The sequence below is a fragment of the Panthera leo genome, chromosome B2, assembly GCF_018350215.1.
Source record: "Panthera leo isolate Ple1 chromosome B2, P.leo_Ple1_pat1.1, whole genome shotgun sequence".
NCBI classification, from domain to species: Eukaryota; Metazoa; Chordata; class Mammalia; order Carnivora; family Felidae; genus Panthera; species Panthera leo.
Genome location: NC_056683.1, coordinates 95,125,137 through 95,413,494, shown reverse-complemented (window position 1 = coordinate 95,413,494; position 288,358 = coordinate 95,125,137). Strand labels below are relative to the sequence as shown.

The 288,358-nt window shown below is 39.3% G+C and overlaps 2 protein-coding genes across 5 annotated transcripts in view; one reads left to right on the top strand and one right to left on the bottom strand.

Annotated features, from left to right (window-relative positions):
* Positions 1-76,388: 76,388 nt before the first annotated feature.
* ATG5 (autophagy related 5) lies at positions 76,389-205,395 on the top strand. The gene is made up of 8 exons (XM_042939466.1): positions 76,389-76,668; positions 85,465-85,630; positions 97,401-97,528; positions 106,527-106,605; positions 128,055-128,217; positions 151,478-151,572; positions 186,112-186,229; positions 204,619-205,395. The coding sequence occupies exons 2-8, from the start codon at positions 85,523-85,525 to the stop codon at positions 204,753-204,755; spliced, it is 828 nt and encodes a 275-aa protein (XP_042795400.1). The 5' UTR covers positions 76,389-76,668; positions 85,465-85,522; the 3' UTR covers positions 204,756-205,395.
* Positions 205,396-274,989: 69,594 nt separating this feature from the next.
* PRDM1 (PR/SET domain 1) overlaps positions 274,990-288,358 on the bottom strand; it is a 23,366-nt gene continuing 9,997 nt past the window's right edge. For 2 of the 4 annotated variants that reach the window (XM_042939462.1, XM_042939463.1), the window contains exons 4-7: positions 285,458-285,710; positions 278,960-280,059; positions 278,363-278,491; positions 274,990-277,987 (exon numbers count right to left, since the gene is read on the bottom strand). In XM_042939462.1, coding sequence (XP_042795396.1) covers positions 277,415-277,987; positions 278,363-278,491; positions 278,960-280,059; positions 285,458-285,710 — 2,055 coding nt within the window. In that variant the 3' untranslated portion in view covers positions 274,990-277,414. The other 2 variants (XM_042939465.1, XM_042939464.1) reach the window with 2 other exon arrangements.

Genomic DNA, 288,358 nt, shown 5'->3' with positions numbered 1-288,358 from the left:
GGAAGAGTGTTTCTCCCCCTACTGCAGCAAACCAAGTGAGGGATGCCCCAAGAACACTAAAAAATAGAAATTAGGAGTGTCTTGCAAGATGGAAAGACAGTACTTCCTCCTCTGATAATTGTTCATTGCGCCATGGAATTTGGGCCCTGGAGCTACCATGGGTCTATGGTAGAAGCATTCTTAGGAGGGTCTGGCCAGTATGCCCTGGAGTTTGGGGATGTACATGGACCCAGAGGGCACTGTTGGCTTCTTTCTGGGAGAACTCTGAAAATTGAGAGTCTGGAGTCCGTCTAATAGCAAGGCCAAGGAAGGGGGTATTGGAGGCCTGCCTATTCTGGGAAGGGGAACTCGGCAATAAAAGGCTGTGGGGTAAATTCTGGGCACAGTTCAGAGAAGGGGATCCTAAGAGGGCAACCACACCATTGTCTACATCAGGGAATGTTGCAGAGTCAAAATACCTTTCAGGGTCCCCAAGGAATCCACAAAAGGACCCCAAGAGAGAAACAGCCAGCATCTGAATGCCTGCCATATACAAAGGCCAAGAGAAGACAAATTGAAAGCTAAATAGAAAGATTTTTGCCCCTCTTCCTTCAACCCTCCCTCCCTCCCTCCCTCCCCAACCCAACCTTGTGGGCAGAGCTGCGGAAAGAGCCCTGGAGATTAGTTTTATATAAACAGATTTTTTAAAAGCTTTTTAAATGCAGAATTATGTCATCTATTTTTTTTTAATGTTTATTTTTGAGAGAGAGAGAGAGAATGTGCACAAGTGTGGGTCAGGGAGGGGCAGAGAGAGAGGGAGAGAATCCCAAGCAGTCTCTACACTCTGTGCAGAGCCCAATTTGGGGCTAAATCCCATGAACTGTGAGATTGTGACCTGAGTAGCAATCAAGAATTGGACACTTAACCAACTGAGCCACCCGGGAGTCCCAATGTCATCTTTTTTTTTTTTTTTTAATGCAAAAAAGTAATGGCTATTTCCTGAAAACAATTATATCTAAAATGTATTAATGAGAAGCTTGATGTTATTTAACTTGAATAAGAAGTTGAAATCATGAGATGGTCTTAGACCTTCTGTCAATTTTGACTTTGCATATTAATGGTAACCACAGCAGAAAACTTGGGTTATTCATGCAGGTTGGAGGAAGAGGTAGAATCAGAGCTCTCATCTCTCACTTTGCTAGATAAAAGGCAAACTTACACGGGAAAAGATCAAGATTTATTCAAAATTCAAAATGCATTTGCATTCTTTCTGTTGTCTTCAACTCGATGAGGCTATCTTCGGCAAGGTCTGTGTCATTGATGTTCCTTCTATCAGAAAGGAAGGGATTATAAATCGATGTTCAATTTTTAAATCACGTTGGTTGAAAAGTACCCTTCAAGAATTCAGTAGTGTTTCAAGGTGATCTCTGCCTGCAGAGAAAAGTGAAAGCCTGCCTCAACTCCATGTCCATTCCTGTAAAGTACATACAGTTGCATGCCTCCAAGTTCTTCTTCCGGAGAGGCGGCTTGGAACTGGTGGCTAATCTCATCTGTCTCTGCTCCAGCAGCAGCATCCTGAACATTGCCTGCAGGGTTTTTTTTTTGTTTTTTTTTTTTAAGTTTATTTATTCATTTTGAGAGAGAGAGACGGGGGGGGGGGGGGGCAGGGGGGAGGATGTGTGCAATTGGGGGAGAGGGGCAGAGAGAGAATCCCAAGCAGGCTCCATGCTGTTAGCAGGAGGTGAGGGGGTTGGGGGGAGGCTCGGTCTCACAAACTGAACTGTGAGATCATGAGTTGACACTTAACCAACGAAGCTGCCCAGACGCCCGCCTGCAGGATTTTGAATAACAAAGTTCACATGATTGATAAACGAAAAATATACACCAAGTTAAGCCACACTAAAGATTTACTGCTCCCAGTCAACCGCTCTGAGAGCGGACTTTCCTTCTCTCTCTCTCAAGAGAAAGTGAAACTTTGAAGAAAGTCAATTAAGCACTTCAAGCAACTTTCAGTACCAGTGGCCCTCTGTGTAGTAGAGAAAGACTTATATTCTGCTCTCAGTTCTTGGAAAACCTTCTCAAAGAGGAGACAATTCTGACTCTGGCTCTGGAACAGTAGACAGTAATAGCAACATGCCTCTCTTTGGCCAGGCGCATGGAGGCAATCCATGCCAGGACAGATGTCAGGGAGCCAGTGAGGTTGCAGGGGTTCTTCGTCAACAAAGGAGCAAAAACCATATATGGTGCTAAGTATCCAAGGAGTTCCACGGGCGTACAGAAGGTCAAGATTCACTTCCATCTGAAGTGTTGTACAGAAAAGTAACATTTCACTATTTCAAAGACACTGTAAGTCTTTGAAGTATCCAAAAGGGGCTCACTCAGCAAATTTCATCAGATGAAAGAACACACACAGCATAGAGGAAAACCAGGAGCTGGTTGTGCTAAGAGATATCAATAATTTCATTCAGTTAGATGCTAAAAGAAATGAGATCATTGCCAATGTCTCCAAAATCTGCTTTTAAAAATTGGAAGAAATATCAGCAACTCTGGAGTTAATACAATATGACAGAGATTCTGATATAGTTTTCTTTCTCTGCAATGAACTCCAAAGCAGACTATAAATCTTATGACTGCACAGCATCACCAAGGTCTCTCTGAATGTGGCTTCTTTTACCCTACAGCGCTGTATGAACTTTCACAATGGTTAAAGACAGGGCTTTTGTGATGGAGTGAAGCCAAATTTTGATGAAGTTAAATCCTTTAAAAATTCATTTTCTTTTCATGAACAAGATCTTCTCAGTCTATAGTGGCATCTGTTTATTTTTGCTGGCCCAAAATTTCATCTGTTTTTTTTTTTTTTTTTAGCTATAGCACATTGATTACTCTTGGGGGCACACCTACCCCACTTTGACAGTCTCTGCTGGGACTAGCCCTAGGCACAGGCGTGACTGCTGTGGCCATGAGGACGGACTGACTTCACAAGCATGGATGTGTAACCCAAATTAGGCCAACGAGATAGAAGCCTGAATCTTTTGTTGGAACAAGTAGGAAAGAGGAGTTCTCTTTTTGCTGGGAGGTAATATAAGTCGAAGGTCAAGGGGGACCACTTTGTGGCAGGGGGTGGGAACATAGTTACTTGAGAATGTTGCCCTCACAGAGGACAACAGAGACAGGTGAGGGTGATAGGACTTTGCCTCTGGACCCAGCCACTCTTCTGACCAGGACCGCCTTGGGCTTTTCAAGTGTGTGAATTAATAAAGTTCTTTTTTTGCTTTTTATTTTGTCTGTTTGCATTTTTTGTTTGTTTGTTTGTTTGTTTGTTTGTTTGTTTCAGAATTTGAGCTGGATTTCTGCACTTGAAACTGAAAAAGTCATGAGTGACACAAAAAGTCCAATTCACTCTTAGACAGACAGATATAAGGCAGCTTCTTTAGCTTTGCTGGCTTCATGTGTCCACTGGGAAGAATTTTGCCACACACAAGAAGCACGGAAATCTGGAGCTTTATCAGGTTCAGAGTTGAAGGTAAAAATAAGGGATAATAATGTTTGTTTATTTTCTTTGCTTTCACATTTCCCAACTTACGTTATGCCAACGTAAACAAAGACAGATATCCCTAATCATAAGAACAGGACATAAGTTCCTGGGTTCCTGTCAGTAGACATGATAGTCTAGCAAAAAAGGACACCTTACACTTTGGTTACGGTCTACAACAATCCACCAATTTGTGGGATAAAACAGTAATCTAGTAACATAAGTTTTTTCTCCCTAACAAAATCAAATTTTAAAGTAACAGGACTTTAGTTGAGATGATTAAGAAGCTACTCTCCTCCCATCCAAATACATAGAGAATCTGAATAAATTACTTAAAATACATAATTATACTCAACATAAAGAGAATTTGAAGGTGCCAAAAAGGAAGAAGAAACTCAAACCATCAGCGTAAGCAGTGTGAAGCTGCCTGGTGTGGGGGAAGGGAAAGATTTAGGGCCAAAATAGTCTCCTTACAACTGAATCTTTAATGCCGGCACCAGGATGGGCATGATGGGTCCTGTGCTCACAGTGGGGAAGGTGAAGCTGGGCTTCCCACCCAGGTATGAGTGCTGAAAACTGTCCTATCTGCAAACAAGGACTAGAAGATTCTACCAGCAGGCCTGGTGACAAGATGTGAAGAAAACTTAGGGTGAAAAAAATCATTCAAAAATAATTTACTCCCGAAGAACCTCAGTCTGTGTAGATACAGATCTGTGGTGGCAGAAGCTTTGCATGAGGAAACGACATTAACATCAAAGATACTGAATCCTAATGAAACCCATAGGCAAATGGTAAGCTGCCTCTTGGGTTCACCTCCATAGGCCAGGGCACACTTAAGACTCCCATGGAAATCAACCCCTGCTCCAGACAAACTCATTTCAGAAATAATTCCCCAGTCAACATAGACCAACAGTAGTTGAACATTTTGTTATGGCCCAAAGCGCCACATGACAGTTCAAAAAGCTGATTTCCTCTAGAAACACAGCAGTGTATAGTAAAAGAAATGTACTTCCAACTGATTTTATTATTTCACATCAACATACACAAATGCTTTCTAATTTATAAATAGATACATATTACTTATTAACCACATTTTATCTTTCATCTTCCTGGTTCTTAAGATTAAAATCAACCTCCCAGGGGCTTTCGTTTCTACAAAAAGCATTTTTATGATGAATACATTTCCTGATTTGCTTTCTCACTCTTTGAGCCAAGATACCAATGAAGACATTAAGTGACTGGGATTTGGATATTCAGATGTAATCATTCTTTTTCTGAAATAGATGAACTATTATTATGCTCCTACATTCCTGAAGAAGCAGTTCATACACCTCAATTTAACATTTTTTTTTTCAACGTTTTAAATTTATTTTTGGGACAGAGAGAGACAGAGCATGAATGGGGGAGGGGCAGAGAGAGAGGGAGACACAGAATCGGAAACAGGCTCCAGGCTCCGAGCCATCAGCCCAGAGCCTGACGCGGGGCTCGAACTCACGGACCGCGAGATCGTGACCTGGCTGAAGTCGGACGCTTAACCGACTGCGCCACCCAGGCGCCTCTCAATTTAACATTTTTTAAAGTTTATTTATTTTGAGAGAGAGAGCAAGCGGGGGAGGGGAAGAGAGAGAGAATCCCAAGCAGGCTCCACGCTGTCAGCGCAGAGTCCGATGCAGGGCTTGAACTTACAAATCATGAGATCGTGACCTGAGCGGAAACCAAGAGTCAGATACTTAATGGACTCAGCCACCCAGGTACCCCTCAACTTAAAATTTTAATACCAAACTGATTAGAGAGTATTAACAGCAGAACTCTTATAGTTACAGCACCGAGACGTATACCTGTCAAAATACTGCCTGTCACTTTATAAGCTGGCTTCCTTCTTCCTGTGTATGTACGACACAGTGGTTTGATGGAAAGATCGCCAGACCAGAGATAAGGAGGCCTGGAGTCCAGCCCTGTGCTGTCTTTCCAACAGGCATCTAACCTCGCGGTAAGTCATATAACGTCCTTAGGCTTCAGCTTCCATATTTATAAACAGGTGATAATATCACCAAGCTTCCATGCCTCACACTTGTGGAAAGTACTGATGGGGAGGCTGAAGGGAATCATGGGAGATCACAGATGTGGGAGAAATCCGGTCACTTAGTCCTCTTCCAATAATACCTCATGTGCCCTTAAGCAAGTTGACTCTACTTTGATGCTTTTCATCTGGGAATCTGTAACTCCCAAAATCCTTCCCACACTCGACACTCTGTTATGAGTTCCCCTGGAACTAGCTTCTCTCTAGATTTCTGTTTTGCATGTTGTTTTTAAGCTAGCGTATCTTAGCCTTTCTTAGATCACCTAAAGTTGTTTGTTTCTGTAATTTTATGCATACATTATTAGAGTATCCATCATTAGAGTATCCATTCCCCATAGGACTCTTTTTCAGACTGTACTTATAACCCACGAGTTACACTGATTTTGACCACTACTGTTTAAAAATACCAAACAGAACAGAAAATAATGGAATGCATTACACTTGGTAAAGTTAAGCATTGTTCAAAAAAATTATTTATACACGTGTGTGTATATGTGTTTTTTATTAGGCTACAATGTGAAATATGTTTCTCACTGTCAGTCATGATCAAAGAGCTAGAAAACACCGCTCTACACAGTAAAGCAAATACCATCACGTTATCCCCTTGCTTAAAATCCTTTAATGGTGTCTCACTGCCAGGGACAAAGCCCACTATCTTTAACGTGAACTACAGGTCCTAACATTTCTCAGAATCACTTTATTCCATGCAATCCCCTGCTCTCTACGCCCCAGCAACAATGGGATCTTTTCTATTCCTCCTTTAACAGTTTTGTCACATGTCAGACAATGTTCTAGGCACAACAGAGAGTAAAGAGCAGTTTCCCACCCTCACAGAGCTTACATGCCAGGACTTCAGTGACACTGCTCCTTGCCACCGGTGGGCGTGGTCATCACACTGCTCACAATCTTCACCCCCTTCCCCCACTGCCATCCCACATACTGTAGAGCTAATGATCTAACGATCACTTCTTCCTCAGGCCCCAGACCAAAGGCATCAGAGTCACCTTCCCTAGCATGTCCCCATCATTCACTGAAAGATCCTGAGTTTCAAAGACTTATTCAGAAGATAAGAGAATAATGATATCATTGATGATAGAAAATATGACTGAAAAATCCTCAGAATCTAATTTCTCATTAAAGGGAAGCAAACTGGAGACTAAACTCTCTTCATAGTAAATAACACATAGAAAATACAAGTAAAATCCAAAGGATTCACCAGTTCTTACTTAAGAGTCACTTGTTACAAATGAGTCCAGCTCTCTATTCTCTGCACGTTGAAAAGAGGTTAAGAGAATCTTCACAGTTTTACATTTAATATAAAGAAAAAAATGATCCTTTTTACCTCTTTACCCCCTTACCTGAAAACTCAATTATGACTGGAAAGTCATTAAACGATGTAGGAGCTAGGAAGAGGAAAGGCAGGCACTGACAGAGAGGCAGACAATGACCCGTATCTCAACTAGCGAGCAAGAAAGGTAGCTCCCAAAACACGATGCATTTACTCTGGTCGCATTGTTTTCCTTGATTAAAATGGTCTTCCCCTCACTCTTCTTTATCTGGTAAAATCTGTTTCCCTTTGAGATTTCGTTTGCATGACTCCTTTGTGAAATCCTTGACTTTCCCTCAAAAAACTGATCATGTCTCCCTGTGTCCTCATAAATACTGAAGGTATTGTAATTTTCACATGGCATTATAGCTAGTTAGTCAGGGCCTGTCTTATCCCACTAGATTACGTGGGCCATGGAGGCAGGAATTGTGGCATATTCATTTTTCTATTTCCACTTCTCATTCTTTGCACAGTGCCTGGCACTTATCAGGGTTTATTCTGTGTTATATATTTATTGCATATTTATAGAGACTACTTTGAAAGGGCTCTACTAAGTCAGTTTCTTCCCATTCCAAGGCAAATCTTTCCATGACTACCTAAAAATATTCTGCCCTCGCTTGTGATCTTCTCCTGCTGCACCTGTTTCTATTCTTATTCTGGAATATTTCCCCCATCCATTGCTAGGACTCAATAAAGTAAGAGATGGAGAAAACACAAGTACAGTTACACTAAAATAAAAAACGAAAGAAAAAGGGCATTGCCCTAAGTAAGATCTGGTAATGTCTGCTGTTGTATTGTACAGGTACATATTTAATTAGTAATGCACCTTAAAGAACAGATCTGGAAAACCCAAGCTGAATTTATCACACAGAAAATTCCTTCTAAACCGTAAGAGAATACTTAAAGCTTACTTCCTTGGGCCCAGATGGTCTTTAAAAATTTTACCATGTCTATATTTTACATCCAAAAAGTTATTCAAATGGATACCCTCAGCAAGTTCAAAACTGTCTAACAAAGACATGAACTTAACTTTTTAAGTTATTGCTATTTAAAGATTGATATGCAAAAAGGGCACCAAACAAGTTGTAAGATAGCAATGAGTTGTTTTTTGGTCTAGAAAACTAGAAGGACAAACTAAAGCATGTGACAAATTGTAACTTGGTGAAAAAGGGTGAAAAACTGAAATCATGTCAGGATTTTCTACTTAACAATATTATCGAAATGCTGACCAAAAGGTTTTTCTGAGGTAAACAGATTTTGACAGGAAGTGGTAAGGTGATTCATCAGGCTTCTTTGGTTATTTTTTAAAGGCAGAGACTCCATCTGGAATAGAGTTGGGATTTTTAAGTATTCATATATACTTATTGGATGCTTCTACTATGCAGAATAAACTACCTCTCTAGGCAAACTTCCTCACTGAGAAGGTTTAATGAAAGGTAAATTACAGGGGTTCCGGGTGGCTCAGTTGGTTAAGCATCTGACTTAGGCTCAGGTCATGATCTCCCAGTCCGTGGGTTCAAGACCAACTTCAGGCTCTGTGCTGACAGCTCAGAGCCTGGAGCCTGCTTCAGACTCTGTGTCTCCCTCTCTCTCTCTGCCCCTCCCCTGTGCATTCTCTGTCTCTCTCTCTCAAAAATAAATAAACATTAAAAAAAATTAAAAAGAAAAGAAAGGTGAATTACAGTTCATAATAGAACCTAGGTAAGAAACAAAAATGAACTCCTATTCTTTATTTATTCACTTAGTAAATCTTTATGGCATATCCTATGTGCCATATGCACAAATCTTTGTGGCACATCCTATGTGCCGTGCCACATATCATGCTAGGCACTAGGGGAAAGATGGCACTAGTCTTTGAGGCATTTATACTCTTACAGAGAGAAATAGGTGTGAAAACAAATGCAAACAAGCATTATAGGATTTGTGACAGAAGGATTCAGAAAATATGAAATAAGAAGAAAGAGGGTCAGTTTTGCCTGGAGGAAACCAGAAAGATTTCATTAAAAAGGTGGCATTCTGACATAACATTCCAGCATTTGAGAGGTAGGATAGGAAAATGAGTGAATAAGAGTTCAGGATGGCTTAGAGGCCAGAAAAAAGTCACCCAACAGAGTTTTTGAATGTTTAGACATTTCAGTATATTTGATTGGAAATAGATTTTTGCCATCAATTGCTGAAATGGCTTTTCTGAATTCATTGGTTGTTGTTACACTGTTCTCTCAGTTTTACATGCCTGACACAGGCCTGACATCCTGTAAAAGTAGGGAGGATGGGCAAAGGCTCAATCTACATACTGTACTTCAAAACTTCCTGGAGAGGGGGGCCTGAGTGGCTCAGTTGGTTAAACATCTGACTTTGGCTCAGGTTATGATCTCATGGTTCATGGATTTGAGCCCCTCATTGGGCTCTGTGCTGACAGCTCAGAGCCCAGAGCCTGCTTTAGATTCTGTCTCCTTTTCTCTCTGCACCTCCCCTGTTTATACTCTGTCTCTCAAAAATAAATAAATGTTAAAACAAACAAACAAACACAAAAAACTTCCTGGAGAAAAAAATGAGAAACAATTGTGTAGAATAGCTCAGTGAGACTTAGTATTTTGGCACTTATTGATAAACTGCCAGAGGAATACCTCTCATGATACCAAATGCTAGGGAATGTGGGGCCATATAAATTGATATAAAGATGGTCGATACCTAAAGGCTCCAGAGACTGACACAGAGATATAGCAACTCAAATTCCTATGTTTATGACAGAAAGGGTAAGAAACATAGGGTTTCCTGGAATTATACAGGGACTAGGTGACTATTACAATTTATCTCTAGTTAATGCTTTGTTAGAAATGTTCCAGTTATAGAGATTATTGCTCAGTGGTCAAGGAATTAGTGGCAATATGCCCCACTGATTTCATAGAGGCAGGAATGCCTGTAGCCTTCCACTGACCCCAAACCATCTCAGTCTGGGCATAATGCCCTAACTCCTGAACTCTGTGTTCCTTGGTCACACCCTCTTCTTTATCAGAGATGAAGGACCTAAAGTTGAATATTATAAAAGGATTATGTTGCATAATTGAATTGAGCTCATTAAAAGTACCTAATGCTTAAAGTTCCTGAAACTAACTTGATGTTTGTCTTATTTGAGGCAATTTCTGGACCAATGATTCCAAGCCTTCCTTGAATCTATAATCACATGCATATTAGAATGAATCAAGATAAAAGTCATTTGGAAAAACATAGCTTTTAAATACTATGACTTCATGTAATACCACAGCAACTTTAGTGTGGATGTCTTTGCATACCATGATGCAATCAATCAAAAATGTCAGTGTTCAAATAGTGGGTGGTTGTCTGAGGTCTTGTTTTTCTGGCAGAACAGGGTATTAGTAAATCCACAATCTGCACATTTGGTCAAGAGGCAATGCCATTAAACTTGACCTTTCCAGTTACCCATGCTAAGAGTTGCATATCAGAGATTTTAGGTGCTGGTTTTTCGAACTCTGGTGCTAAAGTTGTCAAAGAGAATAAATGTTCCAGTAGAAATGCTAGAAATTAAATTATATATTCCCACAGAAGTTATAGAATTCTCCTTTACTATAAATTGGTGAAGTCATACACATAGATGATAATACTTTAACTAACTTGATGTTTAAATATGGAAGAACTCTGATGTGCTCTTTGCTTTCCACTTAAGTTAGGACTTTATTCAATGTTCACACTGAAGCAGAGGTCAAAATTCTGTTTAGAAAGGATGTGGGGTGGCTAATCAAAGATTGACACCTTTTCACTATACACTCAGAAATGTGAGCTAAAAATTAATTAAAGTTCAAAGAGTGAAAAAGAAAGAAAAAGAAGTGTCTTGACATCAGAAACAAAGAAAGAATTCAAACCAAAACCAATAAGTGCACAAGATGGCACCCTGGCATCCTAGTGGATAGCAGGTCCAGAAATAAGCTCTAATATCTGGAGACTAGGGCTTTAATGACTCTGAGGAGGCAAGAGACATAGCTGTGAGACCATGCAAGTCAGAGAGCTAGAAATGAGACTCTGTCACAAAGCTGGATTCATAGATAGGATACTTCCTCCATGAAAATGGAAGCCAAAACAGTCTCCAGTGGCCCAGGGAAGTAACAAGGAAGCTTGCCATGTGTCCAGGACTCAGGATGGGGACAAAAGTCTCCTATGAAAAACAAAATACCAAAGCCTGTGATGGCTTTGGTACAGACATGGGGTCTGAAATTACAGTAATTTAATTATTGTAATACAATAATCATAAGCTGAGGAATTAATATAAAACTTATTCTTGAATGGAAAAGGCTCCTGCAGGGAGGGCAAAAGCAAAATCACTACCTAAAGAAAACAAACAAAAAATGTTATACCTTTGAAAATTTATAATCACACCTCTAAATTACTCATGGGTCCCAGAAGATATCACAACTGAAATTGTAAAACACAGCTGAACAACAATAAAAAATACTATATAACAAGTTAAAGGTATACAGCTAAAGATAATTTATAGCTTTGACATATATATGTGTGTGTGTGAGTGTGTGTGTGTGTGTGTGTGTGTGTCGAGAAAAAATGGAAGAGCAAAAATCAATGAACCAAGCATTCATTCAAGAAGTAAAAAAAAAAAAAAAAAAAAATAGCATACACCCAAACAAATGAGAAGAAAATGACTATATAGATCAGAAGTTAATGAGGTAAAAAACAGAGAAATAATTGAGAGGAAAAAGAAAACTAAAAACATTAGGAATAAAGACAAAAACCTACCTACAGCAACAGAGATGTTTTTTTAAACCATGAAGATATTACACCAATACATTTGGAAATTTCAAGAGAATGGAAATTTTTCTAAAAATATATAAAGTTTCAAAACTGACTCAAGATGAAACAGACACCCTGATTAAAGTCCTACTAAGTTAAGGAAATTTAAATAGTATTCTAAAGATTACTCAGAAGTTACTGGGCCCTGATATTTTTACATTAACCTTCATAAAAATTTCAGGTAACTTTTATATCCCCTCTAATATAAACTGTTTTAGAAATGGAGAAAGAAGGAAAGCTCACCAATTAACTTTATGAGTCTCATATATCTTTGATATCCAAAGCAGAAATGGGTTATAAAGTAAAGAACTATGGGCCAATCTCAATTATAGGCATAGTTATAAAAATGCTAAATAAAATAGTAGCAAAATGGATTGTTCAATGTGTAAAAAATATATCTTCACCAAGAAGAATTTATCCCAGGAATTCCACCCTGGTTTAACATTAGACATACTATTAATATAACACAGGAGAGTAACAGATTGAAGGAGAAAAACTGTATGGTTTCCTCAATATACACAGAAAAATATCTTGATAAAGTTCAATAGCCATTCATGTCAAAATCCTCTAGCAAACCAAATAAAGAAATTCTTATTGGGAGAGGCAGTCTGCCATGGGTTCCAAACATCCTTACACGTCCTTTCTGAGTGAGTGTGTCAAACCTGAAGGCTTTAACCAGCGTGTCCTTGAGCCATTTCTGTAGCTAGCTACATAGGCAATGACATAGGTAAATGCAATGATAACATGACTACACTGTAACCACTCTACAGGGAAGGAGGATTGCCTTGCTCATTGCTTGGTATAAAAGGTGCTGAGCCCCTAGCTTTGGATTCCCTAGCTGTGGCACACTGGGCCATCACATCACACCATGGGACTTGGGGTAAATAGAACTACTGTTACCATGCTTATGCCCATGCTGTTTTCTCTGGTGAGAATAAAAAACTGTCTTCCTCTGATCCATTATCTCCTTCTAGCATCTATAGCATTATGGCAAGACAATCTGCTGGCATGTGTCTGTCTCTTTTGGAGTCTTATTGGTTTTTGTAATTCTCAGTAAGGTTGGAGTTCTTCTCGGGAAAAACATATCACAAAAAAGCACACAGTGAGCATGATACAATAGTGAAATGTTAGGAACAGACTCTTTAAAGCTAAGAATAAAGCAATCATACCTTCTATCACTGTTACCTATTTATCAATGAACTGGAGTTTCTAGCTACTGCAAAAGATAAAAACAAGAAATGTAGTATAAAGATTAGAATGAAAGAAATAAAATTGTCCTTATTCATAGATTAAATGATTACCTAAGAAAATCCAAGGCAATCTACAAACTATTAAAAGTAAGAGAACCTATCAAGGTCACTATAGTAAAGATCAATGTAGAAAATCAGTAGTGCTTCTATATACCAAAAACTATAATTAGAGAATGTAAAAAAAGGTAAATCCTATTCACAACAACAAAAAAAATCTAAAGGTACCAGGATATTTAAAGAACAGATAGTTAAGGTCTTCAAGAATAAAATTATACTCTTTCCTAAAGGACATGAGTCAAGGCCTAAAACAATAAAGAGATATAATTATGGATAAGAATAATTCACATCATAAAGAGGTCAATTTTCCTCCAAATTAGTCTATAAATCCACTGCTTTCTAATAGAGATACCATTAGATCTTTTCAATAAACTTATAAGGCTTACCCTAAATTTATACTGGAAGAGCCAAAGGCCACAAATAGCACAGGCAATATGGGGAAGACTAAAAAGAAATCTCACAGGGAGATATTGATAAATGTTATTACATTTAAAAATGTAAACTTCATACACATAAATAAACTCAAAATGGATGAAAGACCTAAATGTAAGACAGGAAGCCATCAAAATCCTAGAGGAGAGAGCAGGTAAAAACCTCTTTGACCTCAGCCACAGCAACTTCTTACTCAACACATCTCTGGAAGCAAGGGAAACAAAAGCAAAAATGAACTATTGGGACCTCATGAAGATAAAAAGCTTCTGCACCATGAAGGAAACAATCAGCAAAACTAAAAGGCAACCTACAGACTGGGAGAAGATATTTGCAAATGACATATCAGATAAAGGATTAGTATCCAAAATCTATAAAGAACTTATCGAACTCAATACCCAAAAAACAAATAATCCAGTGAAGAAATGGGCAAAAGACATGAATAGACACTTCTCCAAAGAAGACATCCAGATGGCTAACAGACACATGAAAACATGCTCAACATCACTCACCATCAGGGAACTACAAATCAAAACCACAATGAGATACCACCTCACACCTGTCAGAATGCCTAACATGAACAACTCAGACAACAACAGATGTTGGCGAGGATGCAGAGAAAGAGGATCTCTTTTGCACTGCTGGTGGGAATGCAAACTGGTGCAGCCACTCTGGAAAACAGTATGGAGGTTCCTCAAAAAATTAAAAATAGAACTACCCTACAACCCAACAATTGCACAACTAGGTATTTGTCCAAGGGATACAAGTGTACTGTTTCAAAGGGGCACATGCACCCCAATGTGTATAGCAGCGCTATCAACAATAGCCAAAGTATGGAAAGAGCCCAAATGTCCATTGATGGATGAATGGATAAAGAAGATGTGGTATGTATATATACGAGGGAGTATTACTCGGCAATCAAAAAGAATGAAGTCTTGCCATTTTTAACTACATGGATGGAACTGGAGGGTATTACGCTAAGTGAAATTAGTCCGTTAGGGAAAGATACATATCGTATGACTTCACTCATATGAGGACTTTAAGAGACAAAATAGATGAACATAAGGGAAGGAAACAAAAATAATATAAAAACAGGGAGGTGGACAAAACGTAAGAGACTCTTAAATATGAAGAAGAAACAGAGGGTTGTTGGAGGGGTTGTGGGAGGGTAGATGAGCTAAATGGGTAAGAGGCATTAAGCAATCTACTCCTGAAATCATTGTTGCACTATATGCTAACTAACTTGGATGTAAATTTAAAAATTAATTAATTAATTAATTAAAGGTAAAAAATGCAAATTTCAGTGAACACTGAGCAATGTATAGAATTGTTGAATCATGTTATACACCAGAAATTAATATAACACTGTATGTTAATTATACTTTAACAAAAAATTGCAAACTTCTACATTACATAAGGAATCACTAAAAAGTTAAACAAAAAAATACTTAAAAAAGTTAAACAATAACAACAAAAATGCTATAGAGAGGAGCTATTTACAGTACATATAACAAGTAAAGGTTTAGTGTTAGAATATAGGAATAACTTAATAAGGACAACTCAGTAGAAAAATGGGCAAAGGATAATTAATTCACAGAAGAGGATGTTTCTATAACTAATACACATAGTAAAAGATTTCAACGTTACAACATGTAGATTAAACTACATTAAAATTCAAAATGAAGAACATTCCATGAAAACATGAGGATTGTATTCTCCAAAAGAAAGACTGAGTGAAAGGAGACTAAAGACGTGCAGCAATCAAATGCTACACATGGTCTTGAATTGGATCCTGGACTGGGGAGAAGAATGATATAAAGGACATGATTAGTCAATGGACAAAATTGTGGGTGGTAGATTAGATAAAAGTATTGTATGTCCAATTAATTGTCCTGAAGTGGACATTGTACTTGGATAATATAAGAGATGTTTTTATTCATAGAACATACACATTGAAATATTCAGGTATAAGGGGGCAGAATGCACACAGCTTAACCTGAAGTGATTCAGAAAAATATGTATATATAGAAACATAAATAAAATGAGGCAAGGGGCCCCTTAGTGGCTCAGCCGGTTGAGCATCGACTCCAGCTCAAGTCATGATCTCACAGTTCATCAGTTCAAGTCCCACGTAGGGCTCTGTGCTGACAGCTCAGAGCCTGAAGCCCGCTGCAGATTCAGTGTCTCCCTCTCTCTCTACCCCTCCCCCGCTTGCACTCTGTTTCAAAAATAAACATTTTTTAAAAATGAGGCAATGTCTCTCTCTGTCTCAAAAATAAATAAACGTTAAAAAAAATTTTTTAAAAAAATGAGGCAAAATGTTAATAATTGATGGATCTGGATAAAGAGTATCTGAAAGTTCTTTGTACTATTTTTCCAACTTTTCCACAAATTTGAAAATATTCACACATAAAAAGTTTAAATAAAAATCCAACAACTATACTCTGATAACATTTTTCATGCATCATGTTGGCAAAAATTTAAGAGTTGGATAATCCCAAATGTTGGTGAGGATGCAAAAGGTGGGAACTCGGACCTTTTGATAAATTTACATTGGAGAAGAATTTCATACTTTCTAATAAGGTTAAAAATTCACATATTCTTTACCTAGCAAGTCTACTTCTAGGTAAAAACCCTTGAGAAACTTTTATACTGTAAGGAGAGACAGACAAGGGTGCTCACTGCCACACTGTTTGCACATTTGGTCAAAAGGCAGTCCCTTAAACTTGACCTCTCCAATGACCCACACTAACGAGTGGCATTCAGAGATTTTAGGTGCTTTTTTCCCTCACTTTGGAGCTAAAGTTGTCAAAGAGGATAAATGAATCCTTTCTGAAATGCTGGAACTGAAATTAGATATTCTGGCAAAATTGTAGAATTCTCCTTTGCTAGAAATTGGTCAAGTCAAACACATACAGATGATAATACCAAAATTACTTGATGTTTAAATGTGGAAGGATTGTGATGTGTTCTTTACTTCACACTGAATTTATGAATTCATTCAGTGTTCACACTCAAATAGAGTAGTATTTTCATATAGTGAAAAATTACAAAAACAGAAAAAACTGTATATCTATCAATTAGGGATTGGATAAATAAAGTATGGCTTGCATAAAATGTAAATCTCTATATCAGTTAAATAGACTAGACATGCTTATATCATCATAGATAAATCTCAAAACCCATAACATTAAGAATTTTAAAAAGCAGATTGTGAAAGATGGACAAAAGCAATATGATACTATTTATGTAAACTTAAAAAACTTTTAAACAATAATATATATCATTTATGGGAACATACACATGCAATAAAAACATTAAAACATGAGTGGAAAGGATACACAATGATTTCAGTTTAATAGTAGCAGCTAGAAAGAGAGGAAAGGGAATGGACCAGATGAGGGCACTCTTAAAACAATTCTGTATTGGGGTGCCTGGGCGGCTCAGTAGGTTAAGCGGCCGACTTCGGCTCAGGTCATGATCTCGCGGTCCGTGAGTTCGAGCCCTGCGTCAGGCTCTGTGCCCACAGCTCAGAGCCTGGAGCCTGTTTCAGATTCTGTGTCTCCCTCTCTCTGACCCTCCCCCGTTCATGCTCTGTCTCTCTGTCTCAAAAATAAATAAACGTTAGAAAAAAATTAAAAAAAAAATTCTCTATTAATTTTTTTCTTAAAAAAAAGGAGACAGATATGGAAAATTACCAAACTATTTTTTGTGTGTGAAATGCATAATGAATAATTTAAAAGAAAAAATTTTTAATTATTTTATTTCATTAAGAAATTTTAAAAAAATTTTTGTTTCTATTTATTTTTGAGACAGAGAGAGAGCATGAGTGGGGTAAGGGCAGAGAGAGAGGGAGACACAGACTCTGAAGCAGGCTCCAGGCTCTGAGCTGTCAGCATAGAGCCTGATGCAGGGCTTGAACTCACAAGCCAGGAGATCATGACCTGAGCCAAAGGTGGACGCTTAACCAACTGAGTCACCCAGGCACTCCTAATTTTTTTATTTTAGAGGGGGAGAGAGAGATTGAGTGTGAGTGGGGGAGAGGGGCATAGAGAGGAAGAGAGAGAGAAAAAGAGAGAGAGAGAGAGAGAGAGAGAGAGAGAGAGAGAGAATCTTAAGCAGGGTCCACACTCAGCACAGAGCCCAATGTGGGGCCCTACCCCCTGACCCTGGGATTATGACTTGAGCTGAAATAAAAAAATTGGATGCCTAACCAAATGAACCAGCCAGACACTCCTAAAAGAATTTTATTTTATTTTATTTTATTTTATTTTATTTTATTTTATTTTTAATGTTTATTTATTTTTGAGAGACAAAGACAGAGTGTGAGTGGGGGAGGGCCAGAGAGAGAGGGAGACACAGAATCCGAAGCAGGCTCCAGGCTCTGAGCTGTCAGCACAGAACCCGACACGGGGCTCGAACTCACAAGCCGTGAGATCATGACCTGAGCCAAAGTCAGATGCTTAACCTACTGAGCCACCCAGGCACCCCAAGAAAAGAATTTTAAAGAAAGACATGGATGTATATTAGCACTCTTTGGAACTTAACAGCATATCCATAATTTCAAAGGAGATCCCATATTTAAAGCTCTCCTAAAACAATAATATAATAGTAATAAGTAATAATTTTTCACATCTCTAGCAAGAACAGCTCAAGGAAATAAAACTTTTTAGGTTTACTCTTTCAGAAGTTGATACAGGGAATTCTTTTTTCCTAAATTGTTCTTTATAAATCATCAGGTATACACTGACCTACATTTAAGGTTTTAGTCAGATCTCAAGTGCTTCTGCACTTTTCCTTTGGAGTATAAATATTTTCAGAAGGAGCATGTCAAAATATGATGAGTATCAATTATTGTTGTGTGTATTTAACACACGATTGCTATAAATTCCCTAAGGCATTGCACTTCCAATTGGGAGATATTCTTTGTGTTTTTTTCTTCTTTGAAAGATAAAGCCTGCCAAGTTTTTTTTTTAAACAATTCTTGCTTTTAAATGTAACATCCATAAGCAGAAATTACATGGTTCATTTAACTTGAATGCCCTATCATGAAACAAACTTAACTTGTTTAGAAACTGGTTTGCTTTCAAAAACAAGCTTATATTTTGGAAATAATTCATAATCACTTTGTTCATTTTTGCTAGACAGAATGCTTAACAAAGTCAGGAATGAAAATCAAGGTGTCGTGATGTCCAGTTTCCCTAGATTTAACCTCTAAAAAAAAAAATCCCTTAATAACAACTTTAAGATAATCTTACAAAAACATAGGGGAAGCTTGGATGTTGAAAGAAAAAATGTTGCAGAGCCTAGGTGGCTCAGTCGCTTAAGCGACCGGTTCTTGGTTTCAGCTCAGGTCACAATGTCGTGGTTCGTGAATTCAAACCCCACATTGGGCTCTGCACTGACAGTGGAGAGCCTGCTTGGAATTCTCTCCCTTTCTCCCTCTGTAAAATAAATAAGTAAACTTTTAAAAAAAAGAAAAAAATGTTTACCAATATGTTTTTAATTACCTGTGATAAATGTAAATGGACATGATACAGAAAACAATGATATTTAGTAAATGCTTAATGGGTAACAAAACCCTATGAGAGTAAGACACTGTTTTGTATGTGTAAGAAAGGTAGAAAAAAATGGAAAACGCTCCTTCAGAACCTGCAGAACATGACAGTAAGAGGATAAGGAGAAGGTTAAACAATGTTAGAGACACTTATTAACAAGCTATGTTCAGAGATGCCAACAATATATAGTGTCAGAGAAGCTGAATCAAGTGTACCTAAGGCTTTGTGGCCTGGATGAATTTTAATTTGTATGTGTTAGAGACTATTTCAGGCAGTTCTACAACCCAATATTGGCCAGATACCCTTGTACTGAATTTCTGATAAAAGTGCTATAGATCGGTAATCAAATATCTTGTTTTTAATTTTTAAAAAAATTTTTAGTGTTTATTTTTGAGAGAGAGAGAGAGAGAAAGAGAGAGAGAGAGAGAGAGAGAGAGAGAGAGAATCCAAAGCAGGCTCCAGGCTCTGAGCTGTCAGCACAGAACCTGACATGGGGCTTGAACCCATGAACCTGGAGACCATGACCTGAGCTGAAGTTGGACGCTCAACCAACTGAGCCACCCAGGTGCCCCGGTAATCAAATACCTTACAGGCAGGAAAAGACAAAAAGGAAGAGGAAAAGGAGCAGCAACATAAGGAGGTACAGCTTTATTATACACAAATGGAATGAGGAGGTAATCAACAAAGAGCAATAAATCTTTAGGCCTGAGAGCAGTGGTGATAGTGAAAACACTTAGCCCAGGTAAGGATTCAGCACCATGCAATCCCTGCCAATCCTTGCAGGGCTCAGGCGCTGCAGGGACCCTTGCAGTGCCAGTGCAGGGAAGGTCAAGGAAATGGGGTGCAGAAGGAGCCCCCAGAGGGCTCTGGACAGCATCTGCTTGCTCAGGGGTGTGGTAGTGTGACAGTATCTTAACAGTGAGGCTGCACAGGTGCACACAGGTGGGTGCTACCTGCCCTAACTAAAGGGGCTTTAGAGAGTACTTCTTCCTGCACTCCCCAGGCAGCATCATTCTGTGTCACCAGGCCTTACTTTCTAGACAAAGGACCACAGCTCTGCTGGTCTCCCTCTCAGAATTCTGAGGAGCTGGACCAATGTCTACAATTTAGAAACTTTTGGCATATTCTAGAACTAGAGCAATACCTGTGAACAAACCAGATTCTGGTATAGAGACTTTGCTACTCTGAAACCTAAAAATTGTCAATGTGGTTTAAACAAAAAATTCAGTCATTAAATTACTATATAGCACTACAGAAGTCTTAGCAGTAAACATAAGCAAGCTAGTCAATGGTAAAGAAAATGAATGGGGGAGGTACCTACTGTCCACTAATGTTCAGCATACAAAAGAATGACAATTATAATATTCATTTGACAAAAATAGTATAGTAACCTCACCTAATCAGTTTTCAGGGCTAGAATTATTCTGCATAGGTGTTTTTAAAACAGATTTAAAAAAATTTTTTAATGTTTATTTTTGAGAGAGAGAGAGACCACAAGCACAAGTGGGGGAGGGGCAGAGAAGAGGGAGACACAGAATCTAAAGCAGGCTCCAGGCTCTGAGCTGTCAGCACAGGGGCTCAAACCCACAAACCTGTGAGATCATGACCTGAGACGAAGTTAGATGCTTAACCCACTGAGCCACCCAGGCGCAACTTAAAACAGATTTTAAAAAAAACAGGCAATTGGGCACCTGGGTGGATCAGTCTGTTTAGCATCTGACTTTGGTTCAGGTCATGATCTCACCATTTACGAGTTTGAGTCCTGCATCGGGTGAACACGAGCCCTACTTTGGGTGAGCACGAGCCTCATTTCAGGTGAGCCCCTCTTCTCTCTCTCTCATGCTCTCTCTCTCTCTGCCCCTCATAGGATTCTCTCTCTCCCTCTCTGTCTCCACCCTCACTCACTTGCACCTTCTCTCTCTCAAAACAAAATTAAATTAAATTAAATTTAAAAAAAAGACAGGCTATTACCCTGTCAGAATGGCTAAAATCAACAACACAGGAGACAACATGCGTTGGCAAGGATGTGGAGAAAGGGGAAGGAACCCTCTTGCACTGTTGGCAGGAATGCAGACTCTTGCCTCCACTCTGGAAAACAGTATGGAGTTTCCTCAAAAAGTTAAAAATAGAACTACCGTAGGATCCAGCAGTTGTACTACTAGGCATTTACCCAAAGAACACAAAAATACTAATTCAAAGGGATACATGTACTCCTATGTTTATAGCAGCATTATCTATAATAGCCAAATTATGGAAACAGCCCAAGTGTCCATTGACTGATGAATAAAGAAGATGTAGTACACACACACACACACACACACACACACACACACAATGGGATATTAGTCATAAAAAAGAATGAAATCTTGCCATGTGCAACAACATGGACAGAGCTAAAGAGTATAATGCTAAGCGAAATAAGTCAGTCCAAGACAAATACATGATTTCACTCATATGTGGAATTTAAGAAACAAAACAAATGAGCAAAAGAAAAAATGAGAGAGACAACCAAAAAACAGACTCTTAACTATTGAGAACAAACTGCTGGTTATACAGGGAGGTAGGCAGGGGGAGAGTGAAACCGATGGTGGGGATTCTGGAATGTGCTTGCTGTGATGAGCACCATCAAGGGACACTATCCAGAGAGTAGAGAAGCTATAAACTGGGAAAGCGCATATACAGCCACGGCATATTTTTGCACATGCTTTCTTTATGCATATGTATCATTTATATTACAAAAGGGTATAATTTTAGAAATATTAATGTGTATAATCAATAATTTGTAAAGAAGAAAGTTTCTTTTCTAAAATAGGTAAAATATTTAAACAATCACTTCACCAAAAAAGGATATCAAATAGTCAATAAGTTTATGAAAAGGTGTTCAACATCATTAGTTAAAGATAAACATCATTAGGGAAAGATAAACCAGGGCGCCTGGGGGACTGTTGGTTAAGAGTCTGACTTCGGCTCAGGTCATGATCTCACAATTTGTGGGTTCGAGCCCTGTATCGGGCTCTCTGCTGTCAGCACACAGCCTGCTTTGGATCCTCTGTCCCACTCTGTCTCTGCCCCTTCCCTGCTCAATCTTTCTCTCTCTCTCAAAATAAATAAATAAACTTATTTTAAAAAGATGAACCATGATGAGATACATCATCAACCATCAGTGCACACCAGAATGGCTAAAATTAGAAGGACTGATGAGCAACTGGAATCTAATACACTGCTGATAGGAGTGTAAATGGGTATGGCCACTCTGGAAAATAGTTTGGAAGTATCCACTAAATGAAGCATATGTTTGCCATATGTCTCAGAAATTTAAATTCTGTGTATACCCAACAAAAATGAATACATATTTGTGTTCCCCAAAGACATACATAAGAATGTTCATAAAAACTTCATTCATAATAGTATGAAACCGGAAACAATCCAAAGGTCCAATTACAATAGAATGTATAAATTATGACACAGTTGCATAACAGAATATTACACAGCAATAAACTATTTTGCAAAATATGGATAACTCTCATAGATGCAATACTGTGTGAAAGAAGCCAGATATATTCCATATGATTCTGATGATTTGAAGATAAAGATGGCAAAATTAAGCCATAATAAACATAGGTCAGAAGAGTAGTTACTTTTATGATGGAGGGGGCAAGGACAGTGCACAAGAACGCTGTCTGGGGGCGCCTGGGTGGCTCAGTGTGTTAAGCATCCAACTTCGGCTCAGGTCATGATCTCGTGGTTTGTGAGTTGGAGTCCCATGTCGGGCTCTGTGCTCACAGCTGAGAGCCTGGAGCCTGCTTTGGATTATGTCTCTGTCTCTGTCTCTCTCTCTCAAAAATAAATAAATAAACTTAAAAAAAAAAAACCTTAAAAAAAAGAAAGCTGTCTGGAGTGATGGTATTCTGTATTATCCGGGTTGTGGTCACATGGGTATATACATATATAAAAATTAATTGAGTTGTGCAATTAATATCTTTGCACTTTGCTCTGTGTAAGCTATACCACAATTAGAAATGAAAGGAAGGGGGCACTTGGGTGGCTCAGTCGGTTAAGCATCCAACTTCAGCTCAGGTCATGATCTTCTGGTACGTGGGTTCAAGCCCTGTGTCGGGCTCTGTGCTGACAGCTTGGAGCCTGGAGCCTCCTTTGGATTCTGTGTCTTGAGCTCTGTCTCTGCTTCTCTCTCTCTCTCAAAGGTAAATAAACATTAAAAAAAAAAAAAAAAAAGAAAGGAAAGGAAGGAAGAGGAGACGGAAGTGAAGAGGAGCAATGGAGGTAAGGGAGGAGAGAGGAGAGATCAGACCTATTATATCATGCCACTGCTTTAGACACTGTGATTTCATAAGGAAGCACCAAAGAACCTAAAATAATATCATAATATTTTCAGCTTTGTTAACAAGTCTCCAACACCCAGCATTTCCAAACAGTAGAACATTTTTTCTTTGGTAGATCTGAGCAGAACACAGTTTTCTTTACAGGTCCATCCTACAGGTGATTCATTTTAATGCTATTTGTCCTTGAACAATAACTGCCTTTATGGATAAAATTAATTAAACTATTTACCTAGACCTAGGGATTATTTTCAATTAAAATAAACTGCAGACATACAAAGTTTGGCTCAAAAATGTATCCTCTGCCAAAAGAATAGGCACCTAAATTATTTTCATAGCTATTATAAAATAGTCATTAATGACAAGTTATAGCAGCTGAAAAAAGCCAAAATATCACAATCCAACAGAAACTTACCTCTCATTATAGGACTCAATTAGACTAGAAAATTATGTAAAAACATAAAAGTGATAAAATATGCTTTTATGTTGTACATATTCATAAAAGGAAATGTCAGAAAAGACTCAACCGTCTCTATCACAGACAAAAATATCCAGCTAACATACGTTGTGTAAGTTACTTCAAATTCCTGCTCAAGAAAGAAAACTCACACTTCTGAAACAGGTAAATAATTATTATGTTCTGAAATATGACTTAAGAAGACAAACTAAAAAAAAATGAGATCTCTGTTTTACCAGAATTCTTTGAATTTTGAAACAACTGATCACTTTATTTCATAGTATATTTTTAAAGAATAAATTAACTTTGACAAAATTTGGAACATTACTACGGTTGATAAATTTTTTATCAGGCATATACAATTGGATTTTGTAAAAAAAAAAAAAAAAAAAGTAGTTCTACTTACTATCTTAAGAAAAAGCATATTGCCAATTAATACCCTCTACCCACTTTAATTTCATTCCAGAGTGCTAATAAATCAATAAGAAAACACAAACACTCTAATATTAAAATGAGCAAGGGGCATTCGACAAAGGAAGAAACACAAATACATAGCCAATAGGCAATATCTACTTCCCTAGTAATCAAACAAATATAAATCATACAGCAAAAAGCAAATTTTTACCTAAAAAAGTGGGAGAGATTTTTAAAATTATCAAAGTTACAGATGCAACTATGAAGGGAGACTTGGGGAAAGGAATTTCAATTCCAAGTGTAACCTCAGGACTGAGCCGGGGATAAAAGGTAAGCATAAACTCCAACTAAACTCTGGCAATTTAGAAATTGATAAAATTGGTACCAGTTTTATGCCAGTGTTTACTTTTCTGCTTAGGTATTCTCTTTTTTAAAAGTTTAGATGCACTACAGCGCCTGGGTGGCTCAGTTGGTGAAGTGTCCAACTTCACCTCAGGTCATGATCTCGTGGTTCGAGAGCTCGAGCCCGGTGTTGGGCTCTGTGCTGACAGATGAGAGCTGGGAGCCAGCTTTGGATTCTGTGTCTCCCTCTCTCTCTGTTCTCTGTCTTTCCCCCACTCGCACTCTGTCTTTCTCTCTCTCTCTCTCAAAAATAAATAAACAGAAGAGAAAATTTTTGTTAAGTTTAGAAGTACTAACTATTCCTAATTATCATGATAAGGAATTCTGTGTTTGTTTCAAAATGGCTAGAACTGTCAAAAACACTGGTTTTTCTCTTATCTAGCCACCTCTGTGGTATACAGCTAGTACTTTTACAAGATGGCTACAACCCAAATACTGTTGCTTATGTGGTGGCATCTTATTCTGATTGTCAGGAGAATACATAAAAAGAAGTGACTTGAGAAATAAATTTGCCAGTCTGAACTACAAAGAGAAAAGTGTAATTTACATGACCATATATCAGATGGTACTTTTCTCTGCACACTGATGGTTGATGCCAGAAATGACTATTCTACTATAGAAATGAAGTAGAATTGTTCCCCCTTTTTAAGAGGATACTGCTTAAAATGAAACTTTTTAATATGTATAAAATTCTAGATTCAACATATTTTTAAGCCATAAGAGCCTTTGCTCTCTAATTGCTAGTAACAGAATTAGAGGGAAGTAATTCAATGAAATAATCTCCCAACAATTCATGAAGAATACTTAGGTCCTAGGCTGGGCTGGAGGGAAGGGGCAGATGGGAAAAGGGATCAAATCTCTCCTCCTTTCTTCACATTTTAAGTGCAATGCAGAAACACACAATGATCTTGCATTAGCCCCAAGATTGTTCAGGACCCAGAAATATTTGGAGGTGCAAAGACAGAGATATCAAGAATATCCACAAAGTGATTTTCAGACTTTTAAGTTTTTCAATATATGCAGGAAAGAAGTGCATGTAATTTAACACTCTACCAACATGGCAGCAGGGGCTTGAGTTTAAACTCAGAAAAAGCAGACACAGTGAACGGTCAGGTTCATGGTGGGGTGACCTTATAATTTGTTGTCCAAACAAGGATCTATTCAGAGTAAAAGAGGATGCTAGTAATGAGTGCCAGGTAGGAGGGGAGGGAGGGTGCAGGGGTCAGCTGTGACTGTAGGGGATGGTACCGTAGACCTTTGCTCCATGCCCCAAGATGAAAGTGAGACCTCTTCCATCTCTCCAGTACACCAGAAAAAGGTTACGAGTTTATCTTCCTCAGCCTTTTCCCTTCCTCACCTCTCCTAGGTATTTACATCAAAACGTTTCTTTCCATCTAGAGTTCAAGGCATTTTGCAATTCCAATGATAATTAATCTCACTGTTGTGGAAAATTTGAAAGTTCAACCAACTCTTTAAATCCCTACAACTTCATGTTGCTATTTTATTAACTTGCATATCAATTCCTAGATGGCATCACATTGGCCCCCTGCAGACCGGCCTTAACTAAATTATATTCCAAGTTAATATTAGGAGCTATAAAAAGCACCCCCAAGAAATTTGTTAGTCTATTTTAAGAAATTCTCAAAACATTATTCCTTAGATCATAGAATTCTCTTTATAAATGTGCCTGAGGGAAAATTCTGATGTGAGTGCAAAGAAGCGTTGTAACCCTCCTGATGGGTCTGTGCTTATCTTAAAGACTGAACTGAGTAACTTAGACCATTTCTTGTTTTACTGAGAGCATTAGAAAAGTTAGTGCCAGATTCGAGATACAGTCATTACGACCAGCAGGTTTAGCCTTATCGCTTATTAACTTGGGTTCCAACTTTATTTTTTCTTTGTTGTTTTCTCTATTTGCAAATCACACTATACTACTTTGGCATATTTTATGTCCCCTGGAAAGCCCCCTGCAATCCTTGCTGGATTAAGACACAGTTATAAGAATAAGAAGGGAAAGGAAGAGAGGAGACAAAGTAGAGCTACTGTTTCCAAGTTCTATTTTTACTTTAATCAAGGTCAAAATCAACCCTGTCCCAACTGCCTTTTCCAAAGAGGGCCTGGGTGCCCTGTGGCAACTCCTGAAGGGCCAGTGGGTCACCGAGGAATCTCTGTAGACTTGTTCTGGGTCAGAGTTTAAACTCCTGCGGTTTCCCATCCTAAATAAAGGTGACACTAACCTCCCACCATCCGCAGGGAGTGCCCTGCAGGTTGCCTCCTCTTAGAGGTGATGTGTGTGCTAAGCTGAGCAACACACTGGCTCTCACCTGCTTCCTTCATGGCCAATACTGCACGTCTTCAGGAAAACCTGCCTTGTGAGAAGGGCTGTTTATGAACAAGGAAGTACCTTTTTTGCTTTGTGCAAAATTGACTGACCACAAACAGAAATGAGAACCACAATCATGGATGGCTTCATTAGTCCTAAGTACTAATCATGAAAACTCACCAGCTCAGACAATCATCAACTATTTGGCTCTAAGCAGTGTATTCACTGGTTGGAACATGTAGGAGACTGAATATGAAGAACTACAGGAGGAACTTAGGAACTTATCTGTGGCAAACTTGCCAAATATGAAACAATAGATGTGGAAATGAAGAAGTGATCAGAGAAAAAATATGTATGACAAACTATATGATACATTTATATCAGAGACTTGTTAGAAATCCATTCATACCAGAACTTTTCATTTGCTGTGTTGTGTGGTTTTGTTTGTTTTGTTTTGTTTTTTTTTTTAGGACATAAAGCCCAGCCTTGCAAAAGATTCTTATGCTAGTCTGCATACATTTTACATATTTACATATATAAAAGGTTTGAGACTTTATACATCTTCTATATTTGGTACTGTAGTAAGTGATTACTTATCATTACTTATGCAAGATATAAGTTTGGGATATAGATTCAAATATTTATAAAAATTATAAACAGAATGTAAAGAAATGAACTTAAAACTTGGGAGACCTGGGTTTGGCCCAGATCTGTCACCAGACATCTGGATGCTTTTGGGAAGATCCTCATGAGATTTCTGTATCTTAATCTCCACTGGGCTAGAGCCATGGTTCTCAAACTTTAATTACTTTAAAAAGAGGTTGACTAAAATGCAAACTCCTAGGCCCTACTCAAAACCTACCAAATTTCCATTTCTGGAGGTGGGGAAAGGAATCTGTTTTTTTCTCCAGGTGATTTTGATTTGGATATTTAAGCAACACATTTTGAGAAACCATAGACCTCTTCTTTTAAAGGCCCATAAAATTTTTATTCCATGATTAGGTCAAGTTGAATTTTCAACATCCTTTCCCCAAAAAGCTACCTAAAGAGTCCACCTACCTTTCATGGACATGGAGACAAAAGAAAATGATTGCAGGATTTCTGATTAGCTTTCCTGGATATCAATAATTTTGTAGAGTAACTGGGTTACTTAATAGCAATATAATCATTGTGCCTTAACTATAATTTTCTTTTGCAATATGGCTAATTCAAGGACAATGATTCACCAGGTCATATTATTATTTTTTTAATGTTTATTTTTGAGAGAGAGACAGAGCATGAGTGGGGGAGAGGTAGAGAGAGAGGGAGACACAGAATCTGAAGCAGGCTCCAGGCTCTGAGCTGTCAGCACAGAGCCTGATGCAAGGCTCAAACTCGCCAACCACGAGATCATGACCTGAGCCGAAGTTGGATGCTTAACTGCCCGAGCCACCCAGGCACCCCCATATTATTGTTAATAATACCTTTAAAAAAATAATAATCACAAGTGCACAGATTATCAAAGGTTTTCTGCTAGCTTCTGCATATCAGTAGTACAGAAACCATTTCTAAACACTTAGCTTTTAATTGTGGCATAAATATTAATAATAAAGTCTAAATTATTTAAAAATATTAAACAAAGTTATATTTCTAACACATATTTTCCACTTTCTATTTCAAATCTCAGACATTTCAAAATCTGTCAAGGATGTTACTGACAGCTAGTCTGATCCTACAGAGGAATTGATAGAAAATTCTGTATCTACTAACATGCTTTTACAACACATCAGAGAATTTTCTTTATAAAAAGAAGAGTTTCTACAAAATATAATCATGTTCCTCATAGAGTGTCACCCTTTGCATCACAAACATGAAGTCCTCATGGATGCTACTCTCTAGACGTGGCCAGCAATTAAGCCTGCAATTTTGACTCCACTGACTGCACATGTACTGTCAACATGACTTTTTGCAACGTCCATAGCTTGCCTCCCAGAGCTAAGGCTAATAGGCACAGGAGCCTGCCCCTCCCTGGCTGCTACATGCCATTGTGTTTAGAGATAGACAGGAAGTTGCTGCAGCTGAGGACTGCTCATTGCTTCCTGGGGTACTGCTTCCGTGTCCCTTAGTGGTATTTCCTTCTAAGTGTGAATGCATAACTACCTTTAGTTGGTCCCCACAGTGCAGTAGTTTGGATGTACTGCTCTGGCTATACCGCTGTAACCAGATTATACGAGCACTGTAACTGTCCATATCCACTCAGGACATTGTAGCCTGGGACTGCTGAACTTCCAACCACATGCGGGCTTCCTGGCCAGCAGGGGCCCATACTGTGGGAGGCAGGAAATACCAGGGAAACAGTGCCTACAGGAGCAGCCCTCAACCCATGACTGGCAGTACTAAAAGTTCTAATACAATACCCCTATTCCTCTCTCCAACAGATGGCATAGCTCTAACTTCTACAATGACATTCAGAATTTCCCATGGGACTCACCTCCATTTAACCACAGTGGAAACTGGCATGATAATTCCCCCTTTATAGGCTGGCTTATCTTTTCTTCTCACTTCCTCACTTCCTATGAGTATTTCCTAAATTCCGTCTGTACTTAAATCCTTGTCATAGATTCTGCTTCTGGGAGAACCCATCTAAGACACCATCTTGTAGGCTGTCATCATCCTCATTAAAACAATCTTTCACTGGGCATGTATTTCTTTTAAAGTAATCTCTGTGAGCAACATAGGGCTTGAACTCAAAACTTCAAGATCGAGAGTTACATACTCTACCAACTGAGCTAGCCAGGTGCCCCACACTGAATGTGGTTTTTAAAATTTAGGATTGGATGGTATGTAACTGTTGGACATAACATTTGTCTTTGCTAATGCCCTTCAACCTCCCCAGGAGCCAGTTAGAATCTCTAGACAAATAGAATATAAAATCTGGAAAGACATTGATAAATATCACTTCATCCTTTCACTGGTTCATTTTTCATATTTTAGGGAAATGATTCACTTCCAAAGAGGTGAAGTGATTTACCTAAGGTAACACAATCAGAAAGTGGCTGAACCAGGAGCAGAATTTAGATATTTTGGCCACAAGCTCAGGGCTGAAGAGACTATGCTTCAAGCCGGTAAAGAAACCAATATGCTCTTTTATTAAATCAAAGATATATCATGACTCTAGAAGCCAGACATCTTTCTCTAAATCTTTGCTTTCCCCTAAATTTTCCTCATTAGTAAGACCTTCTAAGCTGCAAAATAGTATGTGCACATATCTTAATTTAAATTTTATGATCCTATGCTGAATTAGTAAAACGATGATTGAACATAAAGACATAGATGTATATATCTTAAAAAAGTCCTCAAAACAGCATTTATATGTCTATGTCTTCACATTATATGTGTGAACTAACTTTTATAGTTTTCTCCTTTTCTCTTTTGCAATTGTCCAAGTGGTGCAAGGTTTCTACTGGGAGGGAAGTTTAAAAACCCTAACTTTGCCAACCTACTTCATGACTTTGATGGCTTTAACGTTTCACCAACAGACATTCCCAGTAAAAAGGGTGGAAACAACTACTTCACATTAGAACTAGTTCAGTTTCCAAATGCATTAGACATCACTATTTATTGTACTTACACCCTGACCAACTTTGCTGGAAAAGTTATAAACTCAAATTTGTGATTCGGTGGACTTTGACAAGAACAAATCTCGCCCCTCCTACTATAATTGAAGAATCTAAGCCCCAAGGAAGTCAAGTGATTTTACTGGGTTAACATTGCTAGTAAGTAGAGATCCAGTTCTTCAGATTTCTGGTTTACTTCTCTCCCCAAATTGTTATTATCAATCTTTTTTTTTTCTGAAGTCATCTACAAAAGTCCCAAAGGTTATGGGGCTATGATAGGAATAGCTATATCACCTGCTCACACTCCCCTCTCTGTGCTAATAAACCACCAACAAGCCCTCTGACCCATCACCAAGCTTTGATGCCTCAGGGAACTTGGATTGTAGCTACTGTGGGTTCCTGCCCCAAGCCCAAGCCTTGGCTTTGGGGCACCAGAATCTCTTGATAATTTAATCAGAGACCTTTTCAAATCACAAGGGCCAAAAGGAAATTACCCTAGGGATATTTTTGAATTGTTCAATATTTAAATTTCTTAAATACATTGTGTTCAACGTTACTCAAATTTCCACTTAAGAAATAAAAGGGGGGGCGCCTGGGTGGCTCAGTCGGTTGGGCGTCCGACTTCGGCTCAGGTCACGATCTCGCGGTCCGTGAGTTCGAGCCCCGCCTCGGGCTCTGGGCTGATGGCTTAGAGCCTGGAGCCTGCTTCAGATGCTGTGACTCCCTCTCTCTCTGCCCCTCCCCCATTCATGCTCTGTCTCTCTCTGTCTCAAAAATAAATAAAATGTTAAAAAAATTAAAAGAAATAAAAGGGAAGGTGCGTGCATGTTAGGACCTGAACATGAATAGCTCTGATGGAAAAAGTGTCTCGTGGGGTAACAATTGCTGGGGTTTTGCTCCACCAAAGTCGCACAAGTCAGGACAGTGTCTGTGGTTATCAAACTCCAAATATTGAAATGCCCTAGAGACAACTGTCTTTCAAAAGAACATAAAATAGGTAAGAGTCAAAGTTGAGAATTCAATAGTCGGCCATTTGTCACTAACAAAAATCCATTATTTTCTAGATACAGAATTTTCTTAGAAATGTATTAAAATTTTAATAGTCATAGTAGTGTTGTGCAAATGGGGGAGAGGCAGAGAGAGAGAGAGAGAGAGAGAGAGAGAGAGAGAGAAGTCCAAGCAGACTCTGTGTGGTCAGTGCAGAACCTGACTCAGGACTTTATCCCAGAAACCACGAGCTCATGACCTGAGCTGAAATCAAGAGTTGGACGCTTAATTGACTAAGCCACCCAGGTGCCCCAGTAGTGTGATCTTTAGAATGTAAAGATCAGTATCTTACTCTACTAATCAAATAAATATTTTCAATTTCCTCTTCTACTTCAATGTCATTTTACTCCATTAACATATAATAGAGTGTTAAATTTAAAAAAGGGAAGAAGAATAAAGGACATTGCAATAAATCAGTAAAGCTACAAAAGATTTTTTTTTCAATTTCTGTCTATTCTGGTGGTATATTTGTGGGTGTTATAAAGGAAAGAGGATTGGCTAAAATTCAAGAGTCCTGGAATATAGTCCTGACTCTCATTAAACAACTTCATGTCTCAATTACTTAATCTGCAAAACAGAGACAATCAAACCCGACTACCTCCCTGAATTCTCTGGGAAGCCCATATGAGCTTCCTCTGTGCAATAAATTGCATCTGTAAGAGAAAGGCAACCTGGTGGCAGTGGCTGGGGAGGAAATATGGGCATGTCCGTCCAGCTAAACAATTCCCAGAGACATAAAAGGTAGTAGAAGACTCAGGCAAGTGGGGAAGAAAGCAGAGAAAGAGGGGGCCATGCAGAGCAGCAGCAACAGGGTCCACAGAGCCCCCCTCTTTCAACCCATTGCTTTGTGCAGGGACATGATGGGAGGGCCCCAGACCAGCTGTCAACCAGAATTCCAGAGATAAGGAGGAATGCACAGAGAGGAGATGAAGGTGGAGAAAAGACTGGGAAAAGCAAATATTGCCAGGTATCCACTCACTTCTGAAAAGACCACAGGAAGAAAGAAAAGAATGTACAAGGCTTCCAGAAAAGTAGTGGTGAGAGCCAGAGATGAGTCAAGGGGTGATGGAGCTCCCTCGACCTCATGGCTTCACAGTTCTCACTGGTCACTCAGATTGTTTCAAAGGAGCCTCTCAACAGTTTGGTTAGAGGGAGGGGCAGGCAGGTTGGCAGCATCCCCATCTTGTTCATAAGTACCATGAGGCACAAAGAGCTTAGATAATTTGCCCCAAGTCACCTAATTTGTAACTGACAAATCCAGGATTAAAACCCAGGCCCTCTCATTTCTATTTACCAGTGGATTTTTGTTTTCATTTTTTTTTCTTTTCTGCTCTCAATGGTCATTGGCAAATGGTGAGAATGTTATATATTGAATTTTAAGTGAATTATCCTCATCTTATACTTGCAGTAGAATATACTCATAGTAATTCACATTTTTAAGAGCTTGAAATATAACCTATCAGATCAACAAGAACATTTCCTAAAATAGATAAAATTTATTTTAAAATGACACAAAACAAGGACTGGGCCTTTTGAGCAGCCCAGTGAGTCCTTGGATAAGCCTCAATATTCTATCAGTCAGGGATCCTGTCAGTGATGACCCAGTAAGTGTAAAAAACAGTATCATTCGATTTAAGTAATCTGTGAAATATTAACAACCAACCCCTGATTGCTTTGACCGCTTTGTCATTTATTCTGGAAAATTATAGACTTTGATATCTAGAATTGAAGCAAACGCAAATGAAGTTAACTGCTACATGCTTTTTACTCTTCATTTAAAGATTAAGAGAAAGTTATCATTCACATATGGAGGAGTGCCAAAAACATGGTAGTATCCATTCAGCTCACAAAATCCCGAGTGTGCATTCTATGAGGAAGAGGTTGTAAGCAAACGTATAGATAAAGAAGGAATATATAAGAAGGAATATATGTATATATGAATATGCAAACTGCCAAGAACAGAAGGAAAAACATTAGGGGTTAGCCACAATGAAAAGAAATGAAACAATCGAACCAAGAATATCTAAATGAAACAAAACTGGGAACATGTGGCAGCTGAGGTATCCTTATCTATGAAGCACAGGAGTCCAGCAAGGTGCGGGGAAGAGTTTATTGCTCCCTTCTTTCTGTTCCAACGGCAACTTGTTGATACCTCCATGAGAGTACTTTAATTCAACCTATGCCCATTCTTTGCTAAGACCAGCTCAGGCCTGACATAACTTAATGCCCCTGCCCAACTCTGAGTGGTCTTTTACCCTTCTGCAGTACAAAGACTCAAGCACAAAATGAAATAAAAAGAGCATACCACTTAGATTTAGATGATGTCTGTCAGCCAGAATCCCAGCAGGGAACAGATGGCACGTACAACAGAGATGATTGAGAAATGTTTAAAGAACTGACAGTTTACGAGATGTGGGCAGGTGAGGGGATATCAGTAGGAATAGTGGAGCAGCCAGGGCCCTCCACAGCAGGAAGCCTACCACCCCTGAATGAGGAGGCTAGGCGGGGAGAAGGTGCTGCAAACTAGTGAGATCGCAGCTGTAGAAGAGGTCCACCCATCAGAGGCTGTAGCCTTGAGTGTCAGACTGAAACCTCCACCATGCTCCACATAAACTCCTGCTCCTGTCCTCTCCTCTAGAGCCTCCCATTGCCTAAACCAAACTAGAAATCAGAGAGCAAGAGAGCTTCGCCCATGCAGTCTCTAAATACTGTTCTCGGGAGCACAGAGAAGGGTGAAGAGTGGACCTGGAAGGGCAGATAGAAAATATCCAGAGACTGAGGTTGCCCACAGTGCTGTTCACTGAAGTATTATTTATGATGGTGAAAAATTAGGAAGAACCCAAATGTCCATCAAGCAGGGCATGAGTAAAAAAAATATTTTACATATTTTAATGAGGTGAGAAAATGCTAATGATATAATACTAAATGAAAAATAAAGCAGGGGGTACCTGGGTGACTGAGTCAGTTGGGCGGCTGACTTTGGCCCAGGTCATTTTCCTATGCTTCGTGTGTTCGAGCCCCACATCGGGCTCTGTGCTGACAGCTCAGAGCCTGGAGCCTGCTTCAGATTCTATGTCTCCCTCTCTCTCTCTGTTCCTCCTCCACTTGCACAGTCTCTCTCTGTCTCTCTCTCTGTCTCTCTCTCAAACATAAATAAACATTAAAAAAATCTAAAAAAGAAAAAGAAAGCAGATACAAAAGGCATCTAAATTGCTGCCTTTGTGATGTCATCTTTAGTGCTAACTTATATGAAAATACACACAGAAAAAGAACAGAATGTTAATAGTGTTATTCACAGATAGTGAGATTATGGATTATTACAACTATATGGTAAACTGCCGAAATAGCTAAGACAACGGTAAACTACATCTATCAATAAAATGAGAATCTCAATTATAAAAGAACAATCCCTCAGAATGTTCACTGGTCTGACCACCTCTATAAAAGTGGCATCAACCTGGGGCACTTGAGTGGCTCAGTTGGTTAAGCGTCCAACTCTTGATTTCAGCTCAGGTCATGGCCTCACAACTTCATGGGTTCAAGTCCCACATCTGGCTCTGTGCCGACTCTGCAGAGCCTGCTTGGGATCCCCCCCACCTCCCCAGCTCATGCTCTTTCTGTCTCTCTCAAAATAAGTAAATAAACTTAAATAAAATAAATAAATTCTAAATCTTAAAACAAAATTTAAATACCTTGAAATAGCATTAATCTCCAGGCATATTCTGATTTTTTTCCCTCTCTCTCTCATCCCTGCTTTGCTAATGTTATAAAAACATGCTTAATTTAACAAGTGGGTAATCTAGCACAGAATACATATTCGGATCTTCCTCACCTTATGATGGGGTCACATCTCAATAAGCCTATCTTAAGTTGAAAATATGTCAGAATTGCATTTTTGTTGTCATTGTTAGAGAGAGAGAGAGAGCATGTAGTGGGGGAGAGGGGAAGAGGGAGAAAGAGAGAATCTTAAGCACCCTTCATGCTCAGCAGGGAGTCCAACACGGGGCTCTCTCTCATGACCCTGGGATCATGACCTGAGCTGAAATCAAGAGTCTGACACTCAACAGACCGAGCCATTCAGGTGTCTCAGAAATGCATTTAATAAACCTAATCTACCAAACATCATAGCTTAGCCTAGCCTACCTTAAACATGCTCAGAACACTTACGTTAACTGACAGGCAAAATCATCTAATAACATAAAGCCTGTTTCATAATAAAGTATTGAATGTGTCATGTAATTTATAGAATACTGTACTGAGAGTGAAAACCAGAATGACTATGGGTGCAGAGTGGTTGTAGGCGCATGGGCTGTTTACCCTTGTGATCACATGGCTGACCGGAGGCTGTAGCTGCCTGGGGTCACCAGAGAGTATCACACCCTGTACTGCTAGTCCAGAAAAGATCCAAATTCAAAATCTGATATAGAGTTTCTACTAAATGCAGATCACTTTCACACCATCGTAAAACTGAGAAATCATAAGTCAGAAAAATCATAAACTGAACCATTCGTTGTAAACTGAGGACCACCTATATAAGTAAAATACTTCAGTGTTGGAATGCATGTGTGCATACAAATATAAATATAACCATCAATTTGGAGATTTTATATACCTTAACTGGATCGTCAGTATACACACATACCACAAATGTTAGCAGGTGTTCTTTGGAATTCCATGATCAGTGATGGGGTGGAGAGCTCTCAGGGATTATAAATTCTCCATCTCCTTGGAGGTTTAACCCACTGTATCTCTCAGCCTCTTTCTTGTACCTGTTTGAATATTTTCTTCCTTATTAATAACAGCAAGTGTGGAAACTTTTCTATTATTTTAATGATGAATATTTCAGCTTCACCAAAAGACAGGAAAGTGAAACTCAGTTCCCAGAGATAGAGCCTGAACTGGTTTGCCAGCCCACGCACCACCAGCCTCCCACACAGCAGGTGTCCATGAGTGTTTTTTTAAATAAATGAGTTACACCGGTGCAGTTTATTGTAAATGTGGTGACACTCACATTTACTTACCTTCCTGAGTGTGACACAGTCACTAACAACCATTCATCAAGACTGCTTTTGAGAGAGGTAACATCTGCTCAGTTGGCTGAACCACAAATGGAAGAAGCAAACCTGAGGCTTCAATTACATGCTCACTGAATAATTGTTTTTAATATTAGAGAAAGTCTACAACAAGCAGAACTGTGGTTTAAGATAAAGTGGCAAATTTTCAATTGTACTCTAGAAATTGAGCAGTACTAATGACTATAAGTAATTTATGCCAGAGCATGTTTTTAGTCTAGCATAATGGAAAAAGAAATGTACTCTCTTCTATGACCTACTGTGAATTAGTTCTGTGCATTTAATAAAACTCATAGAAATTAATGAGCTTTCTTAAATATAATTTTTTAAGTTTATTTGGAGGGGAGGGGCAAAGAGGAGGGAGAGAGAATCTCAAGCAGATTCTGTGCTATCAGTCCCCAACTCGGGGCTCAATCCCACAAATGGCGAGATCTTGACCTGAGCCAAAACCAAGAGTCGGACGCTTAACCAAGTGAGCCATCCAGGCACCCCTTAAATATAATTTTTTTTAATTCCTCAAATATATAAAAGTTAAAATAAAATTCTATTTTCAGAGAAATGGGCACTAAAGACAAACTTACTATTTCCTATAAAGATAATTTAAAGGATTTTCATAATCTTTTTACATCAAACTCTCTGGAGCTGTGTCTTTCAAGCCAACAGTATCTCCTATAAATTTGGAGTTTGGGTCACCAGCAATTTCTTTCCTCTTTTAGAGCTGTGATTAACTTTTATGAAGAGTGAAGCCTCAACATTTTCACCTTAGATTCTTTTACATACTCTGTGAATCATGCCAGCAACAGGCAGTAAGACTCCAGCTTTTAGAGTAGTTTGGAAATCAGGAGCAACAAGTTTAGTTAACACTTCAAGGACTGAGTCACTGATTTTTGGCAGAATTATCTCAAGTCAAGGGTTCCCAGGAAAACAAGAGTGCCCCACTGACTTCCCAACACATATGAACTCTTCATTCTTAGATATTCCCCTTCTCACAATGAGACATTTTAAGGAGCATGATTCTATTTTGGTTTTTGAAAGGATGATAGCTCTGAAAGCAAGTGGATAATTACATTTGTGTTGGATACTTCCATTCTGCAACTGACTACCTACCACACACAGATACACACATTCTATCAACTACTCATTCAAAGCTTTAGTTTTCTCATGGTTGGTGAAAATATTATGAGCTTTGGAGTTAGAAAGACCTGGATTCAAATACTTCTCTATCACTTACTGACACTGTCAGATTCTATTTTCTCGACTGTAAATATGGGGGGTAAAATGACTTACTTAGCAGAGCTTTTATGAAGGTTAAATGAGATACACTGAATATGAAAGCAACTGTCACATAATAGGTACTCAATTCATTAGTTCCTTTGTCTTAGTTATTCTTGAAAAAGGTTTTCTCGTGTTTACTTAACCCACAGGAGAGGTTAGAAATTAGGTGACTAAAAAGAATTCCCCTCGCCCATATCCCCATGCCACACCCATTTTCCTCAGAAAACATACCCCCTTCTCACCCCCACACAAAAAAATGAAACACGCCCAAACCCAACTGGCTGTTACTTTTGTTGTCTGTTGATCAATTATTGAGTGACATTAAGATAAAAATTGGTGTTCCTCCTTATTTAACATCTGCTGGCTGTGTACATTTATGGATGTGTAAACAGGGTATAATTACACACTGAGGAAAGCAACCTTGTGAGCAAGGAAGTTGATGCATAAATTCCTGAGGGGCTTCTCTGTAGGAAGAAACTGCTTGATGATGAAGGACCCAAAGCCTCAATGCATCTTCAGCAGTTATCACCTAGATCTAGGGCTGGTTGTCCCCTTATGGGTATAAAAAAAGCTTTTAATAGAAGTGAAATAACAAGTAAGGGTACAATTCACTGCCAGCAATGTACTGGCTACTAAGATTTCTGGGTCAAAGTTCTTAAAACTTCTTATAGGATGATATTAGGACAATCACAAAATCAAATTGGTAAAACTCAAAACTTGAGCAAGTGCCAGAAATTCAGTCATACTTTATTTTTATCTTGAAAAAAATCCAAAATCTAGTTTTAGGCTAGCTTGTTTAAACATGTTTACTGACACATACAGGAATACAAATGCTGTTGTTTCAATCTAAAGTATGCTCCAGTGAAGGACTCAGGACCAATGAGTGAATCTCTTTCAGACAAAATTGTTTTGGGTAGTTAGTACTAGGAGAGACTAGTTCTGCAATCCCACCTAGGAACAACTACATTTTCTTGTTGTGCAGACAACAACAACCTCTTAGTTCCTGGGAGCTAAACAGTGGGGAAGAAAGCCAACATTTGCAAGGCTGTAGAGCCAAGAAAGGCTGGCAATGCCTGGGGAGCCTCCACTGCACAGGCTTGAAAAGGACCAGTTCTTAGGTTTGCACATGGCATTCAAGATAAAGGAGGCACTGTATTTCAACACAAATGTCAACAGTTTGCTTCAACTGTTATGTCTTTTTCAAATAGCAGATGCAAATACAATCAAACTATGCTTTCATAAGATATTTATAAATCTACCGGTATTATCAAAACATTTAAATGACAAATGATGAATAAAGTATATTACATGTCATAGTACCAGCATTACTTCAAGCCCCATTAAGGGAGTCCTTGCTTGGGTATAATACGAATAGACCCTATAATTTCAAATTGACATTTTGTTGTTATAAAATATGGCTGTGCAAGTTAAAAATATTTTTGTGAGAACAGGAATTCAGTTCTTTTTAGTGGGGTGTTTTGGTAGTCGGTGAAATACTAATTCTAGCAGAAACTCTGAAAGTAATTGATATGTCAATAACCACACTATAGTGTATATACACCAGCTGAATAACTCGTAACTCAATCTTGCAATCCATCTCATGGTTGTTGGCTTATGAAACAAGGGGAAGATTTCCAGGGGAATAGTCATCACGAAGTTAGATGAATCAGCTGGGCTCCTATCAAAGGTGGTTACAGGCCAGGAACAGGGAGGCACAGTCTACAATCCAAGAGAACCAAAAACAACAGCTGCCCAGAAATCAGAAAATCTGTTTCAGGCCCACCCCCTTCACCAGCATTGCATGTTTTGAACTTCAATCTCCTCATGTTTAAAATGTGGGCATGGGCCTACTGCACAGAGCCATTATGAGCTTCAGGTGGGATAAAATACCCCTAATGGTTTATAACCCTTCAAGTGTAGAGCCAAGATAAGGTAAAACTTGAATTTGTTGTCAGGGACCCCTCAGTGATAAATCAGGAAGTAAAACCAAAGGATTCAAGCAGCAGGACTTCTGGAGACCTGAAAGTTAGAAGTGCTCCTTGCAGCTCAGCTTGAGGAATTCTGATATACCCCCTTGGCCTGGGTAGCAACTGTAAATTTTGAGGGTCGCCTGCCTTGCCTTGTACTGCTTGTGCCAAGACTTTGGGAGATGAAGGAGGGTATACAAACTAGGCCTACATCTTGGTTGTGTTGTTTCCTGACAAAGGCTGGGCAGAAGCCCCAAACGCAGGATCTAGACACATTACTTTTGTATTACATACACTTTAAAATTTCTGCTTTAAAATTGTTTTTTTTCTGGGGCACCTGGGTGGCTCAGTCAGTTAAGCATCCAAGTCTTGGTTTTGGCTCAGGTCATGATCTCACAGTTCATGAGTTCAAGCCCTGCATCAGGCTCAGTGCTGACAGTGCAGAGTCTGCTTGTGATTCTCTCTCTCCCTTTCTCTCTCTGCCCCTGCCCTGCTCGTGCTATCTTTGTCTCTCTCAAAATAAATAAATAAGCTTAAAAATTGTTTTTTCTTCCAAGATTTTAATGTACTTATATTTCTATGAATTTACATATTTCTCTCTCTACTACTTAACATAAAAATTGTCTAGTACCAAAATTAACTTGATTTCCAATATATATTATGATTTCTTCTTGTGAAACCAAAGGCCTAAATATACTCATTGTGGGAATATAAAGGAGGCAGCATCAACCACAGTGATTTCAATTTGCAGTGATTAACCTCAGGACTCAAGACCACCAGGTGAAGAATCCCAGCCCCAGATCTTATGAGCTCTGTGATGCTGACTAAATTACCATACCCTTGTGTGCCTCATTTTTCCTCAAAATGGGCACAGTAATAGTACCTACCTCCCAGGGATGTTATTAATTAATTGCAGTGAGTTAATATTTGTAAAGCGCTTAGAACAGGGTCTAATATATACCATGTATGTTAAATAAACTGCATCTTTTAGCCAAATCTTGATGGAAGACAATGTTTTCACAGACATGGTCTGAAGTTGTTATTATAAACCAAATGCTCCCTCTCATTTCTTATTTTATTTGGCATATGTTATTTTGTCTCTTGACTCCAGTCACAAGATTAAAGAACATCCAACTAGAGAATCCAAAGAACTATCAGGAGCTTGTGCCACTCATTCACTAATTTGAAAAAGATGAGAAGGTGTATTATGTATGGTGTCTTTATATAACTATTGGCCAAATCTCTTGTACAAGCTGTTGATACTAACTTCAGAATGCCATAACCCTAATTTCTAATAAATGAGATTCAGTTAGGGTTGCTGGTTTGAAATGGCACACAACAATACTAAATACAGCCAACACCCACTTTCTTCACCACAGAATATTTTGCCAAGCTTAACAGCAACTTACTTCTACTTGTTTAGTTGCCATCTATGGGAAGGCAAAAAACAAAAGGCACTTGTTAATTCTGTGTTTCATTTTTCTGAGTTAGCTACAGGTTCAGCCTGTACTCGTCTTGTCTATAACTTGTTGGTGAGAGGAGCTGGGGACACCACAATGGACTTTGGATTCTCTGAGTCACTTGTACATCCTTGGGGTCTCCTGGCACTTTGTCAAAATGTTCCCTTGTTATGAAGCGTCTCTGGTATTGCTTCATTTCCACTGAACAGGCCCATCCAGGAGATGTGCAGTGCCATAAAGACAGCACTAAGCAAGTACTCATTCTCTAGAATAAGACTTTCATAAATCTGAATCCTTGGAGGTATTATGATGAGGCATTTGAGTCAGCCCAATGCAGCTGTATTCTAAGGGAGCTACAAATGGCTTTTCTTACCACCCCCCACACGTGTCAGACATTCATATACACTTTATCTTGAAAACTTACTTTGGGATAAGATATTGAATTCACATTTCAATTCCATCTTCGGAAAAAGCTGAGAATTCATTTTTCTGAAGTGAATATGTGGAAAGACAGCTGTTGGATGTGCCAGGCAATTTAGTATGAAAATAAAGATAGTGTGTGTGTGTGTGTGTGTGTGTGTGTGTGTGTGTGTGTGTGTTTTAAGGAAGAACACCTGCTTTGAGAAAATAGGCAATGCTGGACTCTCCTTGAAAGAGACTCCAGAATCTCTTGACAAAGATTGAGTAGACACCAGGTTAGCTCTTTGGATCTGTAAATCTATCTAAAGAATGTTAAGAACCACTTATTTTCAGTCTATAATTTAAAAAAATTTTTTTTCAACGTTTTTTATTTATTTTTGGGACAGAGAGAGACAGAGCATGAACGGGGGAGGGGCAGAGAGAGAGGGAGACACAGAATCGGAAACAGGCTCCAGGCTCCGAGCCATCAGCCCAGAGCCTGACGCGGGGCTCGAACTCACGGACCACGAGATCGTGACCTGGCTGAAGTCGGACACTTAACCGACTGCGCCACCCAGGCGCCCCCAGTCTATAATTTTAGAATGTCAACATCATGTTTACTTATAATTTCAGCCAAGGTTTCAAATGAGTATGTCACATTTCAAGCCCAATCTTTCTTCCTAGATGTCAAAATATGACAGAAGAGCTGAATAATACAGTCTCAGGCTCTAGATATTTTAAGGAACTGGAGAAAATTATTTAAGCATAATCCGGAATACATGATTCTCTTTGTCTTAAATGCTACTATGAAGATAAAAGTTTCCATGAGCACTGGGTATAGTTTAAGATGATTATAACCTCAAGAAGATTTGGAGCCTCTGATGATCTTCATATCAGAGGGAAAAAATTGTCATTAATTATTCAATATGAGTAAAACATCTTCATCAGAGAAAAAAATTTCTGCTTCTTCAAATTTCTGGTCCTTCTTCTGACCTCAGGACATTTGATTAAATCTTATTTTAAAACTTATTTTTGACAGAGAGAGAAAGCTGGGAAGGGGCAGAGAGAGAGGGGGAGAGAATCCTAAGCAGGCTCTGTGCTGTCAGCAAAGAGCCCAACATGGGGCTCAATCTCAAAACTATGAGATCATGACCTGAGCTGAAATCGAGTTGGACACTCAACCAACTGAGCCACCCACTTGCCCCTAAATCTTCTATTTCTGCCCTTCATGCATCACCATATGCTACTTTATTCATTTTCATCTGTATGCTCCATTCTCCACTAGTGTGCAAGTTTCTTAGGAACTATGACCACTTCTGATTTCATTGTTCTATTTCACAGTACCTGATATAGAATAAGTGCTCTGTAAGTGTTTGTTGGTCATAAGAAACTTCTCTAGAATTTGATTGGTAAACATTTCAATAAGAAGATACAAAAAGGGGCACCTGGGTGGCTCAGTTGGTTAAGCGGTGGACTCTTGATCGAGGCTCAGGCCATGGTCTCACGGTTCATGGGATTGAGCCCATGTCAGGCTCTGTGCTGACAGCATGGAGCCTGCTGGGGATTCTCTCTCTACCTCTCTCTCTGCCCCTTCCCAGCATGTGCACACACACTCCTGCACTCTTTCTCTAAATAAATAAAAATTTTAAAACTTATCATTTGATTTAAAAAAAAAAAAAGAAGATGCAGAAGGGAATTTGTGCCATAGAATAATCTGTCATTAATCCTAGAAAAATGATTTCATGAACAGAATCTGTAAATCTTTTGTACAGTAAGTACAACATGAAATGGAGATTAAGCATTATTTGATAAAAATTTCAAGGTAAACAGAAATACATGCAATTCAAGATTCAAATTGTCTTACCAGAAATCATTATTTTAAATAAATAGATCAATTTTTTCTTCATGGACATCCCTGAAACACACTGACCCCTTAGGTGAACTCAACTTTAAGACAGACATGTGTTTTTCATATTCATAGTAAGATGGGCATTTTGAATGAATATTTGGAGTTAGAAAACGAATTTCAATATCTAGTATGTTTGCTGCATTGCTTTAATCATGGACGAATAGTAAAGCAGTGATTTACTGTCTTGTCCTTCCAAATAAGATTTATAACTAAAAGCTAAAAAAGAAAAAGGAAGTGAACCCAAGCCCAGCAGTTCTAAAGGTCTCCAAGAGCATGTACATCACTTACATATGGACTAAGAAGATCATGACTGAAAGTATAGAAATGGATAAAGTACTACAACAACAAAGAGAAGGGGGAAAGAGTTAGTCTATACTGAACTCTGATGCCAAAATCACTTCAGGAGAAACTCCTCTAACTTCAAGTATAAAGTTTACCTTTTCCTTCCTCACTCAGAGGTATTAAGACTTTTAAGTCACCGAATGCATAAAGGGCCACTCTTTTATAGACTAACAGGCACATCCAGATATCCAAAGGCACTTCAGGGCTTGACAGACCTAGTTACAACTCCTGGGCCTCTTAAGTTGCTTGACTCTACTTACAGTGTGAAAACAGATCTGTTAATGCTGCCTCCATTGCTCTGAAGACAAGAATCACAGCCGTCACGGCCCCTGTCGCTCTAGCTTCTACCACCTTTCATTTGTCCAGCACCTGCCTTGGGCTAGGCCCTGTGCCCTGTTTTACATGTATGATATCTAATCCTCTGAAAGCCCCATAAGGGAAGTGCTGGCATCTCCATTTCACAGGTGAGGAAGCTGAGGCTTCAGGAAACTTGGATCCAAATGGCAGAGGCAGACTTGAAACAGAGTCTGTCCAACACCACAGTCTCTGCCTTTTCCACTGCAGAGCTACTATTTTTAAGATATATATTTAAAAAAAAATTACTTTTATTTTTTAGAGAGAGTGGGGCAGGGGAAAGGAGCAGAGGGAGAGAAAATCTCAAGCAGGCTCCATGCTGAGTGTGGAGCCCTACACAGGGCTCGATCCCACAATCCTGGCATCATGACCTGAGCCGAAATCAACAGTGGGATACTCAATCGACTGAGCCACCCAGGCGCCCCTCAGAGCTACTATTTATTGGGCATCTGTTCTCTTCCAGGCGCCATTCCAGTTGCTGAAAATATATTAAGTCTCAAAAACAATGCTCAGAGGCAGGTTGCAAATCATGACACTGAAGTTAGACCAGGGAAGTAACTTCCCAAGAAGCTCACAGCTAGTAAATGACGGAGCTCAAATTTAAATTCCCGGCTCATCAGTGGTGAAATAAAACCTATAATTTCAAATTCTTGCCTTTGGCATAAGCTAAATAAGAAAAGTAACCCAGTATTAACCAGTTTAGATATAACATTGGATAAAACCGAACAAAACTAGCCATGTCCTTTATGTTAGAAAATAATTAAACCTGTTTAGAGTCCTAAACACCAACCCAGCCATAAAAGACTGAAAACTGGAATCCACTTTAAGTCATGAAGACTAACACTCTACAGTTCCAGAGTGCTTTCAAATAATGTTTTAAATAATTGTTGCTTTTCTGAAGGAATCAAACATTACTTTATCCTCACAACATTCTAGTGATATATCAGGAAATAAGTTGTTTTCTCTCCAGAGAAGGGAAAGGTCCGTTGAAGTACAGAAAAATGGGACTGTGTACTATCCAGAAACTTGAGCCCGCAAACCCTGACTTGGAGGTAGGTCTGTGCCCACCCAGTGAGGATGCTCTGCCCTCAGGCACTGGCTGCATTTTTCCTCCAAAGGAAATGAGGTCTGCAGATTTTCAGAGGATTACGAGGCTCCCCACCACTTGAGTTTGGCTCTTTGGCAGACAGCATTAATGCTTGCTTCTAGGTTTGGGGTTCAATTTAGTTTAAGGGTAATCATTTTCACTTCACTGCATTGACCTTTAGCTAAGAGCTAAATAAAGGAAATTATAGAAGGAAGCACCATTTCCATCATATAGCAGAAAATAAACACATAAAATTACTACAGACAAGGAAGTATAGGCAAGATAGTAGTTAGAAAAAAGAGAAACAACCTTCCATTTACTGAGTGCTGAAGATGTGCCACTCACTGTTCTGAGCACTTGACATGTATCAACTTGTTCATTTTTATAACAACTCTCATTATGCCCCTTTTATGGATGACAAAACCAAGGCACAACTTGCCCAGGATGACATGGCTGTTACACTAAGTAGATGAACAGGGATTTAAACTCAGGTAGAGAATCCACACGCTGAACAAACTGTTTAAAAAATGGAGTATAATTCCAAGCTTGATAAACACGTGCCACTAATGGCTGCTAAGGTAAGTCCTGCCACAGGTCGCCATACCCTATCCATATCCTGTCCACTGGACCTTTTAAGGCAAGACAATAATGGACTAGACAGGGGATGGGCTGCCCAGGAGCAGGAGAGCAACAGCTCTATTTCTATGAAAAAGAACATATTAACAGGGGCGCCTGGGTGGCTCAGTCCGTTAAGCGGCCGACTTCGGCTCAGGTCATGATCTCGCGGTCCGTGAGTTCGAGCCCGGCATTGGGCTCTGTGCTGACAGCTCGGAGCCTGAAGCCTGTTTCAGATTCTGTGTCTTCCTCTCTCTGACCCTCCCCCGTTCATGCTCTGTCTCTCTCTGTCTCAAAAATAAATAAACGTTAAAAAAAAAAGAACATATTAACATGTTTTACCAAAAACGAGCTGAAAAAAAAGGGTGAATTTTAGGAAAAGAGGCGGCAATGTTCAAATTATTTGACATGAAAGAAAATGACCATCATTGGTTTTTAGAACATCTACACTAAAAGCTGAAAATATTGGCAGAATACAGAAATCTGACCACAATAGACTTTAAACCTTCTTTGGAGTGGTAAGCTCTTCCAGGAAGGGAAGCATTTTTTTCCCCCACCCAATCTTATTTTTTTCTATTTCTTCCACTAAGATCTTGGCATTTATAATGATGATGATGATGACGATGATGATTTTACATTTACTGAGTTTCTACTTTGTATCCAGAAGTGTGATAAGAGTTTCACATTTAAAACATAAACTCATCTGATACAACAGCTCTCCATAATCACTATTACTATTTTTCCATTTTCTGAATGAAGAAACTGAGACTCAGAAAGGTGAAGCAACTTGCACAAAGTCACACAGCCAGGATACAAATTCATTCTTGTTTGCTCTAAAAGCCCATAATAGTAATCATACATGTCCAGCAAAAACACGCGGCCACCTGACTGTCCCATCCCCATATAGAGACAAAGGCCACAGTGAGCGCTGCACGATTCGCTGAGTTCTACCACCTCAAGTCCTGGACAGAAGTAAATGGATGTGGTCCAGACCCCTCAAGAGAGCCACGCTGGCCAAGACTGACCAGAAACCTAAGTGTGCCTTAGACTAGAAACAGGTACACTCTCTCAGAAGTAAATACAATATTTATGGAGATGATCTAACTAGGAAAACATCCCAAAGACAGACCAGTATGTTTAGTTTGGGGAACATTTGTTAGTACAAAGTTCATCACAGCTCTGAGGGAAAGAATAAAGTGCTTCAAGACTGAATGAAAATACAAGCTACTTGAGAAGAGAAGCAAAAGCTCCTATTTTAAGTTTTAGTCTAAAATGGATTTGCATTTGAAAATATTGTCTATGGCTGTGTATGATTCCATTTTGATAGACAGGAAATGATGGGAGCATGTCAGAGGGAAAAAACCATCAAGGAAATGTTTGAAGTATCTATGGAGGTAATTGGAAAAACACTTCAATGATGGGTACATCGTTATTAAGTAACATTTTTTCTAAAGAAATTTCAATTCGTAAGTGAGCACAGGAAGTCTTTGAATAAAGAAAAATATGTCCTATGACAACGAATTGTCACCATGGATGACAAAAATATGAGCAAAAATAAAATGCCTTCTCTCTCAGCACTCCTCTCCCATCCCCTCCCTCACACATACTCAGAACATCCTGAACCACTTGGACTTCTCAGCAAGTGCCATGGTCTTCCCAGTGTTGGTGATGCTTATAGTGCATCCTCAGCCTGGAAGTCGTGGCTCCTCCCCTTTTCTGTCTGATTAAACTATTCAGCCTTCCTCCTCCAGGAAGCCTTCCTGGGTCCCCTCTTCTGTGCTAACATCTATCATAGGATTCATCCCACTGTTTACTTGTCGTCTCCACAAGAGACTAAGAATCCTTTGATTACAGAGATCACTCTCATTGCTTTTTATATCCCAGCACTTAGTTAAGGCGCCCAACACAGTTTTACTAAGCCAATAAAAATACATTGCAAAGTTAAGACTCTTTTAGAAATGAAAGGAAAATATATCTAAAATGCGAATTTTGCACTATTTTATTCTGGCCCTCATAGTTCCTAAGGGTGTACTTAAAAAATACGCACAGCAGGATTTACTGGATATTGCCAACTGTCCTTCATTAAAACTATTTTATACCCCCAAACCACAGAAACATATTGGTACTTCAAACAGATTATTGTTCAACGAATGTATCAATTCAAATAGTGTAACAGTAATCATACAAAGTGTTGATAAATATTTAAAGAGCATAGTGGCAGTTATATTTTAAATAACTAGGTGCTGCCTAGTGCTGCCTAGTTCTGACACTGATTCCAATGGGGACAAGCCATTCACCTTTTGGTTTCAGGTTCTCCACTCATAAAAATGGGGATAATATCACTGCCACTTCCTCCTCCTTTCGGATCCTATGAGGCCAATGGACGTCTGTAAGAGTGGAGATCTTCACTATTAATAAAGGCACCATTATCAAGGTTCCTATTCACTCAGGTGGCAATAATCCTTCACTACCGCACCCCTTCTTAGCAGGTTAATAAAGTCTTTTCTTGCATAAAGTCTTTGCCAGTCAAAACAAAAGGTACATGGGTGGGCACAAGTTCCTCTCGCTGGTGCTTGGTCTGAGCCGGAAGCCACGAGGAACCGGAGGCCACGAGGACCCCGCAGAGGCCGCGTCTGTGCCCCTCTGGACCCCGTTACACCCCTGCCGGGTGAAACGGACTCTGGGCCTTTCCCCCGCTCCGGGTGGGGAAGAGCGCGGCTGCCGGTGGAGACGACTCGTGTCATGGGTCATCATAGCCCGGAGTAGCTTGGGGGAAAGGTCGTGCGACTCTAGGGCGCGGGAGAGGAGCTTACCTGGCTTCGCAGAGAGGCGCCGGGGGCGGGTGTGGAACGAACACCCCACAGTCCGACGGCGGAGGCTGCTGCTTCTTCTTGGAGCGCCAGATATGGAAAGGGGTGTGCTTCTTGGGGGTCCTGGACGGACCGGACTCCGCGTGGTCGCCCTGAGGTGGCGGCGACAGTGGCATCTTCCTGTCCGCCTCCTCCGCCGCCCGGCCCTTGTGGAAGAACATACCTGGGCGCCAGCTCTCCCGCCTTTCTCAGCGCGCCGTCGGACCCCGCCCCCTCGTCGCCGGTGCGGGGGACGGCAGAGGGTTAGAGGACGAGGACCGAGCAGCGCGCGAGCAGCCCGGCAGCCCGAGCCCTTCGGGCTCAGGCGACTGCTCGGCCGCGGCACAGCGCCCCCACGCGGCGAGGGCGGCACCCGGCGCGAACCCAGGTGCGGCGCGCGCGGTAGGAGCCACAGGTGGAGTCGACACGCCCCCGGTTCCCACCCTGGGGACGCCCGGCAGCCGTGGAGCAGCGACACCTGCTGGACTCCTGGGAACTACCTCTCCTGACACGGCATCGCCGGCTCTGGGCTGGGAGCCAGAGCTGGGTCGGATTTCGACGGCGCCCCTGGTACATGGGCCATCCGTCGCCTGCGGAATTGTTGGCCACTTGCGGCCTGTGTCAGGCTGGCGGGATGAGTGGCTTACCCAGGAGCCCCGCCTGAAGAAGGATGGGAGAGGCGCATCCCGTGGCCGGGCCACCCGGCAATTAGGACTGTTCCACTCTGACCTTTGGGTGGCTTGGGCAATGTCACATGTTGGCTGGCTTCCGTTCTTTTTTTGTAAACACGCGTGCCAACTCCTCTCCTCTCCCTTCAAGAGTCTAAGTAATTAATTTGTATTTGCATCTCATAAATCGCAAAAGGATAAAAAACAGAAGGGAATTGGGTATATTCCCCAGTTCCCAAAGGGCTCCCTCACGGTGAATTAAATGCCAGTCCCATGAGGTTGTCATTATCTGCTTTACTGTTAATGGCTTTTCTTTTCTTAACCTCACAATTGTGATTAAATAGCAAAGAACTGATATTTAAGCAAAGGAAGCGCATGAGCAATTATTAGGGGGCATTATTAGAGTATAAAGAGCTCAAGAACCAAGCATTGCTGCTTAAAAATTAAATACAGTTCCAGTCAGTCCCTCTTATACTTCAATACCTTCTTTTCTCTTTACGGACCCAACTCATTCACTCACTCCTTCACTCATTCATTCACTCATTCATTCAAGGAACATTTATTTTTATTTAGGTTTTAAATACATTCTTATCCAGAAACAACCTACATACAGTAAAGCAAATGCACAGATCATAAGTATATAGCTCAAATGTTTACATATTATGTGGTTGGGGGTGTAAAATGGTTTTAGTGAAGGACAGTTAACCTTGTCTCAGAAAATCCTTCTGTGTGTGGCTTTTAAATATGCCATTATAAAAATATAGAGTATTTCCAAAACTTCAGAAGTCTCTTCTGTCACCTTCTAGTGCCTTAGTGTCTGTCTTACTTCTGCAAAAGATAACCATCATTCTAAGCTTCATCACCAGAGGTTAATTTTGCCTCTTCTGGAAGTTCATGTAAGTGGCATCACAATATGTACTTTCCTTGTGTCCAATTTCTTTTGCTCAGTATTAGTCTATTAGAATCATCCATATTGTTGCACGTAGTTTTTCATTTTGAATAAGAAATATTGTGCACTCTTCTGTGATATGAATAGACCACAATTAATGTATCCAATCTGTGGTTGGGCATTTAGGTTTTTTGGGACTATTATGAATAAAGCTGATATAACATAAGCACTTTTGGGGGGGATATATACCTAAGAGTTCAATCTCTGTGTTACAGGGTATACGAATGTGAACATGTGTAAATTTTTTTGCTAATGCTCAACATTACTAAAGTTTGCCAAGTAATTTTCCAAAAAGGTTGTCAGTTTATATTCCTTTCAGCAATGTTTGAAATTTACAGTTTTTCCACATTTTCATTAACACCTAATATTATCAATCCTTTTTATTTTGGCCATTCTGATGAGGGCGTAGTGGTTTCTCATTGCAATTTAAATTTATGTTTCCTCAAAAAACATTTATTGAGTTTATTTCATGCTGATTAAATGCCCAGCCCTGACTTGGCATGAGGTGAGTGAGACTGACAGGTACACAGATGACATACATCAAAAGGAAAGAGAATTAGCAGAGGAATGTACAAAGCGTTACGGGAGTTTGGAAACATTACTAACACAGCCTGGGAGTCTGGGAGGGAGGAAGAGGAGTGGTCTGCCGAGATTTATTATAAAAATGGTCCTTGAATTGATACTTAAAGGGCAAAGGGAACAGCAAGGAAAGGGGAAGAGAAGGGAAGAAGGAAGAAAGGGAAAGGGAAGCAAAGGGGGAGAAGGGAAGAGGGAAAAAGAGGAAATCTCATGCACACTTGCTCAAATATTTTCAAGTTCAGAGATTCCATCTTTTATTCCTGATTCCCCCAAACAGCATTCTTCAAGCCACTCCCCCTTTGAGCCACCAGTTCCAGATTTGTTCTACCAAATCTGGAACATATTTTGGTTAACACACTGTGCACAATGCATGCACATTATTTATTTATATATCTGTGTCTCATAGTAGCCTGAGAGAAACTTAAGGACATTTCTCATTAATTTTTATATTTTCAGGACATAAATGCTCATTAATTGAAATAATTACTCAAATAAATTGGTACACTAACTTAATTGGATACTTAGAAAGTTTCAGGCACAGATCTTTTAGATTGTACACTTTGTTGTTTTCTTTTCTTTTTTTTCTCCAGGAGATAGAGTGGGGGAAGGGGCAGAGAGAGAGGGAGAGCGAGAGAATCCCAAGCAGGCTCCATGAGAGGCTTGAACTCATGAACCGTGAGATGACTTGAGCTGAAATCAAGAATTGGACGCTTAACTGACTGAGCCACCCAGGCGCCCCTAGACTGTACACTTTGAAAAAGCAAAGATCCCGTGTGTCTTTTTCACTGTAATCTCTGCAATGACCAGCACAGTGCATGGCACAGAGTAGGCACTCAATGTATAATTTTAGTTGAATCATTAAGAAATCAGGTCTATGCATAGAAGCATAACATACAGTACTCATGATGAATCTAATGAGGGAAGCAAGCACCTTCATACTATACAACTTGATTAAATAAATTACAACTTGCACAATAAAACACGCTAAGTGTTCTAACCAAAGTGCTTCACTGCTTTTCAGTCCTTGAGAAACAGATCTACTTAGGCTTGTTTGGGCGACGAATTAATTTATCCCAGCATTTAGGTGGCTCACGGGATATCACACAGAGCCAGAGAGCCAGACCCTGAAACCCATCTATGTCCAGCCACCACAGAGAGCCGGTCTAGCAACACTGCTCTCCCCTCTCAGCACAAGGAGCTTCACACAGGCAGTGCTGTTCCTATCACCCCAAGAATCAAAGGCCTGTTCCAGTCACTCTCGATAGACGATCAGCCTCCCCCCCTCACCCCACTTACACATGTACTGTAAAAGGAGTAAGAGTTTCTAAAAGAAGAGTTTTATGAAGGCATATCTGATGTGGGGGAGTCTGGGTCATTTAACAGCTTCCTAGCTGCAAGGGAAATTAAAGTTTTCTGGATTTTACTTCAGAGAGATGAAATTCATGTGGCTGAAAATTTGCCAAACGTAGCACATCCCATAGCACATAACACAGTCTAGGCCCCAAAAAGCATGAAAGATGGTCACTGCCAGAGGAAAGGGCAAAAGGCTATGGGAACACAGAAGTGACTAACTCTGTATGGCTCAGGGAAGTCATTAGCAAGGAGGTGACTGGTTTATGAGCTGTGCTGATGAATAAGAATTTACCAGATGGAGAAGGAAGGGCCGGCAATCCAGGAAGAGTAAACAACATGGGCCAAGTCCCAGGATTGTGAAAGGGTGTGCGTTGTTGGTGGCGAGTGGTGAGAAGCTTAGTGAGGTTGGGGAGAAGGAGGATGGGGTGGGGCAGAGTGGCAGGAGATGACGATGGTGGAATTAGGTGGGGCCAGATGGCTAAGCACTCGTTAAGCCATATGCTTTTAAGGAATTAGCTTTCAGGCAATAGGGACTGAGGATACATTTTTAAGTCGAGGAGTGACATAAACAAATTTGGGTTTTATAAAGTGTACCCTGAATGGAGTGGAGCAGGGTGAAACTAACTGAGGAAGACCAGGTAGGAAGTTGCTACAAGAAGTCAGGTGAGGGCGATAGGAGCCCACGCCAAAGCAGTCGGGTGGGAATCGAGAGGAGGGTACATGTAGGAGATGGAATCACTAGGAATTGTGACGAACAAAGAAGGAGAAGCAGTCATGGATGACTATGAAATTAGGTTTCCAGGTTAGGTAAACGGACGGAGGTGAAACCATTAACTAAAAAACAGTAAAACAGGAGAAAGAGTAGGTCATGAAAATAAATTTGGTTTTGAACATATTAAGGCTGAAGTGCTTGGTGGCTATATGAGCAGAGATTTCTAAGAACTCATTGAAAAAGATGGTTCTGGAGGTCACAGGTCGAAGCTACGTGTCATTGAATAGGTGGGAGTTGATGCCATGAAATTGAATAAGATCACCCAGGGCAAATGTGTAGAATAAGGAGGAACAAGGTCAAAACTCTGAATAATGCTAACATTTAACTCACACTAACATTAAGACGTAGGAGGATATCTGGAACAGAGTGTATCCCTTTGGCAAGGTCATGTTGTTTCTGTCTTTAGGATTTTACTGAATAGGTAGAGGTGGGGTCCTCTTATCTATCTTATCATGCCCTTCACACTCCTCTCCCTCTATCCAGCAATTGGAGGTCCATCTCTAATCTCCTCTCATGCTCCAAGAGGCCAACTCCCTCTAACCTACAGCGATTATTTTTTTCTTTCTCTAGACTTCTGTTACACTTTCTATCTGAATTTAAGTTGACATTATGGTAGATTGTAAAAATGCCCACAATTCTCCACTCTTTCCATAAAGAAGCAGGGTCTCTTTTCTCACTCCTTAAATCTGGGTTGGCTGTGCCTTATTTTGGTAAATGAAACGTTAGCACAAGTAATGCAAGGAGTACATGAAAAGATCTTGCACACTGGGCTTACCTCCTTGCTTCTCTTGGAATCTTACTGCTATATGAACATGCCTAGATTAGCCTGCTAGATGATAAGAGATGCGTGGCCAAGTCACCCCCATCACTCCCTTCTAACAGAGAGCCACCTGTCACAAATGTGAGTGAGACCATTTGGGATCAGCCAGTCCCATTTAAATCACCAACTGGTCATTGACACATGGAAGAGACTATTAGAGATTAGTGGAAGCTGTCCCAGATCAGAACTGCCCAGCAGAATCATGAGCTAACCAAATGGTTGTTTTAAGCCACTAGGTGTTGTTGTTGTTTGTCTAAAAATATTTGTTGCAGAAAAAAAAAAATAGTGACCTGGCATAAGGTCAATAAAGAGCCAACTCAGTTGCAAACACCATTTGTATTTTAATGTCAGAGATATAAAATGAATGGAAGCTGTGGAAAATCCTGAGCTCTCACATAAAGATTCAATTATATTCAAACTACTTAATAAGAAAATGCATCTCAGCCCAAAGCAGTCACAAAGTGTTTACTTGAATTGGACCGATTAAAATCTACTTAAAAATCATTTAAAGAGGTGGAACTGGGAATCCTCAAACTGGCCTTAATATCACCACCATTTTTACAGTACACTTGTACTATATTAGAAAGATAGTGTTCAATTAAGTCACTAAATTTTGAGGTAGTTTGTTATGCAGCAATAGGTATTAGAAAACTAATCAGATACTAGCAGATTAAAATCTGTTCCCTTCAACTACTATTTAGGTGAGGTCATATTCTTGAAGTCTCCAACGTACAAATTAGCTGTACTTTGTAAGTCAGTTATTTGAAATTTGGAATACATTGCCTCATGGAAACAGATTTATTTAGAGGTCCACTTCATACCCTAGCCCACAGGAGTCAATTTAACATATGATGGAGCCCAAATACCTTATTTTAATACAAAGCCATAGAACATAATTCTCTTAGTAGTAGTGTTGACTTGGGGCGCCTGGGTGGGTTAATTGGTTAAGCATCTGATTCTTGATTTTGACTCAGGTCATGATCTCATGGTGGTGAGATCAAGTTCACACCAGGTAAGTGTCCATAAATAGTTGAATGGATAAAGAATATGTGGTATGTATACACACTGGAATATTACTTAGCCGTAAAAAGGAATGAGATCTTGCCGTTCATGACAACCTGGCTGGACCTAGAAGGTATTATGCTGAGTGAAATAATTCAGAGAAACAACTACAAGATGATTTCACTTATATGTAGAATTTAAAAAACAGAACAAATGAGCAAGTAAACAAAAAACCAAAACAGAAACAAATTCATAAATACAGAGAGCAAACTGATGGTTGCCAGAGGGAAAGGGGTGAGGAGGATAGACAAAGTAGGTAAAGGGATTAACAGGCACAAACTTCCAGTCATAAAATAAATAAGTTATGGGGATGAAAGGAAAGCATAGGGAATACAATAATATTGTAATAATTGTGCATAGTGAGATAGTAACTACACTTACCGTGATGCATTTTGTAATATAATTGTCATCTCACTATGTTGTACACCTGAAACATAAATAATATTGTATGTCAACTATACTTCAGTAAAACAAAAAAAACTTAGCACTCAACAAAATACAGTTTACAATGTTCTATATCCAGTAAAAATTACTAGACAGATAAAGAGGTAGGTAAATAAGGTTCATAAGCAGGGGAAAATTCAGTCAGTAGAAACTCATCCAGAAATGACAAAGATGATGGAAATAATATACAAAGCTTAAAACCATTATTGTAAATATTCCCAAGCATTTAAAGGAAAACATGAACATAACGAAAGAAAGGAAAAATAGAGAAAAGAATCAAACGAAATGTCTAAAGGTGAAAAAAAAATGTCATATCTAAAATGAAAAAACAGGGGCGCCTGGATAGCTCAGTTGGTTGAGTGTCCAACTTCGGCTCAGGTCATGATCTCAGTTGGCGAGTTCGAGCCCGGCATTGGGCTCTGTGCTGACAGCTCAGAGCCTGGAGCCTGCTTCGGATTCTGTGTCTCCCTCTCTCTCTGCCCTTCCCCTCCTTGCACTCTGTTTCTGTCTCTCTCTCTCTCTCAAAAATAAATAAACATTAAAATAAAATTTAAGTGCAGAAAAAAAAAGATTCACCTAGGATTTTTTATCCAGTGAAAATATTCTTTGAAAATGAAGACAAAAATTAAGATATACTTAGAGAAACAAAATCTGAGAGAATGTATCACCAGTAGACCTGCACTATAAAAAAATAAAAATATTAAAAATAATAAATAAATAAAATATTAAAGGAAGTTCTTCAGCTGAAGGAAAATGATTATCAGACAGAAAGTAGATCTGTTATTATCAGAGAGAACATAGATCTATATGAAAGAATGAAAGCATATTAGAAATGATAACTATATGGGTAACTACAAAAGACATTTTTTTCTCATTTAAAAATTTGTACAAGAGAGCTGACTAGAGTAAAAATAATAGCAATGTACTGAGAAGTTTATGACATACTTAAAAGTAAAGTTAGGACAAAAATAGCACAAAGGAGCAGAGGTGGGAAATGGAGGCATGGGGGGAGGAGGAAGGGAGGAAGAGAGAGAGAGAAAAGTACAATGAACCCCCATATACTTTTCACTCTGGCTCATCAATTGTTCAAAATTTGCCACTTTTATTTTTTCTCTCTCTCTCATGTGTTAATTCAGCAAATTTTCGTTGAATTATTTGAAGATAGTATGCTGACATGAAGATACTTCACCCATAAATACTTCAACGTGTGTCTCTTAAGTACACGGATAATCTTCTACATAACCATGATACAATTACCACACTCAGAAAATATAACATCATTATAATACTGTCATCTAATATAAGTTCATATTACATATTCCCAACTGTCCATAGACCACATGTTTTGAATCCAAAATTGAGAATCCCTCCTAGAAGGAAGTTCCCCAGCACTAGGATTATATCTTTCATGTTCCTGTCACCTCTCTGGCACCACAAAAACAAAACTTGGTTTACTCTCATCTCTACCGAATTTCAGCTATTCTTTTGTGTGAATGTTTCCAAGTCAGGTGTCCATTTGCACTTATTTCTGTGACTTAATATTTATTTGGGTATTTCTTGGGTTACAGTCCACTTCTCCCATGAGAATGTTTCACAGGGTAGAGATTGTTTCCCTCTAACCTCAAATGTATTCCCAGAATTTAGCAAGTGTTTGTCACATAATAGGTGTTCAATAAATATTTTGGGAATGAATGAATGAATGAAGTGTTTAAGTTGTGGAAATACCTCTATTTCTTTTATGTTTCTCTGCATGCCATAGAAGGGGCCCTCTGTGGGAATGTAAAAGGTCCTTGTTAACAGAAAATACTCAACTGTTCAATTTCACTGTTCCTTTTGTACTTTCCTTCAACATTTAGAGAGCAGAAAAGGAATATAGGGAATATTGGATTTGATCTCCAAATCAGTACACCAAAATGTAAGAATCTAGTTAACTATGGAGAGAACTTATTTCTGTGGCAAAGGAAGAAAATTTTTTTCATAATTTTGATACAGCCCTCTAGAAAAATTATTTACTATGCATTTCCTAAGTGTCAAACACTGTGCTAAATACTTTACATGCATTTTCAAATTTTATTGTTTTGTTTTTTAAAGTCAGATTTATTGAAGTATCCTTGACATTCAGTAAAATTCATAGTTTTTTTGTGTATACTTGTGTGAATTTTAACAACCTCACAAAGTTGTGTAACTATCATCATAATCATCACCTCTTATGTCCCTTTTACACATGTTATTTAATCCTCCTAACTACTTTTTTCAGGTATTTATATTCACCATTCTTATTCTGGGAGGAAGAAAAACTAAGGCTAAATGCAACTGAGTAACTTATGTAAGATACATAGTAGGTGGTAGGGCTTGGACACCACACAAGGTCTGTTTGACTCTGAATCTCAGGATTCAAGTAGTTGGGGTCCCATTATTAACCTGTGGTATTCCATTTGTCCAGCGTTGAATTTCCCATTTTGTTATACAATGGAATGACCATAGGCCTGTGGCAACAAGAGGAAATTAAAGTGATCCTTTAAAACATGCAAAGGATACAGTAAATGAATTACAAGATGAATATTATGTCAAATTAGAGATACACACTATCTTTTTTAAAAAAAAAATTTTTAATGTTTATTTTTAGAGAGAGGGAGAGCACACATACAACCGGGGGAGGGGCAGAGAGAAAGGGAGGCAGAATTCAGGACAGGTTCCGTGCTGTCAGCACAAAGCCAGAAGCAGGGCTCGAATCCACAAATCCTGAGATCAAGACCTCAGCTGAAGGAGGATGCTCAACTGACTAAGCCCTCCAAGCGCCCCTGTATACTTTCTCTTTACACAAGATTAAAGCAAGTAAATTTTTAGCTCATTAATATGGTAGTAAACACTTGTTTAGTTTGAATTTTAACTTCACTTCACAATTGAGGACTCCATGAGTCCCTTGCATCTAGAAATGCGCTAGGATAAAATTTGGGGTTTGGTGACTGCCTGACATGTCGGACCCAGATAGTTCCTGTCCTCGTGCAGCTTACCGTCAAGTTTCACAGATAAAATGATTATCTGCCTTATGACTTTATTCAGCATTCTGACATGATGGTAGTTATAGCTAGATCCTGGCTCTGCTCTGGCCTCCCTGATTTCCAAAACCCTCTCTACCAACAGTAGCAAAAGTGAAAAAGCAGCGGAAGCCAGAGGTCAACCAGAAGGTCAGAGCCACCTTTATCACACCCTTGCATGAAGTCAGCCTCAAGCTGTAGGAAACAACTAAGTAGTTCACGGCTAAAACCTGGTCTGTTTTAGAAATACATAAGCTAATAATCCTTAAAACATGGAATATAAAATATGTTGTCCCTCCTCAAAGTTGAAACTCCAGAAGGCCACACACTTGTTGAGCAACAATGTAATCACTCAGAGCATCAACAAAACTCTTTTGCAATTGCCTTTAAGCCTTTTATATTTTATCAAGAAAGCTTTTAACGCTAGAAGTAGACCAATATTTCCATTGCACGATCTAATGCCAAATATGTTGCCTTGAGCTAATTATGTATCCATATTCAGCACATATGTTTGTACCTAGATGTTTGCTTATAGTCACAAAATTTTGTTATGCTCCAATCTATTCTACATTCAATCAAACCTCTGCCGTGTCTGGTGATGCTGTTATTACAAACATCATTGCCATTAACCGACTTTGAGTCCTAGGAGACGCCTGCTGAAGATTATCCCCTTCATTGGTATATTATGAATATTAATGCTAGAATAAATTTAAGAATGCCTAGAGAGAGTGGTTCATTAGTTAATTATAGACAATCCTCACTACATGAATAAAGCCTGAGTACATGATTTAGATATGGAGATTTAATGTAATAGAATGATCATACATCATGTTTATTTCAGTACATTTAATGACAGCAAATTTATTTTTCAAGGATAATTTTTTTTAACATAGAGTAGAGGTATCTAAAGCCAAAAATAGTTAATAAAGTAGATGATCCAAATAAGTTACTTGTTTTTTTTTTCCGGGGGGAGAGTATAAAAATTAGCTATGTTTATAAAGTAATGTGAATTGTTTTCCTTGTGCATTTCTTTAACTAGGTTTAAAGGCAATTGCAAAAGAGTTTTGTTGATGCTCTTAGAAATTTCATTATTGTTCAACAAGTAAGTTGTCTTCTGGAGTTTCAACTTTGCGAAAGGACAACATATTTTGTATTGTTATGTTTGCTTGAAAAGGTCACCCAACTTTATAATTATACCTTTTTTTAAAGTTTATTTATTTTGATTGGGGGGGGAGGGCAGAGAGAGAGGGAGAGAGATAATCCCAAGCAGGCTCCATGCTGTCAGCATAGAGCCCAATGCGGGGCTTGATCTCACGAACCATGAGATCATGACTTGAGTTGAAATTAAGGGTTGGACTCTTAACTGACTGAGCCACCCAAGTGCCCCTATAGTTATACCTTTAAGCTAATGGCCTTAATTCAAGAAACTAATTTTGTCTGTAAAGAGAATTGGGAACCTGGGAGTTAACCCTGGAATTTTTAATATATGTATCCTTAGTCAATCAATAAGCATGGTTCAGGGCACCATTAAGTGCTATGTGGGACCCAAAGTATCTTTTAGGAATTTAACATCTAGTTTAACATAGGACTAGTAAATATGAAATGATTTGATGACAAAATAAAGAAGTTGTTGCTTTGATGTGAGTTTTTAATTATTATTTTATCATTAGCTTACTAATTGAATGAATAAAACTAATAAATTTCATTTTTTTTCTATTCCTTGGGTGGACCTTAATCTACTATTACTCCTTCTCTCTTCCTTTCATGGCCTAAATAGCTAGTCAGGACAACACCCATACCTTATTTACTGAAACATTCAAATTGTTTGGACGAGGCCTATCCTGCAACTAACTAACACATGATAGATTTACATACCACATAGGTTAAGCATTGCCCTTCCATAGTAAATTGAGAACATTATGTAATTATTCCATATGAGTGAGGATTTTGCAAGAGAGGACATAATTATTATATGAAGAAATGAAATGAAATTAATACTTCTCATTTGTATTGTTTACTAACTTGTATGAACTACATATTCCTGGATTTTTTAATTCATATTTACCATTTTCTGAAAAAGGATTTGAGACAGGTGAGTGAAGTGTAGATAATACATAAGCAATGGGCTGTGTAGGTTGGTTTCTGTACTCAGAACTTAGAATATAATTTTATACCCTGTAGTAATAACATAATAAAAGTGGTTTAAATGTTTAAGCAACCACCTTCAAACACTGCTTACCTTGATAGTTGTGGGTAATATACATGAGTGAAGTTAATCCAGGAGTTTCTATAATTTCATGTCCAGAACAATCCATATCAATGTGGGCTGATTGTTCTGACTAAAAGGACCAGGCAATTCAAAGCAAAAGTTAGTGTAATTGATTTTCCTCCTACTGAATTGACATTGGCTATGATGTACCAATTACCTAAATTATCGGACTCTGGATTCATGCCCATTATATCAGATCTGAAACAGGTTGTCATTTTGTTGTATTATTTTTTAAAGGTTTTTAATTTTTTTAAATGTTTATTGATTTTTGAGAGAGAGAGAGAGAGAGATACAGTTTGAGCTGGGGAGGGGCAGAGAGAGAGGAAGATACAGAATCAGAAACAGGCTCCAGGCTCTGAGCTGTCAGCACAGAGCCTGACGTGGTGCTCGAACTCACGAACAAGGAGATCATGACCTGAGACACCTAGACACCCTAAGATTTTATTTTTAAGTAATCGCTGCCCCCAATGTTGGGCTCAAACTCACTATTCTGAGATCAAGAGTCACACGCTCCTCTGACTGAGCTAGCCAGGTGCCCCAGATTGTCATTTTAAAAAGTAGAATTAAAGGGCACCTGGGTGGCTGAGTCAGTTAAGTGTCCAACTTTGGCTCGGGTCATGATCTCACGGTTCGTGGGTTCTAGCTCCGTGTCAGTCTCTGTGTTGACAGCTCAAAGCCTGGGACCTGCTTCAGATTCTGGGTCTCCCTCTCTCTCTGTCCTTCCCCCACTGGTGCTCTGTCTCTCTCTTTCAAAAATAAATAAACATTTTAAAAAAAGTAGAATTAAGTGAGGTCATGTAGTAGACATGGTCATGTAGCCCAATATCCATGTGTCCTTCTTTAAAACATTACCCTGATTATATCTGAGATGAGAAATGTACCCAACTAAAAATACTTGATATTCCAGTCTCTCTTCCAGATGGGAGTGTCCATTTGACACCATTTGGCCTAAGAGATAAGATGGATGCCCCTGGGCTGGGTTTGCCTTCCTAAATAAAGTAGTAAACCTTTAAGAGGAAAAAGTCTCTGGCCTGCATCCTTTTCATTTTCTTGTCTTCTTCCCTCCTGGGATATGAATGTTATGCCAAAGAAGCATCTTATAAATCCATCTTATGACCCAAGAGATGGTGGGGCGGGAAGACAGAAGTATCCTGCGACAATGATGCCATCATGGAGCCATTTCCCTAGCCCTAGTTATTTACCTCTAGGTTTCTAATGTGAGAAATAATACATTTCTATTTTGGTTGAGTTTTCTGCCATCTTCAAATTACACAGGCTAAAAGCATAAGAGACTCTTAAAAACTGAGAACAAACTGAGGGTGGATGGGGGGTGGGAGGGAGGGGAGGGTGGGTGATGTGTACTGAGGAGGGCACCTTTTGGGATGAGCACTGGGTGCTGTATGGAAACCAATTTGACAATAAATTTCATATATTGAAAAAAAAACAACAAATTACACAGGCTATAAAAGTGCCCTAACTGGTTGACCAAAAAATGGTAGCTGTTCTCTGTGAGATTTGGTGAATAGGAAACATTTTAGGAAAGCTTTAATTAATTAATAAATTGATATGAAAACACATGAGAGAGGGGAGGCTGGCTGGCTCAGCCGGTAGAGCATGTGACTCTTGATCTCAAGGTTGTGAGTTTGAGCCCCATGATGAGTGCAGAGATTACTTAAAAAATTAAAAAGGAAAAACAGGTGAGAGAATCTAATGGCAGGGAGGTAAAAGCAATGATATTATTAATAATTATTATTAGAGTTAATCTTTATTGAGTGGTTACCATATGCCAGGCACTGTGTTACATGTTACATGTATGTTATCTATATCTCACTTATTACTTCTAGCAATCCTATGGGGTAGCACTAGAGTTATCCCTATTTTACAGGTAAGATGGATGAAGCTTGGAAAAGTTAAATAATTTGCCTTCGGTTACACAGCTAATTGGTGGTAGGGCTGAGATTCTGGTTTTTTGTTTTGTTTGTTTGTTTGTTTGTCAGGAGGTTGGTTCCATCTGAGACCTCTCATGGCTTGCTTCTCATTGTGTCCTCACATGTCATCTGTGTGTTTGTGTCCTAATATTCTCTACTAATGAGGATACCAGTCGTAGTGGATTAAGGCCCACCCTAAAGAACTCATGTTAACTTAATCCCCAAATAGTGTGTCACATCCTCAGGTGCTGGGGGTTAGGGCTTCGCCTGGCCTGGGATTCTTAACATCATGCTGTGTCTCTCCTTAATCTTCCCTTCTTCCCACAACTCCATAGCCAGATGAGAAGATTATGCCCAAATATAAAGGGACAGGATGGGAATTTGACTCAGTCCAGGAATAAGTGGGCAAAGATTAGTAGCAGAAGAGAGTTGCCAAAAAAGAAGTAGAGGAGAAAGCATTAGCTCGCAAAACAACATCCTGCTTTCTAAATGAGTCTCAGATTATGATATGTAGGCAACAAAAAGCAAGGCAGGAGCAATTCGTGATGAACAGAATTAACTGTTAATTCCTAAACATGAGTAAATGAGTGCCAGGAACAAGAGAAATCTGAAAAGGAGGAGGAATGGTCTGAAATCGCCACTAGGAGAGGCAAAGTTATAGACTGCCCTGCAGAGCTTCTTGATTGAGAAGGGTAGTTTACAGAATTGGACTTGTACTTACACTGATGTGTATGCACTAAACGATAGTATGTGCTCACTAAAGTGTAGTTGTGACCAAGAGAATACCCCTCACAGACCTCTAGGTGTGAGTGAAAGTGGTTGACCAGGGGCCCAAGGTGAACTCTGAAATCCACGTTTCCCACATGCTGCTCATGGCCAAGGCCAATGAATGAATGTGGCCCAGACTCTAAGGCAGTCCTAATCCTAGGAGACACCCTCTCCCTTGATTGATGACTTTGGCTTGAGGATTCTTCAACATTCCTTGCTATGCCTTCCTTAGGCTGCAATAGCTGACTGATGGCTTTCCAGGCCCCTTCCTGTGCCCCCTCCCCAATTTTCTATCGCACGGATTTCTCCTAATAAAACCTTTGCAAATTTGATATCCTTTTATACTCTTTTGGTATCTGCCTCTGGGAGGACCAGACTAACACAAGTGATAAATGATTTCCTAAGAAAATGTCTTCAGTCTGGACTTAGCTCTCAAAATCTAGATGTCTTTAGATGTTACCAAAAATTTACACAAGGATTCTTCACAGGCAAGCTCCATTTTGTATGCTGTCTTGGCATGAACCATAACTGAAACCCCAGCCCCCCTCATACACACTCTCCATCTAATCAGTAACTATTTCTCCTTCCCATCCCACCCCCACTACCTTTCTTGTCATTTTTCAGTTGACTGTAGTAGCTTTTCAGGTGTTCCCACTGCCCCCAGAGGCATCTCTGTCAAAACACCCTTGGTGTTGTGGTCTGAGGAAGCTTCTAAAACCACAACTCTGATCATATCACGCCCTTAATTGAGACCCTTCAATACATCTCTGTGGTTACAGCGGCAGCTTTAGAACCTTCCGGAGGTGACCCACTGGAAGAAAGAAATTCTATATCACAGCACAATGCACACGTACTTATATAGGATATGCATGTATGTGCATAATATACCTGAAGTAGAAGTTTTATGAGAAAAATTTACCCTTGCTACTTGTGATGCACTGTGATATCTTCTATTTTATGCTACTGTATTCTTTATAAAAATGTATTTCACACAAAAACAAGCATTGCAAACCACTAAATTGACCTCATTATCTACTAATAGATCATAACTTACAATTTGAAAAATCCTGGTCCAGAGGATAAAATCCAAATTCCTTATCTTGGTTTCAAGCCTTGTCCTGATAAAACCCCCCACAACAATTTTTAAAAAATATTTACTCATTTTTGGGAGAGCGCAAGCAGGAGGGAGGGACAGACAGAGGGGGACAGAGGATCTGAAGTGGACAGGCTCAGTGCTGACAGGCTGACAGCAGGGAGCCAGATGTGGGGCTCGAACTCATGAACCACAAGAACATGACCTGAGCCGAAGTCAGAAGCTCAACCGACTGAGCCACCCAGGTGGCCCCGCAACAACAATTTTGGCTTCATTCATTTATTCATCTCACCAGTAAATAGCCTCCGAATGCCCACTACCTGTCAGGCACTATATGGGGAATTAAACAGTGAATAAAGGCTCAGTGCCAACCAGAGAAGAGAGTATTTTGTGAAACACAGAGCAGTGAAAAGCCTATTAACATTCAATGATAAAATGAATGTTCGGGCAGCACATAGGATGTGTTCTTAGGCCATTCTTGGGGGTGTAGAGAGCACTTCCCAGAAGAAAAGACACCTAACAAATTAAGTCAGAATTAGCCAGGAAAAGGGAGCAGTGAGAAGTAGTGTCCCAGGCAGAGGAAATAGCTTGCCTGTAGCCCCAGAGATGAAAGAGGGTAGGACGTTTTTGAAGAGTGAAAAGTGCCTCAGTGAGGCTGCCGGGCAGAGCCCATGGTAGGAGATGAAGATGGAAAGGCAGCAAATGACCCACAGACGCTGTTGAAAGCCACTCTTTCAGGTCAGGGTTTTCCAGATGTCTCAGAGACGCCTTGGGGACTGCAGAAAGACACCAGATAAAGGCCAAGGAGGTTGGGCTCTCCTTACCCCCTTCAACTTGAATAGCAGTGGCACAATATTAATATTGTAGGGGCCAATGGCAGGCCAGCCAAGACGTACCACAAGAGCCCATTGATGATTTTGATTGAAGTTACTTAGGAGTCAACCAGGGCAAGGACCTTCAGCCCCTCCTCTACGGAACTCCCTCCCCGCGCCCCCCCCCCCCCCCGCCCCCCGGCAAAGCAGAAATCTTCCATATAAAGCACACCCTCCCTGTACTAAGAAGTAAAAGCACCAGATAGGAGCTTTGAAGCCAAGAAAACTACAAAAAAAAAAAAAAAAAAAAAAAAAAAAAAAAAAAAAAAAATTGTTACTTTTTTGCTACTCTACAACCTCAGCCCAAACTCTAGTTAGAGGTCTTACTAATTGAAAATCCTAAAGCCCTGTTTTCTTTTTTCTGTCACTTCCTCGTGAATATATTGTCTCTTTGTCTAAAAAGCATAAATACCACCTGTTTGGTCATTTCCTTAGGCCTCAATTTCATTACTGAGCTTCCATGCACACATAATAAGGCTGTTTTTTTTTTTTTTTCCTGTCAATCTTCCTCAAGTAAATTTTAGTCCAGCTAGTAGACCTGGAAGGGTAGAAGAAGAATTTTTCCTTCATATAGCATTTGATATAGAACATTCTGGAGGAAGTATGGGGAATGGATTGGAAAAGGGCCAGGTGGACAGGGGCCCCAAGCCAGGGCAGTGTCAGTAAGAGAGGAAGAGGATGGAAGTGGAAAGAATTTAGAGTTGAGAAGAGAACTAGAGTGCACTTGTGACAGAATTCTTGAACAAGCCTCATCATTTACACTTGCAGCATCTTGTTTCCTTTGCCGAGAACGTGGGTTCTTAACCTTATTTATTTATTCTTATTTTGGCGGTGGATCCCTTAGTCCAGTGAAGTCTATGGGGCCTTTCTCAGAAAAATATATTTAAATGCAGAAACATACATATTATTATAAAGAGACCCAATTATATTCATGTAAAATTATCCAAATATACAAAAAAACAAGTTTGTGTTATAGTATGTTTATTAAGGCAAGAAATAAGAAGGTCTCACGGTGGGGTCTAAAACCTACTCTAATTTCAAAGTAATGATACATGTAAATAATATTTCGAGACTATGAGTCAACTGCAATGTCAAGTTGACTGCATCTATGTTTCAATCAGTGGCAAGTTACAAGTATCGCTAATATTACTTCAGTTTGTGGCCTGTATTTATGATTGAAGGAAATTCTAAATTTCAAAGGGAGGAGGTTAGTGAAAATAAAGATGTAATGATCTTCCTATACAAATTCTTCAACCCCCTGAATTTGAACCACAGACTTCTTGGTTAAGAGCCCCTGGCTTAAAAGTCCTTTGCTTCCTTGTCTACCTGCTGTATCCTATCTATCCTGCAAGACTTCTTTTATACGTTGCTACTGGTTTGTTCTTGAAGCTAGGTTCCCATGATGGGTGTAAATAGTTCTATTACAGCCTGTTAGGGACTGTTGCAGTGATTTGTTTACTTATCAGTTCTCTGCCACACTGGAATGAGAGTTCTTTGAGGGAAGAAATTATTTCTGGTGCGTCTTAGTATCCTGAGTACCTTGCATAGCTGCGCACAGGAAAGCCTACCCTAAATGAATGAACACATTGTTCTATGAGAAACACTCATCATTTTATAAATTGCCGGGAAAGCGTTGGGCGGGGGGGAGAGAAAATGATACTTTATTTGAATCTATCTTTCAGGAATACAAAAATTTCATGTTACGGTTAGTGGATGAAAAGAATGTTAGAAAATCTGCCTAGAAGAAGGCAGTGAATAGAATAAAGATGCATAAAAAAGTGCATGGAAATGTGGGGCAGGCAAGTGAAAGATTGCTGTTTAACTTTGCTCTTTGCTCTAATGGCAATCCAACAAAGATGAACAGTTTTTCTAAGGAGAAGTTTAGATCATGGGCCAGAAGCAGTCTTGGATACCTGAGACAGGTGAAGTATCAAACTTCCTGAAGGCTACTTCTTAACTTCAGTCTCTGAATGGTTAAAGAAAGGATTCACAGGGAAGCTAAACTTTCAGAGCCCTACACTTGCATGAGCCCTTTCTGAGGCCATTCAATTTTGTTTTTGTAAATTATTTATGAGCATGTGTGCTTTCTAAAGAGGACTTCCCAAACTGTATGAGCCTTGAGACCCTGGTTAGAATAGTGGAAAAATGTTACAGAATTGTGCCCAGCTCATAGTATGCTCAGTCCTGTCAACTAACTAACCAGACAAATAATGGATACATGATGATGTTTCCAGCTTTCTGACATATAATATCTTACATTTGCAGAATAAAACACACTCACGACACCCCAGCGTGACATGATTAGTTTGTCCCTGCTTTTGATCATTCTTTTATTCCTTTCCTGAAATATCTATGCCTTTTCCTTCTCTTTCAGGCTCTTAAGCCATGCCAGTTTTTTAAAGCCCAAGGTAATAGATGGATCTTAGAAACACAGTGATGGGTAGAGAATGTTTCCGTTGTAGCGTTTAGAGAAACATGAAAAGTAAATCATGGCTTGTGTCTGGTAGTGAGAAGGCCAGAGGAGAAAGATAATGGAGAAAGATAAAGGAGGAAGGTGTGGGCTGGCTGTGCCATCATATCTGGAGGTGAATGCCAAAAGGTAATGATTATAAAGTGGACTTGTAAAAAATTCAGCACTTAAGCCACAACAAACTTTTTTTTTTGAGGTAAACCTGAATATTTTAATTAAAAAAAAAATTAGGTGGTTTAAACCATACTGCTTGTCCCTAAAATTCAGAGGGCCTTTAGAAACATACTATTTCTGGGATGGCAATTCTGACAATTAATGTATGTGGGCAAATTATCCCACAGAAAGGTCCCAGCACAATAGTTGTTGATACATCTGTATTAAATTCTACTTACATTTTAAAGCAAAAAAGCGAAATCATCTTAATATTCTGCTCTGTGTAGTTAAATCGCACTTATGCTTAACATTAAAAATTTTTATTTTAAAACATTGCACCTGAAAAGACTTGAAGGAAACTTAACTGCCTATTACTAAGTGAAAGAAGCCAATCTGAAAAGTCTACATGCTTTATGATTTCAACTATATAACATCCTGGAAAAGAAAAAAATATTGAGACAAAAGGATCAGTGGTTGCCAGGGGTTGGGAGGAAACAGGGATGAAAAGGTGGAGCACAGAGGATTTTTAGGGCAGTAAAACTACTCTGTATGATACTGTAATGGTGGATACATGTCATAAATTTGGCCAAAACTATGGGATATACAACGCCAAAAGTGAACCATAATGTAAACTATGGACTTTAGGTGACAATGGAGTGTTAATATATGTTCATCAATTATAACAAATGTATCATTGCAGTATAGGCTATCTGCCAATAAGGAAGAGACTGTGTGTGTGTGTGTGTGTGTGTGTGTGTGTGTGTGTAGACAAGGGATGGATGTATATATATGTATATATATATATTCTCTGGACTTCCTGTTCAATTTTGCTGTGAACCTAAAACTCCTCTAAAAAATAAAGTTAAGTAATTAAAAAAGATATATTACCTGCTCTTTAAAGTTGGGTAACCAAAGGCACAGGAAGGTCAGAGAGAGACCAGCCAGACAGGTGATGGGTAATGAAGCTGGAAAGCTGGATTAGGGTTAGACCGAGAAATTTGGATTTAAATCTGTTGGCAGCAAGGATTTGGTTTTTGTAAAAACAGGACAGAGGCATAATTAGAACTGTGCTAAAGAAGACAGCTCTGGAAGCAGATTGTAAAATGGGTTGGCAAGGAGGAATGGTATGTCCGACGAAGGACATAAAAACAACAGCTCCCATATGTTGAGAGCTCACTATGTGCCAAGCACTGTAGTAAATGTTTTATGTGCATCTTCCTACTTAATCTTCACAATGAATCTCTGAGGCAGGTGCTATCATTTTCCTCATTTCACCGCAAGGAAAACGGAGAAGTGGAAGCTTGGAGAAGTTACATAAGAGCCAGGTTCTTGGGCATATGACCTCTTCAACTGCCCATCTCTTGGTTTAACCATCTGCTGTCGCCATCTTGTAATTCTTTTTTTAAACAAGGGGGCCTCATTTTGATCTTGCACTGGACATTGAAAATTATGTAACTAATCCTGGTTAAATCATTTTGTCTCTGACCACACGGGCAATAGCAATACGATGTGGGATTTAAGAGCTCATGTCTCTGACTGCTCTTCTACACTAGTTTATGATCTAAGAACAAATAGAATGTGAAGGAGAGGAAATAGACTTGAAAGAGATTTTGTTTAGTACTGACAAGGTTTAGAAAGTGGGTTTTTTTCCTAATGAAAATAATTTTGTTGTGAGAATCTAAAAAGATTCGCAAGTTTTCACAAGATCTCTTGAGCTAACCAGAGGTTTCCTATTGGGAAACACTGTAACATCATTGAGGGTGCCCTTGACTGGCCCCACTGGCTAAGGAGCTCTGAGCTTCATGTCAGGTTGATTGTGACACCTGGTGACAGCAACATGTTATTGCAAGGATTTATTTTGCTGTTTCAAGAATCAGGCTGTGTGTGGGTTTTTTTGTTTTTTGTTTTTTGTTTTTTTACTTCCTCATAAGTTATACACTTCCCAGACTACTTTTCCTTCTGTACTCATTGAAAAATCGTATTTTAAAAACTGATTTACTTGTCTGAGTTATTAATAAGAGCTTTTTATGGAAAAATATTCATATGGGAACAGCCAAATAATCTAATTTAAAGATTGTTTTAGAATAATATTAGTTTACAGGATGAAAAATTAGAACACAGATATGTATGAATTATGAGTATAAATATGTATATATTCTACAAAGAATATTTGGCATATTGCTTTAATTCACTCCTGCAGAACTCATCTGTGTAGACAAGTAGATAGAGAGTTCTGAGTAACTGGAATCATACAGTCTTATAACACAATATTTTCAATAGAAATCTTCATTTTATCCATAGCGGTGATAGAATTACACACAGTAGTTATAGTTCACATGGTAGTCATAAGAAAACTGTCCCAAACTGTGATTTTAAAATAGATTTTCATGAATGTATTTAAATTTGGGGGTCCCTGTAATGTTGTTCAAGAGTTTTTTTTAAATTATTTTACCATGCACATGACAATGTAGCCTCATGAAATAGTTGAATGAATGAAGACTTGACACAGTGCATGAAAGGCTATTGTTGGAGCAAAATGAGTCTATGTATCCAGCTCCTGGATAGATTTTAGAATGACAGTGAAATAGATACAAATGGAATTCCCAGGATTGTTGAACACTGCAGGTCTTGAAATATTTGGATCCTCCAAATGCTTTCTCACTTCATAAGATAAGACATATGTATATCTCCCAACTTTCAAACGTATCTTTAGAATTGATTAAAAGTAAAATCTTAAAGCCATAAATATGATCATAATCACAATTAAATGTATGTTAAATTCTTCAGTGTAACATATGTTGTACTGGTTATTTAATTTTTTATTCAGCAACATTAATATCTATATGCAAAACTTGAGGTAGGCAGTGCCTTAGAAATATGACGAGCTATATAGGAGGATAAGCTCCAGTGCTTCCAGTGTCCGGGTAGGTAATCTAATGTCCACACAAGTGAGAGTGTGGAGACAATGGCGATGTGGGGAGGGCATGCCCAGCCCAAAAGGGGCCAGCTACTGCTCCACTCCAGCTCATGGTTGCTGTGTGGCAATGTGGGCCCACAATTGTCAGGTGCCAGCATAAGCCAGAAGGCCAAATTGTTTGGTAAAAACTGTTCTCATTAAATTTTTTTAGGGTTTTAAAAACATTTTAAGGGACAAAGAGAATGTATCTGCCACTATGGCTAACTGACAACGACTAATTTGATCATGTATAACTCTTAGGTTCTTTTCCCTAGATAACCGTAGCCACCAGAGAAGCTGAGGCGGATAAGGATTAATTACTTTCCCAGAATCTGGATGTGATATTATAATGTAAGCCAGTCTTAGACCAAGTTCCTTTGTTCATGCAGACATTTATTAAACAAAATAGTACCTATAACCTGCTCTATAAGGTTGATGAGATCCCAACTCTCTGCCCTTTAAAGATGCTCTCATATCTCCTTGCAAGAAAGGTTCTCTTAAGGCAGGTATAACACCATTCCTGAGGTTGAATTCTATAACTTTTATAGAAGACATAAGAAAATTTATGGATCAAGCTTTAGGCTTCATGGATTTCTACAGTCTGTTCATCCAAGAGTGGTAAGAATCTCTAAAATATTTTAGTCCATCTACATATCTTAAGTACTGCTAATTTCATAAAGATCCCATTTCTAACATTTATCATACCTTTGAACGAGCCAGAAATAAAAACCCAACTCTGACATTCACTATGCTAGCAAACCATGAGATGTTGATCAACATAGTGACAACAGACATCCTTGCGATACTTGCTTCTGGAGTGTGGTCTTTCCGATGTTGGTACCTGACCACCTCCAGAGCATGGAATTCTCAGTTTGGGCAATTAGAATTGAAACTTAACCTAGCACATGCATCTCGTCACAGTATGTATGCTAAGGTGAGAGTACATTCTAGCATCAAACCAGTGATCCAGTTCCAGCCTCTGGAACTCTGGTTTGTAGTCCTTCACATATAGGAGCTCATCCCTGCTTTCTAGGAGTTTCCATTCTAGAATCATTTGAGAGGAGTTATTTGAGTAAGGATAAAAACAGAAGAACAGAAATATGGTTGTGTTCTGGGAATACACTAGAGAGTGCGTAGTCAGATGGAGGAAGCAATGACACATTCCCCACACAGATCAGAAAACTGGCACAGAGACAGGATATGGCAGTGGTGGAGACCCTTACTGCCTGGTGACTGGGGGACACCCAATCTGCTGACAGCAGGGTGCCTTCATCACTTTCAACTTTCCTTGCTAATAATTTTGAAATTGGTAAAGTAATAAAGGAAACCACTTCTCTCTACTTAAACTCTAAGCTATGAGGAAGAATTTAGTTCCTCAGGTGACAGTGATGGGAATCATGGAAGAAAACCCATGTTCAGCTTAGTTTATTTCAACAAACATTTATTGAATGCCAGACATCATGCTGTCATTAAGGATGCACGAAAAGATTGAGGAAAGTATGAAGAGCATCTAACCCAGATTGGGTGGACCCAGGAAAACTTTCTCTTCTTTTAATGTTTATTTAGTTATTTTTGAGACCGGGGTGGGAGGAGGGGCAGAAAGGGAGAGAGGAGAGAGAGGGAGAGAGAGAGAGAATCCCAAGTAGTGCACTGCCAGCACAGAGCCCAATACAAGGCTCGAGCTCAAGAAACGTGAGATCAAATCAAGTCAGATACTTAATTGACTGAGCCACCCAGGTGCGCCTCCAACTCCCCCACCGATCAGGAAACTTTCTAACACCTGAACAGAATGTTGGGGAATGAGTAGTGTATGGTAAATGGGGGAGAAGGGATCTGGGGGATAGAATTTTAGGGAAGAAGGGTCTGGTGGAGGATATCATTTCAGGCAGCAGGACAGACGGATCAATGACACAGAAGCATGACATAGCCTGAGTGCACAGAACTGCAAAATGTTTGATACTATTAAAGTTTGAAGTGCAAGACAGGGAGTACTGGGAAAGGAAGGAAGGAACCAACTGATCACACTAAGAAACCAGGAATTCGCCCAGAAGGAATCGTTAAAATGTTTAAGTATTAGAGTGACGTGGTTAGAGTGCATAATAGTATATGGTAGTGCTCCTTTATCCGCAGTTTCAATTTTCAGTTTTGGTTACCAGCGGTCAGTTGAGGTCGGGAAGCAGATGATTCTCCTTCTGACATACTGTCAGAAGAAGGTCAGCATAGGCCTAATATTACATCACAATGCCTGTGTCATTCACCTCACTTCGTCTTGTCACGTAGGCATTTTGTCATTTCATTTGTCATCATTATGAGAAGGGTGAGTGCACTACTGTATGTTGAGAGAGACCACATTCACGTAACTTTTATTACAGTATGTTATAATTGTTCAATTTTATTATTAGTTATTGTTATTAATCTCTTACTGTGCCTAATTTATAAGTGAGACTTTATCATAGGTATGTATGTATAGGAAAAAACATAATATATATGAGACTTAGTACTATCTGTGGTTTCAGGTATCTGTGGGAGGGGTGGGTCTTGGAACGTAATCCCTGTGGATAAGTGGGGATGACTATAATCTACTCTGGTTGAAATCAAAGGCAAATACAGATGGAGCAAGGCTGGAATCAGGGAGACCAGTTAGGGATGTTGTCTTAATTGTTTAAGTAAAAAGCGATGAAGGATTTTAATAGGAGGAGAGCACATTTGAACATGGCTATAGACTGAAGAAAGAAACCAGAAGTGAGGGAAATTGGGGAAGCAGGTCAATTGGTTGGGGCACAGTCAGAGGAGCTAGAGCTGAAGTAGAAGAACTAAATTTGGCTTAACTAATTCATCCTCTGAAACTAGCAGGTTGAAGACAAAAGAGAGTAAATGAGACCTCTGAGCCAGAAATGGCATGTTAGAGTTCATGGGGATAGTAGAGACAACTTAGAGTTTAGGAAAGCAAATTTAAGTAAATTTAGAGCAAAGAAATTTGTGATCCCATGGCTTTGAATCTTACAAGTTATGAGGCATACAAAAATAAAAACCAGACTTTACATGTGCAGACTATTATAGTGAGAAGAAAAGAAAACATGTTATTAACAGAGACTTCACTGGAATCTCTCCTTTCAATCAATAATTTTGGAGGACTTTATAAACAAGTTGACACAATTCGAAACAGCTGCTTGAGAATCATCCAGAATGAGTTGAGGTTTGGGGGAAATGGTAAGGTCAGTCAAAAAGAGCTTAAAAGTTTCTTCATAGAACAAAATTTTGAAAGATACAGTGCCATTGACTGAGAGACAAGACATAATGTTAACCAATGGAAATGACAGGGAGCAAATATAGAATTCCTCTTATTTCCAAATTTTTGCTCAAGGAGAATAACCATGAGATGGGAAAGAGTACAACTATTTAATAGGGACAGTGACAACTGGACCAGATCCAGAAGAGTGGTATGTCATGTGAATAATGGCTGAAAGAATCGACAGTTGTTAGCTCAGGTGAGTTATGGAGCATGAGAGCTATCTTTTAATATCTGAAGTGCTATTAGAGCAGGGGTTAGATATTTCTATTGCAGTTTGTAGGCACAAGGTTGGGAAAGGACAAGGGGAGAAAAGAAGAAAACAGGGTCAATACTTAAAAGTTACCAGAAGCTGAATTTCAGCTCAATGTAATAACTTTCTTCCTATTTGGTTCTCTTCTTTCTTCCTATGTGGGTTCTTCCCCACATTTTATTAGAAAAATTTTCAAACATATAGCAAAATTGAAAGAATCTTACAGTGAATGCCTATACACTCACCACCTAGATTCTATTATTAACATTTTGCTGTACTTACTTGTATTATCACATATTTATCCATCTACCCATTCCTCTACCCATCCATAAATTCATCTAATATTTTGGATACATTTCAGAGTAAATTCCATACAATTTTGGCTACCATTGGGAAGGTGGGTGTTCTGTGAAAGGGAGGCATAGACAAATGACCTCTAAAGTCTGAAGGAGCATTAAGACTGAAGAAAAAGGCCACAAGCCCAGCTTGATGAGAAATGGTTTATTAACAGATTTACTGACAGAAGTATGTCTTGTGTGGCTACAACACCCCACCTCCTGTAAGACCTGCTTTTATAAACCTGGATTCCGGAGAGTATAGCATGATTAAACAAAAAGAAAGAATGTATGTGTGGAGAATATGCTCAAGAGGGCTTCAGGTCACAGAGTGGTCATCAGGGTTGATTTGTCCAAGATGAAGTAAGTCTAGTTCACATGGTGGGACATCTCAATTCCGAGAGCTTTTTCACAAAAACTAATGGCTGACTACTGGGGATACTGTACAGGAGATTTCTGCATTAAGTAGGTGGAGTGGGCCAGACTATGGCTTCTAAATTTTTGGATTGTTATCCATACCAAGAAATGTATTTCATATTCCTACCCAGTGTATGCATACTGAAGTAAAAAAAATTCAGGAAAAAAGCATGCCAGTATTTTCTACTGTATTTCATTTAAAAATGCCAGTCATGACACACTAAATTAGATGACCCACCAATGGGTTGTGACTCATCATTCGAAATCACTGGACTAGTCAATCTCCAAGATTGACACAGAAAGAATCCTGTGGCTACTACTAGGATTTCCCTAATCTTTCTAATGATCAGGAACCTATTTTGAGTCCCAGCACAGTATTTACCTAGCAGGTATGGCATGCATAATTACGAGAAAGATGTTAAATGCCCAATTAAATCTTATGGATAGATCAGATTCAAACGCTCTTTAGGAGTTTTTAAATTGTTTTTATTTTCACAAACAGAAAAAGTATAGATTTGGATAGAGGACTTCAGTACTCATGCGTTTTAGTCTTCCTCTGTTAACTACGGCTATTAATCCCTGTTGTGATTCCGCCGAAATTGAGAAGATCAAGAAGATCAAGTGAGAAAATAGATAAGAAAACACGTTGATAACCAACATTTTATTACTATTATTCTGCGAAGCCAGGAAAGGGGAATGCTGCGGTCAACCTCTATGAGGCAGGGTCTCAGTATTTTTGAAACTCTCTGTTTTTACAGTACTGTTACATTAGCCTCTCGAAATACCTAACCATGCAAAAGGCGTGAGCCTCCCCAAAAAGGGAGTTAGCTGTAAAGTTGCCAGAGGTTCGACCCCCAAGCCACACGCCCCGCTCCGTCTGCGCATGCTCTAGTGCAGCTCCCGCCTCCTCCCGGGGTTGGGCGTAACGCGGAAGGTGGGGCACAGGCCACGTGGGTTCGGTGACGTCATCTCTGGGCGCCGAGGGTGACTGGACTTGCTGTGGGCTTCCAAGGCCCCGCGGCGCTGCGGGTTGTATTGGCAGGATACCGGTGGGCGGAAGTGCAGCAGAGATCGGCACCGACCTCCACGCCGCTACCTTCTGCGGCTGCGCGGGCTCTTGGGACTCCAGGCTCCCGCGCCTCTGCGGGACAGTGTATCAAGCAGCCAGCGCCGCCGCCCTGCCAGAGCCCGGGATCCGAGCGTCTTCATCGGTGCAGGAAGCGGGAGAAGGAGCTGGCATTTCTGGTGAGTGTGAGTGTGCGTGTGTGTGTCTGTCTGTCTCCGTCTCCCTAGGGTGGGGAAATGCCCGGAGGAGAAGAGTTGGGGAGGTGCCAGGTAGGTGTGGTAAGAAGGAGGGGCGAGTGGTAGGCGAGAGGAGCGCTCCCCCGGGCGGCGGTGGCTGGTGAAGGTGGTTCCTCCGGGGTAGGTGGGGTTGGCCAGATGCCGCCCCCCGGGGACCTTGGGCAGGCCGGAGGGTGTAGCCTGTGTGATCTCTCTCCGGGAATCTGTCAGTTTCTTACTAAAGTAGGAAGCCTAGGGTCTTGTCGCAGGCTCTAGAGTTTATTTAGTTCAAGACGTGCATTTTTCGTGGAATAGTTTTTTAAATCATAATTATTTCACAGGCACTTTGATTCTGTCCTAATTTGGTGGGTATTTTCTCCAGTTTATCTTCTCAATGGCATTCGTTAAATCTCATTTTAATAATAATATTTAGTGCTAACGAAGTCGTTTTCTGTTGGCAAAGAACTTTCACATCCTTTATACTTTGGATTATTTTGAAATCCTACCTGAAACTTGAGGAACGTAGGGAAACTGGATTGGTTCTAGTTTTTTCTGGTGAGACACAGCATGTCTTAAGCGACAGTCAGAACTCAAAGACTGTCAGACATCACTGAACTTCCAAGGCCTTCCAGAATCCACTTGATAAATCTCAAAGAGTCTTTTGGACTGGGTCCTTGGATTTGAACTTAATTGTTTGTGATTTGCATAGATGGATTTGTTGGCTGAATTTAGAATTTGAAAATAAAGATAGTGGGCTGAAGGTAGTAATTGAGGGGAATTTTATTTTATTTTTAGAGTTTTATGCTAGATTTGAGCATGTGCCATGATCTTCAAAGGTATGCTGGTTAAAATTGGGGGAAAATGAGCAGAATGCTACTATCTGGCTCCGACTGTTTAGAATAATGTCCATACCTCAAGTGTAGGTTTGTTTTATTAATTTAACAACTACTGAGTGCCTCTTATGTGCCAGGCACTGAACAAAAAGTAAATAAAACAATAAACAGTGAATAAAATAATAAAACTCTTGCCATCATGAAGTTCACTTTGAGCATGTGAGGGGAAAGACATTAATATAAAAATTAATTTAAAAATATGTCAGGTGGTGAAAGTGCTAGAGAGAAAAAATAAAGTCATGAAGGAGAACAAGGACTGTTGATGGCCTGCGTAGGAAATTGCAGTGGTGGCTTTAGAAAACATGATATTTGAACAGAGACCTAAAAGTGATAAGGGTTTCATGTGGATGTAGTGAAATGAGGCATCAGACCTACTGCAAAGTCCCAAACGAACATACCAGCTAGTCTGGCTGGAACTGAGTGAGCAAAAAGGGAGAGGAGTAGATAATCAGGTCAGAATGGGTCCAGGTCATATACCACCTTGTAGGCCTTTGTAAGAACTTTAGTTTTTACTTTGGATGAGATGGTAGGGTTTGAGTAAAGGAGTAAATTGATCTGACTCATGTTTCGAGGGATCTTTCTGATTGCTATGTTGTCTGCAGCAAGGGCAAAAGTAGGCCATTTATCCAGGTGAAAGGTTAAGGTACCATGAATCAGTGTGGTAATAGTGCAGATGGTGAGAAATGGCCAGATTCTGGATTTGTGTCCCAGCTAGGGCAGTCAGGTATGAAGAAGGGTCAAGGATGACTCGAAGATTTATGGCCTTAGCAACTAAAGAATAGTTACCACTTAGTGATTTGGGGAAGACCACAGAGTAACAAGGGAGCTGAGGAAGGAAGGTCTGAAATCATTTTCTGTTTGGACATGCTAAATTTTCTTTTTTTTTTTTTAATTTTTTTTTTTTCAACGTTTTTTATTTATTTTTGGGACAGAGAGAGACAGAGCATGAACGGGGGAGGGGCAGAGAGAGAGGGAGACACAGAATCGGAAACAGGCTCCAGGCTCCGAGCCATCAGCCCAGAGCCTGACGCGGGGCTCGAACTCACGGACCGCGAGATCGTGACCTGGCTGAAGTCGGACGCTTAACCGACTGCGCCACCCAGGCGCCCCTGGACATGCTAAATTTTCAAATGAAATGTCAATATTGTGTGGTATATATAAAACTAGAGTTCAGAAGAGAAGTCTGGGTTGAAGACATAAATGGGGGAGTTGTTATTGTAGAAATGATATTTAAAGCCATGGGAGATCTCCAAATATGTAGTTCAAGGACTGAGTCCAGGTGCACTTCAACATTTGGAAGAAGTTGGAGAGATTTAGGAACTATTCCCCCATGGAATTGGGCCATTCATTCAAACCCTTGATAACCACTGATCCTTAGTAACAGGATAGAAGGAAATAGAAAGCCAGTTCATTAGTTGCAAGAGAGTGAGGAAGGAGATATGAAAATTAGAGGAGAGAGGGGATATGAAATGGTGCTCTAGGATGTGGGAGAATAAATGGACTAGAGAAATGTAGGAACACTGGCCAGTACTCAGGGCCTACTTTTGAGGTTAGTGTTCATGAATTTAAAAGGAGACCAGCCAGCATAGATTATTTTTAGATGTTTTCAAATTTACTACTAATAGTTATTTGATATTTTAAGTAATTTCTAGGTAGTTGGGGATTTTTTCAGCAGAATAGCTCCAGGTAATAGGTTAGCCTTTCTTGGTTTGTGGTGTGAAAGAGACTACTAATTGTACATTATACCTGTATCATATTGTGCTGTTTGCTAAATGTTGTTGGCTGGGCACCTGCTTTGTTCCAGGCTTTGAATTAGTTGCAGAGAATGCAGCAGTCAGGAAGTAGCCCCTGTCCTCCAGAGCTTACTTCTAGTAGACTGTGTGATGGGTTCTGATTTGTGTGCTTCCAAAACATTGCCTTCCAGTTGGATGCATGGTGATGATAGTGTAGTGTATGTTTGAGAGGGGAAAATATTCTTGTAAAATAAGGAAGTTTGCTGAATTTAAAGTTTATTTATTTTGAGAGAGAGACACACACAGAATGGGCACGCATGCGGTGTGCAAGCGGGGAAGGGGCAGAAAGAGAGAGAGCAAGAGGGAGAGAATCCTAAGCAGGTTCCGCGCTGATGCAGGGCTCAGTCCCATGAACCTCGAGATCATGACCTAAGCAGAAATCCAGAGTCAGACGCCCAACCAACCGAGCCACCCAGGCACCCCTGCAATTTTCCGAATTTAAAGTGTGATTATACTGATTTGGAGAAGAGTTTAGCTGGAAAAGTTTCTTAAGTAGCTAGTATAACTTTCCAGTTTATGAATTTTCTATATTTTCCAATCGTTTAATAAAAATTCCAGATTCTGCTATGTGCTAGTTATGCCAGTATTGAGGATTCAAAGTAAATATGACTCCATTTCTGCTGTTGGTGAACTCACAGTTCAATGTGGGGAGGGGCAAGAGGTGGATAAGATAAACATAACTGCAATGCATGGTTGTAACATGCTATTATAGAAGTAATTAGACGGGAGATTGCTTAGTGGAAAGCTTCTCGAAAAGCTGACGTTAAGCTGACTCTTAAAAGAGGATTGAGGGGGCACCTGGGTGGCTCAGCTGGTTAAGCGTCGGACTTCGTCATGATCTCACAGTTAGTGAGTTCGAGCCCCGAATCGGGCTCTGTGCTGACAGCACGGAGCTTGGACCCTGCTTTGGATTCTGTGTCTCCCTCTCTCTCTACCCTTTGCCCACTCAAACTCTGTCTTTCTCTCTCTCTCTCTCAAAAATAAACATTAAAAAAAATTTAAAAAAAAAGAGGGTTGAGAATTGACCAAAGAGGAGCAAAGGAGTTTAAACTGTCTGGACAAGGACGCATGAAGAAACCATGTATTAAATGCATATGCCATTTATTGAGTGGTTACCAGGTACTAAACACCCAACAGCCCTGTGAAATTAAAATTATCTTCAATTTACAAATAGGTTCAAAGATGTCAGGTTTGTTATGCTAGGACACACAGCTTATAGCTGGAAGTCTGGGTGTAAACCCATGTCAGTCTGATTTCAAACCCCTTAACTATTTATCTGTATCGCCTGCTGTCAGCATTTAAATCTTCCCTGTCTTTGTTCTTTATCCCTCAGCCAGTTTTTCATCACCTTCTATTCATTCTTCCTTGGAAAGACTTCTTATCTGTCTCTTATCCGTCTACTACTACGAGTCTAGGCCAGGCACTCATTATTATATGCCTTAGTGCTGAAATTCCTTTCTGCCTACCCTCTCTCGGACGTGGGATCTCCTTTTGTGTACTACTAGGTAATTGTTTTTATTTCACTATTATCAAACCTTACAGGCTTTGTGGGTTGGATGAAATTGAGAACCCACAATCTTCTGTTTGGTATGCTTCATGATCTAGTCTTATTTTACATTTACAGATTTGACATTAAAGGTATAATAATTGCTTTTATTTCCCAGCACTTACTATGTGTCCAGTACCATGTCAAACACTTTGTAGATGTTTTCCCCCCTAGAACAACCTGGTGAATTTTATAGATAAGGAAATGTGACTTGCCTAGGATCACAGGTGGTACTAAAACATGTCTCAGTGTCAGCTCTTTCATTATCTACTACTCAAAGTTTCCTAAAAAATTGGTACACATATCGCTTTTGCACATTTTCTGCCTCTGTTGATGTTCTTTTGCCCTACTTGTAATATTTGTCTTTATTCTGTATTCTGTCTATGGAATATTCTACCCGTTCTGTATATATTCATTCTTCTATATTCTGTCCATTCTTCAAGTTCCATATCTTTTCAGTTCTCTGAACACTATAAGATATATTAATATTTTTCTTCTCCCTTTCTACCTTCCTCCATTATGAAAGCTTTAATAAAATAGCACTTAATTATAACTATGGGCATTTGGAATTGGAAGGCATGTTGGCAACTGGTATGACATAAATGAAAGAATATGAGATTGGAAACCAGAGATAAAAAATTTTTTTAATGTTTTAATTATTTTTGAGAGAGCAAAAGTGGTGGGGGTGGGGCAGAGAGAGGGGGACAGAAGATCCAGATAAGGCTCTGTGCTTCTTCCCTATGTGAGGCTTGAACCCGTGAACCACAAGATCGTGACCTGAGCTGAAGTTGGATGCTCAGCCAACTGAGCCACCCGGGCGCCCCAAAAATCTTTACTCTAAGCCTGTAAGTATTGTAGTAGAGGAAAAGTAAAAGTGCAGTGAGGAAAGAGAGGTTTTACCTGAGTTATTCATAAAGGGTTATTTTGAGTTGGGTCCTAAAGGATATTTAAGTCAGAAGATAAGGTAGGGAAGGCTACTTTAGGGTCAAGAACCACCAGCGTGAGGAAAGCCATGGAAAAGATATGAAAGTGCATGGTATGTTTAGTAAATTAGGAGACAGTATCTTCTGGACAATGCCTGAGGTTTTAAAAAGTTGTTGTAATTGTTATTATCACTACCATCATCATCTTATATGCTCTCAGCACCTGCCACAGAGCTGGACATATCAAATGATCAAATATTTATTGAGTCTGTATTGAGTGTTAATAGCAGTGTTCAATTCTGAGACATGCTCTTGTTCTGTAAATTATGATAGACACTTCATAGTACTATATTAGAGGCATTATTCTAAGTGCTTTACGTGTATCAATTTAATTATCATATGTGTTTTATGGGGTAAGTGCTGTTATTCACATTTTACGGATGAGAAGATGGAGACACAGAGAAGTTGGACTAACTTGAGGTCACAGAGTAAGTGATAAAGTGAATCCAGGCAATCTGACTCCATATTCTACATTTTGAATGTACTACTACCACATTGTAGTGCCTCTCAAGAGTTAAATTTTGATTTTTCTGCCTCTATTTTAAAAAGGATGATTGAAGGAAACCTAGGTGGCTCAGTTGGTTAAGATTCCGACTTCAGCTCAAATCATGAACTTGTGGTTCATGAGTTCGAGTCCCGCATTGGGCTCTGTGCTGACAGCTTAGAGCCTGGAGCCTGCTTCGGATTCTGTGTCTCCCTCTCTCTCTCTGACCCTCCCCAAGTCTCTCTCTCACTCTCTCTCTCCAAAAGTAAATAAACATTAAAAAAATTTTGTTTGAATAAAAAGATGATTGAATATTCGCATCCTTTAGTTTTATCCATGTTATCAGCTAGTTTTTTGGCACATTTTTTAGTTAAGTGTATTTGCATGCTTATATAATTCATCATAGATGAATATTTATTAATATTGAAAGACTAACATTTTATGATTCTATAAATTTAGACCTATTCTGAGGCTGTTAGTTGCCTTATTTGAAGTTTTCAGTAAATCTGTTTAGAAGTTTCTATGGTTTGGAAAATTTGTATTGACTACCACATTATACTTCAGCTGCTTTGGCTCAGTTAGTTCTTCCCTTGAGGTCCTGCAAGGAATATATACATAAGAAACAATGGTATATGGGAAATAAGATGCTGATTGATCTTTGACCAGTTTTGTACCTAAAATCTTACCTCAGAACTTTGGTAAAGTCTTCTGTTTCAGCCCAGTTTACCAAAATTCTGCAGTTGAATTTTAGGTACAGAACCAGTAAAAGATAAGCCCATGCTTCTATCACTGTTGCGCAGAGTCTCCCAGAAACAAAGAGAAAAGAGAGACATTTGCCATTTCTTTCTGTTGTTCCTGACACATGAAGAAGCAGAAGAACATGACATGGGAAGAAATAGCAGCATGGTCAATGGCAGAGTAGAGGGGAGAGGAGGAAGCCATACCTAAATGCATAATATTTGTGCTTATGGTGACCCCTGCCTGTTAATAAACAAGGTTCAAATGGTGTCTTGGAATCTGACAAATCAGATTATTACTCGTTCTTGAGAGGACAGTGGCTGGAGAGAAGGGAAGTACTTGTAGAAATAGCCTTTCCTTAGGTGGCTGTACCCATTTTAATTTTTCATTTTCTTTTGAATTATACTGTCCACCTGTTTTTTCTGAGGCAGAAAAATTATCCAGTGTGACAATATTGGTAGTGACTTTCAACTTTGACATTGTATTTAAATGGTTTTAAAATCTTTTAGGAAAGTAGCTCTTTGCCTCATTTTTTTTGTAGGCAAGAGAGGAATTGAAGTTGTAGCTAATGGTTAATTGGGTGTATCATGGTTACAGAAACCACTGCTTATCACCTTGTATTAGATTCAACTTTAGATTTACTTATTTGCCATCACTTAGATCTCGTTATTTCCTGTCACCAGTAAATTTATTCACAAAGAATGAAGTATTAATATAGTCAGGCGGTAGTGAGATGTTTTCTGTTTTCAGTGAGCTAATTGTACGTGATTTGTAAACTTGGGAATTTTCTGCAGAGAAACTCAGTGTATTGTTTGAATTTGAAGCCTATCAGGGTAGAATTATATGAAGTGTGAATGCTTGTATCATTTGCTTAAAATGGTGACTTTTATGGATATATGTCAGTAAAAATTAAAACATTGTTATATGTTGGAAAGAGCACTAGACTCGTTCAATAACTGTGACCAGAGTTGTTCTCCTGGTTTCACTGTTACTTAGTGGTCTTGTAATGTTTATGCTGGTTTGACTGTTATTTAGTGCTCTTGTAATGTTGGGCAGAGTTTTTCACCTCTTTCAGTTTATTTACCTGTAGATAACATTGCATCCATTTGACCTCCAAGGCACATCTAAGTATAGTGATACAAGATTCAGAACTCTACTTGAGGTTTTCTGTCTTTGACTAATAAATTATGGCAGTCTTGATGTACTTGGTGTTGGTCAGTGGATGAGAAAAGAGAGAAAAAGCTCCTTGAATAATAGTTCAGTGTTAGTAATTGGTATTTGGCTAAATTAATATGGTTATTTTAAATGTCTCCAAAGGATATGCCAACCTACGAAAGATAGGATATATATAAATAAATATATGAATACAAGGATATTGAGTCTCATTACTCAGGTACCAACAGGATCGATTCTGCATTTACTCATATGGTATATTGTATTGTTACCTAGTTGTGGAATATTAGTGCTGGAAGACACTTGGATATTACATAGGTCAAAAGCCATGTTCCTCTGTCATACCCAGACTATTTCAGTGTGTGGTTTTAGTGCTATATGTGTGGTATAGGGAATATTTTAAGTTCAGAGTAGAAGCATTTACTACTGATTGGGGCAGAGGATTGTGAGCTGGGTTTGCAGAGTGGGTAGGATTTGAACAGGTGAGAGATGAACATATTTGTCAGGGGGAATAGTAGAGAACAAGGTATTTAAGTTGCCAGTCTTGCTAGAGGGTTTGTAAAAAGAAATGTAATGAGTAAGACTGGAAATATTGGTGGAATCAAACCATGGACACGATGAAATTTAGAATAGAAATAGGTCTGTACAAACTTTTTTTTTTTTTTTTTTTTTTTTTTTTTTCAGGGTGAGAGAGACTTTTTTTTCCCCAGGAAGAGTGAACTATCTGGACAGAGTAGGAGAAGTTGAATATATTAGGTGGGGCAAGGATAATTGTGGGGGTAATAGTTTAGAGTTGGACTATAAGAGACCATAAGATAGGGGAAGACTTCACTTTAGATGAGCAATAGACTCTCCTGGGACTTGAGAGAATGATACAAGTATAGCTTCACTTTGGCTGTGGTTCATTAGTTGCATAAGTTAGCATACATAATTGTGAACTGCTCACTTCTGTGATCCTTTTAAATAAATAATAGCTCTGCATTTAGAATTTGGTGTACTGATTTTGCATTCATTCTTAAGAATGCTGATCGCACAAGTTTTTGAAATGAAAAATCTTTATGGCATTCAGTTTTTTCCTAGAATCTTTGTTTTAGAGCAGGTTCATTTATCTTTGCAAGGATCTGACTAATGCTCTTCATTTTATTTTCAGTGTGGCTTTGGGTGAAAAAAGAATTTAGCCTATATGCACTGCTTTACCCACTGGAAGAATGACAGATGACAAAGATGTGCTTCGAGATGTATGGTTTGGGCGAATTCCAACTTGCTTCACCCTGTATCAGGATGAGATAACTGAACGGGAGGCAGAACCATATTATGTAAGTATGTTGATGGTAGAAAATGGGATATCTAACTTTGTCCATTTTTGTAAATAAACTCTAAGAACCTAACGGCTGTTATCCAACATTTTATATACAATTAGTACTTATTATGGAAAAAAATGAGAAAACACAGATCAACAAAGGGAAGGAAATAAAAAATTACCTCTAATCCTACTATCCAGAGGGAGGAAAAATCGCTGTTGATATGTTGCTGTGGGACCTTCCTGACATTCTTTTTTCATGAATATATATGTATATAATTTGTGATAATGGAATCGTAAGTTATGTGCTGTAGGAGTTATTTTGAAAATAATAGGTTCAGATTTGATTCTTCTGTATTTAAGTGGCTCCAAGCAACTATCAAATTCTTTTTTATAGCTCAGTGAATATATAACGTGTGTTTTTATCTGTTGATAAGCTAATATGTATTATATAAAACATATTATTTAATAACAGATTACTGTATGTAGACTTGTAGGTTTGAATTAGTGTCATTATCTGTTCTAAAAAAACAGTATCAAGTGTCTTCTGATTTTGGCCTGCTTTTTTTCCTTCTCTAAGCGCATGTATAATCCAAACATATGCATCTGTCAGTCAGAGATAATAATACTTTGCCTTTTTACAGAGTATTCAGGCCCTAAACAGCAAAGACGTTCTCAGTTGTCATTATTTTCGTTTTGTCGCAGATAGACAGAATATTGTGTACCTAGGGGGATCTGGAAAAGTGGAAATGTATTTGTGGTGTTGGACTTTCTTGTTTCACATGAGTAAAGCTTGCCCTTTGCTTTGTTTCTTGTCTGTGTGAGAGGTAGCACTGCTCCATAGCCTGCTCTAGCCATGGGAAGTCAGGCTGGTGGAGGAAGCCACTTAAGGAGCCAGCTCATTCACTATTTGGGTACAGGAGCGGTGTCATTTGCCTTTGTGTCTCCTCAGCATCTGGCATAGGTCATGCAAGTAGTGGTCACTCAGTGCGTGAAAACCTCATGCATTTATGTTGGGATTTTGTTTTATATTTCGCTGTGGGTTTTCTCACTGAATATAATTTCAGAGAAATCAGGCAGCTTTTTGTTACTAGTACTCAGCTTATCATAACTGAATATATGCATTTAAGTCATTTTAACTTTGGAAATCTTAACAGTTTTCCTTTCTGCCTTTAGAAGAACTTCCATAGTAAAAAAACAAAATGTGGTCACAGTTTATTTTTGGAAGAATTTCACTTGTTAGATGTATTTTTTTTTTTTTTTTTTTGCTTCTTCTGTGATATGGGTTAGGATATCACTTATGTTTTATTTCCAAATTAGTTTCTGTTATTTTAATTCAAGCTCTTCACCTTAGGCAGCTTTCTAATAGTATCTAAACAAAGGAGTGTGTGTCTCATTGGTCAAAGTGGCAAAAATGAGAAATGTAATTTCAGTCTGTTTACTTTGAAATCAGAATATGATGGTTGACAGCATTCTGCAGTTAAAAAAATCTAAAGACTACAGTATTTCTCCTTCTTTGTATATGAATCTGTTAAAGATGAAAAGATTGTTGTGAGAGTAGAGTGTAAGTTGTTTTCCAACAGTTTCTAATTGAATTGAAAATGGCAGCAAGTATTGGGGATATCTGTAGGAGGAAGAAAATTGTTTTGTCTAATTGATAATTGTTCTTTTTTAATGTATTTTGCCCTAATTTTTCACCCAAAAGAAACTCATGTAGTAATTATGATTATGTTTTTGAAAAGTGTTGGTTGACAGGCATATATACATTTTAAACAAAAACTACAGTTGAAAATCATGTAGCATAATCTAGATTTTGCTCTTTAAATACATACATACTTAAGCATAAGTTAATACATATGGGAAGAAAATATACAAAAACATGGTTAGTCTTAGAATTATAGGTGAGAATGGCAGTGACAGTATGGTTTTAGTTCACGTGTTGTGGTTGTAAATTAAGCTTGAATATTTTTAATTGCTTTGGTTTATAATAATGATAACATTTTAAAGATCCTGGATAAAATGAGGTAAAAATACATAGCCTGAGGGCCAGTATACCTCTTTCCTAGACATTCTCAAAACTCAGGTGAGTGATATAACAGGATTGTTAGCATGGCCTGAAAAGTCCACTCATGTTGAAGTGGATGTGTGATAAGGATAGGTGAATGGGAATATACTTTGTTTTGTTTTGTTTTGTTTTATTATTTTTTTAAAGATTTTATTTTTAAGTAATCCCTATACCCAGTGTAGGTCTTGAACTACAACCCTGAGATCAAGAGTCGCATGCTCCATGGACTGAGCCAGCCAGGCATCCCTACACTTTTCTTTTTATAACATTCATTCCTTATTTCTTAGAAACTAGATTTTAAATTATCTATTTCTACCACATTTATAAACTAAATTATTATTCAAAGAGTCTTTGCCATTGGAAAAGAATATTAATGTTAAATATATTCCTGTTTATTTCTGCATTTTGATTTATTACCTCTGCATAAATCTCCTTTCAGCCTACATCCCATATCTATGTCAGAGAATTATATATTTTGCAGGGAATATAAGGAAGGAAATTTGTTGGAAACTAGGCAGTCTTTCATTCTGTTGTTGCTGTTGTATTCATTTAAACTGTTGCTTTTCGTTTAGATTAATATGAAAACATAATACTAATTTGCATTCATATTTTGTGACTTGTTACAAAAATCATGCAATTAGGCATATGGTCATAAATCTGAGTGGACTGTAAACATTACAGAGCAGTCCTTATATGTTTCCTTAGTAAGCTTTCTCTATTCTTCTCCCCTATTTCTCTGAGGCCTGACCTTATTTTTCACTCTTAAGAGGTGACCTCACTTCTTGATTTCTTAACCTTCTGTCACCAAATCTCCTAAACATATCTGCATTCACACATACTGACTTCTCCTTCTTGTTTTAATGGAAGAGGTGTTCTTCCTCCTAGGCAAGCCCTAGCCTTCTATCTGCTCTGGATCCCATCTGTAGTCTTCTCAGGAAGCTGGTGGTTTCTGATATTCTCCTACCTCTACCCCTGCCTTCTCTCTTTATTTTACTTTCAACTTCTACCTACTAGCTCCTTTTTTTGCAGCATTTATATTATGTTAAATCCTTCCTATCCTGAAACCACCTTCTGTTGACCCCATCTCTCTTTCAACCTTTTGCTTTCCCTTCACGGCCAGACTTAGGAAAAAGGTGGTCTGTACTCATTGTCTCCTTCCCACCTTCCACTTATCTTACTGTAATCACATTTTCGCACTACTATAACAGAATTGTTCTTGATAAAGTCACTGATGCCATCTTTTTTGTCAAACCTAGAGTCTGTTTTTGAATTTTCATTTGCTTGATCTCTCAGTGGTGTTTGCTATTGATTTGGATGTTTTCTCCACTTTGTGACATTGTTCTCTCTTGCTGTGCAGTGCCTCATAATCCTGGTTTTGCTTCTACTATTCTGGTTTGTTTTTGTTTTTTTTTTTTTTTGGTCTCCTTTGCCAGATCTTTCTCCTTTGCTTCTTCCTTAATGTTGGCATACCTTGGAACTTTTCTTTTTTTTTCCCCCTCCACTTCACTCTTTCCCCCCTGGAGCCACCATTTTAATCTCTTGTTGAGTATTTTCATCTTGACAACTCCCAAGATTTTTCTCCTCTGAGTTCTGTCCCTATATGTCTGTCTGCTGTATATCCTCACTGAGATGTCTTGAAGACACTCAAACTTTGAGTGTTTGAAACTGGACTCATCATCATTTCTTCCAGATAGCCTGGTCATCTGCCGTACTCCCTTCCTATTTGTGCAAGTAGATCTGTCACCCAGCTAATTAATTATTCTCACCAGTAATTAAGAAAGGACTCATCCTTTGTTGCTTCATTCTCTCATATCCCTGACATTCAGTTAGTAACTTAATCCTCTGATTTTACATCTCAAATATCTCTGAAATTTAGCCAGTTTCTTCCATACCCATTGCTACAGCCTAGTTGGGACTACAATTTATTTTTTTTTTCTTTTTTAAGTTTATTTAAATTCCAGTTAGTTAACATATAGTATAATATTAGCTTCAGTAGTAGAATTTTGTGATGCATCACTTAACATACTACACCCAGTACTCATCACAAGTGCCCTGCTTAATCCCCATCACCCAGTTAACCCATCCCCCCTGTCCACTCTCCCTCCAGCAACCCTCAGTTTGTTCTCTACAGTTAAGAGTCTGTTTTATGATTTGCCTCTCTCTTTTTTCCCCTCATGTTCATCTGTTTCATTTCTTAAATTCCACATAATGAGTGAAATCATATGCTATTTGTCTTTTTCTGATGGACTTATTTCGCTTAGCATAATACATTCAAGCTCAATTCACGTTGTTGCAGACGGCTAGTTTCATTCTTTTTTGTGGCCGAGTAATAGTCCATTGTGTATGTATACCACATCTTTTTTATCTAGTCATCAGTTGATAGACATTTGGATTCTTTACATACTTTGCTATTGTTGATAGCGCTGCTGTAGATATCAGGGTGCATGTGTCCCTTCGAATCAGTATTTTTGTAACTTTTGGGTAAATACCTGGTAGTGCAATTGCTGGGTTGCAGGGTAGTTCTATTTTTAACTTTTTGAGGACCCTCCATACTGTTTTCCAGAGTGGCTGTACCAGTTTGCATTTCCACCAACAGTGTAAGTGTATTCTCCTTTTTCTGCATTCTTGCCAACACTTGTTGTTTCCTGTGTTGTTAATTTTACCTATTCTGACAGATGTGAGGTGATCTCTTATTGTAGTTTTGATTTGTATTTCCCTGATGATGTGATGTTGAGCATCTTTTCATGTGTCTGTTGGCCATCTGGATGTCTTCTTTGAAAAAATGTCTATTCATTTCTTCTGTACATTTTTTAAGTAGGTTATTTGTATTTCGGGTATTGAGTTTGATGAGTTCGTTATAGATTTTGGATACTAACCCTTTATCAGTTACGTCATTTGCAAATATCTTTTCGCATTCCAAAGGTTGCCTCTTAGTCTTGTTGTTTCCTTCACTGTACAGAAGCTTTTTATTTTGATGAATGAAGTTCCAAAAGTTTATTTTTGCTTTTGTTTCCCTTACCTCAGGAGACGTATCTAGTAAGAATTTGCTATGGCTGACATCAGAGAGGTTGCTGCCTGTGTTCTCTAGGATTTTGATGGTTTCTTGTCTCACGTTTAGGTCTTTCATTCATTTTGATAATGAGTTTTTAAAAAATGGTTATTTATTTATTTTTGAGAGAGAGAGTGCACAAGCAGGGGAGGGGCAGAGAGAGAGGGAGACACAGAATCCGAAGCAAGGCTCCAGGCTCTGAGCTGTCAGTGCAGAGCCCAACGCGGGGCTCGAACTCAAGAACCATGAATTCATGAGTCAAGCTGAAGTTGGACGCTTAACCTTAGACTGAGCCACCCAGGTGCCCCTTTCATTCATTTTGAATTTATTTTCATGTGTGGTGTAAGAAAGTGGTCCAGTTTCATCCTTCTGCATGTCACTACCCAGTTTTCTCTGCACCATTTGGTGAAGAGACAGTCTTTTTTTCCCATTGTATATTCTTTCCTGCTTCTAAAAGATTAGTTGACCCTATAGTTGTGGGTCCGTTTCTGGGTTTTCTATTCTGTTCCACTGATCTGTGAGTCTGTTTTGGTGCCAATGCTGTATCGTCTTGATCACTATTGCTTTGTAATATAAGTTGAAGTCTGGAATCATGATGCCTCTGGCTTTTATTTTCTTTTTCAAGATTGCTTTGGCTATTCTGGGTCTTTTGTGGTTCCATTTAAATTTTAGGATTGTTCTAGCTCTGTGAAAAATGTGGTGGTATTTTGATAGGGATTGCATTAAATGTGTAGATTGCTTTGGGTAGTATAGACATTTTAACAGTGTTCTTCCATTCCATGAGCTTGGGATGCTTTTCCATTTCTTTGTGTCTTCAATTTCTTTCACAAGTGTTCTATAGTTTTCACAGTACAGATCTTTTACCTCTGGTTAGATTTATTCCTAGGTGTCTTGTGGTTTTTGATGCAGTTGCAAATGGGATCGATTCCTTGATTTCTCTTTCTGCTGCTTCATTATTGGTGTATAGAAAAGCCACAGATTTCTGTACGTTGATTTTATATACTGCGACTTCACTGAATTCGTGTATCAGTTCTAGCAATTTTTTGGTGGAGTCTTTCAGGTTTTTACATAGAGTGTCATGTTGTCTGCAAATAGTGAAAGTTTGATTTCTTCCTTAATGGTTTGGATGCCTTTTATTTCTTTTTGTTTTCTGATTGCTGAGGCTAAGACTTCAAGGACTGTGTTAAATAACAATTGTGAGAGTGGACATCCCTGTCTAGTTCCTGACCGTAGAGGAAAAGCTCTCAGTTTTTCTCCATTGAGGATGATATTAGCTGTGGGTTTTTCATATATGGCCTTTATGATGTTGAGATATGTTCCCTATATCTCTACTTTGTTGAGGATTTTTATTAAGAATGGTTGCTGTCCTTTGTCAGATGCTTTTTCTGCATCTAAGGAGAAGATCGTGTGGTTCTTACCCTTTCTTTTATTAATGTGGTGTATCACGATTGATTTGTGAATATCGAACCACCCTTGCAGCCCAGGAATAAATCCCATTCGATTATGGTGAGTGATTCTTTTAATGTACTGTTGGATTCGATTTGTTGAGAACAGACCACCATTTAAAAACTGATGGGATTTGATAATACTAATTTCCCTGTTTCATTCTTGCCCTCTTTCCATTTTTCAGTTTTTAGTTGGAATAAAACCTTTAGTAGCCTTTCCTCATCTTAAGATCCTTCCTGTAGTTTATCTGGTCCCTTCCTTATTCAGTACTTTGCTGTCTCAACCCTCTCTATTCCTGTCATATTCAACTTCTTATGGTTCCTCCAGCGTGCCAATCTTTGTCTTCTCATATACACTTTATGGCTTCTTGTATTTCCTCTGTCTGGAATAAGCAGCAGTATCTCCTACTCCTACTCACAGCCAAACATTCACAGCACTCATGTTTGGTTCACTCCTGTTTACCTTCTGGCTGTTGCCTAAACATAGTTTCCTGTCATGGTTTCCCATAAGCCCCTAGATGAGGTTAAATTCCTTTGCTACTTTGTCTTGTAGCACTCTTTCCTTCCTCCTTGCATTCATCACATTAGTAATTTTGTTTTTGCTGACCATCTATCTAGCCTGTTAGTGCTGTGGGAGGAACTCTTGTCTCATTCAGTGCTCTCTCTTCATTGTCTGGTGTGATGCCTCATGCATTGAAATGGAACAGAATTCTAGTATATTTTAATTCTACTTTTGTTCTAGGTAAATAAGCCTCTAATTTTATAATTGAAAATTGTTGGACAAAATAGGATTTGGCACAAATAAATAATATTGCAACTACCTTTTTCAAAAACATAAGTAATCTGTACAGCTATTCCTGTACTCCTTGCAAGCTGTATAGAAAAAAAATGAATCACTTGTGTAATACTCACTGAGTACTTGATAGTGCTACTTGAGGAATAAGAGAATGGATTGATGCCATGTAGCTGACAGTTTCCCTAGAGAGGGATAATCCTTTTCATATTAAAAGAAGTGAACCTCAAAGACATTAATTAAAGTGAAATAAGCCAGACGTAAAAGGACAAATATTTTATGGTTCCACTTAGGCAAGGTACCTAGAATAGTCCAATTCAAAGAAACAAGTTAGAAAAGTGATTCCCAAGGGCCCGGGGAAGAGAAGAATAGGGGAGTTACTGTTTCATTGGTACAGAATTTGAGTTTGGGCTGATGAAAAATTCTTAAGATGGAGAGTGGTGATGGTTGCACAACAGTGTGAATGTATTTAATGCCAATGAACTATACACTGAAAAATGGCTAAAATGGCAAATTTTATGCAAGATATATTTTACCACAATTAAAATAAAAGTAAACCAATGAAATACACCTAAGAAAATCCGTGAATAGTACAGTCTGGATATAGAAGACAGGATTATGTTATTTTACTGTGGTTTTTTTTTCTTCATTTTTTTAAATGTTTATTTTTGAAAAAGAGAGAGAGAGAGAGAGACACAGAGTACGAGTGCAGGAGGGGGAAAGAGAGAGGGAGACAGAGAACCTGAAGCAGGCTTCAGGTTTTGAGCTGTCAGCACAGAGCCCAACACGGGGCTCGAACCCGTGAACCGTGAGATCACGACCCGGGCCGAAGTTGGACGCTTAACCAACTAGTCACCCAGGCGCCCCTTTATTTTTACTTACTTAAATATTTACCAGATAAGTTGTATCTGTACTTACTCTAATATAGCCATTCTCAAATCTTAGTGTCATTTTTTAGTGCTGCTGTAGATATTTATACTAGTTACAGATTACTCCCACAGACCAATTTAGAAAAGAAGATTCCAAGTACATTTCGGTATAGATTCTGTCTTAAGAATGGGAATTCTTTATTAATTATCATTTTGGCTTTTTGTTACTTAACCTTTGGGATCTGTGTTTCATTCAGCAAATATATATAGTGTGCCTATTGTATAAAGCAGGCACTATTTTGGGCATTTGGAATGTAGCAGTGGACAGAACAAAAATCCCTGTATTATTGGAGCTTACATTCTAATACTCCTCATTCCTTATGTAAAGAAGTTTTCATTTCATGAAAATCATTTGTGAATTTTTCAGTAACTTTGAACCCTAGGCATGTGGTACGACACCCCAAAATCAGGAGATGATATCCGTGCTCATTAGTCCTGATGTGTTTTCTTTTCTTATAATATCCATAGGCTAATATTCTCTACAGAATAGATTATTATTTAATTACAACAGACATTTTAAATTAAAAGTTTCGGATTTACTAGTATAAAGCTTATTAGACTAATAGATTACAGTTGATTCTTACACAGGTTTGAACTGTGTGGGTCCACTTATATGCTGATCTGTTTTACAGTTCAGTGTTGTAAATGTATTTTCTTTTCCTTATGATTTTAATAACATTTTCTTAGCTTTCCTTATTTATTATAAGACTATATAATACATATAACATACAAAATATCTGTTATTGGTAAGGCTTCCAGTCAAGAGACCATTAGTAGTTTAAGTTTTTGAGGAGACAAAAGTTATACATGGATTTTGAACCATGTGGGGGTTGACACCCCTAACTCCCACGTTGTTCAAGGGTCAATTCTGTACTTATTTATTTAAAAAAATGGCTAATTTATTATGCTATTTTAATTTCTTAGAGATGCCCACATTACATTTGTATTTGATTCTGTGATTTCTGATTTTAATGAATCTTTTCTTTGCCATTTCTTTAATAGAATATGATTCTGCAAGTTGTTTAAACTGCATATAAAATAGACTTGATAATTTCCTGTAAAACAACTAGTGTTTTTTCTTACATACTGTATTCATTTCCTTTTTCTTTTCTTCCCTAATCCACATTCTAGTTGTTTCTTTATAAAAGAGGAACTTAACATTTTGTTGAATCCACATTGCTATCCAAAAGCTTAGTTCTAGTATCAACAAGTACCTTCCGTTCCGTCCTGGAGCATGCCAGCTACCTCCTACCCCCTGTACCCTGTTGTCCCTAGGACCACTGTCATATTCTCTTACCCAGTTGGGGCTTGTTATCTTGATTTTCTGTGATTAAATATTAGTTCCCTTAACCAGAGTATTTCTCTTTGTATGTATTCCCCAGCCCAGTGGTTCTACTTGATTTACTAACCAAAAGACAACTTTTTCACTTAATTAATTAATTAATTAATTAATTAATTAATTTGTTTTCTTGAGAGAGAGTGTGTACATGTGCTCACAAGCAGGGGAGAGGCAGAGGAAGAGGAAGAGAGAGAATCTTAAGCAGGCTCCACATCTCCTGAGGTTGAGATCATGACCTTAGCCAAAATCGAGAGTCAGATGCTTAACTGACTGAGCCACCTGGGCACCCCCAAAAGACATAACTGAATAAACAGCATGAAAAATGCTGCAGAATTAGCCTGTCAAAAGCAGCTGAAAGAGAATAACAATACAATTTTACCAGCAAAAGACAGAAGCTTAGAAAGTAAGAAATGGGTAGAGTATCTACTACAAAGGAGGGAAAAACATAAATTTTTGCCACTTTACTCCTTTAGTAAATTTTTTTTTTTAACATTTATTCCTTTTTTGAGAGACAGAGTGTGAGTGGGGGAAGGACAGAGAGAGAGGGAGACACAAAATCCAAAGCAGGCTCCAGGCTCCAAGCTGTCAGCATAGAGTAGGATGCAGGGCTCAAACTCACAAACCATGAGATCATGACCTGAGCTGAAGTTGGATGCTTAATGACTGAGCCACCCAGGCGCCCCAGCCACTTTCCTCCTTTTATCCACTTGTGTGTTCTTCTTTATAAAAATTCTAACCAATTTTCTTACATACTCTCATGTTTTCTTTCTGAGTATCTTTGGTGGGGGAAAAACAATCATGGCCATTATAACTATGCTGGTTGAAGGTTTACCTAGCCCAATATTCCCTCCCAGACTTTTCTTTCTCCAAAGTCCAAGTAGCCCCAGGCTCTGTGAAGACAGGATTGAAGGAGTTGATGGACAGTGGCAGGATCACCAGTCTACCGGCATTACATCTTAAGCTTGTGTCTTATTGCACTTCAAAGCTTTAGGGGTGCCTGGGTGGCTCAGTTGGTTAAGCATTGGACTTTGGCTCAGGTCATGATCCCATGGGTTCCTGGGTTCGTGCCCTGCATCGTGCTCTGTGCTGACAGCTCAGAACTTGGAGCCTGCTTCAGATTCTGTCTCCCCCTCTCTCTCTGCCCCTCCCCTGATTGCATGCTCTCTCTCTCTCTTTCTCTCTCTCTCTCTCTCTCTCTCTCTCTGTCTCTCAAAAATAAACATTAAAAAAAATTAAAGATTTAAATGTGTAGCTCAATAATCATCTTTAACTTATTTTTCTCCTTCAGTTTTTTGATTAGTAGTAACCAAAATCTGTCTGACTGATTTCCAGACCTTTCTCACTTTTCCATTCCTTCATGCCCATCTCCTCATGTGATGTTTCCTTAACAGATTTCCAGTCTATAATCTTACCTTCTTTAAGTCTTTTATGTACAAACTGCTAGAATATTCCTCAAATACTGTTTCTCATTGTGCCATCCTTTTATTCATGCTATCATAGTGGGCCCCTCTTGTTCATTAAATGACCTTCTATTTGACCTTTAAAGGCCTGTCTGTTGCTGCAACGAAGTATTTTTGTAAGTACTTCTTATGAATTTTTTTTTTTTTTTTGCCTTTATTTTAGCCTCATATAGAAGAGGACAGATTATATCTTTGTCTTGGTGTTCTTCATTGCGAGTAACCTAATACACAGTAGATTGTCAAAACATGATGGACAAATTGAGAAGTCCTGATTGATAAGTCAAGATATACATTAGGACTGAGTTGATTATCTTCTCAGAACAGTTTAATTAACTCAGGTGAATCATATTAATTTTTAAGTTAAATTTAATAGAAGTAAGAAGCATCCTAAATAGCATGACATCTGATTACATTGTATTTTTATTTGGAGAAAAGTATTACAGAAAGATTGTATGTAGATTGATTTGTGTTGTTTATTCTAGGTACTTATACTATAAGCTGTACTTTAAGTAATGACAAGAAATTTTAAAAGTTATTAACCGTTAGCCTATAAAGGGTTTGCTATAAAAAGCAGTTGACTTTGTGTGGAATATTCAAAATAATGCAAAGAACGTGGCTGTTTTTCCTTAAGATTCAAAAACCTATTTAGTATATACATTTTAAAAAAAATAGTAAATAAATACGGTTTTACAAATTTTCATTTCAGTTGCTTTTGCCAAGAGTAAGTTATTTGACGTTGGTAACTGACAAAGTGAAAAAGCACTTTCAGAAGGTTATGAGACAAGAAGACATTAGTGAGATATGGTTTGAATATGAAGGCACACCACTGAAATGGTGAGTGAATTTTTCTGCATTTTTAAGCATTGAGTATATGCTAGCTTTAAGAAGGTATAGTGCCCTCTAGCAATTTTAAAAAAGTTATATAAAGAAATAAATCACTAGCCTAGCTCATATAATACAGTGCATTTTATTCAAATATTTTACTGAAAATATTTCTTCCTTCTGTTGGATGCATGGGAGACTGGACACATTTGTATATATTTTCAATAGTAGATTTTTCTATAGCATAATAGTAGTGTATTTGGTTATGCGGTTGTTGGTTTTTTTTTTTTTCCTTTCTTCAGATACATTTAAGACTCCCCTAAGAATGTCACTCTGTGACAGTATTCAATTTTGGTTCTATTTCCAAAGTTTTTATAATAGATCTTTATATGCACATGATTACCTAAAATGGCATCTTTCCAACCGATTGCCACATTTAGTTGATCACTGTGCCAATATGCACATTTTATCTAGCCTTGGTTTAGTATTTAAAATATATTGATTTTCTTTTTATGTGAAAAATAATTTTGATATTATATCATTCTGAAGAAACATATTGAAAATCCTAAATCTGGGCTTATCCATGTACAGGTGATGTATTTTGTGCATCCTCTGTTACTGTAGGGAGTTTTGTAAATTGTGCTTCCAAAAATATTTAATGAAACTGGAGAAATTATAGAGAGAGGCATATAAAAAAAAAGGTTCAAGGTATGCTGGGATATAGGTGTTGAAATGCTGCCATATGAATGTAGTTGAATGAAAAGATAATAGACTGAGTCAAGACTCGAAGGAAATATGAAACGTATAAATAGGTTAAAAGTAGACTTGGATTCTGAATCTCAGAGTATTAAAATGAAGAGTTTAAAAAGAGTCTTATAAAAGAGGAAGCTAGTAGATGTTTAATAAGTGCAGTTGACTTAAATACAAGCATTACTTAGAAATAAGGAGTGAACTTTTGGAACTTACCTTGTGTTGATGAATTCCCACGAGTGAATAGATTTCTCATGATGGTTTAGAAACCTACAAGGTGACTTTGTATTGGGTTATGGGTCACGTCTCCAACTTTTTGAGGCAATTCTGGGAAAGGATGACACAGTTCTTTATAGCATTCATTTTTTAGTAAAAACCGTACTGATGAGCTTCATAGTCATATATCAGACTCATTATGAGTCTTGACTAGTTCTAGATCTCAGACAGCACAGATAAGTCCATGTTTTCTGTTTCTTTTTATTTCTCAGAATTGGAGGTTTTGGAATGGGGAGGTGGCATAAAAGAAGTGTAAGAGGAGCAAGGATCAGGAGAGTAGAGGGAAAGGAAGGAGGGGGAAAGATTGTGGCTGAGTAGCAATAGGATATATCTATATTCTTGGCAGTTCTATCTGTATTATAGTTGGGTATTGAAGTTACATTGCTTTATGTGTATTAGTTGCATACACATTATTGTAAGAATCCATGTGACTGACACTAGGCTTTTCAATTTTATCATTGTAAAGTAGGGCTTCTCAACAACAGCCCTGTTGGCATTTTGACCCAGATAATTTTTTGTTGTGGAAGGGCTATCCTATACATTGTGGGATTTTTAGCAGCAGCCTTGACCTCTGCCTACCAGTGCTAGTAATATTCCCTCTAGTCATGATTATAAAAAATGTTGCCAAATGTCCCGGGGTGGAGGGGTACAAAACCACCCCTAAATGAGAAACTCTGAAAATGATGGGAAACCTCAATTTAACTTTTATAAGTAAATGAGTGCTTAGTCATCATCCTTCAGCTGCTTTTTAATCCATCCTGTATAGTGGTGGTTTTTGTATTTGATAGGATTTGTATTCTACACATTTGTATTCTGTATCAGTAAACAATGTTTGGACCCATTTCTCCCTGTTACTATGGAGTAATGATCTTGGCTTAAATATATCATGTCCTTACTTTGTCAGGATTTATCCCTTCTGAAAGTCTTTTATTAAAGAGTAAAATTAAAATTAGTTTTACTTTTAGAGAGCTTATATGAAAGTAACTGTGGTCACATATCTTCATTGTAGGTTTTGGGGTGATAACTTTTTATTATGCGTGATGTCACTCTCATAGATATATGTCTTGTTGTAAGCTCATTGTGTTTAATGGCTTTTGTTAAAACTCTGCCTTTAGTGAAGTAGTCCCCCTTTATCCTGCGGTTTTGCTTCCGTAGTTTCACTTACCCTCAGTCAGCCGTGGTCTGGAAGCAGGTGATCTCCTCTGACGTATTGTCGGAAGGTGGTCAGTAGTAGCCTTACGCTGTGCCATAATGCATATGTCATTCACCTCACTTCATCTCATCACGTAGGCATTTTATCATCTCACATCATCACAAGAAGAGTGGTGAGTACAGTACAGTAAGATATTTTGATGGACCACTTCATGTAACTTTTATTATAACTTATTGTAATTGTTCTATTATGTTATTGTTGTTAGTCCCTTACTGTGCCTAATTTATAAATGAAACTTTATCATAGGTACATATAGGAAAAAATGTAAAATGTGTTGAGTTTGGTACTATCTGTGGTTTCAGGCACCTGCTGGGGCAGTCTCGGAATATATCCCCTACAGATATTGGGGGACTAACTACCATATTGTTAGGTACTCCATGTATTTGAGGAAGCAATAGCTTCCAGAGGTGTGAATGTAACCTAGGACCTCTGGGCTAAGTCTTGACCTTTTTCTCTTTTTCCTCCTAACTATTGCAGTTTTCTTCCACATTAAAGGAGTTATCTTCCCTGTGTTAAAGGAGTCATAGGCTATCAATGTCTGGCATTTAAGCAGTGGGCTTCATATAGGATAATCATGTAGGGAAGCAGCTACCACTGAAGTTTTGTAGGACTTGGACTTTTGAGACCATGCAAGTGTCTTAAAGAGTAGAAGAACATGTATTTGAGTAGGATGATAACATCTTTCTTATACCTGATTCTTTGGAGTTTTAAATAAAGTCAAGTGAGAAAAAAATCAAACACAAGATAATTCATAAAAGAAGGAAGAAAGAGCATAAATTGATACTCTTTCTTACTCTAGAAGTCCTATTCATATTTATTGTTATGATTGTTTAAATATCTGCACGAGATACTTCATTATGGGCTTTGTACCTTAAGTAGCAGTACGTAAGAGGTGCTAAGTAAATGTTCACTGCATGAATGAATCTAAATTAAATTAGTCTCTTCTTTTTATTGAGAAAATGAGGCTCCAATCAATAAAATAACGTGCTCAAATGAGTGAGTGGAATCAGATTTTGAGTTCTCAGTTCAGGGCTCTTTCTACCACACCTGCTGATATTCTGTTTGCTAGTTTTTTTTTGTTTTTTTTTTAATTCTGTATGTTCTCTCTGCATTGCTTATGTTAATTGTCCGTCTTAGAATAGAAAGATATTTAAGAGCAGTGGTATACACATAATGAATACTTAGGATATTGTTGATTTATAGAGAGAATCCGAGGGGTCTTTATTTGATTAGTGTTTTATCCTCTACAGTCCTTTTTTTTAAAAATTACATGGCAGGTGGAAAGTGCTGATCTAACTCAAATGTAAGGATCTTTTTTTTTTTTTTTTTTTAAGAGTGATTTGAGTTGATTAGTCAGCAGAGGGTGCTCTAACATTGCATTTTAAAAGGTGAAGTTTCTTTTTACCATAAATCAAGTGTCCAAAGTTTGTATTTGTTGCTTTTGTATTAGACTTATTTTAAGAGAACAGTTTCTGGTTCTTCAAAAGGATACTTTGTTTGTATACCCTAATATTGGTTAGATCTTAGGCCTTCAGTATAAGTTTTAGAAAAAGTTTTCCTTTCTTATTATCTTAGGTAAACTGACTTATTTTCGGGACTGATTGTTGAAAGTAAGAAGTTGAAACTACCTTTTGAATAAAAAAAAAAGCGGCACTGATTTTGATCTTAAACATAAACGGAATGACCCAGAATTTAATACTATATCTGTGTGGTTTCAGAAGTAAATTTTAACAAAATGACATCTTAATCATAAACACTGTGCAGGCTTTTCTCTCTTATGGATAGTCATTTTTCTAAGGTTTTGAACTTCTAAAATTTTATACATTATTTTGTAAACTTGAATTTTGAAATGTGGCTTACTTAGCATTTTAGACATTTAGTATCCCCTTGGTTATTTTTGTAATTTTTCATGCATAAGAATAGGTTTAGAAAGCTGTGAAACACAGTGCTAGTCTACAGTTGTTTGTTCCATAGATGAAGCAGGGCAAAATTTATTGTAATCATTAAATTACTTTGGTGTACATTTGAGTTGTGCCCTTTTTTATTCAATGAAATGTAATCCTGTTTCTAGTGAATCACTGTAACAGACTTATGAATAGGCTGCATTTATTTCAGTGACATGGAGTAGGATGACAGTTCTCTAGTATATGGGGAAGCTTTCTTTTGCTGCTGATGTTAGAAGACTGCTTTATTATCCCACTGCAGATGTTTAGACTACTGTGAGCACCCTTGGCTGACTTAGGAACATATCCGTTATTGCTATACATGTGGCCAGTATGTGTGTATGTATTTTAGCAGTAATGCAAGGGTGAAGAAGAAACAGCTTATGCAAAGAATAATGAAAATATTACTCATTTTGAGAAATTGAATTTAGAAAAGACTAGATCAGTTTAAGGAAGAGAAAGAAAATGAATAAAATGTGAAAAATAGACCTCACAGTAACTTCTGGCACAGTCAGTTGTTATGGGGCGGTAGATGGAACCTTTACTGTTGGCTCTCTTCTGGGATATATTCCAGGTTCATATCCTCACCGCTTCCTTTTCTGTTAAATTTAGGTTAGATTGGCAGGAGTAGCAACATAACAGATAAATGGCTACATTATGATTTACTTATAGTTATGGCTTATGTGGTTTCTGTGTTGTGGGTTAGCAGCCTCCTGACAAAACTATGTAGAATATCTATTTAGAGGAGTTGTACAAATTAGTGCTTTTGAAACCCTTGATGTAAATCAGATTATAGTGTAAGAGAAATTCAGTACCTTTAATTTTTGCCAGTTCTGTTTTTGGTTATAGATTTTCTTGCATATTAGTAAACTCATCAGAAATAAGCAGTCTTGGAACCAGTTAATTCAGATAGTATATTTGTTTGGAGTTGGTATCCTTGCATCAAAATCATTCTGACATAAACACCTGCTTTGAGCCGTATATAAGCTGTAGATGTTGACCAGACAGTATAAGGAAGTAAATAGTTTTTTTGGTGCAGTTTTATTTTTAAGGAGTGTTACAGGGTAGTTATTAGCTATTACATTTAGAATGCTTTTATATTAATACTTTACATACATTTATATTTAAATATAAGTGTTAGGAACCATAATATTTAAATTTCATCCTAATATTTATCAGGATAAAGAGTCTTCATTTACCATCTGAGGAAGTGAACTTAGATACACAGACAGACATATGTTTAAGTCATTTTATAAATAACTTAGAGACGAATAAAGGAATAGTGAATGACAACTTTATTAGAGATTTTAAGAAGTATTTAAATACAGCAAATTCAGATTTTCACTCTGTATTTTCCTGGTTTTGAAGGTACAGATACCTGAAATGGGCAGTGTCTTCTGAATGCAACTAACTACTCATTTGTTGTCATGTAAATAGACCTCTAAGAGGTTCTGGCTTATTGGTACTTTACAGCAATGCTTAAAGAAGTTTTTAAAACCTTTGACAGATCATGATTTTGTTGTAAAACTTGTGTTTACATTAGTAAATACCAATTCGAATGATCAATACTTTTTCATTTCTACGTCATATGATTCCTTCCTGTCATCTTTGGTACAAATCTGCCTTTAGCACTTACCTGCTTCCTATCAGGTAAATTGCAGTGCACAAATAGCATACAAGATGTAAAAATACTATCACACATCTTTTTAGCAAAATGATCCAGATTCTTGTCATAAAATATTGTATAATGGAATTATTGATGTTGAACGACTAAGTGGATAAGAATGCCATCTCTTTAGAAATATATTGTTCAAAAACAGTGAACATAGGGGAAGGGAAGGAAAAATAAAATAATATAAAAACAGAGAAGGAGGCAAACCAGAAGAGACTCTAAAATACAAAGAGCAAACTGAGGGTTGCTGGAGGGGAGGTAGGTGGAGGGATGGGCTAAATGAGTGATGGGTATTAAGGGGGCACTTGTTGGGATGAGTGTTATATGTAAGTTGCTGAATCACTAAATTCTCCTAAAACCAACACTACACCATATGTTAACTAACTTGAATTTTAAAAATATGTATCTATCTATATAAGTATATACATACATATATATATAACCAAAAAAAAAATACATTGTTCATTAATTAGTTTTGAATTCTGTAAAATTCGCCTAGAATATCATCTAATGACTCATAATCTGAGATTTCACTTAAATGATCAGTTTTACGGTCTAAAGTCTAAAGTACTGCTGTCTTTTTGTAAAAATCATCTGATTTATCGGATAATTGCATAACATCTTCCCTTGTCAGTGTTTCCTCTCTTTCCCACTATGCATGGAAAACAAGACATTTTTTTGCTTTCAGCTGTGTTAATGATACCTAAAAGCAGATGGGGTCTGGATCCTTACTTTATGCTTTCTTGAAATATGATATTCTAGGTGAAACAGTGAGAAAATGGAAGGATGCATTATTGTATCATCCTTCTAGGCATGCCATTATTCTTCCAAATTGCTACTATTTTAGTCTTTTTTATCTTTAAAGCATAGATGGGAATAATTGATGAATAATGAAATAATTCCTAAAATGATGAAATAAGATTCCTAGAATAGAACTAACAGAGGTCTCTTTTGTAAAAATACAAGGCATTATATAGAGCTCATATAATTTAAGAAGTTCAGAGAGGGGGCGCCTGGGTGGCTCAGTCAGTTAAGCGGCCGACTTCAGCTCAGGTCACGATCTCGCGGTCCGTGAGTTCGAGCCCCGTGTCAGGCTCTGGGCTGATGGCTCAGAGCCTGGAGCCTGCTTCCGATTCTGTGTCTCCCTCTCTCTCTGCCCCTCCTCCGTTCATGCTCTGTCTCTCTCTGTCTCAAAAATAAATAAAAAAGTTAAAAAAAAAAATTAAAAAAAAAAAGTTCAGAGAGAAGGATGAGAATTGGATAGAATCTATAACTTTTCTATAAAGCAGCATTTTTATTTTGTTTTTTTAATTATTATTTTTATTTTAGTTTTTGGCAGGCTAGGGCTTTTTTTTTTCCTTTTTTTCTTTTTTTCCCCTTCCATGGCTTCTGAAATGTTTCTGAAGGAAACGTTCTATTATTTAGGTAATCCAGAATTTCCTTCAATACTCATATTTGGTTATGAAAGATTTGTGTTAGATGCTAACTTTCAAATAGAGACGTTCGAGGGTGTTATTAAGAGATATAACACATATGTGACTAAAACTACCTACTGTTTTATTTTACTAGCAGGGCATTCTAAATTATTTCTAAATAAATACATGATCTCTAGTAATTGATGACTTTTTCACAATTATGTTGTGTAGATGTAAGCAAACATAACTAGTATTAGTTAATATTTGAATCTTGGTTAGGCAATGTATTGGGTCACCATTTTGAGAGGAATTAGATGTATTTCTAAATTTTTCAGCTTTTAAATCTAGGCATAACTCACTGACATTCAAAGGACAGAACCATATAGGATACCAGCTAGTCGTGTTTTTGCTTTTTTGGGGAGTATTATTTAATTCTATTTCATTATTTAAGCCACTTTAGATTCTTTGAAAGGATGATTTTAAAAATAAGGTTTGTTGAAATCTGCAAGGTTTGTATTATTAACCTTGTATTTATTGCTAAATAATTTGCTTCACTGTGAATAAAGTTATATTAGGAAATGTTCTCTTATTTAGAAGTCCAGAATGTATTTTTTCTTATTAAAAAAATTTTTTTTAATGTTTATTTTTGAGAGAGAGAAAGAGACAGAACGTGAGCCGGGCAGAGTGAGAGGGAGACACAGAATCAGAAGCAGGCTCCAGGCTCTAAGCTGTCAGCACAGAGCCTGATGGCGGGGCTCAAACTCATGAGCCTTAGAGCTGAGAGATCATGACCTGAACTGAAGTCAGCCGCTTAACCGACTGAGACACCCAGGTGCCCCATAGAATTTATTTTAAAAAGGGGAACCTGGGTAGCTCAATCGGTTGAGCGTCTGACTTCGGCTGAGGTCATGATCTCACAGTTCGTGGGTTTGAGCCCTGCGTTGAGCTCTGTGCTGACAGCTCAGAGCCTGGAGCCTGTTTCAGATTCTCTCTCTCTGTCTCTCTCTCTCTCTCTCTCTCTCTCTCTCTCTCTCTCTCTCTCTCTGTGTGTGTGTGTGTGTGTGTGTGTGTGTGTCTCTGCCCCTCCCGTGCTCACGCTCTGTTTCTGTCTCAAAAATAAACAAACAAACAAAAAAAACCCACTTTAGTTTGAGGGTGCAGAAAAATATTTAGTGACTTTGGAAAATGTTGACATGATGTTATATGAAAAAAGCAGGGTATAGTATTACATAAAGGATAAGCTTAATCTATATTTAGATATGTATGCATAAATAGAAGGCTGGAAATTTATATGCTGTAGTAATAACCAAAAATGGATGATTGTATGCTTTCTTAGGTGCTCTTCTTCTTAAAATTTTCTAAAATTTTAAGTTGTTTTAAAAATAAAAAAAATTTTAAAAAGCTTTAAAAAACTGGTTGTCCAATATGAACACTGGGATTGATAATCAGGTATTGCAGTACTGTGATATAATAGTGGTCATGACTGATAAACGATGTTTTAGCACAATCCCATTATGTATATTGAGGCTTCATTGGGGAATGAAATGGTTAGAAGAAGGACTAGTACCTGGCAACAATACCATATTAGCTTAGGCAAGTAACTGTGTAAAATGTTGTCTTCCTGTGATTTGTGGTTAAAGCCCCCTGATATTTGATGTTACAATATGTGCTGAAGTTTATTTTGTAGTTGTAGTTATAACTTTAAAATACTCTTTCTTAAAACGTACTCTTTTGTTTTTAGGCATTATCCAATTGGTTTGTTATTTGATCTTCTTGCATCAAGTTCAGCTCTTCCTTGGAACATCACAGTGCATTTTAAGGTATAGTTGAAGTAGCATTTCCCATTTATCCCACTTGTGGTATTTAGTAAGTAGACTTATGAGTAGAATTTTTGTTTTAAGCGAAGTTGTTTATTGCCTCTCCCATGATACTTTTTAATGCCTAAGCTGCCACTAGTGTTCATCCATATAGGTTTCGATTTATTCCTAACTCTTGGCAGATCCATTTAAACATTGTATGTATAAATGCCTATTTGTTGGAACTGAATGTACTACATTTAAAATCTGAAATATTTTGGAATATTTATATTCATTAAAAAAAATCTCAAATAGGAAGGACAAAGTCCTGAGTTTAGATGTAGGCATAGGAGTAGGGAGGGGTACAGCTTAACACTGTTGAGTAACTCTAAGGCTATTTTGATTGAATTGTGAGAAGGGTTAGGAGACAGAAGTCCAAAGACAAGATCTGAGTGTGTTTTGAGAAATTTTAATTCCTGTACTTTTTAAGACCAGTCCAGATTTATTTTAACTTAATTTCGTCCCAGTATTTTATAACATGGTCAGTCTTTCCCCTTAACCACCTTGATTTTTCAGCCCCTGCTCCCCAAGCAATTCACGAATACTATCGAAGGATTGAAAAACCTCTATTAGTTGATCACTAGGCAGTGATTCTCAGAGGGTTATGGATTGTGGGAGGGAGGTATGTTAAAAGATTGAAAAGTCGTTTTAAGTGTCTAATTTGCTTTCCTGTAAGCGGCATTCATTCAGAGTCACTGCCTAAAGGCTGCTCACCCATTCTTCCTAAGATGCTTTCCTTTCCATTTTACTAAAAGTGAGTGTGTGGGTCATTGGCGTTTATTTCCCTGTCATTTGCACTAATGTGCTTTGCACAGTACCATGTTACCACAGGTTTTATTACCACAGGACCATACAGAGTGAGGATATGGTTCTGATACATGTGACTTTCAGTTACTATGGTACCATGCAAATCAAAGGTTCTGATACATGTGACTTTCAGTTACTATGGTACCATGCAAATCTAAGTTTAGAATGGTCTGAAGATAAAACTACTCCAAGAATAATGAGGGTAAAGGTTCCATATTGCCTAACACGTTAGTCTTTCCCATTACGTTGAAAAATAATTCCCATAATTAGATTATTTGCATGGGTGAGAAGGATGCACTTTAAGACTTTGAAATCTAGGTTAAAATATATCACAGCTACACTTTTATTTATTTATTCAGCAAATACCAGAAACCTGCTGTGTGCCAGCCAAGCACTATTCTACAAACTTGAGGTACATGAGTGAATGACCCAGAGACGCTCAAAACACTCACACACTGTATGGTGCCCAGCTGGCACTACATACCAAGCCCTCTGTAATTACCCATTGAATGAATCAGTGGATTGTAATAATGATAGGAAAAGCTTCAAATTGTTATGATTGTTTTAGTGTAATGGTTCTCAAAGCAGTCTGTGGACCCATAGGGGTACCTGAAGCCCTTTGAAAAGATCCATGAGGGTAAATCTATTTCTGTAATAATAATAAGATGCTAGTTTCCCTTTCCTCTGTGTTTCCATTTGTACTCACCTGCAAAAGAGATGGTGGGTAAAACTGTTGGTGCCATAGCACAAAGCCGGGCAGTGCACGCACCACACTGTGCAAGTGGTTATTGTATTCCTCACTGCCACAGTCGTTCACTTAAGACTATTCTGGATGAAGCAGTACAGGTTATTGATTATTATTAACTACATGCCTTTTCAATCTGCTTTGTGATGAAATGGAGAGTGTATATAAAGCACTTCTGCTGTATGTCAAAAATGATGGCTGTCTTAAGGAAAAGCACTTGTGCCCTTGTTTGAGGGCAGGCCAAACAAGTCACTTTGTTCGTGAAACACCATTTTTTTCTTTGAAAGAGTGACTGACAGAGCGTGGTTATTCATATTTGGGCATTTGTAAGACAGTTTTTTAAAATAAATGAAGTGAATCTCTCATTGCAAGGACAGCAACTGACAATATTTGTTGCCAGTGATAACGTGAACTTTTAAGTGAAAATTGGAATTTTGGAAAACATATCTGCTACCATGAGCTCGACAGCTTTATTATTCTTAAAACAATTTTCTGATGAGATTGGTGGTCATTTTAACATCTGCTTTTTAAGAAATTTTATGTAAGAAATGTGTCAGCATTTGGAGATCTACATTAATTCAGTAAACAAATAATTCCCAAATGGTCAATGCATGATGTTACAAAATAATGATTGTGAAAAAGATCTGTTCAAAATACAAGGTCAGAATCAGGGATTTTAATGTCACAGATCAAAATGTTTATTGATATGTTTTCAGATTCCACATTAATGTTATAATAAACTGAAACTAATAAGATAATTTATCTGTTTTCTACTAAGCCACACATTAAAAATATTTGTAAAACCATAAAACAGTGCCAGTATTCTCCCTAAGTTTTTATTGTTGTTGTTCTGGAAAATAGTTATTTTTCACAAAAAAAATGATTTTTGTGTTACATCTAATGGTATATTCTTGGTATTTTTTTTATTATTTATTTATTTATTTATTTATTTTAACATTTATTTATTTTTGAGACAGAGAGAGACAGAGCATGAATGGGGGAGGGGCAGAGAGAGAGGGAGACACAGAATCTGGCCATCAGCCCAGAGCCCGACGCGGGGCTCGAACTCACGGACCGCGAGATCGTGACCTGAGCTGAAGTCGGACGCTTAACCGACTGAGCCACCCAGGCGCCCCTCTTGGTATTTTTAAATGAATTGCTTTTTGAGGTCTTTAGTAGGTCACACATTTTCTTCCCAGATGGGAAATTTATTAGAGAAATCCAAAAAAAAGCGGAATCTTAGAGCTAATAAGGAAATTATGGAGGATGTTTTAAATTTGCTCAAACTACCAGCGTGTTTCTCATAGCTGCCCTTTGTACACTTTCTGCCCCTGGCCTGTGTTGGAAGAAAATTATTGCCCAGATTTCTTTCTGTAAATTAAATTCCCTTTATTTAGGGTTATAAAACTTAGCTTTCCTCAAAAGTTGTCCCTGAGTGTTTAATTGATGTGGTCCATTTCTGTTGCATTACTTTATGGCTTTTGATTGATTACAATAAAATTGAGTAAGCATTACATTTGCAGGTAGCAAAGCAGTGCTTTTAGAATGAGGGAGCAGAGTTTTGTTTTGTTTTTAGTTTCTAGATAATAGTTTATCAACAGATTGAATTTATCAAATAATAACTTTGTCAGTTGATATGAATGTATTTTATCTCTTATGATACTGCATCGAGTATGCCAAATGGTGTCAGTATTTTAACCATACAGCTTACAATTTATTTCTTTTACAGTTGCTTTCAAAGATATTAATTGATTTTGATTAGGTTTTATGCAATAATAAGCTCTCCAAGAGACTCTGTCTGCATAAACACACACACACACACACACACACACACACACACACACTGGATCATTTTGTAGTTCAGACTGAATTCTTGGTGGGGGAAATCTTTTAAAAAGCTTTCAGGTATTTTCTTTTTAACTGACTTTGATGCTTGTCATTTGAATAGATATATAATGTTCATAGTAAATGAGTTTTAATGTCTAGAGCAGTGCTCTTCAAACTTGCGCATACAAATTACCTGTGTGTCTTGTTAAGGTGAGGATTTTGATTCTGATTCTGTAGGTTTGGGCTGAAGGCAGAGGTTCTGCTTTTTTATTTTTTAATTTATTTTTCTTTTTTTTCTGTTGGATTTTTAGACTTTATTGCATGAGTTCATCATAACTTCACAGTCAGCATAGATGTTGACACATGAACATATTTTATATCAGCTACCATAATGATTGCCATTCCTACAAGAAAACGTATTTAGTTGACAAACCACCCTCCATGGAGGAAATATTAAATGATCACCAGCTGTACAATGAGCCTTATGTTTTATTTTCTTATTTACAGTAGGAGGTCTAGCAGGACTTAACTCTAGCTAATTGATCCTTGGGCCCTGTTCTTCATGATACATATTATGTAGTAGCATAATTTCATTACATCTTATCAATAGAAGCATTATTTGTCATTATAGGAGGATTTGTTCACTGACTCCCATTATTTTCAGGCTATACATTTAACTCAATCTGAGCAAAAATTTGTTTCACAACTGTATTTGTAGGTGTTAACATAACTTTCTTCCCACTACACTTTCTTGACTTTTCAAGAATGCCACCAGCTCACTTTGATTATCCAGATGCATATACAATATGAAATACTACCTCATCCATAGGTTCATTCATTTCATTAACAGCAGTGATATTAATAATTTTCTTAATTTTAGAGGAATTTGCATATAAACAAATACCAATAGTAGAATTAATAGCTACTTATCTCAAATGACTACATGGATGCCCCCCTCCCCCATATCATACATTTGAAGAATCTTCTTACATAAATGTAAAATAAGAAAGGAAGGAATCAAACCTGCTCAAACTGGTGTCAAGTCAGTATCATAACTCCTATGTCTTTCTAAATGAGTGAGATATTAGTAAAAATTATATAACTTTGTCAAAGTGAAATTATAGGTTCAAACACTTTATATCTTGTTTTTATTTTAAGTTTATTTTGAGATAAAGTGTGCATGGGGGAGGGGCATAGAGAGAGGAAGAGAGAGAGGGACTCCCAAGCAGGCCCTATGCTATCAATGTGAGCCCTCTGTCAGCGTGAGCCCGATCTGGGGCTTGATCTCCGTGAGATCATGACCTGAGCCGCAATCAGGAGTCAGACACTTAATGGACTGAGCCACCCAGGTGCCCCTCAAACACCTCATATCTTGATGACATATCCATTCTGGCTTGGTTTCTAAGATGCAGCATCACCTATTGTACAACTTTTACACTTCATGATCATACATTATAATTGTTCTCCTGACTAGCTCCTTAGTGATTTACCTTATTTCATTGATGTTAACAGCTAACCTAACTCACATAAGTACAATAGACATGCAAGAAGTAGAAACAGCTTGAACTATTCTACCAGCCATTATCCTAATCTTAGTTGTCCTGCTATCACTATGAATAGATGAAGTTAATAATTCTTGCCTTACTGTAAAGACTGTGGGTCATCAATGATATTGAAGCTATGAATATATACATTTTTAATTATTTTTCTCATGATAAATGTACTCTTGAATCCCCATCCCCTATTTCCCCCATCCCCTTACCCACCTCCCCTCTGGTAACCATCAGTTTGTTCTCTATAGTTAAATCTGCTTTTTGGTTTCTCTCTCTCCCTCTCTCTCTTTTTACTTGTTTGTTTTGTTTCTTAAATTCCACATGTGAGTGAAATCAAATGATTTATCTCTTTCTCTGACTGACTTATTTCATTTAGCATTATACTCTAGCTCTATCCATGTTGTTGACAAGGGCGAGATAATCATTCTTTTTTACGGCTGAATAATAATCCCATTGTATATTTGTGTGTGTGTGTGTGTGTGTGTGTGTGTGTGTGCATGTGTATGCATGCATGCACCACTTCTTCTTTATCCTTTCATCTATTGATATGGACACTTGGGCTGCTTCCATAGTATGGCTGTTGAGGTTCTGTATTTTTAACAAATTCACAGGTAATGCAATACTGTTGGTCCAGCAGACCACATGTGGAATAACATGAGTTTGGAGAACAGTGCAGATCTAAAAGTTAATGATATTGTGTAAAGAACCAAAAGGTTATAAGGATGATTCAGAAAATTAAAATGTTTTTAGAAATTTTTACATTATTTTTGGAATTCTGAGAGAGAAATATTACATAATTGTAAAGCGTTAACTGCTTTAAAACGTAGATCTGGATATTTACTTTGTTTTCTTTCTCTGTTTATCAAGACAAGAATGAAAATGGTAACTTCTTCAGACTTTTATAATTAGCATCAAGGACATTTTTGATTCCTAAACTTCATTAGGTTATTGAGAAAATTATTTCTCTTCTTCACTTTTTTATTTAAAAAATTTAAATGTGTATTGGAAAAGTTGAGAGTTGTCAGGTGAACATCTACATATTTTTTTACCTGGATTTGCCAGTTGCTAACATTTTGCTACCTTTGCTTTATTTTTCTTTCTCTATGGTTTTTTTCATCTGAAATTTTCATTATTCCTATAGGCATACTGTTTGCAAAGCTGCATTATAATTAAAAAGTTGCTTACAGTGTGTGAAATTTTTAAAAAGAGAAATTTGTAGTGTGATTCAAAAATATAGTAACATCAGGCAAAGATAGTGGGCTCTTTAAAATGCCCAGTTCTATTGCATATCCTAAGTAAGAGTTTCATGAGTAAACAAAGTCAACAGTAACTTGGTGTTTTTCTTTCTGTCCTGATAATGTGGTACTAAATTGGTATAACTTGGTTCTGAGAAGAGCACAAATTTTAATTCTGAATTTTGACCGTGATTATTAGGCGTAATGGTTCAAATTTGCTAGGTAAAAGAGGGTCAGCATTAAGGTAAGTGCTTCTGTGCAAACACTACAGAATAATTGTGACTAGACAAAATTAGGTTTTTGGATCAAAGTATTCTCTATCTTTCCTACAATGCTTAAAAGGCACTACTATGGGTTTTGACTGTTCTTTAAATAATTTGTATGACTGCCCCACACCCTTTTTCTGACGAACAGATCCTTTCTTGCTAGGCCAAGAGCCCCTGTGTCTCCCTGGGGAAATTTACTATATCTCTGCTTCTTCACTATGTGTTGAAGACATAGGTCTGAGGTAGCTCTCCCTGTTCTTGAGTGCACATCACAGTCAGCTTCTGCTGCAGGTACTTGCCAGCTCTAAATATTGGTGGTTGTTTCGTAGTATCTGTCAGTACTGCATTATATTAGTTATTTGTTGCTGTGTAATAGATCACCACAAATGTAGCAGTTTAAAACAACACAAATTTATTATCTCACAGTTTCTGGGGATCTATCTTCTTCTTAGGGTCTCACTGTAACTGTGGTGTTGGCTGAGCTACATTCTTGCCTGGAGACTGAGAATCTTCTTCCAGGCTCATTCATGTTGCTGGCAGATTTCATTTATTTGTGTTTGTAGGACTGAGGGCTCTTTCTTACAGTAGAGGCTGCACTGAGTATCTAAAGGCTGCTTGAAGTTCCTTGCCATGTGGACTTTCCTGGTATGGCAGCTTATTTCACTGAGTCAACAAGAAGTCTCTAGAGCTAGAGACATTAAAATTTTTTTAATGTTTATTTTTGAAAGAGAGAGAGAAACAGACATAGAGACAGAGCGTGTGGGGAAGGGGCAGAGAGAGAGGGAGACACAGAATCTGAAGCAGGCTCTAGGCTCTGAACTGTCAGCACAGAGCCTGATGCAGGGCTCAAACCCATGAACCATGAGATCATGACCTAAGCTGAAGTCGGACGCTCAACTGACTGAGCCATCCAGGCACCCTATGATTGGAGTTTTATATAGCATGACTTAATCGTAGGAGTAAGATCCCATAGCCTTTGCCATATTCTTTTGGTTAAATGCAAATAAAAGTCTTGTCTATAGTCTAGGGGAAGGGATTGCAGAATGGTGTGAAGGAGGTGGAGATCATGGAGGGTCATGTATACTTAAAACTTTATAAAATACGGTTTGTTTAGCCATTAATTTATTCATTGAATATTTATTGAGGTTAACATCTGCTTTTCAGCTATGACAGAGTAATTGGATTGGATTTTTCCTCCAGCCATAAACAGCTATAAAACTGGACAAAATATATGAAGTAGAGCTCTTTTCAGGCACTGGACATTAGAGAGAAAGAACAAACAAGGTGAGCACCACATTTAGCCCATCTCTGTGCTTCAGGGCAGTTTCCTGACTGTGTCATGGGGAATGAAACTCAAATAGAGCAGGCAAGTCCTGCTGAGTTAAGGATGCAGAAATTGGAGTTCTGAGCCACTGAAGCAGCTGGAATTTGCTAAGCAGGGTATCAAAGAAGAAAGTATCAGTGTGACTTTCCCAAGAGTCCTTTACTGAGAGTTGGGCTAAACATGCATAGGCAATATTCCTCAAGGCCAACTAGAGAATGCATGTTAGATTGGGATAGGTCCCATTATACCTGGAGAGGTTGGATTCCAGCTCATCTGGAGAGAGACCTAGTTAACATAACTAAACATTTATCTGAGACCAGAAAGACTATGCTATAGGAGTAAGAGTTATATCTCAGAGCAAGATTAGCAGATTATGATCTGTGCTAAATCTGGCCTACTGATTGTTTTGTGTGGTTTGTGATCTAAGGATGGTTTTTATATTTTTTAGTGGCTGAAAAAAATGATTACACAAGAATAGTATTTTGTGAAGCTTGAAAATTATGTGGAATATACATTCTAGTGACCGTAAATAAATTTGTTTTAAAATGCAGCCATCAATGCTAATTCATTTACATATTACTTTTGGGCTACATGGGCAAAGTTGAGCACTTGCTATAGACACTGTATGGCCCACGAGTCTAATACTTTTACTGTCTAGCCTTTTACAGAAAAAGGGTGGCCAACTCCCATTAAAGAGCAAGGATTGCTTTGGATCTGCTCTAATAAAGCCTAAAATTAGGCCTTCTTGGGATCATACAGAGAGGCACCAGGCAGAACAAAACTCACCAAGAAAGACAATACAATCTAGAAAACCCACACCATATTTACAGGGTTCAGCATACAACTAATTATTACTATACATGCAAATAAACAGGAAAATTTGAACCATATCAAGGGGAAAAATGCTATCGATAGAAACTGGTCCTGAGATAACCCACATTTGAAATTCGGAAAAATGAATTAAAGCAACTATTAACTTAATGACTTAAAATAAGATTACACAATTATAGAACTGAAAAGAATAATATCTGAAATGAAAAATTCACTGGATGGGCTTAATGGTGAATTGGAGATGACACAAGATGGGTTCTGTGAACTTATAGTCAGATCCATAGAAATTATCCAATATGAAGAATCAAAAGAAAATCAGTGCTGGTGGTGGGGGAGACAGAGTCCCGATGACCTCTTGGATAATATCAAGCACTCTTACATATATGTACTTAGAGTCCTAGGAGGAGAGGAAAGAGGGAAGGATTCAGAAAAATGTTTTTAAGAAATAATGATTAGACTCCCATTTTTAGTTTTTTTTTTAATGTTTCCTTTATTTTTGAGAGAGAGAGAATGTGAACAGAGGAGGGGCAGAGAGAAAGGGAGACAGAACATCTGAATCGGGCGGTGTACTGATGGCAGAGAGCCCAGTGCAGGGCTTGAACTCATGAACTGTGAGATCATAACCTGAGGTGAAGTCTGATGCTTAACCAACTGAGACACCCAGGCTCCCCTGAACTGTTTTTTAATGTTTATTTATTTTGAGAGAGAGCATGTGTACACGCGTTTGTGCAAGTGGGTGAAAGGCAGAGAGAGGGGGAGAGAGAGAATCCCAAAGCAGTCTCTGCACTGTGAGCACAGAGCCTGGCGTGTGGCTCGACTTCTCGAACCATGAGATCATGACCTGAGCCCAGATCCAGAGTCGGATGCTTGACTGACTTAGCTACCCAGGTGCCCTGATTAGACTCTCATTTCTTTATTTCAAAGCTACAGTAACCTAAACTCCATAGTATTGGCCTAAGGACAGACATAAATCAGTGGAGTAGAAGTGAGAGTCAAGACTAAAACATAAATTTGTGGGCAGTTGATTTTCTATATGGGTGCCAAGGCAGTTCAGTGAGGGAAAGAATAGTTTTTCAACAGATTGTGCTGGCAAACTGGATACCCACATGTAAGAGAATGAAAGTGACTGTATATTAAAAAAAAAAAATAATACGTTGGAATGGATCAGAGACCTAAATGTAAGAACTAAAATTATTAAACTTTTAGAAAAATAAATTTGTGACATTGGATTAGGCAGTGAATTATTGGGTATAACACTGAAACCAAAGCGGGGGGGGGGGCAGGTAAATTGGACTTGATCAAAATGAAAACCTTTGTGCTTCAAAGGATGTAAAAAGATAACCCATAAGAGAAAATATTTGCAAAATCATATTATCTAAGAAGGGTCTAGTGTCCAGAATATATAAAGAACTCCTAGAATTCAATACTAAAAAGGTAAAGAGCCCAATTAAAAATGAGCAAAGTAAAAATGAACAAACAAAAAAATGGGCAAAGTATTTGAGTAGACATTTCTCCAAAGAAGATATATAAATGGCCAACAAGCATGTGAAATGATGTTCAGAATAGTTCTTAAAGAAGGGCAAAGAAAGACACCATTGAGTTTTCTCTTCGACCCACTAAGATAACTATAATCAAAAAGCTGGAAAACAACAGGTGTTAGAGTGTGGATTAATTGGTACTCTCATATGTTACATGTTACTATTAGAAATGTAAAATGATGTGGCTGCTTTGGAGACCAGTCTGACAGTATCTCAAATGATTAAACATAGACTTGCCATATGACCCACCAATTCCAGTCATAGTTATTTACCCCAGGGAATTGAAAACATATGTCCACGTAAGAGCTTGCACATGGATGTTCATAGCAGCATTAGTCATAATAGCCAAATAATGGAAGCAACCCCAGTGCTTATCAACTGATGAATGAATAAACAAAATGCATAGCCATATAATAGAATAACATGGATCAACATGTTCAAATAACATGTTCAAATAACAATTTGAAACAACATGGATTTGAACTGCGTGGGTCCACTTACATACAGGTTTTTTTTTTTTATATAAACATACTACAGTATTATAAATGTATTTTCTTTTCCTTTTTATTTTCTATTCTCTAGCTCACTTTATAGTAAAATACAGTATACAAAACATACATAAATAGGTGATTGACTGTTTATGTTATTGTAAGGCTTCCGATCAGGTTATTCATAATTAAATTTCTGGGCAGTCAAAAGTTACATGTAGATTTTCAACTGCATAGGGAGGGATGTGAGTTGGCACTTCTAACCACTTGTTCAAGGGTCAACTCTATAATTTAGTCATGGAAAGGAATGAAGTATTGATCCATGCTATGGCATAGATGAACTTTGAAATGTCATGCTAAGTGAAAGAAGGAAGACACAAAAGACTGCATATTGTATACACATTGGGATGCATTTATATGAAATGTCCAGAATGTGCAAAATCTAGAGACAGAAAGTAAATTAGTGTGACTGCTTATAAATATGGGGTTTTTCTGGAGTTACATAATTTGATAGTAGTGATTGTTGTACAACCTTGTGAATATACTTAAAACTACTGAAATGTACTTTTTTAAATGGTGAATTTTAAGCAAATATCATCTGAATTATATCTCAGTTTCTAAAAAAGAAATAATGGTTAATGATTTTTTGTATTTGGGGGAGAAAACAATCTGTGTATTGGAAGAAGCTCAGGAAATTCTAAGCAAGTAAATATGTAGCATACCTAGGCATATCATAATCAAAATTCTGAAACCCAGTAATATATAGAAAATCTTGAAAGCTGCTACAAAAAAAGAAACATGACCTAAAAGAGAACAGTAAATGATGGTGAATGATGGATGATGTCTTATGAGAAATCAAAATACAATACAGTGACATCTTAAGACACTCAAAGAAGCTATAGACAGGAGTGAAGAATACCAGAAATGGTTAATAAAATGGTAAATACAAAAGATTACCTCCTTTAACTGCTTTAAAAGGGATATGACTGTTTAAAATAAGAATGATAGAATTTTACAGAAGGGTTAATACTACCATTGAAATAAAATATATGACCACAGTTGTCTAAAGGATAGGGTCACTGAATCCTCAGTTAACTCTGGGTCAAAGAAGAAATCACAAGGGAAATTTAAAAATACTTCAAACTAAATGATAATGGAAACACAACATAATTAAAGTTTGTGAGCTTCATATAAAACCAAGCTTAGAGGAACTTACAAACTTTCTGTAGTAGAAAACATAATTTATACTGATATCAGGAATGAAAAATGGAATATTACTACAGATCCTATAGCTATTAAGAGGATAGTGAGAAATAAAATGAACAACTTTATGCCAGCAAATTTGACAAATTGACATACTCAGTGAAAATACAATTTACTGAAACTGACACAATAAATAGCAGATACGAATAACCCCTAAATGTATATAGAAGTTGGATTTGTCATTAAAAAAACTTTCTTGTAAAGTGAAATTTGTAAAGTTTCATTGGTGAATTCTATCGAATATTTAAGGAATAAATAGTACCGATCTTTACAGACTTTTTTTTCAGAAAATAGAAAGGGAGGGAATATTTCCCAGTTTGCTCAACAGGCCAGAGTGATGCCAGAATGTGTAATGGGTATTAAAAGAAAACAAACAAACAAAAAAAACAACACAGACCAATATCCCTCATGAACATAAATGCAAAAACTCTCAAGAAAATACTAACAAACTGAATCTAGCAATATAGGAAAAGGACAATACACCACGACTGTGTTGAGGTTGTCCCAGAAATACAAGGGTGATTCAGCTTTCAAATATCAATGAATACATATAATTCAGCACATTTACAGACAAAGGTAGAAAAATCATACAGTCACATAGATCCTTGCTGAAAAAGGCTTTTGACAAAATTCAGTATCCATTTGTCCTCAAAACACTTAGCAAATTTAGGAATAGAAGGGAATTTCTTTGATTTGACACAGAGTAAGTATAAAAGCCTATAGCTAAAATCATGCTAAACGGTGGTTTACTGAATGTTTCACCCTAAGATCAGGAAAAAGGCAAGGATGTCTATTCCCACCACTTCTACGGGCAGTTTTACTCTACTGCAAAATATGTATTCCTAAAAAACAATATGCTGTTAAAAATCACAGGACTTGGGGGAAAATTCATTAAGGGCACAAAACTGAAAACTTTATTAGTGACAAAAAAATATAGGAACCTAATAAAAGCACAGTTTTACATATATTAAATCGTTAAGTACATAAATACTACAATAAATATGGCACTTTATATTGAAAAAGACTGGAAGTTTGGTTTGTAGAAATGAGCATTGGAAGAGTTTGCAGCCTGTCACTTATTGTGAAGTGGTGGAAGGAAAGTTGTCTCAAATCAGACAAAACCGTAACACCAGATGTGGATGAGTGTAGCTTGTAACGGGAATCGAGGAGGCAGGTGCATTGCCGAAGTGTGTGTGTTTTGTGTATTTTGTGGCTCAGTTTAGCTGGGTGCAGTTTCTTTATTCACCTAGTATTTCTGGTGGACAGTATTTACAAAAGTAAATATGAAGTTCACATTCCTCAAATTGTTCTCTAATACATCACTTGCTTTGGAACCAATCCAAAAAACTTGAATGGTGTATATACACAAATGTGTATATATGTACATATAAATTATTCATATGTATTCACATAATATGTGTATATATGAATAACCAATTAGCACATGAAAAGGCACTCAACACCTTTAGTCATCAGGGAAGTGCATATTAAAACCACAATGAATGCTTACTTTGGCAGTGTATAAATTGGAATTGGAATGAGAGGAGATAAGGATGACACACACAGTTGTGAAGCATTCCATATTTAAAACAAAAAAAAAAGACTAAAATTAAAAAGACTGACCGCACCAAGTTTGAGGACATGGAATAACCAAGACTCTTATAACTTGGTGGTGGTTGTGTAAAATTGTGGTATCACCTTGGAAAACAATTTGGCAGTTTCTAAATAATGTTAACCATAAACTTATTCTGTGATCCATCATTTCTGTTTTAAGGTAAATACCCAAGAAAAATGAAAACATGTTCACAAAATATTTGTACACTAAAGTTCACAGCAGCTTTCTTAATAATAGCTACAATCTGGATACGATCTTAATGTAAGATTTTTGGATGAACAGACTGGTTTAACAATTCAGTGGTATACTACTCTGCAGCAAAAAGGAACTATTTATACGTGCAGTAACAGATGAATTTCAAAAGCATTGTGCTAAGTAAAAGATGCTGGATTATACAATACTACATTTTATGATTCTATTTGTATGTGATTGTATTCTAGGCAAAACTAATCTTGTGTTACAAATCAGACAAGCTGGGTCAAAATGAGGGGGAACTGATTGCAAAGGGCCCCAAAGAACTTTTTGGGTGTAGTGACGGTAATATTGTATATCTTATTTGGGCAGATTTAACTGTTTATCTGTATACTTAAAATTTTTGCGTTTCACTCTGTGTGAATCAGTAACACTGACTTGATTTAAAAAGTTTACTGAGAAAGGACAGGTGAGAACAGTCATGGTCTCTGCCTTGTGGAGGTTAAAAGTGGTGTGACATAAGAACGTAAGTGACATAGAGTTAAGCATATGAACTTTGTGAACTTAACCCAGACTTGGGATGTAAAAAATTTCCTGGAGGAGGTGATGTAAATCTGAACCTGAAGAAGGAGGAGGATATTTTTGTAGTTGTGTAAGTGGTCAAGTGATAGGCAAGGAGAAAGAGGGTTCTAGGCAGAGGAGATGTTTTGTGTAGAGGCACAGAAATGAGGGAGTAAGGCTGAGAGAATGAGTAGGTGATGGATAATCAAGATCATCGGAGCAGAGAGTATGTGTGTGGGAGAAGGGAAAGAGAATGGAGTATGTGAAGTGGGAGCAAGAGATTATGATGAAGAGGTTAGCAGAGATGTAAGTCTTTCAGAACCTCGAAGGCTTTGGGAGAAGTTTGATTTTTTTCCTGAAAGTAGAGCAGAGCAGCTGAGTGTGAGAAGATCTGATTTGTATTTTAGGAAAAGCACCGTGACTCCCAATGTGAAAATCGAATTAAAGGGCTTAGGACTTCGGGCATGAGACCCAGCTTCAAGGCTTCTCAGAAATATCAGATAGTTGACAGTTTGTACTAGGAAAGCGGCTCTGGGGATGTTGAAAGTGAATGGATTCAGATCTGTTTGGGATGTGGACTCAGTAGAACTTGACTGAATGTGGGAGGTGGGGAGGAGGAGTCAAGAGGACATTTCTTTTGGATTTGCTGAAGTCTCATATGCCTACTGATATATCTACTAGATTAATGAGCATATGCATCCTTGTCATGAGAAGGATCTTGGCTGGGACAGATATCAAGACTTATTAGTCCATAAATGATGTGGAAGTAGGAAAGCTTATGAGGGTGAGTATGGAATGAAAAAAGCAATGAGGTCCTAGGCTAGAAACTTGAAGAATACCGGCATTTAAGGAATGGCGCTGGAATAGGCTTTTTGCAAATGAGAATGAGAGAAGATCAGAGAAAAATGAGAAGTGTGGTATCACAGACTTGATGATGACTGCTTCAAGGAGTATATTCAAAGATGCTAGATGTTTGGTGAGAGCTTAAAACAAGGGCTGAAAGGTACCATTGCTGACCTTCAAGAGAGCAGTTTGCAAGAGTGGTGAGGGTAGCAGACAGATTACATGGGTAATAAGAGCTGACTGCCAGCTTGGTCACCTTAAAGGTTGGCTCTGAAGGGAAGAAGAAAGAGGACTGTAACCAGAGGGAAGTTGGGTTGTTTTTTTTTTTTTTAAGTTTTATTTTATTATTTTAATTTTATTTTTTAATTTACATGTAAATAAGTTAGCATATAGTGTAACAATGATTTCAGGAGTAGATTCCTTAATGATTCCTACCCATTGAGCCCATCCCTCCTCCCACAACCCCTCCAGTAACCCTCTGTTTGTTCTCTATATTTAAGAGTCTGTTTTGTCCCCCTCCCTGTTTTTATACTATTTTTGCTTCCCTTCCCTTATGTTCATCTGTTTTCTTTTTTTTTTTTTTTTAATTTTGCTTTGGGTGCATGTTTTATTTTTAGGAACAAATAATGGGAAACAGTGATTAGAGAGAAAATCGTTAAAAATGATTTATAGGAAGAGGGGAATAATTAATTGCATTGAGTTTCAAAGATTCAAAAAGATGGGATATAGCAAATACGATGGTAGATACTCCTTAGATTGTACCAGGAGGGAAGGAGATGATTGGTTGAAGGTAAGTTTGCAGATTGGATCTGGTAAAATTAGAAGCTTTAAGAAAATTGGGGTGCCTGGCTCTCTCATTTGGTAGAGTGTGCAACTCCTGATCTTGGGGTTGTGAGTTCAAGCCCCATGTTGGGTATAGAGATTACTTAAAAATAAGGTCTTTAAAAAGGTTTAAGAAAATCAAGAAAGTTTAACCAATTTTAGTGCTGATTTTAACATTGATTCCATTAACTTTCATGGCATATTCTTCTGTCATCCTGAAAATTATATTTTAAAAGATATATTTGAAAAATCCCCTCCCTTTCGATCCCCACATGCACACACACCAAAATGATCTTAGAAGGAAATTTGAAGATTTTATAAAAGGAAGTCTTTTAAACTCTGGCCTTATATTTTCCCTGTAAGAACGCGGAGCGTGCTATTAGAGGTGACTCAACAGTCAAATAAAACAACATTGCTATGTATGTTATTTTGCCATAACAAAATACCACAGACTGAATGGCTTAAAAAGAGAAATTTATTTTCTCACACACGGTTCAGGAGGCTGGAAAATCCAAGATCAAAGTCCAGCAGGATTCAGTTTCTGGTGAGGGCTGTTTTCCTGGTGTGCAGATGGTTGCTTTCTCTCTGTGTCTTTATATGGCCTTTCCTCCTTGTGTGTGGAGAGTGAGTGAGCTCTGTGCTGTCTTTCTTATAAGGACACTAGTCCTGTTGGATCAGGGTCCCACCCATATGATTTCATTTAACCTTAATTGATTCCTTAGGGGCCCGTCTCCAAATACAGCCACATTGAGGATTAGGGCTTCAGCATGAGAATATTAGGGGGACACAAACATTGAGTCTGTAACACTCTATTAGCAACTGCTGCATTTTTAAGGGGGTGTTTGATTCTTTTGGATCACATGGAGACTTTTTGTTTTCCTCTCTTGTCTTAATAGAGCTTACAGTATTTTTTAAAAATTGAGGTATAATTGACATATAGTATTATATTACTCTTGAGTGTGCAACATGATTCAGTATTTGTATAAGTTGCAAGAAGATCACTAGTTAACATCTGTCACCATACGTAGTTACAAATTTTTTCTTGTGATGAGAATTTTTAAAATTTACTCTCAGCAGCTTTCAAATATACAATACAGTATTTGTTTTGAGAAAGAGAGGGCGAGAGTGAGCAAGGGGCAGAGAGGGAGAGAGAGACAGAATCCCATGAGAGGCAGAGAAAGAGAATCCCATGAGGGGCGGAGAGAGAGAGGGAGAGAGCGTGAATCCCACGCAGGCTCCACACTGTCAGAGCAGAGCCCGAAGTGAGGCTTGAAGCGGGGCTTGAACTCACAAACTGTGAGATCATGACCTGAGCCAAAGTCAGGCGCTTAACCGACTGAGCCACACAGGCACCCCTACAATACACTATTAGTGACTGTAGTTATCGAGCTGTACATTACACCCCCATGTAATTATTACTTATTTCATAACTGGAAGTTTTTATCTTTTGATCCCCTTCACTCTTTTTGTGTAATCCTCAACCACTGCCTCTGGCAATTACTAGTTTATGCTCTGTATCTGTGAGCTTCACCGCCCCCCGCCCCTTTTAGATTCCACATATAAGTGAGATCATTATGGTATGTGTGTTTCTCTTTCTGACTTACTTCACTTAGATAATGCCTCAAGGTCCATCCATGTTACAGATGCAGAGACCTTGTTCTTTTTAATGGCTGAATGGTATTCTATTATGTGTGTATATGTATGTGTATATATACATATACACATACCACATCTTCTTTATCCATTCATCTGTCCAAGGACAGTTATGTTGTTTCTATGTCCTGGCTACCATAAATAATGCTGCAGTGAACATGGGAGTGCAGATATCTTTCTGAGATAGTGATTTCGTTTTTAAGTTTTGGAGAAACCTCCACATAGTATTTTCCATAGTGTCTGCACCAATTTATATTCCTGCTGTCAATACAAAAGGGTTCTTTTTCTCAACATCCTCATCAACATTTGTTATTTCTTGTCTTTTTGTTAATAGCCATTCTATTAGGAGTGCGGTGATATCACTGTGGTTTTGATTTGCATTTCTCTGATGATGAGTGATGTTGAGCATCTGTGTCTGTTTGTTGTATGTAGGTCTTCTTTGGAAAAATGTCTATTTTTTAATTGGATGGTTTTTTTTTGTTGATGAGTTGTATGATTTTTTAAAATATATTTTGGATATTATTCCTTTACTAGATATATGATTTGCAGTTATTTTCTCCTCTTCCATAGATTGCCTTTTCATTTTGTTGATGGTTTTTGCTGTGCACAAGCTTTTTAGTTTGTTCTAGTCATACTTGTTTGTTTTTGCTTTTGTTGCCTTAGCTTTTGGTGTCAAGCTTGAAATATTAATAAGTTGAACCAATTTGACAATAAATTTCATATATTAAAAAAAAAGAAATATTAATAAGTTGAAAAGCCTTTTTTTTTTTCACTTGTGAGTAGTTTCAGTTTAGTGTTGTTTGGTTATCTAATGTTTATGTATCTATTTTAGACCATCTAAATTGGATTCATATTTTAATTAAAGGACACTGACGATAATATCTAAGTAAGTGGTATTTTCCAGATTAGACTGGGATGCCTGGGTGGCTCAGTTGGTTAAGCATCCGACTTCAGCTCAGGTCATAATCTCACGGTTTGTGGGTTCGAGTCCAGTGTTGGGCTCTGTGCTGACGGCTCGGAGCCTGGAGCCTGCTTCAGATTCTGTGTCTCCCTCTCTCTCTGTCCCTCCTCCACTTGCTCTCTGTCTCTGTCTGTCTGTCTTTGTCTCTTTCAAAAATAAATGAACATTAAAAAAAATTTTTTAAGTGAAATTAGATAAGTTTATCAGCCATTTTGACTTGAAAGATTAATGAAAGCAAGTAAACATGGTGTCAGACTCTACCTGTATTTGCAAGAATTTGTTTGGACTGAGAAGATAATGCACTTATACACAACTGCTAATGTATGTAAGAAGATATTAGAAATGTAATGAATCAAGAATCTGTCTGGAATTTTATTGTGAAGCTTTTAAAAAAAGATTTCCCACCCCACCACAACCTAATCATGGAAGGAAGAACATCTCATGAGCAGGAGCTGAGGGGGCTTTGACTGAAACATCTGTCACTTTATTCATTGCAATGATTGATTCAGTTGCTGTGACTGCCTGTGTAGATATTTCCTCTTTCTGTTACTGCTTTCATGTTTTCTTTGAGTTCATTTTATTAAATAGTTCACTTTCCTCCTAGAGATATAGAATATTCTCTCGAAGCGTACATATATAAAAACCTACAGTCTTGATAGACCCCTCATTTACAATAAAGACTAGTCATTTATGACTGTCAGCTATCAGTTATGGGTGTCTGCAAATTGGTTAAGTTTAGAAACATGCAGAACAATAGAAATCTGGGAAAAGCAAAGCTTCAGTATCTTTTCTGATTGCAGGAGCCGTTGAGGGGATTAGCCGCCTATGCTGAAGCAACACTAGAAAATGGGGGATTTTTCCCTTTGATTTCTCAAACCATTGTTTTTGAGAGATCCTAACTCCTTTTTTCATAATCAGATTGTACACAATTTTAAGAAATTCTAACAGTGTGTAAGCTTAAATAGGTCATAAATTCAAGCTACATGAAAGTAATATTTACTTTGGAGTATGAACTTTCTTATTTGGAGTATGAACTTTCTTATTTGCTGCCACTCATACATCACCAAAATGGACAGTTAGTGGCACAGAGAACTGTACAGTATCTGAAAAAGCCATTCTAAATTTAGAGACCAAATATAACAAAGTTAAAGTTTTCATAAATAGAAATAATTATTACAATGTTAATCCATTTGAATATCATAGCATTGATATGATGTACATTTATTGTTTATCCTGGTCAGGAAACCAGGACAACTCCCTTCAATCTAGCCTAAGCAGAACAAATACAGTGGATTGTAAAGCTGATTAAGGCAGGGACCCTCCCTCTGCCATCCATACCCTCTCCCATCTTGTAGTGTTGCCTTTCTCTCTCTCCTATTCTCCTTTTGCCTTTTCATTTTTACAGAATTTTATATTTTCTCATCATCTTTGCCTTTGTGTGCCTGTGTCTGAAAATCCCTGTCTTTGTTCTTCATGGATCTCTGGTTCAATAGCACCATGAATCTAAAAATCCCTTTGTACCTAGAGAAACAATTTGATTGTCTCAGCTGGTCTCTTCTCCAGGCAGCTGTGACCAGTGGGGAGTTAAATAATGCCTGACCTTTTTACTCAGCAGATCCGTGCAGTCCAATTCTTATTAGAACAGGAGGTATGACAGACTATTTGCATTAAAAAAAATATATTTTAGGAAATATCAGTGGGTAGTAAGGTGCCTTTTCTTTTGGTAGGAGGGCATGTATTGTAAATTTCCTTGTCATTCAGGAGCTTTCCATGATTGGGGTAGTTGAATGTTGCTGTTAATAGTATCCGAGTAGGCTATCGCTAAGTGCTTTTTTTCTGCCATTATTACTTGTCTCAGTTTTTACCAAAGGACTTATCAACGACTTTTGGTAAAATAATCTTTGAATATAATCATTACCTTAAGTATTCAGGTCTTATGGAGGAAGTGGTATTGCATAGTGGTTAAAAACTGGGACTCTTGAGTCAGACTACTCCTCACTTGACCACTTGCAAGCTGTGCGACTCTCTCTACTCCCTGGTCTTTTTAATTAATTAGTTAATTAAAAATTTTTTAATCTGTGAAGTAGCAATAACAGTTTTTACTGTAAGGGTGGTTATGAAGATTAAATTACATAGTCCATATGAAAAGTCTTGTACAATGTTTGTCACATAGTAAGTGTTCAATTAGTGTTGGCTCTTATTCTCTTTCTTTTTTCAGTGAAAAGAACTGTAGTCATCTAATTCACATAACTGCTTATCTGTCTAGTGATCTTTGCCTCACCTGCCTAAAAGATTCAGTGACATGTAGGATATAAATTTTGGTGTTGACCTTAAAAGCTGCATTTTAACCGCTTCATTAAGGTCTAATTGACATGCAGCAAACTGTACATACTAAAAATGTACACTTTGATAAGTTTATACTACAATTTATGTGTTCATTTACCTGTTGACATTTAGGATGTTTCCTGGATTTTGGCTGTTAGAAATGAGACAACTGTGAATATTCACATGCAAGTCTTTGTATGGAAAAATGTTTTTGTTTCTCTTAGGTAATTGCCTAGTTGTAGAATGACTGGATCAGATGGAAGGTGTATGTTTACCTTTTCTAAAAAATGACCAAACTGTTTTCCAAAGTCAGAGCCTTCTTTTGTGTTGTTTTAAACATAATGTTACATAAGAATTATTAGAAAAAGTACAAAATACACCAGCTAGCTAAATATTTTTAACTTAATTTAAAGAGTATTTGGAATTGTACTGAAATCTCTTTATTGGGAAGTTAACAGATGGTTTGCTAAAAATATTGGATAATTGAGGGAGATACATTTCTTTACGAAGCTAATTTTGTAATATGTGTACCTGTTTTATATGTGTATTTTTTTCCTTCGATAGAGTTTTCCAGAAAAGGACCTTCTGCACTGTCCATCTAAGGATGCAATTGAAGCTCATTTTATGTCTTGTGTGAAAGAAGCTGATGCATTAAAGCATAAAAGTCAAGTAATCAATGAAATGCAGAAAAAAGATCATAAGCAGCTCTGGATGGGATTACAAAATGGTAAATATAACACCGTTTAATTTCAGAATACCACTTTTTAAAGTATGAAATAACTGTAACCCTGTGAGTAGCTGGTACGTTTTAGGATTGGTGGTACAAGTTTAAATTCCAGCCTCTACACACAAAATTTAGCTACAAAAGTAGCTGCCTTTACCCGTCCGTAACATCGTATTCTTCCAACATCCTTCTCTTCCTGGATTCGCCAGTATTGGGATGGTTGCTTTGCCCATAACACCAGCTCGTATTACAAACCTCTTGTGTTTAGCTTCTGGAGAAAGTGCCCTTGTTGCTAGTCATCTTCCTGGAATTGCAACTGGACACCCTGTGTGCATACCAAAGTGCCTCCCCCTGCTAGGGCACAAACTCCAGCCCTTGCTTTCTCAGAGCAGTATGACTCGCTTCGTGCTTGCATTCTCTCTCCCCTGGCTGGGATTTAGAAAATACACTCAAGGAAAAAGCTGAGAGGAATCTGCAGCTCACCTCTGTATTCTCCCATCTTCTTAATCTTGCCTGCATTGATTGCCCCCCAGTTGTCTTATTTACAGGCAGCCATTGTTTTGCATGGGTCCAGTAGTTCATATGCTTTAGTTAAATAGTACTAGGTCCTTAACAATCTGGTTCAAATTTCACTTACTTTCATAAAGTTACTGAAATTACATAAAGTACAAACTTTATTGCTAGCTCTTTAGTCCATGAATCATTTACTAGCATAGATGCATCATGATCAGAGACCAGTCACATCACTTCCTTCAGTGTCTGTCAGTGAATCATCGTTACTCACCTGTTACTTAGTTTACCCACAGACAGCAAAGCATGTAGTTGTGTTCCCTCCTTGTCTCCAGTGATAAGCCCATATAACATTTTGTAAAAGTGGATAATTGAAAGAGGGAATTGGCCAAGAAAGGTGAAAGTGCAGCAAATCCACAAAAAGTGGTAATGTTGGCCGTGGGATTTTACAGGAATAATGGAATCGTAAAAGAAACAGCGGGCTGTGAGCGTGTTGACACTACCATCTTTTGAGATGCTAGATATGCAGCCACAGGAACTTGGCGAAGGTGAACGTTTCCGCGTAAATGGGGAAAGTGATTGTGACAAAAAGGGTGAATTTATCCCTGTCAAAATGATGCTGGCAAAAAACTTAGCATTACAGGAACGCTTACGTTCCTGTAATGTTTCATGACATTGGAAGTGCAAATGATGAAATGCAAATGATGAAGTTGATCCGGACCCAGAAAGGCATGTGACAGTTTGCCAAGGTTTAGGAAAGATGCTCGCTTGTAAGCTCTATGTCAAGAAAGCAAGCACTATTCAAACTGTGCTTTAGTTTTTTACAGAATAATAAATAAGATGCTGGAATTCTCAGCGTTTCTCATGTTTTAAATTCCAGTATACTAAATAAATTAATTTTGTTTACTTCATTTTCTTACGCATTTATAACTAAGAGAGTTTTTAATGTTTTGACAATTTTTAAAGACCACACCATTGATTATTAAGATCACTTTGCATGGTTTCATGGTGACTTTTCCAGTCCTGCACTACTATGCAAAGCAAGGCTTGCCTGTATTTGTCCATATAGTTGTTTTTAGATAGGAAATTAGTCCAAAATAAGCTGGAATTTAATGGCAATAATGAGAATAAAATAGAAGACCCACTTTCTCCCCCAACTCCACCCTTGAAAACATAATTTTAGTAATTTTTAAAAACTGTGATCCATTTTTATCTTTGAGACTATACTATTACCATGGCAAAGAGGTGTTTGTTGTCATGTAGTATTTATTGAACTTTCATTATACAAACAGGGCATTATCTGAGACTTCAGTATTGCAAAAGGTACATACTTGATGACAGTGTGTATTGTAAATTAAATTTTGTCATTTCTCTTAATTTCTTAGATTTGAGTTACAATGAGTTGCTCCTTAGTTTTATATTTGTATGTTTGGTATTTCTTAATTAGATTGTAAGTTTTGCAAAGGCAGCCTTTCCCCTCCTTTATCTTACTGAGTATACAAATTCCTATTAAATATTTAAGAGAGTTTACAATCCCTTAAGATATATTTCTTCCTTTTTCTTGCTGGCTATTTGAAGATGAAATTGTAGGAGACTTGTGAATAAGAAGATAACCTAAGTAGAAGAAGCCTGGAATCTTGTCAAGAGAGCAGGGATCTGAGAATAATTTGGCTTCAGAATTGAAGTAAATAATTTAAATGGGCATTCAAGTAGGTGTTCTTGAAATCTGTTGTGAAACTGGGTGAGCCTGCTGTAGAGAGAGCTCAAGGATTCAGCAGTGGATTCTAAAGATGATTAAAATGTTTCACTTGGGGCATTGGAGGCTTGAGTGTGAGGGGCTGGTTAGGAGTTGTTTAGTTTCAACTCTCCTAGCAGCTCCGTAGGGCAACTCATTCAATCCCTTTGAGCTTCAGTTTCTTTATATGTAAAACATGAGCATATCTGCTATGTTCTCTTATAGGTGTCTTTGGAGGGTTTAAAGAAACACTTACACAGTTTATGGGAAAGTGTGTGAAAGGAAGTAAAGCTGTCTTGAAAAGAATTACTGAGAAGTCACTTTGAGACCCTAGAACAGGGGGTTGGCAGACTATGGTCATGGGTCAGCCACCAGTTTTTATAAAAACAGTCTTTATAATAAAGACTTATTAGAACCCTGCCACACCCGTTATTTGTGTATTGTCTGTGACAGCTTTCATGCTACAATGGCTGAGTTAATAGTTGTGACAGAGACCATGTGGCCCACAGCCTAAAATATTTACTCGCTCTGCCCGCTTTAGAAAGCATTTGCCAGCTCACAGAAGGTTGACTAAACCAACAGCTCGTATTTATCATTGACCTAAAGCATGACTCAGAATGTCACATTCAGAGTTTGGTATAACTTAATGTATCAGACTTAGTCTAATAACTGCCTTCATTGCTATTTTTTGGCGTAAAATACCTCTTTTCCTATTTTTGTCTTAGCTCATATTCTTTCTTGGACATATGACTGTTTTAAAGTTAGCTTTATTAAGTTAAATTTTATTAAATTACTTTTCAAATTGAATTTCATTAAATCTGACTGGAAATGGTATGTGGTTAAAATGTACTTTCTTCCATTTTTATTTTTAGTTCTAAATTATTTTTTGTAGCAATTGTGTTTGGTCTGTCTTGCTTGTACTGGTAATGATTGAACTTACACTCAAAATCGTTCGTGTGGTATCCTGTGGGTACTGGAGACCTTGGTAGTTTATTTATTCTACTTTTTAAAATCTAAACTATTCATTTAGGAAATTTTTAGCTAAGTAAAGGCTGTTTGTAGGAAATCTATCTGGGGATAAAAGCTGAATGTAAAGCCTTTTGAATGAATGCTACATTAAAGTAAATTGATGAAAGATGGGTTTAGTAGTTCCTTCTGCCTAGAATGCCCTTTCCTTCTCTTTTGTCTAATTCCTACTTGTGCTTTCGTGCTTATTTCTCTCATCACCTGCTATGTGAAGCCTTCTTTATTTTTTTAGCCAACAGATATTTAAAGAAGATCTAACATGTTCCTGACACTACTAGGAGTTAGTGACCATCCAGCAGTGATAAAACAAACATGGACCCTGTCTGCATGAAGCTTATAGCCACATGGAGGCAGAACTACCCATGTTTTCATGTTGTCAGGGCTTCTTGTCTGTCCATATGCATTTTTGCTCTCCTATTTTATCATGCTCTCATATAGTTATGATTTATGTAATTCTGCTAGAATATAAATTTCTCCTGGTTGGAGTGTATTATACATTTTGTAATCCCTGCCATCTAGTCCAGTCTTAGGCATGGAGCAGACAGAGTTAATATTGACTGAATGACTATTTATTCCTTTTTAATACTGTAAGGAAATAATATCAACAGCCTTTTATAAATAGTTTAATACTAGTGTAAAATGGAGGAAGTATTTTGTTTGAATTTATTTATGGAAATGGATTTTATGTTTAAGAACTTTTCCGTCCAAAAGAAGGTCCTATTAATTTGTGAAAACAAAGATATTTCACCTTTTGATTTGTATAATTGTAAATTGGTCAGAATTGAGACATAGCAGATGGTAAGTTTATTTCATTCAGAACTGCACCTGTAGATCCTAACAACTAAACAACGATTTAAACAGTTTTTGAATACTTTCAAATGCTAATTTTAATTTTTCAGATCTGTGTGAAAGAGAAATAAGAAAAACTTTTGAAACCAAGAAAACTCATTTAAGACATACTGTGCCTTTCAGTGTTTTTTATGGGTTTTCATTTTAGATATAAGAGTATTTAACCTCCCTGTGAAACCACGTTAATGACCACAAAAAAGAAAAGAAAGTAACATTTTTATTATATAGGAGGCTGTTGTCACTACATGTGCAGGCTATTTTCTATTAAATGTCAAGCTATTTTTCTTATAAGCTAGAGATTTGAAGAAATCTCCAAAATATATTTTTAACATATGACTTAGTTTTCAGCATTGGTTTTTTGAATACACTAAAAAAGAAAAGATAGCATTAGGTAAATTCCATAGTCCTTCAAATAAATCTAAGTTTTGACTGCTAAATCTGTTGAAAATATGCATTGTTTCTGAAGTGTGGTTAATCCTTTTGAGCTAAGTAATTTTTTAGAGTAATCCATTATTTGGTAGTGAGCCATTTTAACCTAAAACTGGTTTTTAAGAGGAAATAATGAATCCTGAAAGGTGATTTTTAAAACAAGTCATAACATTTTGGAAATACTTTTGTTTGGGGGCGCCTGGGTGGCTCAGTCAGTTAGGCGTCTGACTTCGCCTCAGGTCATGATCTCGTGGTCTGTGGGTTTGAGCCCTGCGTCGGGCTCTGTACTGATAGCTCAGAGCCTGAAGCCTGCTTCAGACTGTGTCTCCCTCTCTCTGCCCCTTCCTAGCTCATGCTCTGTCTGTCTCTCTCTCAAAAATAAATAAACATTAAAAAAATATTTAAAAAAAAGAAAATACTTTTGTTTGTTAGGTGATGTAAAAGATAAATGCAATGGTTTTAACTCTTTGGAGACTTGTATGATAGAGGCAGTTGGATTGTAATTGCATTGCTTTGTTTTTATCAGTTGCATGTAGTAGAATAAGTATTGGACTGAAGATCTGTTGGTCTGAGAAGGACCTGATCTTTATGTCTTATCAGCTGTGTGGTCTGGCAGATCACTTTCCTCTCTAAGCTGGAGTTCCTTATAAATGTGAATGCGGTAAGAGTTCACGAAACTCACATTCAAGGACTATAAAGTCGTAATCATATATACCTGAATTTTAATGATTAGATATTTTCAATTGATTCCAAAGGATTTCTTGGAAGAAGATTTACTCTTGATGATCTCTCTCTCTTACCTCTCCCTCTTTCTTTCTTCCCCTTCCCTCCCCCTCTCTTTCTTCCCTTCCCCTCCCCCCCTTTCTTCCCTCCCCTCCCCCTCTCTTTCTTCCCCTCCCCTCCCCCTCTCTTTCTTCCCCTCTTTCCCTTTTCCCTTCTTCCCTCTCCCTCCCTGTCCCTTTGAAGCAAGACTTGAGTGGAAGGTAACTTTCCAGAAATAAGTGTGGTGTCATAGAAAGAGTACTAAAGCAGAGAGAGAAGAGATTTTAAGATTGAGCTCTGTATCTTGAAGCTTCAATTTCTATGTTGTTACAGTGTCAGATGCTGTTCTAGGTGTAGGTGGTATGGAAGGAGGTTCCTAATAGGAGGCATAAGTACTTCTCTTGCACCTTTTGTCTGAACGAGAGGTCGATATTTGGTAAGCTTTCTGTTTGTCTTTAGCAAAATTCAGATTTTTACCACTTGTGAGAACACTGAGTTTACATTGTGTAAATAAGAGCAGAGTAAATAGTATAATGAGCCCCCACATACCTGTCACCCAGCCTCAGCAGTTATTAATATGTGGCCAATCTGTTTCCTCTATTACTTCTCGTCCCTCCCCCACGTTCAGTTTATAGGAATTTTTATCCTTTCATGCAGTGCCACAAATATTGTTTATAGATTTATATTCTTCATAGATTTTATACTCTGATATTTAATGAAGGCATGCAAACAACATTCATTATAGGAGAGTCATGCCCAGATCCTGGTAGTTTGGTTCAGCCAATTACAGGAACCTGTCATGTGCCTGGCACTGCACTAGGCATAGGGGCCCCTGGTGTGGATGTGACAGGCAGAGTCCTTTCTTCAGAGCTTACAGTCTGTTAGATGAGCCAGACATTAAGCAGATAGCCTTTAAATAATTATCACATTTATAACTTGAGTTGTGGAGGAAAGAGGAAGGGATAGAAAGCAGGGTGGTTTTGATGAAAGTGTTCCAGGCACAGGGAATGACCGGGTTGGGCAGAGAAGCAATAAAGAGCTTAATAAGTTCTGAGAGCTCAGGGAGGCCATTCTGATGAGAGCATGGTGATCAAGACCGAGAGTGGCTAGTAGGTAACAGTCCAAATTAGGCAGAGACCTGACAGTGCAAGTTAGCCGAGACCCTGTCTATTCAGGACCTTATAGGCTATTTTAATGATACGGAACTTAATCCCTAGAGAGTGAGGTGGGGTAGATAGGGGACCACTGAAAGATTTTAAGTAAGACTATAACAGATTTTCTTTTCAGAGGCATGTCTTTGAATGCAGTGTGGTTAACGAATTAATTCCTGCTATATAACTTGGTCCGTATTTTATGGGTATCATTTTCACGCTAATTCATTGAACAAGTAGTTAGTGAATCTATGTTGGTGATAAAACAGACTGAAATTCCTACCCTTATGCAGCCACAATTCTAGTGGGAGAGACCGACAAGAAGCATATATACATAAGTAAAATGCTTCATGTGTCATATGATGATAAGCGCTGTGGGAGAAAAATAAAACAGGGAAAGGTGAGAGAGAACTGTGTGGGGATAGGGCGTTGCTATTTTAAATAGAATGGTTGTGGAAGGTGTCACTGATTGGGTGACATTAAATAAAGATCCAAAGCAGCATTATGCTTTATCTTGGGGTTAATACCTCGCTAGGCAGAGGGAACATCGAGGGCAAAGGCCCTGAGGTGAGAGAATGCTGGGCAGTTTCAAAGAATATAATCCTGTTTGTAGCTTTTTGAAATTACAGATAATGTAAGGGTTTTTTTCTGGCATACCTCTTTTTCTCTAGCCTTCTTGTCTATTTTCCCTCTACCTTTATAGTCTCACTTTTGTTTTTTTCTGTGTAGCAAAAATGACCCTCTTTTGTATCTACTTGTTTTCATAAGTCTCTTGGGATACAAAACATCCTTTTGGCAGTTGATTTTACACTATTTGAAAGCAATAAACAAAGTGTAAGAATGGATACCGGGAGGGATTGGACCTATTTATATTAAGGTGGTTAGGGAAGACCACTTTTAGGAGATGATATTTAACCTGAAGTCTTAAGGATGAGGACAAATGAACTGCCACTTCAGGAATAGCGTGCTTCAAGGACAAGAGGCAACAAAGAGTTTGGTATGTTTTAAGGAACTGGAGGAAGGCCACTGTGTCGTGGATAATAGTGACCATGAGGGAAGGGTGACATGAGGTGGGGTTGGAGAGATGGGAAAGAGCTAGATGATGCAGGGCCTTGTATAGGCCAAGGAAGATAATTTAGATGTTACCTGCGATGGGAAGTCACTGGAGAATTTTTAAGCGGGAGAGTGATGAGATACAAAGAGGATGTAAGAACATTCTGGCTGCTGAATGGAGGATGGAAAAGAAGGAGCCAAGATTGGAAGTGGAGAGGCTGTAGTAGTAGGTCCAGGTATAAGATGAAATGGAGAAAAGCCGGTAAATTTGGCGTTTATCCTGGAGGTAGAATGGACAGAATCTGTTAGATTGGCTGTAATGTTGGGGTGAAAAAAAGGGAGAGAATCATTTCTGGATTCTGACTGGGACAGCTAGATGGATAGTGCTGCTTTATACTGTGATATGAAATAACTAGATGGGGAACAGGTTTGGGGCGGGGAACCAACCCTAACTGAGGAGGTCAGCTTTGAGGCTGAAAATCTGAGATGTCTCTGAGACATTCATGTGGAGCTGTGTTGCGTTAGCTATTGCTAGAGTTAGTTATTGCTACTGTGCGTGTGTGGCAGTGGATGGAGACGGCTTAATAAGTTTGCATTGAATGCCGCAGGTTGTCATTTCCTACTCGTTTACTTTTACAGGTGCCATCTTTATTATTTGTCCTTTAAGTCAGTGTCCCCAGTGATACATGGCCGCGAACTATGGAGCAATTGCATGTATTCCTGATGTTTGGCAGTTCTTTATACCCACTAACCATTGTGTGCTTTCCTTTTGGCATACAGCTGTCTTTGTCATTTCCAGTATTTTGCCCGCCATACAGTAAGGTGGGTAAGTTCAGCCTAAAGCTGTGTGTGTGGCATTCCAGAATCTACAACTTTGTGAGAAAGTTGCTTAAAGCAAATTTGTAACCTGCTTGAGCGTTCAATTAAGTCAGGCATTTTTTACTCTATTATGTTACATCTTTTAAATCAGTCTCTCAGTGTTCTACTTTCTGCAATTAAAAATAATGATGGAAATCTAAGAAGGTTTTGTATTTGCGTTTTAATATAAAGCTATACAGATACTTTGTTAGGCTTTTGGAGAAAGATTACTCAAGGAATTGCATGATTCCAATGAATAAATACATTTGGTAATAATTTGGATCATAGCCTCTTACAGTTCTTTGGGTAGTGTTGGCAGTGAACATCATGAATAATAAAACTTGGTGAAAACATTTAGACAGTTACTTCATAATATCCTACAGATAATCCTAACAAAAGTTTTTGGCAACAGTCCATTAATAACAGTGAATGGTCATCTGTCCCAGTGTTCGTTGGTGGTAGAGAATACATGAGATTCAGTTGATATATGATAAATCAATATGACTAGGTTAATTATCTAAACTCTGAATAATAATTGAAAATGTTTTAGTGAATTCCTAGCATTATAGGAACACAAAAATTTAGTTTTTAATGCGCTTTTAAGTATAATTTCAAATCATCTACAATGAAATGATTGCTCTATCATCTCTTTTGTTTATATTTCGTCCAGTTAAAAAACTTTCTAAAAATTTATACCTGCTAACACACTATCATTTTTTTCCTATAATGTAAGTGTGGAAAGGTTTAAGAAGCTTTTCCTCCACCATGTAGAGGAAATGCAAACAAACATCTGTCTCATAAATGATTTTCACTGTTGGAGCCATGACCTGTCATTACTATTTGAATTTACAGCATGGTTTCTCTTGGAAAAAATTTATACACACACAATATGTGCATATATAGTTCAACTTATTTTGTTTTTAAGTGAATGTTTTATTTTGAAACTTAAGATATTTCATGACTTAAGAGAACAGAAAACCCAGAGGTACTTACTTTCCTAACATTTTTTTGTTTTGTCCTTATCACTTTTCTTAAGAGTACTGTTTCTCAAAGTGTAGACACTTGGGTCCGAAGCATCAGCATTACCTAGGAACTAATTAGAAACGTACCCTAGACCAACTGAATCAGAAACTCTAAGTTCCAACAAAAGGTCCCAGCAGTCTATGGATCCACAAGCCCTCTAGGTGATGGTGATGCACTGAAGTTTGAGAACCACTGCACTGGAGTGGGACTCCTCAGCCTTAGCACTATAGATATTTTGGAGTGGATAATTCTTGGTGTTGGGGCAGCGGCAGGGAGGGAGCTGTCTTATGCATTTGTGAGCATTTGGCAGCATTCCTGGTCTTTCACCCCACTCGCTAGATGCCAGTAACACAGTACTCCCCACTCTCTATCATGACATTAAAAAATACCTCCAGACATTGCAAAATATTCCCTTGGGGGCAAAGTTGACCCATTTGAGAACTACTGCTCTAGAGAGAAGTGATGGATACCACTGCTTTTCCTTCAGAGTAGCAGTGACCACTTATGGAATACCCAGTTTCTGTGCTGGGTACTTTACATGAATTATCATTGTCATCAGAGCAGCCTTGCAGGATATGTTTGAAGGTTCATAGCCTGGGCCAACCCGTTGATGAAGTTTCTCATCTGTTTCACCAGCCCAACCCTTGAGAACTATTATGCTCAGTTGTTACAGGGACTCATTTAGGGTATATTTGGAACAAAAGGAATTTGGCATATAAGTGAATTAAAGATATTTTAACCAGTTAACTCTTCTTATCTATAAATTTAACCATGTGAACTTCTTATTGTAAGCTTAGCCCTACGTGTTTTTGGATGGCTCTCATTGTATTTTTGCTGTAGTGACTGTTAAGTGACAAATGAATCAATAGTATGCTGTCATTTCAGTAAGACTGAAGTGCTGACTTTTTTTTTAAATTTTTTTTTTTTTTTCAACGTTTTTTATTTATTTTTGGGACAGAGAGAGACAGAGCATGAACGGGGGAGGGGCAGAGAGAGAGGGAGACACAGAATCGGAAACAGGCTCCAGGCTCCGAGCCATCAGCCCAGAGCCTGACGCGGGGCTCGAACTCACGGGCCGCGAGATCGTGACCTGGCTGAAGTCGGACGCTTAACCGACTGCGCCACCCAGGCGCCCCCTGACTTTTTTTAAATAACGTGTCTTCTATATTTTTCTTTTTCCCTCTTTTGCCTCCTTTCATCCCCCTCTCCACTGTGTAGCACTTGATCTAGTTCTGCATATCTTAGCCCTTTTTTCCTCTCTCTTCCCTCTCATTTAAATCGACCTAGTCTCTGATCCATTCCTTCATTATCTTTGTAGGGTCTGGATGGCCAGATTTACATTTTAGTTTAACAACTTGTAATTGCTACTGGCCAGTGTGTTACCTGTTTCCAGATACCTCTTTCATGCACTTTAAAAAAAAAAAATTTTATGTTTATTCATTTTTGAAAGATAGAGACAGAGTATAAGCAGGGTTGGGGCGGAGAGAGAGGGGGACACAGAATCTGAAGCACACTCCAGTCTCTGAGCTGTCAGCTCAGACTCGACATGGGGCTCGAACTCACAAACCGCGAGATCATGACTAGAGCCGAAGTCGGACACTCAACTGACTGAGCCACCCAGGCGCCCCAAACTTTTTAACAAAGACCTAGACATTAACTTTATTGAAAATTTCAGAATTTCAAGCCCCTTCTCCCCCACCCTTCCACTCCCCACTCCCCTGACCTTCTGTTTACTCTGTGTCTGCCAATGCAGACCAGTTTTGGTTAGTGACTGTGGTAATGACTTCTGGATGTCAGAATTCTGTATATTAGAGATGTTCTTGTCTGAACCAGAGAAGTGACTATAGCTGTACAGCAGTGCTAATTTCTTATTATTCATGTCTCTTCTCTTTGATTGCTGTAGAAACTGTCAAAGATTCAGAAATTCTTTTATGTGAAAATCACATTTACAATTATTAAACCATGCCAGTATTTTAATTCGTATGCAGAGAGTTGCAAGATTTTAACCCCAAAACTAGAATAGAAATAGTTAATTTAAAAAGTGAGTGCAAAATAAACAAATTTTTTCATCTAAGATACAGTGTGTTCCCTCAAGTCCTGATTATTATCTTCAGAGTATCTTTCTGTATAATAAGCATTTCTTGCCACAGGGTCCCTTTAGAATTAAGGCTATCCTTGATACCTGGGCTTTTTTGACATATAGTTTATTTCTTTCCCACTAGACGGATATCAATAAAATACCCCAAACCGTATTTTTAATTGGAGTTGATTTCATAAAATATTTAACCAAAAATACTTCATTTTGAATAGCTTTAAGCCATAGTGAAAGCTAAACAAGAAAAAGAGCCACAAAAACATGGCTCTTTTTCTTAAACTAGCTTCTTGGTTTTGTTAATATACACCTCAGATTTTTCCCTACAGTATTGTGCTGTCAGCCAGCATTTTTTTTTCATTTATTTTAAGGTGAAAAAATTTTTTTAATGTTCATTTATTTTTGTGAAAGAGAGAGCAAGCAGAGGAGGGGCAAAGAGAGAGAGAGAATGAGAAAGAGAATCCCAAGCAGGCTCCACACTGTCAGCGCCAAGCCTGATGTGGGGCTTGAACTCACGAACCATGAAATCATGACTTGAGCTGAAATCAAGAGTTGGACCCTTAACTGACTGGGCCACCCAAGCACCCCAAGGTGAAATTATTTGTATGTAGGATTTAAAAACTCTGAGAAAACATCTTTTACATATTTTTTTACAAGATAAAAAGTATTGATATTTGTCCACTCAAAATGTAAGGAGAGGTTGGATGAGAGAGCAGTTAGTGCTCTCTAATCTCTAGGAAGTAGGAGGAGAAAGAAGACAATTCCATAACCTTATTGAGTTAAGGGGAAAAACTTTAAACTTAGAAGTTTTCTCACCCATATTTTTATAATAATTTATTTTCAGGTGTTACTACACTCAAAAGAATACCATATGGCATTTAAATATTTGATTTATAGGGGCGTCTGGGTGGCTCAGTCGGTTAAGCGTCCGACTTCGGCTCAGGTCATGATCTCGTGGTCCGTGGGTTCAATCCCCGCGTTGGGCTCTGTGCTGACAGCTCAGAGCCTGGAGCCTGTTTCAGATTCTGTGTCTCCCTCTTTCTCTGACCCTCCCCTGTTCATGCTCTTTCTCTGTCTCAAAAATAAATAAATGTTAAAAAAAAATTTTTTTTTAAATATTTGATTTATAAATCAGTAAGTTTAGAAACACTGCTAGAATAATTTCACATTTAGTAACTATTCTCATTTTTACCCTTAGGATTCTTAGAAATCCTGATTAATTTGTTTGCCTTGTAGGGTACATTATATATATGACTTGTCACTAAAAGCTACTGAATACATTTAAAATAATAGTATTTAGTCCAAACTAAACTCATTATAGGACATAATAAAATGTATAAAATACTAGGTGCACCCTACTTTGTAAGGTATGTATATAATGTTAGGAATCAACTTTGTTTTGGCAATGAATGAGTTATAATTAATTTTGTATTAAATGCCACCTGAATAATCCTAGTAGCTAATAATTGAACTATGATTGAATTTTCCAGTTTCAGACATCATTGTCCTTGTCTTCTTTTAGGAGGTGGTTCCTAATTGAGTGACATTTTCCATTGGTTATCACAGTGCATATCTCCTTATTCTTTGAAAAAATTGTGCCTTCATGAACATGTTGAAGCAAATAGTATTTATTTCTGCACTGGCTGCTGCTAAGTGTTCAGTATTGTCATCTGTAACTGTGAAAGGAGACAAGATTTGTTAAACTATTATACCTGACACTTCTATGAGTTTTGAAGTCTTTCAAAACTCTGAAACTTTGAAGTCTATCAAAAACTCTGGAGTTTTTGATAACATAAACATTTCATTTGTTAATAATTTCCTGGATTCCTGTTAATTATAGGTCATTGAATATACTCAACTTGGAGTACCGAGCAAGCAGTGTTCTTATTTATAGAAATGTAACTCAAAGTTTTCTGTGATATGGTATTGTATCCCTGAGAGTCTACTGGCTGGATGATGTCAGGTAAATAATTTACTTGCTTTGAACCTCAGTTTCCTCCTGTGTAAAATGAGGTTAACTATTCAGTAAGTTGCTATGAATACCAGACAACATGAAACCCATATAGGGTTTTAATATTTTCTTAATGTTTTTAAAACCCTAGCTAAATTCTGTGCAAGTATGTTTTTACTAATAAAACCCATCTCTGAGGTCTTACTATAATTAGAACCCACAACTTTTCACTCTAGCTTTACTTCAGTGTGTTGTGTTGTTTAATACCGCTTCTTTTTTTTTTTTTTTTTTTTTTTTAATTTTTTTTAACGTTTATTTATTTTTGAGACAGAGAGAGACAGAGCATGAACAGGGGAGGAGCAGAGAGAGAGGGAGACACAGAATCGGAAGCAGGCTCCAGGCTCTGGGCCATCAGCCCAGAGCCCGACGCGGGGCTCGAACTCACGGACCGTGAGATCATGACCTGAGCTGAAGTCGGACACTCAACCGACTGAGCCACCCAGGCGCCCCTAATACCGCTTCTTTACCAGCCTGCCTTTAGCATGCTTTTTACTTACGTGTCTGTCACGTGGTCATCTGCCTTTTAAAGACATGGGGTTGGGGTGGAGAGGACTTGGGCCCTTAAGCACTGCCAGTGCAAGATAAAGGACACATCAGACCTGTTAGAAGTTGTGATAATTTTACATGTGTCAGTTTGGCTTCTCCAACTACATATTAAGTGAAGGACAGAACCTATTGTGTACTTATTTTATTTTTTTTAAATTCTTTACAGCTTTCAGTACTTAATGAAGTACATAGATAGGAGCAGATAGTTTGATAGATTTAACTCTGTGCAGATGCTACAGAGTAAAAACTTGTTTGAGCACTGTGTCACCTTTTCTTTTCTCTTCCATGCCTAGAATTAAACTGGAGACTCGTAGAATGAACCATTTGCAAGTTAGGAACTTCTTGTAAAGGGATATTTTTCACGTTGAGAGGTTAGATGGCTTTCAAATAGAACAGAATTTACCTGGAATTATATTACATTTACCAAACTCTTGTGATGTCCTAGGTCTGGATACTTTTACATGTAGTATCTCAGTAATTCTTCACACGAATTAGGTAAACATTATCAACTTTGAAAAGAAGGAAATGAGCTCACGGAACTAGTAAGAGATGGGACAAGGATTTGAACCTAGACCTCTGATTCTAAAATGATTGTATTTTCCATTACATCTGGGGGTTATTAACTCTGGCTTCATATTAGAATCATCTGAAAGCTTCCAAAAATTAAAGTTGCCAGGGCATCTGAAATAAGTGGTCTGGAGTGAGTCCCTGACATTTGTAGTTTTGTAAACCCAGGTGATCGAAGTGAGCAGCTGAAGCTGAGGAATGTTGCATTGAACATGGTGTCCCCCACTACCCCCCCCCCACCCTTTTTAAAGCTTTTGTTGTCAGTGAGTATTAATGGAATTTTTCTCATCAAAAGCACAAAGCATTTGCATTAGAATAAAGACAGAATATCCTGTGTAGTAAACATTGCACAGATATGGTGAACATAATGGATGTATGTTTTTCTCTGCCAGTCTTTCAAAAATTAAAATAGATTTTTGATTTTGTCTTAGGATTTTAGTGTGTTCTCTGAAGTGAAAATGAGCTTGCTGTATTTGTTTCTGGCCTTCTGACTTTAGGAAAGTGCTAAGTTTTAATTTAGCCTAAGAGGAAGAACATTTTCTCAATTTACAGTAGCTTTGAAAGCTAATAAATCAGATTATTGGTTATAAATCTACAGGTGATTTACACAGGGATACATTTAGTTAATTACTCTTGGCTTACCACTGTGCTACAGCTCTGTAAATCTCTGGCAAACAAGCTACTTTAAAGATTGTCTTTTAGATTAAATGAAGACTTAATTATAATTGAAGATCATTCTTTTTTTTATATTTAACATGAGCACATAGAATAAGTTTTTTTTAGCATCATGAAATTTTTGAGTTTTCAGTCCCTTTTATGTAATCATTGGCCCAATTTCAAAATAAATATGAAATAAACTTTCTTAATTGGCCAGAATACAGTTATTGAATTCTGTCTACTTAAGAATAAAGTCAATTACTGGGATTAACTGTTGGAATACATTAGAGATGTTATAACCTGCAGTTATAGTTTATTGTGATGTTGAAATTAAAATTTACAGTCTGCTTTTTCCAGTTCCTAGTAAGATTAGTTTTCTTTAATTTCCAGCATTATATTTTAAGCCATTTTTAAAGTAACTAGTTTTTTCTGTCTCTGTTTATAGACCTGTGCTGTAAAGTATAACAAATCTGAGCCTCTCATCCTCCCAGATTAACGAGAAACCTCATTTTCCCCCCACCATGCTTATCCCCTCTCTCATAATATTTTAAGACATGTTAGGAGAAGGAGGGATGAGGAGGAATTGTTATTAGATCTTACAGATAGTAGAGGTAGAACTCTGACTGACCTGCTAAGACTTGAGGACTTAGATGTTTACCTAGATGTTCTTGGACCACTGTTCCTGTCCCCACCACCATTTTATGATATGGCTGGAGATTAATGCACTTGAAATTGATGGAAGGTGAATGATGACTAAATTGTTCCGTAGAGTGAGAAGATAGGTCTTACATGGTAGCAGAAATGGTTGGAGGAAGCAAAAGGGGTCATGAGGAGAATTTGGTATTATAAAGTGTTACAGCTGGATTGTATTATGGCTTTTAATCCCCCACCTGGGTAGCAAAGGCCACTCAGTTGCGTAACTCCAGGAGGCAGCACTCACACAGAGTTGGATGTGAGTGGTGTGAACTTCCTGGTCCTGAGACAGACTGAGTGCTCCGGCAGTCTTGTGATGATGGGGTTTTGGCAGAACCATTTTCCCATACTGGGTTTGACACTTCACACACCTTGCTGCTGAATCTGGAAGCTCAGTGTCTTCTCTTGTTGACTCTGAAGCAGCCTAAGAGATCACTTAAATGTAGTACTTACTTTGTGCAGGATACTGTTGTATTTTGCATGTATTAACTAATTTATGTCTTGGAATGACTTTATGAATATGTACGGTTAATGCCTTCATTTTACAGGCAGTTCCATTCATAGGAAATGAGAAAACAAAGTTTGAACGTATCTTGCTCAAACTTCTGCAGCTATTAAATGACCAAGCTAGGGGGCAAACCCATGCAGTGTGGCTCAAGTGTCTGCTTTTCCCACCATGCTATGTTACATTAGAGATTCCTTCTTTTTATTGTTCCCCATTCCCCTAAATCAGTCAGTCAGATAGTTATTTAGTCACTTAAACATTGAGCATTTACTTTGTGCCAGGAACTTTCTGGAGCTGAAGACAAAAGGCCTTGCCCTCATGGAACCTATATTTTATTTGGGGGAGAGAGACAAGAAGTAATAGACATGTGAATTGGGTGGTTTTAAATAGTGAAAAGTGTTTAGATAGAAAATAGAACATTGCTTTAGTTCTAATTGAGGGGATCTTAGGCAGTGGTACTTCTGTTGTGACTTGAATGATGAGAAAGCAGCAGCTCATATGTGAAGGTTAGAAAGGTAAGGATTCCAGGCTATGAGATGGTACATGCTTGGTGTTTTCTAGGGACAGAAAAGAAAAATCTCATGACTTGGAGCTGAGTAAGTAAACAGATTGCTGGGCAGTGAGATCTCAGAAGACTTCAGGAGTAGCTGTGTTGCCAGGGGGTGAGAGGGAAAGATGTTGCTGTTGCTTGCATGCAATTTGGGCAGGGAGCAGTCTGCCCCTGTTGCAGGCAATAAGGAGGTTCAGTGGAGTTTTAAGTAATGATTCTAGTACTTCACAAACCGTATTGTTAAAGTATGTCATAAAGCATTGTTCCTTGTGGCCCTTTAGAAACATGGTTGGAAAATTATTCGTGTGATTTGCTTTATGTTTTAAAAAACCACTGTGAATGCTATGTAGCAGGGATACAAGTGGAAGGACAGAGTCCAATTAGGCAGTCACAGTGGTTCAGTGAGAGATGACAGTGCTTATGAAAAGTTGTGGCAGTGAATACAGAGAAAAGAAATCATGCTGTCAATATATATGTATTGATTACCCTCCTTGTTGTCAGTTGCCTAGACAGTAGCACTTCTGTTGTAGAGCAGAGAACATGTCTCCTCACAGTTTATTCTAAGACAGTTGATAGTCCTGGTTGAAATTTTCCTGAGATCCAGGTTTTATTACTCTTTTGATTCACTCAAAGAACAAATTCCCTAGGATACAGTCTTCCTGCCAAGATGGGTGTTTCAGTGTGGGATTAGGGATTAGCCTTCTCCAGGACCAGCACTCCTCTCAGCCTTAATGCAGCGCCAGCCATCTGGTCCTGTTGTCTGTCTTCATGATGGATTCTCAGGGACCGTGAAGGCCTTCCAAGGCTTCTTTGCTTTGGTTAGGGCCTCCTCACCAGATCTAGCTCAGGATCTTTAAACCTCAAAGAGAAAGGTTCACAGAAATTGTGTTGAGCAGCATCCAAGCACCAGTGGATGTGTTACTGTGGAGAGATGCTCCCTGCCATGGCTCAGCCAAACACCTGTTAACCCAGGATTCTTTTAATTTGACTTGACTTGGAAGACAAATGAGTTTCAAGATACTGGTCACCTATTTAATGCACATGTATTTGGCAACCTACCAAGTAATTATTAATTTTTTCCACTCTTGTTTTGCTTTACAAATGTGTTTCCATATTCCATATGAAGAAATTAATTCAAATAGGTTTATACTTGGATATACTGTCTGTTACATATTTTGAAAGCCTCTGGTCAAAACACTACATGTATTACAAGGCCATTTGTAGTACTGATTTGAATTATACTGTCGATAAGTGCATAATTTTGTGAAGCTGTGATTTTCCACTGTTTGATTTTCTCTTCAAGGAAAAGCTTAAAGTCTGTGTTTTATGTGCTGTGATGATCTGACACTTATTTGGGATGCTGTAAGTCTGTCCTTTTTGACATCACAGATGTTAAAAGACTAGGAAGTGGATAGTGTATGCAGGTGGAGGCCATTTCACTCGTTGCCGATAGTGTGAGGGTCCCAGCCAGCCATACCATATTGCTGAATCGAGGCTGAATAGCAATCCCTTAGATGCCCTCCACGTCTCTGGGGGGGCTTTAAGACACACACATTATTTGTGACATTAGAATGTTAAAACTTATTTTGCCTTGAGTTCTTAACTCTCATAAAGCTCAAGTGGAAGAACAGATACAACCTTTAAAACTGCCACTTTTTCTTATAGTTTTTCCCATGTGAGGAACAAAGAATACGAAACTTTATTTTTTAAGGTTCTCAGGGAGATACTTGATTTAAAAAATGTTTTTTTTCTTGGACACGTAGGTTGCCCAGTCGGTTAAGCCTGAGTTCGGCTCAGGTCATGATCTCATGGTTTGTGGGTTTGAGCCCCGTGTCAGGCTCTGTGCTGACAGCTCAGAGCCTGGAGCCTGTTTCGGATTCTGTGTCTCCCTCTCTCTCTGCCCCTTCCCCATTTGCGGTCTGTTTCTCAAAAATAAGTAAACATTAAAAAAATAATAAAATAAAAAATGTTTTTCCTGAACTTTTAAAAATTCCTAAGACCAGTGTAGAAGCTTAATTCAGTAAAAAGAAAGAAAAGTTGGTGGCCACCAGGATCTTGAGGAATTCTATTTTTAATGTCTTTATTTAGAAAATAGATTCACTTTCTGTAAGACAGTCCTTCAGTTATGTGATTCTTAATTTTGTAGCCCTCCTAAATGAGTAAGCTAAGTTTAAAAAAACAGAAACTGACTTACCATATTGCTAATAGCTCTGGCAAGAAGGATGTTATCTTCCCTTCTCCCATTCTTCGAATAGGCTAAGTGACTGCTAGTTTTAATTTTCAACTATGCAGTTGTTGGTTTTCTTTTACAATTAGAACTGAGTTAATTTGAAAGTTCTTGAAATTGATGCATGTTTACCTATAAGGGCCGTTTAAAAAACAAATAAAGACCATTATGCTTCTTTAACTTGTAGGTACTGTTTTCATGACTGATAAATAACTTTTATGACTTAATTATAATAACTAATGGCATAGTTATATTCAAAGTGTTGCTTGGTAACAGGTCAGTATGTTCTTGATTCATTATTATGTAGAAAGTTAGCAATGCATCCTAACTCCAGCTTTACTGTAGTTATTGACTAGGGGTTGGAAGAGATACTGATATTACAAAATTCAGTGTGAATGATGATTGGTTATATACTCAGTGTCAGGACTGATTTTCTTTTAATTCCTTCTATTTGTATCTTTCTTGTTAATAACTTTGGCTTATAAAAGATTATTCTCGGTTGGAATATTTTTAGTATTGTTGAGGAAATACCTGTTTTACATAAGAACATAACAGTTTTATAAGAAGATTAAAAGCTACTATTAATACAGATCTTTCATTATGTCTTTATTCCTTTTAAACATAGTTGTATCAGACTGAGTCCAGTCAGGAGATAGAAACCACACAGAGGGTTAAGCAGGGTAAGTTTCATATGAAGAATTATTAAACTCTGATAAAAGAGTGACTGTAAGATATAAGAAAACTGCATATGGTACTCTAGGGCTAAGGGAGGAAAGTCACACTTACATAGAGCCTCTTCCCCAAGGCTGGATTTAGAACTTGTTGGAAAGGGTGTAGATCAGTCCACTGGACTAGTAGAGAAGTTCACTCTTTTGCCCAGACTGGAGCTAGTCTGCAGTCACTGGGCAGTCAGGACAACCTGGAGCACAGTCCACTAGCAGCAAGTGGACTGGGCATGCAGACAGAGTGGCAGCTCTATGGGAAGCTGCAAGTAGGCCACCCATGTGGGCCTCCAGAGGAAACCAGGGGCTCACAGGGTCTGGAGGTCTTCAGTGTGCCTATGCAAACAGGAACCTCTTTCTCTGGCAGTGACCTTTTAGGACTCTACTGAGAAAGCTTAATGTAGCTGTCAGAGTGGAAATACTTCAATTGTGTCCATTATGGCAGGACATCCACGAAAGGGTGAGTTTGAAGCAGAGAGTCATTAAGTTGATAATGGGCACAATGATGTTCATTTTTTCCAGTTTCTTTTTTTTGCCATATAAGTATGTAAAAACTTTTTTACTAAATTACCTGTCTGTACTTTTTACTGTTTGTGTTTGCTTTCCTTCCTTTAGCCCTATTGACATTTTGGGTCAGATAATTCTCGGTTGGGGGGGTGCTGTCCTGTGCATTGTGGTGTGTTTAGCGGCATCCCTGGCCTCTACTCAGTAAATGCTAGTATCACACGTAAACAGTTGTGACGACCAGAAATTTCTCCAGCAAAAATCTCTCCTGGTTAAGAACCACTGCTTTAAAAAACACTGTTAGAAACAGTCCAGTTCTGTCTCATAAAGTTTTGCTTGTGATTTTTAGCAAATTCTGTTTCAATAAAAGAAGGCATCTCAAATAATTATAAAATTTTGTTTTTGGAAGAGGTATCAGAAACTAAGTGAACCTCTTTATTTCATCTATAAATGAATTAGTCAATTTTCAATTGATTGTCTCTACTCGCCTAGCTATTTGGTTGTATACCTGGGATTGGAACCCAAAATGTTTTCAATAAAAGGCTATGCGTATAGTATTCTCTTGTTCATTCTTTGACCCAAGAGCATATGTTATGCCTGCACTTTCCCAGGTGCTAGAGACTTGATGATGAGGTTGTGCATAAAATTTCAGGTTTGCGTGAAGAATCATTTCATTTAACTATCACATTCTTTCTGGATACTTGATGATAGAAAGGTGTTTTTAAAAAAGCATTGAAAGAATAATTCATTCATATATGAAAGGACTGTGGTTAAAGGAGCTACTCCTAGCATTAATGCAGTTTTGTGGTTGCAACTGTTGAAATGGTTGTGGGCTTTGAATCAGAAGACTGAGCATCTGGTCTTGGTTCTTCATGAAACTCATAACCTGGGCTTCCGTTGTCATCTGTGAAATTATGCTGGACTAACTGGATTCCGAGTTACCTATCATACCTGTTCTGATAAGGTGTGAACTCCCAGGTCGGAGTTGAGGATGAGAGTAGAGAAGGCCTAGAGACTGTCACAGTCCTCTAGGACAGGGATACGAGAAGCATCTAAGCTTTATTCTCTTATGGAAGTCTGATGGCCTAAACAGTATTGACAGATTGGCAGTAAATTGGATTGAGATGAGTCTAGTAGTAGAGAATGTGCTTTAATACCAAGCTGATCCCAAATTCTTGTACTGTTCATGTGCTTTACAGAGATCTGATTCTGAGATAAATTTCTGAGTATAAAAAATAATTTTAAGGTAGGATTCTGGGTAAGTCAATAGGAGTTACTTAAAAAACAACACATAGAATGGGGAAAAAATATTTGTGTAGATTTATCAGCAAGGGACTTGTATCCAGAACACATTAAAAAAAAAAAATATTACAACTCAACAATAAAAAGACAACCCACTTAGGGGACAAAGGATTTGATAGACATTTCTCCAAAATAAATATGTAAATGGCCAGTAAACAAAAGATGCTCAACATAGTCATTAGAGAATACAAGTCAAAACTATACGGGGATACCACTTCAGACCCACCAGTGTGACTCTAATAAAAAAGCCAGGCAATAACAGGTGTAGACATGGATATGGACAAATTGGAACCCTCATATATTGCTGGTGAGAATGTAAAATGCATCGTCTTTGGAAAACAGTTTGGCAGTTTCTGAAAATATTGTTATCATACAGCAGTTAAACACTTATCATAGAACTCAGCATGTCATAGAACTCAGTTTTCCAAGCAAATTGAAGATCCGCATCCAACACAAAAGCTTGTATGTGAATGTTCATAGCATAGTAGCATTATTCATAGTAACCAAAAAAAGGGAAACAACTCAAATGTCCATGAACTGATGAATGGGTAAACAAAACAAAACAAAAAATAGATCTCCATACAATGAAGTACTATTTGGCCATAAAAATGAATGAAATTTCATTTATGCTATAGCATAACTGAACCTCGGAAACAAGCTAAGAAAAAAAAACAGATACAAAAGTCAACATATTGGATGATTCCATTTATATGAAATGTCTGGAATAAAGATTAATGATATCTAGGCGATAGGAAGAGAGGGAAAGGGGGTAACTATTAATGGGTATGGGTTTTTTTTTGGTAGGATGAAAATGTTCTGAAATTAGATACTGACAGTGGTTGTTCAACTCTGAATATACTAAAAGCCACTGAGTTGTACACTTTAAAATGGTGAATTTTATGGTATGTGAATTATATCTCAGTAAAGTGGTTTTTTTTTTAATTGAGCCTGAAAATTTTAAAAAGGAATTATTTAATCACTCTGAGATTAAGCTACAGTTGACAGTTATTTCTTAACTACCGGTTCCACATTTCTTTCAAACCCTTTCCTGTATTTTTGTCTTTTTGCTGTTTAATGTTTATTGTGTTTGGTGTTTTGGCTTTGTTTCTTTAAATAAGTTCTGGTTAAAATTTAGATCACTTGAAGTTGTCCTTTAACAGTTTAGACAGTAGGAATAGGACCAAGGGAATCTAGACATTCATCCCTATGTGATGTTATTTTGCCTTGATAACACAAGTAGTCATAACCTGTTCAGGGTTTCTTTTATGAGATAAAATGTCTATGCAAAAATCTAGGAGGAGGAAGCAATAATGTAGACAAAATTAATTTTATATTTTGCCTTATGTTTAGTTATGGAAAGATAAGTTTAAGAAATAATATGTAAATGAAACTTTTTCAGAAACGTCTAAGGATTTTTAATAACTCATTTCTTTATGTGAGGCTTTAAAGTTATAATGTTCATTTTTAATAATAAATAATTTATCATTACAGACAGATTTGATCAATTTTGGGCCATCAACCGGAAACTCATGGAATATCCTGCAGAAGAAAATGGATTTCGTTATATCCCTTTTAGAATATATCAGGTAGGAAGTAGTGTTTTTAATGATACCAGCTTGTGAATGCCTCAGACATCTTACTTCTTGAAGTGGTGTAATCCAAAACTCTTTAAATTGGCATAGTAACTGAAGAGTATTGATTAGTCAATCTTCCCAGATCTTTATCTTTTGGTGACAATCACAGCAGAAACCACGCTGATATTTGGTTCATATACAGTTGATCCTCATTATTTGCAATATTTGCTTGCTTTCTAAAATTTATCTGTGACCAGAGTCAGTACTCAGCAGTGCGCTCATAGACATGTGTGGAACTTCAAAAAATTTGGTTTGCCCAGCATGCACATTTTCAGCAATGCCATACCTTCTTATTTCTGTTCTTTTCCCAGTTTATGTTTTTCATACTTTTGTGCTTTTTTTGGTGATTTGTTTAAAATTGCTCCCAAGAGCAGTGCTAAAGTGTCATGTTTAAACAGAAACACACATAAAACAAGGTTATGTGTTGATCAGTTGAAGAACGTGTTGTGACCAGAGGCTCACAGTATCCCAACCCTGTATTTCCCCCAGGGACAGTGGTTCAAATATTTGCTGATTTAGCGTTTGCAGTGATTTTTATAAAATGTAGCTACCACAAATAAAGAGAATCGACCTATTTGTTTTAACAGTGAGGCTTTAGTGTTGTACAACAAAATAGATAGTAGGCTTTCCTTGTAGCACAATTTCTTAGGTAAAGAAACTCTTTTTCTGTAGAGTACTTTAAAACATGTAAGTGCTTTACATATAGCAAATACTTTGTGAATATTTGTTGAGTGAATGGTATTCCAGAAAGTGAGTTACCTACTATCACAAAGAAGTCATTGGGGATGGGAATTGGAACATAATATCATAGACATGGACTCTAATCTAGCAAGATTTCCATTCAAACTCAGAGAGATTATGTCATAACTTCCCCTTGGTAGCCATTTTCAGTATCCCACAGTCTTTACTCGTAGTTACTTCTGTAGTATTTTTTAAATATTTAAAGAGCCATCAATCACATAACCGTATTAAAGAGGAAAACAAATTATCTAATTGAAAGCAAGTAAAAGCCCACTACACTCAAAGAATGAAATAATTTAAATAAGGTTTCTTTTCATTGATTTCATTAACATAATGGCAGATAGGCTATTTTTAGATCATGGATTCGTAATATGTACAATAGAAATAAAATGGGAAAAATTCCTGTTGGAATAAGACCAGATGATCTAGTTAGCCACACATCTCTGCTTTCTTTTTTTAAATTCCACAAGTCTTTGTCAAGCACAGATATTATACAGTGGGTTTGGAAATACCATAGTTTATTTATTTATGCATAATCCAGAATTGTGAAGAATCTGAAGCAATTTATACAAATATATAATCAAAACAAAAAAGAATTTGAAGTCAGAGCCATGCATCATAAAAAAAAAAAATCTGAGGGAATGTACAAGAATTTATAATCACAAAATAGAAAAGAATTTAAAATCAAAATCACTGAAAATAAAAAATAGAAACTCAGCGTGAGATTATATAAGCTTTGAGTGAGATACTCAAGTTTATTAAAATTGACCTGCAGATTTGACTCTGAGTGTCCTTGTATCCAAAACAAGGGGAAAGAAATGTGATAACATTTTTTTCCCCATCATACATAAAATGAAAACTTACTAGGTCATTAGGGAAAGCTAAACTTTCTTGGGCATTATATAGGAAAAATTTCTCATGTGGCTTCATTTATAAGGAGTAGGGCAATGTTTTTTTTATAACTTCCCCACAGTAAAAATATAGTAGTTTTCATAAAGCTGCTTCCTAAAGTGTTATTCAGCAGTAGCTAAAGACAATGAATTATAAGTCACAGATCATCCACAGTATAATAAAGACTTGGATAAAGTAATGGGAAGGCTAGGACTGAAAAGATTTTTAGGTCTTTAGGCTGAAGAATGTTTTTATCAAATAAGAAGGAAAGTAAGTGTGGAGCAAAGCATTTGGGGATTGGTATTCACAGTAAAGGTTAACCTGGCAGAGGAGAGGTTTACAGAGAACTGCAAAGGAAAAGAACGAGAAAAATTATTGCTGCTCACATGGGAAAGCCTCAGTCTTTTCTGTGTTGCAAGGAATAAAGCCTTGCAAATAAAGCCTGCTGAAAAGAGGGCTGGTAGCAGTTTTGGACACTGTTCTGTTTGACAGTGGGCAAGTAGAAGAGGTCCTATAGTTGCATAAAATGATGTGAGAAAGAAAGATGGCAGGAAGCCTAGCTATGTTGAGAGAAGAAATGTCTCACGTTAGATGACTCTGTACTGACCACCTAGGCATTCTATAAGAGAAACTTCTGCAGAGCTAGATTTAGGAGTGATATGCTTTAGCTCTTACATAGAGAAAAGCCAAAATGGAGCCAGATTTTATGGACTCTAAGTATAATACTTTTAGTGAGTAGGATTCATGTAGTCCATAATCTCATAGAGGGAGTCTGCTTTACTTCTTCATGGATATTGGTGGTTAAAGTACATTTTAAAAACAGTAACAGAGTAATCCTTAAGTTTTCTGAGTGGATTTCAAAACTTAAAAAAAAAAGTTTAAGTAAGCCCTACACCCAATGTGGAGTTTGAACTCACGACCTTGAGATCAGGAGTCATATGCTCTGCTGACTGAGACAGCCAGGCCCCCCTCAAAAGTGGTTTTTAAGCAGCAGCCCACGTTAGGGCCAAGCTTGGGAGGGGACAAATGGGACTGGGTCAGGTGGCTTGACTCCTTTCCTCCTGGGACTTGACAGTCTGAAACTTGCCTTTCTATCTATGCCAAGACAGATTCAGGTGCTTTGCCCAAGTTAGATAGTTCTTGATCTAGCTAGCATTCTGGATACACTACTACCCTCAAAATGTTAGTGTTATCTTTGAAGGCAAGATTGGATAAAAAAAATCTGTGTAGTAGGATTTAGCACAGTCTCTCAGATACTGTGAGTGCTTCATAATTGCTTAATTTAAGGTGTTAAATTAATAGGGTGTTAAAAAGCACCAAAGATCATATAATTTTAAAGCTGAAAAATAGACTTTTTAAAAAGTTAAATAATCCCAAACTGAAATAGCTAGCTGTTTTCTTTGGATTTAAATGTATAACAGTGGAAAAGAGCTAGAAGCTTTGGAAGGGTTAAAACAGCTGTGTACGATAGATCAAGATCACAGTTTTGCTTTATTCACTTAGTAGAGAATTATTTTGGCCTCTTTCTGCTTCGGTTTCATAGTCTGACAATTTGACTTACATGTAAACCTCACTGAGCTCAGAAGGTTCGAAAAGATTTGAGACATAAAGGCTAAACTAAGTACTTTTCTTTAAAAAATAAAGTTGTGTTTCCAGAAAGAGCACTGAACTAGAAGGCAGGGCCTCCAGGATTCTGGGAGGTCTGACACTGACCTTGGTGGGCCTTTGTTTCCTCATCCATAAAATGAAAGGGGCATGACTGAATGAATTTATATATCTGGTTAAAGTTTTTCTCCAAAGAAGCCATATTACAGGTTTATATAATTCTGTCAGTGACACTCTTATTTTTTAAAACATTTTAAACTCCTCACTTCAGAGCAAATTTATCATTTTTACAGCAAACATAGTCCTTTCCTTTATGGGATTGCTTTGACTGAAGTCCTTTATGGTACTGTATGACTTTTAATCACTTCTAAAAATGAAATTTATACTCTCTAAGTGGTTTATCTTTTTCATGAAGGCAGGGCAGTTGTTTTGTTCATGCTGTGTGCCCAGGGTCTTAGAAAAGTGCCTGGCATGTAGTAGGCATTTGTGAATATTTGTTCATTCATTAAATCATTCCATCTGTCGTTAGTAGTTGATTTCGGGCTATTCTGTTGTACCACGAGCTCCATAGTAACGTACCATAATGCATTCCCAGACCCTAGCAAATTATCTTACTTGTGGCATTTAGTTAAATAAAATATACCACAAACTCTAAAGGCATTCTCAAAAGAGGAGTTTCAAAACTATTTTGAGATTTATACCTTTTAGCAGTTACTTGGATAGGTAGGTTCTGGCTTGTATACTTTACTGTAGTTTCTATGCTGTGAGTAGTTGACGCTCTGATAGGGAAAGTATGTTATATAATCATTTATTGTGGGGTTATTACTGTTAGAATAATGGTGCAGATGTACAGAGCGGGAGGTGTGCCTTTCTGTGTGTATGTTATGTTCTGGGAAAAATTGTCAGATGTATTCATACCTTTTGTTGTGGTGTCACAACACAGAAGGATTTAGAGAAGGATTTAGAGAGAATGCGAGGAGGAGGGAAGAGAAAGAGAGAATGTGTGTGTGAAAGAGAAAATGGTTTTATAAAGTTCTATAATTAGATTGAAAGTGGGAAGCTCGAGAATTCTTGAAATTTGCTTGACGAAACGTGGTTGCCAGGTGGGGACTTTGTTAGGAAAGAGCTTGCTGCCTGATCTTTCCTGTGCCAACAAGTTGGCAGTTTCTCCTCAGATAGGAGGAGCTGACTTTCCTGTTGGTCTTACCCCTTTCCAGCTGGGTTCTTATTTGAATTTGAGTAAAATTTTAGGAGTAAGGTATGTAAGTGAATATAAAAATTTAAGAGTCTTAGTTTTTGCCCATTCTTAGTTTTGCAATTCCTCACTTTTCCCATTTCTTTATATGTTTGAATCCTCATTCATGCCTTGACCAAAGGAAGATGGGTTCTGCTTCCTGTTTTCCTAATTGAACAGTCTCAAGGGGAATACAGGTATCTGTTGCGGACTCCTTTACAGCTGATATTAGTTCATATGGGTAGGATATTCCATTAAGTGTAGCTTTTACTTATGCAGTGTTTTGATTAGTCTGAGTCTTTCATTTCTTTCATAGTAGATATAAATCTCTGTACTGAGAACTTAAATTAGTAATAAGTTTAAGCAGTATCTGAAACTCTAGGTTTATTAAGATAAATGAAAGACATCATTTTTACTAAAATATTTTCCTTTGCAGAAAATAATAAAATTCCTCTGTAGCAAGGGGTGTGAAAAGGAAGGGGCACTGAGCATGCTTAAATCATACTCACTTCATCTTTTGAAGCCTCAGAACCACCATATGATGTAGGTATCATCATCTGATTTTACATGAGGAAGCTGAAGCCCAGGGGTTTTCAGTCGCTTGCTCAGGGGTACACAAATGAAACACGGAAGAGCCAAAATCAGACCTAGGTGAGACTTAAAAAGTATAATTTTACGTATAAAATGAGGTTTACAGAATTTTCAGGATAGAATTATCACATAAAGTCCACCTCAACTAAATAAATTGATAGAAACCTAGAAGTCTTCTAACTGGTGATACTCTGTAAAGGCTGGCTTTTGTCCAGACTGTTAGGAAAACTCCGTTGTTTTTCATCTGTAGTTTGATTGTCATGGGCTCAAAATGACTACAATCTAGCGACAGACTTTTAGCGGTACAAGTAAAATAGGTACAAAAGTAGTCTAGAGAGCCATTATAGACCAACATGTGTCATTTCTGTCATTTACATAACAGTTTAGTTTGGTGTGTGAGTTTCAGGTCTGTGTTCCTGAAATCCAGGTGCTTTGTATTAGCTGGTATTCTAGAGATGAGGTTGAAGGCAGAAAGTGTTTCAGAAATGTAACCTAAATGTCATTTAGAATAGCACACGTAAACAGATGGTGATTAATGGGGATATCTGTTAAAAAGACTTGTAAAGTGACGGTGAAGTCCTTAGGCGTTGGTATTTAGGTTGTAGAGTGAAATTAGACATGTTTTGTTGTGTTTTTCAAGAAGCAATGGATTCATAAATGTTATCCTGCCAAAATACTTTGCATAAGAAAAGTTTATTTTATTCAGTTATTCGTTCATTCATTCAAGTTCATGGACTCACAGATATTTGCATGTCATGCCCTGTGCTACTCATGGGGGATACAAATGTTGGTTAATATCCTGCATCACATAGTTAATAAACTACATCACAGAGCTTGTAGTTTAAAGGTGGAAGGTAATCAGGTAAGTATACAAACAAATGTAAAATCACCACTATCATTGGTGCTGGGAAGCAGAGGTAGGTATACAACAAAAGCCTCAATCCTCTAGGGAGAGTTTGATCTAGTTTGGGAGGGCAGAGAAGGCTTTGTTGATGCAGTGTTGTAGCTCTTGGAGAATCAACAGGTGGGTGGAATTAAGGAAGGCAAAGAGTGATGATAAGAGCTTTGTAGGCAGAGAGGACCTTTTAGGTGTTGAACACAGAGTTGGAAAATAAGGCTGCAAATGTAAGGGTTAGACTATATTATGGAATTTTCTTTTTATTTTCTGAAGAATTTTAGTAATATCCATATTATCTGAATATCCAAATTTATTCAATAAAGCTTACCTAATCACCTACTTTGTTCTTTATAGAAGTTATAAATAAACTTATTTATAGAAGTTATAAATAAATTCAGAGAATCCTCTTAGGAGCAACATAACTGTTATTTTTAGTTTTAAACAAAAACATGAAGCTGATAAACGATGCTTATTTTCTAATGAGGTTAATTAATGATTCTTAGTTGTTTTTTGGCAGTTGTTCATCAGTTAAATGATGTCAGAGTTTAACTTGGCAATTCCTGGACTGAAGAAGGAGTCAAAATTTTACATTCTATTTGCTTTCGGAAATGCTGATTTATGAACTTTGAAAAGTCAGAACAGCAGAAATGTGTGGCAAATTATGGTGGTGTTTATTAAGATTCCTTCTCTGGGGTTATGGCAGTTTGAGTGAGAAATTGCAATTCTGTTCTTTTGTTGTTTCCCATTTTAGTTGATACCTTGCAATAACATGCAGCAGAAAAGGCCAGAGAAAAAGAACAGGGACTTGCTATGTGGTAAAGTGAATAGTAATTTTGTTTTTCATTTCAAAAAGAAACACTGAGTAATTTGTAATACATTTTGAACTGTGTAAAGATATTTAATATCTTTAACAGGATAGAATGTATTCTCTGTTCTGCAGTTGAACATATGTTACTTAGTTTTTTTTTGAGAGTTATTTTCAGTACCTTTCCTTAAAATTAAAAACAAACAAACAAACCTTTTGATTGTAGCAAAATACATGCAAAATTTACTGTCTTAACTATTTTTAAGTATATACTTCAGTAGTGTTAAATATGGTCTCTAAAACACTTTCATGTTGCAAAACTGAAACTCCATACCCATTAAACACCAACTATGAATTTGATTACTCTAGGTACCTCATATAAGTGAAGTCATAAAGTATTTTGTGTGTGTGTGACTTGCTTATATTACTTAGCATATTGTCCTCAATGTTCGTTCATGCTGTAGCCTGCATGTATACACCATGTTTTATGTATCCATTCATGGACACTAGAGTTGCCTCCACCTTTTGGCTGTTGTGAATAATACTGCTATGAATACGGGTATGTTAGGGTTTCCCAGAGAAACAGAACCAACTGGATGGGGGGAGAGAGAAAGAAATTTATTTTAAAGAATTGCTTCACATGACTGGCGAGGTTGGTGAACCCAAAATTTGATGGAATAGGGTGGCAAGGCAAGCTCGAGACTTAGGGAAAAGTACAGTTTGAGTCCAGTGGCAATCTTCTGGCAGAATTCCTTCTTGCTCAAAGGAGGTCAGTCTTTGTTTTATTAAGGCCTTCAACTGATTGGGTGACACTGACCCACATTTTGGGGGATACTCTGTTTTACTCAGAGTCCACCAATTTAAATGTTAATCTCCTCTAAAAAACACCTCCACAGAAATATCCAGAATAATATTTGACCAAATATCTGGGCATCACAGCCCAACCAAGTTGACACAGAAAATTTACCATCACAGTAGGTGTACGGATATCTTTTTGAGACTCTACTTTCTTTTCTTTTGGGTATATACCCAGAAGTAGAATTGCTAAATCATATTGTTAATTCTATTTTTAAATTTTTAAGGAGCTGCCATACTGTTTTCCGTAGTAGCTGCACCATTTTACATTCCTACCAGTAGTGCACAAAGGTTCCAATTTCTCTACATCTTCACCAGCACTTACTACTTTGTTTTTTGGTTTTTGTTTGTGTTTGATATTATGTTTAGATGAAATATAGCCAGAATATGTGTGTGTGTGTATACACACACACACACACGTATGTATACATATATACACACATATACATACATATATGTATGTATACATATATGTACACACATATATGTGTGTATGTGTGTACATATATATGTATGTATGTATGTATACACCTGCAGGTTATACATTGTTTTCTGACCTAGCTTTTCTTATAAGATAGATTTAGAGAAGTACAGCTTTCCCACCACCCTACTTCTAGCTGCTGACTTATTGATAAGATCATTTATTAAATAATGTTTGGTAAACTTCTTTCTTGAAGCCAGATAGTAAATATTTTTGGCTTTGCAGGCCAGATGGTCTCTGTTGCACCTGTATAACTCTGTAGCTAGAAAGTAGCCACAATTTACAGATGATGGACATGACTGTGTTCCAGTAAAACTTTATTTACAGAAACAGGTGAAGGGCACAATTTGACTTACAGGCAATAGTGATATAAACTATCCTTTTCTACTGGATAAAAATGCCACCTCTGCTTTATATTAAAGTATTTTGACTACTGGGATCTATTTTTGGGTTCCCTGTTTTGTTCCATTGGTATATTTGTCTATTCTTAAGCTGGTATTATTTTTATTTGATTTTATTTAGTTTTCTGATACCTACTGGGGAAATTCATCCCTTACCTTTTTTTTTTTTTTTTAAATACTTTCCATGTTTATTCTCTGTCATTACCTCTTTTTTTTTTTTTTTTTTTTTTAAGTTTATTTATTTATTTGAGACAGAGATAGCACAAGTCGGGGAGGGGCAGAGAGAGAGGGAGAGAAAAAGAATCCCAAGCAGGCCCTGTGCTGCCAGCCTGCATCCATTAAAGCCGTGAGATCCACCCACAAAGCCATGAGATCATGACCTGAGCTGAAACCAAGAGTCGGATGCTTAACCCACTGAGCCACTTAGGCGCCCTGTCATTAAGTTGTTTACATGCCTTTTATAATAATTTTATCAACTTCCTGTAGCATCTTGTATGGTTGAAAGTGGAAATACATTAAATTTGTATTTTTAATTTTGGTAGGATTCACCTCTTCATGTTATTAGGTCTTCCCAGATAGGAACATAATACATCTCTCTTATTATTCAGATTTTATGTTCTCTGTAGATTTTAAAATTTTCTTCAAATAAGCCCTCCCTGTACCTTTCTTCTTCTTTTATTTTAGGTGTTTTGTAGGTGTTATTTTTATTCCATTTCCATTTCTACATATTTTTACAGGTGTTTTGTAGGTATTGTTTTTCTTTATTTCATTTCCATTTCTACATATTTTTTACACTGGCTAAAAAAAAGCAAAAACAAAAACACCTTCCCACCAATTTTTTTATTGACCATTTCTTTTTCTTGCTTTATTGCATTGCTATTATTACATTGCCAAGATACTATTGAACAGTAATGATCCTAGCAGACATTTCTGTTTGGTTTCTGGTATTCATTGGTATGGTTTTAATATTTCATCATTTAGAATGATACATAGCCTTTATCAAATTAAACTAATTTCCTGCTGGATTTTAAAATTAGAAATGGATGCTAAATTATTGACTAATTAAGTTACTGCTTTTTTCCCTTTTTGTCCTTTTTAATTTGGTACTTCTGTTAATGTTGACCTTCTCTTTCCTGAAGATCATAATCATATTATTATAAGATCCTACCCATTTTCCTCACTGTGACACTCTCACTGCTTTTCCTTTCCATAAGATGAAACCTTTAGAATTTCTCTTCCCTGTATTCCTCCAGTCTTCTACTATACAGAGACCTTTATACCACTTTAACTTCTGGGTTTCTTAATGCCTGGCTTTTGCCAGAAGAGTTTAGTATCTTCACTTTTAGGCTGTTACTAGATTTTCCATTGCAGGTTCTGCCTGCCTTTTCAAGGATACTGTTTAACATTTATATTTCATATCCCAGATATTCTGTCAATATTCAAGGTATCAGTTTCTGATAGAGCTTTTGGTAGAAATCTCTGCCTGGTCATCTCTTTCTTTCCCTGCCTCAAGAGTAAAAAGGATCCAACCTTTTAATCAGCTTTTCCTTAGCTTTTGGAGTCTTTATGCTTACTGCTCCATAGTCTCTTGTCCACCCAGAGAGAACACTGCAGAGGTTTATAGTTCCCTCCATGTAGTCCCTGCCTGGCTACTCACCCCAGTAGCTGCTTTAGCCCAGGAGAGCTGTGGTATTGGGTGGGAGTCAGAGCTGGGAGTAGAGGCGAAAAGGGGAAGTACACTAAGCTTCCTCACTCCCAGAATACCCTTCATGTATAGTTGCTAATATGTTATTTTTCATATAAAGAATTATATAACAGTATTCCTTGGGGAAAGTGTCTAATACTTAATTCATATCCTAGCTGTGGCAGTAGCATGCTAAGATATATGTTGAAATATCTGTGCTTAAAAAATAGGATCTGTATGTTGTAGGTAAAGAAAGACAAAGTACAGAATGGATGCTCAGTTCTTAAAAGTAACTTTTGGGAGCACCTGAGTGGCTCAGTCTGTTGACTCTTGATTTTGGCTCAGGTCATGATCTCCCAGGGTTATGAGATCAAGCCCAGCATTGGGTTCCATGCTCACAGCATGGGGCCTACATGGTATTCTCTTTCTCTTTCTCTCTCTCTCTCTCTCTCTCTCTCTCTCTCTCTCTCTCTCTCTGTGTGTGTGTGTGTGTCTTCCCCTCTCTCTCTTGCCCCTCCCCTGCTTGTGATCACTCCCTCACTCTCAAAATAAACATTAAAATAACTTCTGATCCAAGTGAAGATAACAGTTATAAAATAATAAATAACTTGGAAGTTGAAGACCTATCATTCATTTTCACAACCATCACCACTGTCTGTTTTCAGAATATTTTCATCACCTCAAAAAAAAACCCTATACCCATTAGCAATGCTATTATGGACATATAAGTAGAATCACTTAATGTGTTCTTTTTTCACAGGCTTAATACTTTCAGGGTCCAACCATCTTATAGTATGTACCTTATTCTTTTTTATGACTGAATAACATTTCACTGTAGTGGTATACCATATTTTGTTTATCCATTCAATCAGGTGATGAACATTTGGGTAGTTCCTACTTTTGGACTATTATGAATAATGTTCCCATGAACATTTGTGCATAGGTTTTTGGGTGGACATATTTGCAGTTAGTTCCTGAGTATATACTTAGGAGAGGAATAAGTGGTAACTCTGTTTAACCCTTTAAGGATTGCCAAACTGTTTTCCAAATTGGCTGTACCATTTTACATTTCTGTCAACATTGTGTGAGGTTTTCAACTTCTTCATGTCACTGCACCTCTTGTTATTGTTCATCTCTTTGATCACAGTCATCCCAAGTAGATATGAAGGGCTATTTCCTTACGATTTTTATTTGCGTTTCCCTAACGAGTAGTGTCTTATTGAGCATCTTTTCTTGTGCTTACTGGCCGTTTGTATATCTTCTTCAGAGAAATGTTTCTTTAAATCCTTGCCTCATTTTTAAATTAGATTGTCTTTTCATTGTTGATTTATAAGAGTCCTTTTTATATTCTCGATACTAGACCTTAACTAGATGCATGCTTTATAGATTTTTTCTTTTATTCTGTGGATGTCTTTTTACTTTCTTGGCAGTATCCCTGAAACACAGAAAGTTTTCGTTTTGATGAAGTCCAGTTCATTTTTTCTTTGGTTACTTATGCTTTTATGTTGTCGTATCTAAGAAACCATTGCCTAAATATAGGGTGATGAAGATTTCTTTCTCTGTTTTCTTCTAAACTGTTACAGTTTTGGTTCCTTCAGCTAGGTCTTTGATACATTTTGAATTAATTTGGGTGCGTAGTACAGGGTGGGAGGCTCACCTGCATTCTTTTGTACGTGGATGTTCCAGGTCTTCAGTGTGATTTGTTGAAAAGAATTATCTTCCTCTCACTGGATTGTCTTGGCACTCTTGTTGGAAATGAATTGTCCACAAATGTATGGTTTTTATATCTAGATTCTGTTCTGTTGCCCTGGTTATATGTCCAACCTCTACCACTACCACACTGTCTTGAACTCTGTAGTTTTGTAGTAAGTTTTGAAATTGAGAAATAGGAGTCCTCTATCTTTGTTCATTTTTTCAAGATTATTTTGGCTATCCTGGATCTTTTACATTTCCATATGTATTCTAGGATCAGCTCATCATTTTCTGCAAAAAAAAAAGGCATCTAGGATTTTGATAGGAATTGTATTGGATATGTAGATCAAATTGTGTAGTATTGCTATCTTAACAAACAATCTTAAGTCTTTCAGTCCTTAAACACAGGATCTCCTTCCGTTTATTTAGGTCTTCAGCTTGTCTCAACAAGGTTTGTAGTTGACGGTATACAAGTCTCCTACTTCTTTTGTTCAATTTGTTTATTCCTGTGTATTTTTTTGATTCAGTTGTTTTTATCATTTTTAGATTATTCATTGTTAATATATATAAAGAATATTGATTTTTGTTTATTGACTTTATTTTCTGCAGCCTCATTGAACTTGTTTATTACCTGTATTAGTTTTTTTCTGGTTCCTTAGAATTTTCTTCATAGAAAATCATGTCACTACAAAAAAAAGATAGTTTTACTTCTTCCTTTCCTATTTGAATGCTTTTATTTATTTTTCTTGCCTAATTTCCCTGGCTAGAATTCCCAATACAGTGTCAAAATAGAAATGACAAAAATGAAGGATTGGTGTTAAATCTTTAAATAATTGGTGAAATTCTCCTGTGAAGCCATATGGTCCTGGGTGTTCTTTGTGGGCATATTTTAAAATTACTAATTCCTTCTCTTATTTGTTATAGATCTGTTCTATAGATTTTTTTTTTTTTTACAGATTTTGCCAGTGTTCTTATTACTTTTATGGAGAAAACAGTATTTGAAATTCTTATTCCACCATTGAGGACATCACCATTTCATAATGATTCTTAACCTTCAAATTTAGATAGGTGGATTTTGTAGAAATTTGGAGAAAGAAAAGGCTGAAGAGTTTTCTGAGGTGTTTTTTTTTTGTTTTTTTTTTGTTTTTTTTTTTTTTAAGGAGATCTGTTCTTTGTAATTATTTCTAAATACAAAGATTTTTTTTTTAAATTTTTTAATGTTTGTTTATTTTTGAGACAGGGAGAGACAGCATGAATGGGGGAGGGTCAGAGAGAGAGGGAGACACAGAATCTGAAACAGGCTCCAGGTTCTGAGCTGTCAGCACAGAGCCTGACGCGGGGCTCGAACTCACAGACCGTGAGATCATGACCTGAGCCGAAGTCGGATGCCTAACTGACTGAGCCACCCAGGTGCCCCTCTAAATACAAAGATTTTAACCCAGTATATGGTTTGAGAGCATGAATATTGCTGTAAATTATTATGGAAGATTACTTTTTGTAAAGTTGTACATTCTTGATTTTTTTGGAAAGTTTTTCCCACATAGTTCTCTGATACATAACTTTGAAAAATTTGAAAGAATCAAATCTGTAGCATTCATTGATATAGCAAGTGGTTAAGATGGAAAAGTTTTCATTTAGGCAACTTTACTAAGTTTGTATGTGTGTGTGATTTGGGGCATTCATCTCACATCTCTGGACCTCAATTTTATCATCTGTAAAATAAGGATAATAATCTCTTATAAGCCGATGTGAATATTAAATGTAATATTTTAAATACAGTATTGTGCTTGATACATAATAAATAATTTACAGATTATTTGCTGTTATTAGTAGTAGATGTTATTGATATAGGTCATTAGTTCTGTTCTGAGTTATTTTATCAGCAACAGTGATGGTTTGCTATGCCTCCTATGTTCTCTTATTTTTATGATTGGTAGGACATATTGGACAAATAGCTCATTCCATTTATTAATGTATTTCTGGTCTTAGCATAGTCTTCTCTGTGAGGCTTTATCTGGCTCCCAAAATCTATTTCTCATCACTACCAAACACTCATATACCCTCTTTTTTTGTTTCAGTTCCCTATTTCTTTACCACTTTCATTCAAGTTCCTAGACCAATACCTTGGAATCACTTTTGATCCATTTCTTAGAACTGTACATTGTAATGTACTAGAAGCATTTGCGTTTATCCCCTTCTGACCATTTTCACTAACTTCTAGTTCCTGTTACTTTGATTTTCGTAAAACACAGCTAGACTCTAATCAAATAGTATCACATGTTCCTCAAAACATGCTTGATGTTTTATTTTCTTACACTGTTCACTTGTCCTGGGAATAGCCCTTACTCCCAGAATGCTTCTAAACTCAATTCAAATGTCATCTCCCCCAAGAAATCTTTCTTTATTTCTCCATATAGGCTTCAACCCTTCGTACCATATAAAAATTATTTCTTCTTTCTCTGAGTTTTATTTTAAAACATTTCCTTCTAAAAATGTTTTCCTTCTACCTCTTATTATGACAGATACAATTATAGAATATTAGAGCTGAAGGGAGCCTTAATTAAAACCTCTAATTTTAGAAACAACTTGCACAAAACTCTTCCCCAAAGTTCAACTGGATATTTGATGGCAGAGACAGGAGTAGAACTTGAGTATTTGATTTCCAACCTAGTTCTTTTTCTATACACAGCATTGTGATATAGCATAGATACTTCTTTTTTTTTTTTTAATTTTTTTAACGTTTATTTATTATTGAGAGACAGGGACAGAGCATGAGCATGGGAGGGGCAGAGAGAGGAGGACACACAGAATTCGAAGCACATTCCAGACTCCGAACTGTTAGCACAGCGCCCGACGCGGGGCTCGAAGTCACAAACCGCGAATCATGACCTGAGCCGAAGTCGGATGCTTAACCAACTGAGCCACCCAGGCGCCCCTAGCATAGATACTTCTTAAGCCATTTTGTAGTATTTCACTGTGGTTCTGTTGAAGTCTGTGTAGTTTAACTGCAAGCAGTAACCTACGAATTCTTGAAGGACAAGGAATTGTTTGGTTTTTCACCGTATCTTTATAGATGTTTCTCAGAGACTATTTCCTGCTAGAATGAATGAATGAGGACATAATACTTTGGTTAGTATTAATATTCTTTCTTTTATGTTTGTTTATTGGGGGGGTTGGGGAAAGAAAGACACACACACACACACACACACACACACACACACACAGAATCTGAAACAGGATCCAGGCTCTGAGCTGTCAGCACAGAGCCCAACATGGGGCTCGAACCCACGAACCACGAGATCACGACCTGAGCCCAAACGACACTTAACCGACTGAGCCACCCAGGCGCCCCTGGTATTAATATTCTTAATGTTAAAACTCAGATGATATTCTTTACTTACACACCTTTTAAAAGAAATTGATGAATTGAGGCCTGTAGGGGGCATCCCAACACAGCAAGTTTTGATTGCCTTTGCTAAATCAGCTAGCTACTACTCTGAGATCGTTTTAGACTTAAATTGCTTCATCTGTGGATTTTTGAAAAATGAAAGCAACTATAAATTATAAGCTTATGTGGTAGGTGTATTTTAAAACAATTGTCATTTATAGGAATAGTAACTGATGCAGGTGATTTGCTGTTTTATTTTTAAAGCATTGGATGAGAGAGCAAATGATATTTATTAGAGTTTTTTAAAATTTTGCTTTATTAATTTCTAACAGATAATCTGATGGCAAATATGTCTTATTTTTTCATAGAGAAACTAAAATATGCGAAGTTGTTGTTATCCCAAACTCCTAAAGTTATTTTTAAATTAATAATTAAATTAAAGTCAACATTTTCTCAATATTATTTTGTTGCACTAAGCTAGGTCATTGTTTCATTTAATATTTTCAAGATTAAAAATACTGCTGGTAATTAAACTGTAGACAATATAACAATTAATAGCTGACATTTATTAAGTACTGTATACCAGATACTATTTTAAATATTTTACATTTTTAAATTTACTTAATTCTCTCTACAGTCCTCTAGGATATATGCACTGTCCTCGTTGTGTAGATGAGGTAACTGAGATAAAGATGGATCATTGAAACTTGCCTAACGTCAGTCACCTTAGTGAATGGAAGAGCTGGTAGCCCGGCTCCAGAGCCTGTACCTTTAATCACTGTTCCTTTTGATATATGTTAAGTTTATTTCTTTTATTTCCTTACTCTGTTCTAGTGTAACTTTCCATTTGAGACTGTTTTCCAGTTTTTACACATATCAGGCTTCTTATTACCCCACCCTTTTGGTTGTTTCCTGCCTACAGTCCTTTTTTTCTTCTACTAGAGAAAATGCATGGACAGAAAGTAAAAACATGACATCCTTTAGTGTGAAGAGATTGAAACAGCTAAAATTGTATGGTCTTCTTTCTCTTTTATTTATAGAATGTTCTTTTTCTAATTATCAATTAGGCAATTTTTAGTGATTACATTAAAACCTGAACTCTCAAATTTAGGAATAGAATGAACTTCACTCCCCATGCTTAAGCATGAGTAGTATGGGATAATTTTAAAAGCCAACGTATTCAATACCTCATTTTAAAAGAGAAATGGATTGTGTAAGGTGGTCTTAATTATTTCCCCAAAAATGATTTTTTAGCTTCCTCCACAAAGAAATTCTTGATTGTCATAAGATACATAGTGTTTTTATTGTAATATTCTAACATATGTAAAAATTAACCTTATTATCATCTAATTGGTATATAACCCATTCTCTGCTTTTGATCATTTCATCTCTCTTTAATACCTCTTTGAGAATGTGAATAGATACAGTAAAAATAAGTTTGTGTGGTGAGTTTGAAATTTGGCAAAAGCTTAGGTTAAATGTGAGATGGCTTAAAAAGTTATAAGTATTGGCTAAGATGAAAATAGAGCTGTTTCATACCTAAGTTCAGTAGTGTTTATATCATAAAATATGGTCTTTGTATATAACTCTTTTAAGAAAATATTTTTATGTCAGCTTTACTCCTTGATTATTAGTATGCATTTATTAAGGCACCTCAGATGATAGTTAATGTTTGAGTTTCTTGAAGGAATTGTCAATCCTGGTAATAGATACCAGAAACAACCTATACTTTATGATAGTCAGCCAGAGTCTTCCTGCTGCTTTAGGGACTCACTTGTCTTCCCATCTTTCCCCAGTTTACTGCTGGCCTAAGAGTGTTGGCAGTTGCAAGCCTAAGCTTAGTCCCGAATAATGTTCCTTTAACCTATTATTTGAAAAGATCTCTGAGACCCAAATTAGGTTCTTTGTGTGACTACCACATTTTTCATTCTGTCCCTTTTCTTTCCATCTCAGAGAGTGCCAACATCCAGAAATGATGCCCTGTATGGTGGCCATTTAATCTGTTGATAATTTCACAGTGTAAGAAAATTTGCTTAATCATGTATCTATTCCAATAGTGAAAACTACCTTCTGATTTTTTTTTTTTCTGTTCTTCTCATAAATGATTTTCATATAACATGCCAGAACACACAACACCTGTCTGTTAAGAACAGAATTACTAGGCTTTGATTCTTAGTAGTGGTTCCTTCTTTTGGGTAAATATGATAGTTGCTTTTGGTTTACTCATACTTTTAAAATAACGACTAATAATTTCAAGTAGGTAACAAATAGGATGATTATTTAGGAATACTAGAAGAAAAAACCAGGGGGAAAAAGTGCAAGACTAATATCCTGTTCTTTTTGTCTGCCCTGGGCCTGGCAAATTTTGTTTGACATTTCATTTCCTTGTATCATAGTCTAATGAGGTGTATATCTTAGTTGTTGGGTCATACTTATTTTTGTTTTTAATTTTCAAGGCTTTGTGGGAGATTATATAGTCTTTGTAATCCATGCAGATTGTTTATAGTAATAAGTTCTAGGGAGATAATATAAATTTAGAAAAACCTGTGTAGATATACTGATGTGTATATGATTAGATAGATAGAGATATTGATGTATACGTATTTGAAACTCCTCAGATCTTTAGGCAAGTTACTCCTTTAACAGAATTCATTGTGATGAATTAGAATGTTAATTCTCAGTTAAGAAATATGATCTAGTGTAAACATTCAGTTGTATGTATTATCTCAATTTGATGCTTTAAGAGCATTTTACACAATATATCTTGTCTTAAACAGGATGTATCATTCAAAAGTCTGCTTCTAAAAAGGCTAAAAATTTAAAGGGAAGTCAATGCTGGTTCAATGTGCCACTGTTTGTGTATTGCTTGAGACGGGTAGGTGGGAGGCGGGGGTCTCTATCAGTGGAACAATGTATCTGATCATGAGTTCAACAGAATTGGGGTACATTTGGAAACCGTATTTGAATAGACCATAGATGTACCTTGGATGTGATCTTTTCATTTAAAGTCATCTGTCCACATACATACATTGTGACACAATTTTATACCTAATGTAAATTTATAAAAATTGTACTAGCTGTGAAATGATAATGAATTAGTACTCTGAGGATTTCACTTGATTATTGAATTCACTAATGAGTGATTTGTGTATGAGATACGTGGCTAAGTTAATATGAACAAAACGTTGAAGAGTCAAACTGATGTGTGTTACTTACTAATGAGTTTAATTTAACCATGTTTTACACCATATTAAACTTGTCTTTAAAACATCGTTGTAAATGGAAATTACATTTGCACTGTAGACAATTAATGTATTTTAAGAAATAGCATGCTTTCAAAACTGGACTCAGCAATCCAGTGTAGTAAGATTCTTAACATTTTATTTGTCTAGATTTTTCAAAGCATAGGTAAGAGGAACATGAGTTAGTTCATGTATATAAAAGGAAAGAATTTCTCCTGCTAGTTTCAAGTGAGAAATAATATATTTCATATAATATAATATAATATAATATAATATAATATAATATAATATAATATAATTAATATAATATAATATAACATAACATAACATATATAGGTCTTTCTGTCCTTTCACTCTTCCTGTCTCTTTTCTTTTCCTCCTTTTTCTTTTACTTCATCTCTATGTCCTGTCCTTACTTTTCCTCCTTTCAGAGTCCTTCCTTTCTCTGCCTCACTAAACTGAGAAGTGTTTTTACTATGTAGTAAAGCATTTCCTATTTTAATTAAAGTTTTGAAGTTTATTTTTAAAAGCAGAGCTTTGCTATAGGAAAAATACCTCTATTAGCTTACATTGAAAATCCTTTTCATCATGATGAGGGTAATTATCTGTTACTTCTTAGAAGTAAGCCATAGCTAATTTCTGACTCTGTATACATGTTTAAAGCAACTTAGAATCAGCTTGGGACATTTCTGACGTCTGCTTATGTAATGCAGCATCCATACTCTTCACTAGGTGTTCATTTTAGCTACAGATGCTTCATATAAAACAGGGTAGAGTAGCTTTCAAAAGGATATTCACATCAAAGTGTAACTTGAACTTGGTTTTTACGTTGCTTGAGGAATCCTTAATGAAGTAGAACTAACAAATTTGCCTTTCCCCCTAACACGTTATCATTATAAAATTTAAATAAATTTAGACTTCTGTGACTTCTTAAGCCGTATTATACATAAGTGAATAGTTTTATTATTTTGGAGTATTTTAACAATGCCCACATTAAATATTATTGAAATCCTATACTGTGCAATAAGGAAGGTTTCCTTTAATTAGAATTAATTCTGGGGACCAATGATGCTGCTTTTGGAAGAGTAAAAATATTACTTAAATTAAGCACTGTATTTTAAGTTGGGATCCACACTCTGACTCATTTTGTAGTTTGGCTGATACCTATTCATGAGGCCAACCAAGTTTATCATTTTTTAAGGCCTGGTTCCTAAGAGGGCTTCAGAGTAAGTACAGTGATTGTTGCTGTTAGCCACAGTGCATCCTGATGCTTTTGCTAGTGAATTCTTTGAAGCTGACTGCTTCTTGCCTCTCCTTACCTCCATTTCTCAGTTAGATAAACTCACCTGAATTATGCAGGAATTAATCTTTGATGTATATGATCCTCTTAGTCCCCTATTTAAAAATCACCATTTCAGTGTACTCAATAACAAAATGTTTATTCTGTTTTAAAACTTCCATTGTGGAAAAAAACCCCTGTAATTTGACTTGCTGAATTGGTGGTATTGGATTATTGCTAGCTTGAAATAAAATACTGTTGGGATACATACAGCCTTCTTTGGATTCTATAGACCATTCTCTATTCAGGTATTGTATTCCCCAAATTTCATATTTTTGGGAAGATAGGGGCTTGTATTATAAATAATAAAATTCTTAGGAAAGGCCATGTAAATCATGAGACTGAACTAAGACACCAGTACTCTAGACCCTAACTTGTGTTTATGGTGGTGTTCCTTTACCATTCTGGATTCAAAGCCAAGAATCTGCAACAGGAAGAATCCCTCCTTGCTACGGAGTCCCTCCTCCCCAGTCAGGTGACAGTAATGTGGGTGGGAACCAGAGGTTCCAAGCTAGTAAGGGAGTAGGAAGGTGAGCAGCTCCTTTGCTACCCTGACTGGTAGAGAGGTTTGTGAGAAAGCTCAGAAACGGTAGACATAATGAGTCCACAGTCTCGGTAGCCGCTTATCAATAATGACATTTTTTATGATCTAGACACTGTATTTGGTGACAACTTCTATTTTATATAACCCCTTATTATTAAATTCTTTGTCTATTTTAGTAAGCCTACCCCTTTTAACAGCATTTTTAAATTTCAGAACCGTTTGGCTTTAAGTATCAGAGCATGAATTTGAAATGAGTTTTGGTGAACATTTAAGGTAAAGTTATTGAATTTTCTACAGACAGCTTTAAAATTGCCATTATGCTATACAACTTTCTAAAGAAAAACCTGTAATTTTTTAAAGTTTATTTATTGAGGGGGGTTGTGGAGAATGAGCAGGGGAGGGGCAGAGAGAGAGAGAGAGGGAGAGAGAGAATCCTAACAGTGTGGAGCCCAGTGTGGTACTTGAACCCACGAACCTGTGAGATCATGACCTAAGCCAAAATCAAGAGTTGGATGCTTAACTGACTGAGCCACCCAGGAGCCCCAGTGATTTTTTTTTTTTTTTTTTTTTTAATTAGAGCAGGAATCTAATACTTACTCTTTGGGGGCTTTTGACCTCCTTTAAAAAAAGTTTAGGGGTGTCTGGGTGGCTCAGTTGGTTGAGTCAATTTCAGCTCAGGTCATGCTCTCACATTTGTGGGTTCGAGCCCTGCATCAGGCTCTGTGCTGACAGCTCAGAGCCTGGAGCCTACTTTGGATTCTGTGTCTCCCTCTCTCTTTGCCCCTCCCCTGTTCATGCTCTGTCTCTCTCTGTCTCAAAAATAAATAAACGTTAAAAAAAAAATTTTTTTTAAATAAAAATGGCAGTATCTATTGGGTCATCCAAGTTTGCTGGTACAAAGATCTTTATAGTTTATGTAACTTTGTTCTTCTAATGGCCATCAACAGAAATTGAATGGCTGTTAGTATAAAAAATCCTTTTGAGAGTGCCTGGGTGGCTCAGTCGGTTAAGCATCCAACTTCAGCTCAAGTCATGATCTCAGGTTCATGAGTTCAAGCCCCACATCGGGCTCTGTGCTGACAGCTCAGAGCCTGGAGCCTGCTTCAGATTCTGTGTCTCCCTCTCTCTCTGCCCCTCCCCTGCTCATGCTCTGTTTCTCTGTCTCTCAAAAATAAATTTAAAAAGTTAAAAAATTTTAAAAATTTTTATTAGAATATTCTAAAAAATAAAAAAAAATATTTTTAGACTATTCAGAGAGTTGGTGCAACTGTCACTTCTATATAATTCCAGATCATTTTCACTCCAAAAAGCATCACTCCTCATTTTCCCTTTTCTCCAGCCCATGGTAACCACTAATCTACTTTCTGTCTGTTCTGAACATTTTCAGAATAGAATCTTATAACATGGCTTTTTGTGTCAGGCTTCTTTTACTTGCATTATGTTTCCATGTTTCATCAGTGTTGTAGAATACTTCAGTTCATTTGTTTATGGCCAACTAATGTTCCATTCCATGGAAATACTATATTTTGTTTATTCACCAATTGATGGACATTGATTGTTTCTACCTTTTAGCTATTATGAATAACTGCTGCTATGCACATTAACATACAAATTTTAGCGTGGACATATATTTTCATTTTTCTTGGGTAGATGCTTAGGAATAGAATTGCTGGGTTATGTGGTAATTCTGTGTTTAATCTTTTGAGGAACTGCTGGACTGCTTTCCAACGCATCTGTACCATTTTACATTCTCATCAGCAACGTTTGACGGTTCCCATTTGGCCACATCCTTGCCAATATTTGTTATTTTCTAACATTTTAATTATAGCTGCCTTAATGGGTATAAAGGGGGTATATATTTTTGGTTTTGATTCACACTTCCGTAATTACTAATGATGTTAAACATCTTTTCATGTGCTTAGTGGCCATGTGTATAGCATTTTAGGAGAAACATCTTCAATTTCTTTGCTCATTTTTAAATTTGGTTGTCTTTTTGTTGTTGATTATAAGAGTTCCTTTATATATTCTGGTTATGAATCCTTTATCAGATACATGATTTGCAAATATTTTCTACCGCACTGTGGGTTTTCTTTTCATTTTCTTGATGGTATCTTTGAAGTACAGCGGTTTTGAATTTTGATGAAGTCCAGCTTATTTTTTCTTTGGTTGTTTGTGCTATCGGGTTGTACATCTGAGAAGCCATTACCTAATTCAAGGCCATAAAGATTTCCTCCTGTGTTTTCTTCTACGAGTTTTATAGTTTTACTACATTGCCTTTTTTTTTTTTCATTTATTCTTCAGAGTACTCAAGTGGTGGGTTTTTTAAATTTCTTAATCACCAGATTACTTCAGCAGTGAGATCAGTGAAATATTTGTCACTTGTTTTCATTTGCTGCTTCCAAAAAGAAAAATCACCAGAATTATGGAATCTGCTTTTTCTTTCTTTTTTTTTTTTTAATTTTTTTTAACGTTTATTTATTTTTGAGACAGGAGAGACAGAGCATGAACGGGGGAGGATCAGAGAGAGAGGGAGACACAGAATCTGAAGTAGACTGCAGGCTCTGAGCTATCAGCACAGAGCCTGACGCGGGGCTCAAACTCACAGACCGCGAGATCATGACCTGAGCTGAAGTCAGACGCTTAAGCGACTGAGCCACCCAGGCGCCCCTCTTTTTTTTTTTTTTTTTTTTTTACAGAAAACCAGCATGGAGCTCAAACTCACAGCCCCCTCCCCGCCCCCCCCATCAGGAGTCACATGCTCTACAGACTAAGCCAGCCAGGCACCCCTACGAAATCTACTTTTGATGATACTTCAGTGAGATGAATTTTTTAAATTGTGTCAGAAACCTAACATTACCCACATTCCTACATTATCCACTTTATTTAGCAGTCACTGTAAACCCACAGACCATGCTCACAGGGCTGAGGGTCTTTGTAGAGCTTCACTAGCTCCCGGCCCAGAGTGAGAAGCACTTTTCTAGTGGATGAGACACTTGACTGAGCATCAAGAGAACAGAATTTCAGTTCTGTGGTCAGTACAACCTCTTTGACTCAGATTTTTTTCTTGCTACTTTGATTTCTTTATACAAATTAAAAGCTGCACTTAATTATTTTACTGAAGTATCTCATAAAGAAGAAATAGTCTGCATACAAAAGTGCTCTTTTTTTCTTCAGTAGAAAAGTCTATTAATTGTGTCACTCTTGTACGCACCTTTTTAGTGTGGCTTTGGGTAAAATTCACAAAGATATTTTAAAACTCTTATAGATAATGAAATTTAAACCATGATTCCCTTGGTATGGTTTTGAAATCTTTTGGAAGAAATCTTAGAAGAAGTAAGATAATTATTACTAAAAACATCAATCCTAGCACTTTTGTAGGCAGCTTCTCATTCGGTCACTCTACTGATAATTTCATATAAAAAAATTAAAAGCCATAACTTGTTTTATAGATAGGCTCATAAGTAGCATTAAATTGATCTCAGTCTTGAGTAAGGGAGGTAGTGCTTCCCTTTAACACATTTTATTCAGTGAACGCATACGAGGAAGACACAAACTGTTGCTTGTATTTGAAGAAATTTCGCCTTAACCATTTATGTGACAAAGTATATTTGGCATTGTGTAGACAGAATTATAATAAATATAACAATTTAAATAACACAAAACACAGACTTCAAACCAGATGTGTGGATGTACTTCTGATGAGTGCTTTCATTTAATCATAGTCTCAATTAAGATACTACTGCTTTGAGGATGAAGTGTCCCTGACTATAATAATGACAGCTTTTCAAATGCTAATTATTATTTTTTAGTGTTGTTGGGAATATTAAAAGTGGACTTCAGACTCTGGTAGCATAACTACAGAAAGTGCTTATTTTCAAGTCTTCTATTTCCCCACATAAAGGATAAAAGTAGTCTGATTCAGTGGCACAGACTCCCTTCCTCCCCAACCCCCAGTAGCCGCCCTCCCTGTTCCCACCACCAAAAGGACTGTTTACTGTAAAGGTCCGAAAGCATTCATTTGAAAATAGTCCGTTCTTTCACTTAATGAGGTATTATAAATGTGTATATTCTTAAGCTAATTTTAATATGAGGCTTCTTTTGTAAAGCTTGTGATACAAAATTTGACATGCATGAATATATCTTGGGCCAAATATGCATGTCACAGTTTGAAGCACATATCATAATGTGTCATTGTTGGTAATATCTGGCAGCATATCCTGTGCAAACCCCTGTTTGCTTTTTCTTTCTGCCACATATTTATTCTAATAAGACTTCAAAGGGAACTGATGCTTGAATACCAATTATTTTTCATTCTCTCTCTTATTGATTCTGTGAAGACTAATGTTACCCTTTTTTTTTTTTTTTTTTGGTTCCACAGTTAACAGTGGTTTAAAAGAGAGGAATGAAAACCAACCCTTGTTAAGCACCTGCTGCAGTAGATGTTTTATGTATCTCATCTTATTTCATTATCACAGCAGTAATTCAAAGCTATATATTTGTTACCATTTTTCAAATTCAGAAACAGGCTCCTGAAGATTGATGTAATTTGCTCTAGGCACACAGTCAGTCATGTTGTGAGCTGGGATTCCACCAAGCCTTTGTTAATTTCACTACATTTGACATTTCCAGGCTCTGTATGCTAAGCTCTTACCCCACTTTTGTCTCCCCCCATTCACTCATTTCTCACAGGTATCATCATGCTGCAGCTGCACTCTGCACCCGTTAGTGAGCAGGGGACATAGGAAAGAAAAGATTGGTCCTGGACTCTGCCTGAAATGGCTTTATCTCTTTCTCTATTTAAAAAGCTACGTATTTCAAGTTGGAAGCTTCAAGATCTTCTCTATTCCCTCTGTTGTTTTCATCCTCTTTTGAAACTCTCCTGTTTTCATATATTACATTCTACCACATTTAGCATATTTTACTTTGTACCTACTGATGTATCTTCCAATCTTAGGAGATGAAATCATGTAACCACTTACAGCTTTTTTGGTTTTATTTTTGTTTTTGCTCTAGCTGCCCAAAAAGTGCAGAGTTAAATTTTGTGTTCATGCTTTTAAATTTTCTCTCCACAACACTTTGTACATATTTCTGTTATCGCTTACTTAACACCATGTTACTATTATTTATGTGTACTTTAAACATTTTGTTTCTACCAACAGCGATGCTGTAGTAAATGCTCAGTAAATGTTTAATGAGCGAAGATTTCTGGGGTAAATTACCCTGACCCTCTGGTTGTTAGTCAGAGGTCCTATATGTGGGTACTGCTATTGGAATAATTCTGTTCAAGCTGCACATTTATTAAGTAGTTTTTGTTGTCACCATACACATGCTTTTGTTATAAGCATTCTTCTTTTTTTTTTTTTTTTTTTTTTTTTTTTTTTTTTGAACATAAGCACGGAGTGCCTAGTTGGTTGGGCGTCCAACTTCAGCTCAGGTCATGATCCCACGGTTTGTGAGTTTGAGCCTGGAGCCTCCTTCAGTTCTATGTCTCCCTCTCTCTCTGTCCCTCCCCCACTCATGTTCTGTCTGTCTGTCTCTCTCTCTCAAAAGTAAATAAACATTAAGAAAACTAAAAGAAAAATAAACTTGGCAAGAATTAAGTACAGTATTCTTTGTTGCAATGTATTCATCTTTGTATCTTTGTAATGCCTGTCACTGCTGTTAATGGAGTATCAGTGACTACATGATTCTATAAAATTAATTATATTGTGGATTTGTTTTGTTTTGCTTTTTTACCTAAGGATCTGTAAAAAAAAAAGTTGTATTGGTCTTCATCATTGTCACCATTTTGGTACAATGAAACTTTTGCTACTTGTTATGTAAAGCTCTTCAAAATATTAAATTTAGTTCATATTTTAAAATTGTCAAATGAAAGTTCACTGATTTTGTTGGTGAGGTTTTTGATATTGGAGGCACTTTGTGCATGCATGGCATATTTACAGTTAATTTGTGTTATATTAGAGTTGTAAATAGTAAAATCTAGTTTTTGTAATGCTTTTCAGTATAATTTATGCTGGTTAGTACATATATACAAATGAAAGTATATTACATAAGTAATTTTTGTATATAAATGAGAGCAATCTTTTTTACTTCTTGGTATTTGTTTAATTCATCCCTTTTCTAGATTCAGTTCTTCTAAAAGACAGTGCTACTTATACAGTTAATGAAACAAATCAAATTACATTCTTTATTAATCAACAAATTGCTAATTTCAGTTATAGTTCAGTATAGCCGATTTAAAAAAAATACCTACAAATCTAACAAAAGAAATCCTTTGCTATACTTATAGAACTCTTGTAAATCAAATAAATTGTACTTATACATGTAGTGAGTCATCCTATTTCAGATGATTTATAAGCAAACTATACACACAAAGTTGCTGATGATATCAGAAATTGTTGCTACACCTAGGAATATGCAACATATATATAGTATCAAGAAAATATTTGTTTCTTTAACCCAACCAGCCAAGGGGAATAGAATGCCCATCTAAGACTCAATATAGCAAATGATCAGTTGACAGTGATTCAAGTCAGTGGTTGGAGACCCTGAACATGGATACTACTACTTGGATGATTCTGTCCAAGCTTTTTTAACAACCAGGGCCCTTATCCTCATCAAGTTCTTCTGCTGGCTGTTTCAGTAGGAGACCCCCAATCCTACACTCCTCCCCTCCTTTCTGCCTTTTAATTAAGGCCATTTGTAAGGTTCACAACCTAGTGAATCATGCATCTGCTGGGCATTGTTGAGGTTGTATCCTTGCTGAATTTTTGTTTTTCTCTTTCATGATTTTTAATCTCACTTTGAGTGAATAGAATCTCCTTTTACTATCTGATGGGATTTTCCCTCCTCTTTATGGTCATTGGTTGGCTCCATGGTTTGACTTGCCCTTCTAGCTGTAAATTGCCATTTTTGACAAAACCAACGCTTCTAATTCATATTATATGTTGATACAATATATATGACCAAAACAATAAAATCATCACTAATGCTATGTAGTGACAGGGTAACTATAAGATTAGTGTATCTTGTTATAATCCTGCATGTTTTGTATTATGACTCAATACAAAATACATATTCGTATTCAACAAATTTCTATGGAGTGTCAAGTCACATTTAATGAGAACATTAATGGCACTTACTGACCATTTACTATGTGTTAGGCATTGTTCTAAATGCTTTACATCAATTTCACATGTATAATTTTCATGTGCAGGTTTAAGAAATAATACTGAAAGATCTTTATACCCCTCACTCAGTTTCCTCCATTCTTGACATCTTGTATAACCATGGTATGATATCATATCCAGGAAATGGACATCAATACAACCCCCAGGCCTTACTCACATTTCTTAGTTTTGTTCCAACATAAGCATTTCTTGGGTTACCTACCCTCTTATAGCCACAGCCACCTACCTCGCTTCTTCCTCTCCCTAACCTCTGACAACCACTGATCTGTTCTCCATTTCTACAATTTTATCATTTTATTAATGTTATGTAAATGGAATCATACAGTATATATGATTGAGATTGGCTTTTTCTGTGTAACATAACTCCCTTGAGTTCCATACGAGTCGTTGCATATATTAATAGGGATGATGATGATGATGATGATGATGATGATTGCTGAGTAGAATTCTATGGTATAGATATACCACAGATAGTTTAACCATTCACCTGTTGAATGACACTGTGATTGTTTCTAGTTTGGGTATTACAAGTAAAGCTGCTGTGAAGATTTATGTACAAGCTTTTGGAGAATGTAAGTTTGCATTTCTCTGGGGATATTCAGGTGTAGAGCTGCTGGGTCATATGGTAGATACATGTTTAGTTTTGTAAGAAACTACCGTACTGTTGTTCAGAAGGGCCTTTGCCATTTTACATTTTCACCAACAGTGTATGAGTGATCTAGTTTCTTCACATGCTTGCCAACATTTTATTTTAGACATTCTGGTAGGTGTGTGGTAATACTGCATTGCGGATTGCAATTTGCATTTCCTTAATGGCTAATGACGTGTCAGACATTTCCATTTGTGGCGTGCTTGGGTGGCTCAAGTCAGTTAAGCGTCTGACTCTTGGTTTCAGCTCAGGTTATGATCTCGCAGTTTGTGAGTTCAAGCCCACATTGGGCTCTGTGCTGACAGTGCCGAGCCTGCTTGGGATTCTCTCTCTATCCCTTTCTCTCTGCTTCTCCTACTCTCTCTCAGAATGAATAAACATTTAAAAAAAAAAAAGTAAGAAAAACTTAAAAAAGTTTTTCCGTGTGTGAGTGGTTTTTTTTTATTGTTGTTTGTTTGTTTTTTTGTTTTTTTCCATCTGTATATCCTCCTTGGTTAAATGTCCTTTTAAAATATTTTAGCGTTCTCGGGGCACCTGTGTGGCTCAGTCGGTTGAGCCTCTGACTTTGGATCAGGTCATGATCTCACAACAGTTCAGAGCCTGCATGGGATTCTATGTCTCCCTCTCTCTCTGCCCCTCCCCCACTCGTGCTCTGTCTCTCTCTCTCTCTCAAAAAACAAATAAACATTTAAAAAATTTTAAATAAAATATTTTAGAGTTCTTCATATACCTAGATTAAGACCTTTATTGGATATGTGGTTACAGATAATCTCTCCCAGTCTGTGGTTTGTCAACATTTTCATATTCTTCATACTATCTTTTACTGAGCAAAAATTTTTTATGAGATCTCCTGTATCAATATTTCCTTTAAACTGAATTTCATGATTATGAATTTCATGACTTAGCATCCAGACAGGTGAATTTAAGAGAATATAAGATTGAATAAACTTTAAGTCTGCTAAATTGGGATTAAGCTTAAAGTGTTGATCATGGTGGCAGTGTATGTTTTAGGATGCGTGTTTAGGTGGTCCTATGTACTGTGACTGTGCTGTGCTTATATTTATTATTTCAAAAACTCTTCAGTGTAGATATTATCTCTGTTTATACGTGTGTGTGTGTGTGTGTGTGTGTGTGTGTGTGTGTGTGTGTAATTATTCCTGTTTTACAGTTGAGGAAACTGAGGGTCAAGAAAGTCAGGTAACCGTGCCCATGGACCTATAATAAATGACAGAACCTGGACTTAGAGCCATTTCTTTCTGGCTGCAAAGCCTGTGCTCTTCAACAACTGCCTTGCATGTTTGCTGCAGTATGTACTTTATGTAAGCCATAACACTCAAAATAACTTGGTCTTAGCGATATTATCTGTTGTGCCTCTTACTCCTAAGTCTATACATTGTCTGGTCATTCAGCCTCACATAATAAGTCACCATTTCTTGTTTTATCAACTTTAACGTTAACCTGTCTGGTTAACCTGTTTGGCTGTGTTGGAAATAAAGCTTTTCTCTATATCTTATTTCTTGGATGTAAATTTGATTCCTGTGCTTCTCTTCAGTATATCTCCACGGTAAATCAGCCGCATAACTTTTCCTGTACAGGAAAAGTTATTATTTCATTTATGAGTAGGGGAAAGATGGGGAGCAGCCAGCCAGTAGCAGCCCAATTTTATATTCTCTTTGGTGTATTTAAGAAATGAGTAACATACACATTTTTTGAAGGAATAAGGGAAGTTTCAAAGGTGACTTTATAAAGTCATATTATTTCTTACAAGAGAACAAACAATACTGCTTCTTGGAAGTCACTGAAGTAGTTTGCATATTTATAAATAAATGGCTAGATTAAGTAAGCATTGTATTATATTCCTGTTGTAGTGGCTTTCTTGTGAGGCTAAGATTCAGGTAATGTGGATATTGTTAGCATCATCCAGTTTTATGTATACTAAATCAAAGTTTGCAGAATTCATGTTTGTGGAGTTTTTTGTATTTTTAAAATTCTGTCTGTATTCAGAAGGAAGATAGCTTTTAAATACTCTAGCATAATTTAGTCTTCTCTGCTGAACTTCAACTTAGGTTTAATGAGATCTGCTAAGAAATTTGCATGAATCTGCCCTGCATGCTGATTGTCCTTCAGAACCTTTGTATTGTACTTGAATGCATGAGCTTTCTGTGAGGAGCTTTTGTTTTAAGGGACAGTAACTCCTGAAATCAAGTCGTTTTCATGATCTTTGTTGTAGTTTACTCACTTAACTGTTCTTTTTTAGAATACTAGATTTTAAAGAATAACAATATAAAGGCAGTCTAATGAATATTAAACAGAAGATATTTATTAGATTTTTTGATTGAGGTATTTTGGGGAATTGTTCTTTTAAAGTAAGGTTTTTGTTACGTGAGAAATATCACTTTACTTTGATGAGAGTTTTCTTAGTTGCTGTTCTACAGAATTTACTTAGAGTATGGTAATAGTACAAGGCCTTCCCCATCCCCCACCCCTCCACCAAGCAAAAAACACCATTATAAAGGTTGTTGAAGTCATACCTTTATTATAACTGCTCAGATTTGGGAGAGTAGGAAGAGGAGAGGTAAGAGAAGAGGTAAGAGAAGCCCATTTCCCTAGGAATAGGAGTAGAGAACACTTCCTGTTTTTTAATATCTCGCTAAGCCCCCTTGGGGCCTTTTAAAAAGTATATTGTTTTCAGGTTGTTATAATATGTATTATTATAGCTAACCACTTCACAATTAGGTCACCAAGTAGGGGGTGAATGAATCCTGAAAATGTTTTTTGACTTTGCTGAAAATCTTAGTATTTTCAGATCAGACTGTGGATGATACATTTTAACTTTATTTTTATTAATTGAGGGTATCGTCCTGACCCAGCCCCAGTTGTCATCACATAGGCTCGCGTTATTCAGACAGCCTCTCACCCCTCTTCCAAGTCACCGTACACAGTGCTGCTTTCCATTAGTCTTGAGAAAAAGCCTCTTTCGTCACGTCACTTCCTTTGCTAAAAAGTCTTAAAAGCCTCTCCATCGCCTGGAAGATAGAAAGCCCTAAGTGGGTAGTGGCTATTTTAAATTATTACTACAGCCCTCTATTCATCTATTTATTCTTTGAACTCCCCTAACCCTTATTATTTTCACATAGTTAATCCTTGATTTTACATGATATTTTTCTCAGTTTCATCTTGTGTGAAATGTATGTGCTTCCTAAATTGAAGGATACCAGTCATACTTTTAGAAAAATCCAGAAAGAGTTCAATTAGTGAAGTGAATTGCATTATAGTCAGTGCATATTAATTATCAAGATTCTTACCAATTATCGAGGTTTTTTTTCATTGCCACAGATACTTAACTGTTATTGGAATATAATTTTTAACATTTATTATGTATCCACTAAATACACAGTATAAAGCTGGGAAAGGTAGCTCACATGCTATATACCATGTCTGTTTTTTCATACATTTTCATTTAATATCCACACTTAAAAACAGATGTTTTTTTAACCAAATTTATAATAGTTATGTTGAAGAAATTGAGATATACCTCTGTGATTAAAAAACAAGCAGGGGCACCTGGGTGGCTCAGTTGGTTAAGCGTCTGACTTCAGCTCAGGTCATGATCTCGCAGTCCATGAGTTCGAGCCCCGCGTCGGGCTCTGGGCTGATGGCTCAGAGCCTGGAGCCTGCTTCCGATTCTGTGTCTCCCTCTCTCTCTGCCCCTCCCCCGTTCATGCTCTGTCTCTCTCTGTCTCAAAAATAAATAAACGTTAAAAAAATAAAATAAAATAAAATAAAAAAGCAAACTTGGTTTTTAATGGTTTAATGTCTTTAATGGTTAGGTATTTGAAGTAATTTTTTTAGAAAGCACTGTATGTAAATATGAGTATATTTACTTACAAAGTTATTCTCTTGTATGTTTTTATGATTTTTCACCCCTGGAAACTTAAAGTAAAAACTTACCATCTTAAAATGAAATAACAGTTAAGGGGAGAGGTATTTATTCTCTTTAACATTCATTCATTCATTCATTCATTCATTCATTCATTCTGTGTGTGTCTCAGTCTCTCTGTGTGCTTAGCTAATTCTTAACTCATTTCTATAACAAACTTAAGAGATATCAAATGTCTCAATGTTCCAAAGAAACCCAGGGGCAGAATCACTTAGCACATAAATGATAGTGCTATTCAGATGGGGTGATTCCAGGGCCTCTGCACTCTGTGTCATGATGAGGCTTTCCTCTCATCTCTTAACTCATTTCTTAACTCATTTCTATAACAAACTTAAGAGATATCAAATGTCTCAATGTTCCAAAGAAACCCAGGGGCAGAATCACTTAGCACATAAATGATAGTGCTATTCAGATGGGGTGATTCCAGGGCCTCTGCACTCTGTGTCATGATGAGGCTTTCCTCATCGTTGTTGTGCTCCTTACAGAGGCAGTGTAGAAAAATGAAACCACCCAGGCACCTTGGTGGCCCAGTCGGTTAAGCATCTGACTTCGCTCAGGTCATGATCTTGCATTTGTGGGTTCAAACCCCGCGTCGGGCTCTGTGCTGACAGCTCAAAGCCTAGAGCCTACTTCAGATGCTGTCTTCCCTCTCTCTTTCTGCCCCTCCCCCGCTCACACAGGCTGTCTCTCAGAAATAAATAAAACATTAAAAAAAAAAAAAAAAAAAAGAGAAATGAAACTTAGTTTTAAAAGTGGGCAATACATTGAAATTATTAGCAGTAAATTATAACATAGTGGTAATAACAGTTGTCAGAGGATATTCTTTATCTGCTATTTTGAAATTTTTTGGGGTTCTGATTTATTAATTTTTTTTTTTTTTTTTACTAAGTGATTTTATTTTATTTTTGAGAGAGAGCGTAAGTGGAGGAGGGGCAGAGAGAGGGGGGACAGAGCCAAGCGGGCTCTGTGCTGACAGCAGAGAGCCTGATGCAGGGCTCAGACCCACAAACCATGAGATCATAACTGGAGCTGAAGTCAGACGCTCAACCGACTAAGCCACACTAGCACCCCTGTTTTTAATTTTTTTAATAGAAGTATATATAGTTGATACACAGTGTTACATTAATTTCAGGCATACAGCATAGCGATTAGACAAGTCTATACTTTATGCTGTGCTCACCACAGCCATAGCTACCGTCTGTCACTACACAATGCTGTTTCAGTTCCACTGACTATATTCCCTATGCCGTACCTTTCATCCCGGTGACTTATTCATTCCATAACTGGAAGCCTGTGTCTCCTGCTCCCCTTCACCCATTTTCCCCCCCATCCCTCTGGCTACCATCAGTTCTCTCTTTATGAGTGTGTTTCTTGAGAATTTTCAAACATACATAAAAATTAAAATACTATAACAACTAAGCCCATATACCCTCCACCTAGATTCACCAGTAGTTAACATTTTCCTACATTTGTGCATGCTCTCTCTCTCTCTCTCTCTCTCTCTCTCTCTCGTTCTCTCTCGTTCTCTCTCAACCATTTGAATATATGTTTCAGACGGCTTGGCACCTTATCCCTGAATATGTGAGCATGAATTTCTTAAAGGATATTGTCCTTATAACCATGATCACATCTAAGAATTTGACATTAATTCAGTAATATTATCTGATGTTCATTTTGTATTTCCCCAGTTATTCCAAAAATGTCTTTTATAGCTGATTTTTCCCCTCCGATACAGTATTCACTCAAGATTTATTTTTTGTACTTAGTTTTATATCTTGCCAATCCTTTTTAATCTTTTCGTATTGATGTGTTTTGCCTTTGACTTATTTGAAGAGTTGAAGCCAGTTGTCCTTTTTTTAAAATTTTTTTTTAAACGTTTATTTATTATTGAGAGACAGAGAGAGACAGAGCATGAGCATGGGAGGGGCAGAGAGAGGAGGAAACACAGAATCTGAAGCAGGCTCCAGGCTCTGAGCTGTCAGCATGGAGCCCTACATGGGTCTGGAACTCACAAACCGCGAGATCATGACCTGAGCTGAAGTTGAACGCTCAGCAGACTGAGCCACCCAGGCGCCCCTTTGGCCCAGTATCTTTAGAATGTCAAACATTTTGGATTTGTCCGATTGCTTCCTCACGGTTAGATTTACTTGAGGTTGTGTTAAACATTTCTGGTGATATTACCACATTGGTGATGTCATATGCTTCTGATTACACTATATCAGAAGGCATCTGATGGCAGCTTGCAATTTCTGATCTATAAATTTGTAATTCACAGCAACAAAGATGTAAATGTTTGAATTCTGTTTTCATTTTTCAAATAGACAACGACTGAACGACCTTTCATTCAGAAGCTTTTTCGTCCTGTGGCTGCAGATGGACAATTGCACACACTAGGTGATCTCCTCAAAGACGTTTGTCCTTCTGCAGTGGCTCCTGAAGGTAACACAGTCAGCAGCACCAACACATTTCTTTCATGTCTCTTTATGACTGAGGTGTAACATAAGCATTCTGCATTTATAAACCGCGTTTCCTGGTTCCTTCAGGAAAATGTTTTCATTATCTTGTAAGGGAACAGTCTTTTGAAACAGAATCACTTAATGTTTAATTTATTACTTTATGTATTTTTGACACTAACAAAGTAAGGAATTGACTATCTCTGCTTTTAAATTACTCTCTGACATCACACACTCTCTTACCGCATCTCTGGTGCCCTGGGTCTTTCATTTCTAGCTTCAGTTCTGGTAAATACTGTTTTAAATTTTACATTGTGTTTCTTCATTCTCTAGGAACAAGAGATGGTAAAAAAATGTTCTTACCTTTGGTTGAGAATTTTAAAGTTCAAAATACTGAATAATGGATAAACATTTTATTTGAATTTTCTGCCACTTCCTAAAGTTTCACTCAGCATTGTTCTCTTTGACGTTGACATTTCACATGTGCGATTGAGAACTTGTCCTATTTCATAGTCCTCATTTTGTAACTTAGGTTAAAATTATTTTCCTGTAGGCAAAGGAAAAATAGCAAAATTTCTGAATTCTGTTTTCTTAATTGTAGTATAAGGAATGCAAAGAAAGTGCAGAAGTAAAAAAAATAATAAATGCTATCATCCCCCTACCCCTGGAGACCACAGTTGACACACACATGTGTATGGACACTAGAGTATTTGAGAGGGGTGTGCGTGTGTGTGCGTAAAATTGTATGTCCTGCTGTATCTTTCACCTAACAGAACATGAGCATAGTTTCAGTCATTAAAAATTCTCTAAAGCTATTTTTTTAATGGCACTGTGGTCCTTCATATCAGTGTACCATAATTTGATCATCACCCTGTTAATGAATAATGACTTGCAACCAAGCAATTGGTTACCAAGCTAAAGGGGAAATTTCAGTGGACTATTATTACATTTGTTAATATGTTACACAGACTTATATTTATCATGTAAAAAAAATTTAAAGCTTGCTACTTTGTATCTCTTATGGAAAGAGGTAAGGCCTTTATAAGTATATTACTATTATTATAACAGTATAACTTCAGTGGATAATGGTATGTTTCTTATTAACATATTTATTCAAAGTTGGGATGATTATAGTATTACTTACATGACTAATAACTCTTACCACACAGTTCAAGAAGCAGGTAGTGTCTAAGGAAATAGTTTGCCTAACAACTAGAATTGGAAACAGAGTGGGACTAGGGAAATGTTGATATTTCAACCGAAATGACTAAACAACGAATATGGAACTCAGAATAAGTCATTTGGTGTGTGAATGCAACTATTTTCCTTAACCGAATGTGTTTGCCATCCCTGGCGTTCCTGTGTGTTATCAGTTCTTCTAAAATGCACGAATGCTGGAGCACCTGGGTGGCTCAATCAACGTTGGACTCTTATTTCAGCTCAGATCATGATCTCACACTTGGTAGGATTGAGCCCCACCTCAGGCTCCCTGCTGGGAGCCAAAGTCTGCTTGGGGTTCTCTCTCCCTCTTTTTCTGCCCCTCCCCCATGCACACGCTCTGTCTCTCAAAATAAATAAACTTAAAAATTAAAATGCACGAGTGGTCAACAGCAAGGGGGAAGAGGGGCATCTAAAATATCATCAGAACCAGTACCAGAAGGGATTGATGAGAAAGGTCATTGACTGGTACTCAAAATTGTCGAAGTTAAAAAAGTTTCATTGGTGTAAGAGGTTATAAATATTATTGTATAAGGTCATACTATATCATCCGTCATCACTGTGCTCTACTAGACTATGCAGTCCAGAACGTTTGATGGTGTCTTACACATCCTCGTATCTCTAGTGCCAAGGTAACAAAGTTTACTCGGTATTTCATGTACTGAATTGTTTCTTTGTGTCGTTACCTGAAACACTATTTAGGATCATTTAAATCATGGCATAATTAACATTAAGTTTATTATAATGCTGTTGCAGAATCATAACTATCTTTATTGGTGTATAATTTTAGTCTTCACTAAGAGTTTCAGTTAAATAGTTTTTTGGCGCTTCAGTTTTTAGTTTTAATAAATTTGTAAGTTGAACAGCCGTCACCATAATCTAGTTTTAAAATATTTCTATCACTTCCAAAAATTCCTTTATGCTTCTTTGCAGCTGATCTCTTTTCCCACTGCCAGTTCTAGACAACTCCTGGTCTGTTTTCTGTCTCTGTAATTTACCTCTTCTGGATATTTGCATAAATGCAATCATACAAAATTGCAACTGGTTTTTTTCATTTAGTGTAGTGTTTTGGGGTTTCATCCATATTGTAGCATATATCAGTAGTTTTTCCTTTTTATATTGCTGAATAATATTTGATTGGGTATATATATATTTTGTTTATTCATTCACTGATTGATGGGCATCTGGATTGTTTCCAGCTTTTCACTCTTCTGAATAACGCTGCTGTGAACATTTGCATACGTGTCTTTGTGTGGACATACGTCTTTATTTTTCTTGGGTTGGATTCCTAGGAGTGGAATTGCTAGGTCATGCGGTAGGTCTGTGTTTAATTTTTTAAGAAACTGCTAAACATTGGCAAAGTGGCTGCATTATTTTACAGTATTACCTGCTTCACATCCTCGCCAGCATATATTTTTTTGTCTTATAGCCATCCTAGTGGTTGTGTAGAGGTATCTCTTGGTTTTATTTTTTATTTCCCTAATGACTACTGATGTTGAGTGTGTTTTCATGTGCTTATTATTATTTGTGGATGTATTTGGTGAAATGTTTATTCAGATTCCTTTCTCATTTTTTTCCTGGATTTTTCATCTTATTACTGAGTTTTGAGAGTTATTTATATATTTTGGATACAAAGCTTTATTTTTTTTTTAATTTTTTAAGTTTATTTATTTATTTTGAGAGAGAGAGAGCCCCTGGATACAAATCTTTATCACACATATGATTTGCAATTATTTTCTCCTAGTCTGTGACATGGCTTAATTTTCTTTTGAAAAATAAAAGTAGGGGCACCTAAGTGGCTCAGTCAATTAAGTGTCCAACTCTTGATTTCAGCTCAGGTCATATTCTCATGGTTGGTGAGTTCAAGCCCTGCATGGGGCTCTGCACTAGCAGTGTGGAACCTGCTTGGGATTCGTTCTCTGTCTCCCTGTGTCTCTGCCCCTTTCCTACTCATGCACTCTCTCTCAAAAGGAAGGAAGGAAGGAAGGAAGGAAGGAAGGAAGGAAGGAAGGAAGGAAGGAAGGAAGGAAAGAAGGAAGACATTTTAAAAGAGTATACTTACCTAAAAAAAAAAAAAAGTAAAAGAAAAGGATTTAATTTTGATGGATCCCTATTAAAGTTTTTATGTATTACCTTCCGTTAAATAATTTTGTTTATTAAACTTATTCTTTTGAACTCAGGTTACAGAAATTTTCACTGAGAAATTCCCAGTAACTTTTATTGATTCAGGAATAACCTTACCATTCTGTTTCATTTTCTCCATGCTATAAGGATTGTTTTTTGTTTTTTTTTTTTTTTTAATCTGTTTACTGTCTGTTTTTCCACATTCTTGAAGATTTGGGAATATAGATTAGTTTTTCTATTTGATGTACAATTAAAATACTAATCATTTTTATTGCTGACAGAAATGGAATTCATATACCTCATACCTGCCCCCACTGCAAACATTGGCTTTCAGTTATTCATTTCTCTGTACTGTATTTTTCATTCTTTTTTAGTACTTTGTAGTGTTTTAAAGAACAGTGAAAAATGCTTGTATCAACTAAGAGCAATTGAAATTACTTTATATGGTGGCAGATGGTACCTAGACTTACGTAGTGATCATTTCATGATGTGTGTAAATGTTGAATCACTGTGTTGTACACCTGAAACCCATATAATATTGTATGTCAACTCTTCTTCAGTTTTAAAAAAAAGAGCAGTTGAAATTTAAAATTTAATATTGAAATGTCTACCTTGCTGTTCTTTTCTTAGATACTTTTTGGCAGTCCACTTTGAAAAACATTATGTCATTTAGAATTTACTTCTTTATAAGATCCTTGACTTCTGAGTGAGAACATCACAAAGAAACTCAAAACCTTGGTAGAAGGCTGTTCTACTGCAGTATGTGCCCTAGCCAGCAGCACAATTAACAGACACACAGAGTGATGAAAGCTTTTTCTAGAGAAAAGCAGGAAGAAGATTGGTTGGGTGTTAATTTTGTATTTGACATCTTTAAAGAATCTTCAATTATCAAACCTTAAAGTTAATGTAGTTCAGGCTCTTGACTTCTTTTCTTTTTTTAATGATTATTTATTTTGAGAGAGAGCTTGCGAGCCAGGGAGGGACAGACAGAGGGAGAGGGAGAATCCCAAGCAGGCTCCACACTCAGCGCTGAGCCCAATGTGGGGTTAAATCTCAAGAACTGTGAGACCATGACCTGTGCCAAAATCGAGAACTGGACATTTAACCGACTGAGCCACCCAGGTGCCCCCAGGCTCTTGATTTCTTAGATGAGTAGCTGAGGGTCTCTTGGCTACTTAGTGGCAGAACTAGGTTTAGAACTCGAAGTCTCCTTCTCCTGGTTTACTAGTTTTTCTGCTTTACTCTGCTTCCATTTGTTTTCATTTTCACTTTTCCAACCTTTTAACTTTTTTATTTAGTTTAAAATAGCATTCTGAAATGTTTGCTTTTTCCCTCTTTATCCTATGATTTATGTTTTAATATCTCATCTTGCTTGCTTACAGCATATTTACTGGTAGGATCTTAGGAACCTGAGCTTCTGTTGTTATTTTGTCCAAGTTGTTATTTTAGTGCTCCTGTGTATAATTCCAGCCACTTTTCCTCTTAAACTTCTTAAAATGGTGGCCCTGACATTCAGGCAAGAAAATGAACAGCAGTCACGTGCTTTGAGCTGGTGCACTCTGTCGAAATGCACCTCCGTGCTCTTTTGCCATTCCTACATCTGGATCACAACAACACGTACAAGATTAGCATGACCCAGCACAAATTTGTGAGGTTGTTTTATTCTTTTAAAGGCTCTTTATTCTCTCCTAAATTTGTGCCTGCCCAACCTGCACATCCATCCCTAGAGAGTACATGGTGTGATTCCCCTTACATTTTTTGAAGGGGCCAGTGAGGTAGCCACACTCACAACTCTAATCCACAGACTGCCTCTTAGGCAATTTCAGATGTTACAGGTGGATATCTTTGTGACAGGTTTCTTCCCAGCTGTCACGTGCTTACACCGATTGGAGTGCACACACACACACTATACACACACTTCATTGAAATGATATAAACAGCATCTGTACTTTTGAGGTACTTTTGATAGTACCTTTCACACCAGGGGAGGCCACGTTTCTAACACCAGTATCTTAGCTTTGGAAAAACTTTTATTTGCCTCTTCCTTTGGTAAGCTCATATTGGAAAATAACTGTCATTTCTGGATCTGTGGGGAGTATCCAAAACACCAAGTCACTGTTTCAGTAAAGAACTGTTTACTGTCTGGTTCAGTCCACCTGTGGTGTTGTCTGTCAAATGGGAAGCATTTTGAAACACCTGCCCTCGACTTAAGTTGAAAGCGAAAGACTCTAAGACTGGGTGTGTGTGGATAAGAACTGGCTGTCATCACATGACGAAAAGAGAAAGTGCTTCATAAATGTTATGTGGCACCATTGTCTACTGCTCCTTACAGCAAGTGATTCATGCATGAAGGAATTTTGCCTTATTTCATCATATGAAAGTAGAGTGTACTAATATTTGTGAGGATGTGCTTTAGGTCATTGTTCTCGTGGAGTAACTAATGATGAGCTGCTTTGTGTGTTTCTTTTTTTGTTTTGTTTTGTACGTGGCTACAAGAGTTAGCCAAATTAGAGGTAACAGGAAATAACCAAAGGTGAGCTCAGGTAAAAAATTTTTTGTGGTGTCAGCGGTAGTCAAAATGACTCAGGGCTAAGCTATGGTACCAGACCTGAAGTGAAATATTTCTTTCTTCATTCATTAAAGACAACTTACAAAAAAATAACAAAAATTTAAAAATATAGCTTTTATTCTTTTACTTTGGGGAATACAAAACACCTATAAGCTTTGTCCAATCATAGTTTATTTCCCAGTTTTCTAAGGTGAAATATAAGAACCTAGTCAGTTAGGCTTATGAGAATGAAAATGTCTATTTTCACTTTTATAAATTTAGTTCAGGGTTCCAGTTGATCAGTACTCTGTCACACTTGGGCTGGTTTAATCCTGAATTCATATGTGGTATTGTACAAGTGGAATGTATGTGTAGGTAAAGGCTTATTTACATTCTGTGGCAAATCAGTAGTTTCCCCACATCTCTCTTACCAACAAGGACGATCCCGTAGCCACTTACCTTTTTCCATTTCCATTTCTGCTGTTTCCCGGGTTTTTTTTTAACTCTTTGAGACCCTTCCCAACTACCATTTAACTTTTGGTTTCCATTTGATGTTATGTATTTCATTCGTTATCAATCAGTTCCTTTGCATCATACTGTCTGCTGGCACTGGATATAGTAAGATGTATGAGACATAGTTCGTGCTTTCAGGAGACTTGACTACAGTTGGAGTGGGCAGAAAGATGCCCAGATGTGGTGTGTGCAGGAATGGAGACATGCAAAGAATATTAGGAAGCGCCTGGAATTGCCCTTCCGTATTCTGAGCTGAGTCTTAAAAGATGAGTAGAAATTAGATGGAAAGGAGTGACCAGGTCATACATACCACGTGGCCACCAAAGAAGTAGACTCCTTCACCAGCTACCCAGGGGCTGGTTACTAAGTGTAATATTTGGTCTAAAACACTCTTCTAAAATTTCCGTACTCTGTTTGCTGAGGGACTAGCCAATTTTTTTCTACTTCTCTCTCACAAATGTGCAGAAGATTTTCAGTGATGACAGAAATGTGGGAAAAGCATTGAGGAGCTAAGTGGTCTATTTGTTTCATTAGCATGTTGGAAGATAACAACTGAGACTGGAGGTAATTATAGACCCCATTTAGGTGGTCTAAGTTAAAGTTACAGTGCCCTAGGGGTGCCTGGGTGGCTCAGTCAGTTGATTTTGGTTCAGGTCATGATCTCAGGTTGTGGAATCAAGCCCAGGTTGGGCTTTGTGCTGAGCTTGGACCCTGCTTAAGATTCTCTCTCTCCCTCTCCACCTCTCGCACATGCTCGCTCACTCAAAAAAATTATATTGCTATTGATATATGCTTTACAAAAAACAATGGTTTTTACAAAAAGTAAAAAGAGATGGTGCATTCACCTTTTTTCTCCTTTGCTCTGTAAACGTTAGATTGTGTTTATATGGTGAATTAACTGTTGGATGTTATAATAATTTTTTTAGACATAAAGCAATTAGAGAAAAGAAACATTTAAATTTCATGTTATTCATATGAGTCAGATCCTTTGAGTGCTAGAATTGAAGCTGGTTGATTGATGTCTTGTGATTTGAGGTTTGAACCAACAACAGTCACTTTTGTCAGCATGATGACACCGACACATATTCATGCCACAGAAACATAAAACCTACAAACCCCCAGACTTCATCAGAACAAAGGTTTAGGAGTAAGAATAATGGGTTTTACAATTTTGGTAGCTTTTTTTCATTCATTTAGAATTCATTTTCATTGTAGTATCCCTTTGTACCTTCACACTGGGTTGGAAGATCATTTGGTTGGTTGTTTTCTTCTTTCTTTATTTTCTTTCTCTCTCTTTCTTTCTTTCTTTCTTTCTTTCTTTTCTTTCTTCTTTCTTTTCTTTCTCTTTTTCTTTCTTTTTCTTTTAATGCATCCAGGTTTCTTACTCTGAAATAAGGATGACTCCTGCTATCAGCCTCATAGAATGGTTGTAGGGTTTAAGGAAACAAAGTATTTGTTTAAAAGTGACATTTCATGAGGTGCCTGAATGGCTCAGTTAGGTGTCCAACTCTTGCTTTCATCTCACAGTCAAGGAATGGAGCCTCTTGTCAGGCTCTGCACCAAGCCTGGAGCCTGCTTAAGATTCTCTCTCCCTCTCCCTCTGCGCCCCCCTTCCCCCATCGCATGTATGCACATCTGCACGTGCTCGCTCTCAAAAAAAAAAAAAAAAAAAAAACCTCGGGCGTACCTACCTGGGTGACTAGGTCAGTTAAGTGTCTGACTCTTGGTTTCAGCTCAGGTCATGATCTCACAGTTCGTCAGTTTAAGCCCCATGTCAGGCTCTGTGCTCACAGGGCAGAGCCTGCTTGTGATCTTCTCTCTGTCTCTTCCTCTCTCTCCCTTCCTCCCTCCCTCCCACTCTGCCCCTCCCGTGCACGCTAAAGTAAACATTTTTTAAAACTGCCAATAAATATTTGAAAAAAAGTGTTTAAGAAGGAACACTAAGAATTTGTAAAGACATGGGAAGATGTCCACAGAATATTAAATTTAAAAAATAAATAAAAGTGATGGGGCGCCTGGGTGGCTCAGTCGGTTAAGCATCCAACTTTGGCTCGGGTCATGAACTCATGGTTCATGAATTCAAGCCCCGCATCAGGCTCTGTGCTGAGAGCTTAGAGCCTGGAGCCTGCTTCGGATTATGTCTCCCTCTCTCTCTATCCCTCTCCTGCTTGCACTCTCTCTCTTTCTCAAGAATAAATTAACATTAAAAACATTTTTTTAAATAATAAATAAAGGTGAGATTTTATAATCGTGTTTTTCCAGGGTTTTGCAATTAACATTTTTTTCCTGCAGTTTTGTTAATATTTTTTTTTTTACAAATTACTGTGTTTATAAGAAATTTACAAAATAGAGTTAAAAGGAAGCAGTTTTTTTCTTGTTGTTTGTTGATAATCCCACTCTGCAGAGACAGGTACTTGTTGATATTCGACATATGGACAGAAAGTATAAATTTATGATGAACTTTAAATGTAAATCAAAGGGCACCTGGGTGGCTCAGTCGGTTAAGCGTCTGACCAGCTCAGATCGTGTTCACGCAGTTCATGAGTTTGAGTACCGCATCAGGCTTTGTGCTGAGAGCACGGGGCCCGGAGCCTGCTTTGAGTTGTGTCTCCCTCTCTTTGCCCTTCCCCTCCCGCCCTCCCTCCCTCCCTCTCTCTGTCTCTGTCTCTCTCTGTCTCTCTGTCTCTCTCTCTCTCTCATATAATAAATGTAAACCAATATTGTAACTTTTTTTTTTAATGCTTATTTACTTTTGAGAGAGAGACAGAGTATGTGCTGGGGAGGTGCAGAGAGAGAGGGAAATACAGAATCTGAAGCGGGCTCCAGGCCCTGAGCTGTCAGCACAGAGTCCAAAGTGGGGCTCAAACAGAGGAGCTGTGAGATCATGACTTGAGCCAAAGTAGGAGACTTAACTGACTGAGCTACTCAGGTGCCCCTGTAACTTCTTATATATCAGATTATGGCAAGAGTTCTATGCCACTGATTTTTTCCTTTTTTTAAAAAAATTTTTTTAATGTTTATTTATTTTTGAGAGACAGAGACAGAGTATGAGCAGGCAAGGGGCAGAGAGACAGGGAGACACAGAATCTGAAGCAGGCTCTAGGCTCTGAGCTGTCCTTTTTTTTGGTAAGAAATTAACTTCTGGACATGATTAGAATATACCAGAACTCTGGCTCTGGCAAGAAAGAAATAAGCTTACTTCACTAGGGCATCTATTTAATCATTGTGGCCAGCTCAATTATCATACACTTGTTAAAATATATTTAATGTAAAAATCTTGAGGCAAGGGATCTGACAGTGTTGCTGTTAGTGAAAGCTTTTCACTGAAGACTCTAAGCAGTGGTTCACACATTTATTTGAAGTTTCAGCTATTCACAAGTAACCGTGGAAGGCCCATTCATAACTTTGCTGAGATACTGTGGGTCTGACATGTGGGACTGGGTCACTGGTCACTTGGCCTTTCAGCCTCATCCTGACACTCCCTGGTCTTCGTTGTTCTCTCTCCCTCACTGGATGCATGTGCATATTTTATATTAAAAGATGATGTAGTGTCATTCACAATGGGAATTCAAAAAGTTATTTAAATATAGTCCTCATGAGCAAAGATCTTCACTCCAGTTTGGACACAAGCAATTTGTTAGGCTCAGTTTAAACTTGGCAATTATAATAGAGTTTCTTTTCTTAAATTTATCATTTTGCCATCCAATTCTAAGTGAAAATGAGTGAAATTCTTTGCCTTGATTGTTTCATTTTCCCTCCATCTTTGTGCTTTGTCCCAACACATGGACAGTATGGACTAATCTTGGTCATACAGAATCTGTTCATGACTTAATCCACTGGCATATGCCTTTCCTAAGGTCACTGAAATAATAAAGTGATAATTTTCCTCATTCTCCATGAGTGAGGATGATGACATTACTGTGCCTGTCAGAAGATGCTTCTGATTTCCTCTCAATTCTTGTTCTTTACCTAAATCTCAAGAAGTTAAATGAATTAACCAGACTCCTTAAAAAGTGGGTGTAGACCCATCATCTTTAACACTAGAAAAAAAAATTCCCTTAACAAAATAACACATGCAGGTGATTAAAAGCTAGTCATCTCTTCATTAAAAACTCCTGTGAGACCTCACTCTGGCCATATATAAACAAGTGTAATTATTGCTTACATTTTAAATAAAACAGTGAACTATCCTGTAATTCATACTTGACAAATATTAATGTTCCCTATTACACCCAACTAGAATTACTGGGTCATTTTATGAAAGCAGATCAAAAACATTTGAACCTATATTTCCAAAGTTTTATTTTGTTTTTGGGTTTTTTTTTTTTAAATGAACAAGTTCTAATGTCTAACTTTTATCACATTTTAATCTAATTACCAGGAAGCTTTTAATCAGTTTATTAAAATGGTCTTTCAGTCTCTTAATTTAATATAATATCTTTTTATAGCTAATTGTGGGCTTTTTTTTGGTTTAAACTTTGGTTTATGTTCTCATTAAGAAATATAAAGATTATAAGCGAAAGTCAATGAAAGAATTAACATGGACATGTTTTGAAAATCTTGTTTAAAATGTTAAGGGTCTAGGCTCTGGGAATATTTGGGACAGATACAATCTTTAAAATACATAAAATATAAAAATTATGCATGGAAAGAGATATGTAGTATGTATTAATTGTGATATTATATGTTCATTAAGACCTGTACTACTAAGTGAGTATATATCAGGAAGAAGTTAATGTAAGTATTTTTAAATGGGTTTGTATTTCTCTGATAAACAGCACTCTCCTTCTGTTTGTGATCACAGGATAAAAGCTCTGTAAGCTTGTATATGTTCATTTTTACTGCTACATCATGTAGTGTGCTCTTAAGATTGAGATCTCATTCCCCAGGAAGCATTTCTGTCTAAGATTAATTGCCCTTTTAAAATCAGCGTTTGATGTATTCCTTTGGCTATATCCTGGCTTGGTTTAACCCTCTTTGACCTGACCTCACTGACTATTACCGCTGAGGCTGAGTCAAAATCCTTCAGCATGATGTATGCACTTCAGATTTCTGCCTGTGGTTTTTCATGTTGATGGATTCAATTAGTTGGCGTTTTACTAATGAACATATCAGAGGTTAAAGAATTTATCAGACAGAACCAAATTGTTCAGACTAGTGGTAATCCAAAAGCTCATCTCTTTTATTTGTTTAAAACTTTTTCAGAAGTATTAAGTATTTTTCAGAAGTTTTACTTTCAGCATCACGCATTCCAAGATAACAAATCAAGTCATTTTCTGCTGAATTATAAAATATAAATGTGAAACCACAAAGCTAAACACAATGGTTACAGCATTTGGTCTTAGATTTCTGCTATTCCATGTTCACAAGTATGAACTAAAAATAAAAGTTAAACTGAAATTTTCAGATTAAAGCATTTTCCTTTGAAGGAATACCATTCATTTCTCTAGCTTCCTTTAAATTCAAGGAGATTCACATATTTAGTATGCTTACTAATGGTAAAGATGAAATTCATGCATCTCTAGAATCTCAGCTAGCCTATTTTTAAAAACATTTAGGTCATATTCCTTATTGAAAATTGGCTAAAAAGTAAGGACTAAATGCAGATTGAGATGGGGAAGATTTGAGCCATTGCTAATAGAAATCTCTAAAAGGCAGATCTGTCACATACTGTCAGTTCTCAAATAATGACCTATTTTTAAATGTATAACAGAGATACTGGAAGGCTTTTTTCTCTACCTGAATGTTCTCATCTTTAAAAAAAAAAAAAAAAACATTACCTAAAGTCTACTAAATAACATAACAATAGTACAGTCTAGTTCATTGTACTTGTCAGTGATATGCTTTACTAAGTATATTTGTTGAGAGTACAACTAACTTAATTCAGAGGGTTTATAGTCCGGAAGGAATTGTTTAAACTGTCATTCCTCTTGTTTGCATAATAATCAAGTCTTTGGGTTTTCATTGTTGTCATCTTTCTTTCTTTCTTCTTTTCTTTTTTTTTTTTTTTTTAGCACGTACATGAAATTTGTGTGCCACACTGACACCGCATAATAATGAGACCGAGTAATTCAGAGTCTGTATTAACATTAAGCCAAATTCTCACAGCCCTTTGCATGCTAATTACATAGTCAAATCCATGGTTTTTATATATCTTTTGATATATCTGGTACTGAAAGAATTACCGCATTCCCGTAACTTTGTGTACAGGAAGTACAGGAAGAGAACTACAATGAGTGTTTACTTTTTGTTACTATACTATGATCTTTTAAAAACTAGTCTTCTGTCTTCACCTACTCTGTAATATTTTCAGCATTCTTGTGTTTTTAGGGAGTGAGCAGGAGAGAGGAGTGGGGAAGAGAGTCACTAATTTTACTGAGTACCTACTGGGTCTAAGCCCTGTGTAGGACTGTGTGCTGAGTGCTCTGCTTGGATATGCCACTTACTCTCCATGCAACCCGGGAAATTAGAATTCTTTATCCACACTATGAGAGGAGGAAATTGAGACTCGGAAGATTAAGTGAATTCCCTAATAATTTAAAACTAGCGAATTATGCTAATTTGAACTCTGAAAGAAATATTTTGCTGTTTAAGCATAAACAACTCATACTAAAATTGGAAGATATGTTAGGGATCCTCTGTTCTAGAACGTGGTTTACAGACTGACCCATGGAGTCCTATCAGGAATTCCCATGGGTCGTAAGTCAGCAAAGCAGCAGGACTTGGCAGATGCTCAGTCCCAAATCAACCAGAGCTGCCCCTCCTTCACCTGTATAATTCTATACCCTTATTGTCGTAAGATTTATTCAAGGGAACATTGAAAAACAGACTTTATCCCAGAGATTGATTTAGAAGGTCTGGAGAAGAGGCCAGTTTATACATATTTTTAAATCTCCCAATGATTCTAATCACCAGCCAGATTTGCAAACCATGGATCTACACAGACACCTTCATTTTATTTATAAGGAAACACCCTGAAAGAGATCTGAGGCCTGCTGAGTCCTTCATTACCAGAATTGGAATTCAACTTGCCTGCCTCCCAATTCATCTTTCAGTAGCACCTTGTTAACCAACGATTAACCATACTTGTTCCTTCATGTCTTGTTTATATTATTATGTCTATCATTATATTCATGGTGTGTATTTTATATATACACACATATATAATACATATATTACTACATACATAATTTATATATATGTACACACCGTTATATAGGCATTTTTATATATACACAAGAAGTTAATATTGAAAATTTATAGTTTTCATTAATGACTTGTGTGGCTAATGCAAATTTTTTTTGCTTCCATATCTAATTCTTACCATTTTAATCATACAACCAACATCTGTCTGAATGTATTTTTCTTTTCTTTTTAATTTTTTTTTAATGTTTATTTATTTTTGAGAGAGACAGAGATAGAATGTGAGTGGGTGGGGCAGAGAGAGAAGGAGGCACAGAATCCAAAGCAGGCCCCAGGCTCTGAGCTGTCAGCACAGAGCCTGATGTGGGGCTCGAACTCACGAGCTGTGAGATCATGACCTGAGCCAAAGTCGGATGCTCAACTGACTGAGCTACCCAGGCACCCCTGTATTTTTCTTAAAATGTCACACAGCTCTAAAAATGCTCACTTTAAAGTAGATGCTAGTTAAGAATTGAGTTTATTTTTATTAGCCTATTGGTGATAATACAAAATTATATGATACATTTACATTTTTATCTTTTATAGTATTTATAAGTAAGATAAATATAAGAAATGAAATTTTATTGTGATATTCTTTGTGTGGATATAAGATCTCTTCGGATTTACTATCTGACTCTTTAAGTGAATTGAATTCCACCTTTATCTAATGAGTATACATATCTATGACATAACTTTCTGTCTTTTTCCTTAATTTACAAACCCAAAGTATTTATGAATGACTGTCCTTATACTTACAAGATGGATTAAAATAATTAGGTTTAAAATTGCTATGCAGACATTTTACAAAATAATGATGCACACTGTTCAAAATTGTCAAGGTTAAGAAATTGAAAGAAAGGCAAAAACTAAACAAATTAAAGAAGAGTATAGAACAGGAAAATTCAATACAATGTGTGATTCCTGGACTAGATTCTAGACAGGGGAAAGCAGTAATTGGGATAGTTGATAAAGTTTGAAATGATTACAGAATAGTATTATATCAGTGTTAATTTTTCAATTTTGATAGCTGTATTATGGTTATGTAAAAGAATATCTTTCTTAGCAAGTATACACTAACATTTAGGGGGAAAGGGCATAGTATTTCTAATTTACTATCTAATTATTCAGAAAATAATTGTATACACACAGAATGATAAAGCAAATGGGGCAAGATGTAAGCAGTTGATGAATCTCGGTGAAGGGGAATCCTTGTACTACTCTAGAAACTTTTCCAGAAGTTTGAAATTCCATCAAAATCAAGGGGCGCCTGGGTGGCTCTGTCATTTAAGCTTTCGACTCTTGATTTTGGCTCGGGTCATGATCCCAAGGTTTGTGAGATTGAGCCCTGCACAGATAGCATGACTCCTCACAGATAGCATGGAGCCTGCTTGGGATTCTCTCTCTCCCTCTTTCTCTGCCCCTCCCACACTTGCACTTTCTTTCTTTCTTTCTCTCTCAAAATAAATAAACATTTAAAAATATCAAAGTTGCCCCCCCACCAAAGAGCCCTTTTCATATAGAACTAGTCCACTTGATTACTGTCTCAAATGTTTGCCTACTTTAAAGCATCGAACCACCTTAAAAAACATCTGAGTGGGTGAAGTATGGTATAACATTTTTCTCCTGAGTCATTTGCTTTGTAGTGATATATTTCTTATTTCCAAGTATTAAATTCTAGATTCCCATTTTGAAACACAAAGACATATTTACCAAAAACATTTACTTTAACAATATTATCAAGTGTTTCCTTTCTACTGTTAGGAAAACAAGAAACATCTGCTAAGTTTTCCCTGCTCCATTTTGTTCTGATATTACCAAAATGTCCAGTCATGCTCTGTAGTTATTTGTGGTGGCATGAGTTCAGGTGATAGCATATGTGCTGCTTGGCTTATCTGGAAACATTTAGACTTTTTAGTGTTTTAATAACCAAAACAGTTTTTATAGCTGGAGCTCTTCTCTCTTCTGCATAGTAGTGCCAGCCATCAGAAATTATTCTCTCAACTTTAATTTTGGCGGTGTCTTCTGGTGGTGTTTTCTACCAGCAACAAAATTATCCAAGTTCTGAAAACATTTATTGACCAATTACTAAGTGTCAGGCACCAAACTGGCACTGGGGATACAGTGATGAATAAGAGAAACTTTAATAATTCTGAGGGAACTGCTATTCCATTCTAAGAATTCCTCTGGTGGCAGTTGTGTCATTGGGGTAAGTCAGAAAACAAGAAAGATAAAAAATGTAGGTAGGGACAAAATATATATTTAAAAGCTTAAACTGTTGTGTTGGGGAATATGACAATTCCAGATGCATTTTTACAGTTGTCTTAGTTAGTGACACTTTTATGATACATATTAAAAGTGGCCCCAATTTAGGGCTGGGTGGCTCAGTTGGTTAAGTGTCTGACTTCCGCTCAGATCGTGATCTTGTGGTTCACAAGTTTGAGCCCTGCATCAGGCTCTGTGCTGACAGCTCAGAGCCTGGCACCTGCTTCAGATTCTGTGTTTCCCTCTCTTTCTGCCGTCCCCCACTCACACTCTGTCTCTCTCTCGCTCTCTCAAAAATAAATACACATTAAAAAAAATTTTTTTAATAAATAAAAGTGGCCCCAATTTAAACCAGAGAACCGGTCCTGCCTGTTCAGATCTTCCATAATGTGATTTATTAGGTTTGTTATACAAAGTATTTGAATAGTGCTTATGTTCTCCACCTTATATTGTACAACTCAGACTCCCTCCATCCTTTTTGTGTAACAGGGTTGGTCTTTAGCCTTTCAGACACACTTATGCATATAAGTGTGCCATATTGTATTTGTTCTCACATTTAAATACCGCTTTAGGTACAATGTTTTGGATTATTGAGCTGAGACTTGTTTCTTATATTCTGTTTCAGTGTATCCAAAGGTAGCTCCGGCTTAAGGAAAAACTTTACAGATAAGGAACTCTTACACCACTGTTCTTTCATTTTTTGACTCAGTGCTAAGTAGGAGGAAGATTCTGAGAATATTAAAGTATTTCAAAGAAATATACATAAGAATATGAAAAGAATGATACCGGAAATGTTTTCAAATATTCTAAGAAAGATTTAATGCAGTAAAAATTTGGCAATCTAGAACTTACAAAGAATGAATCATTCCAGATACCTGAGGGTTTGTCCATTTGAATACCAAGAGTTTAAAATCTTAGTACTAATACGATACTTTCTATGGTATTCTGTACATTGTTTAATCCTTTATTTATAGATGATTCCCATCATTTTGAAAATTAGTCATTGTATTAACAGTAGAGATCACAACTGTGTAAAAACACAATGCAACAAAGATTGTCAGAAAAATCAAAACAAAGCATTTTTTTAGGTGAGAAGTATTATGAGGGGATACCTTTTTCCAAAATTATTTTAAAGTATGGCAGTGATTCAAGGGTGTGTTTTGGAACTTCTACATGGTTATATTTGGGATTGATAGTGCATTTGTTAGTTTTTTCTCTTTGGCATCATTTTATCAATTCTGTGTAGTGTGTTTGTGTCTGCTCCTATTGTCAGTCTGTTGGCTGTCACCTCCCAGGACTCGTGCTGCCTCTAACAGGAAGTTTAAATACTACTTTAAAAAGGTCTCTTGTTTGAGGTGCCAGCCAAGCCATTATCACCATACATCATCAGCCCGTTTTGCCTGGACATTAGAGAACTAGGGATGAACAGAGCACAGAAGGAAAAGGAGGGAGGGTATTTCCCTCTCATATAGTTCCCTGAGTTCCCTGTTTTCCTTGTTGTCTTCTGTGTCGAGGAAGCTGAGAGCTTTAGACATTGTATTTTGGAGAGATTAAAAGAGACAAACCAAGAATTGTGCTGAAGGAGTGGCACAAAGTTTCTTGACGGTGGTTTTGTTTCACTCTCAAAAAAGGAATCTCAAAAAAAATCTCAAAAAAGGGTTTTGCTTTCTTTGTCTTCCTATTACTACCAAGGAAATGGTTCTGAGGGAATCATAAACTAACTAACAGTTTCAAGGAAACTGCTGTTTTCTTTACAGGTTGTCAATACAGCATATCAGAAGCATAAAAGATATAAAATTAACCCTAAATTTGTAATAAAATTTGAATTTGAAAGAAAAGTGTGAATTGCAGCTCTCTTTCAATTAGCCAATGGGTGTTAACAGAAATCAATCAGTTTTCATGACTCTAAAACAGGACTCCTGAGTCAGACTCTTCGTTCCTTGTCTTGAAAACTGTAACTCTGTGTCTCTAAAACTTTCTGATACATATTTGAAAAACTTGATTGAAAATGAACCTACAGCTCCCATCTGTTTCATTAAACATCTTCCCAAACACCAATCTTATTCTTGATGATTTCTAGTCATATTTCTGTCTTACATGTTTCAGATATATATATTGACCTATTTCATATATCTGTCATATTTAATAACCATTTAGTACAGTTTTTAATGTGTAACTAAAATAAATTTTGGTCAGTGGGTACATTGGGCTGTTTTCTCCACAATGGTTTCGTTAACGTCAATCTTAGGTAAGCACAGTAATTAAGAAAGAATGAATACTTTCACATATAGCAACAGAATTTTTATCAGAATTCATTGCAACCCTCAGGTTTCTGTTTTGGGTGATACATATTGCAACATTTCAACTTTCTCCATGTCCACATTTCCTGCTCAGGAGACAGACCAGGTTTAACTGTTCAAGCTGTAAAATCCATTTAACTCACCCAGGACTTTCAAAAGGCAGCAGAATATTTTTTTTCTTCTGTTTTGGCCCTTCCTGATTACTGTTGGATTTCTTTCTTGGAATAGATGGGGAAAAAAAGAATCAAGTGATGATTCATGGAATTGAGCCAATGTTGGAAACACCTCTGCAGTGGCTGAGTGAACACCTGAGCTACCCAGATAATTTTCTTCATATTAGTATCATCCCGCAACCAACTGATTGAAGGATCAAGTCTATGCCTGAATGGAATTGCCCTTAAACAGGATTTACCAGAGCATGCCACCCTTCTGCTTCAGTCAGGTTTAGTGGAGGCAACCTGACCAGAAACACTGCTGCAAGCCAAACAGGAAGATGATTCCATGTCAGATAAGGGCACTCGGGCTGGTCTTACTTTGCATCACCACTGCTTTCCTCCACTGCCGTCATTAAACCTCAGCTGCGGCATGAAAGACTTCACAGGACCACTGCGAGTCTTCTGTTTTCTTGTAAAATATAATGAAGCCGAAACCTTTGGCCTAAGAAGAAAATGGAAATATGTGCCACTCGATTTGTATTTCTGATTAACAAATAAACAGGGGTATTTCCTAAGGTGACCATGATTGAACTTTAGCTCGAGGGAGTGGAAACATTGGTTTAATTTTCTAGAGAATTCGACTTAAGAAAGTAAAAGAGAAATTCTGTTATCAATAACTTGCAGTAATTTTTTGTAAAAGATCCAATTACAGTAAACCCATCTTTCCTTAATGAAAATTTCCTATGTTTACAGTGTCTATTGGTATGCAAACAATCTTGTAACTTTGATAATGAACAGTGAGAGATTTTTAAATAAAGCCTCTAAATATGTTTTGTCATTTAATAACATACGATTTTGTCGCTTTTCCAGTACTTTCTGACTCACACACAGTAGATCACTGTTTTTACTCTGTGTTACCATTCAGGCGGGTCGTCATTGGCAAGGAGTGGATGGAGGGCATAGGATAGATAACTTGTCTCAGGAGCTGTTATAGAATTTCTTGCTGCCGATTTTTAAATCTATGTGCTTTACATGCTAAAGGTATAAATGTTACCAGTTATCTTTGCTGTTTTATCACTGTAAACACTGTCAAATCATAGTATGCTAAGTATCTGTATAAGATAATTTTTCATTATTTGGAAAAAACCCAGTCCTTTCCAAGCAAGGGTTTTTCACTGGCTTCAAGTCTGATATTTCACTGTGGCCCCTGGCAGCCAGTCTTTGAAGTCTAAAGATTACCAATCTCTTGACTTAACTTTACCAAAAATATTCAGAGGTTCCTGGGGTTCTTTTTCAGCATAAGGAAGGTTTTGCTGCACTTTATTACCATGCTGCTGGGATTCTACCAGCTGAACGTACTTGTGCATTACAGTGTTTCTTGTGAGCTAGCTTGCTACCCATATTGAATGTCGACCCATTTGAATATGCTAAGAGACATAGTATCATACAATAATGATTTTAGATTCCATAATAAAAATGAATGTTCTTCTTATAAAAAATTGTGCGAATGTCAAAGTGAGATCCTGCTAGTGCTCACTGTTTCCTTTTTCCTTTTGTGATTTTCACTGATTAATAATAGCATATTTATTCACAGAGATGAAGTTAGTCAAAGAGCAGATATTCTGGAATGAAATGTATAAGGTTCAATCAAAAAGAAAAACATAGGGTACCAACGTGAGAAAATTTGACATAATTATCAATAAAATGAAAAGTGCCATTTTAGTAAAGGCAGAAAAAAATAATATTTGAGTTACTTAAGGACAAAAAACCCACTGACTTGTATTTTTTCAAAAGAGGTTGATCTGAATATGATTGTTCACATTAAAAGTGTTTATTCATCTATTCAGTTTGGGGGTTTTCCCCCTTGATGTTTTGACAGACTGAAGTGAGCTTCAGTGAACAAAAGGATCAAAATGCCAGGGAGTGCTAAGCTATGAAGAAGAAAGTGTGGTAAGAACGGTAAGCTGTAGTAGTTTTCCACAGACAAGACCAGTTTGAGGTTTCTGCAGTGGGCTCAAGTAAGCTACTGATCTTGACTTCCAGATTTGAAAGTAAATGTTATCAAGCCATTGCCCGTTGTTACTTGTTCATTAGTACACCAGCATCATAACATATTACTCTACTCTAGTCCCAGGTAAGTCAAGCCCCGGTCCCCAGAAGAAGAATACAAACAGAAATTAGTGCTGGCTTAAATATCTATTTTTGTTTCTTTTTATTTGAATATTTAAATTTTATGGTTTATTAAAAAATTAAATACAATTTTGTGTCTGTCATTATTTCCAGAAGTTGGAAATGAAATTTCTATAAAGCAAGTTACCTATTGGGGAAATTATTAAAATTTCCTTAGTCTTATGCTTGCCTGAAAGTCTCTCAAAGCAGTAAAAAATATGAGGAATAAAGGAGAACGTACGAAAGGGCCATAGATCTCTACGTGCTTGTTTCACTCACTCTTGGTAGTGACCCACCACCAAGAAAATGACAACATGTTTTTAAATTATTGGCATTATTAACTAGGAAGGTATAAATTCAGCCTAAATAAAGTAAATCATTGCTTGTCCGTCATAATATTGTTTTTCATTTGGATGACCTAAGTTCTGACCACGGATAGAGTTGAATTGACAAGCACCTTCTATATCTAGAAACCCAAAGTAGCCTGCTCATAATTAAACAGAGTTGACCTCCCAGTCTAGAGCGTGGTGATGTATAGACCATATTCCATTCAGTTGAAGGTGAACCCATAAATGCATTAAGTCCTGTTATATTGACCCCCCCCCCCCATTCAACTGGAAACCAGGTAGGAATTGATCATTTTGCTAAGAAAACAATATACAAGATTTGATATTGAGTGATAGTAACTTAAAAAAAAATTTTTTTTAATGTTTATTTTATTGGAGACAGAGCATGAGCAGGGGCAGGGCAGAGAGAGAGGGAGACAGAATCTGAAGCAGGCTCCAGGCTCTGAGCTGTCAGCACAAAGCTGACGCGGGGCTCGAACCCATGAACCATGAGATGATGACCTGAGCCGAAGTTGGACACTTGACCAACTGAGCCACCCAGGTGCCCCATTGAGTGATAGTAACTTTTAACTTTTAATGGTTATCTTCCCCAGAGTGTGTTTATTTTTGATAGGCTATATGAGATAACTTTTTCTTTCAATTTTCAAAAACTTGGTTTATGTGGGTCATGCCAAAGAATGACAGTCTCACTTTTTATTTATCATACTATTGATATTTAGGTCTGAGGTGAGTCGGGTTTCCTGTTAGATTATTGAAATAGAAGTGTAGAACCTTGAGGTATGATAGGAAAAAATCAAGTGTGATGATATTTGTAGTCAATCCCATTCATAGTCATTGAGATGGAATCAGTCAAAATACTTCTCTGTCTCCTTTGAGTTATATCCTCCCAAGTGTTTTCTAAATATATCCCTTTCCTGGTCTGAAAGTATTAAAAATTACCCATGGGGGTCTTGGAGAGGAGAGAAGCATGGCTCTTTTTTCAGATCATTGAGGTTAAATGATAGTTTGTAATGATAAAAGTTCATTTACCATATAGCTTTATTTGATACAAGAAGCCTTTAAAGTCTCTCTTGTGAATTACAAGTTTGATTCTTTATTAGCAAAAGTAATACTACTATGGAATCTAGGAAGCACAATATAGTATAACCATGGAGTGAAAAGGGGCTCAATTTTAGATCCTTTAAGTGTGTTCATTAAGTGTTTAGGTTTTTTAATACGTGACTATTTTTGTTAACTGAGAGTATGTTAGAATGATCCACAGTGAGATACAGACAAATCTGAAGATACAGGAGTATCAGTATGCTTTGACATACCAGTTGATTGTTTTGAAAATGTTAAGTTTGGCTTTCCCTCTGTAGCATCCTCCCCCCCCTCCCCACCCCCTCCCCACCCCCTCACTTCACAGAGATAAATAAAACACAACCAGGCTATTTCCTCTTTGTTTTCCTTGGTTCTTAGCAGTGTCTAGCACATAGTTGGTGTTTTGCAGATGTGTATGAAAAGAAGAACAAAATGAACTCAGGATTATTTAATGACACTTTAAAATCAGTGTTGTATTTTTCTGTTAAAAATACCCACTATAAAAATAGGAAGAACCGAGTCGTTTAGAAATCAACAAAGTACAGTTAGTTCGGGTTTGCATTACTGTGAAGACTTGCTTACTCAAATCAGCTACTTTCAGTAGGAACCACTGTGGATCAGATCCTTGCGTCAGTCCACATTCATTTTAGCTGCAGAGTAGACCGCAGTACATAGCTTCTGTTTCAACATCACTGTAATGGAAGCAGCCCCTAAAGCTGGAGCTATTCTCATCAAGCATCTGGGGGTATTTATTAATTTTGACCTTTTCATAAATGAGTGGTTTGCGTCTTGCTTTTGCCTCCAGTCTTTACTTCTGAAAATGTAATACATTTTTAGCAAGGAGAATGTGTTAGACCTGTGAGCAAGGTAAACAGAACACTGTTCATGAAAAGCTTTAAGAGAAATATATGAGTTTCAATCTTTTATACTGAGTGAAAGAAGATGTCTACCTACTTTATAGAGTGTTACTTAAAAAATGGTGATGTCTTTATATATATATATATATATATATATATATATATATATATATATATATATATAAATATTTGCTGTGGTTTTTGATAAATACTTGTGTGGAATCTGTTTCTCACACTAAGCATATAAACTCCACAAGAGCAGAGATCCAGTCTGTTTGGTTCAGTATTGTATTCCCAAGACCCAGCACCGTACCTGAAACAATGGACTGCACTAAATACTTGTTGAATAAAAGGAAAAAGCTGTATGACATATCTCCCTTTTAGAGTCCAAAGCACATTGACATATTAAAGGCACTGAGAAGTTGTAAGGTCATGAGAGCTATTTGATCCCAGCATCTCCCAAACTATTTTCAGTATAGGATTTTTTTCCCCAGTACCACATCATATTGAAAAGTAGCTTGAAAATGCTACGTTGAATCATTAGGTCATAATGACCCAGAGTTTATAGCAGAACCCTTATTCCTGCTCTTCTGACAACTCTATTTGAAAGAAGTTCTCAAGCTTCTGACTCCAAACAAAATATCGCCATCCTGTTCATTCCTTGCTCCAGATATGCCCCACTTTGTCAGTCTTGCTCTTAAGAACTCAGCAAGTGTATAGTGAGCATCTAAAACATGCTAAGGGATGTGCAGAGGATGCAGTAGTTTAGAATTCATAATGCCAGTCTCGAGTGGGTAGTGCACATGCTCATCAGTGCTGTAGTTTAACAGGGCACACAAAGCTAGATTCAGTAAAAGGGCTGGGAACCACAAGTCCTTTATACAAAATGTTTAAATATTGAAACTGAGGCAAATGATTAATGGAGTGGAGAAGGCTCACTTCTCAGTTCTTAGGTATGAGATAAAGAGGAATCAGATGTGAATAATTGCTCTCAGGGCACCACAATAAAGCTAGCCAAAAGAGCCATGGAGCTGAAATGTGGCATTCTAGGAAAATAATCACCAACGGCCCCAGTGGGGGTGCCGAAGGCCACACAGAGAAGGCCCGCTTCACGGGTAGGTGATACTGGTGAGTGTGTGTGGCAGGCACTTCTGATTTCTATGGGGGTACTGTGCTTGTTTGGGATGGGATAGCCATCTTTTTGGGCTGTCTAGTGGACATTTCCCAGATAACAAGTTATGTTGCTGAAAGTTTACATCCATTAACTTAGACATTGATATTTTTGTTACTCAGAACTGTTGGTTTTTAGCTTTCTTTTCCAGAGAAAGCAACTCAGTGACCTATTAACTCTATCTGATCCACTTTGTGCCGGCCTAGGGAAAAATTTCATCCCCTGACTGCTGGCCTTTTTCTGGGTATGCCAACTCAACCACACCTCCCTTAAGAATTTGGTCATTCCTAGTGCCTATATTTCTGTAGCTCCTTCTGTCATGGTTTTGAAATGAATTACCATGTAATATAAAATACCAATTTATCCTGATACCTGATCTCCTGTGATGATGCTAGTATTCACATGTGACAGGGAAAGTTAATGGTGACTTCTGAGGGTATCAACTGGAGCCAACTTTAGATGAGGGATAACCATGTTGGGTGTGTGTGTGTGTGTGTGTGTGTGTGCGCACGCACATGGACACACATGTGCCGTGCACATGAATGTACATGTACATGCATAAAGATCATGGGCGAGTAAATCAGATAAAGGCTAAGTTACTTTTGAACTGCACCATGCTTGAAACAATAGAGTAAAACAATGGAAATGCCAGATAAATTGTGATTAGCAGTAGTCCAACTCAGATGTATGGTAGTCCTACTTCTTTCTAGGGAGAACAGAGCCCATACATTATTAAATGTTTAAGAAGAACGTTTAGGACATCTCGGTACAACCAGCTCTTAATTGCTAATTCTGTATTAAGTGTTGTAGTCTCCCAGATTTTATAGAACTCCGCATGATTCATTCATCTATTCAAACATTTTTCGAGCAGTTAGAGCTGTGGATATTCTGGGAGGAACAAGACACGGTCTCTGACCCTAAGGAAGCTCTGTGAGACGAGAGAAGAGAAAGATCATTACAGAGCATAATAGTTGGAAATTGCAGGAAGAAAAGTACAAGCACTGAGAAAATAGGGCTGAGAAAACGATTTACTTTGAGCTAACTAGATGGTATCTCACATGACCTCTCAGAAACATTTGGCAGTTATTGATCACACCTTCATTCTTGAAACACTTTCTTCATTGGACACCACACCCTCCTGGTTTTCCTCCTTCCTCAGTCCCTTTCTCGGTTTTCTTTGATGATTCTTCTTGACCCCTAAATATTGAAATATCTTGGGCTTTGGTCCTCTTCTGTAGCCACATTCAATACATGAGCTCATCCCATGGCTTTTGACACCATCTAGATGTTATCTGCAATATTAGCTTCTCCCATGAGCTCCATACCCATAACACCAAACCACCTGCTTGACACCCATCTTGCATGTCTAATATACAATTCAAATCTTATTCGGTCAAAGCAGAACTTCTGACTTTCCCCTCAAACCTGCACCTCTCCCACTCTTTCCCATCTCAATAAACACAACCCAAAAGCCTATATTTTTACTTCCTCCCTGCTCCTCACACACAGCTAGCTATCAGCAAGTCCTGATGCATCTACCTTAAAATATATACTGAATATTACTTCTTATCGCTTCCATCATTACCAGCTAAGTCTAAGTAAGCATTTTTTTCACTTGGACTACTGCAGTAGCCTTCCGTGTGGTCTCTCTGCTTCCGTTCTTGCTCTCTTCAAAATACAGTGACCTTCCGAAAACATGAGTGACATCATGGCTATTCCTTGATCAGAATGTTTCAGTGTCTTTCTGTGCCGCACAAAATAGATGTAAAATCCTTAACAAATTCTGCTTGACCTGGTCCCTGCTTCTGACCTCATCACTCTGCCTTTGCTACTTTATTATGTCCACACCAGCCTCCGTGCCCATCTTGTCCTTTGAATATGCCAAGATCATTCCTCTAGGCAGTCCACACTATACATGGCTATGTAGTTAACAGTTTTTGAATGTTTACAATGTCTCAGGGACTGTTTTTCAAGCATTAGCTCATTTAATTTCAAAGCTATATGAGATACTTACTGATAGTATCCCCATGGGGAAACTGAGGCATGGGACAGTTAAGTAACTTCACTAACATTATGAGGTGAGTGACAGAGCCAGGATTTAAACCCAGCAGAATGGGCTCAGGGTCCACTTCCTGCAGAAGCTTTGGCTTACTTTTGGTCTCACAACAGAATGTTGATCTTCGTAACTCTTAACAGTGCCTGACATCACAGGATCTTATTAAATATGAGTTGAATGCCTAAGTTTCTGTAGTAACCATCTGAGTGGTTTATGAAAAGCTTCATTGAAGAAGACTTTTTAGCTGGAGCTTGAATAAATTAAGGGGCACCTGGGTGGCTCGGTTAAGTGTCCAACTCGATTTTGGCTCAGGTCATGAATCTCCCGGATGGTGTTTGAGCCCCAAGCCAGGCTCCGTGCTGACAGGATGGAGCCTGCTTGGGAGTCTCTCTCTCCCCCATTCTCTCTGCCCCTCCCCCACTTGTGCGGTCTCTCTCTCTCTCTCTCTCTCTCTCTCTCTCTCTCTCTCACACACACACACACACACACACACACACACACACACACACACAAGAAATATATAAAAATTGGGAAGAGAGGGAAGGAAAATGAGTGACAGTGAGCCAGGTGGAATAAAAGCTCAGAGAAAATGGCTAATTGGGCAGGAACCTGTCACTTGCAGGAAAAAGGGAAAGATAAAACAGGAAAGATATGTTCTGCTCTGACAAAATTAATTTCTTTACCGTTTATTTATTTTTGAGACAGAGCATGAACAGGGGAGGGTCAGAGAGAGAGGGAGACACAGAATCTGAAACAGGCTCCAAGCTGTCAGCATAGAGCCCAACGCAGGGCTCAAATTCACAGACCGCAAGATCATGACCTGAGCCAAAGTCAGGTGCTTAACTGACTGAGCCACCCAGGCGCCCCCCTGCTGTGACAAAATTAAAGAAAGCCTTGCATACCATGCAAAGGAGATGAGGCAGGGTCTTTTTGTTGCGTTTGTTTGTTTGTTTTATTTTGTTTTGGCGTGCAGTAAGAGCCACTGAATATTTTTAGGAGTTAGATCATACATTCAGAGCAACATTTTGAAGTTTTGGTGCTGGTGGAAATGTGTAGGGAGGTTTAGAACAGGCTGGGTCTGGGGACCAGTGAGAGAAAGCTGCTATGATCAAGTCACTAACATGTCTTGACTATCACAGTAGCCTCAGAAATGGAGTTCCTACATCTACTCTTGCCCCTTCAATTCCTTTCTTCATCTGGCAGCCAGAAAGATCATTCAAAACATTAGCTCTGGCCCTGTGATATTGTGATTTATAATAAGAAATATGTTTGGCCTTCCTCCTCATTCCTGGCACAGAGCTCCTAAAACCCTTGGAATTTCTCAAGTGATGAGAGCCATAAAGGTGTCTTTTGTTATATGAGGTGACCACACCTAAGGATGGGGGCTGGTTGCCAAGAGAACCAACCATGTGATTAGAGGATTGGAACTTTCAGCCCCACCTCCCTTAACTTCCAGGGTGGGAAGAGGGGCTGGAGATTCAATCAATTGCCAGTGGCTTAGTCAGTAATGGCTATGTAGTAAAGCCTCCATAAAAACCCAAAATGATGAGGTTCGGAGAGCTTCCACATTGGTAAATTAATGGAGATTGGGGGAGAGAGATGCCCCTTCCCACACACCTTGTCCCATGCATCTCTCATATTTGCCTATTCCTGAGTTATATTATTTCATAATAACTGGTAATGTAGTTAGTAAAATGTTTCCCTGAGTTCTGTGAGCTGCTTTAGCAAATTTATTGAACCCAATGAGGAGGGGGTCATGGGAACTTCCCATCTATAGCTGGTTGGTCAGAAAAACAGGTGACAACCTGGCCTTATGATTGGCATCTGAAGTCAGGGTATGGGGGCAGTCTTGTGGGAGTAAACCCTTAACCTGTGGAATATGATGCTATCTGACGCAGTGCGGATAGTCTCAGAATTAAGTTGACTTACAGGACATCCTGTTGGTGTCCAGAGAGTTGCTTCTTGGTGATGTGGATAAAAAACCCTCACCCAACACCACCACATTGGAATTGGTGCCAGAACCATTTCAGATTCATTTTCTCCTCTGTTTGAAATTCTTAAACGGTTTCCTATTGTCTTTAGGGTACTCCAAAAGCCTTACCATGAGGCAGGCTTTGCAAGATCTGACTTCTCCCCACTAGATTAATTCCCAATAATCTTCTTCTTCATGATCCAACCATACTATACCTCTTTCAGATCCTGAAAAGCATGAAACTCTTATTACACACTCTTGCCTCAACTATTTCCCCTTCCTCGAATGTCTCCCCTGTCCTATCACCATTTGCTTGCTAATTCCTACTCAACTTCTAAGGACTTTTCTTTCCAACTGACCAGAATTTTCCTAGTAGAGTTGCCAGACGTAGCAGATAAAAATACAAGATGCCTAGTTAAAATTGAATTTCAGATAAACAAATTATTTTTAGCATAAGTATATACCATGCAATATTTGGGGCATAGTTATAATAAAAAAAGAATTTGTTGTTTATCTGAAATTCAACTTTAACTCAATGTCCTGTATTTTATGTGGTAACCCTATTCTCTAAACTAGATATAGTTAGGGGCGCCTGGGTGGCTCAGTTGGTTTTGGGCATCCGACTCATGATCTCACGGTTCGTGAGTTCAAGCCCTGCATCAGGCTCTGTGCTGACAGCTCAGAGCCTGAAGCCTGCTTCGGATTCTATGTCTCCCTCTGCCCCTCCCCCACTAACCCTCTGTCTCTGTCTCTCAAAAACAAATAAATGTTTAAAAAATAAATAAACTAGATTTGATTATGTAGTATTCCCCCTTATCCATGGGGTATACGTTCCAAGAGCCCCAGTGGATGCCTGAAACTGTAGATAGTACCAAACCCTATATATACTGTTTTTCCTATACATACATACCTATGATAAAGCTTAATTTATAAAGTAGGCACAATAAGAGATTAGCAATAATTATAGTCAAATAGAACAATTTTAACAATATTCTGTAATAAAAAGTTATGTGAATATGGTCTTTCTCCATCTCTCAGAATATCTTAATATACTGTACCTACCCTTCTTGTGATGACAGGAAGATGATAAAATGTCTACATGGTGAGATGAAGTGAGGACAATGATACAGGCATTGTGATGTAGTGTTAGGCTACTATTGTCCTTCTGAAGATAGATCAAAAGGAGGATTGGGTGCCTGGGTGGCTCAGTCGTTAAGCATCTGACTTTGGCTCAGGTCATGATCTCATGGTTCATGGGTTCGAGTCCCATATAGAGTGAGCTTGAGTCATGCTTCAGGTGAACACAAGCCCTGCTTCAGGTGAACCCTGCTCCTTTCTCTCCCTTTCTCTCTCTCTCTCTCTCTCTCTCTCTCTCTCTCTCTCTCTCTCTCCTTGCCTCTTGCTCACTTGTGACCTCTCTCTCTCAACAGCAACAACAACAAAATAAATAAATAAATAAATAAGAGGGTTATCTGCTTCTGGACCACAGTTGACCACAGGTAACTGAAATCATGGAAAGGGAAACTGTGGATAAGGGATTGATTACTGTACCCTTTCCTGGCTCTTTGGTATTTCTCTCACTTGTATTACTTGCTCCATATCGATGTTACCTGGTGGACTGTAAGTGCCATGAGGTCAGGAATGTATCTGCTTTACTGCACAGTGCAATGGCATGTTATAGGCTCTCAATAAATGTTAAATGAATGAAAACAAGACTATTGGAGTGCTAAAGAGGTCAGTGCTGAAGACACTGTCTGGGAAGTTTGCTGCATGGAGATGAGCTTTGAAGCAGGAGGGAGTTGGGGGAAAGAACACACAGCAAAGGTATAGGGTTAGAAAGAGAAGAGATGCCCTTGGGCTAGGCTGAGAGAAATGCACCTGCTTGAGTGGCAAAAGGAGGATGGAGGACAGATGCTGGAGACAATGGTACTAAAGAAAGAATTCATACACTACAGAGGGATCCAGGGAGGTAACCAAGGCCAGGCCTATGGATTTGGCAGTTAAATATTCGGGGCCTTCGGGAGAACTGATTCAGGTCTGACTGCCCTCTGGTTGCAGACTGCTCTTGACAAATTTAGTGATGGGGAAGAAAAGATTGTAGCTGAGCTGTTAGCATGGTGAAAACGTGTGTTTATGTTTTATGCATAAGGGAGACCTCTGTGTCATCGGTGAAGGGGAAGGAAGCAGTGGAAAAAGTGGTCATCCTGGCGGAAGGGGTAATAGATGGTCTAGGAAGACGTGAAGGACATGGATTCAGAAAAGAGGAAGGATGTTCTCACAAGTAGGAGGAAGGAGGGAACAATGACTATTACAGTCTTTTCTGATAAGTCTGACTCTCTGGTCTCAAAAGAGTAATTTGTCTTCACTGTTGAAGATTATATAGAGTGTTCACTACAGAATATAACCTGAATTTGGACATCATTAAGGTTTCTTCACCCAGAGCTTCTCAAACTTTAACAGGATCATGATCACCAGCTGGGACTCTTGTTTAAATGCAGATTGTAATGCATGTGAGACTCTGCATTTCCAGCAAACACCCAGGGGATGCTATTGCTGCTGTCCTCAGACCTTCCATCTTTGTTTCCTTGTTTCTGTGAAAGCTTTTTTTTTTTTTTTAATGGTAGGTGAATGTAAGTGTTTTATATCTGGCTATTCCTGATATCTATCCCAGAGAAATTGAACATCCTTTCTCCTGAAGTTGGCTGAAATGTGATTGAAATACTTCTTCTCACGAATGTTTTCTCGTTTTAAATGATTCGCTGTGCTTATGTGTATCTCAAACATGAATTCCCTCAAAACTAAGAAAGGACTTATCTTTGGAATTTGAAACCATATTGCTTTGGAATGTGAGAAAACAGAAATTTGCTTAAAAGTACAAAGTGATGTTGGTGAAATACCTATCTATGGTAAATTATCGATCAATTATTTATTTGAGGGATCTATTATGTGTTGATTCAAAGGGAAGTGTTCTTCAGATGTTTTTAGGGTATTAGTTTGATCAGTGGTTGAGATGATTTAAATGCTTATGCTTAACAGAGTAATGCTTTTTAACAGAAAACCACAATATAATACAAGTGTGCTATTCACAAAGTAACTATAGGATTTTTTACTTTTATTTATTTTTTGAGAGAGAGTGTGTGAGCAGAGGTGGGGCAGAGAGAGAGAGAGAGAGAGAGAGAGAGAGAGAGAGAGAGAGAATTCCTCTGCCAGCGCAGAGCCCAATGAGGGGCTTGAATTCATGAACCATGAGATCATGCCCTGAGCCAAAACCGAGTCGGACACTTAACTGATTGAGCCACCCCGGCGCCTTGTAGGATTTATTTTTAAAATTAATTCCTAGTTTAAAATAAATTAACCATGAGGAACGCTGCCCTTTTTCAATCCATTCATGTACTACCACGTCATGTAAAGCTTCAGTGGAAGAGGACGTTAAAAGTGAGACCTTGTCAGGCAGAACAGCCTGCCTATATCACCTGACATGTGATATGATAGATCCTGCAGAAAGCAAAAGGCTCAGAGATAATTCAAGCATATATCAGAAAAAGAGATTATTGTAACCTATAGCCAAAACTCAAAATTTCTTCCTCTGGAATCATTTTCTTTAAAGTTCTTTTTTAGTTTTGAATACATTGAACATGTACAAAATTCAGAAGGTTCCAAGAATGTCCAGTGAAAGTCTCTCCTCCCTCTTGTGTGTCCTTCACAGAACTCCCTTCTGTTCACCATTTTCTTGTGAGGCATTTATAACATCTGTGTGTGATACACATCTCCCACATACAGTAGAGTGACATACTACAGTCACTGTTCTTTAATTCCTTTTTTATGTATTTGGAGACTGTTTTATACAACTATACACAGTCTGCTCTATTATTAATAGGTGCATAATTGGGTATGCGTTTCCATAATGTTCCCCAAATTTGAGTCTTTTCATAAACAAGGTTATATGCAAGTTAATATATTGAGCATTTAGGACCACTAAGGAGGAGTGTCCAAAGATGCCTATGGGGACATCCAATATCCCTCTACACTATCTCCTCCCATTCCCCGAGTCCATATTGAAAGTTTGAAACCCCTGCTAACTCCAGCCATTCCCCACAGTGCTATGAGCCCCTGCCGGCAGCAACAAGACGCTAGACAGAGCAAGGAGAAGATGGCATTCACTCCTGCTTGTCCACAAACCTACCAGTTAATACCATCAAGACAGGCTTCAAGGAACTAAGCTTACACCCTAGCACTTAAATGTCTGTGGATGAACATTAGAACCATTCAAAACCAGTGCTAACATCCGCATGTTTGACAGAGGCCCTCTGCTGATGCAAACACAATCATCACCACGTACAAAAATGCAAATCTACTAGGCACCTGGGAGACCTCACTTGACAACAGTGGTTCTAGAGGGTTCACGTGGAGTTCTAGCAGGACCATCCTTGTCCATGTATCTAGTCACTCATCTATTCCCCACGACCCCAGGATCATGACATGAGCCAAAATCAAGAGTCAGACGCTCAACCGACTGAGCCACCCAGGCGTCCCGCTACAGGATTCTTTTTAACTGTTTAGACTGTATTTCTGTCTCTGTGCTTAGTCATATTGGCCAAAACTGGAAATAACAGAATTTTTCAAGAGAAACCAAGATTGAGTAGCATTGCAAAACCAGTTCCTATCACAGATTTTCAGACCCATGGGACTTTATAATCTTCGATGCCCAATCTCTGAACTTCTGTGAGAGTCAACCACTAGCAAATAAAGATCCTCAGAGGGGTGCCCAAATTCCTTGGGATTCATTCAGCATTTTGACATGGAGCTGGTGAGATGATCATGTATATAACTGTGTTCCAAAGAACCTTCCACTTGATTCTACATTCTATTAAAAATATGCTGTGGCAAAATCCAGTCTTGACACTACTTTTCTTTATGGTGCTCGTACCTAAGATCCGCAGCTGGCTGCCTACTCCCTTGCTGGTTTCCTCAGCAGAGCGCAGGTATCTCTTGTCACTTTGGAGGGTATTGGAAAGGATAGGCATAGATGGAGACAATATGGAGCAGGAAACTGAAAGAGCCACATCCTGGGAACATAAAAATGTGAGTCCCCTCTGGAGAGTGTGGCCCCAGAGCTGGGCATGCTCCAGAAATGCTGATTAATTTGAACCCATTTGGTTGAATGGGTTTTATGCTATTGACTGAGATGCCAAAGCAATAATCAGATGTTACTGGGAGTGATGCCAGTGGTATTTGCTTTGGTATAACAGGATAGCAAACTCAAACTGGCTTAAGCAAACAAAGGATCGCATTGGCTCGTAGCGTGAAAACTCCAAAGTGCAATCTATGATTTACACCCTCCTCATGCTACCAGCTCCGTACTGTTTTGTTCATGGCAATGCCCCATCTGTGTGCTGGCTTCATCCCCAGGCCAGCACAAACAACTGAGGGAATTTGGGACTTTGTATTCTCTAATACGCCATCCAGGAAAAGAGGGTTTTTTTCCCTCTGGTTGTCCAATGGAAGACTGAGGAAGCTTTTCCCCAGAAGTGCTAGCAAACATTTCCTCAAAGCCCATTGGCCCAAATTTGGGCATATGTTCACCCCTGTGGCCAGGTGATGGGTGCACTGATTGGCTTAAGCACGTCAGGGTGCACACCTGGGAGCTGGATGTATGCACTTGTTGGGGAAAGGGGAGGAATTGAGGAAGGGGGGTTCCCTTAAGGCAAAATGTGGGTACTGTGTCAGAAGAAGGGGGAGATGGACGCCGGGGAGGCAACCTATGTATTTTTACCACATCAACATCATTATTATTGTGATAAAGGCCAACTTGGAGACAATGCAGATATAGATAAGAAAACTTTTGTGCAGAACCCCAGTTTGCCTGCTTCTAGGTAAGTCACTTAACCTCTTCAAATCTCAATTTCTTTATCGGAAAAGATGTGGATGACAACACCTCAGGGAAGGTCAAATTCATATCTGAATATGACATATATATTCATATATATATATATTTACACACACATATACATATATACATATACATATCAAAATATATAAGGTTACATATTTGAAAAAATAAAAGTAAAATATGAGGTACTTTTCTTATTTCCTTAAAGTGCCAAATCTAGTCAGCCCTGTCAAGGCCAAGACTGAACTGACATTTTGCCTAGCAGAACAGCAGATGGAAGGGAGACTTCCCTGGCCACCATGAGTGCTGGGCAAGTCAGGGCCCATCTCATATCTTCAATGCAAGAAAGAAGTTTCACTGGTTCAGAACCAAACTCAAGCAGCAGGTGTTCAGGGCTGGGGTGTTGAAGTTTCAGCTTTGATTTTTCTATGAAATCGTTCAGGTTATTAAAATGTCGGCTGTATTCTCTTGTTTAAGAACTGGTTTCATTTCTAATGACACAGCACCATCATGCCATTCCTTGATTTAGTCACGAGAACCAAAACTAATGTGTGGCTAGTTTCATGTCGTTTTTATAGCAGTTAGTACAGAGAACAACAGGCTCCTGTGAAAACAGATGTATTTGCTATCTATTTCTCTATCTGCTACCTCTTAGACTCAAAACCCGATTTCTGAGTTGGCTTGGTCCCCTGGTTTGGCCTTTGTGGGAGAGGCTTCGGGGAGAACAAGAACCCGGCTATTCTTCTCAGTGGGGAAACTTTTTATAAGCATGCCATCCCCTAAACCTTATAAGAATTGTAAAGGGGTGTCAGAAAGAGACCTTTCTCCTCCTGACGGAAGATTCCCTTGGCATTATTGTCTGTTGTGAACACGGAGGGTTCTTTATTTGATGAGCCTCTAAATTTCTTAAAGGCCTTGTGGTATTGCATGAGAAAGTGAGCATGTATTCATTATTGCTGGAAAAAGCATTGCCTTAATAATAATGCTAATACGCTCAAAATGCCAACACAGCCAGGCTCTTCACAAAGGCTTCATCATCTGCGGGGTGTCTGTGAACGGGTTAGATAAGAAAGGTTTACAGATGAAGAAACAGAGACAGTGAATTTTCCATGGCTTCAGAGAGAGTGTTGTAGCATTTAATTGGAGTCCTGGGCTAACTTCCATTAGGTAATTGCTTGATCTCTCTGTGTCTGAGTTTCCTCACGTATAAAATGCAAATAACAATATAATAAATACCTCATGGGGTGGTAGTGAGGGTTGTGTAAACTAATGCATGTAAAGTGCTTAGAACAGCACCTGGCACACAGTCTGCACTCAATAAATGTTGTTGTAATTATCGTCACCTTCACTATCCATTTTTCTCAATTGCAAGTTGAATGCCCTTGCCTCTTTGAGTCACACGCATACAACCCACCTCCTCCCTACCTGGCCCCCCTCCAACCTCAGTTACTCATCTGATCTTTAATCTCAGGTTGTCTTCCAACATCTGTCTCAGACTAAGGCAAGTCTTACATCCATGCCAGCAGGCTGTCCCCCTGCAGGGTCCTGCTCAACAACGTTTCCCTGTTGCCTTTTAATGCCAAATATGACTCCTAGGGGTGCCAACTTAAAAAAAAAGAAAGAAGATGTTGAATATTGAATTGACCAGCATGTCTATGTAGATCCAGCTCACCTGGAAGATGGGACTTGACAATCAGGCTGCCTGTTCTCTGCTTGGATCTGGAGCCTGTGATAGGCTGTCCACGAGCCCGGGTAAGCTTCTTGGCCCAGTTTAACATTTTTCATGCAATTTAGTCAACATTGTTTAACTTAATTCCTGCTTTTTTTTTTTTTTTTTTTTTTTTTTTTAATTTCCACAAGGGGACATTGTCAGGAAAGCCTTTCTGTATTTCATCTTATACGTTTGTTCTTTCTTTCAACCAGTATTCTCTTACTGTGTTCATCTGAGCAGTGCCAATAATATTGCTGCTATCTATTGCTTTGTGTATGTGCATCTTGTCCCTTCTCCTGGGCTGTGAATTTCTTGAGGCCAAAAGCCGGGCTTCTATTTCTTCTCATCACCCACAAGATGACAGGACGCGTGGGGATTAGCTCAGGGAAGGGCTGTGACTGCATATGCGGCTCTCCCTGACCTTTTTCCCTTGCTTACATCTTTCTTTTCTTCTAGGTGTCTCATGGGCCTTTTTTGCCTGAATGTAGTAATGCCTTGAACAAGCTGAGGCCCAGATTTCATTGTCAGGGGCTCATCTGTCCTGTATTTGAGGCTTTGAAGCTGTTGCACCCAGGAGTGTCCTTGGACCTGACCTCCCAGACACTCTATTGGTGCAGGTGTTGTCAGATTACCTGCCCTTTCTTCAGACAAATGAACATGTTCTCTCTTCGGGTCTCATTGTGCTTTCCTTGCTCTGATTTCTTTCCTCCCTGATTATCTTCCAGGCCCGTCCCGGACCTGGCCTCCGTTCATGAGTTGGCCGTTACTCGTGCTTGATCCTTCTCTGGCTCACTTTGGTTTCTGTTCCCCCTCTTCTTTTTCTTTCACTTTCCCCCACCCACCGGTCGTTTTTAACAGTGTCATCATGACTTTCAGTGTGGGAACATGGCACTCACCGTCTCCCACATCACACAACCGCCCTGGCCTTCATGTGACCAATGCTCCTTCCCTGAACCATCAGGCAGGATGGAAGCTTAGCCGCCGCCAGATGCCAGAGCGGAGCTCTCACAGCGGAGTCCTGCTTCCTGCCCAGCTCAGGAAGGAGGAGCAGGGCAGAAGAAGGAGGCCACAGAGAGGTCCCCCGGACCTCTTCTCACCTTCCGTTGGGCAGCGTGAGCTGGGTGTCACCCAAGACACCACTTAGAACAGCTTCACCCTGTGAAAGCGTGAAACAGGAGGGTTCTCTTAAAGGAATGGTATGGGCTGCGGGGAAGAGGTGGGGTAGCGCAAATGACTGAGACCTGGGAGGTTTCTAGTGCTGACATGACTTGGCCTCCTAATCCACAAAACTCAGCTGAAACACCCAAGCCAATGAATAACAGGGTCCCAGTCATAAGCAGAAAACACTCTTCCCTTTTTCTTCCCTTAACCTCACACATGCAGGCTTGTGCAATCTGTTCTTATGCAAAGGTTTGCAAAATTGTCCAAGCGGAGGACAGGTCTGGGGCTTCTTGGCCCCACGGTCCCTCCTGGAGGGTCAGCGGCCAGCCGTGACAGCTGGAATAGCCAGCACTGCCAGAGCTGGGGAGGGGGATGGAGGGGGGAAGGGTGTCAAGGCTGCTGGGAATGGGGCCTTCTAGGACTCTGTTTCAGAGATCGAGAAATGGTCTTATTTCAAACATGCAAACCGGATTTGGTCAAAATACTCTCCCTGTGAAGCAGCTGCCCTTTGAAGCTGTGGACCAGGGTGGAAGTAAAGCTCCTGTCTGAGAAAGGATAGGTTTCTTTCTTACCCTTCCTGCCGACCATTCTATTTCCTGCTGGTTTGCTGCACTGACCCTCTGCCGGCAGCACTGGGGGAGCCTGAGCCGCCAGAGCAAGCAGCAGCAGCAGCAGGGTGAAAGTGATTAACACCCTGAGCTCTGCAGGCGCACTTCTCCAGCACAGCACGACTCCCCCCAGCCAGCTTGCTGCTGCTGCTCTGTGAGCCAGGCGGAACAGGCTGGTGGGGGAAAGGAGTAAGCCAGGTCTCCTGGCAACCTTCTCGAGTCCCAGAAGGGAAATGCAGACGCAATCCCGGTGCTCTCTTTCTTTTTCTTCAGGTGCAAGTGGTTAAAGCCCACCCACGGGTGCAGCTCAGCCGTAACACAGGTGGGGAAGCAAATACCCTAAACTGAAGAAGGTCATTTGTATGTAGTCAGAGATCCGCCTACATTACCTAGCATGGTGCAGAGAATGCGTTCAATGCAACATTTAAGTATGGCCTGACCAAGGTAAAGGGAAAAGATAAAGGGAAACTTACCAAACAGGATCAAGGAATTCCATTTTTAGGAACTCTATTTTTTAAATTATTTATTTATTTTGAGAGAGAGAGAGGGAGAGGGAGAAGAGAGCAGGGGAGGGGCAGAGAGAGAGGGACAGGGAGAGAGCATCCCAAGCAGGCTCCACACCGTCAGCACAGAGCCTGACATGGGGCTTGAACCCATGAATCACGAGATCATGACGTGAGCCGAAACCAAGAGGCAGACTTTTAACCGACTGAGCCACCCAGGTGCCCCAGGAACTCTGTTTTTAAAGAACTATCCCTATAGAACAATGGCTTTAGTTGGTCTCAGCCAAAGTGTGGTCAGGCCCTATTTCTGACCGTCTTGTTTTAGAACTAAATGTAAAATGTTACCCATACCAAGTATCTTGGATATCTTTTTCGACTGATTTTGATAGTTCACAGAGTTGGACCCCTGAAGCCCTTTGCCCTGGGCCTGCAGTATACATGGAAAATCCAATGAGGTGCAAGAAGAAAATATTTTAATTTCTATTTATATCTGTGCTTTAAGGTAAAAGCAAAGAAAGAAATTAAGCTTTACCGTTAGTAATAAATATGACTAATATTTATTATACTTATCCACAAGTATATATGTATATAAAATTTGCAAATAAATATAAATATTGGGATGCAGTTTCTATTTTTTTTAACTGGATTGGGTTATCAAAAATGTTGGGTGGGACTTCTCCTTCTGACCCATATGGAATACTAGAGACCAAATTTACTCTCTGGTCTGGAAAAAAAAAAGCAGAAAAAAACACAGAATATAGGAAACAACAGTTTCTAAGATGCTGTGTGTCAGGCAATGGAGAGATCCCCAAGATTCAGAGAACTAATGAGGTGAGCCCTCCAGTTGTCTCGGCCTACAACACTGAGTTCACATTTTTAATAAATAGTTGTACATGTTAAAAAAATAAAGTTTGGTGACTTTTTTACTAGACTATAAACTCCTTGAGGACAGGGCACATATCTTGTTCACTGGACGTAGCACAGAAATTGTCACATAATGATTGCTGAATGAACATGTGTTGAATAACTGAAGGTCTCCAGGGAAACCCCAGAATGGTTAGATCATAGATGATGGGATGTTAGGGCCCAAATGCATCTTAGAGCTGATCTAGTCTGGTTTTTTCACTATCTTGATGAGGAAACTGAGGTCCAAAGCAATTCAGTGACTTTTCCAAAGTCATGCAGCCCCTTAGTAGTGGAGTTAATACAAATATCCTTTCCTATAAACAAACCCTTGAATTAAGCTTGAAAACCAGAGCCTCAAGCTGCAGAAGGGCCTTTTGTTAAAAGATGAATTCCTGCTACACACAGAGCTGGGGCTTAATAGAGTTCTAGATGTCAAAGGCAATGTGTTCAGAAACAAAAACAGGCACCAAGAATTATTGCAGGCAAAACCACTTGGAATGGAAGACATGGCCAGACACTGCTCAATTCTAGAACAATACTGAAAGAAACTCCAAGGTTGGGCAGAGAGGCCATAGGGGGATCATTTCTGACATATGCTCTGGCTGTCATCAGAGATTCCTTGAGAACCCACGGGAGGCCTTGGGCAACATTGGATCAGGACAGGCCTGTCTACCTGGAAACCACAGGAGATTCTGGACAGGATCCAAACCAATCAGTACTTCCTCAAATGGTCCTGTAGGCCGTGGGTCTATTCTGGGAGTGGGGGGAAGGTGGGCCCACAAAGAGCAGTCGCATGCTGGGACCCCAGTACCTCATTACTTGGCCTGACTGTGCTCTGGGACCTCACATGGAGAAGACCAGACCTGAGGAGATACTTGTCAGTCAGTGGGGCACCTTCAGGACACAAGATGTGTACTGTCACAGAAGGATCTTTCTGCTTAGGACTGAAGGAGCCCCTGACAGATGTAGCCTTCAGGTAGGAGCAGAATCCCATGGGTTGGTTTTGACTGCTCTCTGAGGTTTGGTGCAGTGTCAGGCAATCTCAGCTACATCCCTTCTCTGCCAGGGCTTGCCCTGGGTTCTTCTGGAAAGTGGCAGCTCTCACTGCACCCTTTCACTTTGGGTTTCTCCTCAGTTCCAATCACTGTCTGCTCTTCAAAGTCCTTGAAAAGGCAGCCCAGCTCTTTCTAAGCACTTAGTTGGGGGCCAGAAAATGCTAGGATGTGGCAATAACTTTTTGATATTGTCTTGAGAGTTTTAGGATTTGATCTGGGCCTCATGTAAAAATGGGCTTCTGACTGCCTATCAATTCCTACCAATACTGTACTGATGTCCAGAGTACGTCTATGGGACATACAGGATGGAAGCTGGTGCTTGGCTCTCATGTCAAAGACTCTACAGTAGCCTCACAGTTTGACACCGTTTTCAACAGTGACCTTTGGGCTTCACTTGACAAAATGAACGGCAGGGTTTGAAAGAGAATAGTGATGTAAATGTGACTTATGGAGACTTCTTCACCCTGGAAACCCCAGAAGAGTTCCTCTAGAAAGGAGTCTAACAGGAGATTATTATATGGCATAAAGGGAGGATCCTGAACAAGAATTACTATCTGATTTACACCAGATTTGGATGTGACTCTCCTTGGGCCCAGGGCCCCTTTTGTGAGGTCTCTGACCCATAGGTGGGCCATAACAGGCTAAGTTGCACCTATGCTGTGTCCATCCTCAGCCTTAAATCATTAACTCCCTGGCAGAAGCCACAGTGCAGAGTCCTGGGATGGGAAAAGGCATGTTCCCAACAGCCAGGGATGGCGAGGTGTTTCCTATGCACTAATTGCACTGAGCAGCCAGCAGCGTTGTTTTTCATTTTCATTTTATAGATCAGGAAACAAAAGCATTGAAAAAATCCAGTAAGGTGCCCACTGTCACAGAGTGAGTCAGCCGTAAACTGGGCCCAAGAATGTAAACTTTGTGCCTCCTGGGCCAACATTCGGCTCTGCCTTAGACTCTGTGGTCTCAGAAAATAATTCCTGCTTTATCCATAGCAAGAGTCCTTTGTGACACTAGTTTTGTCAATCTTACCTTAATACTACCTGTTCTATGCAGGTTTGCTCAACAGCGAAAGGTCTTGCCTTCTTCAGTGCCCCTTCACACCACCCCTTGGCCATCTCATGGGCTGTGCGGCTCCAACTGACCTCTTGTAGACTCATCCCATTTGGACTCCCCACGTACTCCAGCATGTCCACCAAAGTAGTCCCCTTTGCCCTTAACCTCGGCCATGCCAGTAACTTCCCCAAACACAATAGCTCAGAATTACAGCTCTGACTGGGGCTCCAGGCAGGTTTCCTTCCTTATTGCTTCTGCTGTCTTCACTGGTCTCTCTGGTTCGGCAGCTACGTCGTTCACTCCTGCCCCCTTTCTCACGTCCTTTCTGTCTGGAAAGCCCTCTGCTTCTCAGACAACCAAAGGTCTTCAGGAATTCTAGGCCTCCCCCAACTTTTCCAGAATTCCTGTTTTCCCGTCTCTGTAATGTTTTTGTATACTCATTAAAGAAACGTGGTGGTCTCTCCAGCCACCATCTGCCCACAAAGTTGCTTTGGCCTCAACTCTTACCAAGGCCTCAAATTGATATTTAAGGTGATATGGTAGGCAGAATTCTAAAGTGGACCCTAGTTTTCCTGGGTCCACTTGTGTGGACATCCACTGAATATGAAGGATTTTACTCCCATGATTAGATTATGTTTTATGGCACAGTTGACCTTAAGAAAGGGAGATTTAGGGGCTCCTGGGTGGCTCAGTCGGTTTAGCATCCGACTTTGGCTCAGGTCATGATCTTACAGTTCGCGAGTTCGAGCCCTGCATCGGGCTCTGTGCTAACAGCTGGGAGACTGGAGCTTGCTTTGAATTCTGTGTCTCCCTCTCCCTCTGCCCTTCCCCCGCTCATGCTCTGCGTCTCTTTCTCTTTCTCTCAAAAAATAAAATAAAACATTTTAATAAAAAATTTAAAAAATGAAAAAAGAAAGGGAAATCTATCACAGTGGCCCTAACCTCATCATAGCAGAAACCTCAGTCCTATGACCGCAGGAAACTAGATTCTACCGACAAATAAGAAACCGTTAAAAATGGACTATTTTCCCATAGGCTCCAGGCAAGAACTCAGTAGGGCTAACAACACCTGGATTTCAACACTGTGTTATCCTGAGCAGAGAACCCAGGCATGCTGTGCCAGACTTCTGATTTATAGAATTGTGAACTAATAAATATGCATTGTTTTAAGTCAATAAGTTGTTGGTAATTTGTTATGCAACAGTAGAAAACTAATGTAGGTGAATATTCATTCAGTTGTGTCAGAGTTGTGGATTTTCCGTGTTCATCCGGACACCAGAGTCTTAGCTGAGGGGCTGCAGCCACACTTGTGTTGACTGTCAGCCATAGATTATAGGCTGCCAGTGGGAAGAGAGCCTGGCCACTTGGTTTCCTTCTGAATATAATTCAGCTGCAAGTGGGATTGCTTGGTTCCCAGCACTCTGTTGGCAACTGTGAGGCAAAGATGAACTTGTCCTTCCTGCCTGCAGGGGCTTCTAATCTAGTAATGAAATAAGTACATAGTCTAATACAAAGGGAGAAGACGGGGAGCAGAATAAAGATCAAGAGAATGGAAATCGTATCCAACAGGTGAAATAGAAAACTTCATGAAGGAAGTGGCATTTGTCCTGAGCCTTGAAGGTTGAGTGGAGTTTTACCTTAGGGATGGAACTAGGAAATCAAAAATGAATTTTTATAGAAACCGTGTTGGACATTTGACTCATCGGGGTGGGGGGTAGTTTGTTAGGATGGAAATAGTATTCTGGGTCCACAATGTGAAGGCTCTTGAATCATTGGGAGTAGTGTGTGGGAGTTATTTGATGATAAATGAGGGTCATGGAAAGCTTGGAGGCTAGAGTAGGATAGAGATAGAAACAAGGTAGACTGAGTGTGTAAGCTGGATGAAAGTAGAGGCAGGTAAGAGATGGGGATTATTTGTAGACCATGAGAGTAGAACAGGCCAAAATTAACCAAGAGCCTGCCTCACGGCTCTGGCAGCAGGGACAGAAGGAAGGAAGAGCTAACAGTCACTGGGGAAGGTAGAACTTCCACTGGCCAAGCCACAGAATGAATACAGCACCCAACACAGGTCCATCCACCCCTTCTTCCTGCCTCTATCCATTCCAATATTTAAGATGTGTCATATGTCTGCGCTGGCCAAAAGTCTGTATGAGGTGCTGGCAAAAAGGCAAAACATCAGTACATCTGAGGAGATAAGAATGACTGCAGTACCAGGGATAAAGGGTAAGTCCTATAAGAGAAGTATGGCTGATGAACCACAGGCTCAGGAGGGAGAGAGATGGCACCCAGTTGCAGCCATGGCCACAGTCTTCAGGAAAGAATGACATGGAGTCATTATTTTGCTTGTAGGTGGAAAATTCAAAAGGAGAAGGGTCTGTGCATTTCTCCTCTAAACTACCAACAGAACCTCATCTCATCCCAATACACACACACACACACACACACACACACACACTCAGAGGGAGCCTGCTGACTCATGCCTGTATGACTTTCACAATGACAAACAGAGCAACAGTTATTCCTGCAGATGCTTAGTTGAGTTGTTCTAGAAGACAAATTGGTAGCCATAAAATAGTCCTTTGAGCCATTCCTTAGACACTGGTTTCCTTCGTCTCCCTCCCTGACTGCCCAAGCTATGGTTGTTATCGTGATTTTACAGGGTAAGAGACATACAACATGGTTTTTGTTCAACCACCACCAGACCAGTCAAGGGCAGACTAGGCCAACAGGGCTCTTCCTCCTTCCCCCTCGGTTCTGGGTAAGCACACATCTTCCACCCTTACTTTAAAGGCAGACAATTTGTTTTTATCATTTGCCAACACAGCTGAGGATGATTATTAATTAATCAAAAACACTGACTTTTAACTTCCCACGCTCTCTCCAGAGATGCTCCAGTGACAGCTTGCATCTGGACTTCAGAGCTGTTTAGATAGAAGTGGGCACCATGCAGCAAAGACTTGTTTTTTCTGGTTTATTCTTTTTAAAACACAACTCTAGCTTAATCCCATTTAGCCAGTAAACTTGATTTTAAGGTGGTCTCATTTTGTGGGGTTTCTGTTGGTCTTTTTACACGGCTCCCTTTGAAACCAGAAATGCTGTGTCAGGATTTCACCAAGAGGAAAAGAAGTTGGGAGCACATTTTCTGTTCATCCAAAGCTTAGACTGAAGCACACCAGCAGCATGTTTCCATGAATAATGAAACACCATTGTCTTCCTCTGCTTGCGATCTTATGTTCTGGCATCGCCCGCCAAATTCAAGGTCTCAGCAATGAGTACCTAACTGCTTCTCAGAGCAAGTTTGAAACATCACATTTGAAATATCACAACAAAGGATTATCTGATGCAGTTGGCTGAGGTTTTCCCTCGTTCTAAGATGGCGCTGCTGGGCAGCCATCCTCCCCTTTGTACCTCAGCTTTGTGGCTATACCGTGGTTTTCAGTGAAAAAAGAAAGGGGGGGCAGGAGATCGCTTGCCTCAAATTACACATCAAAGCCGAATGGCTACCTCTAAAGTGAGATGGGGGTACGGCGCTGGCTTTACCTCATGGTAGAGGCTAGAATAAAAACTCCAGTGCCTTTAGGGGCTGCACAGACTGATACAAGATTCCAGGCAGAACCAAATTTAGGAGGAAAGCGAGCTTCTCTTCCATTTAGTGAGAGCCTCACCTGAAGAATCTCAAATACCTGGAAGGAGTGTGTTGTCTTGTAAGTGCAGTGTTCCAAACTTGGGGAAAGTATTTTGTGAAACGTGGAGCAAGGCTCCCAAGGCAAGATCATACTCTGGGTTCCTGTCACTTCTCTTCCCCACCTTCAGTGATGGATGTTCCCAAAGCCCCCCCAGCTTCCTTAAGACAAGTCCTGAGAGCTGTCCGGCTAGTGCTCAAACCATCCGGGCTTTTGTTTCTTCTCTTTGCCCTCCTGCCACCTGTCTTGTTTTCCTTGTCATTGTTCATTAGCATCTCCACTGGAGGCGTGTGAGGGAAATAAAAGGAGATAAAAACTCAGCTTGTCACAGTCCATTTGCTTCTTGTCCACAGCTCTGGTAAAAGGCTGAAGAGGAAGCTATTGGTCAAGATAAGAGTTTAGATAAGACTTGGGGATTATCTGTAAAATTCATTTATTCCTGGTTACCTTCCAATCACCTGAGGATAATGGGGAGGGGAGGAATCTTTATCATCCATTTTTGGGGAACGTAAGAGCAAAATCCTTCAGTCGTTTCTAAGAGCTGGTCAAAATAACCAGATGAGGTAAAACTAGTATAGCAACTTTATACCTCGATGACATAAAACTAGCAGCTAAATATCCAGTTCATTTGTTTAACTCTCTGAAGGCAGCTGCCCATGGAAGTGGAGAATTTCCTATCCCTAGTTAGGCAGGGAAAGAATTTAACCCATTCTTTGGTTAATAGGGGCCCCTGGACAGCTCTGCAGTTCTTTTTTATGGCTGGGAAGAAGCAAATTGAATAGATAAGTTAGGGTTTTTGATTACAAGGAATAGAAAACAACTAAAACTAAGTTAAACCAGAAAGGTCAATTTAGTATAGAACTTCAGCAGGGGCATCTCGTGGGACCCAATGGCCAGACCTCCTCAAAGGGCTGGGGCTAAGGCCTGGCTTAGCTTAGACAGGCTTTGGGACTCTTGGTCCACCACTCCACCTTAAAAAAAAATCCTATCCATCCTTTTCAGTCCTGTCATTGATACTCTAGCCCTTACTCCTGTCCTCCTCTTCCCCTCCATACACAGGGTAAGACTTCCAAATTTCAACTTTCACTGTGCCAACCACAAAGAAACAGAAATCACTCTCTTTTAATACTAGTTTAAAATTCTCTAGAGAGAGCATCTGATTGGCCTGGCTTCAGCTAAGTGTCCTCATCTGGCCCAATCAGCTTTGATGGGAGGCTGGGGTCATGAGTATAAATATGACTGCTGGGCCAGAGAGAGCTAGTGTTCAGAAAAATTATGTGGCTGATATAGTAGGACCACTCAGTATTTATTACTCCAGCCAAAGAAAGGAACTTGGTACCTGGCCTCCTCATGCTCACAATCTGGAGACAAAACCTGCACATGTAGAAGACAGACAATTAAAATCATTTAGTGCTCATTACTGTGAGGATAAAAAGCCTGATTAGAATTGAATGGCCCATCTTCAGTAGAATAAATACATTAAGAATGTGCATAGAATGGGACCCACAACACAGCAGTGAAAATTAACGAGCTACAGCTACATATTTCCGTATGGATGAATCGCAAAAGTATAATGGTGCATGAAAAAAGCAAGTCACAGAAAAATACATACCAGATGATTTTACTTATGTGAGGTTCAAAAACATGCAAAATTGGACAATATATTCTGTAGAGTTGCAGATGTATATGGCGCACTCTAAAGAGAAGCAAGAGAGTGAGAGACTGAGCACAGTGGTTACCTGTGAGCTGGAGAATGAGAATGTTGCTCAGGAAGAGGGCAACAGAGAGCTTCAGACGGGTTGGTAACATTTGATTTCTTATGCCCGGGGGGAGGATTTGATGGCATTAATTTTATTATTATTCAATCTATGCTTATTTCCCTTTTTTATTTCTATGATATATTTTGGAATTTACTAAAATATAAGCAAACGCCATTTCTAAGGAAGACATTTCCCTGTCTTGGGTGATGGCCAACAGTATTGTGCTTGCGTGATCAGGGAAGGATAGTGAGTAATTCTGTTTGTCAAATGATTTTCTGGTTTCTGTCCATGTGACAACCACCCTGGCAAGGGAAGTGCCTGGGGTGGCCTGTCAGCACTGCAGGCTGAGAATGCTTGAGGTACAGCCATGCTTTTCGCAGGTCCTTTGGCCTGATGTCAAGCTGCAGCGATTATTCATGTCTCCTCCCAGCCCAGACCTCCTAACTGTCTCTGTCCAAGAGAGCTACCCAACTGCTGAGCATTGCCATCAAAACACAATACAAACTGATGGTTTCTCAAAAGGCTAGACGTAAGCTAGCGTATGGCCCAGCAATTCTACTCCTGGTATGTATCCAGAACTAAAGCAGGGACTTGAACAGATAATTGCACACCAATGCTCATAGCAGTATTATTCACAATAGTCGAAAGTGGAAACAACCCAAGTGTCCCTCAAAACATGGATGAATAAGCAAAAAATGGTATATCCACATAAAGGAATATTATTCTGCCATAAAAAGGAATGATGTTCCCGCCCATGCTACACATGGATGAACCCTTAAGACATTACACTTAGTGAAAAAAGCCAGACACAGAAGGGTAAATACTGTACGATCCCACTTATAGAAAATACCTAGAATAGGCAAGTTCATAGAGATAGAAAATAGAACGGTTGTTTCCAAAGGCTGGGAGAAGGGGGAAGAGGAAGTTATTGTTTAACAGGTACAGAGTTTTTGTTGGGGATGATGAAGAAGCTTTGGGTATAGATAACATGTGGTTACACAACTGTAAATACTGCAAATGTATTTAATACCATTGAGTTGTATACTTACAAATGGTTAAAATTATAAATATTATGTTATTAAATATTATGTAAATACAGTATGTATTATATATTAAATATTATGTTATTACATTTGCCTATCTTACCACAATTAGAAAGAAACACAATTACAGAGCACTAGGGAGGACATATACCTCGAGGAAAATTATAGTGGGGAAAGGTAGAAAAGTGCATGGCATCCTGCTTCCTTTTTGAGGTTTCTTTCTAAATTATCTTTGCTAATTCCCTGCAGAGCATCTAATTGTCAGTTTATTTCCAATTTGGTCCTGTAGTCTGGGACCATCATTTCCAGCAATGTTTTCAATGCAACAAAATAAGAACATATGTGTGCCTTATGGAGCATGGTATCATGGGGTCTTGTCTGTGGTGGAAACAAGCCCATGGGGACAGAGCTAAGCAAGCCCCCAACCTTCCACCTGCCTGGGTGTTGGAGGTAGGCCGGGGAGGTGAGGTGAGAGGCCCAGAAGGTGTTAGGACAGTAGAGCCCACTTCGGAAGTATGGCAAGCACCTGTGGTCCCATATTCCCACCTACTGAATGTTGCATTTGGTGGCTGGTTGATGTTCAGTGTTTCAGAGGATGAGAAGAAGGAAAAATGTGTGTGGTCAAGTCCATCTTATATTTTCTTCTAGTTTGCTGAGAACGAGTGGTTGCCTCTGACATGGAGAATGTCCTGCTTTTTCAAAAAAAAGGCCAAGATCAAATAAACATTAAAAAATGTTTTTTAAAAAACAGGGCATGGTGCCTGGGTGGCTCAGTTGGTTAAGCATCTGACTTCAGCTCAGGTCATGATCTCAGAGCTTGTGGGTTTGAGCCTCCTGTCAGGCTCTGTGCTGACAGCTCAGAGCCTGGACCCTGCTTCAGATACTATGTCTCTTTCTCTCTTTGCCCCTCCCCTGCTCATGCTCTGTCTCTCTCTCTCAAAAATAAATAAACACTAAAAAAAAAAAAAAAAAAATGCCAAGATCATCTCCAGATCCACAGAAGGATGATAGGTAGTTTAGGAGTTGGGTTATAAGTAACAGTGCACAGCTGCGGCCAGGCCTCAGGCAGAAAGGGATCCCCGGAGAGAGCCAGGGCGTGGATGCAGCTGGGCCTTACCACAGGCCAGGGCCACGTTATGACCTTTGAGGGCCTTGGGCACTGTTGCCTTTGTGGTCCCCTCCCACCATAATAATATGTATATAAAAATTATTTTTAATATAACTTTAAATACTGCAACATTTCTATCTCTTTTAGACAAAATTTAATTGATTTTTTTGTGTGTGTCCACCCAGATGTCCAATCTTGTGACCCAGTCCTATTCTATCCCCACACTGCCCGGACCGGGCACCAATGGATGCCTGGATGCTGAGTCACATGGCATGCACATGCTGGGTTCACTTCCTCTCCCCACGACTCCTGCCCCCAGCATCCAGGACCTCCAGGCCTATGTGAACGAATGCCCCAGCCCAGCAGGCCATCTTTCTGGAGACAGTGGTGTTCTGCTCTGCACTCCTAATGTGAAGCTGGGAATTTCATTTGAAGTAGATCAGTTACCAAAATTTTATGGATTTTTGTGAGTCCTAAAATTTTCTTTTTTTTCTGATATGAGAACAAAATTAAAACAGTTTCATAGGCCTCTACAAGTATGCGCTGGGCCTATTGTGCATAACCTGAGATGGACTGGGACACACCGTCTTATATTTCTTCCTCTGCGGCTCATTCTCCTGGAGTAGGAAGGGATTTTCTGGCCATTTTGTGCCACCTCCCATGCAGGTAGGAATCCCACTAAGGCAGCCTTGAGGTGGGATCACGAAGTCTCTGCCTCTAGGCATGGGATCCAAGCAGCCCCTCTATGAACACACAAGTTCTTGATACTGAACTCGAGCAAAAACCTGCATCCTTGCAACTTTTTCACCAACTTCTCCAATTTCTGCCCAACGGGACCAACACAGAAAAAGTTTTAAGTCCAATTTTTAAAAAATGTTTATTTATATGTTTTGAGAGTGCGTGTTCGTGCACACATGCGAGCAGGGGAGGGGCAGAGAGAGAGAGAGGGAGAGAGAGAGAATCCCAAGAAGGCTCCGTGCTATCAGCACAGAGGTCCGAGTTGGGGTTTGATCTCATGACTGTGAGATCATGACCTGAGCCAAAATCAGACACTTAACCGACTGAGTCACCCAGGCACTCCAAGTCTAATTTTAAATATTCGAAGACAGGGGCGCCTGGGTGGCTCAGTCAGTTAGGCGTCCGACTTCGGCTCGGGTCATGATCTCACGGTCCGTGAGTTCGAGCCCCACGTCGGGCTCTGTGCTGACAGCTCAGAGCCTGGAGCCTGTTTCAGATTCTGTGTCTCCCTCTCTCTCTGCCCCTCCCCTGTTCATGCTCTGTCTCTCTCTGTCTCAAAAATAAATAAACATTAAAAAAAATTTTTTTTTTAAATAAATATTCAAAGACAACTCCTATGCGTCACTGCCTCACCTCAGCTCAAGTTCTCTGCCCCAGATTAAGCACCCACGATCTTGTGTGATAGGATTTATACTTCCCCTGTTTACTAAATGCCCTCCTCTGGACAAGGGCCAATGGCCAGTGGATGGGGTCTGATCTGACTACACTTACTCCCTCTGCTGCAACAACATCGTCCTACCAAGATCACTTATTAGGAGATAGATCCCACAGCTGGCATGCACTAATCTTGATCAGTTAAACCCAACAGTTCTTTGTTCCCCTGCCAAAATGAAGTTAAGCCCGTCTCTCCCAATCTCTACCTGAGCCACTGATGATCTTGTCAGCATGGAGACATAGTGTGTCCTCTCTGGCTTAGTTCATGATGATTAGGTCAAGATTTTTATTCTGTCATTCAGGACAGAGGTTGTCCTTTCCATGCTTGGCTATCTACAGATTTGGCAGGCACACTTTTTTTGTCTTCACCTTGATGTGACGGGGACCAAAAATTCTATTTTCAAATTTCCCAGTGGTCTTCCCCATTACTGAAAGTTGAGTCTGGCCTCAGACATGGTTGAAACCAAAAAATTTCCATTTTGGATTTGTGAGTGATTTTTACATTCTAGGGGAGAAGGGAATTAGTCCTCGCACTTAATTTGTCCTTTTGTCTGGAAGGAACTCTCTCTCTCTCTTTTTTTAAAGTTTATTTATTTAGAGAGAGCAAGTGTGGGGGGAAGCAGAGGAGGGGGAGGGGTACAGAGAGAGAGGGAGAGAGAGAGAGAGAGAGAGAGAGAATCCCAAGCAGGCTCTGCACTGTCAGCCCACCACAGGGCTTAAGCTCATAAACTGGGAGATCGTGACCTGAGCCGAAATCAAGAGTCAGACCCTTAACCGACTGAGCCATCCAGGCGCCCCTGGAAAGGACTCTCTTAAAGGGTTTTCTTTCTAAAAACAAGTCTTCAGATATACAGCCACCTGTTACTGGACAACCATCTTTCCTGGCCACTTGGTGGTGGACCAGTGCTTCAGTGAGAAGTAGCTAAGAAAAGACGGTGGCAATGAGGAAGACCAGTGGCTCAGGGCAGCGATGGACTTTCAGACAGGTTACTCGGGAAAGGTGCCCTGCAAAGGCTGGAAAAACATGGGACACCCAGGATACACGAGACATCCCTGACAGTGAGCAGGTGGGGGCTGAGGAGCTTGCCACAAGAGGACAGCTTTCAGATGCTATCAAGGTAACATCTAACGTTTAACAGGAGCATTTGAGTAACATGCTTTGGGTGTGGATTCGCACCTGCGTTTTTCAGCCCAGCGTTCCTCTAGCTACATCGTTATCATCCTACCCCACGACACCTTTATTTTCTGTGGATTTTTTTGGTTTCTTTTGAATTGCAGAAATACTCCGTGCTCCTCATGAAACCCTAAATGATGCAGATGTATATTGGAAAACACTTTGCCAAATGTTATGTTAAAATCAAGATGCACCTAGCCTGTGGCATTTGCCAGATCTCTTAGACACTGAGACACTTTTTGGCTTTACATGCTGTGTGCCCTCTTCTTGTCTGCCCTCTTGTCTGCCTCTCCAAGCTTTAGAGTGTGGTCCTGAGGTCCATGACCATGAGCATCCAGAGTAGCTGGGGATACATTTGCTTTTAAGTTCCTCAAGACAGTTGTCACTTAGCAATAGTATTTGAGGGCCAAGCTAGTATTTCATGAGGGAGATGGAAATACCATTTAGAAGAATATGTTATTAGTATACATGGTAAAATGTTGGCTTTGAAATTTCTACATGTAAGGCAGTAGAGATCTGTTTCTTTCACCTGCCTTACTTCCTTTTCCTCTTCTTCTGTAAGCAGTGCCCCAGTTTTCTTTTGGGGAACCACTCCCCCATACTTGACCCCAATGTTTTATGAGGGGCTACCCCCATGTCCTGGCTCCGTGAGCAATCATGTGGCCTGTCTAGGCCTAGATAACCAGAGTGACATATCCACCTGTCACAGTGACCTCAGAGAGGGCCTGGAGTCCAGTGGGCCAGCCGTGGTCAATCGCAGGACTTTCTGCCTGTGCTATCAGTAAAGAAGGCTCTCTGTCGATAGGAATGCCCCACTGGAGGAAGTCAGCCCAACGCAAGTGGCTGCCTTTGCCTCCAAGCAGGACAATCGATGTCAGGCCGAGAGAGGGAGAGATGTAGTTTTCTTATAAGAAATACCTGAAGCTGTCCCTGGAATTCTTTAAGCCATTTTGAATGGTGTTCCTGTCACCGACAACTAAGAGGCCAGAATAAGGTTATCCTTTTAACAAGTGCACTAAAAATTATCTTCCTTGGAAAACATAACTGGTTGGTATCTTTATTTTATGTATTCTGTGTCGACTTGATCAATTAGTAGATATATGAACATGTGAGTGACATAGTTCAAAGGAGTCTTTTCTGAATTATTGTACAAGCAGTATTTGAGGTTTTTAAGTTGAAGCAAGGTTTGTAATGCTCAAGCAACAATTGGGCAAAGTAAGCACAAGGAAAGGTGATTTCCATGTGGTGTCTAGATCATCAGGAAAACATCTCCAGTTGCTTAGTGTATAGTAAGTAAAGGCAACTAACAGCTCTATCAACTCCTTAGACCAACTACACAATGAAGGAGGCAAAGAAGGCAAGTATAACATACTGGTGATATTTACATGAAATTGCAGTTGTCAGGAGCACCTGGGTGGCTCAGTCAGTTGAGCATCCAACTTCAGCTCAGGTCATGATCTCACGGTTTCGGGGGTTCCAGCCCCATTTCGGGCTCTCGGCTGACAGCTCAGAGCCTGGAGCCTGCTTCGGATTCTGTGTCTCCCTCTCTCTCTGTCCCTCCCCTGCTTGCACTCTGTCTCTCTCTCTCTCTCTTTTTAATGTTTATTTATTTTTGAGAGAGACAAAGAGACAGAGTGTGAGCTGGGGAGGGGCAGAGAGAGAGGGAGACACAGAATCTGAAGCAGGCTCCAGGCTCCGAGCTGTCAGCACAGAGCCTGATGCGGGGCTCAAACCCACGAACGGTGAGATCATGACCTGAGCCAAAGTCGGATGCTTAACCAACTGAGCCACCCAGGCACCCCTCTCTCTCTCTTAAAAATAAATAAACATTTAAAAAAATCGCAGTTGTCAGGAATACAGCCTTTCCTTACAGGGTGGACATAGTGCTGCCAGTTTTTGTCTCTGGTTTAGAGGCTGTCCACTAACGGCAGGTGATTAGCTTGATCTAGACTAGAAGGCCAATGCTACACTCACCTATCATTTATTCCCCCTAAACTCCCCTCCAGGAGCCTTTCTAGTAGTGTAAGTTTGATGTTGTTCTCAAGTCTTTGTTGACACAGAGGTGTGATCCAAGCCTCAGAGCAGGAGACAACAGAGCCCAAATTTTAATTTCAGGTATGATACTGAGTCTCTGTGTGGCCTTGAAAAAGCCACTTAACCTCCTGGCCTCAGTTTCCCTGTCTGCAAAATAAGGCTCATAATCCAAACTTAGATGTCTCGCTGGACTGCTGTGTGCATTAATTATTGTTTATGGTGCAAGTGGAAATTGAGCTGTGTTAATTATTATTATCATTTCTGGGTCCTCCAGCCCAGTTGAAGCCAAGCCCTTGTCTTCCTTTTAGTTTCTGAGATCTGACAAGGTACAGCCCAAGGCCCCGAGGAGGGCCATAAATCAAGGCTAATCAGTAGATTAGGCCTATCTCACTGCAAGGGACTGGCCACAGAAGGCTCTGTCAGCCACAGGCCTTTGGTCCTGGGGTTCTGGGGCAACCCGGAGATCCACAGGCTTTAAGAACCTCCTTTAACAGAGCAAGAGCGTGAAGCTGCTGCCACACTCCTGTCCCTTGCCTCTTTGTGTACCTGCCATTTAATTTACTAAGAAGTCTGAAGATCAATAAGGGGAGCTCACCCTGTCATTAGACAAGGCCCCAAATTGCAAGTTACAGGTGGAGAAGCTTCGGGAGTATTGCGATCACTCATGAAGAAAGATGACTAACCGCTTTCTTCTGGTCACTCGTTTGGCTTATGACTTTGGTTTCTACTCTCTAAGTACAATAGTTATCAGATTTCCATGTAAGCAGGTGGCTGACAATTGGCTCTCCAGCTCTACTGAATACACTTGTGGCTTCTGCCACTTCCCTCCCATCCACGGTTCTGCATTTTCGCCCCAGCTTCATTTGAAGCCCGGGAGACAGATGACGGGGAGAAAGCTTACCTTCATCTCTATGTATCCAGGGCAAGTTGGGTGAACAGTTCCAGCGGGTTTGGATCTCGGCTGCACGCAGAACCCCGGACCTGAGAACAACAACTCCCCAATTCACTAACGTTCTGAGGAACGAGGGAATCTGTGTTCTGTGGAAGGATTGACACTGACTGTCCAGGGCCCGGGTGCCACCTATTTCCTGTACCGGCTCACTCGACAGGGGCAGGAGTGATCTGCTTTTAGGGAGATCCTCAGCCCCCTGTGAGGCCCCATCCGTACCCACCCAGGACCGAAGCCAGTTGTTCGAGGGCTGATCCTGTCCCTGCCTTTGTGCCTGGCATACTTATCAAGGAGTATACCCACATCTACTTGCACTGATGCTTCCCATCTCCTTCCAGATTTAGTCTTTGATGTTCATACCCCTCCACCCCCACTCTTCACCTCGCATGCCCCAGCCCTCACTTTCCCCAGCTCTACCGTTCCCTGGTAAACTGGCAGGTCCTGCCAGCCTCTTTTGTCTGCTCAGCACAGCGGCAGACAGTGGAGTGGTAGTGAGTGCTAGTTAACTAATTAATGATTGTAAAGCACTTTGAAAACATAAAGAACTAGATAAATGCCAAGTATTATTGTTATTAATGATGAGGAGGCTGTTTAGTCATCCTTTGCCGTGAACTCAGCTCACTGCCCCCACTGTGGCCGCAGGCTGATCTGTGAACTAGGATGAGAAGTCTCCTCCTCCCTGCAGGCGCTGTTTCACACTGAGTCAGTGACCAAGGTGAAGGGCAGGGGCCAGGAAACCTCTCCTCATCTCCCACCTGCTCTCGAAGCACTGCCTGCTTTGCGGCTGTAATGCTAGCATTTACCGAAAGCCAGGGTCTGAAACTGCCTCTCTATTTCCCATTCACCTGTTTAGTAAGTTCGCTGATGTTTGAGTTCTTGATTGTGGTGATTAGGCTGTCCCTATCTGAGCACAGGATGGAACCCAGAGTGGAGCCCCACTTTCCATTTAGCGGACGGACTCACTCACACACCTGATTGTATCTCTTTCACATGTTTTTAGGGCTGTATTTTTTTTTTTCCTTCTAAATGCTTTTGTGCACAACTGCTGATTTGGTAGAGTAACTCTCTTGGCTAGGGAAGGAAGACGTTATCATCCCCATTTTACAGATGAGAAATCTGAGGCTCAGGGATGTTAAAGGCCTTGCATAAAGGCCCCCGGGCATCTGGAATCTGGGGACAGGGCCAAAGTTCACCCCAGCTCCCAGAGCCCCAGGCTGAGTGATGCCCTCCGACACATGAGGTGATTGTGCCAGACTTCAGACACCTGACAGGATGTGCAAGGAAATGTTAACGAGGCCACTATGTTCAAGTGAAGCAAACACTCTCAGAAGCACCTGGTTTCTGCACAGTTGTCTGACCTAAAGGCCCAGCCACTGGCTAACATGGAGGAGTTCTCCATTCCCTACCTGAGGTCTGCGATCCTAGAATCTGACATCTTGTAAAATGTGAAGACCAGAAAGACCTCAGCATCCCTCCCTCCCTTCACACATGATGCAACTATGGTCCAAAGAAGTCCAATTACTCGTCCAAGGTGGCGTAGCCAGTTCAGGAGAGAGGACTGAGGTATACTTTCCCACATACCACAATCATCCAGCACTCATCCTCTAAGGCTGGGCGGTGAAGCTTCAGGTGGCTTCATGCTCTTTGTACTTTTCCAAAATTTCATTTTGAAACAAATGATAAAAGTAATCAGAAAACAAAAGATGTGTCATATGTGTACAAATGTGAGTATGGATGCAAGCGTGGAGTACTGCATTCTTCTTCCCCAAACACGTACTTCTTCCTTGTATTGACAGATATTCTCTCCACAGAGGCTCATGTGAGAGTCCCTACGTTGCTGGTTGTCTTAACAGTTCCAGCAGCTGTAACAAAACAGCCTGGTGTGGGTGGCTTCTAACCAACAGAAATAACGCAGTGCTGGGGTCTGGAAGTCCAAGGGCAGGGTGCCAGCATGGTCAAGGGCGGGCCCTCTTGCAATCTGCAGACTTGTCATTTCCTATTGTGGCAAGGGAGGGGCAAGGGAGACCTGTGGGGTCCCTTTTATAAGAGCATAATCCCATCCAAGTAGGGCTCCGCTCGTGACCTAAGCATCTCCCAGGACCATCCTAACGGGAACACGTTGGGCATTAGGATTTCCACAAATGAATATCTGGGCACACAGGCATTCAAACCATCACACTGGTTATCTTCTCTCATTTTAGTTCCTCAAAAGCAGGCATTTCAACAGATGTCCAGCTTGGCTCTAGCTCTAAGCCATCAAAGACACGGCTGTGGGGTCTGGGGGTGGCAGGGGTGGCTAATGTGAGCTACAACCTGGGCGAGCAGCCTCTCCTGGCAGGAACCCTTCTGCTGTGATCACAGCTGCCTCAGAAATCATTTCAAAGGCTCCTCCATGACCATGGGATCCAGCTAACCCCGTACGCGGTACAGGCTTCCGACCAAGACCTGTGGCCTAGCGCTGTGGCCGAAGGTGCTGTGGGATTTCTTTTTTTAAGTACTGAGCTTAGTATGTAGCTAAGTTTTAAAAAACTGCAGCTTCAAAACACACCAAAGTTCAAATGTGCATCAAGAGCGCAGCACTGGCCTGGATTGGAGCTCGAAAGCAGAGCAGCCCTGTGCCAAGCCGCCCTTGCCCCCTCCTCAGTTTACAGCTGCTGCCACTGGGGCCACGGCCTTGTTCACAGGGATGGGTGAGTGAGTGACGTGGGTGCTGCCAGCAGAGTTGATTCTCTTCACTGGCTTTTGAGCAGGTCCTTTACCCTGAAGAGTTCTGAAGTGTCTGTCTGAAAGGGGAGAAACACCACTGACCAGCGAGGCTGACCCAGTCCGAACGAGGCAGCAGACGCACTGGTCACGTGGAAGTAAGGCAAGCGTGTCCCAGACAAACCAACACCCCCTTTGGCATTTTCTGGCATAAGCCTAGCACAACTCACATGGCAAGTGATAAAAAAGGAAATTAGCTTGGGCGCCTGGGGGGGTTCAGTCGGTTAAGCAGCCGACTTCTGCTCAGGTCACGATCTCGTGGTTTGTGAGTTCAAGCCTCTCATCGGGCTCTGTGCTGACAGCTCAGGGCCTGCTTTGGATCGGATCCTGTCTCCTTTTCTCTCTGCCCCTCCCCCACTCACATGCACAAGTGCGTGCTCTCTCTCTCAAAAATAAACATTAAAAAAAAAAAGAAGAAAATTAGCTTCTCAAAGCTAGAATCATAGCCATTCCACCCTTTCTTTCTCTGCAGGGCTAACAGGGATTGAGCACTTACAACGGGCCAGGCACCATTACGCAGAGTGTCTCATAACCCTTGTAGCTCAGTTTCACAGAGGGGGAAGAGTAAGGCACAGAGGTCAGGGGCTTGTCCAGGGACACAAGCCAGTGTGGAAAGCTGTGCTTTCGAGTTGCGTCCTCCTATCTCCAAAGCCCACACTCTTCATCTTTTTGGTATTTAGATACCGTAATCCCATCAGAAGCTCTGTAATTACAGAAGCCCTCTCAGTCTAAGGGTTGATTGAATGCGAAAATATTCCAAGATCTCTCATAATCCTGCAAGAATGGCCCCAGAGAGGTTAGCAAACAGGCTGGTTGTTGGGTCACCTGATAGGGGCTTTCTTGCCAGGGACCGTGCTCTTGGTGAAAGAAGGAAGTACATCCAGGGACTCTGCTGCTAGAAGAGCAGGATCCAGGTGGGTGTCTGTGTATCTGTGTGGAACCCCCACATGTGGGACAGAGAAAGCCAGGCTTTTCCAGCAAGTCGAAAGACTAGTTGAGAACAGCTTCAGCTGCCCGTGATTTGAAAACCTCGGTATGATTTCCATTCCCATCAAAATCCACTTATGGACACAGCTTTAATCAGCCTAACTGTACAAGAAGAAAGGCATAGAAAGATCCTGGGAAAAAGGGATTTCTGCAATGATACCCCCACACTTGAAAGGCTTTATGCAGGCTGTGGTGCTCCTGTTTGACTTTACCTGGCTGTGCCTCCACCAGCTGACTCCCACCCAACGACTCAGTTACCATGCACATTCTATCAGTGGAAAAGGCTGCACAAGTGCATTAAGAATTTTGGACCCTGCCCTGAATATTGGTCTTATTTCACATCTACCTCATCAACGCGATAACACCTCCTTTCCCCTGGAGAGTGACTTTGGTGGATGTCACTAGCTGGGAAGCTGAGAGCCGAAAAGAAGAACCATGCTCATTACAAGGCTTACCTTCTGAGGCCTTTCATCTGACCATCTCAAAGCCCTCATGGGCAGTAATTACTCCTCACAACACCTGCACTCGGAGGGTAAGTGTGATTATCTCGTTTTTATAGATTGGGGTGTGGAGGCGCACGGTGCTGATAAATGACTTTTTTTTTCGGGGGGCACCTCCCCGAAGAGCCGGGACTAGATCATGGGGCAGTTCTGCCTCTGAAGTGGGGTGGTAACAGAGTAATGCCAGGCCCAGTGAGTGGCAGTCAGGCCCTTGTCACCTGGCTACCTTTCCCTCCTGGTTGGTTACACATGTTCCCCTGTGCATACTAAATGTGGCTACTAGCTGGGAGGGGGGGTTTTAAGAAGAGTCTCAAAGACTCAAGAAACCAAAGGAGGTGTGTGTGTGGCGAGGAGCAGAAGAGAAAGAGAATGACAAGCAATAAATAGCACAGAAGGAGGTTAGAGGTTCTCTCTGACTTCCTGTAAGTACGATCCTACCGGCCACATGTGAGGGAAACCAAATGTCATGTAAAGCAGTGAAATTGTCACCCTCAGGAGGTGGGCCTTGTAGGCAAAAGGTCAGAATAATCCCTTCTCTAGCAAAGCAGAAGTCCCAATGCTATTTTTAGAAACTCCTAGAATTTGCCACCTATTTTTAGAAGCTCCTAGAATTTGCCACCTCAACAAGATATGAGGACATGAGAAGCACCAAAGAATTACAGTTCATCACCCCGGAGTGCACTGTCACACTTCTCTCCACCTGGGCTGATGGGCTTCTGAGAAGTGTATGTAGAACAGATGTTAGTAAAGGGAATCGCACCTTGAACACACTGGAACTTGTAACGGTTAAGGACTTGCATAGAAAATCAAGGCAAACAGCCATCACCCCACCTATGAAGCTCACACTTGGCCTAGTGGTCAGGAGTGTAGGCTTTGAAGTCCTGCAGGGCCGAGCTCCAGTCTGGCCCCACTTCTCACCTGTGTCACCTGGGCTTGACCTCCTTGAGCCTCAGTATCCTCATTTGTTAATTAGAGCTAGTTGCTCCCTTCCTTCTTTCTGGGGTGTCTGGCTGGCTCGGTCAGTAGAGCATGTGACTCTTGATCACAGGGTTGTGAGTTCAAGCCCCATGTTGGGTGTAGATTACTTAAAAATAAAATCTTTTGGTTTTTAATGTTTATTTATTTTTGAGAGACAGAGAGACAGAGCACAAGCGGGAGAGGGGCAGAGAGAGAGAGACCCAGAATCCGAAGCAGGCTCCAAGCTCTGAGCTGTCAGCACAGAGCCCAGTGCGGGCCTTGAACCCATGAACTGTGAGATCATGACCTGAGCCAAAGTTGGTGCTCAACCAGCTGAGTCCCACAGGCACCCCTAAAAATAAAATCTTTAAAAACAAGTAAGAGTTATGTGTGATAACACTAGTTCCTAATAAGCATTCAATGAACAGCATCTATTATCATGTGGCTAAATCTTGCATATTGGTTTTTCCTTACTAAAAGGATACTCTTCTGAATGAATGGAGTGATGACTGGAACAATGTGTTTCTTTCCTTAGAGTTCTAAAACACACCATTCCTGCAATCTGGTTTAGCATGCCCTCCAAGTTTATTACACATGACTGATTTGGCTTGGTCTAGAAGGTCCCCTCCCCCCTCCCTTTTTAAAATTTTTTCGTAGGATAAGCACAGATTGAGATGCCAGCCAGTGTGGTCTTAGGGCTGAGCCATCTAGTCTCTGATTCTATCCCTTGGATTTTCAAGAGGATCAGCATTATTTGTCTTTTAATAGAGGGTCTGAAGCAAGACTGGCCCTTTTTCACTGCTCCCTTAAGAATTTGATAAGTCATAGTTCCCTCCCTATCACATGTACACAAAGTTTATACAGTCAATTCTCATTTTTTTGGTGGTGGTTATGTTTTATAAAGTTGCCAAGGGCACTGAATGTGAGAATAGTGAGCCATTGCGCCTACAGAAAATACAGAGTTATGTTCCTGCAAGCCTCTGGTTACAACATTTTCATCATCTGGTCAATATGCAACGGTTTTATGTGTGTTTCTATTTAGAGACACCTTATTTAATATATATTGTTAATTCATTAACATGGAACTCACAGCCAAAAGCAACTCTAATTCATGCCTGATGGAAGCTTATCTAACACACATATTTTCTCTCTAAGGCATCACAGCCTTCTCAGGAATACTAGACAGTAAGCACTTCAGCACTACTCTTGGCTCCATTTTAAACAAAGAAATCACAAACAAAAAACACAAAGAGGCAAATAACATGGCATTAAGCAGATTGTGGAAAGTCGGTTGTTTATAGTATGAGGGCTGGACCAAGAACGCAGAGCGTTGCTTCATTCAACCTCAGCTGGGAATGCACATATCAGGTGACTCAAAGTTTTCGTTGTTCTGCAAGAGTCCATGCCCGCAAATGACTGCAAAAGTGCCGTGAATATTGACTTGGGGGTTACAAATACATTTTAGCAAGTAGACAAATTTGTAAATACAGAATCTGCAAAAAGTGAGGATTGACTGTATATAGTTTCTGGGCATTTAAAGCCCATGGAACCCAATCCAATGGGAATTGGGGCAGAATGGAGTGTTTTATCTTTTGCAACCCACAGGAACTTGTCTACAATAGGAACAAGTAAAATATCTTTCTATAATGTATGGGTATCCTTTACCCAGGTACTTCCATTCTTATCTTCCTTGATATTGTATACCACTGGACTTTGTTCAAGGCCCAGCAATTTAAAACCTAGGCATTTGGGGAAAATGAGCATATTATTGTAAAAACTAAGAATATATATTTGATGTTTTCTTACATCCATTGTTATTGGCCTTAGCAGTAAAATGTTTATCTTTCTCAAACAAGTCTGATTATAACTATGTGAAAAAATATGCATAGGCAGGAAGATTGGAAAGAAACATAAAAAAATGAAAACAGTTGTTGGGGTGGCAGAGTATAAAAACATTTTTTCCTTCATAATGTGCTCTTCAATGTTGATGTTATGTGGTCTCAGACATAAATAAACTTAAGAAAAACCTTCAATTAAGACAATATGTCTGTGAGTAGAAAATGACCAATGAAAATATATTTAAACACAAGGGACTTAATAATCTTTCATCATTTCTCTCTTGGAAGTTTGCCCACATTAGCAAGAAAAGACTCCATCTTACCCATCATTTCTGTTCTTCAGGATTCTCTGAGGGCTATGCTATTCCTCTACAAGATGGATTGTAACATTCTAAGCCCTTTATATGCTTTCATTCCTGCAGACGCATAGTGTTAAGACAGAGAGTGGAAAACCCTATAACCCTAACAGAGAGTAGTAAACAGCACAAGTAACCAGCTCATCATCAGTGTCTCCGGGAAACAGGAAACTCAGCAATGTGTGATTTGGTGAAAACTCTCAAGGAGAAGGCCAACAGGGGCACAAAGTGGCCTATAATGAGGCAGATTGGCTGGAGGTGACCCCAAAGCCTTTGAGCACCAAATCTGATGCATTCCATGCGCCCAAATGCCTTAGTACGATTCCTCTTGAAGGTCATAGCAATCAGCCAATCCAGGTTTTAATGAGCCCACTTTATATGCCAGGCTGGACTATATGTGGCGGGTACCTGAAAAATCAGACCCCATCCTTGGCCTGGTGCCCAAGTCCCCTTGGGAAGATAGGATTCAGTCATCAGAGAAGCCTTGTTCTCAATGGGTGCACAACACTGAGCCCCTTCTGGTGCCAGACCATAGTCTAGGCTCTGGAGACACACTGGTGAATAAGAGACAGTCCCCCTGTCTTCAGGTGATCATCTTCTTGGGGGAGAGATGCCAACAAACATGAAAACAAATACATAAATGGGACCACTCTAGACAGAGATGAAGTGCTATGAAGAAAACAGACAGCAATGTGATAAAGAGTGTGTGGTCTCTTTGGGGACCTAGCACTTGAGCACTGGATGATGGCAGGTAAGCCAGCTGCAGCATATTTAGGGGCAAACCATCTATGGTATGTGTGGCAGATCAGGAGACCAGTCCAGAGGAAGAGAAAGACACCTGTGAAGGGGGAGACCTATGGAGGTAGGAGACATGAAGTAATGCTGGACTTTATTCTGTAGGTCAGAGATGCTGCTACTCTACTTCTGCTCCCATAACAGACATTGCTAATCGAACCCAGCACTCCTCTACCAGGCCCAGGGGCAACCTCTCAAACCGATACTGATCAGTTGGAGTTGATATGCCATTCATACTATTTGCCACTCATACAATAAAAAATGAGAAGCCGTTTTAAGGTTTTGAGCAAGAAACGATTAAGATAAGTGTTTTAAGAAAGATTAACCTAATCTATTAATTGTGGACATTTATTGAGCACCTACTATGTTCTAGTACTTTACAACCTTATACATTTTCATCAACATCAAAGGTATTATATTATTACATAATATTATATATTATTATATATATTATATGTTATATTATCTCCTTTAAGCAAATAAAGAAACTGAGGTGCAAAGAAGGGAAGTCATTGGCCCAAGTGAAGAAACCAAGATTTGAACCTAAGTGATTCAGATACAAAGCCCTTGCTCATTTCACTATGTAACGCTGATATTCTAAGTGTAAGACAATAGAAATTTGGGTGGAAAGATGGACAGATGTGAGAAACACAAAGGAAAAATTAGTCAGAGTTCATGACTTATAGATATTAGAAGGAAGGCAAAGTTAGGGTCAAAGATAACCACAACAAAAGAAACCAGGTCTTGGTTGCACAGAGAAAAGTCTAGAATGATACTAAACTATTAACAGTGTTACTTCTGAGGGGTGGGATGGAGAATTGGGGAAGGCACATTTTTACTTATTACTTTACAAGCTTCTGTACATTTCTTTTTTATAATGAGCAAATAATTTTTTAATTAAAAATTTTAAATTATTTTAAAATAATTCTAAGTGTTTTTCTCCTTTCTCCTGACAAAATTCAGTAGTAGATGCTGTTTTGGTTCAGAAGCAAAAATCCATTCGATTTGGGCAGGCCAAGTGAGGCGCTCCAGGAGAGCCATACCACAGAGGCCTATAGTGTTTTAGTTGCAACTGAGTTCCAACCACATTCGTGGTTCTGGGCTCTGCCTCTTCATTTTGGGAGGGAGCCCATCCAGGCCATCTCGTGTGCCACTAGATGGTCCCCACCAGGCAGGTCCCTCAAACCAAGAGCACGGGAGACTGAGTGCACGGGCCCAGGGCTGCAGCTGGAACGAGGGCACCCACACAGCTCTGGGCATACTGTGCTGCTTCGTTTGCTCATGTTCCCAAGACTGGTCCCAGCAAGGTGGGTATGGGGAAGAGGAGAATGCCTGTGGCATCGGTGGCCCCTGGCGAAATCATCGTGCTCTAGTCTAGATGAGCTCTTGCCAGGAGAGAACTTTCTGGGGTGCTTGACCTCTCTGTGCCCTGTCTGGGCATCACCCCGTATCTGTTTACCTCAAAGCGATGGGGTTGTGAGCAATAGCTAATAAAAAGCGCTATTTGACAACTAGCAGTTTATATAATCACAACCATAACAAGAACAATAATAATAATATGTCCAGGAAAAACAATAGTGCACTGAAAATTTGAGAGTAGATTCCTGAGGCGGGAATAAGGTGCCCCCATAATCATCTTACTCAAGATGCCTTTTAATAGAAGGTAATAACCAGAAATGAAACCATCAACATAATGCATGCCGTGTCATAAAAAATAATTGTCGGGTCAGCCAGGCTCCCTGGAGCAAGCCTTCTTCTGCCCTGCTTCTTGGTTGCCAGCTCCCTTAGGAGTGACCGGCCCTCAGCGCGCAGGCGTTCAGATTCAGAGCAGAGAGAGCCCATTAAGCTGATACATATTGTCCCAGCTTCCGAGCAGTCTGGTAGCTTTGAACTCCAGGAGTGGGCCATTTCCTCTGTGGGAGAGGAACGAGGGGCAGAGCCAGGATGAACACATTTCCCTCCTGTTTGTTTCCCATATGTGTGGCTTCCGAGAAATCTGGCCTGGAATGGATGCATCGCTAACACGGCCCGGGTGGGCCTCTGTGTGAGACCCCCAGCACTGCGAGACGGGAGAGTCTCCTTTGGGCTCTCAGGAAGTCGGTCACGTGGACATTTGCCAACCCCCAGGGCCCAGAAATGTGACATTTGTTCAGAAAATGACCTGAAAACAGCTACGTGAATGTCCCTCCCGTCCGAAAGTACCGGTGCCCCCGCTGGCACTGGGGGAGCCAAATGAGTCACGTCCTCCCTGCCAGGCCCGCACCATGTGTCCGCTCCCCAGTTTATGGGCTAACATTTGACCTGAAGTCTCTCTGTCCCCATGGTCAAAGCTTTGTGACCCTGGAACTCTACTTTCATTTTAACAGGCACACTTCTAAAGCACTGCTCCACATTTGTGGCCTTTGACAGGGAAGTTCCACCCAAGCAGCAGAAGGCAAATCTTGTGGTTGCAGGGCACGGTGTGGCTCTCTTACCTGTGCGGAGGTCCTCGGGGTGAGCCCGTGAAATTTGGGAAGGATCCCTGTTCACTGAGGGAAACGGCGGCCCACGTGTGGGGGCCCTGCCCTGCGTTACTCAGAGTCTCAGAGCTGATTCACTCCGGTGACACAGAGAATGGGAGAATCAGGCAGCCACTCTCTGTTACACACCTCTTTGTCACATTTAATCACTTACAATCATCTGACATAATTTGGATTGTTTTACAATGCATTATTTTCAAATGTTATTTATGAAAGCTGCAGGGGAGACCAGACCTGACGCCACGGCCTCGACCTGACAGACAGGGCACTGGGAGCTTTGGCCACTGGTCAGCTGGCTTCACCTGCTCCCCGGAGTCAGCCCTTTCCCTCGGGTTGTTCAGTGGCATTCTGGCATTCTTCTCAGCCCTCAGATGAGTGTCTCTCCGGTGCAGTTGGTGGCTTCTTCCTTCCTTGTCATGCTTTGTGAGCCCCAGGGGGCAGGCTCATCTCTAAGGACGCCCTGAAGTCAGTAATGCCTCCCTACCGCTTTCGGGTGTAGCAAATCCCCTGTCGCCTGCCTCATTTCCTCTTCCTCTCTTGGTTCTGCCTGGGCCTGTCATCCTCCTCCCTGACTGCCCAGAGTCCTAACAGCATGACTTAGATTTGCAAAATCTCAGGATCTCTGAACCGGTAAAGGGCGCTCACTCCTTTTCTGTCCTCTCTCTGCCCCAACACTTCTTCCATTGGTGACCCTTCTGTACTGGAAGAGCATTCATTCTGCTCAGCTGGCACCAGCACGGACAAGCACTGGACCTTTTTTCCCTACTTTGCTTCCCAGTACTAAACTCCTGTGGTTGGTACCGGAAAGGGGCCTCCTCAAGTAGCTGGTCCGCGATGTTCCCGGCTGAGTGACACAGCAGCATCTTCCTGGAGGGGCTCGGACGGCACCGTCCACTCCAGCAGCTGTAGCCACACTTGCAAAGTGGCCGGTTCAAGGAGAAAGGTGCTATAAGTATAAAATATGTAGCAGATTTCCATGACTTAGAACCACCACAGCCGAAGAATCCCAAATGTCTCATCGATCAATTTTATGTTGCTTATATGTTGAGATGATATTTTGGACATATCAGGTTAAATAAAATATTAGGATCACTTCACCTGTTTCTTTTTACTTATTTAAATGTGGCTACTAGAAAATTGACAATTACATGTGTGGTTTGTATTATATTTCTTTTGGACAGTACTGATCTAGGGTGAGACTTCGCAGGGCTCCTGGGACCACAATGCCACACCCTAGCCCTTTTGAAATAGTTCCAGAACAGGGCCTTAAGGTTAAGTCTTCAAGTGGTGATTTCCACCCACACAGTGAAGATTGGATTAAGGGGGAAAGTTTTTTTAAAAAAAAATCCTTCCTAACTGCCTGATTAGCTTATGTTATGGGTCCCTGGGGACTATGTTTTCTTAAGCTTTAATTCTATCAGTGTGGTGGCCCCCAAGAAACATGTTAATTACCGTGGATATTATTAGACCCAATATTAATAATAGTGATAATAATCATCTGTTGATCCGGAGTGAGTAAAATATTCCATGAGAGTGAGATGTGCACCCATTAACTCAGGGCACTGGAGTGTGTGTGTGGAACATTAGGGCTTCTAGGAACCAAATGATACCTTGAAGTTGGAAAGAGTCCATGTGGAAGGAGTGTACTGCCAGCAATGTTATCCTTAACTCCAGGTGGATGTGCATAGGCACACATGCGTGGATGTTAAAATTGCTATAAATGTGTCTACGCAACCCATTTATTTGTTGTATCAAAAGTAGCTCCAGTACGGGCACCTGGGTGGCTCAGTCGGTTGAGCATCCGACTTCGGCTCAGGTCATGATCTCATGGTTCGTGAGTTCGAGCCCCACGTGGGGCTCTACCCTGACACCTCAGAGCCTGGAGCCTGCTTTGGATTCTGTCTCCCTCTCTCTCTGCCCTTCCCTGACTTGTGCTCACTCACCATCTCTCTCTCAAAAAATAAACATTAAAAAAATTTTTTTTTTTTAAGTAGCTCCAGTAGTAACATCCCTTCTAATGCAGAAGTGGCTGAAAACCTGCCTCTGTGGCTCACAACTCTACCACAGGTCCTGGGGAGGTTGGGCAGGAGTTCCTCTTGAGGCTTTCCTCCTGGAGTAGCCCCCCCACCCCACACACACACACCCACTGTTGCAAGTCTGCAGACCCTCCTTTCTTCCATCTCTCAGCCTCATTGCACGTTCACCTTCCTGAACAGCAGAAGGCCCCGCGTGGCTCCCTTGCTAAGAAACTTTCAATGAGTTTTTGCTGTCCAAAGGATAAATCCCAAACTCCATAGGACTCAAGGACCTCATGACTCTGATCCCCAGATCCTTCTCTCACTTTTTTTTTTTTTCCAACCGCTCCACACACAGTCGAACCCAGTTGGAGGGGTCATTCATTCAATTCCACAGACATGGCTTGAAGGCTGAGGAGGTGTCTTGCACCTTACCAGACTTTGGAGACACAAACAGATCCCATTCCTACCCGCTGGAGTCTACTGTCTAGTGAGGACATAATTATACAAATAATTGTTTTCTTGGAAGCTGCTGTGAGGAAGAAGAACAGGGGCTAGAGAAGCATAACTTTGCTCTCCTTAAACCCTTGTCCTCCACCTCGGGTGGACACTCCTTGATGAGAGTCACGTCTTTACCTCCCCAAGAGGACCTATCACGTTGCTCAGCATGTGGTAGGTGCTCGGTGAATTGCAGGCAGAGATTATTGGTGACTAAACATCGGAAGCGGGTGGGCTCTTCCAAGTCACCTAGTCACTGGTTTTGCATGTCTATACTCAGTAGTTCAGGACTCAGAAGTGACCCTCAGAGCAGCAGCACAGAGTCAGGGTGCGGGATGTGGCACACCCAGGCAGGCTTTGTGCAAGGCATTCCATGGCAGTAGCTTTCCTAAGAATTCCACCCAGTACTGGAGAGACGAGTATACTCAGTAGAGTTCTTTGAGAGCAACATATTTAAAAACATGTTTTTGTGTGTGTGTGTGTTTATTTATTATTTGAGAGAGAGAGAGAGAGAGAGAGAGAGAGAGAGAACACGTGGGGGGCGGGGGAGGGGCAGAGAGAGACAGAGACATAGAATCCCAAGCAGGCTCCAGGCTTCCTTCTGTCAGGGCAGAGCCTGATGCGGGTCTCGAACTGACAAACTGTGAGATCATGACCTGAGCTGAAGTCGGATGCTTAGCCCACTGGGTCACCGAAGCGCCCCTACAAACCTGTGTTAGATCTTCTAGCAAGACCCTCCTTCCAGAGGGAGGGCCCTGAAAGGGAAATGATGGCTCCTCTCCTTTGAGGGACTCAGATACCACCCAGAAGGTGTCCTGACGGTGAGCATATCACCAGGGGAGTATGGCGGGTGATACCTGTCAAAGTCACGGTGTCCCGCCCTGGGTTGTCAACCCCGGAGCATGTGGAGCAGGAACCAACGTGACACCATCGCCCGTCGAGACACAGCATTACGTCATGCAAATCCACGAGGAGTTTCTGTGTAACCAGAAGAAGGGGTGAGTTTCCTGCTAGCTGCTGTGAGGCGTTTCATGGGTTAAAGTGAACACGAGCTTATGAAATCATAACTTGCGTTTTCTTCTTCCTACTGTACTCACCGGGCTGTGCAGCAGGTTTTAAAGAGAGGCCCTCAGGCTACTTTCAGGCCAGAATCATCTGGGGATTCCTGTGCCTCACCCCAAATCTTCCAAACTAGGTCTGGGGTGAAACCCAAAACCTGCACGCTGCCTACGCGCCCCAGGGCACTCACGCAAACTCAGCCAGAGTTCAGAACCGCTGCTGAGCATGCGCAGCCCCGACTTGCCTGGGATTCCTCCCTCTCCTTCCGGGGCTGTCAGCCCTGCCTCCTGATCTGCCCTGGAGATGGGGTTTTGCTTTGCTTGTTAGCCAGAGCTTATGGTCTGCTAACAAAACTGCCCACCCTGTTGTCACCCGGAACTTTCAAGAGTCGTTAGAGTTGCTTGTTGGTGGGGAGTGCCCACTCTAGTGGGGGCTGGGCTCTGCTATGGCCTTGGAGAGGGAGGGTACAGGTGCCATGATGGGAGAGGTGGGTTCCACTGTAATAGAATGCTTCGGTTAAAAACACAAAAATCCTGTTGTCCTTGTATTTCCTGAATAGAAAACAATGCATTTGTATTGTAGAAAAGGTGAATTTAAAAGGCCCAAAAAAGAATAAGGAAGAAAACAAAAACCTCCCACAAGCTCACGCTATAGATGTAATAATTAACATATGGAGAAACACCCAGAATCTTTTTTTTTCTTTTTCATGTATTTGTGACCGTTATGTTCTGTCTTACCAGTTCAAACTACAAAATAATCACAGCTCTTTTAACATTAAAATTAACCAGATTTGGGCCCCATCCTGCCTACACGTCTGTTGCTTCCTATGATCATTTTAAGAACCAAGACACTTACTCAGTGCTATTGTTCTGGTCTTTTTCCTTGATGCCAAGCTGTTGGGAGGTATTGTTGCTGCCTGCAGTCCCCTTGGTTTAAAAAAAAAAATTTTTTAATGTTTATTTATTTTTTTTATTTTTTTATTTTTTAACATTTATTTATTTTTGAGACAGAGAGAGACAGAGCATGAACGGGGGAGGGGCAGAGAGAGAGGGAGACACAGAATTGGAAGCAGGCTCCAGGCTCTGAGCCATCAGCCCAGAGCCTGATGCGGGGCTCGAACTCATGGACTGTGAGATCGTGACCTGAGCCGAAGTCGGACACTCAACCGACTGAGCCACCCAGGCGCCCATAATGTTTATTTATTTTTGAGAGAGAGACAGAGCACCAGCGTGGGAGGAGCAGAGAGAGAAGGAGACACAGAATCTGAAGCAGGCTCCAGGCTCTGAGCTGTCAGCGCAGAGCCCCACGCGGGGCTTGAACTCGCAAACCATGAGATCATGACCTGAGCCGAAGCCAGACGCTCGACCGACTGAGCCACCCAGGCACCCCGTGTCCCCTCGGTTTTAAAAGGTGGCCTCTATTTCCCTGCTGGAACTGGAGCTGAGACATGCACTCTGAGGCTGGAGGATTCTGTAACACCCCTAGAAAGCCAGTCAGACCTACATTAGTCCATCAGAGATGTTCTTACAATATTGGACCTGAAAGAATAACATCCAATAACTGAATCTCTTTCTTCTTTGGCAGTTCTGATGATGCTTCCACTCCCTGCTACAGGAATGTCCTAAAACGTATGGAGAGGGGCCCCCTCCATTCAAATGCCCTACTAACCCCTTCTTATGGAACATAAGTGGAAAGGACCCTTGAAATGATTCTTCCTAAGGTGACCGACCCGTTGACAGCTGGTCAAGATAGAGGGCTGGACACTTTTGAATGTCATATTACCTTGGAATGTATTTAAAATGATGTGGATTTATGGGGCGCCCGGGTGGCTCAGTCGGTTAAGCGGCCGACTTCGGCTCAGGTCACGATCTCGCGGTCTGTGAGTTCGAGCCCTGCGTCGGGCTCTGTGCTGACAGCTCAGAGCCTGGAGCCTGTTTCAGATTCTGTGTCTCCCTCTCTCTCTGCCCCTCCCCTGTTCATGCTCTGTCTCTCTCTGTCTCAAAAATAAATAAACGTTAAAAAAAAAATTAAAATGATGTGGATTTAAACATTTTTTTTAGTGATAAAAGGACTTTCAACTTTATCCTTTTTACCATTCCCAAATACTGATTGTTGATAATAAAAAAGTTTGCGTTATAATTTTTCTTTTTCCAAGGCAGCCTCTTAAAGGAAATACTACCAGGGCTAATCTGTAAATCTGGTTGTCTTACCTGACATTATTTTATTTCCCTTCTCTGTTTTAGGGCCTGTCTATCCCCTAGACTATAGGGATGGTAGACTGTCTCTGCCAAGTCTTCTGTTCTAGAAAATACAATTTCATAAAAACCAGCTTACTCTAACAAAACCAACCACTAAAAGATTTTGGGACTTTCCCGGCAGAAGGGCATTTTTAAAGAGAATGAGAGGGAGAGACAGAGACAGAGACCAAGACAGAGGGTTGGAGAGAGACAGAGAGACAGAGAGAGTATAATGGTTAGCATCAAGAATGAATCACTAATGATGGCATTCATCATCTGTGGGGTGAAGAGCCTTTGACATCCTTTCAATCACACTTTGTGGTTGTTTGGACGCCTGGTTGCTCTGCTTTGCTGGAGGCTAAGCCCCAGATATTTCTGCCTACTGGAAAATTGAAACAGAGGGAGTTGTATGTAGGCACGCTGATGCAGACTGTTCAAGACTGACAAAGTATTGATAACAGTCGAAGCTGGATGATGAGTGAGTACATGGAGGTTCATTACACTGTTGTCTCTACTTTTGTGGATGCTTGAAAATTTCCATAATAGAAAGTTTTTAAAATGTTCTTTAACCCAAAACTAGCTTGGTGGTTATGTTGGGCTTTTGACTGTGTGCAGTTTGGAAGAGTGAACAGAAAGATTTGAAAAAAGAGTGAAATATATCATTTCATTTAGTTAGTTCATAACTGACAAACTCACTTTGAACCTGAGGAATTAAGTTAAATCATTGCACACAGGTATGCCACCAATCCAGTTCCTGTCTCTTTAGTAAAATAATATGTATACAGTCCAGGAAGTAAAGTACCATTATGCAAAGAGGGAGGGATCTATACACGCAGTACAGGCCCTCCAAAAAGATTACCAGACTTTTCACGTATGAAAAATCACCACAGTTCCAGGCTGACTCCAACTCTTGTCACAGTCATTTATGAAACCTGGACTAGCAGAAATGCAGGATCTTCTGAAATAATCATTTATCCTTTAGAGACTCATGAAGTTAAGGCTAATTATTGTTTCATAATCTGAGAACTTGTCACTGGATGATATAAAATTATGGTCATCAGAAACTAGTTTAATAGTGACAGTGCGGCTTATCTCTGGGATAACTTGCATTATAGATATACAAAGTAAAACTTGATTATCCTGAAATCTTGGGGAATGAGTCATTTTTGCTATTTTGGTGAGGCTGATATCCTTCCGGTAAAGAGAAAAGTTTAACCATTATGTATAGGAATTCCTTGGGAAAGTTGTGAACCTCTTCATCATGTTATGGTTGATCATGGTCTGTCCTTGTGCTGGTAACTTAGGGATGTGGTGATGAACACCGTTACTGCATTTCTCAATGTCAAGGAGGCTGTGGATGGGCTATCGTGTCCTACCTGCACTAAATGATCTTACATTTACGCCTTTGTAGAGCTCTTCTGTCTGTTCAGGTATCAGCTCCCTCTTCTACCCATTCTAGGATCTTTCTCTCTGGGCTCTGCCTTTTCATTTGTTGTTTCTGGCCTTCTATGGACCAGAAAGAAGATCCCCAGCCCTTTTAGAATGTCAACTTACTGAAGGGAATTAATAACCATGGATCCAAATCACATCAAATAAATTATTTTTTAAATTTAAGGGTGTGTGTGTGTGTGTGTGTGTGTGTGTTTTAATTGCCCAAGAGGTGATGAGGCAGCGCCTAGGTAGTTGGGTGCCATGTGAGTTGGTATTTGTAAAGCATTTGGTGAACATTAACTCTTTTTTTCAGGCAGGGAACAGAATGAACCAAGACTGAAGACTGATTCTAGATCAGAACAAGAGTAAATTTGCCCCCTTCATCCTGCTACAGGGAAGGAGAAAAGAGAGAAAAGAGAAAAAAAGAGGATAGTGAAAATGGAGACGAAGGTAAGAAACCATGGAGGCACTTTGTGACTCTTCGTGTCTGTGAAGTGACCGTTGCCTGAACAGAAATATAATGGAAATGCTGACTCACTGGTCCACCAATATCTGACAAATAACCTGTAGAAATGACAAAGGTAGAGTGAGAAGACCGTGAAAATAGAGCAACAGAAGCAAGGGGGCAAATACCCCACAGGACCCGTGTAGCAGTGAGAGCTCCCGACTTCTTCTGGGATCCTTTCCTAGTGTCTGGAGGGAAGTCAGAGAGAAAAGGAGTCAGACATGAAAGTAATCAGGGTCAGGCCAGGGACAGGGGCTGGGGAGCCGTGAGCTTGGCAGACTTTTTCTTTAATTTTATGATCTCATGAAATGCAAACTCATCTGCAAGGAAGTGCCGTCTTGAGTTGTTAATTAAACACCGATTCAGTTTCCTTTAGAAAAGCACAAAGCCTAAAGATGTGGCATAATTAATTTAGTGGTGCACTTTTCCCCCCATCTGGTAGTTGAGTCATTTCCAAAGATAGACAGCAAAACCCTTGAGCTGTGGCTGGAAATGAAGAATGATTAGCTTAGGTACGGATGCTTTTTTATTCAGCAAAACCTGGGACACTAGACATAGGGTAGAACTTTCAAAGCTTTCAATGAAATAAAATAATAATAGTCAAGGAAAGTCAAGAAATAAGAAGACCGCTGCCTTCTAGACACAAATGGAGGCCCTCTCCCTGCTTCTCAGTTTCCAGGCTGTCATAACATGCAAAAACAAGATGGTTGGTGTTTTTCATTGTAAACATTCAGTTCCAAACAAACACCTCAGTTCGTTAAGCAGTCAGATGAGGAGGATGACCCATTTTGACTCATGCTGCCTCGGTGGCAGAAGTCCCACGGCAAACAGCAGAGGAATTAGACGAGACTAAACTAACTCAGGTGTCTGTGGAAATGGGTGGGAAGAGGCAGTGACTCATGGCCAGGATGAAGATAAGCTGCTTCTTTTCCTTATAAACTCCAAGTCCAGAGTCCATTTTCTGAAGTCATTATAAAAGAGGATATTTATTTTAGCCAATAGAAAGTAAAAGGCGTGAGAGCCCCATGGGTGAGACTGTCAGTAGGGTTTGAGGTGATGAGCCCCGGCGTGATATGCATTCACACCCCACCCAGTGAACTCTGATGCCCGGATTCCCGATCCCACAGATTATGGGCACAGGAATAGCAAACAGAGAAATGGTATCAAACTGAGGAGGACATTTGGCCCTTATTACATTGTTTAAAGTTAGTTCAATTATTGAGGTTTTATTTCTTTCTTTATTTTTCTGCAGAAAAAGGGAACACAAGTTGTCTATTTTCCTTAGAGCTTTGGTCCTGCAGTATATGATTTCCAGGTCTGAGACTGTAGGAGATTTTATATAACCCATCACTGATAAAAATCAAAATAGTATCCATTTTGGGGTGGAGATTTTTGATGCTGGAAACTTCTAGGTTGGACTTGATTCACTGTGGGAGGATTTGGGTATCCTGAAGCGTACATGTCCTGGCTGTGTGCTGGGAGGTCTGTGTGATTACTCGCCTTCTCTCTGGCAAGAAGAGGGAACCTCCTGGTCTCCCCACTCCTACCCCCAAAAGTTGTCTCAGCAGCCTGGACTTAGGGAATCCCTGAGCCTGACTTATTGAGTTTGCCTTCAGTTTTTGATCAGTTTGGGCAGAATAGCTGTCATGGCCTTAGCATTGCCCCAGCTGAAAACCCAAGAGGACTGAGACCATATGAAGGCTCATAAAAAGAGCACTGGACTCAGAGTGAGAAGACCGAGGGTATCATTCCAGCTTTGCACCCGATGCCTGATGTGTGCATGGGTGGGTCACTCTTCTTCATGGACTGACTGTAAGATGAGGGAGTTGGGGATAATTTCCACAGTCCTTCCCCTCTCTCAGGTGCTCCTAGTCTATGCGGTGCCATCATCGATGGTGGCAAGGGTCTGACAAGCTGCCGTACCCTCTGGGAATGTGCTAGGAAGAGCTTAGAACCAAAAAAAAAAAAAAAAAAAAAAAAAAAAAATGAACCCCGCCTCCCACACAACAGGAGCTAGGGCTGCCAGTCCCTTTTGTGAGCACATGTGTCCAGGTGACGGAGGACACCCACGAGTGTGACAGAGCCAGCAGAAGTTTTCAGGGAAGGAACTGCTCACAGCACTTGCAGCTTGCTCTCCTGTGTTCCCCAAATCTCCTCCCTTCCACGTCTTTCTGAATAATCATGTTGAAACGATGACCTATAACTCCAAGTTTCATGTACTGTTAGGATGTACAAACCCTATTCTTCTGTTCTATTCCATGTGTCAGAAACAACAGATTGGAACTGATTTGAAAGGGATGGTGCTGTAGAACTTCCAGTAGAACTCTTTCAATACTCCTTGCAGAGAATTTACTTCATTTTCAGACCTCTATGAAAAAAGATCTCTATTTGTCCCTCATTTAATGTTTACCAGCCCTCACTGTAGAGATAAAGGCACATTTAAAAAAATTTTTTTAATGTTTATTCCTTTTTGAGAGAGACAGAGAGACAGAGTATGAGTGGGGGATGGGCAGAGAGAGAGGGAGACACAGAATCCGAAGCAGGCTCCAGGCTCTGAGCTGTCAGCACAAAGTCCGACACTGAGCTCAAACCCATGAACCCTGAGATCATGACCTGACCTGAAGTCGGATGCTTAACCGACGGAGCCACCCCGGTGCCCCAGTAAAGGCACATCTTAAATATTATTATTTTTTATTTAAAAATTTGGTAATACGTGTATCTGGTGCAAAATTCAAAAGAGACAAGAAGATATTCCACCAAGTCTTCCTCCTACCCCATTCCTTGGCCTTCCATATCTTCTCTAGAGGCAATTACTTTTTCCAGATTCTTATGTATATGCTCAAAGGTATTCAACACATGTGTTGGACTTTGCAGACATATTCCTGTGTTTTCTTTTCACTAAGGATACAGAACACATTCACACACTTTCTTTTTTCCCTTAAAGCTATAGTTTAGAGCTCTTCCATTTCAGTACCTGTAGAGCCACCTCATTCTTTTTTAGTAGCTGCATAATATTCCATTGTATGGATGATCATAATTTGTTTAACTAGTTTTCTATTCCTGGATATTTAGACATTTTCCAAAATATTGTTATAACAAACAATGATGTGGTGAATATTCTTGTACACACACGGTCTTGTTGGGCATTATCACATATTGCCTTGTGCTGTTACTTTTCTTTTCACGTGTAAATGTGAGCACATTTCGATTAGATGGTAAGTTCCTACAGAAGAGGAGCAGGCATTGGGCTATCCTGCAACTCCAAAAACACCAAGTGCAGCATCATTGCACATAGTTTGGTTTCATAAATATTGGATGAATGAATTAAAGCTCCTCAGTTGTGCCAATGATACTTCAGGAAAGAAGTAAATGGTAATAATTCAGAGCTTAAATGACTTGCCTAAAATCACAGAGACCATCAGAGGAAACACCAGTAAAATAAAATAAAATAAAATAAAATAAAATAAAATAAAATAAAATAAAATAAAATAAAACAAAATAAAATAGATGGAAATAATATTTTAGATATTTAGAATATATTCCAAAATTTAATATTGTTCTAAATTTAGATGCACACCTGGAAGAGATAACTCCATTGGCTACCTCTGCAAGGTGAATAAATAACTCCTCTGGAAAACCTGGTCATCTTGAGAGGCAGGCATCTCCAACTAGTAGAATTCTGCTTGGTAAATGTTGACTCCAGTTCATCAAATGGTGTCCCAGTGACCTGGAAAAGTTCAGCATCACCCAAAGTGCCTGACTGGTCAGTAGGGAGACATTTCCTTACATGAGGAAATCTAGCTCAGCCCGGAGGAAGATTTAAAAAAAAAAAAAAAAAAAAGGAGAAGGAAGAAAAGAAGGGGAAAAAAAAATCAGGGGGAGGAAAATTGTTCTCTGACCATATGACAGCTCTGGAAAAAAATCAGGAAAAAGGAGAGAATGAGTAGATGACTTTAATTGTGCAGCACCAGCTGTCATCAGTGATACATGAAGAGAATGCCCCTTTGTTAGCAAACAAGGAGGGCGTGTTTATCATGATGTTTAATGAACACTCATTATAAGCTGGTAGTACAAAATGTGTGGTCTGATTGGTTATCTCAAAACAATTATGTCGACATCTCATAACTTAAAGATTATACAGCTTTGTAGTTTCACAACTTATTACCCCCTAAAAACAAAAAGTTTTCCATGCAGGTGAGCGTTATATTACTCTTTATGAAACTTTCCCAGGATTTCTAAGACCCCCAACTACCTAGAGCAACTCTAGTGTTGACATCAGTGCTTTGAGGTAGGAAGTTTTCTTTGCCATCAAAATGGGAAGAGTGCTGGAGTGCTTATTTTCTTTGCCCTTTCTCTCTTTCTATCTTTAGTGACCTGAAAGAACAAACTCGTTGGGTCTAGGAAGAATATCCAAATTCGCCCTCATTCCCACCCCCAACCGATAAAAGCCTTGTCATCGGGTTTATGGGTTGGATGACAACAAGCAAACTACACAACACCAGGGGATAAGAAGGATGGATGTCACATGGCACTGAGATGCCAGAATCATTTGAGGAGCATCAATTATCCAAGGTGGCACTTTGGTGAAGGCATGGAAGTTGACACTCCTAAGCTTGAGTAAAGTGTCCCGGAATCTGAGTGGTTATGAATGGTCTACATTTCAAGTTCCTGCCTCACCCCAAAGTGCTGGCAGCTCGCTCATAACAAGGCCCACTTGGGCACCTGGAGCCCTGACCCACAGGCAGACAGCCACGTGCCGAGTCATCAATAAATATTTCCCAAAGCTCTGGGCCAAGAGCTGCAGGGCAACACCACCCTGTTTTCCTTGGCCACCCTGACCAAAACACTGTGCTGGGCAGAGTGGCTAGAAGATTTCAAGAAAACCCTTAATGTTAATACAGCTTTATTAAAATAAGCAACACACTTTTATATTCGTTGATTTGTAGAAATGGATTTAGAGGGCATCTGGCTTAACCACTGTGTTTTACAGATGTGGAAACAGACCTAGAGAGGTTGCACCTCTTGCTAAAGTCACCCAGCTGGCCAAACCAGGAATAAACCCAGGTCTCTCAATGACCTGTCCCCTGTCTACCTGCTTCTGGTAGAGTACTCTTGCCATTTCATGACACCAACAACCCTCCCCACCCCCATTATTGTTATTGTTCTAGGAGTAAATTCTTCTGAAATAATGTTCTGATATGACTTTGTGAATCCTTTTAAGATGCTTGGATGGTTGAAGAAAATACCCAGGGCATGTCAGCATAGAGTGCTTTATATAATTTCTTTTTTAACCCATGACTTAGAGTTCTTCTTGTTTATGATTTTATCCAGAAACTCACATTTCTGAAGACCTATATTGAAATGATACTGTAGTCTTATTTCAAGGATCTGACCACCAAGTAATAAATTATTACCAATTTACAATAAAAATTTAGGGGCACCTGGCTGGCTCAGTTGGTTGAGCATCTGACTCTTGATTTCGGTTCAGGTCATGATCTCACAGTTTGTGAAATCGAGCCCCACATTGGACTCTGTGCTGACAGCTTGGAGACTGCTTAGAATTCTCTCTCTCCCTCTCTCTCTCTTGCTGCCCCTCCCTGCTTAAGCTCGCTCTCCCCAAATAAATAAACTTAAAAAAAATATTATTATTATTTTTTAAATTTCCTTGCAGGCATAGCCAAACTTAGCAATGCGTTTTGTTGATATTGCATTTTATCATTGCCCCCTGGGGGGCAATTCCATGGAATTGGCAATTCCAATTTTAGAATTTTCTATTGGACATCTAAACCCAAAGATAGTCAGAATTGTACACTGTTCTTACTTAAAATAATCTTTTTGAGCCAAAGGTGCATTAAATGCAGAAGATACCTAAAATACCTATAAAATTAAATGCTACAAAATGAAAACTAGGAATGATTGTTTCTAATTCAATTTGATCCCTCTTAGTAGATAATAATAGAAGTAATTTATTTAAAAGAGGTCAGTAACAGCAATCAAATTGTACATGGCTCTCACTCTCTCTCTGGAGGCAAGTAACTTTTTAACACAGCTTCTTGGTCTTATTTATACCTGAACATCACCCTCAGCTTGGCCCAATATTTGAGATACAGAAGGTAGGCAATACATGTTCTAAGAATGAATAAATGAGTGAATGCATGAGTAAAAAGGCTGGATTTATCTCTTATTGTTAGGATAAAAACCCCACAATTTGAGACAAGCTCAGGATTTGTCTATGGGATCACCTGATGAATGGATTTAAAAACAAGAGGAACAGTAGGGAGGATTTTCTAAGCATTGTTTCTTGGAGGAAAATGGGTCGCAAATACACGAGACTATATGAATTACATCTAGTGAGTCTTTGGCAAGCCCCTAATTCTGTAGCTAGTAGATGACAAAGTGCAGTTTCCAGATCATGTTGAAAACTGTATCTCTTGTATCTTGTGGACTAAGGCTACTTATGCTGAGGTGCAGAGAGAAGTTATCAGCAGTGGTTTAAGAAGGTTCAGGTCATAGTTACTAGTTGAGTGACGTTAAGCAAGTTAGTTACGAATAGTAGCTATTTGGGAAGACTTTCTGTGTGCAGTGGGTGAAAGTATTTTCCTGCATCATCTAGTTTATTTGATCTCCCTGGGTCTCTTCTTCCTTGTATGTAAAACAGAGATAGTGGACCTACCTCAAAGGGTATTTGTGAGGACAAAATGAGTAAATGACCCCAGCAGAGCATCATAACCTATACAGTATAGATCAAATGCAAGGCATTATTTTCATAATTATGGTTGTGTTACAGAAGCACCTAAGTTAGTATTTAGGGTGTATTTTTACTTTCTGTTTCTTCTGCTGGAACAATGCCATTAAAATGAGTACTGTAGAAAAAAATAGACATGACTCATGAATCATATGTTCTTTGGAACCTTAATCTGTTGCTTTCTTCATTTATCTCATGAAGGAAATGAACCAAAGAAGGAAAAAGTCAAGGTAAGAGTGAGAGGAGACAAAAAGATACTCTAAGAAGTGACCAGCTAATTTCTAGAAAGCTTCTTATCAGCAAATGAAGTGGTCAAATTGTTCAGTGCGTTTTAAAGCATCTGCGTATCAGGGTATGATTTGTAATCCTCCCCTGTATTGTCTTCCCCTGAATTTCTATGCTCTCAGGAGTCTCAGAGTAAGAAGTACATCGTAAAAGCCTGGAAGCTTTGTTCTGGGCGGGAGAAAATGGTCTATTGAAAAACAAGCCAACCTCATTCTGGGCCTTGAAGCTTGACAGTGTCATTTATGGAGTGACACAGTCACGCTGTAAATGACCAGAGACATTCCAGAGTTCATGACTGTTGTGTAACACAACACTTCAAGGGTGGCTGCAGGCAAAGAGGCACAGCAAGCAGGGCCCTCCCAGTGCAGTGAATGCAGAGGAACCACTCCCCCTGGAATGTGGCCTTGCTCCCCATCCCCACCACCAGGCTCTGGGGGCAGGAACTGGACAGACTGGAGGGACAACTCTATTTTCAGGGAATGACAAATCGATTGTGCCGATTGGGTGAGAGTTCTTACCAGCCTCCTGCTCCAGCTCCAAGGACAGCTCATAGGGAGGATTTGTTTAGAAGTAACTTGTATGAGGAAGTGTCTCAGCAATGAGAACCCAAACACCCTGCTACCAAAGATGACTGCAACCCAGGCTCCATTAGAAGATGGGAGGTGAGAGGCCTTCTCCTCATGTTCCTACAGCCATCACGTTGCTAGAGAGGACATTCCATTCCACTGAGAGAGAGAGAGAAGGAGACAAGATGGCGGCTCTAAATTACATGTGCAATAGCCCAGGAGGCTTGTAAACATTTAAGGAGTTGATTGTTATTTTCATTCCCGACTGGTTTGGTGATGCAAATAACAGCTCCATAAACTGCTGAAGCCCCGCAGGAGTGCTGAGGACATGCATTTGTGAATGTGATCCATGGCCAGTGATGAATATTCATGGCGGAGTGAATCTGAACTGCTCCCCAAACAAGTTGGCTGGTGTGTGGACTCGAGACAGGTCTTGGTATGGAAATCAAGGTTACAGATTTAACCAAAGAAAAGCACTCATGATTGTAACACGATCAAGAAATGTCACTACTCAGGGGCTGAGGGGGAACACGGAAAGGGGAGTTGTTCAGCGGGTATCGTTTCAATTTTGTAAGATGAAAAAGCTCTAGGTATTGGCTGTACAACAAAGTGCATATAGTTAATACTACTGAACTGCACACTTAAAAATGGCTAAGATGATACATTTTATGTTATTTTTTTTACCACAATTAAAAAGGAAAAGAAATGTCACCACAGAGACTGCCCTAAAACAGCTCAAACCAAATATAGAGCTCACCTCTCACCTCACCTCTCCCCTTACCCTTCCAGTCCATCGGGACAAGTACTAAGGAGACAGGTACAAGCTAGTCTCAGACTACACAGAGGTCACTGTGGCCACTCTTCGGGCATCCTAAACCACGGAGCTCTTAAAGTGAATACTCTTTCCTGAGTCTAATGATCTCTTCCCTCATCACCCAAGATGATCAGTGGCATTAAAGACATGCTTTGCTGCTCTGAGGATTGGAGAGCCCAGCCAGGGTGGGTACCCTGTCTAGGCCAGAAAGGAAACATTAATGATCTCTCCTCTTCTCCCCTCTCCCCACCACCCCCCCCCCCCCGCCTGGCCCCCAACACCTTCTACCCCCACATGCACCAATGAAAGGGACTTTCCCTCTCTAACCACCAGGGTCTCCAGTGGTGAGCAAAGAAGATGACAAAAGACGTGATGTGGTTTCTACTCAGTTAGAAGCACAGGAAAAACTTTCAAACACCCCTCTGAAGGGAGAAAAACCCAAGTACGGAAGGAAGTCTGTGCACCTTCAACACAGGCTTTACCCTTCTTCCCCTCCTCCTTCCTCTTCTCCTTCCTCTTCTTCTTCTTCTCCTTCTTCTCCCTCTCCCTCCCTCTCCTCTTCCCTCTTCCTCTCCTCCTCCTCCTCCTTCTTCTTCTTCCTCTCCTTTTTCTTCCCCTCCCTATCCTCCTCCTCCTCCTTCTTCTCCTCCTCCTTCTCCTTCTCCTTCTTTTTTCTTCTTCCTCTTCTTCTGTCGTTCAGAAATATATGCCTCTCTTTTGGAGCAGCCTACCACATGCCCAATGACCCTCAGCAGGACTCCCAGAGAGCTAGGGCTGGAGGTCTCTCCCAGAAAATGCCCATCTCCACTCTCTCCACTTCAAACCCTCATTTCTCTGATGTGAAAAAGATTTGGACCTGGACTCGAGAGATGCTTCTCTCATTTGTAAGTTATATAGCTAGTTTTAAAAGATTCCTTCCTTCCTTTTCTCTCTTATAATTTTTCTCAGCCAATCCTCTTAAGAGCATATAATTCTTCAGGCTATAGATGAACCATAATATATTATGTTCTTACACTGAAGTTGGAGGGAGGGTTGAAACAGCTGTAATCTATCTAAAATGGGCTGAATGGTTTGCTTCAGATAATGCGGTTTTCAGTCTGGAATCCACGTGTAGGTCAAAACGAGAGAAGACAAAAACTACCAATTTGGAGCAGTGTGACTATAAATCTTGTAGGGTTTCTGTTGGTTGCAAAAGCTGTCCAACAGGTGGGCATACTGTAACTCTTCAGAGAGTTCCTAGAGGAATCGGGCCTTTGGGGATTACATTGCCTGGGAACAGAGAGGTGGTGCAGGCTGCTCTCTCTCAACTTTCATCTCCGCCTTCAGGAACGTTGGTTAACAATGTACTGGTGATATTTAAAACAGAGAACATACCTCTGTAAACTCAGAAGCAACACACTTCTCATGTGCACTTGAAGCAGAAAATATGTTCATTTGTAGGTTTCCTTTCTTGTAGAAAACACATTCTCTGTATTTTGAAGTGGGATGAACTTAAAGCCACTTTATCCCAAACAACATCTGAATTTTTGCAACTGCCCAATACCTTCTATCTGAGGATCACTGTGCCCTTCAGCTGCAGTTGCCAGGTCTCTCTGAGGCATGCTGTGATGAGTGGGATCAGCTCTGTGCCTCAGTTTCCTCTTTGGAACACTGTTAGCCTGAGGCTGACACAGAACTGCTGAAGTCTGACACCCACCGTTTTGATAACACACAAGGAAATGTCAACTCAATCTGGCCCTTTGCAGGGAAAATGGCCACCCCCAGAGTGATGGGAACCATTCAGTGAGGGGGCATCTAGAAGAAGCTTGCCTTTGGAGACTGAATGGTCTTGTGGAGTTTGAAGTGGGATGGGTGCAGAATAACATCGGGCCATTTGTAGGCATGGTTCTCCCAAACTCCCTATCCCCTCCTTTCTTTCCTGAAATGTCTGCAGAACTCGTTAAGAGTCAAGCTCCTGACAAGGCAGAAGACAGTAATTTAATGCTATAAAGCTCTGTTGTTTTGGCAGGCCTGCCCTAAGTTTAAGCGACATCAGTGACTCCTGTGGGCCCTGCCCAACTCGGCAGTAGCAGCACTGACTAATCTGCTAACGTAGGAAGCAGAGTCAGGAAGCTGGGATTTGGTTTCCAGAGCCAGCAGGAACTTGTCAGGCAGCTTGGGTGTCGACCTCCCATGCTTTGATATTCTCATTTCTAGGATGGAGATACTCAAAGGCCAACCCTACCTACCTCCTTCATGAACACACTCAAAGAGGAAAGAAGGTTGCCTTAAACTTTCCACTGGCACAAGACCAGGTCCCTTTTGCAGTAACAGCAAGAGTGAATACCAAGATCTGTGTGGGGCTTTGAGGAAAACCTCAGTCCCATTGGCCAGATGTACAGAACTACAGTCTTACCCTGGTTATTAAGAATGAAACAGATTCATTAAAATTGGACCTCATTCTTTGATTGTGCAGGCGGCTGTGCGCATGGGCTAACTGCTCCATGGGTCTCTTGGGTCAAATGTCCTTCTGGACCGCCTTACCTCAGCCCCCCGAACACTGCCAGGCGACCTGCCTCCCCGGAGTCTGCCAGAGATGAGGGTGTGCTCAGACGGGGTGAGTGTCGCCCGATGTAGCACTGCCACACAGATTTTCTTGGAATTTGTGACCCCCCCCCCCCCCATTTTCCACTTCCTTTCTGATGGAACAGATAATCAAAAGTTGGCTGCGTGCAGGTGGCTCTGATATAGAAACGTGTTCTACACTTGGAATGAGCAGGAGGGGCGGCCCTGCAGCTTTGGAAATGGCTCGTTCCATTTATACCAGCTGTTCCTCATGATGCCTGATCTACCTTCTGGTGGTGCCCCATCACTTCCCTTCTTCCCCTCTTCCTGGAGGATCTGAGGACACGGTCACACTGGGAGAACTGGTTCACTTCCTGAGGCTCCTGGCGCTTCCTCAGGGGTCCAGGGGGAGGGGGCAGTCCTGTCATGATTGGCATTTCATATGTTAGCCTTGAGCCCAGATGTGCTCCTGAGAAGGGTATTCTGTTGGCTCTTGCCCCAGAAGACATTTGTGGGAGGACCACCGTGTCCCTGTGGGAACATACCACCAGGAATGGCAAGGAGCACAGAGTAGGAAATCACGTTCTGATTGTCAGCAAAGGGCAGAGGCAGGCGGAAGCTGCAGGCCTCCAGGAACATCCTGGCTTCTCCTTCCCTCAGATTTGCTCACCTTCCACAGGCCCCCCTCCATGGCTTGCCTGTGTCCTATATGTCCTCTGGAGGATATCACCTGCCTCGTAGCATCAGCAGGTTGGAGAGATGACCAAGTTGAGTTTTCTGTGTTCAGGGCGGTAAAATGGCCCACATGTGTCTATGCGGGAGGGTAATCACAACGAAACTGACACTCAAGTAGAAAACGGTGTCCGCCCACAGGAACTGCCCTGCACCAACTGCTGTGTGTAGGCTAGCCTCCCAGTCACTGCTCAGGTCAGCCTCTGGCTTCCACGAGCTCGTGATTCAGTAATAACTGGAAGCACAATTGCTTTTTCACTCACTATTTTTTAACGGTTTATTCATAAAGCAATTTTTCACTTTTCACTTATTTTCAGCCCCTTTCACATCTATCTACTCACAGTTTCTGTCTTGGTTTAACCTTTCCCTCTCTCCTCCTCCTTCTTTCTGCTTCATTTTGCTTTATTCCCTTTTTTAAACCTTGAACCGTTAAAACAGTATTGAGGCCTCGATCGCCCTGCTAACCAAAATGTTTCCTTTTCAACGTCTTCCTGGGTTCTCTTTATTAGGTTCTCATCTTCTTTTTTAGCTACCAGTATTTTTGTCCTTCTTTCCTTCTAGCGGCAACGAACTTAAATCTTTCCCAGTCTTCTTACACGTATGCCTTTGGTTTAAAAAAAAAAAAAAAAAAAAAAAGGATGAAAACAAACAAAAACCCACGAAACTAAACATCCTAGAATTCCTGGTACTTTAGCAGAGGTTTGATTTAAGCACAGACCATTATTTCCATTAAAAGAATCTTGATTCCTTTCAGATGAGCATATTAATTCCTGGGGAAAGTTCATGGTTCTCACAAATTAGCAGGACCTTTGCGAGCCCAATCTCTTTGCCAAAAGAAGCCACAACAGTTGTTTCCATACAAGCCTTCACCTCATTTCCATTTTCTCTGACATCTGCTCTCTAAATTACAAATATCTGCCTATAGCAACAATCAGAGTTCCAAGGAAAACAAACCAAAAGGAAATAGGAGAAAACGATGGAGTTTTAGCATACAAAGAGATACAATATTTCTGAAAGAGGGCAGAGACAACCTAGGACTCACCCCTTCATTGTGTGGGTCAGGAAACTGAGGCCCAGAGAAGCTCCAGGACTCTGTTGAGAGCACATGGTTAATTAGGGGCTGAACCTGGGCTAAAATACAGCGTCTCTGGGCCCTGGTTCACTGCTCTGTCCACCAGAGTAGGCACTCATAATCTCAGTTTGGGTATATTTTTAAATTCTGGCCTAGGGAACCACGGAAGGAGGAGTCAAATCACCCCATTAATCATCCTTGGTTGGTCTCACAGCAAGTCACTACCAGGTTACTTGTACTAACTTGGGGGTCAAGAAAGAGTTAAATGGAAGGGTGTGACCCACCTCCTTTGCCGCACCTGGGTGAAAAATGGTAATCAAGGGAAGCCAACTGACCAGAGGAGTGGGGAAGGAATAACTGCACTGCAGTTGCTTTGCAGAGTGCCAGGTGAGAGTGGCACTATGTTTTGTCTTCCCTCCCCTTTCAGAATCCCTGAGAAGAACTCAAGGGTGGAATGTATTTTCAAGTAGTTACAAAATATTCAGAAGACTTCGTTTCATGGTATCATGGATTCTTCCTCAGAATTGGGCAAGCTCTCCAGATCTGCCTTCCATTTATATATATAGAAACTTAAGTTCTCTACTAAAGCCTTCTATCTATCTTGTCCCCAGCCCTTCGATCGTTCTGAAGGTCAATAGAAATCTTTGAATTATAGACGTAGGAAGGGTTTGCCAGAGTATCTCATACATCTTGCACTTTCAAACAAGTTGATTTCTAAGTCCTCCCAGGAAGGAGATCTTACTCCCTCTTCCCCCCATTGGAAAGGAACCTTTGTGATACCAGCCCTAAAGATAAGTGTTAGTCCCTGTGATTTAAACCCAAGTCCTCCTCTGCTATGGTTTAATTTCATCGCCTTTGCTCTGCTCCTCGCTTGCAGTGGAGAAGAGCTGATTGCTTTCATGTACAGGTGAGTTCTTCAGATCCCTAAAGATGGGGAGTTTTGCCACAATTCCATGGAAACAACCACCTTTTGTTAATACACTGAAGAATTTCTTATCAAAATTACCCATTGGCACTTACCTGTCGCTTCCTGTTTCTTAATGGAGGCAGAAGATGATCAGGTGACTATGTTTATACTAAATAAAAGCTTTTATCTTAAATCCAGAGAGAGGGAAATCTACATGTGGCCAACTGGTTCACTACTTGTCAAACCTGGAAAGAGGAGCAAACTAGGAGAGGGTTTGTTAGTTTACAGTATTTTGTGAAACTGGGCATGGAGAGTATTTGCATAAATCAGGTTAAAAATAACTTTTTGGAATCTTGCTGTGTTTTTTTTCTTTTTCTGCCTAAATGCCTAAATTACATAATTAAGGCTGTATTGAGATTAAAATCACTTCTCATTTAAGCAGCAGCTGTCAGCAGCGTTTTGAGCAAATGGACTGGGGGGTTCTGAGGACTTGAAGTTTGGAAAAGAAAGTGATGGGAGAATTATCTGTGAGTCCTGAAACATTTCTTGCAGCTGCCGTACACCCAGAAGTGGACTCCAGAGAGGTAGCCAGTGCTCAGAACGATCTGATTTCTTCTGGCCAGAAGTTGACAATGAAATGGACATGTTATGGACAAAGTCCTCATGATCTCCTAAAGGAAATGAAGTGTCTTCCGGTTTGGTGCAAGGATCACATTCTATGTAACCTCTCTCCTATTCATTAATTTTGTAAGCTACTGCTCTCTGTGGTACACCCTTCCTTTCTAGACCAGATTATCATTGAGGCCTGGTTTTACATTAGAAGTCTTCCACCATGTGCCTCTGATTACTTTCATTTCTCTACTCTGGGCTTTTCTCATTATCTCCTTTGAAAGAAGACTTCACACACACACACACACACACACGGAGGAATGAGCTCACTTATACAAGTTTATGGGTCCTAAATAGATTGCCTGTCCCTCGAGGGAAAAAATAATCTAGAAATGTGCCCATAAACTCCCATGGAACCATACATTCTGTATATTCCCTCATGGTGGGGAATTGAATCTATCATTTCTGAACAGAGCTTTTATTTTAAGGAAAGACTCAGAAAAAGATGACTTATTCACTCTTGTCTTGCCCTGAAAACAGCTGCATGAAGCCTTGATCCAACTGTGTGGATGTCAGCTGGGTGGACTTGAGCTCCTAGTGAATATTATCTTTTCATGTAATGTTTCATTAAACAGCTAAGTCCACAAGAGTTCCCAAGACATATAACTCTCAAGAAAAAAAAAAAAAAAAAAAGGTATGCTTTGCCAAGTAAAGAACTATGATTTATGGCAGTAACTGTTACACTCTGAATCTTATTGGGCTTTGTTTTGAAAAATTATTAACACAATGGTTCTGTAGAATTTAGTAGTGCAACCAGCACCATTTGGCACGTTTATGACAATAGGGTTCTGGTTTTCTTAACTCCACAGTTACATGTTGGCAGCATTTCAAATTCTTGGCACAGATGTTTAAGTGAATATAAAGAAGAAACATAAAAAAGAACATTGGGCAGTTTTGAGTATCCAAATGTAAGGAGCATTATTCCTAACATGCGGTTAGCATGGACATGGGACCATGAACTTGGTAATAGATGACATGGCAAGCATGAGCACTATTTGCAAAAGACTTTTAGGTTTTTTTCACTGAGGACACTAACAGTTGTCTCAAAGCACCTCCTATTCATATCTGCCAAATAAAACTCAAATTTATTTGTGCCTGGAGACAAGTTAGTTTTTAGAACATCGATGGACAAGCAAATAGACCCATTCCCACCACATGACCACTGGGACTGCATGGCCAAATCACCATGTCCCTGGGTTTCATCCGAACAATGGCCAGATTCTGGTAAAACAGCTTTCTTGAAATTTGTTTTCAATGAACAAGTGGCAGATCTACTTTCTGGGCTAAATGTGAAAGGACAAAAAAATACCACGGGATGTAGGGCAGGAAGACTATGCAGAAGCACAAAAGAACTTATTCCCTGTGGCATGCTCAGTGCTCGCTACTGAAGCAAAAACGTGACTGGGCAAAGTGTTATTCCTCAACCTGGTTTCCAGGGCTTCCCTAAGGGCCCCTTACCCGTGAGTGGGTTGGGTTCACACACACACACGCGCACACACACACACACACACACACACACATTGGCATGAGGCTAGGAAGGCATTTCCGGAATTGATCTAAGCCTTCCTTACCTCCCCACCACCCCATCCCCATCAAGAAAGTAAAACAGACAAAACCCAACAAAAGCAAATAAATCTTCCCCCATTTACTGGCTAATGTTTGAAATGCTTTCCTTGGAGAACACTTTCATAGCTCATAATTGAAAAATCTTACACTTATGAGAGAAGACAGATCAACACTGCACTCACAAGTGTGGTCTCAGATGGAGGTGGGAGATGAAGGAATCATTTGCTGGCAGGGAGGGTGGACAGGGCAGGAGAGAGGCAAACCGTGTCATGTTCAAATGTGTTCCCTTACAGTACGGTCAAGATGTCGCTTCACTGGCCCTTCACTGAAGACACTACACAAGTATCGGTAAAGCATGAACATTTATATTTAATTTACATTTTGACAATTTGCACATAAATAACAATGTAAACCAGTACGTAAACATAAGATAGTTGGTTGTTCTAGCAAAGTAAAAAGCCAATAACTTTGGTCAGTTTTAACTTTGATTAGAGGAAAAAAAATAAAACCACTGTTGATTGTGGGCTCAACATTCACATGTAAGAGGCCTACGAGGGGAAGTCAAATGGTAAAGAGAATCAAGAAGTCGCAAGCCACACAGGTCTTGGTAAAAATTCCCACAAATAAGAAAGCACAAAAGGGAAAAGAACAAAGGAGCAGAATAGGAAGTATTTGGTGTCAATGTCAGAGTGTGATGCTTTGGTTTACCTACAGTTAAGGACTGTGTTTGTCAAACCCTGATCCATAAAGAAATTGTCAGTTTTGCTACTTACAGGAACAGATCAGTAAGGCTCTTAGGTTTCCCTGGATTATCCTAAATTTGTTGTTCTTTTCTGCAGGTTGTCATTAGTTGCCATCAATAAAAGGCTGAATATATAAACCAGGTTGATTAGTGATGCATCAGTTATTTAGGAAGGAAGGAAATGAAGAGAGAAAAGTTAACAGTGGTAAAGGGAGTAATGGGACTATTTCTGTGACTTGGGTGTGACCGGACTCATAACGTGGCCAAACAAAAATAAAGCCATCTTAGATTGTCCTTATTGGTGAAAAATGAGGACTCTCTCTCCTTGGTTGTTATGCAGTCCCCCGCCTTTGCACCAAGGTTTTCAGGTCTCTTCCAATGGCGAGGGGGTGCCCAAGCTCACCAATGTGATTGTGAGGTCATGTGTGAAGCAAAATCTTAGAAAGGATTGTTTTGTGTTTTTGTTTTTTTTTTCTTTTTTGCCCTTAGGAAGCGTAGGTTCTTTTACATGGTTTGGCTCACAATTTAAGTGGTTATAAATATATTATATATACACATGGTATAGTGGTATAAATAGATTTATAAATATACATCATTCTTTGCTACACCTTGAATGCTGACATGTAATCTTTGGGCTTAGCAGAGTAAAAGACAGAATGGCACACATTCTATCTTTCTGGAGCACACTTAGTTTCTCCTCTAGAGTAGCAAATCATTAGATAAGACCTTTCCTGCACTACTGGACACACTCAATGAGGTAATTGTTGTGAACAACTTTGCAATGCCCTTTCATCTTAAATTAACCATAAAATGTAAAAAGACAAATACTGAGGAAAATCTGAGTTTTACAGAAAAAAAAATACAATTGATGTGTTGGGACTAGGAACATGCATTGCCTGCTTTTACCCTAAGACAACAAGAATACCCGTTTTTCGGTTTTTGTTTTTTAAGTGTGGCCTGAGCCTATCTACCTCAAATCCTTCCTGGTAGAGCACCATGTTTGTGCAATTTTGACATAACAACAACAACAAAAAACCCAGTAACAACACCCAGACTCAAGCCCCCAAACCTCAAACATACGAAACCACCTGTGCTTTGGGAACATTTTGCAGTGGTTTGAAACATGGCATTTTGTCTTCTTCACATTTTCAGATAATACACTGGGATGCAGAAGTCATGTGACCACTCTGAATGGTCACATGACTTTGGGGTGGGGTGTCCCTGCATTTTGGAGAGGGAGACGGGTCGGCAAAGCCTTGTCTCCTTTCTGGTAAATCCCTGGCTAGGGAAGAAAAAAAAAATCTGAACTACCTACGGAAGCACACAAGATTCCCTTTCTTGTTTCTTCTAAGTTATTGTTGGGTAATTCTGCACACGTTCCCCCCAAGGTATACAATGCTGTTCAAATGACAGATCTTATGAATTAACACATCAACTGTCTAACTTTGGCAATACCAAACCTCGTTTTCAAACTGTTATCACAAAGGGAGGTCAACTGAAGTAATGTATTTCTTTACCAAATCTTAAGTACTTAGACGGATGTGCAGAAATTATCTACAAAGAATGGCCACAAGACAAAACTCTAACATTTATAACTCAAATTACAAGGAATTTTTCCAGTCATTGTAAACTTTTTTAATTATTGCTTTTTGAACGATAAACTGTATAATAAATTATGAAGGATTATCATTGAAAAAATAATTATGGCTAGGCAATAGTCTTAGCAATGGGAAGGCTATGCAAACATATCCACACAAATAGTCAAAATACACAGGTTCAAATATATAGATGGGGTGTAAATAAGTATATATAATATGTATATATATATTGTCTTTGCCTCATTTATGCCCTGAGATTTCCATAACTTTGGAGTTCCTTCTTTTATTCCAGAGAGGTGAGGGGAAACCATCTGCTGTCAGGAGAGCTTTGCAGCACTGGAATTATGTACAAGCATCTGCTACAGGCACCCTGACTTGCCAAGTCATAAGTTACGAAACAAAACAAAACACTTGTTGTTTTCTGAAAATCTTAAGGATCCATTGGTTCTACTGTTTCCTGTTTGACCTTTACAGGCCCCAGAGGTAGTGGGTTGCTGTGAGCCAACTTCATGAGGGACGGGTCTGATGACTCATAAAGGCTACACCCTGAGAGGAGTCCATTCCCCATGTTTCTTTGCAAAGACACTTTCAGGCCAGTCTCTTCTTTCTCTTTCCTGACCATGGCCAGAATTTCTTTCTCCACCACAGAGGTCACATCGATGTTGTCCTCCACGTCCTCGAGCCGGTCGGCGTTGTCACTGATGTCAAACTTCTCGATTTCTTCGTTGATCCGGGTCAGGTCCTCCAAAGGAATCCCCGTGGCCGGGGCCACAGGACAGTTCCCCTTCAGGTGGACCTTGAGGCTGCAGAGATGGATGTAGCTCTTGTGGCAGTGGGCACACTTGTGGGGCCGCTCCCGGGTGTGTAGGCGCTTGTGGAGTTTCAGGTGCACAAACTGGGTGAACTTGGCAGGGCACACCTTGCACTGGTACGGCTTCTCTCCAGAGTGGAGTCGCAGGTGGGTCTTGAGATTGCTGGTGCTGCTGAATCGCTTGTGGCAAACCTACAGTGTGGGGAAGAGGGCAGAGACGGGAAGACCAGAAGATTAAGAGCTGCCAATGGGAAGGGCAAGCTCACATACCAACGCCCAGCAACCTGTGAGGCGAGAAGCCTCCCTGTGGCACCTATGGTGTGGCATTAAGCAAACAGGGAGATGTGGGCACACTGCACACCAGGAGGCGTTGACTCCCCTGCCATTTTCCACCCACTGGAAGCTGGCTGTGTCACCATCTCGGCTCATCAGCAGATGCAAGGCTGTAGGCCGGTGGCAAGGCAGAATTCTCGTGTTGCTTTAAACTGCAGGCTATATGACAAAGGGTGGGCACGCCTCAGACACCTCCTACAGAGCTTAATGCTTCTACCAAGAGACACTGCCCACCTGGCATTCGTGTGGCTTCTCTCCCGTGTGTACCAGGTAGTGTTTCTGCAGGTGGGCCAGCTGAGTAAAGCCCTTGTTGCAAGTCTGGCATTTGAAAGGCCGTTCTCCGCTGTGCACTCTGAGGTGGACCTGGAAAGAAGCCACGTGGGTTAGCCGTGCTCTGCGTTGGCCAGAAGACCTCACATGTCTGCTCAAGGACTCGGGCATTTATAATGCAAACATCTTAAGAAAACCATCAGGATAAAGCTTAAGCCCAACAAGCAGAGCCCCGAGGTTTTCTGAACGCTCTGTTTTGTTTGAACGAAAGGAACAAAAGTCACGGGCCAGCAGGACTCTATAAACTGATCTTCCAGCCCAAACCCCACGGTCTCATTATTCTGAGGAAAGTCAGCCGAAGAGATGTAACCAGGTCAAAGCCACACAGCCAGCGATGGCAAAAGCAAACTAAACCACCCCCCGCCCCACGGGCTATTCCCGGCCCGGGTCTCCAACTGTTGAAAACGCAAAGCGAGCAAAGCACAGGGGCGCGGGGGCGCAGGCGGGCGCACCGGGACGGCGCAGGCGCACTAGCGGGCAGCCCGACGCCGCAAGGCCTACCTTCAGGTTGGAGAGCTGGCCGAACGTCTTGGCGCAAACGTTGCATTCATATTTAATCTTGCCGTTCTGCTTTTTAAGGGGGTAGGGCAGCGTCTTGTAGCCCGTCATATTTCTTTTGTTTTTAATGAGATTCATGGCTTCGTCACTGCCGGGGGCCGCCAGCGCCGCTGAGGTAGCTTTGGGCTGCACCACGTGCTCCGCCGAGGCGGCCGTGCCCGCCGTGGGCGACCCGCTGGTGGGGCTGCTCGCCCTGTCCTTCATGCTGGCGGCCGCCCCGGGGAGGGAGAAGGCACTGTGCGGCGCCGGGACGAGCACCTCGCGCGCGTGGTCGGGCTGCAGCGGCCTGCGGGCTCCGTCCGAGGGCAGCGAGCTGGGCAGGGAGGCCGGGCTGAGCAGGGGGTGCGGCAGGCTGCCGCCGCCCAGGAGGCTGCTGTAGACGGGGTAGAGCCGGGGGAAGAGGCCCAGGTTGCCCACGCCGCCCATGTTGCCCATGGCGCCCAGGCCGTTGCAATTCACGCCGTAGGGGGGCAGAAGGTACTTGGAGTAGTGGGCGTTATAGGAGGGGATGAAGGCCGGGGGCAGGTGCGGGGCCGGCGCGTACCCCGGGTAGGAGCCCAAGCCTTCCGGGCCGTAGGGGGCGTTCAAGTAGGCGTACGAGTCCCGGTGTTCCGGAGGGCAGGGCGCCAGGGGCGACACCGTGTTCCCCGGGCTGCTGTGCGGGCTGCAGCTTTTGAGGCTTTGGTCGGGGCTGCTTCTCGCCGAGGGGCTCGGGGTCGTGGAGGACGGGATGGGGGAGTGAGTGATGTAGGTCGGCCTCTCCATCCCATAGGCTTTCAAAAAGTTCTCCGGCAGAGGGGCCCGGAGCGGGTAAACGACCCGAGGGTAGAAGGGCATTTCGGGGCTCCCGTTTTTTCGGAAGTCGTCCGCGTCCTTTTCTGGGGCGAGGGGGGAAATGTTGGAGCGGTAGCAGTCCTTTCCTTTGGAGGGGTTCGAGTCCAGTTTCAGGATCTCCTTCACGCTGTACTCTCTCTTTGGGACATTCTTGGGGCACAGTTCATTTTTCTCGGTGCTCGGCTGCTTTGGATGGCTCTGTGTTTGTGCTGAAATAAAGAACCGACGGTTACTCAGAAGGTTAGAACTGAAGTGAATTTCCAAAGCTGCGCTCTCCCTGGAGAAAACCTGAGTGCCAGCTGGCCACAAGCGAGAGACACCTGGCTTCTCAACGCCCTTTCATTCTAGAGGGCCTGGGGCCACTTGCTTACACACACCACTTGGTTTCCTTCTCGGCAGAGTGGGGACAGTGGCAGCATCTCAAATGAAGAGCACCGTCTGGATTTTTCTGTTTCTACTAGTAAAAACCGTATGATGGCAAAGTGCTGTTCAAGCTAGAATAGGAGAGCTTCCATTAAAATGGGGGTGGAAAAATCCTGGGGTGGGGGTGTCAGAGGCTAATAAAAGTCATTCTGATGTTCACAGTATACGGAAAGGAAATCAGCACACCCTGCGAACTAGATGTGAAAGATTAAGACTCATTTCAAGTAACAAGCAGTCATCAGTTTTCGCCTCGATTCTTGTTTAATACGAATTTGATAAAACCCTGTTCAAACTGCCTGTGCCAAATAGATTAGCAATGTGGATGCCACCCTTTCCCCTCCGATTTGCTGACCGCACAGGAACTGCACCAAGGTTCTGTCTGGTCTAACCAGGCTCCCAGCAGTGCTGTCCCCTGGAATCACAAGGCGTGACCTACTCTTCTCTGCCAAACCACAACAGGCACTTCCCGAGCCAGTTCAATTACTTAGAGCACCAAAGAAAACAGGCAGCTAAGATGAAAGCATTTATTCTATATTATTACTCGGTAAATACACTACTTAGGAACAGCAGCAATGAGGACAGTTCCAGACTCTTCGGGCCATCGCCAGCCCTGCCCCTCCGAATACACTGAACAAACGATGCCTTTGGGAAAACACCAGTGAGAGCAGGGAACACCAAAAACAACCCGTTCAGCCTTCCCTGGAAATCAAAAGTAAAACTTAACGCTCCTTCGCTGGAGCTCTGGTTATCAGAGGGGCGATCATTCCAACCGAATAGCTGCCCCATGAGTAGGAGTAGGTTGAAGGCATGAACCCTCCCATGTGTGAGGATGCTCTGGGAGGCAGGAGAGCTCTTGGCCTCTGCATCCTAAGAGGACAGGTTTGGGGGACCATGCGGAAGCCTCTGTAAAAGTATCATTCGTCGTCGCCTTAAAAAAAAAAAAGTTTCCGTTTGATTTCACTGAGAAAGCACTCCAGGCCTGATATCTGATAGGTCTAGAAATGAACTCTGTGGAAGTCCAGACTCTGAACTTTTCAAATCCATTCTCTGGGCTGACAGACTTGAGGGATTCGATTCCAGTGTGAGAGGCCCTCGGAGAATGTTATCTCCTGCTAGCTGTTATCAGTTACTCCAGGGTGAGCCAGCAGCCCCAGAATAAACACAGCCAGGACACTATCAGGGAAGATGCTGATGGGGGCAGTGATGGAGAGCTTGTTGAGGGAGAGGGATTTCTGAAGCCACTAAACCAAAATAAATAACCCCTTATCGGGCCAATATCAGTCTTTCAGTGAGGCCCAGCAGGCAGGAAGTTCAAATTGTCACTTTTGTTTTTTAAAGCTGAAATGGTAAAGGAAGAGAGACAACGAAGTTGGAAAACTGATAGGCGAGGCATCTCACAGCCACAGGAAGGAATTTTATGGAGGTGAAAAAGAACAATTTGAAGGCACCCACGTAGGACCACATTTAAAAAAAGATGTCACCCTACTAAAATGAACATACAGAAACGTCACCATCCTGTTTCTGCCATTTTTATGTGGCACATTACACCTGAGTCTCATAATGTTTCCGGTGGCTTCAATACTCTCTTGGTTCTAAAATTCAACAAATTAAAACCATAAGCAAGAAGCGGGAGTCCATCAGTAGCACTGTCCTCATATATTTAGTCAGGTGTTCTCACTAGCCACCCCGATAATTCAGTTATTAAACTGAAAACAGAGGGGCGCCTGGGTGGCTCAGTCGGTTGAGCGTCCGACTTCAGCTCGGGTCATTATCTCACAGTCCGTGAGTTCGAGCCCCGTGTCGGGCTCTGTGCTGACAGCTCAGAGCCTGGCGCCTGTTTCAGATTCTGTGTCTCCCTCTCTCTCTGACCCTCCCCCGTTCATGCTCTGTCTCAAAAATAAATAAACATTAAAAAAAATTTTTTTTAATAAATAAATAAATAAATAAACTGAAAACAGAGCTAATGATTAGGCCGAATGATAGGAAAATCAGAATTTATCATTTTCTATGCAAAATACTTATTAGCACAGGGCCTGGCCTAGAGTAAAATCACAGTAGATGTCTGCCTTTATAGAAATCAATTTGTATCTTCTTCCAAAACAATATCCAGAGGGAAATGTTAGTCCCCTAAGATGTTCTAAGGTGGAAGTCATGGAGCATATCTCTGTGAAGGTACATTTTAAAAAATCATCCTTCAGCAGCTGAGTAATCAGTAGAGCTGGTGTCATTTCTGACTCTCCCACTCAGCAGCAGCTTGAGTTAACATGAAGAAGAAAATCAAGATCTGTTTTTGTTCTTAAATCTTAAATGGCTGTAGGCGGACGGAGTCATTTCAAGAGTGAACTGCTTCTGAAGGCTCTGAATGGCTTAATTATGCCGACTCACATTTTCGATCTATAATAAGAACCCCCAAGACTACAAGAAAGAACCTAGAAGTTCTGCAGTAGGCAAAACAAAGTCTGTTTTCAACTGAAACTGAGAAAGCAGATTAACATTTAGAAGTCTATAATTTGGTCAACTGTTTTCTAGATGGGTTGGTTAGATACATAGGAAAAAAATACCAAAAAACTTGGGAGGGGTTAAGAGTTAAATTTAATAGTTTCTACTCTTTTAGTTTTAAAAAACGCCAATTTGTGATTTCTGGCTACTTATTATTTTTTTTTACCTCCGTTTAATTAGAATCTCTTCTCAAAATTCTCCCATTGGAACCATCACTGCCATTTAAAGTCCTCACGGAGATTTTGGCACAGACCTCTTATTGTGCTTGAAGCATGGAAACCCAACACAACTCACTTGAAGACACAATCTACCTATTAGGCCTGATGAAATAGTGGAAATTTTCCTGATCAGAGGCTCAATCATCAGCTACACCACACCTAGGACAACTGGTTTCACAATCTGCAGCAGGAGTCTTGGCTTAATGTGACTGGTTATTGTTCACTCTCATTCTTGACTAAGAATCCTGGACAAGGAAAGGGTATCTGAAAATGTTAAACCTCCATTTAGAAAAATTTCTGCACAGACGAAAAGGGACATTTGTGGGAATGAAAGTGTCATTTCGCGGTATACACACAAGTTGCTCTGTACACAAAGAGTTAAGCACTTGAATTTTAGATACTGTGAAAAGCCTTTCATCAGGGAATAAAAATGCAGGGCCTTTGCAACCACACAGGGTGAAGGATGTATGTGAGAAAGCTTCTTCATGGTTGGGGCAAAGTCACTGGGGTGGGTCACTTCAAACAGAGTTACTGTTTAAGAAAAAGAAGAAGAAGAAGAAAAAAAAAAACCACCAAGGTCTTTCTCTGAATCCATGAATGATTAAGATCAAGGAGTATAAGGAGACCATCAAGAAGTGACTTGCCATGCTGAGAAAGTCAAGAGTAAGCAGCACACCTTCCTCACATCTTCTCTAGTGAGAGAAGCTGCTAGAATAGAAGTTGTCTTTTACCACCAGGCCGTGGGGAGTGGCCCAAACAGCTGAATGGCTCCTGGGGTGCTCAGCACATGTGACAGACTCTTGGGAGCTCTGAAGAGACATGAGGGAAAAGAACGGACACCTTTCATCAGGACCTGATTCCCCCCTCATGCTCAGGTTGGAAGCCGTCTTGTTTCCAATGAGTCCAAGACCTTTTCCTGAAGCTCAAGGGTGCAATGATTGTGTGTGTGTGTGTGTATGGGGGAGGGGGGGGGCGGTTTGGGACCACGAATGCAAACCTAAAAGGTGATCCTATGAGGGAGGTTGGTAAGTTTTTACAGCCCCACCTTTTCAGAAAGCGACAAACACAGTATTGAGATCCTAGGGAGATCAAGTAAACTAGACAGTGTGGGATGAGCACCAAATAGCTATAGAATTGGCTTGCACCTGACTAGGATAGGTAATTGGTTTGTTAACAGGTCCCAAAATTAAAGTCAAAATTCAAAATTCTAATTTATGTTAAAATTAACATTCATTCCAAATGTTTCAAAGGTGAAAACGTGAACTAAAGTAATTCAGCCTTCAGATAAAGCAACTGAGACCTCATTATCAATAGTTGGTCTATCTGGGGAATGCTTTGTACTATTCTTGTAACTCTTCTGTAAGTTTGAAATAATATCAAATCAAATAGTTACAAAAATTTCAGAATTTAGATGCCAAAACTTTAATCCAGAAGGATTTAATGTTAAAAACTTCCTTAAAACTTAGCAGTCTGACTGAGAACATACAACCATAATTACAACAGATTGGAGTTTTATGGCAATTCTTAAATTGTTCCTAGAGATCACTTGAGAATGACTAAAATGAGGTAGCCCTTTCCAGAGAGGTTAGGACATTAACTATAGTCAAATAAAAAAGTAAAAGCTTATAAACCTAAGGAACTGAGAATTTGTTAAAATAAAGTGATAGGGGTGCCTGGGTGGCATAGTCAGCTGAATGTCCGGCTCAGGTCATGATCTCATAATTTGTGGGTTTGAGCCCCGAGTCAGGCTCTGTACTGACAGTGTGGAGCCTGCTTGGGGTTCTCTCCCTGCCCCTCCCCCATTTGTGCCTTTTCTCTCTCTTTCAAAATAAATAAGTAAACTTTAAAATAAATTTAAAAGGTTTTAAAAAAATTAAAAATAAAGTGATAGGTGGCTACTGTAATACGGATCAGGAGATTAGATAATTAGGATTAGGTTTCTGCCATAAGGAAGGAAGGTATGATATAAAATATTTAGAGTTATCCATTTAGAAGAATATTTTTAAAATTGTTTTTCCAGAGACAATCCTGGATGTTCTACATCAGACCGTGAGTTGATAACCAAATGTACATCTCTATAATATTTCAACACACATTTTAGGCACCAACAAATCACCACAAACAAGGGCTATCCCTTAAAGACTAGGCATGTCAGGACCAATCCCTTTTATACTACTACCTGCCCCCTTTTGGAAGGATTAGAATTGGATATATATTTCTTCCTCCAATTTTCTGAATTAAACACTCAAAATAGCTTTTAATAGTTTACATGGTCGAGTTTCATAATGGAGAATAGGGACTCAAAAAAAATTGTTTTCCCTTTTCCTAGTCCCTTGTTTAAGCCACCTACTTGGCCCAACAAATGAAGCCATATAATTAAACAACATGTTATTAGCTCATAGGGGCAGAACTGACATTACCGGCATTTTTTATTTTACTTTATTTTTTTGTTCTATAATCCACTTACTGAGATTCATCATTGTCAGCTCTCCGGGATAAGGGTAGTGAAGCCTTTCTGCAAAGTCCCGACAATACCACACAAGAAGCTCCTGGTTGGCAGGGATGGGCTTAATGGTGTAGAAATAGATGTTCATCCCGTTCTGACACGCAGCCAGATTTTGCTCCCGGGCAGAGTGCGCCGGATTCACATAGCGCATCCAGTTGCTTTTCTCCTCATTGAAGCCATCGATGAAGTGGTGAAGCTCCCCTCTGGAATAGATCTGTCCAAATGAAAAGACAGACGTGTGAAAGAAAGTCAGCCCCAAAGCAATGGAAAGCTTCCCCGGCACCCTGAAGAACAAACACAGCAAGTACGGAGTGTGCTTTCTCGTTCCCTGTGGCCCAGTTAGAAAAAAGAATGAAATCGGTTTAGCCAGAGTAGTCTTGAATCAGCATAAGTAAGGGCAGAAACCGGTAAGGCACACTTTGTCAGTTACCTTTTCCATTTCAGTTTTATCGTCTTTTCATGTTTGGGGAAAAACAACAGAAGAATGAAACACAACATTTCATTTAAGGAGCCGCCTCAGGCGGACCAAACCGCCAGAGAGTATTACTTTTGCTACAGCCGTGAATGGCAAATGGGCGATGCTACTAACTTTAGTTCCGATTATGCTGACTTTTAATGCTTTGAGTCACTGGGTAGAAGACCAAGTCAACTGAATACGTCAAACTGAGTCTCTCAGCTTTTTCTATGGCCTCTGTACTTGCCGTTTCCTACACCCCCGCCCAAGGCTTAAACTATGCAAACATCCTCCACCCCCAAGCCTCCAAGTCCAGAAGTAACACTTGTTCATATGAATACTTGGAACCTTGCCTTTTTGTGGAAACACTGGGTGGGGCAAAGGTGAACTTCACCTGCCATAACAAAGTGAGCACCGGGACAGAAGCCAGAATTTGACAGTCTACTGAGAAGTCACTTTTCCTCTTGATAAACATGTTCGGCCTTGCGCTTGTCTCTCAAGCCAAAGGAGAGGAGAGGGAACCCTCTTATCTGAAGGGTGGTTGGCTAAAACACCACCCACAGGGCCACAGGCACGCGTTTTTCAAAAAAGAACAGGAATAAGCTATGTTGTTCTTGAAAGGCAACGCATAACGAAGAATTCAAAGTTTGCCCCATAGTACCACTCCTTTCTGGTTAACACACGCACTCAGGCTCCTCAGTGAAAAGGCAGAGGTAAGAAGAGGAAAAATTAAAACCTACAGTCTTGCTGAAACTACTTTATAAACAAACTCCTTCCCCTTCCACAGAAAGCTTTTCTCTCCCTCTTTTCAAGATGGACCATTTTTTCTTCAGTCTTAAGAAATTTCCTTATACATCTATAATCAATACCTGGTTATCTGCAACTTGTAGTCCTCGCGTAGTAGGGCACTGTTCATAGCAGAAATTTTGCTCTAACCGGACAGCAGGTTATTGCTTTGTTCCTAGTCACATACTGACTATGATAGTCTATAAATCGTTTCTGTATTTCACTCAAACGTTATCAGAAACAAAAAGGAACTCTGTCCCTTTAACACAGGCAGTAAACACCAGAATCACTTTCTTTTAAGAGTAACTTCCTGTAAATTGTGAAGGGGGAAATACATGTGGCTTCATCAAAGCAGCTTGTGAGAGCTTTTGCGGTGTGTTTTGTTAAGAGAAAATGGAACAAGGCTGGGTGAATTCTGCTATCAAGAGGGGTTTTCAAGTTTGTTTACTCTGATGTGCAAACTTCCAGGAACATGGGGTTCCATCGCTCTGCACTCTTCGCTGGGCGGAGACTGCTTTCTAAAGCTACGGGTATGAGATTCCAGTCAGCCATCCATGGACTACAATTTACTGTTATCCTCATTTAAAAGACAGAAATGTCAATGCCATGAAGTCATGCACACACACACTCGAAAATAAAATAATGCATACGTCAAATGAACACTGCTCTCTCTTACCTCACTACATTGCCATATATTATCAGGAAGATTAAAAATGTGCTGACTCATAGTACAGTTACAAGAAATGTCACTCACTGGTTTCTCAACTTGAACATCCCTACTCTTCTTTGCCTGTGTAATCTGGATGGAAGTTTTTCTTTCCTTACAACAGATGTTCATATTCCTGCCAGCAAAATCAGGATGCTTTTAACAACATGTGGGGAGTTTTCTCCTACAATATCCTTTGTATGTGAAAGACTGATTCAAATAAATCCTCCCAAGGAAAGCATTTCAGTTACTTATAGTGAGCCTTTAATGAACCAGAGAATTGGGACAGAGACAGGAGGTTCTTAGGTATTTCTTGCCTTTTTAAAAAAATGACCACACATCATTAAGTCTTATGCTGGCATGTGTTAATTCAGACCTTTGACTCCAAGAATTACACACTTCTGTGGCTCATTTCTGAGAAAATTTTATCGGCAAGAAAGGCAAAAATGCACTCACTGACATTTTGCCCATTAGAAGTCATGAAGTAAATATATTTGAAGCATGTGTAATTATTTTTTTAAAGATTTTTTTAAAGTTTATTTGAGAGACAGACAGACAGACAGACACAAGGAGAGCTCACGCTTGTGAATGAGTGGGGGAGGGGCAGAAAGAGAAGGAGAGCGAGAATCCCAAGCAGGCTCTGCACTGTCAGTGCAGAGCCCGATGTGGGGTTCAATCTCTCGAACTGTGAGATCATGACCTAAGCTGAAATCAAAAGTCAGTCCCTCTAATGACTGAGCCACCCAGGTGCCCCAAGCATGTGTAAATATTAAATAAAAATTGTGAGCACACAATTCTTTTTTTTTTTTTTAAATCCATACGTGACTAACTTTATTTTTATTTATTTATTTTTTTAATACATGAAATTTACTGTCAAATTGGTTTCCATACAACACCAGTGCTCATCCCAAAAGGT

Excerpts from the sequence above, each read along its gene's own strand:
- ATG5 (XM_042939466.1), top strand. The coding sequence starts at position 85,523 with ATGACAGATGACAAAGATGTGCTTCGAGATGTATGGTTTGGGCGAATT. Across the intron at positions 85,631-97,400 it reads GGGAGGCAGAACCATATTAT|TTGCTTTTGCCAAGAGTAAG; the intron begins GTAAGTATGTTG and ends TTTTCATTTCAG. Across the intron at positions 97,529-106,526 it reads GAAGGCACACCACTGAAATG|GCATTATCCAATTGGTTTGT; the intron begins GTGAGTGAATTT and ends TTTTGTTTTTAG.